Genomic DNA, 282,004 nt, shown 5'->3' on the forward strand with positions numbered 1-282,004 from the left:
AACTTTTAGGATCACCCTTCCAGGAGATCTCAGGTACTTGCGCTGAGTGGAGGGTGCTTGGCCGTGCACATTTTGTCATTAGGACCTGCCCCCAGCTGCACAAATGCCTCGATCTTGGGGATAATACAGCCGGGAGAGGGATTTGAATGACGTTATTCACTGTGAATAGTGTCATTAGGCCCCACCCTTTTCACAAGGGAAGTGGACTAGATCCAGGAGGTGTTACTGCTCTCCTGGAAGTCCGGAAGGAATTCGGGAGACTCCCGGAAATTCCAGGGGAGTAGGCAAGTATGGGGCTATTTTTTTAAGTGCAATGTGATTTTGGGAAACATTTTCTTGAAACAAGATGCTATTACACGTTGTTGTTTCTGTTCAAGACCCTAGGCGCAGTAACACCTGGGGATAAATGTATCAAGCGGGTTTGAAAAGTGGAGATGTTGCCTATAGCAACCAATCAGCTTGATACATTTATTTACCCCCTAATGTTATTGTTTTGTTTATTAATAAATTAAAAAACTCAAAAGTATGCACTCTATAAAACAGTAAACCCAATCTGACCTTATTTTTAAACCACAGAAACCAAACTATAATATTTATAAAAAGGTAAACACTCATCTAATTTTTTTCAACGTCTTCCCAAACAAAGCTGTAACATACATACATATGTACATAAAAAACACAAACATGCGCACAGAGAAAAAGAAACTAAAAAATTAAGAGGTGGAGGTGAATGTTATTTGATTGAGATTTTTTTGCCAGTAACAAGGGGCTAGTTCACATATTTTACATAACAAAGCCCACTTCCCCTTTTAATAAATACGAAGATAAAAAGAAAAATGTGGTGAACATTTTACAGAAAGTGGAACAGTACTTACAGACAAAAAGAAAAAGAAAACTGGCTAGACACGCACAAGTCTGAGATTACTGTTCAGTAAGGAAGCTTACACTAATCGCTGCTCACATCCAGTACTGTGCGATGCAGAATGTGGAACTGTACAGATGCAGCTGGGCCTTTCACCAAATTTGGACTGGAACCAAAGTTGGATGCCTCCTTTTATTAAGTAAGATGTTTTAAATTATCTCTCTGTCTTTCCATCGAATTCATGAACTCTGAAGGCATTTATAATGTTCGTATTATAAGATCGTATTATAAGATGTGTATCATTACCATATTCTTTTAGCAACGTTTCTAAAACATTGTTGAACAAATTTGAGTTTTCTGTATGGTGGTTATGTTGTTTAATGGTTGGACTTTTGCAAAAATTATCACCCGTTTACATATTCAAATGTCTGCAATTGTAACTTATCTGTTTTACTTGATCGACTTTTATCTCCTGAATAATTATATTGGGTTCCTCTAGCAGGGTTAGGCAAACCGTAGCTACTTAGCTGCTATAGAACTGCAATTGCATATGTTATTTGCCAAATATTAATGGTATGCACCTAGTCTTGTTCTCAGTTCTAAAACCTGTCAATGAAACCAAGTCATGATTATTCCTAGCATGGCAGTCTGCACCAACCCGTACATAGGTTTGTATGCAAATATGTGAAACAGGCACACAATCCACTCACAATATATCTAAATGAATTTTTGTTCTCAGAATACTTCTTGAATATCAACAGGTTTATCTCAAGGTTTGTACTGCATTTTATGAGTGCTACTGTTTTACTATACAGCTGTCTTTATACTTGTATATTTGTACGTTTATACAATGTTATCATTAAGCTTTTCAATCATCCATTAATCCCTTGATTTTAATAATGATGATATTTTAGATATTAGACTGTTTAATCTGTGTCTCATTTGTGAAACCGTTAAATATTTCTGACTTCCTTTCACAGCATGTTAGCTGTAATTTTACTAGTTAAGCTTACAGAGGTCAATTTTCAGGCATACATAAACTTTTGAGAGTCCCCACTAGATCTTTAGCTAAGACTTGGCTGTAATGTAAGCAAAGGTATAAATAAATTGAGATAAACATTATCAGGGTTTCCTAAACCCAGTCCTCAGGGCTCCCCAACAGTGCAGGTTTTCCATATCTCCTTGCTGGAGCACAGGTGTATTCATTACTGACTGACACAGTGTAACAGATCCACAGGTGGTCCTAATTATGTCACATGTAATCCGGAAAACCTGCACTGTTGGGGAGCCCCGAGGACTGGGTTTGGGAAACCCTGCATTAGATCGTTTGAAAAAGGATTGTCCCTTTTCAGATGGGTAATTTGTTGGCTCTTACACGCGAGCACGCAGAACTATAAAATCCTTGATAGTTTCTCTTGGGTCTCCTCAAACGTGGCCTATATGTTATATTTTATCACCCTATCACACAAAGCATGTAACATTTTCTATTAAATGTCTTTGTTCAATACATATAAATGTACAAACTTGCCTGATGAAAGGGCGTCAGTGCCTGTTAAGCTCGCATTCAATTTTTTCCTGTTTAGCCATGAAAGGTTGCACTTTTATAATATTTTTGTGCATCTATCACACTACAGTTATCCTCTTTTGGAACTTCTATATCACTTTATACTTCTGGCTTATGTGTTTCTCTGGAATGTGTTTATATCAACAGATAGAGTTGGATATTCTTATTGCTCTTAGATACAGTGGTTGGTGAGGTCCAATCACCTCAATTAGTCTAAAAGTGAAGGAAATGGACGGGTTATAAGTAACAGACAAGGAAAAGGAATAATGGCAAGCTAGATATATGCATGGTATACTTATGTTGTGTGTTTTAGGTATCAATGTTTTCTTCTTATAACTGTATTTATGTGTGGAATATATAAAATTTATAACAGCTTTCGTGTTCCTATTTTCAAGCTAGAGTAACCATAGTATTAGTACGCACTGCATTATTTTAACTGAATATGTGGAACAAGGGGCCCACTAGCTGTGCCTATATGCCTCCAGCCTACATGCCCTGCCGTGCGACCTTGGCTGTCATTGACAGGCTGGTGGCCAACTTTTAGGGGACTAAACCATATAAATTGCTTTCTTGTAGCAAGAAGCACCAGAATATCACATCATATCACATGCTGATGTAAATAGAATAACACCTGTGACCTAAGATGGAACACAATATTGCCATAGCAAAATTTGAGGAAGGACCCAGCAATGCTGATCCACCCCCCTGAGTCCCCCACTCTGTGCATGCAAGGGATCATGCTTAGAAAATCAAAGCTTTGGCTCTGGGAGGGTGATTCAGCATTTTAGGTCTCGCTTCATCACTGTATGTAAGCAGAGAAGCCAAGGGCAAAGTAGAATGAGCAGGACAAGCTGACTTAGCTTCCACTTGTGAAGCAGCACTATCATTATATAACAGGTCATGCATAAAACAGACCAATAATGCTGGGCGCTCATTGACTCTTGAAACTACACAAGTGATAATAATTGCTGCTGACCACAGATATATAAGATGGCAATTGATAATGGAAATAAACAAATTTATTGTAGACTTAGGGAGATCCAGTCAATCAATACATAAAATAACACGTCACTTAAAATTGCTTCACATAAACCATAAATGGCATAGTGTAAGGTCACAGTAATTAATAAAATTAGAAATGTAGTAAATATACATCACATTAAAATACAACACATAAAATTACACACTGGAACTTCTAAATGCTAATGACCTCCAGCCAAGATGTGCAAATCAGGTGTTCCTTGTTTGTACCGGAACAAAGTGATAATCATCACTAGATTAGCATTTAAGGTGAATTGAAGCAGAATTAGGTGGGTGAGGGGAATACCAGAGAGGAGGAGGTTGCAGTAGTCAAGGTGGAGATGATGAGAGGGTGGATAAGAGTTATGTTAGCATCTTGTCTAAGAAAATGTTGTATTCTGGCATATTTCTAAGCTGGAGGAAATGGGACTGGGAGAGAGACTAAATGTGAGGAATAAAACAGAGAGCAGAGTGTAACACCAAGGCAGTGGGCTTGGGAGACTGAGGAAATTGTGGTGCTATTGACAGTGAAGGAGATTTAAGGGAAGGTGGCGATTCCAGGAGGTGGAAAGATGATAAGTTCTGTTTTGGCTACACAAGAGGTGGCACTTGAGACTGAATGAACAAGTTAGTTCCCCATGAGAAGAGGTGTTCAGTAAGATAAGCAGAGGGCCAAGAACAGAGTCTTGTGGGACCCCAACAGATAGTACGAGTGAAGGAATTGCCAGTGGTAAAGACAATAAATAAGCAGTTTGATAGCTAGGAAGTGAACAGTGCAGTCTCTGGATTATTGTTATTGTTGTTGTCGGAACCCTGATAACAGAAAAGCAAGAATAGAGCTAGAGGAAAAATAGTGAGATTGGTGGTTATACTCAAGTCGCTCAAGTAGTTTGTAGGCACAGGAGAGGTGAGAAATAGGGTGGTAGTTAGAGAGAGAGGCTGGGTCAAGAGATAGTTTCTTTAAGTTTGGCAAAAATGAGGGTATGTTTAACAGAGGATGTAAATCTGCCAGTGGAGACAGACAGGTTAAAAAGGTGGGTATGCAGTAGGGGAGAGGATGCAGAGAAGTTGGGAGAGAGTAGGGTGGAGGGGGACAGTAAAGTCAGATGATGGGATGAGTGCAGAGACTTCGTGTTCGGTTAATTAAGACAATAAACTGAGGGTGGATTGGGGAGTGTAGAAGAAGATGTGTGGGATTTGGAATAGTATCTTGTAAAATTATGTTTATTTTATCTTTGAAGTAGGTGGCAAAATCATAGGCTGTGAGGGAAAAGGGGGAAGAGTTGCAGGTGGGCAGAGAAGCAAGTTAAAGATGGCAAAGAGGTGGCGGTGGTTAGAAGACTGGATGGATATTAAAGTGAAGTATGTTTGCTTGACAAGCGAAAGGACAGCGTTGTAGCACTAGTAGATCCATGTGAACCGGGTATGATGGCAGCTTGATTTAATTAATATTAGATTCTGTTAGTGCTCATGAGCAGGGAATATGTAAAACACTGCTTACACAACAGTACTGGTCTATCTAGAAACAACAGTACTGGTCTATCTAATATATTCTATATATTATGTTGTTCGGACAATTAATCAAACAAAACAATATAAGCACTTTAAATGCTCCATAAGTTATTTAATCTGAACACACCAACACTATGAGAAACATTTATAAACTAGAAACATTTGCCCCGTTAACACACATCAGTATCTGCAGAAGCACCAATTTGTCCTCCGCATGCCAGCATAGTTCCACACTCACAGCTCGATTTTGATCATTGCCACCATATAATCCCTAAGTTTACTGATGCATGATGCTGGTCTGGGTGGAAGTGCCCATGATGGAAACAGTAAGAAATGTGCTTCATATTCCTGCCACTATCACCTCTTCATTCCCTCTAAAATGTGAATCAATATTGTGTCCCACAAAACAAAATCAAATTTTTACATGTGGGCGCAATATGAGATGAATGAATACTTATAAACTACATTTAGCTAGTAACGTCTCAATTCACACAGCTTCTTCCATCAGAAGATGCTGAGATTTCCACCCCCTGTACACACCACCGGCCTGATGCCCAATATACTGTATGTGTTTCACAAAATGCCATTTGTCCTAGGGGAGCACATTTTCTGCAGCTTCATAATGAGCTGTTATGACTGTAAATTACAGTCCTCTCAATTCTCCATCTTTCCACCTAATACAACCATAGGTGAGCGCAACACATTTCATTAGTGTACCCTCCCCCATCACAATAAGTCATGACCCAGCTCATAGTAATTATTTGATCCCATTATAAATATCATCTTCCACCTTCACCATAATGATTTCACCCTAACTTCTCTCCCTCATGTTCCTCAGTAGGACTTTAATACTGCAGATCACTGCCGAAACCACCACAAATGCCTCACAACCTCAAACTATCAGCCACCATTCCGTCATTCACTTTTGCCGCAACACTGCTCTGCATTTACTCAGTATAATTATGCATCAGTTCCCCTCAAATAGTGTGACTAACTACATCTATGGATAGACCTTAATTATCCAGTACCTCTGTCTTTCAATGCTTCTCAGTCTGCCACATAGATCATTTTAGATTAATGTCTCCAATGGCTTAAAATATGTAAATTCTGAAGTCATTCACTCTCTGAACTTCCCGATTATCCATTTGTTTCACCTTACATAAAAGCATGTGGCTGGACTGCTTATCTCCGTTTATGTTTCCACCTTGTTCTTATGTCATGGATTAAAGATGAAGAGGCTGCAGTAGTGGGGTTTCAGGAGAGGAACAGCAGCAGATGAGGTGTAGGTTATCGAAGTGGCAGTTCAGGAAAAGATAAATGGAGGGAACTGTAACGGAGGTAGATAGTCCAGCCAGGTGCATTTAGCTTGTGGGATAAGACTGGTTCATCATGAAATTTAGAAGTGGACTGACAGGATTGTTTCAGAAACAAAACAAAATTAAAGTGTCATTATTTTTATTTCTTTTTTTTTTAAAAACTGTAAAAAATGCAACATAAATCCTGTTTCTTCTTCATTTGTGTGTTCTATTTCAGCACATTTGCACTGGTTTGTATTATTAAGCCCATGGCTCATCATGGCAAGATGGCAAGGACTGCAGGGGTACACAATTTTGCTCTTTCTGATGGGAAGCACTGGGCAGATTGAGACATCCTTTGCTAAATGTTGCAGCTAAATTGTAGCCAAATATGATTTTGTGCTATGGAGTAATATATTTAAATGAGCTTCTAGGGGTGATGATTGTGTATTTGGGCGGGGGGCATTCTCGATCTAACTGGTAAAAATAGAGACTTTCACCACCCAAAAGTAGTCCATTTCTACACACCTTTTAAGGTGCTGGTGATGAGACATTAGACAATACTGTCAGTGGGATGTCTCTACACCACCGGGGCATGCATTTGTAGAAGCACTAAGACACAGAAATAATAAAATGTAATAATGTGGCACGTAAAAAAAGACAAACTCGATGTGCTTTGACTCTTACAACTCATTTACAAGATAAACAGGATTCACACAAGCAGTATTTTAAGAAAAGAATTGTAAAGTTGTAATTAATTAAGCGAGGGTAAAAAAGTATTATTAGGCAGGACATTGGATTGGCAAAGAAAAACCACAGATATAAATAAGGATTTCTTTATATGTTTTGTTGTTTTTTTTGGTACTTTGCAGTTTTGGTCCCTTCTGAGTGTTTCAATATTGACACAGTGAAGACCTGGAGTTACAATGGGAACAGAAAGTCCCTCTTTGGACAAAATGTAATGCAATACAAACACGGATCAGAGAAAGGGTAAGTTGTTTAAACATCATGGTGTTAAGCCATGAATACTTTGTATTTATTCCAAATGTTACTTATTCCCATATTAAGTCATATATAGCGACTGTAAAAAATATTCACCCTCTCTGGAATATAAATCACACTTTATCTATTTATCCCTCCATCAGATACTGGAAACATTTGCACCCCAAAGCACACAGCCACAAGTCCATGCCTTTTTGCATTAGAACTAGTGTATTTGCGCAGAAGTAGGTGCATAGAGTCAGAAATGGCATTTATGATGGCAATATACTGATTCACACGTATCCTAAGAACCATGCAGGTCAGCTCCAATAGCATATCTGCCCAGATTATGCCAACATACCTCTCAGACACTTACGTCCCACCTGCGCCCATTTTTTTATCCTTTTGTTTCATGTGAAACAAACATATTTGCTATTAGGCGTCAGTAAAACTTTAAAAAATATTTATTACAGTAGCAATAACTCCCGTCTTGTGTCTTGTTTTTTACTTAAATATGCACACAAAAGCATATGGCTGAGCACTAGAGAAAGCACCAATCAGCTTCAGTGGTGTAATCGCAAGTTGCCAATCACAAGCGGTTCATGGTGTGCCATAGACCATCATCATCAACGTCAGCTATTCACACCTGCCCCTGACCAACCGCAAACCTGCAAATAAGTATATACTTCTTTTTACTGGTCTGCAGCCATTCACATTAGTACATACACGCCCTTGCAGACTACTTAGCCTACGTTAGAACGCCCCATCCCAGGCAATCCTACTTCCCCGTAAGTGGCAGTATCACGCAATCTGCATGGGTGCAGTTTCTGGGTATATGTACAGCAATTTCACGCAAAATATGCTATGCCAACTGACGTAGAGCTCACTCTGCATTAACTCCTAATTGTTTACATACTTACATACATACATACATATATACAGTATATATTGATGCAGGCATGTCTAATATTTACTGCCATAATTCTCCTTTTTTATTTTTTTTATAAATCATTGAATCTACTTTGCTTCAGGAGAAGACCACCTCTGTTAGTGCCTTAACTCCCATGAGTCTCCATATACATATTAATAATGTTCTGTACACTTCAAATCTGGGTCTTACAAGAGTGACATTTAATCAGAGCCAGATTAAGGTGTGTGGGGGGAACACATGTCACATGTGCCAATGATGCCCCAGGTCCCCCAAAGCCTTAATCCAGCTCTCCATTTAATATCATCAAATCCCCTGTGTATTATTGTGAGCTTTGGTGCTTTGTATAGTAGATAGTCACAGTATACACTTTTTTTTTTTTTTTTTAATAAACAAATGTTCAATGTTTTCAATACCATATGTACCGTGTAATCTACTTGACTATACAATGCATTGTGTAGTGCTCATCTCTGCAGGTCATGTTAACTTGCATGGAATGATTATTTCAGTGCAATCATCTCACAATGTGTAAGACATAATGCTGTGGTTTTCTGTATTTCACGTCCTGTTATGACTCATAATTACCACAGTAGTTCTGTCTCACATATCTCTATATTGATGAGAGCTACGGAGATCACATGAAGTAATTTCCAAGTGAAGTGCAGTACTTAAAGTTATACTACAACAACATGTCAAAATAACCTTAAGTTGTTAAAACTTTAATATAAGTTGCTTTAACTACCAATAACTAGAGATGCCCAGGCTCGGTTCCACGGGAACCAAACACACCCGAACTTAGGGGATCCAAGTACCGAGCCAAGTCAGCTTTTACTTTTTGCGCTTTTTTGGAATTGAAAAGGAGACAAAACGTCATTGCTACGTCATCAGATCTCGGATCTCGTGAGTTTTGGAATCTATAAATACTGCCCTGAATGGCGATCTAGCGCCATTTGAGAAAGGGACACAGAAGGAGTAGTAGAGTTTAGAGCAGTTTGGCAAGCAAAGTTATAGAATTGAAAAAGGAGGGTGGTAGCAGTTTTAAACAAAGTAATGAGTGACATTCAGGAGAGCTCCATTGCTCCATTGCTAATTCTCATTGCAGAAAAATGCAAATAATAGTGCTTCCAGGGTTGATGTAATTCTGCAGTCCAATTCTACTGTGTTATATAGGTAGCACAAAAAGGAAAGTTGCGTTGCTAATTGTCATTGTTGAAATACAAATACTAGTCCTCGCAGGCTTTTCTTCTGAATTTGCACCAAAAAGTGTACGGTTTTATCAAAATGAATTCACAGCAGTACACAGAAGTGCAGGAGCAACAAGCAGCTGCTGCCACCAGTCATAATGATAGTAATCCTCAGGCGCAGGCTGGCAAATCTCAGCCCGGGGGGCGCACAGGCGGCCGCATCACATGACACGCGATGCGGCCTCCTGTGCGCTGACGCGGCCGCATCGCGTGTTTTGTGATGCATCCGCAGGTAATATTAAGGAAAACGTGCATTCATCGGGGAAGGGGGCCGGCCCGAACAGGGGTCAGACTGAGCGGCCCGGGGGACCGATGCCCCCCTGCCCCCCGGCCCAGCCCACCCCTAGTAATCCTTGTACGTCATCTGGTAAAGTCTATGTAAAAGTATATAGTGTATTTAAGTCAGGCAAACAAAAATGTAAAAAAACACCTTTTTACCTTGGTCAAGAAAAAAAGAGCTGTAATACAGGCAAAGTTATCTGCAGAATTTTTTTTTAAATTGCCAGCATGCCATTCCTCACACGCAGTGGCAAAGAAAGAATGACACCTTCGCCTTTCTCCATGAGTGCGAGATCTGAAACTGTTACTGAGCCATCTTCTTGTAAGGTCAGTTGTGACCAAGCAAGACCTTGTCATTCGGATTCCAAAAATGGTGCCCAAATACTTTTACGTGTAAAAGTTGAGCTGGAAGTAAACAGTAAGGCATTAGAGGAAAATGTATGTTCAGATTCAGAAATGACACCAATCCCTGAGGAGAGTCCATCCACGAGGGCTATGTGTAATCGTGACCATTCTGATAGTGTACCCATAAAGAAGTCCCCTTTCAGCATTTCTGCAGATGTGTGCCTGAACATCCCAAGTGTAGCCGGTGATACACCAATTGAGGATGCCACTTTGGAATTGCAACAGGATGAGGGGTATATTTGTGTAGCCGATGAGGGTGCTAATGAGGATATTGATGAGGATGATGTTGTTTGTGTAAGTCCTGCACCTGTGGAAGCAGTTCTGACACGTGATAAGAAGAAGGCCATTGTCATGCCTGGACATAAGACCCAAAAATCCACTTCTTATGTTTGGAATTATTTTTACCCAAATCCTGCCAATAATTGTCTAGCTATTTGTAGTGTATGTAAAGCCACAGTCAGTCGAGGGAGGGACCTTAACCATCTAGGAACCTCATCCATGTTATGCCATGTGATACGAGTTCATGGCAAGGTGTTGGGAAAATCAGAAAGTTATGCTAAAAAAAATAACAACAAGCAGTCCATCATCAGCTAGGACCCTTCTCTCACCTACATCCCCATGCCTGCAATCTACACCCACAACACCGTCCTCTTCAATATCCTCAGTAGTGATCGGAGTTAATCCTACATAGTAACATAGTAACATAGTTGATGAGGTTGAAAAAAGAAACCAGTCCATCAAGTTCAACCTATTTTGGATCTCCTACGATCCTGCACTTATATTTGAAATTGACCCAGAGTAAGCAACCGCCAATCTGTTTCAATTGTGAAAATCCCCCCAGACCCAATATTGCAGTCCTATGTTTACCCTATATCCAGTACTATCCTTCGTTTTAATTAACGGTCGTATCCCTGGATACACTTTTCCGCTAAAAATTTGTCTAACCCTTTCTTAAACATAGCTATTGAATCTGCAATCACAACCTTCCCTGGCAGTGAATTCCATAATTTGACTGCCCTTACTGTAAAGAACCCCTTCCTTTGCTGGTTATGAAATTTCCTCTCCTCTAACCTTAGGGGGTGACCGCATGTCCTGTGTATAGTCCTTGGGGTAAAAAGTGCCCATGAAAGTTCCCTGCATTGACCCTTAATGTATTTGTACATAGTAATCATATCTCCTCTTAGACGCCTCTTTTCTAAAGTAAACATGCCTAAACTGGCTAACCTTTCCTCATAACTTAATGACTCCATACCCTTTATCAATTTTGTCACCCTTCTTTGAACCCCTTCTAGTTCCAAATTATCTTTTTTATAGAGAGGTGCCCAGAACTGTACTGCATATTCAAGATGAGGTCTTACTAACGATTTATACAGTGGCAAAATTACACTGTCTTCCCTTGCATCTATGCCCCTTTTTATGTATGCCAATACTTTATTTGCCCTTGCAACTGCTGCTTGACATTAAGCACTATTGCTAAGTCTAATGTCTACGAGTACTCCCAAATCCTTTTCCATTATAGATTCTCCTAAATTAATTCCATTTAATTTATAGATTGCGTTCATGTTTTTGATCCCTAAATGCATAACCTTACATTTATCTATGTTAAACCTCATATTCCATTTGGTCGCCCAATCCTCCAGTTTATTTAGGTCCCTCTGTAGAGAAGCTACATCTTGCTCTGATTTTATTACCTTACAGAGTTTAGTGTCATCTGCAAAAATAGAAACTTTACTCTCTAAACCATCACCAAGGTCATTAATAAATATATTAAAAAGGAGTGGCCCCAGCACGGAACCTTGAGGTACTCCACTTAAGACTTTTGACCAATTAGAAAATGTTCCATTTATCACAACTCTCTGTTCCCTATTCTCCAACCAGTTTTCGATCCCAGTACAAATGTTGTTTCCTAGACTTAGTTCCCTTATTTTGTAAACCAACCTCCTGTGTGGCACTGTATCAAAGGCCTTTGCAAAATCTAAGTAGACCACATCTACTGTGCTGCCCTGGTCTAAGTTCCTACTAACTTCCTCGTAGAAACTAATTACATTAGTTTGACATGACCTATCTTTTACAAATCCATGTTGATTCCCACTAATAATTTTATTGCGTACCAAGTAATCCTGAATACTATCCCTTAAAATACCTTCCAGTAGTTTCCCCACTATTGATGTCAGGCTTACAGGTCTATAATTCCCTGGTTGTGATCTTGTCCCTTTTTTAAACAACGGCACCACATCTGCTGTTCGCCAATCCCTTGGTACTGAGCCTGATGAGATTGAACATTTAGAATAGCGGTCTAGCTATTTCCGAGCTTAGCTCCATAAGGACCCTTGGGTGTATGCCATCTGGACCCGGAGCTTTATTTATCTTAATATTCTTCAGTCGCCTTTGGACTTTTTCCTCTGACAACTAAGTATTAATTAATGGTATGGTTTCATTTCCATTTTTATGTATTACTCCTACCATTTGTTCCTCTCTAGTAAATACTGAAGAAAAGAAAGTGTTTAATACCTCTGCTTTTTCCTTAGTATCATTTATCAATTCACCCAGCTCACCTCTTAGGGGTCCTATATTATTATTTTTTTTAATCCTTTTACCATTTATATACTTAAAAAACTTTTTGGGGTTTGTCTTATTTTCTTTTGCAACTTGCCTTTCATTTTCTAATTTAGCCAATCTAATAACCTTTTTGCATGTTTTATTACATTCCTTGTACCTATGGAAGGACTCCTCTGACCCTTCAGACTTTAAATGCACGCTTCTTCCTTTGCATTTCTTCCCTTACCTTTTTATTTAGCCACATTTGTTTAGACTTCATTCTTTTACATTTATTTCCCATAGTAATGAAGTTATATATGTAGGTTTCCAACAACATTTTAAAGACAGCTCACTTTTATTCCGTATTTTTTCCTTCAAAGGCTTTGTCCCAGTCTATGCTCTTTATACAATCCTTTAGCATTTTAAAATTTGCCTTTCTAAAGTTTAAAGTCCTAGTTGATCCCTTATACCGTTGCTTCTGGAAACTAATTTAAAAAGAGACCATATTAGGATCACTGTTTCCCAAGTGCTCCCTTACTTGAATATTTGATATTACGTCTACATTGTTTGTTATTACTAGGTTCAGTATAGTCCGGTTCCTAGTTGGTTCCTCAACTAATTGGGACATGTAATGGTCTTTTAGCGTGCTCAGAAACCTATTTCCCCTAGCTGTACCGCAGGTCTCAGTACTCCAATCAATGTCCGGATAATTAAAATCCCCCATAATTAAAACTTGAGCTAGTTGTGTAGCCTTTTCAATTTGCTGTAGAAGTTGGGCTTCCTCAATCCTACTAATATCTGGCGGTTTATAGCATATCCCTATCAGCAACTTCTCTGAACTTTTTCCTCCGCTGGATATTTCCACCCACAATGCCTCTATATTATCACCAATATTCCCGTTAATAACTTCCTGAATACTTGGTTTTAATGCTGGCTTAATATAAAGACATACTCCTCCTCCCCTTTTATTTACCTTATCCCTCCTGAAGAGAGAATAGCCTTCCAAGTTGACTGCCCAGTCATGTGTATCGTCCCACCAGGTCTCCGTAATACCTATAATATCATACTGCTTATTCATTGCTACTAGTTCTAACTCCCCCATTTTACCTGTCAGGCTTCTTGCATTTGCAAGCTTACACCTAAGTCTATCGCCTCCCTTAGGTATTTCTTTTTGTTTAAAAAGGGCCTCTCCTTATCGGCTATGCTTCCCTTTCCCCCTCTCCAACCCCTTGACTTTTGTTAAATTCCTCTTTACTACTCTCAATGTTTATCCCATAAATACTTGCTTGCCCCTCTTCCCCGCAGCCTAGTTTAAAACCTCCTCCAACCTTCTAACCATCCTCTCCCCTAGCACTTCAGCCCCCTCCTAATTCAGGTGCAATCAATCTCGACAATAAAGATGCATCCAATCCTGCATCCAAGTTGCTAAGGCTAGATGACTCCTCCACTATCTTGGATTCCACAGAAGTATTCTTGAGCGTTAGTCCCACTGCTGCTGCTGCTGCTGGGGGTGAATCTTCATCCCAGAAGCAGACCAAGAAGAACACTACTAGTAGTTTACAACAATTGACTGTTAAACAATCTTTTGCAAGAGGAAGCAAGTATGAAAGCTGTCACCCAGTCGCAAAGCGGATAACAGATGCCATGGCGACTATGCTAGTATTAGATCTGCGTCCTATATCCACTATTAGTGCAGCTGGTTTTAGACAGCTACTTGAGGTCTTGTGGCCCCTTTACCAAATTCCATCACAACACCATTTCAGTAGAAAAACTATTCCTCACCTGTACCAGAAGGTTCGTAAAAATGTTATTATTGGGCTGCAAAATGCCATTCTACCCACTGTACACTTAACCACAGACAGGCGGAACTGGGCAAACTAAAGATTATATGACTGTGACAGCCCACTGGGTTGGTGTTTCGCCTTCACCAGCAGAAACAGCAGCAGCATCAGGCCCGGCGCTCCCATTAGGCAAGGTTAGGCAGTTGCCTAGGGCGCCGGGCTCTGGAGGGCGCCACAGAATAAAAATTACTTTAAAACTGTGCGGCGACCGCTGACCATACCTCCACGGCCGCCGCACAGCTTCCGGTAAATCCACGGGGAGGGGAAAGGGGCTATGGATCACCACCGCCGCCTCTCTGCTCCGTCTCCTCCCCTCCACTCACTGACGGTCGGGCGTGACATCATTATCACGACCCGACAGTGTCAGTGAGTGGAGGGGAGGAGACGGAGCAGAGAGGAGCAGCTTCATGGCGGAAAGCAAAGGTAAGGAAAGACGTGGGGAGGGGGGGGGCGCGGATTGTGAAAGTGTGCCAGGGGGGGGGGGGGCGGATTGTGAAAGTGTGCCTGGGAGGGCACGGATGTTAAAGTGTGCGTGGGGGGGGGGGGCGCGGATGTGAAAGTGTGCCTGGGGAAAGGGGGGGGGGGCGTGGATGTGAAAGTGTGCCTAGGGCGCCAAGGACCCTAGCACCGGCCCTGAGCAGCATGTACCCAAGAATGTCACATTTGTCAGAGGCAGGCTACTCTGTGTATCACCGGCTTCACTAAAAGGCATACAGCTGACAATCTGACAAATGTGACGTTCTTGGGTACAATCTGTTACAAAAACTAAGGGATGTCATTGCAACATGGTTCGGTTTTCCTACATAGTGGCAGGGCCTGTAATGTTTCAGCAGCTGAAATGAATGGTTTCAGCTTTTTGATCTTATTTTGACCCCATTAGGACACTACACTCAGGATGTGGGAGGGACTTCATCTGACTTTTTTTTTACGGTGGAGAGTTAATACTTTATTAACAATAAACAATGCATTTTACCTCATGGTTCATATTTGGGCTTGTATTGTTAAACGTTAGGGTTTAGTGATGTCCTGCCACTCTTTTCCCTAATGATGCACCGTTTAATATAATTTTTATATATGCAAATATGTAGCAAAAGAAGACAGGTCATGAGCTTCATTTACAGAATTTCCTCACAGGAGTCCGCTGTTTTACCCAGTGCTTCTCTCTGCTATTAAACGCAGTAAGGGTCAATTACTACGAGTAAATGTGCAACAGCCCAATGGAACCTGGCATTTTTCTGTGCCAGGCATCTACTTCTGTGCAACCGTACCCATTTTTATGGGTAAGAGCTGGATTTGTGGGTCATGGTGGTTGCTTGAGCAGACTGAAAACATCAGATGGGAGGAGTTGAACTGCTGGGAGCGTTCCTTGTTAAGTGTGGATTATGCACATATGCTTTGCACTTAAGTGGAAAAAACAAGTGTAAAAACAAGGTTTGATATTGCAGGATAGGAGAATGTAAGTGAGCTGGTGAGGTGGAGAAGACTCATTTAGTCAGGAATTCCTCCATTATAGGTGGACACACAGCCTTTTCCTCCCTGCAAAAGGATAAATTCTGTGGTTGGCCCGAGGTGCCAAAAATCCAACTTCATCCCTCTATTTTTAATAGGCCACATTTTTCACCTTCCATTTGCACTTTTGTGGGAAAGCACCTTTCTAGATGCACTTCGACTGTTGTAATGAAAACTTTCAAGCACACAAAAGTGTCGGTTGTATTCAACAGTGTCCTGATGTCCCTTCTCGCAAAGTTAATTTAAGCTGTAAATGAGGCTGAACTGAAAAGTACTTTAGGAGAAAAATGTAAAAATGTAAATTAATAAAATAAATGTAGGTTGAATTTTCATCATGAGCATTTACTGGAGTATCTGCAAACCCACAAATGTAGATTGGTTTTACAGGGGTGTCTACAAAGCCCAGGATGTGGGTGAGCACCATACAGGGAAGTGAAGCATTATCAAATAAAGAAGCAGGTTGGCACTGCATTTTTGAGGTTTATAAATGAGCCTTAGGACTAGATTTACTAAGCTGCGGGTTTGAAAAAGTGGGGATATTGCCTATAGCAACCAATCAGATTCTAGCTTTCATTTATTTAGTACCTTCTACAAAATGACAGCTAGAATCTGATTGGTTGCTATAGGCAACATCACCACTTTTTCAAACCTGCAGCTTAGTAAATCTAGCCCTTATTGTGTGCCACCTTACCCTGAAGTCGTAATGTATCTCTTTACAGAGTGGAGTGGTGAAAAATTAGTGTCAGTCCTAAGTAATATGATAAGTATTTTTTGGTAACGACACAATCTTGCGATATATATGGTGTATAAATCTAGCAGAATAAAAGATCTGCAACCATACAGTGTTATCCTTTTATGTTTTCTATAGAAATAGTTCATTGCATACTAGTTTCTTGCTGATATACAATACTCAAGTAATGTTAATATATATCGCTTCATTCTCCTTTAGGAAAACTTGTGTATTTTATGAAACAGTGCTCCCCCCTATTATAAATGATCATGGATTGGATGCATGTAATATCTATATGATTTACAGTAGTGAGCGCTTTATCCCATGTATTTATTGATCCTATATCTACATTGCTGTTGCATCTTCTTTTCTTCTCTTTACAGAGTTTATGTTAGCTCCCCTCTGAGAGATATCGAGAACAGGGCGTTTGAAGGGATATTTAAATGTGAGCTTAAAAAAGGTGAAACAAATTTGCGTTGTACAATGGACAACATTGGACTGGCGGCAGGTATTGGATATCTTTTAAGGTTGTCAAATATTATTGTAGCTTTTAAAGCATGCACAGGCTATAAAATAGCATATTTCAACAAAAGAGAAAACAATAGCTTGTATTGTGATTGAACAGGATGAGTAACGTGGAAGTGTAAGTGGTTTTCCAATCTAATTATGCTGATGAGAATGACTTATTACCCAGAAAATTAAAGGAAAAAATGTAACTTTAAACTGACGGTAGATCCAAGTAATGCTTCTAGAACCATAGATGGAACATTTACAATTCAGCCCCTTCACTTCCACAGAGCTGATTTGATTGTCTGATTCCGTGAAACACCAGTGATAATAGTGATGTCATAGTGATCGTGTTTCCCTGAAGGAAGGAAAGTAATTCTCCCACACAGGCAGTTTGTGGGTAATTTTTAGATTACAACCTATTTTAATAGCATGATAACACATACTATCGTAAATAACAATAAAAGCAAACATTTTTGACCAAATAGGGAATAGAAAAATGTAAACATAAAAACACACGAAAAAAACAGATACATGTTAAAACATATATATTTCCTTTATTATTCCTAATAAAATACACCATTTTGGAATCTCTATAACCATTACAAGCTGCAGAATAGAAACTGGGGCATATTATGTGGTGGAATTAAGTGCATAAAAGTTGGGAAGAATCATGCAGAAGTATATCTGTTTTACAATTTGCCTGTATTTTCTTTATAATCCCTATGAATGAAAAGTATATTTACCCATTGTGATACTAAATGAAAGCTCTATCTGTCCTTAAAAACAAGGAGGTGTTAATTAAGGAGACCTAACTGTAACAAAAATTTGCTACTACTGCTGTGTCATTATGTTAAAATATGATAGTAAAATATGTTACTACAACTATTCACAGCTACTTAAGACTGCATCACCACCTAGGAAACATGTTTCCTAAGATGGCCAATCACTTTAACGGGATCCCAGGTAAAATTCTAACCTATAATACAGATTTAGCAAATAAATAAAGATCACCAACAAGCCTGTGGATTAGTTATATGAACAAGAGGACCAATCACAAGTCACAATCTCTTGATTGCAGCAAGTGATTGGTCCTCCCATTCACACCCTTCCCATGGTTTTCTGCTGCCAGATAAATGGAGTAGCCCTGGGAAAAGTGGCTGCCTGGGCCAGCAGCCCTGGGCCCAAACACATTTATTAGAGGCGGCGGCCTCTGCAGTAAATTAAGCAAGGGAGCGGGCGCCATTTCTAGGCTGCGCTTGAGATGTGAGAATTGGTGTGGGGAGAGACCTCTGCGTGTAATTAAGGATGTGGCAGGGGGGACCCCTTGTAGGCAGCATGTCTGCCAGAATGGGGAGGGGGTGCAAATATTGGGTAGAGAATAATTTAAAAATGAAGGTGGGGTGAGCGAAGGAAGGAGGGGGCCCTGCCTGTTACATTTGTATTGGGCCACGTAATTTCTGTAGATGTAGCGTTGAACCTGTATTTATCTGGAGGGAAGCTTGACAAGCCGTCTGTCACTGACCCAGCACAGCATTATATCCATTTGCACAATATTGATAGCTCTTTGGGTTTTCAAAGACAATTCTAATGCTGCCTCTTTATCTATAGTTCATGATATAGGGACCGCAGTCCTTATTATAGCATTAAATTGTTTATATCCTAAATATCTTTTAAAATGTTGCTGCAATAAGCAGTGCAGTCATTATTTCTGTGATTCTTCAGGAGCGAGGTTTGGAATCACTAGAGACTGAGTAACATGCCTCTACGCCATCTAATTCTGGTGACATTACCATAAAGGGCACTTTACCTATCAATGTAACATCTGGGACTTGGTGCCGATCCTTTGGCTTACACTCTTAGTAAGATGTTTATAAGTATGGTAGTGCAGTGAGTTTGACCAAACAGCCAGCAGGATGTAGTGATTTAAAGCACCATGAGCATGAAAGATGGGCCTTTGCCGTTAACCGATTTGAACCTATTGGTAGTATTTAAACATTGAAAACTATTAAATGGCAAATGCCAAATCTGGGGTAAGTTGATGCATTTGACTGGTCAGTACCATAAGTGAGATATGATATTCGCAATTATATGTCATTTTAACTTTCATAAACATTTTTTATTATTGTTAGCACAAAGCCAGAAGTCTCACGCTGTGCCATATCCAATTGTGTCTCAAGCCAGAAATTCCGAAAGTATTTTGGTAAGTTTCTATAACCACAGAAGTATAGTTTATAGGCATATACTTACGTATATTGAATTATAAATGTCAATGACATTGTAAAATGATACATTAAAATTCACGGCAATGGGAAACTCTTTGGAGATCTCATTTGAACCACACTACTTTTTAGCTCTTAATCTACATAAACTATTTTTTAGAAATTGAGTTTTCAGGAGCATATTGATAACATATTAGAGTGAATGTCTTTAACTAGGAAACACAGGGATCACTGTGCCAAATATATAAAAAAAAAGTGTACATTTTCCATGATTCTACTCACAGAATGAATTATTGCTGGAATATAGATCTTGTAAGCCTGGTGACATGACAATTATGAGATGATCATTTCTTCCCTTAGTTGAAACATATGTTTGTGGCCTCCATCTTTCTAGGAGGTTTTTATCTGTCAGCCAAAGGCCTGTCTGAGTTAATTTCTATTATGCAGTTAAGGACTAAGGTGCTCATGCTGATGTGCATTTGCTTAGCACAAAATTAGCAAAATTGTACTGATCATGCGTTCCAAAAAATGTGTACGTCCAGGTCAATATGCAGGTTCGGATGCAAATTATAGTGTACATTAAAGGCGTGATTACGTAAATGCAGTGTCAGACTTAGACAAAACTGCATATACGCCTGTCAGGAGCTATATCTATTGCAGCTGCTGAAGGATGGTGCAATAAAGATCATAAGCGTGGACCTTGCTTGTGTAACACAAGTTCTACATAAATAAATAAATTAATAAACAGAGTCCCCCCCCCCCCCTTCAAAGCACTCCCAGCAGCATCGCTCACAGCCCACGCTGTTAGCAGCAAATTCAAGAGGACAAACAATCTTGGACAATCTAGGGGGATCCTCTTCTTTCTTCTAGCTTGAAATTCGCGTGGGAAAGAATAAAGTGCCTTCTACCTTCTAATTAATACAGAACGCCTTTGTTCTGGTTGGTGAGTGCATGGGAAAACTACTTTGTATTGGTCAGTAGGGGTTACACCCCACTTGGGATATAACCTCAATTAATTAAGTTCATTAAAGAAAAGTTAAGTAAAAAATGTGAGTAAGTTGTCTCCTGGACAAAACCATGTTACAATGCAAGGGGTGCAAAATAATTTTCTATTTTGCACATAAGTTAAATACTGTCTGTTTTTTCATGTAACACAAATATCAACATTAAATTTCAATGTAAAAATAAACTATCAAGCATTTGTGTGCTACATAAAAAAACAGCCACTATTAAACTTATGTCAAAATAGAAAACTAATTTGCACCCCTTGCATTGTAACATGGTTTTGTCCAGAAGACTACTTACTCAATTTTTTTTACTTAACTTTCCTTAATGAATCAGGCCCATTACTACAATGTAAGTTACTGACATGATCAATTATTTACATTGTAGCAATGTAATGCAGTATGGTTGCTACAATGTAGATAGAGTACATAGATTTAACACACATACATTCCTAGCTGTTAAAAAGTGAGAGAAATATATATTATAATGCTGTAGATTTTGACAACCATTTGAGGATGTCTGACAGGTAACATTTCTTGGCAATACATGTTTAAACCATTGAATTATAGATAATAACTCTGCCCCCTTTATATTTATCTGTTCTGACTGACCACAGTGATGAAGTAGGCGTTGCACTGACTTGTTAGTTGCAGATTTAGGTCTGGTGTGTGCTCATTTGTTTAGGTGCATTCCATAAACTCAGCCAAATAAATGTAACATTCTGAAAAAAAACAGGTCAGATTCTAACCCGTGAAATCAGCAGGTGTTACATCAAAGCAACAGCCGACACTTACACTGGCAGGAAAATTCCACCTTCATTTGCATCTGTCAATATCAACTGCCATAAGCTGAATCTTCTGGCTGACTTGTGACTATACTGTCAGCAACAAGTGCACAGTTCATGTCAAGTCACGGAGTGAAAGTTAGTTATATCTATTTATCAATTCAAAGGATCATTTATGGACCACAAACACACACAACCGCTGACCAAGTGCTCTTTGTTACATTACATCCCTACTGGAAATTGCATTTAGTGTTACTGCAAAGTGCATAGATTTGTTGGCTAAGAGAGCGACATCTGTTGAGGTGCAAAAGTTTTCCCCTAGCTGCTGGGAGGACTTGGGTGGGTCAGGGGCAGGGCCGGTGCTAGGGTCCTTGGCGCCCTAGGCACTGTGTCAAAATCGGCACCCCCCCCCCCCCCCTCCCCGCCGCAGGCACACTTTAAAAATCAGCGCCCCCCCCCCCGCCGCAGGAACACTTTAAAAATCGGCGACCCCCCCCCCCCCCCCCCTCCGCCGCGGGCACACTTTGAAAATCGCCACCCGGCACACTGTCAAAATCGGCGCTCCCCCTCCTTCCCACGTCTTTCCTTACCTTGCCTCCATAAAGCTGCTCCTCTCTGCTCCGTCTCCTCCCCTCCACTCACTGACACTGTCGGCCGTGATGATGATGTCACGCCCGACAGTCAGTGAGTGGAGGGGAGGAGACGGAGCAGAGAGGCGGCGGTGTTGATCCCCCCTCCCCGTGGATTTATCTGAAGGCTGTGCGGCGGCCGTGAAAGGTATGGTCAGCGGTCGCCGCACAGTTTTAAAGTAAATTTATTTCTGAGGCGCCCTCCAGAGCCCTAATGGGAGTGCCGGGCCTGGTCAGGAGTGTTCCTTGATGAGTATTGGTTAGGGCACGTGTACCTACTTTTGCACCAACATGCAAAAATTAGATTTTGTTTTGCGTTAAGCAGGGCTGACGCACTCTGTGTAAGAGTAACTATATATTTTTTTATGTATATCACATTCAAATTCAGAACCCAGAAGCACATAACGTACCAGTGAATAATTATATCATTTAACTAGCGAGAGTTAAATCAACAATATTTATATATATATTCTGAAAATGATTGTTGGCATATTTATTGTCTAGTTATTTAGCAATTTGTACCATCAAAATATTTTATATATCAAAAATAGACAGTGGAAATAATGCCAACCCTAATATCAATATATTGTTTGGTTTTATCACCACCAGGATAAATTAAAAATAAAATATTCAATTTTGCAATATGTTATGCATTTTCTTGTTTGCAAGAATATAATTGTCTCTACCAGAACAAGAAGTGCCTACCTAAAATATTTATAGTAGACATCTGCCATCTGGTGGGCAAACTCACTCAAATTCATATTTTAATATACCATTTTATGGGGACATTTACAAACTGGAAACAATGCTTAAGTTCAGTGCATCTGTGCAGATATTTTGAATGTAGGGCTCCCATAATTTGTATATATGATATGTAAGTATAATTATGATTGCAGTTTGCTGAGTATTATTGTGATGGCCGTTTGCTCGGTTTGATTGTTATGACCCTTAGCTTGGTATGATTATGATGTCCATTCACTGGGTGTGATTATGATAGCCACCCAGTTGGAATGATTATAATGGCCATTTGTGGGATATGTTTGTCACGGCCATTTACTGGGTATGATTATGATGGCCATTAGCTAGATATGTTTTTGAAGGCTATTCACTGAGTATGATTATGATGGCCACTCGCTAAGTATAATTATGATGTCCATTCGCTGGGTATGATTATGATGTCCATTCGCTGGGTATGATTATGATGGCCATTTGCTAAGTATGATTATGATGTCCACTCGCTAAGTATGATAACGATAGCCATTTGCTGGGTATGATTATGATGGCCATTTGATAGGTATGATTATGATTTCCACTCATTGAGTATGATTATGATATCCACTCGCTAAGTATAATTATGATGGCCATTCGCTGGGTATGATTATGATGGCCATTCGCTGGGTATAAATTATGATGTCCGTTTGCTGGATTTAATTATAAAAGGCATTTGCTGTATAAGAGACTGGTGATCATTTCCTTTGTATGAGATTGTTAGGTACAAAATGATGTTATTCCAAAGGGTCTTCACTACGAATGCTGGAAATGCCAGAGCCGGCCCTGCAAAAACACCTATTTTCCGCCTTACATATACATAGCTACATGCTCACTTTAATTTTTTAGAACTGCTCCTGGAAAACCACTCTGCAAATTATTTTGCAAGATTGAAGATCTTTCTGAATATGCCTATTGAAAATACTAAAAATGTCACTTTTAAGTCCCATCATTCATTTCAAGTTTTCTCCGAAAAATACCTCTTGGTCCAGCCTCATTTATGTCACATCCTGAAATTAGTTTTTATAGTGAATTTGCTATTGGTATCTGATTGTTTAACGTCGTAGTAAAGAGTTCATATAACTCTTACTTTATCATTGCATGACACAAAGATGAATATGTTACAGTTTTTCCAAACCCTTAAATAAACTTACAGTTACTGAAAAAAAGATATATGTCGTGCACTGCATATCACAAAAGGAATGAGTAAATGACAAGGAATTATATATCTGACATATAGCCTCACATGCTACAAAGTAACAAATATAGCAATGTGTATTGTTGTACGTGGAGCTTGTATTAAGCATATGTTCAGCATGTGCACAACCTGCATCATGAGCAATGCTGGTATAAAAGAACTTCTCATCACAAGTGGCTATTGTGGACTTGTCGTTTAATGCTGTAGCAGAGAAAATGTATAAAAACTGAGTAGTGTCCATGAGATAACTATTTTGTATGATGATTATAAGTTGTATTAACCAATCAATATACTCAGGTAATTTCACTGTAATGGGTTATATGCCTGAAATGATTGGTTTGTCTGGAGGGTTGATCAGTTGTTTGTGAATCTTTGGAAGACAGTAAAACACTGATATTTTCAGTACCTTTCTTCTATGAACTCACATTCTTATTTGTTTAGAACTCTATGGGGCATATTCAATTGTTAGTTTTCCGCACCGCGTAAAAACTACTACCGTTATTACAGTACTAGTTAGCTGGATTTCAGCTTGCGGCTCAGGGAGCTGCGAGCTGAAATCCAGCGAGAAAATTACCGTAGTAACGGTTTTTCTGCGCATTATTACCGTAATAACGGTAATAATGCGCGGACCGCGAGATATTCAGCGTTTACGCCGACAATTGAACATGCCCCTACAAGTTCATTACAGTAGTCATTAGTATCCTTTATCAATGGGCTTATATTTCAGGAGGTCTGAGACCAATCTCTATGCTTGCTCGCATATATTTAAAATAACAGATCCTCCCCTGGTTTTATGATTATTTTGTCATTAACTAAAATTAAATTAATTTAAATCTATCTTTGAAAGTTTGTATTTGATTTACTGCTTCTCATGGATTTTATTTAAATCATCTTCTACAAGTTTTTGAAATGTTTAATGTTTCTACAATATGACCTTCATAAAGTTGTGTCATTTTGCTTTAATAGTTTATCTATATAAGGTCATATTGGACTTCTTCTAAAAGTATCATCAAAGTACCTTTCATTCATTTTTTTCTTTAAGCTCATGATATTTTACAGACTTTTGATACACTGTGCACATTTTAAAATAATTTCTCCCATTGTGGCTAAGACTATACATAGGTGTCTTATCCCGTATTTATATAATTTCATATTAAATAAATTGTCTTATGGAATTTGAATATTTGTTAACATTGCTCTTTTAAATCATAATGGTTTATGCTCATTTTGCTTTATAGATATTTCTTTCTTCCTTTTTTTTATTTTTTATTTTTACGAGGGTACAGATGAATATACACTGTTGTAGTATACATTTATTGCCCTACACCTATACATCGTTTTTTTGTATATCCACATATTGTTTAATATAAAAATGATTATATAAACTCATACGCCTTTATACATAGTATCATCATCAACAATATTTGTTCTGTAGCGCTTTACAATTGGGAACCATCAAAGAAACAAAACAATATTAGGTAATACAGACATACAGAGATTGGAAGTCCCTGCTCGCAAGCTTACAATCTTTGGGGCAATGGGAGTTTTCTATATGAGGTTAAGTGCTACGCAGGGCCGGATTAAGGGAATGGAGGCCCCTGGGCTAAGGGCGCCTCCATTCCCCCGTGAGGCCCCCATTGTGAGCCGCCCGCCGCCCCCGTCCCCCATGAGGGCCCCCCCAAAGCGCTTACCTGTCAGTCCAGTCCTCTGTCCCCGGCGCGCTGTAAGCTCCTTACTGAGGAGATCTCGCGAGAGTTCACTCGCGAGATCTCCTCAGTAAGCAGAGTACTGAGCGCCGGGGACGGAGGACTGGATTGACTGTGCTCAGCAGCATTGATCGGGCTGGGGGCGCCCCCGCCCCCGGACCGATCAATAATGCTCTTGCGGACTTTGAAGGGCCCCCTGGATGCTCGAGGCCCCTGGGCTATAGCCCAGTTAGACCTCGGGTTAATCCGGCCCTGGTGCTACGTATAGCATATTGGTCCAGCCATGTCACGGAGCCTGAGTTTGGAATAGGCCTCGAAGCTCCGCTCTAGATAGACTTAGCCACAGAGAGATGCGAAGTCTAACGGTAGAGAGGTATTCACCAGGGAGCCCTGCAAGGGAATATGGACTTAACTGCTCTTTAGCCACAGGTCGCAGTCCTCTAAGGGGGATTAGAGCAAGGTGAGATGGTACCGTGCAGTGGAGCAGGCCTTCTGGAAGATAAATGCTGAGGTTCAGATGAACACCAGTGAACCGAAGCATTAAGGTCTTTAGAAAGCGAATAGCTGAGAACAGGACTGATTATGATGCGCGAGGTTCCTGCAACAATTCTGCAGGTCTTGATCGTAGAACAGGTAACACAGGATACCAACTGAGAGGTGGTGAACTGCAGAGAACTGATGCACTGAGATACCTGGAAAGGGAACAGCTTGAGAACAGGACTGATGATGAGGCACGAGGTTCTTGCACGTTTTGAAAAGACCAGGAGGTAAATGTATCAAGCTGAGAGTTTTCCGGCGGGTTTGTAAAGTGGAGATGTTGCCTATAGCAACCAATCAGATTCTAGCAGTCATTTTGTAGAATGTACTAATTATATGATAGCTAGAATCTCATTGGTTTTTCAAACCGGCCGGAAAACTCTCAGCTTGATATATTTACCCCCAGGTGTGCGCATGCTCAGTTCAGACCAGCAAGTAAATGCAGGGAGTGAGAACCAAGGGAAACAGGTAAGAACAGTGACCAAAATGCAGGTTAGCTGGTGCAATGTGTGACAAGCCCCAATGCAAAGTTAAAAAGTACTTAGTGGGCTGTTTGATCAGTCACACAGCAATGTTGGTCAAAGGGTTGTTGTCTTGTGTTAACTGTGTAAAGGGTGGTAATAGGGTAACCTATGGAGATTAAGAGGCTGGTTGAGGAATATTATAAACTTGAAGAGGAGGGTTTTTGAGAATGCGCAAAGGTTTGAAGACCAGAGAAAAGTCTTCCATAAATTGGGTGCAGCCCGAAAAAAGTCCTGTAATCGGGAATGAGAAGATGGAATTAGATTGGAAGAGAGACGCACATTTTGTGTAGAACACAGGTGTCGTCTTGGGAGATAGCACTATAAGGAAGCATATGAAAGCCTCATACCACCATCATACCACAATGTAACCTTCCCCGATGGCCTAGGGTACTCATCCCAACAATGTGGTGCAGAACAAGTCTTCTATAGACCTACCGACGATGTCCCCCTAGGGTGGCAACATCGACAACATCTTCTCATTTTGCTCAATTATTTAAAAGCAGAGAGTGGGTGTAAATCGAGATATAACCATAGACCATGATACTTTGCTGGATTAAAGTCTTAAATGAATCATTAGGTTTAGAGTACACTGGGATTGCCTTTATTACATTTGTCCCTATCACACTTTTATGACATAAAATCTGCCTAGAAATGTGCTTTCCTTTGTCTGCTAAGAGGCACTCTATTGAAACTATACGACAGGGCCCGGACTTCAATACCTCTAAAGATGTGTTAAAAATTACTCTATAATTGTGAATGAGAGAAAACATCCACCTACCAATTAGATTCTAGCTATCATTTATCTAGTACATTCTAGATATTGATAGCTAGAATCTGATTGGTTGTTATAGGCAACACCTCCACTTTTCCATTTTAGAGGTTTGATAAATCTACCCCTAAGTATAAAATGGAAAGCAGAATATGATCTGTCACTCTATACAGTTGCATGTCTCTTTGAATTTCTTCTCTGAACGTAACATGAGAAATGTAAGTGAGAATATTCACTTCTGTTGTAGTAAAAAGAAACAAATCAACTGCAAATTACCAAAGAAAATTGATGTTACTTCTGATACCAATCACACACTAAGTCCAGCACTCACATCTATTATCTTGGCTTTGCCCTCTGCCCCCTAGACAGTAAGCTCTCACGAGTAGGGTCCTCTATACCATCTGTCTCATGTCTACACCTCCTTCATCAACCTCATATGTTGTTGGGATCTATATTTTGTATAATTTACAATCCTGACTGTTTAGCGCTATAGGGTTTTTGTGATGCCTTACAAATAAATGATGATGATGATGATTTGTAAAACTCTTTTTACTTGTGCTCGTGTTGTGTAACGTTACACGTGTATTAACCTGTAACTAAATAGACATATAACTTTGCTGTGTGGTGTTGGACTGGAATGGTCCCACCAGTTTTATTATTATAAATGAAATCATTAAACACAAATAGAAAACATTATGTTATTATCCAATACCAAACAAAATATAACACAAATATCAAAAAACAGTATACGCCAGGTTGTATCTGTAAGACATATGCCAGATTACAGCAATGTTTTATCCTCTCCAGTTGCAACATCCTCTCCAGTTGCAACATAAACTGACTGTATCACCGTTACCCACATGGACTATGCTCTAGAGCAGTGTTTCCTGAACCCAGTCCTCTAGTACCCCTAACAGAGCATGTTTTCCATATCCCTTTGCTGGAGCACAGGTGTATTCATTACTGACTGACACATTTTGAAAGATCCACTGATGGTATAATTATTTCACTTGTGACCTGGATTACCTCCACTGATAGGGCTCCCTGAGGACTGGGTTGGGGAAACACTTCTCTAGAGATATCCACGAGTAGCATGTTCCATCCTGAGATGTATAACCACTACGTTAAGGTCAGGCACCCCACCTTAACCTGCCGTGACAACCTTAAGTAGCACTGGCTCATAATATAACAGAAAGGAGATTAGGGGGGGGGGGGGGAGTACACAAACTTTCTTTCCTGTGACCGAGTAACTCATCCTGAAGTCATATATACAACCTCTTAACTAAGCCAAACCCAGATATCGCCACTCTATTTAAAACTACCTCTTGTCTTACCATGTCATGTCATCTCATTGCCTTGGTGCCTTACACCAGGGTTTGCTTATCCTGTGTATAAAAAAGTATTCTATAAATGTGTAATAAACACAGCACTTGTAAAATGTAATGCTCGATATAAACATGACTGAAAAATAAAATGAAAGCACAAAATGTAATAGCAACATGAATAGTCTAACAACAATAAGCACTGTGCAGTATAAACCATGAGCTAATCACACGAAAGGCTGCCTTGTAAATAGGGTCCATAGCAAGTAATCAGATGCAATCAGATGGTTGCTTTCATTTTCTAAAATGATCTACAAATGTGAAAGTGTCTGACTGTTTGCCATGGGCAAATTCACTGCTTCCTTTATATGGGTTTTAATAAATGATCTAATAGGTTTATTGCTTTACGCATCCTTTACAGACTTGCCAGCAGTTCAAGGGACGCAAGAACAGGAGCACTACAGGAGAACTGAATGGCGTTTGCTCACTGCGCACTGGAGACAATGGTTCTTATAAGAATCGGGACTATCCTGATCTTGCAAAAACTGGTAAATGTACATTTTTATTAATCAATAGAATGAGGTAGGTTTATTTACAAAATTGTGTTAAAGCTTACAAAGTGACATATCAGACTGAGTTTGCTTCAGTGCTAGAAAATACAGCTATTGCTTGTTACGATTTGACACATGAGAAAAGATATTGACCACAGACATTTATTGGAACTTGTCTTTTTATGCAGTGTACGACTCTCTGGTGGAAAAGAACAGAAATAACAACAATTACGCCACAGATGAACGTTTGCTTAATACAGGTAAATGGTGCTGAGTCAGTGACAAAATAACATGCGTAACTCGAAAGATTGTAAACTGGGACAGGTCAACAGGTAAGAGAAAAAGTAATTTATAAATCACAAAAGTGCAATACTACAATTTAACAGTAACAAAGCTGTAGACATGAGTGAATGGGAATGTGCAGCGTACAAAGATGCTTTGTGCTGCTCCCAGTTACAAGGGCAAGCGGGGTTGGTCATCGGAACCAATAGGTTACATTCCCATATTCCTTTACATGCTATTACATGCCATTAACAATCTAATAAAAGCATAGAGAAAAATAGAGACAATAATCCAATTTTCAGTGGCATACCTTTAAAATCTGGCATTATCCATGGATATTAGGGACAGTTGGCAACAGTACTGCTAATACATTTTAATGCCAATTGTAACACATGCTTCATAATTAATTTTAAGAGACTATAAATACAAGTTTCAGTCATCTTGCTGATAATCCTTACAATAGGGCAATGGTTCCCAAACTGTCCACCTAGGCTCCCTGGGGTGCCTCGGCGATCTCACATGGGTGCCTCGGCCAGGGCCAGTGGTAAGCAAGGCGGGGGACTACTTGGTAATTATTTTGGCTTAGGGGTACCTTGAAAAAATTATGGAGGCACTAAGGGTGCCTTGAACTGAAAAAGTTTGGAATCCACTGCAATAGGGCATCCCTGGCTATAAGGTTGGAACACAGGTGTGGTGTGAATCAATGGCTGTAAGGCCGGTGTGATTGAGTAAATTATTTAATGGTTTGACTCAGGGTGGAACAATGCAGCACTGGACCCCTTAGCAACATTTGGGTAGAGGCACAGCCATGCTCTTCTCACCTTCTGGGTCCTTGATTCGATAGAACAGAGGGGGAGGGGCATGTTTGAGCATGCGTGGTTCACCGCACGCTCCGCTCAGAACATGCCAAGTTCTGCTCTTCTGAGAGCAGAACAGGGTCCTCAGTAGGGAGCAAGGGTCTCAGAGGGGGCGTGTGTCTTTACATTGCCCAGCTCCCCTCACCTCCAGGCCCATAAGCCGCTATACCCCCTACAGTTACGTCGCTGGTTTGACTGATTAATGTCTATAGCAGGAATACCCCTATAAATGTAAAATTTCTACTGTTTGAAATAGAAATAATCACCCTGTCCGTCAGCACGAAATCTATTTTGAACATAGGCAGAGAGTGAGGCACTTACCAACACCCAGCCCCATACAGCAAGGAATGGGCTGATCTGCCCAGCTCCTACCATTATCAGTAACACAATTTGTCCCCCCCTTAGTTTCCATAGTGTACACGCTAAGCCATGTCTAAATCTGTATATAAGGGAACATTTGTGCAAAAATAGATTCATCACATCACAATTTCACCGCAGAATAATATTATTTTACTATTATTTTACCATAAATAGAAACTCTCAGAATAGTTTTTATTTTATTCTGTCTCTTGAAAATGTATATTTGGTTCTCATTGGCATTTTATTTCTAGTGATGTTATATATGTATTTATGTTATTCCAAGCTTTGCTATGAAGTCTTGTGATTGCTATTTCAACAATATATTCCTGTAGTATTAGTTACTCGGTAATGTTCTGTAACTCACACTGCCATAAACAAACAAGGGCAACATTTTGTAAAATATGTTACAGTTGGACTTGTACATCCAGTATGATTTATTATCTGTAATATATAGAGGAGACATAAATTGTGAATGGGATAATTTATGCAATACAACAATCCACAGCATCGGAGAGTACCCAACAGAAATATTATTTGTCAAAAAAGCTACTTCATAAAGCCCAATTGTAGGAGCTGTTGCAAAACAATAAAATAATGTAATAGATGTAAACTGTTATGTATCTATTTCTGAGAGAATATTTCTCTTATTATTACAACTGTATTGCACAGAAGCTAAATGACTAAATTCCCCACTCATACATATGAATATTTATGTACCGATTCCTCTCATCTTAGGTGTAGATTTCAATGAGGACATAATGGAAACAAAGGATGGTGATGGTCAAAACACAAACAGCAACAACAACAACAATATTAATAATGACAGCGCGAATGAAGAAGGTGGTAAGTCATTTTTAAATAATCAGCTTTTCTATAATTTACTTCAGTTTTATATATTTAAATATTTTTTATTGAAATATTTAATTTATTGATATATGTAGAAGCAGTAGAATAAGAGGGCAAACAACACAAAAAGACCATAATAATGGAATAGTAAAATAACAAGTACACTAGTACAGTCTCAGGTCCACTTTTGGGCCGTAGCCACAAGATTGCTGTACAGAGGGTTCCAAATTAACACTGTCCATATTTGTACATTGGTAAAAGGAAATGCTGTGACTATGATTTCATCATCAGTAATCTTGTTTGAGGTTAGTCCCAATCAAAAATGATGTTGCTTAATTAATATAATCATTATGCCAGCCTACGTTAGACTGTCCATCCCTCCACGTTCCGCCTCTCTGACGTAAGAAGGAGCAAGTGGCAGATGTGCGTAACTCTGTTTGTGCATTCTCTTTGTGGGCATGTGCGGTGCAAATTTTTGTAACTTAATGGAATTTATGCTATGCAAACTGGTGTAAGTTCAACTCGGCACAAGGCGCTATATATCTCTGGTGAACACAGTCGATCATCACTGAGCAAAAAGACACTTGTTGTTGGCGCTTGTACTTAACACTGCATAATTGTGTGGAGGGGCAGACTGCAAATTTAAAGTGGCCCTGGAAAAAATTCTTGAAGTGGCCTCGTGGGTGGGATCAAGTCAAATGAAGGTGGGGCAAACACAAAAGTAGGCGGGATTTAAAGCTACTGTAATTAAGTTGTGGTAACATTTAGTAAAACCTGGATGTGATGACGTAATACACAATGAGTCATCTCTAAGGCAATGCAGGGAAAAAACTGCAAGTCCTGTGCTATAAAAATACATGATTCCTTTTGAATGATCTGCAACTGGTTTATGTCTCTGCGCACCAACTTGTTTAGTTGCCTTCTAACATATCTTTCCAATATTCTCTTCATAGAAACATATCGGACTTAGTTTAATAAGTTTAACTATTACGAAACAAGCTGGTTTAATCGTATTTGATCAGTCTGCCAGAGCAGCATGTGAGCACCTCATACACTGTTGCATCTTTCCCTGACGATCTGAGATGCCAACTACAAGTCAAAGCTCTCTATTTAATATAAATATATATATATATATATATATATATATATATATATATATAGAAAGTCAAACAAGGATACGGCGCACAATGGTGTGTTACTAGGAATTTATCCCAGGTTCAGTGGGGAAATAATAGTATAGTCAATGGATCAAAGTTCCACGTTTGCTGGACGGTCTTATAGGACCAAGGGTATGAGTCCAGTTTGCACATATAAAAGACAGAATAATATAGGCATAGGATTAGTAGAAGCAGTGTGTTAGTGATAGCCCATCACCATAGTATTACACACCCAAAGGAAATTATATCGCTTATCTGTATGATTAATCCACTGGAACACAGCTTAACAACCACTTCACTTTCAATATTATGTGGTCAGCATACTCAGCAACTGCAAGTCTGGTCTCCAGTCAAAAACATCAGCATACTGTAAACATCATATCTCTCTTCCACTCAATGGGTAAGAAAAAAAGGAGATAATACACTATATGGTGTAGTATTTCAAGGTAACAGTATTTAATCAGGATTTTAACATATAAAATGCACACTCACAAAGAGTAATAATAATGCAAGCTTATCTGAAATTCAGGTATCAGATATACCATGTCCTCAGGTACAGCAGGAACCTCCCACAGTCTTCCGCACAGGATTGACTGATGGTGTGGTGACCCAAATACACAGGAACAGTTGGAAAGAAGCCTCTACGCGTTTCGTCCTCAAACAGGACTTCCTCAGGAGGTGATAAGTGTGGCCTAAAACCAGGGATTATTTATAGTAATGCGCATCGCCATTTTGCGCATGCGCATTGCGCTAGACGAACTGCGCATGCGCATTGCGCTAGACGAACTGCGCATGCGCGACCCATCGGTCTTACTGCGCATGTGCGGCTATGATACTGTCGTGATTTACTAATCACAGACAGTCTCCTATTCAGCTATTCAAGGTGTAGTTGAGGGATATAGTGCAAGGATGAAAGGGAAGATTTAACAGTGATTATGATAGAGTTAAATGCAATACATATATGTGTGTGTGTGCTGAGTGTTTCAAACAATACCCTAAAAATAATCCTTATAATAAATTGCTATCCAGTGCGATCACCACAAGGGTGAAATGTTTCATCCATCTACAAGAAAACACTTCTGTTGTAAAAATTGTGTATGAGCCCTAAATGTGTCCTGTGATTGGGGGTGTTTGAATTAATAACAGTACAGGGAAAGTTGGCAGACAATGGCATAAGTAAAGGGGAGAGCTATTCCAAGGGTTTGCTTGCGATATATCAAGTACAAAGGAGGCAGCATTAATGATATTGGGGATGTTCAACAAAGTGATCTGCAGATGGAAGCAGTACAAGGTAGAAGGCAGATAATGGAATCAATGTAAGAACCACTAAAGTATCACTAGAGCTGGAATAAGGCTCTGGGGGGCCCGGGGCACTTAACAGGGGGATTATCATTTTTTATATGTTTTAAACAAATACAGAGACAAAACTGTAAACACTACTGTTAGGTGCACGCAGCTCTGTCTTCACGAGTAGTACAGTGTGAAGCGGGACATAGCTCCTAACTGTTCTTGTAGTCAGACCAAATCCTGACTAAGCAAGACAGTCACCCAAATTTGGGTATGCCCAACCAGATTCAGGACAGTTGGCAGACTTTCCTGCTCTCTCCTACCTGTTCTTGTCACTTTCACCACCTGTGGCTGCTGGTTTTTTTAGATCAGTTGCTGTTTGTCTGATTCCTGGAATGCTCGAGGCCCTATTTTGAAAAAAAAAAATGGGTACATGAAATGTAGAAATCTCCAACCAGCCCCGGCATTAAATTAATAGCGCCCACATCTAATAATTAGGCCTCCCTCCAGTACCAACATTAAAATAATAGTACTGACATTTGATAAATAGATCTATTTCACTTCAATCAGCCCCAACATTACATTAATAGTATTCCCATTTAATATATAAACATATTTCCGTCCCTTCAAATAGCCCCAGCAGTAAATTAATAGCATTTACTTTTAATATAACCATTTCCCACAACCATCCCAGGCATTAAATAACTAATATTCACATTTAATAAATAGTCCTCCTCCCCAAACTCAGCCCCACATTCAATTAATAGCTCCAAACTGCCCCACCAATACATTAAATTTACCCACCATCACACCATAAGTAAAATAACACCCATTAAATAATTATCCCCAACTAAACTCCACCATTAAATGAATAGCCTAACTCGCACCCATGTACTATTAAGACAGCTCCCCTCTTGTCCCTCATATCACACAATATATTAAGGCCTCACCTCCCTATAGTGTTGTATAGGCAGCCCCCCTCCCTATAATGTTGTATAGACAATCCCCCTCCCTAAAGTGTTGTGTAGGCAGCCCCCCTATAGTTTTGTATAGGCAGCCCCCCTCCCTATAGTGTTTTGTATAGGCAACTCCACTCCCTATAGTGTTGTATATGCACCCCCTACCCTCCCTGTAGTGTTGTATAGGTACACCACCACTCCTTATAGTGTTGTTTAGGCAGCCCCCCTCTCTATAATGTTGTAAAGGCAGCCCCCACCATATTGTGTTGTATAGGCAATCCCCCCTCCCTATAGTATTCTATAGGCAGACCCTACTCCCTATAGTGCTGTAAAGGCAGCCCCTCTCCCTATAGTGTTGTATAGGCAGCCCCCCTCCCTATAATGTTGTAAAGGCAGCCCCCTCCCTATAGTATTTTATAGACAGCCCCCCTCCCTATAATGTTGTAAAGGCAGCCCCCTCCCTATAGTATTTTATAGGCAGCCCCCCTCCCTATAATGTTGTAAAGGCAGCCCCCTCCCTATAGTATTTTATAGGCAGCCCCCCTCCCTATAATGTTGTAAAGGCAGCCCCCTCCCTATAGTATTTTATAGACAGCCCCCCTCCCTATAATGTTGTATAGGCAGTCCCCATCCCTATAGTGTTGCCCAGGCAATCCCCTCCCTATAGTGTTGTTTAGGCAGCCCCCCTCTCTATAATGTTGTAAAGGCAGCCCCCACCATATTGTGTTGTATAGGCAATCCCCCCTCCCTATAGTATTCTATAGGCAGACCCTACTCCCTATAGTGCTGTAAAGGCAGCCCCTCTCCCTATAGTGTTGTATAGGCAGCCCCCATCCCTATAGTGTTGTATAGGCAGCTCTCCATTCCTATAGTGTGGCATAGTCAGCCCCCCCTCCCTATAGTATTGTATAGGCAGCCCCCCTCCCTATAATGTTGTAAAGGCAGCCCCCTCCCTATAGTATTTTATAGGCAGCCCCCATCCCTATAGTGTTGTAAAGGCAGCCCCCTCCCTATAGTATTTTATAGGCAGCCCCCCTCCCTATTGTATTGTATAGGCAGCCCCCTCTCCTTATAGTGTTGTATAGGCAGATCCCCATTCCTATAGTGTTGTATAGGCAGCCCCCTCCCTATAGTGTTGTATAGGCAGCCCCCCTCCCTATAGTGTTGTAAAGGCAGCCCCCTCCCTATAGTATTTTATAGGCAGCCCCCCTCCCTATTGTATTGTATAGGCAGCCCCCTCTCCTTATAGTGTTGTATAGGCAGTTCCTCATTCCTATAGTGTTGTATAGGCAGCCCCCCTCCCTATAGTATTTTATAGGCAGCCCCCCTCCCTATAGTGTTGTATAGGCAGCCCCCCTCCCTATAGTGTTGTATAGGCAGCCCCCCTCCCTATAGTGTTGTATAGGCAGCCTCCTCACTTACCTTTAGTTGCGCTGGACGGCGTTGCTTCTCAGATTAGACAGGAAGTGAAGTGAGACTTCCTGTCTGTCACACAGTGTTGTGAGAGTCCATACAGCAACAGGCAGCAGAATCCGCCCCTGACTGTGTGTATCTAGCAAATTTTGATCAGATCATTAAGAATACTACTGAATATAACATGTTGTTATTTCAATGTAAACTAAGTAACTAACACAGTGGTCAGCAGCCATAAGCAGTGAGTAGCGATAGTGGTTACCATACATTTACTAATAAAAGTTGTGCAAACTGTATCTACATCATTACAGTACATTTCCCTTCTCTTTCCATATAGGAAGTGTTAAAGATATAAAATGATTGAAAATGCCACACAAGGAATCTTATGGGCGATAGTGAAAGTTTAACTTTCTTATTTCCTGAACAGTCTTTCATATTGATAGCTGCTGTTATCTTTTATTCGTGTGAATGGGGTATGTGTGTAAACTTATTTTAGTGTTGATGTGCATTCACCTATAGACCTCATGTTTAATAATTCTGTAGTAAACACAATTGTTTAATTTTTGACAGGGACGGAGATAGCCATAGTTCTAGATGGCTCAGGGAGCATACAAAAAGAAGATTTCCAGAAAGCAAAGGATTTTATATCCAAACTGATAACAAAAATATGGGAAAAGTGTTCAGAGGTATGTTACATTTTATTTTATGTCCCAGTGATGAAGTATTATTAATTCGGCTATGAGAAAGAGAGCCTGCAATCAATATAACACCTATTACTGCCTCTATAATATATATATAATATTAGCAGCATTTAAATATGATATAAAAGTAGCTCAGTGGTTATAAGTACTGATTGTATTCCAATGATCAATGATATTGAGAACTTGTTAGACACCCTGGACTCAACCTTGACCTTGAACAAGTCACATTGTTCCATCTACAAAGATGGATTAAATCAAATAAAGCTTCAGACATGGAATCAGTATTCTTATCTCCTTAGTACCTCCGTACATCATTATACCAACAGAGACCCCACACATTAAACCAGCAGTGACTGACACATAGATTTTAGCAATAGTCTCGCCATTTTGATTATATATTGTGAGAAGGTCTGTTAAACATTGTTCTTTCTTTCTCAATAGCTAAAATTAATTTGGCTTAAACACTAATTCGTTTATTTGCCTTATTGAATGTAGTATCTTGTTTTCCTCAGTGTGAGTTTGCTGTTGTCCAATATGGGGAAATAATCCAAACTGAATTTGACCTTGAAGACAGTTCTCGAGATAGCAACTATATTCTAGATAAAGTTAAACAGATCCAGCAAGTGGGGAAAGTAACAAAAACGGCGTCCGCTCTTCTCCATGTCCTGTGAGTATTGTCCTTCTATAACAAGCATGTACAGAGAGAGAGGCCTCGTTGTGCTTCAAAAACTTTGACCTGCAGTGACATGCAAAATCAATGAAGTCATGCAGCAGAGGTCCATTAGGATGCATATAGAGAAGTGACTCTGAGACTGCAAGAAGATAATTGATAATGTTTGTGAGGGTAGTCTCAGTGGCATTTGTGGGTGGAAGCCCATTTTTGGAGAGTCAAGAAGGGAGGGAGAGGAGACAAAGTGAGGTAGGTGGTTGTTCACATGCAGTTCGTGTAGTTTGAAAGCAAAGGGGAGGAAAGTAATAGGGTAGTTGGAGACAGAGTGTGGGACAAGAGATGATTTATTTGGGATAAGTAAGATGAGTGCATCTTTAAAGGAGGATGGGAATTGCAATGGAGAGAGGTAGGTTGAATGGGTGAGCAAGAGATGTGCATGCAGTGAAGGGGGTCAGATATTTAAATAGAATAGGGTCAAGGGGGTTGTATGTAGGATGAGCGGAAGACCTGAATTGAGGAATGCAGGAGAGGGTGTGGTGGTTGTGGGGCTGGCATGTGGAGATATCCTGTCAAAGGGAATTGATTTTATATTTGTAGTAGGTGGCAGAGTCATGGTCTGTGAAGTGAGTTGAAGTTGGCAAAAAGGAATATTTGGTTATAAGAATGGATGGATATTAAAAACATGAAGTAGATTTGCTTGGCAAGTGAAGAGGCAGTAAGAAGAAAGGGTTAATTTATTGTGAATAAAGTCGGCACTGGAGCAATATTTCATCTAGTGGAGGAACACTTTTGCAGGTAGCGGGTCTGATTGGTGTGCCATAGTTGAGGTCAAACAGCCAGTATTTTGCTTATGTGCATAATAATAAACTAATTTACACCCCTTGCATTGTAACATGGTTTGTACAGGAACAAGCTTACTCCTTCTCTTTGCTTTACTTGATCAACTTTAAATTTCAGTGTAAAAATAAATCTATCGAGTATTTGTGTGCTACATGACAAAACAGCCAATATTTAACTTATGTGCAAACTTATAAACTAATTTATACCCCTTGCTTTTTAACATGGTTTATCCAGGAGCAAACTTACTCCCTATTTTGCTTTACTTTCCTTAGTAAATCAGGCCCATAGACTCCAGTATTGACTATTGAAATTCCCTTAACCAGACTTTAACCCATACAATCTATTTTGAATGCAGGATCTAGATTAATTTTCCTTTTAAACCATTCTTCTTCTGCTCCTTATATAATATTATTATTATTATTATTATTAATAATTTTTATTCATAAGGCGCCACAAGGCGTCCGCAGCGCCGTACAGAGACAAACAAATTACAATACAATGGGAGACAGCACAGTACAGTAAACAGTAAGCACAGCAACTCAGTAAGCTCAATGCACAGCTAGAGAGGGAGGGGAAGGGGGAGGGAGGATCCGCAAACGATGGGGCCCAAGAAGGAGGGCGCGAAAGACAGGGAGACCCCCAGGGGAGGAGGGAGCGAGAGTGGACGTAGGGTGGAGGACCCTCGAGGAGGAGGGCAAAGTAGCTGGAGAGCAGAGTTATAAGTGGTGGAAACAGGAGGAGAGATGGCCCTGCTCAGAGGAGCGTACAATCTAAAGGGAGGGGTGGACAGACAGAGAGACACAGGGGAGAGAGGGAGAGTAGGGGGACGGAGGCAGAAGATAAGGTAGGAAGTTAAGTGGGAGACAGAAAGGCTTTAAGAAAAAGGTGGGTTTTTAGGGCCCGTTTGAAACTGGACAGATAAGGGGAAGTTCTGATGGAGGGAGGGAGCTTGTTCCAGTGGAGGGGGCAGCGCGGGCGAAGTCTTGGATACGCGCGTGGGAGGAGGTTATAAGGGGGGAAGAGAGGCGACGGTCAGAGGCAGAACGAAGAGGGCGGGATGGAGCATGAATAGAGAGGAGGGTGGAGATGTAGGGCGCAGTGGAGTTGGCGAGGGCCTTGTAGGTGATTGTGAGGAGCTTAAAGAGGATTCTGAAGGGGAATGGGAGCCAGTGAAGGGCTAGGTAGAGGGGGGAGACAGAAGAGGAGCGGCGAGAAAGGAAAATAAGCCTAGCGGCAGCATTAAGAACAGATCTAAGGGGTAATATAATATAGTAATATAATATAATATTTGTTAATATAGTGGTTGTTAAATATAGTGTTTGTTAAAAGAACTGAACCATTTATTTCTCAAAATCAGTTTATTTTGCAACCAGTTTTTCCATAGCTCTAAAAATAAAAATGTACAATGCAATAATACATTGTAGTGTAAAAATATAACCAATCTCTTGCACCTAAATTAAATGTCATTTACTGTTCATATCACCATAGATGAGAAAGTTCATGCTTATTATTATTACTCTCATTGTTTACCATTTATATTATTGATGTTTGTCAGACCATTGTACTATTGCAAAGGCTTTTGCAGTACACAAGCCTGAGGATGCTGCTTATTCAGAAAGTCATAATACATTTGCTAGAGACAAATTGAATCCATTACCACAGAGGCTCATATCAGTGAGATTGGCCATGTGCAGGGTCTCCATAAGAGTAGATAATAATTACAATACCAAGGTAAATGTCATAAATGGGTTAGGGGATGGGGGGTATAATGTGCCATTAACCGAGCAGTCCTATAACCCTGTTTTTTCTAAATCTTTTAGTATGTGGCAGGATACTGCTCTTATTACACATTTTATTGAAAATATTTAACATTTGCGAAGAGCTGAAATATAATCAATTGCTAGTTAGTAAATGTCTACTGTGGATTTTTCTTTTAACAGAAACAATATTTTCAATGAAAGTCATGGATCTAAGGAAAATGCAACAAAATTAATCTTGGTGTTGACAGATGGAGATATATTCATGGATCCGGTGAACTTAACAACAGTCATTAATTCTCCAAAGATGAAGAGCATTGAACGATTTATCATTGGAGTGAGTTTTACAAGCAACCTTTGCTTTCATGAAAGATATGCTGCCAATCTACTATATATATTGCAAACATATTGTCAATCAAAGGGAACTTTGTATGCCAGACTTTGTAAGTCTTGAGGGGTAATAATTAATTATAATGCATATCAAGCAAAAATCATCACTCTAAAATAGTTCAAGTATTTTCTGAGTAGAAATAAGAATATTAGAAATGGCTAATCTCTTGGAGATACTAATTCATAACACTAGATATCACTACAGAATTCAGAGTATGTTTTGGGTGCCCCTAGACCAGTGTTGGCTAACCTGTGACACTCCAGGTGTTGTGAAACTACAAGTCCCAGCATGCTTTGCCAGCTATCAGCTAGTTATCTACTGGCAAAGCATGCTGGGGCTTGTAGTTTCACAACACTGGAGTGTCACAGGTTAGCCATCACTGCCCTAGAGACCAAGTACAGTTGTATCCTTGACCACACTTTGTAGATGAAATTCAGCAATTGGGGCTATTGTGAAAGTTGATGGAGATGAAAGTATAGCTACCACTAATCAGATTTAAATCAGATGTATTTATTTTAAAGAAAATGTTACCTGGGATGCATCATGATTAGATACACTCTCCAACAGAGTGCATCTAATTGCTCGCACACCTTCACTCTTTTCAGATGGTTTCCATATGAAATCTTTTGAACAATGGAGGCCATGCAGTCACCCTGTCATTTTCATGCCATCACTGGGGTTTCAAGCTCCCAGTGCCAGTGATGCCAAGAGAAAAACAAGACTGTGCCAGGGCACATATAAGAGGTCTGAGATGCAGTTACTGCATACATTTGGTTCCTGTGGGGCTCTAGTTCTGCCTATTAGTTGTTCCAGAGATCTGTCTGGCAGTTGCATGCGCAGGTTGGTGGGGAGAGGATCTTTCTAACCCGTGACACAAGCAGATCACTGACAGTATATATAACTGAAGCCATCAATGCTTAAAACAACAAAATCATAACTGCAGTCTAGCAGAGGAGTTTAAGTATTTGTCGATGATATATTTATTCTTTTTGATAATCTGTATAGGTTGGACCAGTATTCAACCCTACCGAGGCTTATGGTGAACTGAAACTTATAGCGACCGAGGAAAAGGATCACATAATAAGATTGGATGACTACTCCAAACTGGACGGACTCGTTTCCACTTTGCAGCAGCGGCTGATTGGAATAGAAGGCAAGACTATAGAGATGATAACAACGCCAGTTAATCAGTGTGTCTAGAAGATTTTTGATAATTGACTATGTACAAAGGGATACACTGAGATATTTCTCTTATTATTACAACTGTGTTCCACAGAAGCTAAATGACTACATTCACCCCTCGTACATATGAATATTTATGTATCAATTCCTATCATCTTAGGTGTAGGTTTTAATGAGACCGTAATGGAAACAAAGGATGGTGATGGGCAAGATGCAAACCATAATAATAACAACAACAACAATTTTGATACTGACAGCGAGGATGAAGAAGGTGGTAAGTAATTTTCTTTATCTGTTTTTTTTAATATAATCTAGGCTTCATTTTTATATATTTACATATTTTTTAGTTAAATATTTAATTTATTGATATATGTGGAAGTCGTAGAACAGTAGTGCAACAACACAAAAAGCCCATAATAATGGAATAGAACAGAGAAAACCACAAGTGTACACTAGTACAGTCTCAGGTCCACTTTTGGGCTGTAACCACAAGATTGTTGTACACAGGGTTCCAAATTACAACAGTCCACATTTGTGCATTGGTAAAAGAAATACTGAGACGTCTCTATGATTTCATCATCAGGAATCTTGTTTAAGGTTAGTCCCACTCAAAAATGATGTTGCTTAATCAATATAATCATGATGCTGGCCTTTGTTAGACTGTCCTTCCCTCCACGTTCTGCCTCTCTGACTGTAAGGAAGAGCAAGTGTCAGATGTAAGCAACTCTGCATACTCACATATGCATTCTCTTTTCTGGGCATGTGCAGCGCAAATTTTTGTAACTTAATGTTATTTGCGCTATGCAAACTGGTGTAAGTTCAACTCAGCACAAGGCGCTATGTATCTCTCGTGAACTGTCGATCATCACTGAACATAAAGACACTTGTTGTCGGCGCTTGTACTTAACACTGTGTATATATATATATCTAGCAAAATGAAAACATGAGGTATTTGTTCATATTTTGATCAAATCATTTACGAACACTGCTCAAATTAAACTTGTTGTTACTTCGCTGTAAACTAAGTAAACTAAGTAAACTAACACAGTGGACAGCAGTCATGAGCAGTGAGAAGCGATTTTCTCAAATGAAAATAATAAAAGTTGTGCAAACTGAATATACATCACTACATTTCCCTTCTCCTGCCATATAAGAAGTATTAAGAAAGTAGAATGATTGAAAATGCCACACAAGGCATCTTATGGGCGATAGTGAAAGTTTAACTTTCTTATTTCCTGAACAGTCTTTCATATTGATAGCTGCTTATTATTTATCTGTTGTTATCTTTTATTCGTGTGAATGGGATATGTGTGTAAACTTCTTTTAGTGTTGATGTGCATTCACCTATAGACCTCATGTTTACTAATTCTGTTGTAAACACAATTGTTTCATTTTTGACAGGGACGGAGATAGCCATTGTTCTAGATGGCTCAGGGAGCATACAAAAAGAAGATTTCCAGAAAGCAAAGGATTTTATATCCAACCTGATAACAAAAATATGGGAAAAGTGTTCAGAGGTTTGTTACGTTTTATTTTATGTCCCAGTGATGAAATATTATTAATTTGGTTATGAGAAGAAAGCTTACAATCGATATAACAACTATTACTGCTTCTATAATATCTATAATATTAGCAGCATTTAAATATGATATAAAAGTAGCTCAGTGTTTAAAAGTACTGATTGTATTCCAATGATCAATGATACTGAGAGACTTGCTAGACATCCTGGACTGAACCTTGACCTTGAACAAGTCACATTGTTCCATCTACAAAGATGGATTAAAATCAAATAAAGCTCTAGACAGGGTATCAGTATTCTTACCTCCATAGCTAAAATTAGATTTTTTAAAACATTTGGCTTAACCACCAGTTCATTTATTTGCCTTATTGATTGTAGTATCTTGTTTTCCTCAGTGTGAGTTTGCTGTTGTCCAATATGGGGAAATAATCCAAACAGAATTTGACCTTGAAGACAGTTCTCGAGATAGCAACTATATTCTAGATAAAGTTAAACAGATCCAGCAAGTGGGGAAAGTAACAAAAACGGCGTCCGCTCTTCTCCATGTCCTGTGAGTATTGTCCTCCTATAACAAGCATGTACAGAGAGAGTATACCTTGATGTCAAAAACTTTGAACTGCAGTGACATGCAAAACCAATGAAGTCATGTAGCAGAGAGGTCCATTAGGATGTTTATGTAGAAGTTACATTTAGACTTCGCTGCAAGAAGATCATTGATCACTTTTGTGAGGGTAGTCTCATTGGCATATTGTGGGTAGAAGCCCATTTTCGTCAAGAAGGGAGGCAGAGGAGACAAAGTGAGGTAGGTGATTGTGCACATGCTGCTCATGTAATTTGAAGGAAAAGGAGAGGAAAGAAATAGGGTGGTATTTGGAGAGAGAGAGGGAGGGACAAGAGATTATTTATTTAGGATTAATGAGATGAGTGCATGTTTAAAGGAGGATGGGAATGTGACAGTGGAGAGAGGCAGGTTGAATGGGTGAGCAAAAGATGGGCATACAGTGATGGGGGTGCAGATATTTAAAGAGAATAGGGTCAAGGAGGTAGGATGTAGGATGAGATGATAACTTCATTCATGGTTGTGGGGGAGAATTAACTCAGGGTAAATTGAGGAACACAGGAGAATGTGGGTGTGGCACATGTCTGGCATGTGGAGTTGATTTTATACTTTAAGTAGGTGGTACAGTCATGGGCTGTAGGTTGAAGGTGGCAAATAGGCGTTGTTGGTTAGAAGACTGTGTGAATATTAGAAAAATTAAGTATATTTGCTTGGCAAGTGAAAAGGCAGTAAGATGAAAGGGTAAATTTATTGTGAATAAATTTGGTGCTGGAGCATTATTTCAACCAGTGAAGGAAAACTTTTGGTTTGCAGGTAGCGGGTCTGATAGGTGTGCCATATTTGAGTTTTAGAGTGCCAAAGACAATCTAAAACTCAAATATTGTAGTGGTTAGAACTGCTTTGTCTACAGCTGAAGTGAGTGTGATGTTGTAGAAAGAGGCAACCAGGTCAGGGCATGTTAGGAAAAGGAAAGAGTAGTTTTAGTGAAGATGGGAAGTGGATTGGGTTAAGAAAATGTAGGGGTCGCTGTATGTAGATTTGGGTGCACGATGGATTACCTCATGAGGTAATGTGTGACTGAAGGAAAGGTTGTTGGAGAGCAGGAATACTAAGTTGGTAAAAGTGGAAATGGAGCAGAAGTAGGAGAACACAAGATCCAGTCGGTGGGAGCTTAAATCCATTGGGACACATGATCCAGGGCACTTACATTTGGACTGCATCCAGCAGCCGAACAGAGATGGCAACAACAATGACATTTGAGCACAGTGAGTACAGTAGCAGAAAAGAGATGGCAATAGCAATGATAGCTGAGCTCAGTGGGTCCAACAGCTATACAGACATGGTAATCCAGTAGATCCTCCAGACAACCTTGTTTTTGGTGTGATGACACACCTCATTTCTTCTGTGTCGTTTACCACCATTGTTCACAAATTTTAGATGGTTTAGATGTGAGAGAATAAGTTTGAGGGAGGAAGCATAAAGAGCTGAACTACAGTACAGTACAGCTATTTTAACTGACTGCCAATGACATTAGATGGATGTTCCACATATTGTGGAACATCCATCTAAAGACAGCCTGTTTCATCCTTGTTCGGATTCCTCATTGCAAGCTACTATTTTGTGATCAGCATTTAAAAAGCTATAAGAATCCTCACTCAAGTAATGGGGACAAAACAAGCAGATTGTCCCTAGGAAGTCCCTAGAAAGTGTATCCTATTATTATTTTCATTATCATTGATTTGTAAGGCGCCACAGTGCTCCGCAATGTCATATATTAGGGAAGGCATGGACATATATAAAAACAGGACATACGTAAAATAAGAACAGGCAAAGCTGATAAAATGAATGGAGACATGAAAACAAAGGGTTTGAAGGACCCTGCTCATTAGAGAGCTTACATTCTAAGGGGAAGAGGACACAGCTGCAACAAGAGGAGCAAGTGTAGCTCAGAGTGGAGATTGGGATAGTTGTGAGGGTGCATTAGTGTGAATAGTGTTATCGAGGATAAGGTCACCTCTAAAAAAAGAGATGGGTTTTCAAAGAGCATCTAAAGATTTGAAGGTTGTGAGAAAGTCTGAATGAGCGTGTTATTGAATTCCATAAGTGGGGAGCAGCACAAGAGAAGTCTTGTAGGCGGGACTGAGTGGTGGTTACCAGAGATGAGACAAGGCGCAGGTCAGAGGTAGATCTAAGAGAGCGGATGGGGAGAGTATTTTGATATGAGATTTGAGATGTATGCAGGGGTAGTGTTGTTGAGGACTTTGTAGGTAAGGGTAAGGGTGAGTAATTTGAATTTGATTCTGGATGACACATGGAGCCAGTGTAGGGGCTTGCAAAGTGGTGCAGCAGATGTGGAGCGGTGAGAGAGGAAGATCAGTCTTGCAGCAGCATTTAGGATGGATTGAAGTGTGGATATATGGGTGTCAAGAATGTCAGATAGCAAGAGGTTGTAATAAACAAGACGGGAGATGATGAGAGAATGGATAAGAGTTTTAGTAGCATGTTGAGTAAGAGAAGTGCGTATTCTGGTAATGTTTTTAAGGTGGAGTTGACAGGAATGGGAGAGAGTTTAGATGTGAGGAATAAAGCAGAGGGCGGAGTCAAGTGTGACACCAAGGCAGCAGGTTTGGGAGACTGAGGAAATTGGGGTGTTATTGATAGTGGGGGAGATGTGAGGACACGTGGTGACTCTGACAGGAGGGAAGATAATAAGCTCTGTTTTGGACATGTTGAGTTTTAGGTAGCGTTGGGACATCCATGTGGAGATAGAAGAAAGACAGTTGGTTACACAAGATATTATAGAAGGAGAGAGGTCAAAGGAAGAGATATAGATTTGGATGTCATTAGCATAGAGGTGGTTTTGGAGTCCGAATGAGTGAATTAGTGCCCCAAGAGAAGAGGTGTACAATGAAAAAAGTAAATGGCCAATAGCAAAGCCTTGTGGGACCGCAACAGATAGTGGGAGCGGAGGGGAGGATGTAGAGGTAGAAACACTAAAGAAGTGGTTCGATAGGTAGGAAGTGAACCAGGAAAGGACTGTGTCACAAAGGCCAATCGAGTAAAGGGTGTGTAGGAGAAAAGGGTGATCAACAGTATCAAAAGGAGTAGACAGGTGTAGGTGAATGAGTACGGAGAAATTACCATTAGATTTTGCAGTAAGTAGATCATTGATCACATTTGTGAGAAAAGTTTCAGTGGAATGTTGGGGGTGGAAGCCTGATTGCAGAGAGTCAAGAATGGAATGAGAAGAGAGAAAGTTAGACAGGTGTTTGTACATTAATCGATCAAGTAGTTTAGAGGCAAAGGGGAAGAAAGAAATAGGGCGGTAATTGGAGAGAGAGAGACTGGATCGAGATATTTTTTTCTTAAAAATAGGTCAGATGAGCGGATGTTTAAAGTAGGATGGAAATGTGCCAGAGGAGAGACAGGTTGAAGAGGTGAATTAGAGGTGGGCATGCAGTGGAGGAGATGGAGCGGAGTAGTTGGGAGTGCATAGGGTCGAGTGGACAGGTTGTAGGGTGAGATGACAAGATGAGTGCAGAGACTTCGTCTTCAGTTATTGGAGAGAATGAATTAAGGGTGGATTGGGGAGTGTATGTAAAGGTGGGCTGAGTGAGTGGAGTGAATGGAATTTGGCAAATTTGGTATTAGGAAATATCTTGTCAAATTGTGTCAATTTTGTCTTTGATACAGGTGGCAAAATCATGGGCAGTGAGGGAGAAAGGTGGAAAAGGTGCAGGTGGGCAGAGAAGTGAGTTGAAGGTGGCAAAGAGGCGATGCGGGTTAGAAGACTGTTTGTTTGGCAATTGAAAGGGCAGTGCAGTAAGATGACATGATGAATTTATAGTGGAGGAAATCGGGATAGGAACGAGATTTCCTCCAGTTGCACTCTGCAGTGCAGAAGCACTTTTTCTGTTTTTTGTGCATGGCTGGGATTTCGATCGTCAGAGACTATTTGTAGTAGCTGCAGCTGCATTGTCTAGGGCTGAAGTGAGTGTTTTGTTATAGAAAGAGGCAACTTGATTAGGACAGGACAATGCAGTCATTGGAGAAAATAGTTGATCTAGTGAAAATGAGAAGTGGATTGGGTCAAGAGTACTTAGGTTTCGTTGTGTACGTGTATATTTGGGTGCAGGGGGAAGGGCATGGGGTAAGGTGAGGCTGAAGGAAAGGAGGTTGTGGTCAGAGAGTGGGAAGGCTGAATTGGAGAAATTAGAGCTGGAGCAGTAGCGGGAGAAGACAAGGTCAACGGAGTGCCCATCACAGTAGGTGGGAGATGATGTGCATTGAAAGAAGTTTAGTGGCAGAAACGACAGTGAGATTATCAATGGGAATGTTGAAATCACCTAGTATGAGTGAAGGCAGGTCAAAGGATAGGAAATAAGTGAGCCAGGCTGCAAAGTTAAAAAGGAATTGGGAAACTGGACATGGGTAGCGATAAATGACAGCAACACAAAGGTGGAGAGGATAAAATAGTGTGGATTTCACAGGAAGAGAATGAGAGGGAGAGTTCAGAAGGTGCAGCTTGGAAAGAGTAGAATGCCTACTCCACCACCTTGTCTGTTTCTGGGTCTGGGAGTGTGGCTGAGGGAGAGTCCCCCATAGGAGAGAGCTGCAGGGGATGTAGTGTAAGAGAAGGTGAGCCAAGTTTCTGTAATGGCAAGGAGGTTGAGGAATTTAAAAATGAATAGATCATGGATGGATGTAAGTTTGCTATGAACAGATCTGACATTCCATAATGCACAGGAGAAGAAAAGATTAGTTAAGGGTAGTGGAGATATGTGGATAAGGTTGTCAGAATTGGAAGAACGGGATGGATGGAAAGGTTTAGGGTACAGCGAGGAGCATGATCAGATAATGGGGATTGTACAGGGATCAGGGTTAGGCGAGATATTACCAGCAGCCATGAGAAGGAGCAGGGTGAGAAAGAGGACATGCGAGGAGGATTTGTGGGTGTGAGGTTTATTTCTGTTTATGTAGGCTGGTGAGTGTGGTGTGTCCAGGAGGCAAAACAGTTCATATGTACAGACAAGCGAGGAGGGAAGTAGTGAAGTGGAAATCATAACCGGGAAGGAAAGAATAGGATGATGGAGAAAGAAGAGGAGTTTGGAGAGAAGTATGGTGACAGTAAATAGGAGAGACTGTAATTTGAGTAGGTGCATAATGGAGAGATGTGAATAAATGTGTATTAGCTAGGGTAGGTGATGATACAGTAGAAAGGAACAAATGATCCAAATTGTGTGGAGCTATGGAAAAGATGAAGGATACTTTACAGCCACCTGGCTGGGGTTAATGGAGTAGGCAGTTTCTGCAGCTCTGACACGATAAGGTCCAGGAGGATGCTGACAGTTGGGTGCGGAGGGTCCAACAGCCAAACAGAGATGGTAACTGCAAACACAATTGAGTTCAGTGGCAGCTGAACAGATGTTGAAACAGCAATGACAGTTTAGCTCTGTGGGTCCCACAGCTGGACAGAGATGGTAGTTCTGTAGATGCTAAAACAGCCTTGTTTTTCAGTATAAAGTCGATCCTCGGCACTGCTGTGACGTTTCCAACAGTATTCAGAAATACCCAAAGCGTTATATTTGCGAGAATAAGGAAAAGTGGGAGCTTGGGCTAAGAGCTGAGCCAGTGTACAGCTTACTCCAACTGCCGTCCGCATGCCAACTATCAAATAACATGCAACAAATAGGTAGAATAATAGCCACTTACACCAATGTAGATTGTAGGGTGTTTGCGATCACTCGAAATCTCTGCGAGGATCACTAATGTTGATATGTAGTGTTTTTTCCGGATCCTGTTGCAGATCCTCTTATTGATAACACCTTATATGCCCATTTTAAAGAGCTCAATCTTTACCAATCAGTTCAATTCTCCTCAATTTATATCTAAGTAAAATCAATGGGATCATGTTAGATTCAAACACACATTTATTTTGATAAAAATTTTTATCTGTAACTTACATCATATTTAGGAAAATTTGGCTAATATACATGTAGCTACGTCTCCACTGCTAGTTGTAAATCAATATGGTGAAGATATATAATATAGGGTGAAAAAGACAAGCTACATTTAATTGCCAAACTCTATACAGCACAATACAATGCTCTGTCCCGGGAACTACAATCTCCCGACAAGTAACATGAATGGTGCCACTAAATAGCTAAACACGTTTATTTCTGATAAAAGAACTTGCTCAAGAACAGTATAGCCATATTAACAGAAGCCACTAGAATAGGTTGCATCCTTCAAGTCTGTACGTTAATCAGTCGCTAATTGGTTCCTTGTTGATGTTTTCGGTAATTCAGTAATCCGAAGGAATATGAACCTCATAGAGTATGAATAATATTCTTATCATTATAAAATCTTTTATAATGTAATATAGTGCATTAATCTGCATATTGTATTAGAACATACCCTATTTTAAAATATCTGACTTCTGGTCTAATTTAAAATTATTGTTCTTTTTATCCTATGGTTAATTGTATTAATATTTTGGCAAGAATATCCACACTGAATTAAACTTTTTATAAAAATAGTACACTATGAAAATTTAAAACAAATTAAACCTTTTTTTTATGTTTCAACAAATGCTAAGAAAAATCTATATTTATAAACCTCTCCCATCTAATTTCTACATTCGTCACTTTTGCTATTCACATGGCATCTCCCACTTTTCAATCATATATTTTTTTTTCACCTAAAATTTTTATCTAAAATGTTCCTTTGGATATTTTTCTAGTATTAATGTGACCTAAACTCTACGGTGATATTACCTTCTAGAATCATCATATTTTGTAAAGCACACTTAGTTATATTGTTTATTGTATATTGTTGATATTGCAGTGAAGCTGTTATTAAAGTGAAGCGAGGTGGGTTATGGGTAAGGATCAGGTTCTATGACACAGGTGATGGGGCTGTAGCTACATTCATCCTCCCCCTCCGTTTTCTACAGGAAACATGGAAAAGTTGGTGACGGTGTGACATCACAAAGTAATATAAGGGGTTTATTTCAGGAGGGGCTGACTGCTATCTTGAGGTGGGATAGGCCAATTAGTATCCATTGTCCTCCACAGGAATAGTGAAGACATTTGTCTGGAACCCAGCAGGGGAGCCCCTGCAGAATTACAGCTCATCTCCACTCCCCCCTCCAACCCCCTAGTCCAGGACCCACCAATGTTTAAGAGGGAGAGAGCCAGAAGTTTGCCCGGGGAGGGGAATGCACTGTGGAAAATTTAACCTGGACATTAGGAATCACTCGAGGGGAGGAGGGAGATTGATTCTGAGGATTTTTCTGGAAGTTGCAGGATAGCTGGTGTTGAGTTTTCGTTCTCTACTAATAGACTACATCTGAAGCTGAGAAAAATTCATGGCTTTTGGATTCTGTAAATCAGGACATTCATGTGACTGTAACTTCTTAAGCTAGTGGGGTAAGCGACAGATGATGTGGTAAACCTGCCTGGCATTTATTTACTGTGTGTATATAATATTCTAGTAATTGTTTGTATTACAATAAATGTATTGTTTTACTTTCTAACTGCATTTGCCTGAGTGAGTATAGGATTGGAGGCTAGAGGAAAGTCTTGTTGTGCAAGGGAGGGCATTCCACAGAATGGGGGCAGTGGTGAGTGTAGATGAGGGATGCAGATCCTATGCAGAATGGAGGTGTGGGGTTGGTAAATAATTTGGAACAAGTGAAGAAATGTATGTTGCTGCAGTGTTGTTTATGAACTTCTGTGTTAGTAGAAGTTTTTATATTGGATTCAATAAATCTCAGGCAACCAATGTAAGGACTTATAGAGCAGAGTAGCAGAAAAAGAATGTTTTACAAGGAAAATTTATTTAGCTGCTGCATTCAAAATAGTTTGCAAGGATGAATGTCTGGTTATGAGAAGACCAATAAGAAGGGAATTGCAATAGTCATTAGTGCATCAATTAAAAAATATTTCCAGAATATGCACATATCTCACCCAAGACACTGCAAAAACTTTACTAGATGCACTAATAGTCTCCAGTATTAACTATTGCAATACCCTTAAGCAGACTTTCACCAATACCATCTATTTTGAATGCAGCTGCTAGAATAATTTTCCTTGTAAAACATTCTTCTTCTGTTCCTTATATAATGTGGTGTCAGTTAAAAGAACGTAACCATTTACTCCTTGAAATCAGTTTATTATGCAACCAGTATTAAAATAAAAATTTACAATGGAATAATACATTGTAATGTAAAAGTGTAACCAATCTCTTGCAGCTTAATCGCATGTTATTTACTGTTCATATCACCATAGATGAGTCATTTCATGCTTATTGTTATTACCCTCATTGTTCACCATGTGTTAATGATGCATGTCAGACTATTATACTATTGAAATGGTTTTCGCAGTACACAATCATCATCATCATCATCACCATTTATTTATATAGCGCCACTAATTCCGCAGCGCTGTACAGAGAACTCACTCATATCAGTCCCTGCCCCATTGGAGCTTACAGTCTAAATTCCCTAATGTACACACACACAGACACACACACACACACAGACACACAGACTAGGGTCAATTTGTTAGCAGCCAATTAACCTACCAGTATGGGGGTTTTTTTTGAGTGTGGGGGGAAACTGGAGCACCCGGAGGAAACCCACGCAAACACGTGGAGAGCATACAAATTCCATACAGATAAGGCCTGAGGCTTATTCAGAAAGTCATAATACATTTGCTACAGACGAGTTTAATCCATTACCACATAGGCTTGGAGCAGGGATATTGGCCATGTGCAGGGTCTCCATAAGAGTAGATAAAAATTACAATGCTATAATAATAATTGTCATAGCGGGGTTAGGGGGCGGTAATGTGCTTTTAACTGAGCAGTCCTATAATCCTGTTTTTTCTACATAATTTAGTATGTGGCACGGTACAGCTCTTGTAAAACATTTTATTTAACATTTGCATAGAGCTGAAGTCACACAACTAATCAGTTGCTAGTTAGTAAATGTCTACTGTGGATTTTTCTTTTAACAGAAACAATATTTTCAATGAAAGTCATGGATCTAAGGAAAATGCCACAAAATTAATCTTGGTGTTGACAGATGGAGATATATTCATGGATCCGGTGAACTTAACAACAGTCATTAATTCTCCAAAGATGAAGAGCATTGAACGATTTATCATTGGAGTGAGTTTTACAAGCAACCTTTGCTTTCATGAAAGATATGCTGCCAATCTACTACATATATTGCTGACATATTGTCAATCAAAGGGAACTTTGTATGCCAGACTTTGTAAGTCTTGAGGGGTAATAATAAATTATCATATCAAGCAAAAATAATCATTCTAAAATAGTTCAAGTATTTTCTGAGTAGAAATAAGAATATTAGAAATTGCTAGTCTCTTCTTGGAGATACTAATTCATAACACTAGATATCACTAGTGAATTCAGAGTATGGTTTTGGTGCCCTTAGGTCAAGTACAGTTGTATCCTTGACCACACTTTGTAGATGAAATTCTGTAATTGGGGCTATTGTGAAAGTGGATGGAGATTAAAGTATAGTTACCACTAATCCTGCTGCACAAAATGTTTTACAGGTCTGTTTGATACATCAATAAATTTTGCTATTTGTTCATATCAAAGTTATGGTTGGCACAAACATGATTTAAATCAGATGCATTTATTTTAAAGAAAATGTTACCTGGGATGCATCATTGGCTAAATACACTCTCCAACAGAGTGCATCTAATGGCTCGCACACCTTCATTGTTTACAGATGGATTCCATGTGAAACCTTTTGAACAATGGAGGTCATGTAGCCGCCCTGTCATTTTCATGCCATCACTGGGGTTTCAAGCTCCCAAAGCCAGTGATGCCAAGAGAAAAACGAGACTGTGCCAGGGCACATATAAGAGGTCCTTCATGATAATGCTGTAAGGGAAGTCTGTGTTTTCTGCATCCAGTGGTGTTTATATCTCAAAAACTTCCCAAATCAGGTATTACAGTATATTAAAACAAATATGTTCAGAAAATGCGCCTTACACATTTAAATTAGGAGATATATTTGTGTGGACCCTCCTTTAATTGCCATCACAATGATATACATTGGTAAGAGGATCTTTCTAACCCCTGAGACAAGCTGGTCACTGACAGTATTTATAGCTGAAGGCATCAATGCTTAAAACAACAACATAATAATTGCAGCATAGCAGAGAAATGTATTCTTCTTGATAATCTGTACAGGTTGGACCAGTATTCAACCGTACCGAGGCTTATGGTGAACTGAAACTTATAGCCACCGAGGAAAAGGATCACGTGATAAGAGTGGATGATTACTCCAAACTGGACGGACTCATTTCCTCCTTGCAGCAGCGTCTGATTGGAATAGAAGGCAAGACTATAGAGATGATAACACCGCCAGTTGATCAGTGTGTCTAGAAGATTTTTGAAAAATGTTGAGAATTGACTATTTGCAAAGACATAGCTAAACAAAAGTGTTTATAGACCACAGCATTTTGAATATCACACAAAAAGAATGTAGTAATTAGAGAACCACAGTATTCAAACAGTTTATATAGTCATGGTTATGCAGATCCTCCTACATGACCCCTTACAATCAGGGACTTGCTGGCAAATTTCAGCCTGGGGTTAAGACACGACTCAGCAGCCTATTAGGAACATATTAAAGGAAAAAAATATGCAGGTGGCCCAGTGACCCAGCCCAAGTTAGCCCACTATGGGAATGGCCCGGGGGTCAGATGCCCTCCCTGCCCCCTAACCCAGCCTTGCCCTTGTGTTCCTGACTAGTCAGATGATCTGGTGATCTTACTCCAGGGGGTTCTGGTCTATGCTGGGCCCATGCTTCGAATTACTGAGGAACAGACCAAGTCACCAGTAGTTGGATTGTGGGTTCCTGTTCCTGGCAATGTTACAGAGGACAGCAGATCCCAGCCAAATAGCAGTGACAGGGAGGAATGTTTAATCCTGGGCACTTGTACTATAAACATGAACCTGATATGTCTTTAAGTTTTCAACTTTAATTAACTTGAGGCTTATCTTTAGCTCTATATTCTTCATCTATATTGTTGAATGAAAGTAATTTAAAACAGTGTTTTTCTACAGGTACTAAGGGAGATTCATTGGAATTTGACTTGGCACAAACTGGATTTGCAGTTCATTTGAAGGACAAGGTATGAGTACAAATTTCAAATCTAATTACCCAATCTCAAAATCGTTGACTATATATAATTGTTTCATAAAATCAAAGTCGATTTTGTTTATTTCCAGCTGCCTGGAATACTATGTTAGACAATGACTTCCAGTGACCAATTGTGTTCCTCTGTTCTAGTTAATATGAAATCTAATTTTAGGCTGTGTTGCTCACCCGCCCAGTGCATTATATAACATTGTGCCAGTCGGTCTGGAAACCAGTGTTGGACTATATCAGTACACCAGTGTAATTCTGTTATCTATCTATAACACAGAACTATAATATCTATTGGCTTGTTTCCCAAGCTGCAAGTCTAAAACAACTATAGATTGTGCAATGCTTTTGTGTAATAAAGTGAGTTACACCCTTCATATGGATTTAAAAAAATAATCAAACAAATATCCAAGACCCTCCCTACTCCAAGTATATGCCTACTCTCTAAGGGCCTGAGTCAGGAGAGTAAAGCATAATAAAGGAGTAACATTGCACCTGGGCAAAACCATGTTGCATTGGAGGGGGAGTCGGGGGTAAATTTAAATGCGGGGGCAGATTTATAGTTGGGATAGGACATGTCCTAGATCAACTTTACATTTCAGTGTAAAAATAAAGTTATCAAGTATTTGTGTGCTAGATGAAAAAACAGCCAGTAGTTTCTTTACGTGCAAAATAATTAACTAATTTGCACCCCTTGCATTGTAACATGGTTTGTCCCAGAAAACTTTTACTCCTTATTTTGCACTACTTTCCTTAATGACTCAGGCCTTAGATGGTCAGATACAGACATTATGCATGGAGAGTTTTACAAGATTTCAATTAACATATTTGTTATTTATTCAGAATACTCTGATGCTTGGTACAGTCGGTGCCTTTGACTGGTCTGGTGGTTTGATACTTTATCCCACAAGTACAGACACACACAAAGTGACATTTCTCAATGAGTCATCGGATGATGCTAAGACAGCAGCCTACAGTTACTTAGGTAAGGTGCACTAAATAGCATGTATACAACAACTTCACTCTTATTGATTGCTGGTTACTGTAAAGTTAATGTCAGTGTTTTCGCTATGCATAAATCTAAACTATATTATCCACTGTGTGTAAAGCCAAAAAAATATATTTAAATAAATGTAAAAATATATAAATAAAAAAACATATATCAAAGTGTGAAATAAAACTAAATATGTCTGTTAATGGCAGAATAACATGTGAAAAAAGACCCGGGGGTAAATGTATCAATCTCCGGTTTTGTCAACTCGCAGGAGTTCGGCGGGATGACAGCTTAAATTTAAAGCAGCGCTGCCTTGTAAAGGGAAACTTCCCTTTACAAGGCAGCGCCGCTTTAAATTTAAGCTGCGAAGACGCCGAACTCCCGCGAGTTGTAAAAACCGAGGTATGATACATTTACCCCCCGGACTTGGCTTAATTACATTTTTTTTTTTTTAATTTAGCCACAACCTACTTGAAACCCACAGTAAAAATTAAAAATGTATCAACATACAAATTTGCTCAAAGGCTTATGGATACATCTCCAAAAAAATAATATCTAAAGATTAAAGACTTTAAACTAAAAATAAGAAACATCTCTAAGGGGCGTGCTTAACTTGTACATTCATGCCCTTACTGTGCTGCATTTGTATATCAACGCCCCGATCCACCTCTACACTACAGAACCAAGTTGCCACAAGTATAAGTTATGTGTAACTCTAAATTTGTCTGCATGTGCAATGGGTCAAAGGACATTTTTACATGGGGCTAATGGACTTGTGTCCAACTCTAAATTAACCTTATGATTAGGTGACAGGTCTACGTTACATTTACTAATGAAATTTGAAGACAATGTTGACATTATTTTTTTTTGAAAACTAGACAACCAGGACACTTGTTGTCAACAATAGAAATTAATCATAAGTAAGTTTTTAATATATTTTTTGCATGGTATTGTGAACAGGATACAGTGTAACCACAGCACAAGGAAAACACTCCTCCCTCTATATAGCTGGAGCACCAAGACATTCCAATGTTGGGAGAGTCATAGTCTTTGAAGAAGATATTACAACCTACGGCATATCTCAGAACCTGGAAGGAGACCAGGTACATTATAATTTTACAATTATAAACTGCAAGATCATAAAGTAACTCAACAACATGAGAAAACCTGGATATTTGAATGCTGGAAAAGAACATAAAGGGCCTGATACAATTTTGGACAAATTTGCACCCCGAACGCATGAAAAGAGCATTGACTTGTCCATGCTCAGTCAGATGCATCACACAGTACACCCAGCTCAACAAGACGAGCATGTCTTGGGAAACTAGTGTAGGGTTGAGATGTGTCCTGACTAGTTAATGCACAAATGGCATTACACTATTTGTTGCCAATATTATAATGTAATTATTTGTCATATGCACAGCAGAGAATAATGTTTGGACAGTGTCATTTATAAGGGCAAAAGTTACATTTACAATGTAAAATATAATAAATGCAAACACAAATACGAAATGCAAATACAGAATCATTTCAACTAAATTAAGTTAAATTAAATACAAACATCTGTAATTTTCCCATTTAAAATCCTTTTTGAACACCGTCCAAATGGAAATATCAAATATGTAATGTGAATTGATGGCTGTGACTACATATACTATAGCAACATCACTAATGCATTAAGTACCAGCAGGAGAGGTCATTCTGCAATCATCCAATCTGACGTTTGTGATGACAATTGGTTTCATAAGTAAGTGTATTTATACCATCCCTCCAGCTCCTACCAAAGTTATGGATTTTGGTTCTATCCTCCAATGTGTAATATTAATAAGTTAATCTCCTGCTCTTCCATGTGCCCACAGTTTTGAAGAATGAATGCAATAGGTGCACCTAAAGATACGTGTTATGATTCCTAGTAAACTCATGAAGCGGCCACGGAAGTATAATACAAATGTCTTTATTCCGGCAAAATATATGAGCACAGAATCAGTTCAAAGAACATGCAGGTTTTCATAAATAGGTATAACTCCCAACATAGATATGAACAGGTGTGGCCAAGGTCACAACGGGAGATCAAGTATCAGCAGAACCAAACTAGAACAGGGGGACACAAGCAGCAGCCAGGTATACACGGATGAACTGCACTGAGCACAGGTTGAGGCAGGTATAAGGAGCTGAGAGCCAGGTGCAGTTCTAATTGGCAAGGAGGTTAACCCCTTCAGGCATGGTGCAAGCTCAGGAGCAGAACAGCAGCACCTCTGGTGGATTAAAGCCGGTACTGCTGCCACATATAAAACATAGGCAGCGTCGTAACAATAAATATATGAATGTTTTGCTTGTTGCAATTTGTCACCATTTTACATTAACAGGTAGTAGACAAAGGAGAGAATTGTGCAAAGTACATCCATGGCAATTCCTTCTTCACAGATATAGCTCATGCAGTGAGCAAGTAAAGAGAACCAGTCAAAAATGTGTAATTTTCTGATGCTAAAAACAGGGGCGGTTGGAAACTTAAAATGGCCATGGAAATTTCTGAAAGTGGCCATGTGTAGGCGTGACCAAATCAACTCTATTCAGGGACACCACAAATGCAGGCAGGGCTAGTACACTGTTAGCACGCTGTTAGTCCTAGCCCCATTGGTTATAAATGAGACCAATGCAACACAATGGTAGGCAGATTCACAGCAACAGCAGGTGTAGCCTCTCACAGTAGTATGGAGCTAACACACAAGTAGGCAAAGCACTGTACTGGTAGGCAGAGCAAACTCAAGTAGGCAGAATCAGCACACTAGTGGGTGGAGTAAACACATCACTTATGTGAGTTGTGCAGCTTAACCCAGCAGCAGGAAGATGCCAGGCTTAGCATTCATGGGGTACTAGTTTGGTCTGGAAAATCCTTGGTATTGCATGAAGCCTAGCCACCATCAGATAGATCCTTCTAACTAGGGCTCATCCACTGTCAATCTCCCACTGGTTCTAAAGCCTTCCAAGCAGTAGAAAAAAAAAGGAATTTAGGGTCCAATGGTAATGGGTATGCCCTTACCCCCAAGAAGGTGTTCCAATGACTTCTGTACCTCTTTTCGATTGCAGGTGTTGCTTTCCAAGCTAAAAAGCATAATTATAAATCTAACTGTGATTATTTGTAAACCCTAGCATCAGCAATTCAAAAAAATGCCTTTTCTGTTCAAATTAATGTAAAATACTCCCACGAAAATGTATTGCAACACAAAACAGGTAATATACCACTTTGCATGATAATTCAGTATCAGTGATATATGTATATATATATATATATATATATATATATATATATACATATATATACATACTGTATATACATATAGTATGTGTATATATATATATATATATATATATATATACACATATATATATATATATATATATATATATATATATACATATACTGTATATACATATAGTATGTATATATATATATATATATATATATATATATATATATATATATATATATATATATATATATATATATATATATATAATACAGTGAGCATCCTAGTGACCTCCATACAATACTACCTTCCTAATGAACAATATGCAATACAGAAAGTACTCTAGTGACCAATATACAAGAAAGCATCCTAGTATCTACCATACAATACAGAGTGCACACTAGTGAACGCTGTATTATATAGAGATCATTTTGGTAACCACAATACAATACAGAGAGCATTCTAGTAACCACTATATAAACTACAGCATTTTTGTAACTGACACACAATATCATCCTCTCATCATTAATTAACTTCTCCTAAATATCATTGGCTCCTTCAGTATGATCATAACAACCTCATTCAACATAATTAAACCCTCTATAACCATCAACTCTCTCTCATCCCTTATTATTATTAAATAACCCCAAATTATTTTTTTTCATATTCATTAGCTCCCTCATTGCCTCCTTCCATATCTTCAAAAGAACCCCTTCATTGTAATGAGCTCAATTAAGATAATTAACCCATTTAATCGCATAAACAAAACCAATCATTAACTAACCACTTTATTCTCTACATTAGCTTCCTTCAATTAAACTCATTCCTACCTACTCCCCTCACCTGTTGCTGATCCTATTCCTCCCCTCGCCTGTTGCTGATCTTATTCCTCCTCTCACCTGTTGCTGATCCTATTCCTCCCCTCACCTGTCGCTGATCCTATTCCTCTCCTCGCCTGTTGCTGATCCTATTCCTCCTCTCACCTGTTGCTGTTCCTATTCCTCCCCTCACCTGTTGCTGATCCTATTCCTCCCCTCACCTGTTGCTGATCCTATTCCTCCCCTCGCCTGTTGCTGATCTTATTCCTCCTCTCACCTGTTGCTGATCCTATTCCTCCCCTCACCTGTCGCTGATCCTATTCCTCTCCTCGCCTGTTGCTGATCCTATTCCTCCTCTCACCTGTTGCTGTTCCTATTCCTCCCCTCACCTGTTGCTGATCCTATTCCTCCCCTCACCTGTTGCTGATCCTATTCCTCCCCTCGCCTGTTGCTGATCCTATTCCTCCCCTGGCCTGTTACTGATCCTATTCCTCCCCTGGCCTGTTGCTGATCCTGTTCCTCCCCTTGCCTGTTGCTGATCCTATTCCTCCCCTCGCCTGTTGCTGATCCTATTCCTCCCCTCGCCTGTTGCTGATACTATTCCTCCCCTTCCCTGTTGCCGATCCTATTCCTCCCCTCGCCTGTTGCTGATCCTATTCCTCCCCTCGTCTGTTGCTGATCCTATTCCTCCCCTCGCCTGTTGCTGATCTTATTCCTCCTCTCACCTGTTGCTGATCCTATTCCTCCCCTCACCTGTCGCTGATCCTATTCCTCTCCTCGCCTGTTGCTGATCCTATTCCTCCTCTCACCTGTTGCTGTTCCTATTCCTCCCCTCACCTGTTGCTGATCCTATTCCTCCCCTCACCTGTTGCTGATCCTATTCCTCCCCTCGCCTATTGCTGATCCTATTCCTCCCCTCACCTGTCGCTGATCCTATTCCTCCCCTCGCCTGTTGCTGATCTTATTCTTCCCCTCACCTGTTGCTGATCCTATTCCTCCCCTCACCTGTTGCTGATTCTATTCCTCCTCTCACCTGTGGCTGATCCTATTCCTCCTCTCGCCTGTTGCTGATCCTATTCTTCCCCTCGCCTGTTGCTGATCTTATTCTTCCCCTCACCTGTTGCTGATCTTATTCTTCCCCTCACCTGTTGCTGATCCTATTCCTCCCCTCACCTGTTGCTGATTCTATTCCTCCTCTCACCTGTGGCTGATCCTATTCCTCCTCTCGCCTGTTGCTGATCCTATTCCTCCCCTCGCCTGTTGCTGATCTTATTCCTCCCCTCACCTGTTGCTGATCCTATTCCTCCCCTCGCCTGTTGCTGATCCTATTCCTCCCCTCGCCTGTTGCTGATCCTATTCCTCCTCTCACCAGTTGCTGATCCTATTCCTCCTCTCGCCTGTTGCTGATCCTATTCCTCCCCTCACCTGTTGCTGATCCTATTCCTCCTCTCACCTGTTGCTGTTCCTATTCCTCCCCTCACCTGTTGCTGATCCTATTCCTCCTTTCACTCACCTGTTGCCTATCTGATATTTCTTCTCTGTGTTGCTGCCACACAGTGTGGTCATGGTTGAGGCAGTGCTGCTGTGCCATGTTAGAAGGAGGAGCCACCAGAGAGGGTCCATTTGCTGTAGCAATAGGCTTCACGGACTCTACAAAGAAAGCGATTAATCGCTTTATCCATGAGGCCATGGACCGCCTGCCATTCCGGCCCCCACACCCCCAGGTGAAAAAGAAATATTTTGAAAAATTGGATTAAAAAACAAAAAGACATTAGACGGCTTCCAGGTGGTCCCATGAGTCTACCGGTCTAACAGGAAAAGTCACCCACTGCATGAGAAAATCCTCGCTAAATGCATAGTCCCCAGTAATTTAAGTTCAATAGAATATCTTGCAACAACAAATCTAACTTTTACTTTTGGATGCTAAATAAAGGACATTATTGTAGCTTGCACACATCTAACTTGGAACACTCGGATCCAGTCAGCACCTTCCAGCAGAAACAGAATTTTGCTTCCTTTCCACTCCCCACCATCTTGACACAATATCCAATGTGCTTGTCTGTAAAACTGAGCTCTGCACAAAACATGAGCACAAAGTCACAAAAAGTATAACATTGCTTTAGTGCTGTGGGTCTGTATTTTACTGCTTTTGTAAATTACTTTTTTATTACTCCAATGATACATTTTAGAAGCAGGTTGGCCTTAGTCCTGCACATTATTTACATTTATGTACTGTGTTTCTACCTTATGGCAGCACAAAATAACAACTGAATTACAAATCTTAAAATATGTTGGGGTATTATACTTGTTGTTGGGTGGTGTTTATTAATAAGCAGACGGAACAGGTCAGTGTTCTCATTCCAGTTCTCATATTGCTTCCATAAAACAGCTTGGGTCCTACTTCGGACATCAAGTTTGCACTCTCGATGTCAAATTAGATGGCTACACAAACTTCCTGCTGGTGGGGGCACCATTTTACCATGTCAAAGGTGAAGAAGGGAGAGTCTACATTTATAAGCTTGGCACTAAGGTAAAAACCTATCAGTGAGCAATGTGATTACATTTCATCTATAAAATGATAACGTCTTTGCAATAAACATATTTTTTAACAGGGCAAATTTAGACTAGATTCAAAACTGGAACAACAATACTATCCATTTGCAAGGTTTGGCTACTGCATAGCTAAGATTGGTGACATCAACCAAGATGGATATCAAGACATTGCCATAGGAGCACCTCTTGAAGGCCATCTTGAAGACCCAGAGTCATTTGGAAGTGTTTACATTTACAACAGTAACTCTTATGGAATCCATGCCATACCCTCTCAGGTATGCACAAACATAATTATTATACAAGGGGTGGGCAACCAGTAACTCTCCAGTTGCTATAAAACTCCAAGTGCCAACACGGCCTATCCGTAATTCAAACAGACAGTGGTGGTAGCATTGACAACACCATTGCCTAGTTGTAATAAGCACATGGTAGATGGAGAGAGGAGGGCAGTGCTAGACTGTACCCCAAGTAAGAAGCACTTTGTACAGTACTGTAATTTAGTGGATTCCAGCCAGAATTTTAAATATAAAACATATGTGTTATATAACATTTTTTAACTCCATTATAGAGAATTAGAGCTACAGATCTCAAGCAAAAGCTTCAGTTCTTTGGCCAGTCAGTTGACGGGGGCTTGGATCTAACCGGAGATGGATATCCCGACATATCAGTTGGATCATTAAGAAATGTTATGGTACTTCGGTAAGCTAAATAAACTTTGCAATGTACTGCTTAAAAACAGGTGAGCAGATAGAAATCTTAAAGGAGTTTCCCTTCTCCCCACCCCTTATAGCTCATTTAAATAACCTACTTGCTTAACCTTAATATTGCATCTGAGATTTTTGTACAGAGATTGGTACATAATTGTGACTATCTGGTTATACGTATGCGATGCCCGTCAGCCTAAGTACACAATTACGGGCCTGATTCATTAAGGATCCTAACTTAAAAAGCTTCTTATTTAAGTCTCCTGGGCAAAACCATGTTACTATGCAAGGGGTGCAAAGTAGTATTCTGTTTTGCACATAAGTTAAATACTGACTGTTTTTTTCATGTAGCACACATATATCAACTTTAAATTTCAGTGTACAAATAAGCTATCAAGTATTTGTGTGTTACATGAAAAAACAGTCAGTATTTAACTTATATGCAAAACAGAATACTATTTTGCACCCCTTGCATTGTAACATGGTTTTGTCCAGGAGACTGAAATAAGAAGTTTCTTAAGTTAAGATCCTTAATGAATCAGGCCCTACACTTTTTCAAAAGAAACCATCTTGCCACGTAAAGCCTGATGTAATCGCACAAGTTCCAGCGTGAAAGCAGTAATTTTGATTAACAACAAGACTGTGTTGTCTGAGTGCAAATGATCTCCTCAACCATTTATTTCTTGTTTAAATTTAATTAGTAAAAATCTTAAACATTCATATTTTGTTTATTCCCTACAGGTCTCGCCCAGTGGTTACAGTGCAGGCCACTCTGCATTTTCAACCTGATAAAATTCCTCTCATCTACACAAATAAAACTCTGCAGGCTACTCTGTGCTTTACCATAACACCATTCAATAAGCCAGGTAAATGCAGGCATGTTTCATAAATACATTGAAAGGAAGGTACAGACTTATAAATACAATGAAAGGAAAGTACAGACTTGTAAAATGACATAATGTTTATGGAGAAATTACTATTTTTAACATTACTCTTATTTACTTCCTTACTTGGTATCTCAGAGGTGTTGCTAGGTTGTAAAATTACCCTAGGTCCTGAACAGGCAACTGAGATCCAAGCTCACCAAACTCATAGTCGCATCTATTATGTACATTGTATAAGGTTACAATTGATTTTTTTTTAATTACATTGAAATGGGGGCCTGCACGTTCACGTTCAGTCCAGTAGGGGCATGAATGCATCAATGAAGCCTTGGCTGCATCATCAGGTATGCATCTTATGAGACTTATTATTTCCAGGTCCCTAGAAACTGGTGTAAAGGTATGTGCTGATTAGGATGACAACACCAACATGTATCTTTACTGTTTAATAAAAATAATGAAATTAATAAGCATTCCCCCCCCTGAAGCATGCCCACGGCTGCCAGTGGTTGCGTAATCATGTTGAAGCTTTTGGAACTTCATGTGTCAGCATGCCCTGGCAGACGGAACCTGCTGAAACATGTAGTTCTACAATAGTATCAAACAGAAAAAAGAGAGAAGAAGAAAGTGTTTGTGTTGAAAAAGTTATATTGCTAAAGAGGCATGGAGACTGGATACCTTACAAACCATTGTGCACTGTTACTGTCTGGGGGTAACCTGAATAGACAAAGTAATTTATAGCAACAAAAAAGCAAAAATGCATTGTACACATGTTATAATTAGGTAGAGTGTGAATCTGTATGAAGTCTCCAATATGGAATACAGGGGAGGTAAGTAATTCATAGGAACTGGCTTTTTTATTGTGAAAGCAGAGGCCTGGGGTCCTCCAAAGTAAAAAAATATTGTCCAACAGATTACAGAATGTCATGACTTTAACAGGTCATTTCCGAATATGCAAAACAAGCCTTTTTTTTGCTGTTTTCTATTTTGTGCGCAAGAGTGCAAATTTGGTTTGTGCCAGATTGTGGGCAAGCAATTATGTGTGCTGTGGAAAATACATACGTGTATTTGTGCAAATAGCAATGCTTTCCATGTCCGCATGTTTTGCACATTGGTCAGCTTTGCTGCATGTATGCACTTTCTGCATGTGCGCATATTTTGCACACTAGTAAGTAGCCTTTAGCAAGTCTGATATACCTGTAGAGATATGGACATCCTGATACACCCTGAACTGAGTTTACTTAATCCACACTCCTGTGACTACTTTCAGAATTGATGACATCTTCTCTTCATTACAACCTGGAGTTGGATGTCTTCATGGAGGAGAAGCGAATTGCTTTTCTGGATAAAAGTTCTAGCAAAGGAATTCTTCCTATTAAAGACAAGTGTGCAGCACATATGCTGACTGTACTGGTAATTAATCGCTGTCATAATATATATACTGTGTATGTGGTATATTATAAAATATTTATGCTATAGATATTCTATTTTCAATTATACTGAAACTGGAATGGGTTTATCTTTGGTTATAGTATTACAGAATTTGAAGTTAGCCAATTACATAAATGGAGGCAGACATCTTGTGGACTTAATTAATATTCAAGAGAATGCCCTAGAAGCAAGGGACATCACTGAGGCATGAGGTTCTTTTGCCCCATGGGAGGTCTCTGTCCTCCCTGAGCTCGCTTTAGGACAAGTATGTTATGGTTTGACAGGTGTACTGCACCAGTCAATCCCTCCACCAGCCAGTGTCTTCTGAGCGGGCACCAGCCACAAAATGGCTGCCTTGTCTGTGTGTGGTGCCCTTTAAAGGTAAAATTCACTGGTAGCATAAAGGTTAATATTTTTTTGTAGCCTGAGGCTGCAGGAAAAGTTTCAGTGCTTCACTAAACATCTTATTAATCAGTAACAGGGACAGTGAATTTTGCAGAGATTGACGTATGTGAGTTCCGAACATAGACGTAAACATTTTGCCACAGAAATGCAGTTTGTCGATGTTAGTAGTAAATACAAAAGTCACATTAGCCTATTTATACACAACAATGTAATGAAGTGTCACATGCACAATAGATAATAGTATCTTGACAGGTGAGCTTATTAATAAACATGAATGTTGAATTTTTAAAATACCATTCTGTCCTGCAGTAGTATCAAATCCCATAAGGACACTGTCCACTATTAATTGTCAAAGTATAAATCATTACAATAATGTGAAGGCATGGTGGGTTAATAACTTTACTTTCCATAAGAACTGTATTGGAATGCCAAAGTACAGTAAATAAATATATAAATATATATATATATATATATATATATATATATGCTGTATATAATCTGAGATTTATTTCAATCATGGGGTTTAGGTCCTGGACTATATATAATCTTTATGGATTTAGTGGTTAATACAGTCTATTTCATCATCTGTTTTTTTTTTTATTGTACTCAAAATGTGTTACTTTTCCTTTTTACTTTACAGCCGTGTAATTATGACTGTTTCAGCGATATAGTAGTTAACATATCCTACACGCTGGGTTCACCCATGCACATCGATCTACCATCACCAATACTGGATTTTTATGACAAACAGTACACCCAGGTTAAGGTACAGTATTACCAAAGAAATGAACTAAACAATTATTTTTTTTAAAAAGCAATTACATATCAGATTGCCCAAAAGGCAACAGGAGACCAAATAATCATATATTCTTCTTCTTCTTACTAATTAGTAAGTGGGAATATAAAGCTTATGGCACTTTATGTGCTCATTCAATGGATGTAGTGGACTGTTCATACAATATGTTTTGACATTGGTCACACTACAGCACTGTTTTGGTGAGCAAGCCCTAACTTAACCTAAAAGTTTTACATTTGTAATTTTTAGTAGCTCTATTTTATAAACCAACTTTTTTTTAATTTTTTTGTGGTTCTTTAAAAGTTATTCTCTTAAATATTTTTCTATAGCCTATTAGGAACATTTTAAAGGAAAAATGCAGGTAGGCCAGTGACCCAACCCAATATAGCCCACTATGGGACCGGCCCAGGGAGCAGATGCCCCCCAGCCCACCCAGCACCTGTACGTAAGGACCGCTAACCCCCTTACTGTACTCTGGATATGCCAGCACACCCCTTCAATCCCACTGTTGCATCTCTTAATCTTTTAAATGTGGGTATGCTGATGTAATATAGCCTCAATGCTAATTAATGAAGTACTGTCAGCTGGAGGGGTCAATATGTAATCAGCCAATCAGAAGCATTTAGTGCTGCTGATAGTCATCATCATCATCATCATCATCAATGCATATGGTTGTACCAGCTTTTAGCGCATGCAAGAGATATGCTTCCTGAAAGGCGTATTTGCCAATGCACCCATATCTAATTATGAACACGCCTTTACTGTTGCCAAGTTACCCTTGCTGCCCATGCCCACGCACGCTCAAGCCAGAAGGAGACACAAGTCAATAGTAGACAAAAAATGTATATATGGACGAATGAGTATACATTTGTGGTGCAGCATATTGTGCATCACAGACGTGCGTATCTCACCCAAAAATATTGACAGATGTGCAACTCTACATGCGGCCCAAAATGGTGCCACAAACATGAATGTATAAGATCTTACTCATGGAATCTGCGTAGGCTAAAATGTAAAAAATGGTCCGACGTGCACATTTCACAAACCCACTGAAGGTTTTAACGCTTTTAGAATTATACCGTGGATTATGAAAACTATTTTACCTCTTTCACTTTTACCCATCTAAAGAAGTTCTTGCAACAAGAAAAATGTGTACTCTTGTATTAGTTTCCCCATTATCAACACTTAATGTAATGTTTCCAGTTCTGCTGACAACTAACTTTGTTGCTGTATTGATGTAGCTACCATATGAAAAGGACTGCAGAAACAAGACAACATGCGTTCCAGATCTGAAACTGACAACACGTCTATCTAGGTGAGAGAAGACAAATTCCTGTAATCTAAATGATTTATAAAGACTCTGTTTTTCAATGTATTGATGATGACCATGTTTTATGTCTTGTTTCAGACAGGAACTAGTTGTTGGAAATACCAAGGATCTGACTATGACACTTTCCCTTGAAAATGCTGGCGATGATTCATACATGACAAATGTGACACTAATATACCCTGAAAACCTGCACTTTACTATGATTAAACCGGTAAATGCAAATTAAACACATAGCCGCCATATTATAATATAGTACTGTGGAAAGAGCAGAGAATAAATAATGTCTATGAATAGTTTATGTAGGGTGTATAACCAGAGGTGGGACTACAGTCACTGCACCGTGTGCAGCAGCAACAGGGCCAGAAGGTGAAACGGACGATCAAAGCCTGACTTCCCTTCCCAGGCCCTCTGCTCTGCAGGGCTGGCACATGGCACATGTAACATGAGTTTTATAGGTGTCCCCCATCTTCTCCTTGGCACATGTTATAAAACCCGTATAACAATGCTTATAAAGTGCAACATTTATTGGAGTAACTCTCATTTTATAAATACCTAGTTGTGGGTGGTAGGAACTACAAAGCTGCATTCCTTACATCATCATTGCCCTATGTCCTAGAGACAACAGTGGCAAGGGTTGCAGGGAATGATATTTCCCTGTATAGATTGCTTGTATAAATACTATGCTTTACTATAGCTGTATTGTCATAGTTGCCTACTCTCCCGGAAAGTCTGGGAGACTCCCGAATGTTTAGGAGTTCTCCCAGACTCCCAGGAGAGCAAGGCAACCTCCCAGATCCCAGCTAGCTCTGTAGGTTAAATGGAGTGGGTGGGGCTTAGTGAAGCAAATCATGCTTCATCGTGGCCCCGCCCTTTGCTGTTATAGGTCGAAATGGCAATGATAGTTTAGGGGCGGGGCCAATGACACCCACCAGCCCCCCAGAAAAAAAAATTCAAAAGTAGACAAGTATGGGTATTGTAGAAAATTAACTTTCAAATTAATTAGGCTTAAAAAATGTTCCCAAATATCTCTGGCATGCCAATGTATATCATAATGTGCTTTCCACAATACAAAATAATAATAATAAAATACAAATGGCTTCTAAATCTACAGAATTAGAGCATTAAGTTACATTTCTTGTGAAACTAATAGACAATATGTTTGGGTTTTCCTGATATTCTCTTCTGTTTCCCTTTGTTCTTTGTTTTGGGTGAATTTAACAATACAGCTGAGGGGTGGAGTTAAGAAGCTTATTGTTATGTCATGATGTGTAAATAATAAAGGAAATGGTAAAATAATAATAATAATAATAATAATAATAATAATAACAACAACAATATTAGTAATAAGTATTGTTGTTGCTGTTATTATTACTATCCATGTGTGACAACATATTCCACATGGCTTTACAATCTACTATATAAATACCTAGTGGCGTGTGTGAAAAAAAAACAAAAAAAACCTGCAGCGCCACCTGCTGGGCAGAGTTATACACTGACCTATATATTTCTTGAAGGAGAAGTGACAGTTGGGAGTGGTTGGTGGTTGCCAGGGGTGACAGTGGGGAGTTTTTAACACCTTAAGTAGCTTGATGAAGGATGTGGCGATGAAGATGAAGGATGAGGTGATGGAGAAAAATGATTAGGTGGTGACATGTGGACAAAACCACGTTAAAAAAGGGCGCTTGCGTCGGGAAGTAACGCTCTTCCCCTGAGGAGGCCTGGGCTAGGCCCAAATGCATGACAAGAACCTTTTTAACACCTTAAGTAGCTTGATTTGACTAGAATGCATGAGTATCATGCACGGGTTAACTTGTCACTGAATAAGAAGAGAAGATTGGATATGTCAAGTTGCTTTCTGTTTAATAATTTACTTTTTTTCTGATAAGGTTTATGTCTTTTTTTCTTTTAGCCTAATAACCCGGGTGTGAAGTGTTCTGTTCCCAAAACCATTCAATCATCTAACTCCACAATGAGCTGTAGTATTAGACATCCTGTCTTCAAAGCTTCTACTGTAAGTTTAACTAGTACAGTCAGCTAAAAATCATATAACTATAAATGTACACATTACTGCACAGTGCTGACTGGAAGGTGCTGGCTTCTGCTGTGACATATGTAGGCAACTACTTTGTTAGCTAAAAGAATGCAGCTCATTTTTGCCTCAGTCATGTGACTAGTTTATAGCAAATTGATGGGCTGAATATTGATTTAGTACATAAATAACTGCTTCTACATTTTGTATGTCAATGGTCCACTTCATTATACTTTTTATTTCCCATTTAATGCCTTTAACAACACTGCTTTTAGTTTGAGCTAAATTCAAAGGAAGAATACAACACAATGCAGACAATACCAAATTGCAATATGTAGCGTGTTGTCAAAGGGACACTTTAAATACCATGTTTAAAGAGCAGTGTCCTATTGCTTCAAATTGATATGAATGAGATAATGATATTATGCTGAGAGAATGTCACACAAACACTTTGGACGCACATTGCAGTTATTAAAACACAGGCAGCAGTATTTCAAGCAGGTCAGTACAAAATTCTCCAATTGGAATCCATTTTATATCAGAAGATCCTGTCACATAGAGTTTAGCCTTGGTAAAATCTGTGGGGCCACAATGACAACCAGCCCAAGGCCGGTCGGCACAGGGCTTAATTCCATAGGGGGACCGGGCTAGCAAAGATAAATCTGGACCCCCATGCCCTCTGTGATTGACCAGCCCAGTGCTGAATAGCACTGAGCACTTCTAAAGCTGTAAAGCACTATTGTGAAAATGTGTCCGTGGGCCACTACTCTAAAAGATGAACATTAAAGCTATGTGACAACCAAGCATATATGAACATTGTTTGTAACCTATCCACTTGTGAGCTAGAGATATCCTCTGACATGTACTATATCAATTCAGATTGAAAAAAATTAGAGCTCTCACATCTCCTTCCCTTGTCTATTAACTGCAATAGAGCTTGGCAGGCTAATAAGACTATGGTTAGTTTTTAATATGTTATAGAAATACTGTTCCTCTCTACAAGCACAGATAACCCCCCCTAAATAGTGGAGAGAAGCTAGTCATTTCACATTTTGTTTTCAACTTTAAGGGCTTGCCCACAGTAGGTTTAATAATCGCTTTACAAGTATTAAGTATTATTTACAAGTATTAAGGATATGCGGAATGTGTGTCTGCCTATTTTAAAGCTCACAGCCTTTGATTTAGCTATTCAAGTAATAGGTGAAACGCACATTAAATGCATTTTTTTCTCTTTAATTGTAACTGACAAATATCTCTTCCATTTGTGTGTAGTGTGTGAGTGTACTGGGATATCCTGGGGTGCTGGGAAGTGTATTGGAAATGCATGGATACTGATAGGATTTCCCTTGATCCCTAATGATCAGTAATTAGGCTATAACCTATTCAATTTCTTATGGTAATTTTGTATCCCCACAGTTTATTTTAGTGATGTTAATGTTCCACCTTAATTAAAGGATTTACATTACTCTGCAGTAATAATATTGATTTATTTTTTCACAAAGGAGTCATTTTCTATCATCTGGCAACTAAATGAAAGGAAGTTTTCTACTGCAAAGGCAATCATTTATACTGTGGTTGACAAGTAAGTGAAATTCACTGGACAAAAATTCCAATAATGCTAGTTGCTTACCGGATATTTTTAAAGAATGTATATGCTGATAAAGATAACACATGACAAACCCGTGATCAGACTTGAGTTGTCAACTTCAAGGTTCTGAAGCCCAAAGATTTGTACCATTACAAAAATGGGTTTTAGGATGTTATATATATATATATATATATATATATATATATATATATATATATATATATATATATTACTCCTCAACCCAATAAAACAACCAACAGTGCAGGTAAAGAACACTGATCCTGCTAGACCGAAAGAAACAAATGCTGTTTTCCTTATCAAACCTTGCTGATGATGGGTAGGAGATTGAATGCTTACCATTTGCATTGATTGCTCCCATTTATCTGTTGACGTAAAAACACATTGGGCCTGATTCATTAAGGAAAGGAAAGCAAAAAAATTAGTAACGTTGAACCTTGGCAAAACCAGTTACAATGCGATGCAACTGGACAAACTCGCATTGGTTTCATCCCAATTGGTGCACAGGTATCTGAATAACCGGACCGACAAAGAAACAAACAGACCAAAGATTTTATATATAAGAAGATGTCATCCAAATCCATCCAGTGGAAGGCCCAGTAAAGGCTCCCTGTGTCAAAGCTCTGCCCAGCGTACACCAATAGGAGATCTGACCAGGAGCCCCCCCTCTCCATTAGGTATCCCAGGCCAATTGCCAACTCTCTGTGAAATTTTCATTTAAATCCATCCAGTGGAAGGCCCCGAACAGGTTCCCTGGGTCAAAGCTCTGCCCAGCGTACGCCAACAGGAGGTCCGACCTGGACCTCAACCCTCTAGTATGTCTTCTGGGATCCAATCTTACCACTCTGTGAAGTTTTTGTCCAAATCCATCCAGTGGAAGGCTCAGAACAGGCTCCCCGGGCCAAAGTTCTGCCCAAAAAATGATGTTTTCAATATTTGTCCCTCTGTCGCTTTGTTGCATTGTTGCTATGTGGTCTAATATCTTACTTTTTCGATACTAAATAACTATGCAAGATTTGGCAGCTTTACCATGAGAGCTTTGGAATATATTTGCCAACAAACTTCTTCTTTTATATATATATTTATATTTTAAACCAGCCATATATGTATTAATGATTATTCTGTTTAGAATTTTTCATTTGTTTTATAATATACAATTTTTTGGGTGCCTTCTGATGTGAGCTTATATTGCACATATGCAAGTACTGTTTAGGCATAGTGTACTTACAACCAGATTCAAATCGAAACACATCTTGAGATCCATTTGAATTTGAATACAGTCAGAACTACACTTAAGTTCCATGCCCCTTTTTAAACCACAACTTGTGTGCAAGTTGCATCCTGATCTGAATCAGGCTCCCTGTGTATATTCCATTATTGTAGTGTCCAGCAATGGTGCCCATGCACAAGAATATCTGGCCACTTCACACTCAGTCTAAATATCTGGAGCCTGTGGAGCACAATTAGTGCAAATAGAAAAAGACCACACACACACACAATTATATTGCATTTTCTGTCAATCACTATTAACATATATGAGATCCCAATCAGATGGTTATTGGGATCATGGAACATCTTGGACACACACATACTGCAATTTGTGGCAGATTAGGTCTGCAGAGGCTACTTGGCTGCCTAGATTGTAGTGAGAATTAAGGTTTGCTAAATCTTTGACGAACAAATGACCTAGTGCAATAGGTAGGGCCAATACAAGTATATTCTATCTAGAGTTAGATCATAAGAATTGAGAATGTGCTTTTTTGTGCAAATTTGGAAATTTAGTTTGTTTGCAATATGTGAGACTTGGATTGTGATTTATAACTAAAGATTATTCATGTACATAGACTTACCCACCATTATACCCTTGTCACGTATGTCCAAAACCCTCTCTTTCTGCCCCTCCCCTTTTCCCTCATCCCTATCCTTCCCTACGCCCTCTTGCTTACAGGTTACAACCTGTTGCTCTGTTTGCTGGAGAAGGGCTCTGGTCATCTTCACAGCAGCTTCCACCTCTGTTGTTCTGTGTGGGAAACAACTCCCACTGACAATGTCATCGGAACGCTGTGGAGACCGCCCACATCATTGAGCGGTAGACTGATCTGCTTCTGTGTGGTGAAGCGCAACTACCTGACCTATCCTCCACCAGTCACCACAGCAGGGTGCTGCTGGTGTGTCTGGTAAAGGAGGAGTGACCATCGCCCGGACTCCCCCACAGCATCTGTGTATCAGGCTAGCAAAGTCTCAGGACAAAATTAGGTATAAATGGCTCCCTGGGTAGATAGGGCTGGTGCTGTGTCCAACGGTGTTATAAACCACCACTGGTAGGTGGTATGCTGAGTTGAGCCAGCCTACTGCAGTTCATAGAATTTGGGCAAATAGTTTTATTTAAAATTATTTGCAAATGTTTTATTTCTGTTTGAAAATGAAAAGATTGCTTAACATTTTTCAGAAGCTTTCTGAAAACCCATTTCTTCCTTTAGAGCTTACCTGATCCCCGATAATACTTTTTACACTAATGCACCCTCACAATTGTCACAATCTTCACTCTAGGCCACATTTGCTCCATCTGCTGTGTCCTCTTCCACTTAGAATGTAAGCTCTCTACAGCGCTGTGGAGCATTGTGGCACCTTACAAATCTACGATAGCAATAATAGTATGGAATGTATAGAATTATTTCTATTTGAGTTTGCACAAGGTTCCTTGATACAGAATTTATAATTTGTCTGGTTTCAGCTTTAACAACGTTTTCGCGCCACTGCTTCAGAAATCCATTCTCCCAGTGAGACATTCCTTCAGCTCTGTGCTCACTACGTAAGTCATTGTAATACTTTTTTCAATACATCTTTTAATTGTGTTGTTACCATTTTATGGTAGTGGCAACATATATATACATTAGTGTGGCAGGAACATTGTGTTTGCATTGCCGGCCATATGCAGGCACGAGAAGAGCAAGTTTGATACTACTGTTACAAATTCATGGAAATAAATAGATTTCTCCTTTTATAGAACAAGTTGAATGTGTGATATATTATGTATGTGTAGGTGTGTTTTGCTTACACTAATTATGTGATACATTCAATTTTAAAATCACTGATGTCTTCCTGCTGGGGTGCAGGTGTTGTTCATTGTGTACATACAGGTGTTTAGATGGATAAGAAGAGCACACTAGATATTTTTCTTTATGTACAACATACTAAAATTTACATGTTGTAGGCTCTGAAGCAAACACAGGTGCATCCCTTTAGGCACTCTGAGAATCAGATTGGAAACCCAAAGAGTACCTTATGGCCCCTTACCAACTGGCATAAAAATGTGCACCCCAGATCTTGGCATTGCACTTATAGGCTTGAAAGCAGTTATTATCAAAGAGCCTATAAGGGAGATTGAGATAAGTAACACACAGTGCCTTAAAGCCACCAGCAGGACAGCCCTACTTTGCTATCTCTTAAACAGACTAATTGCCCGTGCCACTATGACTGCTTATCCAGCTTTTATTTTTGTTGCAGCCAACAAACCCCACTTTATGTGGAGATCCCTCCGGAGCCAGCACAGTATCAAGACATTCAATACACCTTTAATGTAAGTGTGTAAAGGTCTCTACAATGTGTTGATATTTAATGAGATTACATACACGTACTTTACTTATACCATTCTGTCCACAGGTCAATGCAGAGAATCAGTTTGGTGCTGACCTGAGTGTAGAGTTACAGATCCCTATTCAGTTTGTATGTGGTGTTATTTCAGAATTCAAATCTATCCGGAAAACTCAGGTGGGTTCCATGCCAGTCTGAGGTGTGTTTACTAAATGGCAATATCCTGTTACACTCTATTGTATATCATAAATATTATATATCCAAATGTGCTTCATACACTTCAACTACAAATCAGCATCAAGAGAACTCAAAATAAATTGAGTGAATAGTGTGTGCAGTTAAAATGTCCTTACCTTTGTCCAGCAATAAAAGCCCTATAAAAAGGTAATAGACAGCAAATTGCTTACATGTACTTTAAAGAGGAGACAAACTTTTGCAGTCTCCATGGAAAGCTGATGATGTATTACAGGTCATATTACCCTTAATCAAGGCCATATGACCCTTAGTAGAAGGGTTTAAATTACAAACCTGTGGCTGATCTGCCAATTAAGAATAAATCTTAAAGTTATTATGCAGGTGTGGTTATCAGAATATACAACCTCTATATGGTAATACTATACATATTAATTCTGAAGGGAATAATATTAGATTACTTTGCTAGTTATTTCAAAATAAAGCTCATGGTTGTTCTCTTCTGTTTTACATGTGTTTTTCTGTGACAAATTGCTCAATTAGATCATTTATTTGTTTGTAGGACTCAACTCAATGTGAAAAAGAAACCAAGGCCGGTATGTGTGGAAATACACACATAAAAAATGTGAGTTTTACATATGCACAATAGTATTCTTGCACTCATGATAAGTTTGCTTCATGTAATCACACTTACATCATACAACATTTGAAAACAATTTTCTAGGACATTGCTGCTGGTGAAGTCTAATATTATATTCAGATATTGATATACAGGTAGTGGACAAAAAAGTGGAAACACTAATATAAAGTTACTTAATAGGACATTAGGCCATGTGCAGCATCTATGCACCGTGACATTGGGCCAAGCAATGTCTAGAATTGTGCAGGAGGGATGCAGCACCATTTTTCCACAAGAAAATCACTTAAATGACACCTGGGGGTAAATGTATCAAAACAAAATGGTGTCTGTTTGTTTTTTTTAACACAGGAGAGTTAGCTAAAAATGGGAGTGTTTGACATCGCAGCAAATCGCCAGAGATGACCAGCGATTTTTAAGATCAGAGTAAAAATCGCAGTTTAATACATCTGGTGACTTGGAACCTGCGATTTGCCGCGATTTTAAAATGCTGTAAAAAGCGTACCTTGATACATTTATCCTCTGGTGGTGGAATTCCTGAATATCCCATAAATGCTCAATTGGGTGAAGGTCTGGTGACTGAGAAGACCGTGACATATAGAAAATATAAGTGTCATGTTTATTGGGGAAATGCACATGCTCTGTCGGTGGGGGCAATGTTATCCTGGAAGTCGCCCCTCTCATCAGGAAAGAAATACTGTAACATGGGGTGAAGTTGATCACTCAGTACTGTTAAGTAATAATTAGTAATGACCTTGCCTTGCCTAGCCCCCACTCCCACCACTGTTTCTTTTTGCTAGGAGCCGTGTAAGGGGAATAGGTATCAGCACCTTTCAATAAAGTCCATTCTTTTCACTGCTATTGAATAGCATTGGATGGAGTTCTCCTGTCCCGGGCTGCTTTCTCAAACACAGTGAGGTGCAGCTCCCAGAGCTGCCAAGAGAAATTCAGGGCCCCGGTATAACAAATTAATGGGGCCCCCCTTATAGTCGAGTATGGTAAAAAAAAATCCGGCGCAATTTTTTTTGGATGTGTGGTCATGCATTTGGGGGCATGGCAAATGCGCCATTGGGGCGTGGCTAACACATCAAAATCAATAGGCTCTTTTTTAACACCTCTATGACAGATCCCCCCTCGCTTTTTTAACCCCTCTATGACAGCCCCCCCCTCATTTTTTAACCCCTCTATGACAGGCCCCCCCCTCATTTTTTAACCCCTTTATGACAGGCCCCCCCCTCGTTTTTTAACCCCTCTATGACAGGCCCCCCTCATTTTTTAACCCCTCTATGACAGGCCCCCCCCCCTCATTTTTTAACCCCTCTATGACAGACCCCCCCCTCATTTTTTAACCCCTCTATGACAGGCCCCCCTCGTTTTTTAACCCCTCTATGACAGCCCCACCCCTCATTTTTAACGCCTCTATGACAGGCCCCCCCTCGTTTTTTAACCCCTCTATGACAGGCCCCCCCGTTTTCCTCCCTTTACTTACCTTCTCCTTTTCTTCTCTCTGGGTCCTCTCTGCTGCTCTGTGCTCCATTGCTCCAGACTGACTGAATGCTGGGCGTGACATGATGACGTCACACCCGGCATTCAGACACTTTGAATGGAGCACAGAGCAGCAGAGAGGAGGGACGCCGGCGCTGCGATCACGTGAGTATGATTTTTTTATTTTTTTTTTACTACCCTGCTCCCCCCACCAATGACCGAGCCCCCCCTCACCGCAAAAAAAAAAAAAAAGCCAACAGAAAAAATAGTTTAGAAAAAAAACAAAAGGAGCGAGGGCCCGGGCCGGGCCCCCTGGCATGCCCGGGCCCGGGTAATTAGTACGCGCTCCCCCCCCCTCTCGGCAGCCCTGGCAGCTCCCGGCAGCAGGTAATGGTGGAGGGGCCTGTTTGCTGCATTGGGGCAGGACAATCAGAGAGAAAAATTAGAAAAAGGGGACAGCTAAGCAATTTTATGTACTATTTTAACTTCTATCTATATATGCAGTGTTTGTAAGCTGCCAGTTTTAAGAAGCTCAAGATATACTACAATTATGATTAAAGGGAAATATAATTTACAGATCTTGTCCTCTCTTACTTGGTCTCATATTTAACAATTATGGGGGTACTACCTCAGCACCACCCCTCTGCCCCCCTCCTGGACTGGAGCAGGCTGTGAGCTTGTAGTACCGAGAGACAGAGCAGCATCGATGGACAACCTCACCCTGTGCGACAGCTCACAGCGTATTTGACTCCTGGCTAAAATAATTTGCTATATTAGAAGCCAAGTAAGATAACAGGAAGTTGTCTGAAGTGCATTTCCCCTTTAATTATAAGCTAAAAAGATAAAATTGAAACTCATGTACAGGAGAGTTATGTTGTTTTTTATTTGTGTTTGGTAGAAAGAGGACATCTTAAAATGTCTTTTTATCCGGTGCAATATCACATCGGGTCGGGAAGAGATAACGGTCACAGCAACACTCATCTTACAGACCTTAAGGAAGGTAATGATCTATTTTGTATACATATGGTGGACAGACAATTTTGGTGGCTTTTATATAGCAGTATTTACCCCACCTCCTAATTTAATGGTTGGTGTATTCACCATCTGCCCAGACCTGCACTCTGCTGATTTCTCATTATTAGAGCAAAGAAGTACCGGTAATAAAAATTGATCAGAGCACATGGAGCTGTCATCTAGATGTTAGTGACAGCTCCCAGCAACTCTTCATCCTGCTAACAACAAGCACGAGACTCGGCGGGATCCGGTGCTATAAACCTTGACAGTGCCCTGAGCCACTTCTCACTGCCAATTGCTTGGATCGGTATCATGGTTACATTCTGTACTTTATGTATGCCCTGATTATAGAGTCATTACTGAAGCTGAGGTTATAGATAAAAACCATAAGACCCCAATTCTAGCAATATAAAATATATACTGATACCAGACCAAATATATACTAATGAGCCCATGCAAAGCTGGGGATCTAGGGGGATTTCACTATTGGCAATTTCCAAAAACTCTCTGGCTCAGATTGAAATGATATTTCTTGAGATGTTTGTATATGTTTTAAAAACTCTTTGGTATAAGCCAACACCAATTTAAACAAGTGTGTTCTTTAACTAATCTTATAATGCACAATTGTTTTAATTTTAGCTGGTAGAGGACACCCCACAACTAAACGTCACTGGAGAAATTCTTTATAATAAAGCGTTATATGTAAATCTAAAGGACCAGGAACACAGGACACAGGTGAGGAGGTTATTCCTATTGGTGGTCTTACCTTGCGCCCTGCTATAGTCATGTCTTTCATGTATTTTACCTTTTTGTTTGCTTAGTGCATGTTTAATCATAGTTGATGGAATTGGTTCTCATGCCACCTTCCGTCTCTTTTTTTATTTTCTTTACCTATAGTGGACAAAGAAGCAAACTACAAAAAAATAAGTCATAGACATAATTCCCATAGGCAAAATTTCAGTTTTAGCAGGTTACCAATAACCTGTATAATGCAGGGGACCATTTTTACAAGTATGAATTTGCTTCTATGTTTTGTTTTGCTTATGATATATCTACACAAAAAGCATGCAATCCGCCTTGGTTTAAGACCACTGGAATAAATACAAATGTGTCGTCTTCTTAGGTTCCCACCACTTCTCCTATATGTGACATGACTTTAGATGCAAATATTGTGACCCATTAAAAGTAAAAAAAAATAAGTTGAATAAATCATTTTAAAACCAGACAGAGAAGCCCCTCCCCAAATTCATAACCAACACCAGTACTAGACAGACGGGGCTGGTTTTCAACCTAACAGGGAGAAAGCGAGAGTGTTGCCGCTTTGCACAGCGCATGGTACAACCTGCTCATTTATGAACTGGCACATCCACTTGCAAAACCAGCTCCAATATAGTTGAATTTATTCTATTCTTGACCTTTGCTCAGTCTTTTTAATTGATCAAAAATGTGAGTAATTCTAGTGAATTTTAACATTTTTGTACAGATTCGATGAACCGCTTAGTTAAACGATACAGGGCCAGTTCCAGCATCTCTGTTGGTTGTGGTGAACCAAAGTTTACTGACATGACTTCTGTGCTAACCTTGCCCGTGCCCCTGTGTAGCAAGTGCCCCTGGAAAAGATTTTAGAATGTTGGCAACAGTGAATTAACCTACAAGATAAAAGTATTGCTTTGTATTTCGTTTTGTCACTAGAGGGCAGTGATGGGTAGCAGCACTATATGGGAGGTTGATCATCATTGAAAAATGTCACTGCAGCAGGCACACATATATACTAAAATGTAACTTTGAATGGGCAATATAATCTACAAAAGAAGGAAAGGCTAATTCTGCATACACAGTCTGTAGACCATATAAACAATTACATTTCTCTTCACATTTACACTTAGAGTTAATATGATCTCAAATTCTTGTGTTTACAAGCACTGGAGATTACTTACTAGGCACAAAACAGCAGCTCCACAAGGCAGCAGATATGTGCCTCAACTTGCACAGCTGCACCTAGATATCCATCAGGGAACTTAAGTTGGCACAGAAGGATGGAGCAGCAATTGGCATAGGAAGATGAGAGGAGATGGGTGGAGTGAAGACATTCCTAGCAAATTATGGAATAGGTGACACCAGACCAACCTTATTTTATGTAACAGTGTAAAAACAAGATTTCATTTTGCAGAATGAGGTTATTGTAATGAGAGAAGTGGGAGGAGGGGATGCGTTTTAAAACCATTCCCTCTTTCCAAAAAAGAACTTGAATTCTGAACAAGCTCAGAGCTGCCATAGATTGAGTCTTTTCCTATAGGTTTAATTAGGCAAAACAGCCCCCTGCAGTTCCCCTGCATAGCGCACTGTGTAAAATAAACAACAAATAATGATGTAATTTTAAGAAGCTGGTAGTGTAAATCCAATTCACTGAATCATTTATATTATTCAAAAAATCTCACACACACAGACAGACACTAGGGTCAATTTTTTTAGCAGCCAATTAACCTACCAGTATGTTTTTGGAGTGTGGGAGGAAACCGGAGCACACCAACGCAAACACGGGGAGCACATACAAACTCCTTACAAATAAGGCCATGGTCCGGAGTTGAACTCATGGCCCCAGTGCTGTAAGGCAGAAGTACTAACCACTACACCACGGTGCTGCCCTTTAACATTAATGGGTGTCTGCTTCACCATAGAATCCACAGTAACACATCTGAGATATCAGGCAATAGTAATAACGTTTGAACTAATCAGCATCATTGCAGCCTGCAAGCACCCTTGTTTCAGTCAGCAATGATTCATTATATTGTACGTTTAAAGTACAACCTATGATATATATATATATCTCTATATCATTACTCCCTTAGACTTTCAATATACCTTGATTTTTTTTTAGCGTGCAGGGGTTTTCTTTTAAACCAAGCTTGTGCAACGTATGGCTCTCTAGCTAATGTGGAACTGTAAGGCCCAACAGAGACCATTCACCTGGTGTAATTACCAGCTAATATTACAGTGCATTTAGTACCTGTGATTCTCAGGCATAATTGTCTTTCGTATTCCTGTTCATTTCAGTTATCCATTATGTTTCTGGAAAAGAAAGAGATCAATATTTTGCCCATTGTCATTGGTAGTTCTATTGGGGGCATTCTGCTTCTGCTACTGATTGTTGGCATTCTTGTCAAGGTAAGTTACTGGAAATAAATGACTAAACTCACTATGCATTTGCTATAAAAGTTCCAGGAAAACTTAAACCAATGATAGGCTATATGCCACTTCCCCTTTAGATGATCGTGTCTGGGGTGTCTCCATCTGGGTACAAATTGCGAAGGCTTAGGTACATATATAAATGCGTGGTCTATTTGTGTAACTACACACGGGACAACATAGAACTAATAGCAGTACAATAACATTAGAGAATTACAGGCATATGATTAGCCGCTAGCTAAGCCCTGGTTGGTAGTTATTATATATTGCTAAATATTAAGGAATCATCTTGGACCCAATAGTACTAATACATAGGCAAACCGAGGGGGGGTTCATAGTGCCAGGAAACCCCCCTCCAAGCCTGGGGCACTGTATAATTGAGGTGGATGGACCCTGCCCCCGCTTAACACGGCTCTACTTGAAAAGAGAGAGCTGCATGCACCTAACAGTAGTGCACGCAGCATTGCCCATGTATATTATGGGGATAGGAAGAGTTGGAAAGCAGCCAAACACTCTCTAAAATTATAGCCACGCCCCCATGCATGCTGGTCACGCCCACTGGCGATTGTGGTGTGAGAACCCCCCTCTGCAAATCCTGCGTTTGCCCCTGTGACAACATGGCTAGTTCAAGTGACCCAGGGAATACAGTAGCTGAGCCAACATTCCAGCTACATTTTGCAATATAATTAGTTAACTTATAATATACTGGCACTAGCACCAAATAGTATGTACATATTGTTTATACAAAACACACTGCTAGTACCTACATTCAGTATCTAATAGTGAGATATTATTATACCTTAAAAAATACTTTAGAGAGGTCTGTTAAACAGGCTGGATTTGCAAAATACAGGCACATCAAATACATTTACCTCTTTTGACTGAGGAATTTACTGCAACATATATTTCTTCTATAATGAACTCTGCGATGAGGCGACCAGGGGTAAAATGTATAGTAACTCATCCCCTGTTAATGTGAGAAACGGGGTATAGTTTGTATGATAAGTTTGTCTTGTTTCGTCAAAATGACGTTTTGGTTTTACGGAACATTCTTTTATTTTGCCACTGAAGCTATATAACTAAAGTAAATCTTCTAGTCAGTGTTTGTAGTGCAGTGATTCGGTCTATCACACCCTGGACAACACTCAGGGCTAGATTTACTAAGCTGCGGGTTTGAAAAAGTGGGGATGTTGCCTATAACAACCAATCAGATTCTGGCCGTCATTTTGTAGAAGGTACTAAATAAATGAAAGCTAGAATCTGATTGGTTCCTATAGGCAACATCCTCACTTTTTCCAACCCGCAGCTTAATAAATCTAGCCCTCAGAGTCTGACTTTCTATGGGCACAGCATTTTAGTTATTATATTTTGATTGCTTTGAATTAGTTTGATGTTAAAGTACAGTAAAACCCAAAATGATAATTGTTATATATGTAGATAAAAATACACTGTATAGCAGTATAGCAGTTGTGTCACCCAAGAGACTGCAAGGTGATGCCTGGTTTCTAAACCTCCCTACAGTGATATAGTATAGAGGCTATTTATTATGCTATAAACCTTGTGGAATCATCTTTTTCCACATGGTTTAGGCATTTTTAAGTTAATTACCTATGTAATAAATACCTAACGCAAGAGATATCATAGATATTTTCTGCATTAGGCTAAGTTTCCTGCATTAGGCTAAGTTTCGCATTTTACCGCAGTCCCCATAATTTTCAATGGGGACTTTGGTCTGGGGCTATTTAACAAGCTTCAAAAAGCATAGATAAACACATAGAAGTCAGTACATTGGAAATCAAGCAGAGTCCAGGGTTCTAGGCTGTGTCAGTGTTAGTTCTTGTCAATAGCACACAGGCTTTGATTTGGAAATCCAAAAATTTTCTTACTGGATGATAAATTCCTTTTGATTACACACAATTCATTGGGTGGATTAAATGTGCTGGTAAGCCTTTAGCTATGTCATGTCAGTATGCTTTCATATTAAAGTGATCACTTTACATGATGAATCGCTGCATCCTACTAATGAGATATGTAAATCATTTCTTCTTTTCACAGTGTGGTTTCTTCAAAAGAAAATATAAAAATTATGACCAGAATGACGAGTAACATTTTCAGTGGCTCCAATTCTGTATTGAAGACAACACGATTAAGCGATGCATAGGGTTACAGCAAGAGGAGTGCAATAGCTGAGATTTAGGCTAGTGTCACATGATCTGCAACATTCCAGAGTTCTGAACTAAGAGAGCTAATTAATACAGTCAGCATCCTGTAAACTTACTCCTTATAATGGACAGAAAAATGCAGACATTAAATTATGCAATTGTTTAACTACAAAATATTGGGCTTTTGGAGCCTTTGTGACACTAGCCTTCATTTCTAGTTAGGTCCACTTTGTGTCTGTATAATAAGTGGAGCACAGGATAAATGCAATTAAAGCAATGTATTTTGTTATTTATCTTTTTTTTTTTTTTAAATGGTGGACGTCGTTTCATGGCAAATATATACACAAGTATCTGTGTGTATGTTGTAATATGCATGTATATATGTATCATGTTCACTAGAAAATTATAATTATAGAAGACATCTGTTGGGGAGTAAAATGTCTTTAAAAATCAAGTATCTATACTATTTACCTTCATCTGATAAACTGTCAGTGACATCAGACAGTTGCCAGCTTTCAGCACATTGGCACTATAACGTTGCATTAGTGTCACAGGAACTTCATAGCACAGTATAACCCATGCTAACAGCTCATTTAGTACAATAGATGGAGAGGGACAGCGGTTTAACGCCAATTCTCTCAACAATGGTTTTTGCATTAATAACTGTATGGCAACACTGCATGAGAGGTAAATATGAAACATAAAAAACAAGATGATCCAATATAAAGAGACATGTTTTCACAAATGTAAATGTAGAAGTTCATGTATTATGACAGAATTGAAGATGTTTATTATTGTATGTTCTCCTGTGGTTTAAAGAAGCCCAAGAACAGTTATCAGTCATTTAATGCTCCAAAGGGATATCTGCAATAAATAAATATAATATACATCTGTATCACTTTTTCATGGTATCATTCGAGCCTTGTGTAACATTGCTAATGGTGTGCGCAGTGTAATTGAAACAGCATCAAGAGTAATGGGGTTAAAGAACATTAATAATCAAACTATTCGTCAAGGGCAGTGGTGGACAACAGCCTGCTTCTTCTCTTTTTGTTATAAAGCAGAGAATAAGACTGAGTGGGAGCAGTCGACTTCTGCTTCACTTGACCTCCTCTGAGCAATGCAGGAATAACAGAGGGGAGGAAGAGTAGTGTGTTCTGCACCTTGTACCCTCCATCCTCTACAGGCTTCAGGAGCTGCGAGAGGCATGTGGGGGGAGGTCCCATGATCATGTAGGCGACGTCTGATGGGCATGTGGAGAGGTCTGATGGGCATGTGGGGAGGATTGAGGGGCATGCGGGGAGTAGAGCTGGATTAAGGGTCTGGGGGCCCAGGGCACTTAAGACAGGGGGACCTCTATGATGTAACATGGTTATCATTTTAGACAAATACACAGGCAATACTGTGTGCACTACTGTTAGGTGCACGCAGCTCTGCCTTCACGAACAGTACAGTGTGAAGCAGAACATACCTCCCAACTGTCCTTGTAGTCAGACCAAATCCTAACTAAGTTGGACAGTCACCCAAATTCGGGACTGCCCCACCAGATTCAGGAGAGTTGGCAGACTGCCCTGCTCTCTCCTACCTGTTCTTGTCACTTTCACTACCTGTGGCTGCTGGTGTCTTTAGTTGCTGCTTTTCTGGATCCTGGATTGTTGGAGGCCTATTTGGAAAAAAAATGGGTACATGCAAATTAGAAAACTCCAACCACTCCCAGCGTTAAATCAATAGCTCCCACATTTTATAATGAGGCATCCCTACAGCAGCAACATTAAATAATAGTATACACATTTAATAAATAAACCTATTTCCCTCTCTCCAAACAGCCCCAACATTAAAATTAATAGCATTTACATTTAATAAATATATCTATTTACCTCAAACCATCACTGCCATTAAATAATAGTAATATAACCCCTCCCCCTTCCCACGCTCTTACCTTGTTACATCCGTGCTGTGTAGGAGCCTCTCTTGCTGCTCTGCAGACATGGGACGGCACCTGTCATTTGGTGCGCCTCCCATTTGACATCCGTCAGTGATGTGGGTAAGCGTGATGGGTCTGTAGGGAGCTCTGACTGCATGTGGTATGGTCTGGGTCATTTGTGGAGGTTTTACTGGCATGTGGTGGCATGTGAGGAGGTCTAAATGGCATGTGGCAGAATATTTGAGTATATGAGTGATATGAAACCTTATGAGTGCATGTGAGTGTATTTTTTTGGCAAGTGGGCTTCTGAAGGCATGTGGAGTTATTTTGGAGCAAGTAGTAGTATTGAGTAGCTTGTGCTGGAATTTTGGAGCAAGTGAAGTGCATTTTAGAATGATTGATGTGGCTGTGCCAAGGTCGTTTTCAGGCTGTTTTTCATTCTTTAAATAATGGGTAATATGCGTCCGTTTTGAAGTTTGGAGAGCCACACATAGAGTCCTTGAAATTTATTAGGCTTTCCATCACTGGTCTATGGAGCAAATCAACTTTACATTAGTGATATACAGTGTAAACCTATATAGACCAAAACAAATATGAAAGTACAATATTATAAGGAGTAGAAAGTAAGGAAAGAGTGAGCTTAGACATCTCAATTCCAAGATTGAACAGGATTATATCTGTTTTTAAAAAAAGAGAAGTCATTGAATTCACCATTAACTCTGTTTGGCTGGGTACACACTGTAGAAAATTTCATCCGATGCGACATCTTTAACGATTTTACCAACGACTGAAAAAAAAGTCCCGATCATCATGCTGATTTATGTGTACATACTATACACGTTTTACACGACTTACCTTCAGATCTGTGCTCTTCATCTGTCATAACCATCGGCTGAAAAGATAGTGACTCTGTAAACTCTACGAGATCAGACTACACTGCTGGTCGTGAGTGCATACACACTGCAGTGTTGGAACAACATCGTCTATCATTGAACCACATTTTTAGTCTGGTTTAAAAATCAAATGAAACGATACGATGTGCTTTGGAACGATAATCAGTCATTGTTGCGGTGTACACACTATTGTGATATTGGGCCGAACAGTTGTTTATTGTTTGATTGGCTTGATAATCAGCTGAAAACACTGTAGTGTGTACCCAGCGTTAGATGCTATAGTTTGATCATTTTTTAGCAGTTCATAATCTTGACCATCACACAGATGTAAAACTAGTGCTACATCCAACAACATATCAACAACAACATATCAACAGCCAACGTTGTTCTCAATGCATTTTTTAACTACCATTCTGTCTCCGAATAGGTTTTGAGTTCTGTATATAACATAAGTAGATGTAAAGGTGTGTATGATGACTTTTAATACAGATAGTTTCACCTGATCATGGGGGATGTCCCTAGTACAGTGGTTCCCAAACTGTGTGTCTAGGCTCCCTGGGGTGCCTTAGAGATCTCACAGGGATGCCTTGGCCAGGGCCAGTGGTAAGTAAGGAGGTGGACTACTTTTTTAATTATTTTGGCTTAGGGGTGCCTTGAAAATTTTTTGGAGACCATAAGGGTGCCTTGAACTGAAAAAGTTTGGAATCCACTGCCCTAGTAAGTAATAGTCTATCGCAGGTGGTATTATTTGACTGACCAGAATAACAACCTTTCCTAGATGTGAGTAGATTGATACTCTGGATCATTCTTGCTTCTACACTATTCAAGTTTGGGTGACAAAAATGGGCCATAAGGTATAAATGATCTCCGAGACCACAGGGCTGGCTGTGCACAATGTATATGTTAACCTATAAACATCCTGCAAATTTGCATCCTGTGGACTTCATTCTGAATGAACTGGTTGGTAAAATTGTGTGTATGATTCTAATTTGGAATAGCCATGAGACTTGGATCTATGGCACACTGGGGGTCTGTATTGACACAACTTAGGTGTTATCATTTATAATTTGTCTTTGGGTAGATCTTTCACAAACTCAGTTAGACTCCTCCCACTTGCCTTGATTTCCCCTCTGCCTTAATATCTATGGTCTATCAATTTATGCGTTCTGTCATCTTGTTAGAAATATGTGATAAACACCAAAACCTTGGATCTTTCCAACACATTTTTACATTAATTTTTATGACCAATGTTGAAGTTATGTGAGTGCTTTTGTACATGTTGCTTATCTATTTGGATCAACACCTGGACAGCTTGACTTGATACATAGTATATCATATCGTTATTATCAGTATTATTAACACATATCCAATGTAAGGTAACTTGTATTCTATGGTTAGCAATGTTCATTTCCATCATTGCATGCCAAACATCTTGCAAAACCCAATTCTCGCACTTGTTCATGCATCATCTAAATAAAATAATTTTATAATGTACACAAAAACAGGCTTGGACTGGCCTTTAAAGTTACCTGACGGTCCTGACCCTACGTGGATCCCTACTGCATGCTGAATACAAGAAGTAAAAAAAACCGCAACTTAGACTTGTTGCTCTCTTATACCAGAAAATCATTAACCAAATAAATTCATATATGTAGATTATAAACTATGTGTGGTTCATAAAAGAAATATAAATATAATTTTTCTATTATTTTGTTTTATTTTATATATAATTTAAATTTATCAGAGAATGAGATACTGAAGGACAATTTGAAAGATAGGTTGGCCTATATCATGGAGGGGAAGAAATTATAGCGTTGACCATGTCAAAACCAGGGGGACATCTAGGACTACAGTAATCCTACACCCAACATTAGGCATAGAGATTTTAAACAAAAACCCATTGTAATACCAATAATACACTTAGAAAAGGATCAACAATGCTGCGTCAACTTTGAATTTAGAGAAGAAAAAGCAAAGAAAACAGAAAAGCACAAAATGGATCCTTTCTAAGGTAAAAATCCACCGTAGAATTATATTGATATATAATAAAATTTATTTTAGTCACAAAAAACAATAAGTTAAAAATCAATATCTCATATATAAATAAAAATATATATATATAAAACATAACTCATAAAAGTAATGGTCCAGACCAGTTGTAATAATATATTATATATAAAAATCTCTCCTATAGTGCGCATATAAGGAAAAATCTCAGTACTTTGTGCTATAACCCTGGACACCGCATGAAGAGGACTGTCTCTTGGACTTGGTGATAATTAAAACATTCATTAAAGCAGAGGTGAGAAACGCTAGGAAATGTCCTGTGCAATAGGTTAGATAGATGACCATTACAAAAAAGTCAAAGGAGATAGTGAGCAAGACTAGCAATATCAATGTCTGGATAATGAATAAGAATACTGAAGTTTCCATAAATGCAGTGAAGAGCAAACATCAGGGTCCCCGGTGAGCTCTCAGATTTGCTTATCCACTGACCTCTACTCATCCACTAAGAGTGGCCTTTTGAGAGAAAGTCAGACATCAATGGGAGCACCCTACAGTTACAAACATGTACAACTTTCCATCATTGCCTAGTTAAAACACAATGAATGTTGTAGTTTATTCACCCTTATATCAGGGTAGCAACAAAAGTGCCATTCTATCTTTACGGCAGATATTGTTTTAGAGAGAGACTGCATCAATTATGCATTGTTTTAAATAGCTGCATCCACACTATATTTCTGCTGGGCCATATTGATAACTGTAACAGTGGCTCAGTCATTCCACCCATCCCTGAATCTCGATTCACTCTAGATTCTTATGAATATAACTTCTGATGTACTACGAAGAGAATGTTCTTATTTATTTATAAATGGCAAAAGTTCCAAACTTTAATATGATGTTGGAAACAATCTTAGCAGCAAAACAAGGACAGAACAAAGACAATCAATATTGGAAACCATGGAGAATAAGGATATAAGGATATATTGTGCGAATATATGAATAAGAATAGGACATTGTAATGCAGACTACCAGAAGCAAAACTCCTGGAAAAGACAAGCTATGCTCAGGTAGTATCAGAATGTATCCAGATATGTACAAAAGGTAAGGAGGAGAACACTAGACTTTAGGAAAAATATGATAGGATCAGATGGGGAAGATGACAAATGAGATCACATGAGCAAAACTAATAAATAATTAGCATCTCAGGTATGGGCATTGCCAAACATATATTTTTTTCTGACATGTTTGTTAATTACATTTTTTTATTTTCCCAAATAACAAATAAAGTATCATATACATACAAACAGTATGGAATCATGATTTTTCACAAATTTTCAATCACATACCAAGGGGTATATCTACTAAACTGCGGGTTTGGAAAAGTGGAGATGTTGCCTATAGCAACCAATCAGATTCTAGATGTCATTTATTTAGTGCATTATACAAAATGACAGCTAGAATCTGATTGGTTGCTATTGGCAACATCTCCACTTTTTCAAACCCGCAGTTTAGTAAATCTAGCCCCAAGTATCCAGAAATAAATTGCAATGCCCTCAAAAAAGTATTGATTAAGTCAAATTATTTCAAGTCATTTACAAACATATAAATTGAATTTGAAAGAAAAATAAAGAAAATATGGTGATAGTTGCAAATGAATATACAAGAGTTTGGTCTTTGCTAAATAATATTATATCCTAGCGAATATTTGTGACTAACATTTACTACACAGGATGCATTATAGTGTTACATGAGTTTATGAGGGGCTGAATTGAACTTCTATAACACAGCTGGGAGTCAGCTGGTAGAAGAAAGGACAAGATGTGTAGTTTCTGTCCCCCCTTCCAGCTGAATGGTTGTATTGAGTTATTTCAGCATAGGGCTTGAGAAGTTAGTCCAACTGCGGGCCACAAAAATCTGTATTTGCGGATACCTATAAGCGGGTATGAAGATAAGGACTGATGATGATGACTCACAAATAAATGTAAACCCTCCGCCTTTAAAGTAAGTAACCAGCACTAGTGCTATAGTCTTAACTGGTGATTTCTAAAGCAGGAGCCAAATGAGGACAATGAGTGTGGAACCAGCATCAGTTTATGTCAGGCTGGGCTGGTCGCACTATAGCAGGAAGACCCACAAATGTGACAGTCACCTTTATCAAGTTGATGATAACGATGATCACTGTCCTAACCTTTTCTTCAGCCATATCAAGATCCTCTCTGAGTTTATCTTGATGAGACTGCATCTCTACTATTTTGAGTAGCACGTCTCAAATTGAAATATCCAAGTAAGTTCACAGTGTAGCCCAGGGCCACCATAACTACATTATGGGCCCCCGGGCAATGCAGTGCACCGGGGCCCCTAAATATATATATATATATATATATATATATATATATATATATATATATAAAACAACTTTTTTTACATATATATATATATATATATATAGGGGCCCCCTTAACTTACCTTAAGTCCGATCCTCTTTTCTTTTCTTCCAAGCTCTCTTCTGAATGTTGGGCGTCCCAACATTCACTGCGAGCACAGCACGTAAGAGGGGACCAGGGAGGGAGCCGGATCTCTAGCTGACGTGACCGCATGACTGCAGGGTAAGTATTTTTTTCTTGCAGGATTTTTTTTTTCAGCGCTGCCTCGGACGGGCCCCCTTGCCCGCAGGGCCCCCGGGCACCTGCTCATTGTGCCCAATGGAAGAGATGGCCCTGGTGTAGCCATAATTATATGCTTATGTTCCATCTACAAAGTTGAAGCCTACTCTAAATCAAGCCCATAGTGTTAAAAACAAGAAGAATGTTACTTCCTTATAACTGCCCTTCTTATGAGTGGCAGAGTCATGCAGGTGCTGGGATTAATGATTTCTGAATTTGTCCTGATTATTCTCTGTATATATAAATAATGCCATTGAATAACTTATATTCCTCCTCTGTTCTAGAGTATGTGATCCTGCCTTAAATAAGCCTTGTAACTTCAAACTACTATATGAACTGCGTGAAATATTTCTGTGTCAAAAGCAATCACTGAAATCCAACTTTCAGCTTTTGTTGTTAAATCATAACTAAATGAAGTAGGAGGTGAATAAAGAATTCTAGGCATGTATGTTATATATTAACACACTCTATACCTAGAAAGGCTTGACGAATGTCCATCTCCTCTCTCAATCCATTGTCACTTTAAGCATCTAAGTAACCTCAGAATTGCAGGGTGTTGCCTGCATCAGCAGATGAGATGTTCTGTGTATTGATGACTTTCAAAACTTGTAGAACCAGTTACCAATCATGTAAAGATACATTTAGAGATTCATATCCTCAACGCCCAGAACCAAGTCAGCACCACACCTAAATCCAAACTATATTTACTGGGATGACTAACACCAAGTTTCACATAAACTATTAAGGGCAAGTGAACTAGTTTAGTGATCTATTTTATAATAGTCACTGTAATGCTGGCAGGATAAAATGATGTACATTAATTGGAAATATAATATCTCATGACTTATAAATAGCAATAAAAAACAAAATAAAACAAAAGTGTCTTTAATACCCAATGGCATAGTGAGTTAGGGTGGTCAGCGGGTACATTTAATAATAGACACATTAAGTACACAAGTTCAGTGGCTGGTCAAAAATAGGTGAAGGGTAGACAAATACAAAATGGGTATATCTGATTCTTGTTGAATGATCCTAAATAACAAATATATGCTGCATAAGGATGCAAGAAAAACATATGCAAACATTTAAGGAAATTATCTGAAATTAAAATATTTAGGAGCACTTGTCACCCACAAACTGTCAGGTGCCGCCCTGTTTCTGCTTCTAAACGGACGCCTGTCTCCTTGCTGAATCGACGCCCTGCTGCCTAGAGATGCTTGCCGAACTATTCGCATGCATACGCCGAGCTTGGCAACCGTTACCTAGTAACATGACACTGTTTATGTTTGCCATCGGTACGCATGCGCAAGATTCCACACTCCGTCGCCCTGCGACTTGTCAGTGATTGGTTGCGGTTCCCCCGCCGATTTTCAGGCACCTATCAGGGATCTCTCCCCTCTATTCAAGGAACTCACTGAGGCCATTTGCTTGCCAGAGTATTTGGTCTTCAGCCTTGCTCCAGCGTTTGTTGCTGTTTTGCTGCTTATTGGATTCTGACACAGGCTTGTTCCTAACTTCTACTTTGGTTCGTGATTCTGGCTTAGACTGATATTTGGTATTGACCCGGCTTCCTGACCATTCTCCTGCTTCTGATTTGGCTATATCCGTTCCACTGGTTTTGACCCGGCTTGCTGACTACTCTTCCATCCTGCATCCTGGTGGGCTGTCACCGCTGCCTCAATTGTTACCTCGCCAGCTGACTGATACTGAGGGCCGCGACCTGCACGTCCCTTGCAGCAAAGTCCATACCTCCTTGCGGGGGTTCCTGGTGAAAACCAGTGGCATGTTAGACTCCGCGCCTCAGTACTCAGTAGCGCCAACTGCTGGCAGGTATCACCAACTCCACCTAGTGATTCTAACACAAACATTGGAGGCAGCTTTTTTGTGGCTCAAACAATATTCATGACAATGCAGCCTATTTAAATGTATTACTATTATAATTATTATTCTTTATTTATAAAAAGCTGACATATTATGCAGTGCTCTAAATTGGGGGATCATAATATAAACAAATTTCATACAATCACATGAAACTCTAGGTAAAGCTGACCCTGCACAAGTGTACTTGCAATCTAAGGGGCATGGGAAACAATTGATTCATAAAATCTAGCATTTGTAGCTGCTGGTGTGGAAGTCATTATCAGATGCCAAACTTAAAGCACCCATTGGTAATTGGCCCCCACGGTGGCACAGTAGTTAGCGCTGCAGCTTCACAGTCATGGGTCCATTTCCGACCAGTGCCCTATCTGTGTGGAGTCTGTATGTTCTCTCCATGTTTGTGTGAGTTTTTCCAGGTGCTCTGATTTCTTCCCACGTTCTAAAGACATACTGGTAGGTTAATTGGCTTCTGACAAAATTAACCCTACTGTGTGTTACTAGGGAATACTGACTGTAAATTCCATTGGGGTAGCAACTGATGAGAATGAGTCAACATTCTCTGTAAAGTGCTGAGTAACATGTAGGCATTGTATACATAGCTCTTTATACATTTTTGTGCAGCTAAAGCTGTTGTGGTATGGCTGGAATGAGAGAAGACAGAGGAAAGTAGAAACAATGGGAACCATTATCACTTCATAAGGCACTAATGAATTGATCAGCTACATTCCGATAAATATTGGTTTCACTGAGTGAAAATGCCAAAGGCCCTTTAAGTTACATCAGTAATCCCAGAGTAAAATTATTTTCCTGTGTCCACCAGTATGATTTAGAGCAAGTACTATAATAAAAAAGGGAAAAGGACTGCACGCCATCACTATTTCAGTTGCAATAACAACCTTCTAAATTATTTTAGAATACTAAAAACAAACAACAATCAAGTCATTTAAAAATTTATATACAATATTGGACTAAAAATTGGAATAAAAAAATCTTATCTGTAATAACCATGTTCAGATTTGTGTGCAAGAGGACGTAATTGGTTCGTACTGTTCAAAATTGTGTCCTGAAGTCCAAAATAGTCCTGATGTGGTGTCCACTCCTTCCTACAAGACTCCTTCTGTGCTGCTCCCCGCTTATGGAGCTCTCTACTACGCCTAATCAAACTTTCCCACAGCCTTCAAATCTTTAGGCGCTCTTTAAAAAACCCATCTCTTTTTCAGAGGTGATCTTATCCCCTATAATACTATTCACACTAATGCACCCTCACAACTATCCCAAACTCAACTCTGAGCCACATTTGCTCCTCTTGTTTCAGCTGTGCCCTCTTCCACTTAGAATGCAAGCTTTCTAATGAGCATTGTCCTTCATACCCTTTTTTTCATGTGTGCATTTATTTTGCCTACCTTGTATGTTTTATGTATGTACTGTTCTCCCTACTGTACCGCGCTGCAGAGCATTGTGGCGCCTTACAAATCTACGAGAAGAAGAAAGAAGAAAGAAGAAGAAGATCATTTGTTGTCTGGGGTTCCTATTGGACAAATAATCTCTCCTGGATAGTTCTGCACCTTTAAATTCTCAGTAGTCCATAAGTATCCGAGTTGTGCCTTTCTGGTGTCACCTTGTTCTCATTTGGATTTAGTATGTTCTCTTCCCATTAGGGGTTAGGTATTCTGATGAAGTTGAGTCTTTGGTTTGTGGGTAGCTGACATTTGATATAGTTCTTAATTTTTGGAGATCAGTGTCCCTCAACAAAAATACCATGTATTAGATTGATTTACATATATATTGATATTGTGAAAATAGATGGATAATACTTACATCTGTATGCGGCTCCTGGTAATTAGGGTCTTGTCACCCTGGAATAGGGTAGCTGGTTGTATTTAGGCTTGGGTATGACAGGGAGGGAGGAATGTTGGTAATTCCCAGACTGATTATATCAATAACCGCAGCAAAGGATTAATGTAAATATAATGTAAATATAAAATTAATATTTATTCAAAGAATCTAAAATATATCACATGTGACGAGAAAACACAAAGAGATCTATATCAAACAATCTAAAATACAGTTCATACAGTGATATAAATAAATAAGAAACTTGCGATGGGATTAGTGTACACGTTAATTCTTTCATTTGTTTGCCCTATGGGGGGGAGGGTATTCTCCCTGCTAGTTAATCCGAGCTTGGTATAGTTGTATTGTCACTAGTTTCCAGATTCAGAAAATAGGGGAGATCCCAGGGGTTTGTGATATGTGGTGGCATGTTTGAATAAGGAGGGGCTTTAATAAAGGTGGAATTATCCTTTAAGTTTTCTGATAGGAATTATGTAATGAAGTTATGAGGTAATATATATAGTTATCTGAAAATAGCATTCCAACAAGTATTCCTATACTTTTTGCAACAATTGCAGCCACAGCCAATTGAAAATGGTTAAATTCTGTCTTTGTTAAAAGGATTTTTTCCTCTGTCTAATAGAAAAAAATCTGTCCAAATATTCACCATTCAGAAGACCACTCTCGGTACTGGAAACAGTTCAAAAATTCTCCCCAATTTCTCACATTTTAGAAACAAATAAAAAAAATCAAGAAAGTTGAGCAGGTTTGAGACAGTTCTCATTGGCTTTGATAATTCTCACTTTATAGAACCCCCACTCCTTGGTTTCTTGTATTATAGCAATATCAAATATCTCACTTAGTGCATGGCAAATTTTACATATATTTTTGGCTGTTAGAATAATGTATTTCATATTAGATAAACTTGTCTGTTTAATGACACTTTAATAATTACTTGCACAGGTTGCAAAACAAGTACAATGGCTTCAGGATTATAATTATATATTCATATTTCGTATGAACTCAAACACTCAGGACAGAGTCAGCGCCGCACCTACAAACAAAACTAAATTTACTGGCATGACTAACACTTAATTCCACGTAAACAGCAGGCAAATGGGTTAGTTCATTCATACTGACCTAACACAATGACCATATGGATGAAAGCTTAATGTAATGTAATAGTGGTGAATGGCATGCAATACAGAAAAAGGGAACGATGGAAAGTATGGAAGGGAGTAAAAGGCAGTCTACACAGGACTAGATGTCAATGGTATCCACAATTGTCACCGGTTTTTAGGTGCATTGTACTGTAGTAAGTTGTAACGTGAGCAGCTATGATTTCCTGGCGTACGTGAGCTTTCAGTGTTCATCCTGATGCCACGAATAGGGTTATTGAGCAGCAGGGGGTCGGGTAGTGATAAATCGTGACTGCACATCCCCACACTTGTCCCTTGGAACTCTCCTCCAGCCTTTTATGCGCCATTGAGCACACAAGCCTGATTTTAAGTTGGACGCAGGTGTACATCCTGTCCCTAATATTCCACTGTCACTACAAATTATATATTGGTAAACAGACAGATACTATTCAGACACAATTAAAATAAAATATACTGTAATGTTTGGAAATACTGCTACTTTGGAAAATGTTTCCATTAAATTTACACATTTATAACAGTGAAAATACAATCAACCTTAAGTGCACACCTAATCCCTCTACTACAATCACAATGGAAGCATAACAAAATCTTAATATTTCTTAAAAATATATAGATTTATTAAACTGAGCTATTAAAGAGGTATAAAAAACACCACACAATTATATATTAGAAACAATAAGTTAATGGATAGCACTGCATAAAATAATATGCACTGACCATACAGTAACCTTTCATCTATTCTTTTTGCACTTTAAGGACTCTTTCACAATGATGCAAGAATGTATGAAAGATTTAATAACTAGGCGATGCCCTGTTTGCTAACCTATCATTAAGGTTATTAAGCTTAATATAGTGATATGGAATTCTTGATTGGGCAATAACTGTTGGCTTCGTTATATGTATAGGAACTGGTTTGTTTCCTTTTTGACGTCACTCAGGAGTCTATGTACATGTTCGCTGTAAGCTGTGCCAGCCAGTTTGCAGTGTCAGGAGGCACTTGAGCTTCAGCAGAACAAGACTTCAGTTGTCACACCTGGGTGAAAAATAAGGTATGAATTTAAAGTTGATAGTCCAATGTATTCGTTTTATTACACTGTATTACTTTATAATGAACTGGCTACATGATCTGATTCATAGTTAAATTTAAATAGCATTGTTAGTTTATCTATATGTCTTGGGATACAAGCAGATCACTGGTACCTTTGACTTCTCACAGATTTGCTAGATAGATTAATTAATTTCTCAAGTTACAGCGGATTTTCGAAACACAGTAGAGTGATTGACTTTCCCACTTCGATCTTGTGGTGCTGTATGTGTACTGCATACACAATTGTCCTCCACCTAGAAAAAGTATTTAAAAAGTATATACATAACTCGCTGCTGCTTTTTGAGTGGAATGGATGCTTTTTGTTATCCTTTGATTGAACAACTTGTGTCATCCACTGTGGAGGAGTCTTGGGTGGTTGGTTCTGTTGCCTCTGTTAGGTGTTAGACTATGCCTTACACAGGACAAATAGAGAGATAGTCTATGATAATTTTAACAAAGCGGTGTAAGATAGATGGTTTGGGTGGCATAAGAAGTATCAAATTAAGAATATATCAGTGGGAGAGAAGTGGAAGATGTTGTGTCAGGGTGCGGTGTCTGGGTGAAGTTTATGTAGCAGTGGTGGACAAGTGGAGAGGTCAGGAGAGAAAGATAGTTGTATGTAGGGGTGTAGCTTGTAAAAAAATGTAAGCATAGTATGGTTATAAAGAAAAAAGTAGAACAGAGGGAAGAGCTGTCACAGAAACTTGAGGTATAACTTTTGATTGGTTGGAAATGGATGAAGAATTGATGAGTAGAATTATATTAAAAAAACAGATAAAAATAACAGTAAAATTTAAAATATAATAATAATAAAATACTACAATTAAGAATAAAATATATCTAAAATATAACACAAAAAAGTAAAGAAAATAAAAACAAATAAAAATATGAAAAACTTTAAAGAAATTAATAAGTTAGACAATGTTTTTAGATATAATTCAACAAATTAGCACAAAATGTACATCAAAAGAACAACACATTTCAGTAAATAAGGCTGTATGTTCCACATCGCTCACAGCACTTCACCATGAACTTATTCAATTAACTTTTTCTCTTTCAACTACTCACTTCACAACACTTTTCTCCAACTCCGCTCCTCTCTCCAGCATTCTATTTCTCCCTCCCCTATTACTATTTCCCTTAACTACTTCCCTCCTTGCTAGTCTGCACCCGTGAACTGTTCTGTTTCCTGCACCCTCACTAGTCTACTTTAGCAGAAACAAACCTCACAACTACAAATCATGCTTGTATGTCCTCTTTCTTGTCTTTGTCCTTCCAATGGCTGCTGACAACATCTCACCCAACACTGGGCTCTGTCAAATTCCTACTATTTTCTTATGCACCTCGTTCCAACCCAAAAATGTCCATGCATCTTATACACTATCCCTTAATACATCTCAAATCTCATCTCAAAGTAATCACCCTCTTAGATCTACCACTGACCTGCGCCTTGCCTCTAATAATCCCCTCATACTCCTCCTAAAAGTTTTCTTCCATGCCACTAACCTCATGGAATTCCTTAGTCTCTCCCACAGACTTCAAATCTTTAGCCAGTCTCTGAAAGCCTTTCTCTTAATTAGAGCTTATCCTACTTCAACCTATACTTCCCACACTAATGCACCATAAGAACTGCCACAATCTCTACTCTGAGCTACACCAATCCCCTTGTTTCAGCTGTGTCCTCTCCAACTATAATGTAAGCCATCATGATCAGGGCCCTGCCTACCCTTTGTTTAACTGTCTGTATTTCATTTGTATACCTTGTATGACTCTGTTTTGTATAAGTCCTGCTTTCCTGTCTGTCTGGCTTAGTGTAGCACTGTGGCACCTTACAAATCTATGGTAATAATAATAGTAATAATAATAATAATAATAATAATAATAATAATAATAATAATATATGTATTTTCACTAAGCTCTGATCATTTGCTTTCCAGCCAATCATGCAGATCTTTGTCAAAACTCTTACTGGAAAGACAATCACTTTGGAGGTTGAACCTTGTGACACTATTGAGAATGTGAAGTGTAAGATTCAAGACAAAGAGGGCATTCCACCAGATCAGCAAAGATTGATCTTTGCTGGGAAGCAGCTGGAAGATGGGCGCAGCCTTGCTGACTACAACATCCAAAAAGAATCCACCCTTCACCTTGTGCTTCGCCTGAGAGGTGGTATGCAGATCTTTGTAAAAACCCTCACAGGCAAGACCATCACCCTTGAGGTTGAGCCCAGTGACACTATTGACAATGTTAAATGTAAGATCCAAGACAAAGAAGGAATTCCACCTGATCAGCAAAGATTAATCTTTGCTGGGAAGCAGTTAGAAGATGGACGCACTCTCTGTGACTACAATATCCAGAAAGAATCCACCCTCCACCTTGTGCTCCGTCTGAGAGGTGGTATGCAGATCTTTGTGAAAACTCTTACTGGAAAGACAATCACTTTGGAGGTTGAATCTTGTGACACTATTGAGAATGTGAAGTGTAAGATTCAAGACAAAGAGGGCATTCCCCCAGATCAGCAAAGATTGATCTTTGCTGGGAAGCAGCTGGAAGATGGGCGCAGCCTTGCTGACTACAACATCCAGAAAGAATCCACCCTTCACCTTGTACTTCGCCTGAGAGGTGGTATGCAGATCTTTGTGAAAACCCTCACAGGAAAGACCATCACCCTTGAAGTTGAGCCCAGTGACACTATTGACAATGTTAAATGTAAGATCCAAGACAAAGAAGGAATTCCACCTGATCAGCAAAGATTAATCTTTGCTGGGAAGCAGTTAGAAGATGGACGCACTCTCTGTGACTACAACATCCAGAAAGAATCCACCCTTCACCTTGTGCTTCGTCTGAGAGGTGGTATGCAGATATTTGTCAAAACTCTTACTGGAAAGACAATCACTTTGGAGGTTGAATCTTGTGACACTATTGAGAATGTGAAGTGTAAGATTCAAGACAAAGAGGGCATTCCACCAGATCAGCAAAGATTGATCTTTGCTGGGAAGCAGCTGGAAGATGGGCGCAGCCTTGCTGACTACAACATCCAGAAAGAATCCACCCTCCACCTAGTGCTTCGTCTGAGAGGTGGTATGCAGATCTTTGTGAAAACCCTCACAGGAAAGACCATCACCCTTGAGGTTGAGCCCAGTGACACTATTGACAATGTTAAATGTAAGATCCAAGACAAAGAAGGAATTCCACCTGATCAGCAAAGATTAATCTTTGCTGGGAAGCAGTTAGAAGATGGACGTACTCTCTGTGACTATAACATCCAGAAAGAATCCACCCTCCATCTTGTGCTTCGTCTGAGAGGTGGTATGCAGATCTTTGTCAAAACTCTTACTGGCAAGACAATCACTTTGGAGGTTGAAGCTTGTGACACTATTGAGAATGTGAAGTGTAAGATTCAAGACAAAGAAGGCATTCCCCCAGATCAGCAAAGATTGATTTTTGCTGGGAAGCAGCTGGAAGATGGGCGCAGCCTTGCTGACTACAACATCCAGAAAGAATCCACCCTTCATCTTGTGCTTCGTCTGAGAGGTGGTATGCAGATCTTTGTGAAAACCCTCACAGGCAAGACCATCACCCTTGAGGTTGAGCCCAGTGACACTATTGACAACGTTAAATGTAAGATCCAAGACAAAGAAGGAATTCCACCTGATCAGCAAAGATTGATCTTTGCTGGGAAGCAGTTAGAAGATGGACGCACTCTCTGTGACTACAACATCCAGAAAGAATCCACCCTTCACCTTGTGCTTCGTCTGAGAGGTGGTATGCAGATATTTGTCAAAACTCTTACTGGAAAGACAATCACTTTGGAGGTTGAACCTTGTGACACTATTGAGAATGTGAAGTGTAAGATTCAAGACAAAGAAGGCATTCCCCCAGATCAGCAAAGATTGATCTTTGCTGGGAAGCAGCTGGAAGATGGGCGCAGCCTTGCTGACTACAACATCCAGAAAGAATCCACCCTTCACCTTGTGCTTCGCCTGAGAGGTGGTATGCAGATCTTTGTGAAAACCCTCACAGGAAAGACCATCACCCTTGAGGTTGAACCCAGTGACACTATTGACAATGTTAAATGTAAGATCCAAGACAAAGAAGGAATTCCACCTGATCAGCAAAGATTAATCTTTGCTGGGAAGCAGTTAGAAGATGGACGTACTCTGTGTGACTACAACATCCAGAAAGAATCCACCCTTCACCTTGTGCTCCGTCTGAGAGGTGGTATGCAGATCTTTGTCAAAACTCTTACTGGAAAGACCATCACTTTGGAAGTTGAACCTTGTGACACTATTGAGAATGTGAAGTGTAAGATTCAAGACAAAGAGGGCATTCCACCAGATCAGCAGAGATTGATCTTTGCTGGAAAGCAGCTGGAAGATGGGCGCAGCCTTGCTGACTACAACATCCAAAAAGAATCCACCCTTCACCTTGTACTTCGCCTGAGAGGTGGTTTGTAGATCTGTGACTATAAGTTCCAGAAATAATCTACATTACATTTAGTTCCACAACTCAGAGGTTATTGTCAGAGCTGAAAGATAAGAACTTACCTATGGACAATGTAAACAAGAAGTTAGGTACTTGCTTTATCTGTCATATGGTTAACATATATTATACTGGTATAGTTATTCCTATGGGCTCTTCTAAAAGCAAAAGTGGGAAAGCACAGTGCAAATGTAATTGTAATGTTCCATGTCTAGCGCAACTGCATCTATTTTTACATTTGATATTACTTTGTGAACAGTTACAGATGTAAGGAATTGCTTGACTTTTTATATTTATAGTCTTTGGGGAACATGTGGCTAACTTTTATTAAAAGTGAGACATGGTATAAAAAAGGTTGGCAAACACTGTTTTAAAGTAATCTCCTGCGCAGCCGCTTATTGTACCCTGTCCTTCTGACCTTATTCAGTTAACCTAGGGTTGTAGCATGTCATGACTTTGTTGCATTCAAAATTATAAGGTAATCAGGAGCAATTCTATGGAGATCAAGAGCCTCCCGGGCAAAAATAATGATTCTTCAATTAATTTTTTAGACCAAATGGAATCAAGTTAAGGCAGTGGTGACCAGCTGCAACATTGTATAATTTATCATTTATAGAATATACATGTAAATTCAATATTTTAAATTAGAGAATAAACAGAGACTGATGCACCAGATGCATACACAGATATAAATTATAGGGTGAAATTAGAGATTTATTTTTGGATAGCAGTAACTGAAAGTGGAAATAACAGACAGGGGATAATGGTTACCCTTTCCCATAGTGTGCTAACCTTTGGAGAGGTCAGGGTTGTATCGGAGAATTTTATTGAAAGTTAGATTATTACTCACAAATAGAGATGTGAAGTCCTGAATATATTTGTTAGCCCTTTCCCCCAATACTTTTCTTGTTAAAATGTTGTAAAATTTGTGAAAAAAATAAAAAATAAAAACCTTTTATCTTTCATGTATTGTGTTGAAAAATGTAACCCAACATATATAAGATCAATTGTTATATTCAAATGCATTCATTTAGCATAAAATAAAAAATGTGGATCTGCTTGCACTTATAGTACAATATTATTAAGATTTGTCTAACATTGACCACTGGTATGACCAGAAAGACAAACTCACAATCCTTGTATTTATGTTCTTCTAGGACATCTTTTTTCTGCTATTATATATAAGCAATAAACTTTCTTGTAATAAATAATGTTTGCTGTATTAAATCTTAAACATGCAATCTTGCCAGATCTGGATCGATCAATCACAATATACAATGTTGGGTAGCTGGCGTTGGATATAGTTCTTAATTTTTTGAGATCAGTGTCCCTCAACAAAAATACCATGTATTAGATTGATTTACATATATGTTGATATGGTGAAAATAGATGGATAATACTTACATCTGTATGCAGCTCCTGGTAATTAGGGTCTTGTTACCCTGGAATAGTGTAGCCGGTTGTATTTAGGCTTGGGTATAACACGGAGGGGGGTATGTTGGTAATTCCCATACCTGATTATATCAATAACCACAGCAAAGGATTAATGTAAATATAATGTAAATATAAAATTAATATTTATTCAAAGGAAATATATCAAATGTGACAAGAAAACACAGTGGGATCTATATCAAACAACCTAAAATACAGTTCATACAGAGATCTAAATAAATAATAATAATTCTCAACAGGTGTCTATTATTCAACAGACACATTTATATTGAGAAAGAACAGATATTGAAAACTAATAAAAGAACTGTGTTCTGTAGGTGAGAGAATAATAAACAATTGGCAATTGGCAATCCCAGTGGAAACCTGTAGGTAACGACTCACTTCTGCACAATGAATGTATTCAATGCAACAATATATGTGTGGCCCAACGAATTTAGTCCTCTGGACTTTCTCAAGGGTCGGTGGAGATTGACAGTAGATTAGTGTTTATATATATATATATATATATATATATATATAAACTGGCGATAGGATTAATGTACATGTTAATTCTTTCATTTGTTTGCCCTATGGGGGGAGGGTATTCTCCCTGCTAGTTTATCCGAGCTTGGTATAGTTGTATTGTCACTGGCCCCCTGATTCAGAAAATAGGGGAAGATCCCAGGGGTTAGTGATATGTGGAGGCATGTTTGAATAAGGAGGGGCTTCAATAAAGGTGGAATTATCCTTTAGGTTTTCTGATAGGAATTAACTAATGAAGTTATGAGGAAATATATATAGTTATCTATAGCATTTTAACCGGTTTTCCTATACGTTTTGCAACAATTGCAACCACAGCCAATTGAAAATGGTTGAATTCTGTCTTTGTTGAAAGGATTTTGTCCTCTGTCTAATAGAAAAAAATCTGTCCAAACATTCGCCAGACAGAAGACCACTCTCAGTATTGGAAACAGTTCTAAAAATTCTCCCCAATTTCTCGTATTTTAGAACCAAATAAACAATAATCAAGAAAGTTGAATAGGTTTGAGACAGTTCTCATTGGCTTTGATTATTCTCACTCTATAGAACCACCAGTCCTTGGTTTCTTGTATTATAGCAATATCAAATATCTCACTTAGTGCATGGAAAATTTTACATATATTTTTGACTGTTAGAATAATGTATTTCATATTAGATAAACTTGTCTGTTTAGTGACAATTTAATAATTACTTGCTCAGGTTGCAAAACAAGTACAATGGCTTCAGGATTATAATTATATATTCATATTTCGTATGAACTCAAACACTCAGGACAGAGTCAGCACCGCACCTACAAACAAAACTAAATTTACTGGCATGACTAACACTTAATTCCATGTAAACAACAGGCAAATGGGTTAGCTCATACTGACCTAACACAATGACCATATGGATGAAAGCTTAATTTTAACTTACTAAGAGTGGTGAATGGCGTGCTATACAGAAAAAGGGGACGATGGGAAGTATGGAAGGGAGTAAAAGGCAGTCTACACAGGACTAAATGTCAATGGTATCCACAATGGTCACCATTTTTTAGGTGCATTGTACTGTGGGAAGTTGTGACGTGAGCAGCTATGATTTCCTGGCGTATGTAAACTTTCAGTGTTCAGCCCGATGCCACGAATCGTGTTATTGAGCAGCAGGGGGTCGAGTAGTGATAAATCATGACTGCACATCCCCACACTTGTCCCTTGGAACTCTCCTTCAGGCTTTTATGCGTCATTGAGCGCACAAGCCTGATTTTAAGTTTGACGCAGGTGTACATCCTGTCCTTAATATTCCACTGTCACTACAAATTATATATTGGTAAACAGACAGATACTATTCAGACACATTTAAATTAAAATATACTGTAATGTTTGGAAACACTGCTACTTTGGAAAATGTTTCCATTAAATTTACACATTTATAGCACAGTGAAAATACAATCACCCTTAAGTGCACACCTAATCCCTCTACAACAATCACAATGGAAGCATAACAAAATCTTAATATTTCTTAAAAATATATAGATTTATTAAACTGAGCTATTAAAGAGGTATAAAAAATACCACACAATTATATATTAGAAACAATAAGTTAATGGTTAGCCCAGTCTTTAAAATAGAGTTCAGAGTATACTGTATAAAATGATATGCACTGACCTTCCAGTAACCTTTCATCTATTCTTTTTGCACTTTATTTAAAGACTCTTTCACAATGATGGATGAATGTATGAAATATTTAATAACTAGGCGATGCCCTGTTTGCTAACCTATCATTAAGGTTATTAAGCTTATTATAGTGATCTGGAATTCTTGATTGGGCAATAACTGTTGGCTTCGTTATATGTATAGAGGAACTGTTTTTTTTCCTTTTTGATGTCACTTAGGAGGCTATATACATGTTCGCTGTAAGCTGTGCCAGCCAGTTTGCAGTGTCAGGAGTCACTTGAGCTTCAGCAGAACAAGACTGAGGTTGTTACACCTGGGTGAAAAATAAGGTACAAATTTAAAGTTGATAGTACAATGTATTTGTTGTTTTACACTGTATTACTTTATAATGAACTGGCTACATGATCTGATTCATAGTTAAATTTAAATAGCATTGTTAGTTTATCTATATCTCTTGGGATACAAGCAGATCACTGGTACATTTGACTTCTCACAGGTTTGCTAGATAGATTAATTAATTTCTCAAGTTACAGCTGATTTTTGAAACACAGTAGAGTGATTGACCTCTGCACTTGGCTCTTGTGGTGCTGTATGTGCACTGCATACACAATTGTCCTCCGCCTAGAAAAAGTATTTAAAAAGTATATACATAACTTGCTGCTGCTTGTTGGGTAGAATGGATGCTTGTTGGTATCCTTTGATTGAACAACTTGTGTCCCCCACTGTGGTTTGTTCTGTTACCTCTATTCTAAAACGTAACAATGATGTATACAATGCTATACTAGGTGTTAGACTATACCTTACACAGGACAAATAGAGAGATAGTCTATGATAATTTTAACAAAGCGGTGTAAGATAGATGGTTTGGGTGCCATAAGAAGTATCAAATTAAGAATATATCAGTGGGAGAGAAGTGGAAGATGTTGTGTCAGGGTGCGGTGTCTGGGTGAAGTTTATGTAGTAGTGGTGGACAAGTGGAGAGGTCAGGAGAGAAAGATAGTTGTATGTAGGAGTGCAGCTTGTAAAAAAATGTAAGCATAGTATGGTTATAAAGAAAAAATTAGAACAGAGGAAAGAGCTGTCACAGAAAATTGAGATATAACTTTTGATTGGTAGGAAATGGATGAAGAATTGATGAGTAGAATAATATAAAATAATCAGATAAAAATAACAGTAAAAATTAAAATATGATAATAATAATAATACAATTAACAATAAAAGATATCTAAAATATAACATAATAAAAGTAAAGAAAATAAAAACAAATAAAAATATGAAGAACTTTAAAGAATTCAATAAGTTAGACAATGTTTTTAGATATAATTCAACAAATTAGCACAAAATTTACGTCAAAAGAACAACACATTTCAGTAAATAAGGCTGTATGTTCCACATCTTTCACATCACTTCACCATGAACTCATTCAATTAACTTTTTCTCTTTCAACTACTCACTTTAACAACTTTTAACCAACTCCGCTCCTCTCTCCAGCATTCTATTTTTCCCTCCCCTATTAATATTTCCCTTAACTACTTCCCTCCTCGCTAGTCTGCACCCATGAACTGTTCTGTTTCCTGCACCCTCACTGGTCTACTTTAGCAGAAACAAACCTCACACCTACAAATCATGTCCTCTTTTTTGTCTTTGTCCTTCCAATGGCTGCTGACAACATCTCACCCAACACTGGGCTCTGTCAAATTCCCACTATTTTCTCATGCTCCTCGTTCCACCCCAAAAATGTCCAAGCATCTTGTACACTATCCCTTAATACATCTCAAATCTCATCTCAAAATACTCTACCTCTCACCCTCTTAGATCGACCTCTGAACTGCGCTTCGCCTCTAATAATTCCTTCATACTCCGCCTAAAAGTTTTTTTCTATGCCACTAGCCTCATGGAATTCCTGACCATGCCCGATTAGTCTCTCCCACAGACTTCAAATCTTTAGCCACTCTCTGAAAGTCCTTCCACTTATTAGAGCTTATCCTACTTCTACCTATACTACCCACGCTAATGCACCATAAGAACTGTCACAATCTCTACTCTGAGCTACACCAATCCCCTTGTTTCAGCTGTGTCGTCTCCAATTACAATGTATGATCAGGGCCCTGCCTACCATTTGTTTAAATGTCTGTATTTGTATACCTTGTATGACCCTGTTTTATGTATGTCCTGCTTTCCTGTCTGTCTGGCATAGTGGAGCACTGTGGCGCCTTACAAATCTATGATAATAATAATAATAATAATAATAATAATAATATTAATAATAATAATAATAATATATGTATTTTCACTAAGCTCTGATCATTTGCTTTCCAGCCAATCATGCAGATCTTTGTGAAAACTCTTACTGGAAAGACAATCACTTTGGAGGTTGAAGTTGGTGACAATATTGAGAGTATGAAGAGGAAGATTCAAGACAAAGAAGGCATTCCACCAGATCAGCAAAGATTGATCTTTGCTGGGAAGCAGCTGGAAGATGGGCGCAGCCTTGCTGACTACAACATCCAGGAAGAATCCACCCTTTTTCTTATACTTCATCTGCGTGGTAGTATGCCGATCTTTGTGAAAACCCTCACAGGAAAGACCATCACCCTTGAGGTTGAGCCCAGTGACACTATTGACAATGTTAAATGTAAGATCCAAGACAAAGAAGGAATTCCACCTGATCAGTAAAGATTAATCTTTGCTGGGAAGCAGTTAGAAGATGGACGTACTCTGTGTCACTACAACATCCAGAAAGAATCCACCCTTCATCTTGTGCTCCGTCTGAGAGGTGGTATGCAGATCTTTGTGAAAACTCTTACTGGAAAGAGCATCACATTCGAGGTTGAACCTTGTGACACTATTGAGAATGTGAAGTGTAAGATTCAAGACAAAGAGGGCATTCCCCCAGATCAGCAAAGATTGATCTTTGCTGGGAAGCAGCTGGAGGATGGGCGCAGCCTTGCTGACTACAACATCCAGAAAGAATCCACCCTTCACCTTGTACTTCGCCTGAGAGGTGGTTTGTAGATCTGTGACTACAAGTTCCAGAAATAATCTACATTACATTTAGTTCCACAACTCAGAGGTTATTGTCAGAGCTGAAAGATAAGAACTTACCTATGGACAATGAAAACAAGAAGTTAGGTACTTGCTTTATCTGTCATATGGTTAACATAAATATTACTGGTATGGATATTCCTATGGGCTCTTCTAAAAGCAAAAGTGGGAAAGCACGGTGCAAATGCTATTGTAATGTTTCATGTCTAGCTCAAGTGCATTTTTTTTTACATTTGATATTACTTTGTGAGCAGTTACAGAAATAAGGAATTGCTTGAATTTTGTATATTTATAGTTTTTGGGGAACATGTGGCTAACTTTTATTAAAAGTGAGACATGGTCTAAAAAATGTTGACAAACACTGTTGTAAAGTGATCTCCTGCGGAGCCACTTATTGTACCCTGCCCTTCTGTCTTTATTCAGTTAACCTAGGGTTGTAGCATGTCATGACTTTGTTGCATTCAAAAGGGTAAGGTAATCAGGAGCAATTCTATGGAGATCAAGGGCCTCCCGGGCAAAAATAATGATTCTTCAATTAATTTTTTTAACCAAATGGAATCAAGTTAAGGCAGTGGTGACCAGCTGCAACATTGCATAATTTATCATTTATAGAATATACATGTAAATTCAACATTTTAAATTAGAGAATAAACAGAGACTGATGCACCAGATGCATACATAGATATAAATTATAGGGTGAAATTAGAGATTTATTTTTGGATAGCAGTAACTGAAAGTGGAAATAACAGACAGGGGATAATGGTTACCTTTTCCCATAGTGTGCTAACCTTTGGAGAAGTCAGGGTTGTATCAGAGAATTTTATTGAAATTTAGATTATTACTCACAAATAGAGATGTGAAGTCCTTAATAAATTTGTCAGCCCTTCCCCCCCAATACTTTTTTTGTTAAAATTTTGTAAAATTTGTGAAAAAAAAACAAACTTCTATCTTTCTTGTATTGTGTTGAAAAATGTAACCCAACATAGATAAGATCAATTCTTATATTCAAATGCATTCATTAAGCATAAAATAAAAAACATGGATCTGCTTGCATTTATAGTACAATATTATTAAGATTTATCTAACATTGAGCATTGGTATGACCAGAAAGACAAACTCACAATCCTTGTATTTATGTTCATAGGATGTGTTCTTCTCTCTCCTACATTTGGGACACAGGGAAATCTCTCATTCCTCTTTTGAACAAATGTAAAGGATTTAGATGTAGCTGAAAAGTTTGGATAAATCTATCATGGGTACTAGTTTGAGCCCATCTTAGGTAGCTTCAGCATTCCCTTCCACTCCTCTTTAGAAATGTCACCCACATGCCTTCTTTATAACACAAGAACTATGATGAACTTTTGGGGCATATCTTAAAATAGCAATCCAGTTTCTGGTGGGGTCACTTAAAAAATAAAGATTTCAGCAGGTACATGGCTATATTTGGACAACCGGTGTCCCACTGGAGAAATGCAGCATGTCGCTGTTGTACGTATCTATAAAATCAATTATGGATTACATGATATTGTTGCTGTAGTTCCTCAAATGAAGAGAATATTTTATTCATGTTATTGAAAACTTCAACTGTATTAAAGCATAAATTAATTTGAAAATTAAATAAGATCTTGCATGAAGCTTTATTTTTTCAGGAGCATAGCAACAGCAGAGTGTAACAGGCATCAAATCAGCATAAAGTCATACACGTTGGTTGATGGAGCGAACAGAACTCATTACAGAATCCTACTAACTTACTTCTTATACTTTACAAAGTCATTGTGGTGTGATATGATCAGTTAAGCTTTTCTTTCTCAAACATATATCTACTAGCCTTAAGTAATTATCTGTAAGATGCATGCATGTTTGCTAAGCTTATAATATTTTATAATTTTTTCTGATCTGCTTATCTTATAATCCTATTGACTATTTGTTTGCTTTATTATCTCAAACAAATCCTCAGGTGTCTCCTACTCTAAAACCCTTACATAACATAGATAAGCTTAAAACCTTTCAATGGCCTTCTTCTTACAGATATTTTGCTGATTTAATCAAAGTATAATAAAAAAATATAAGATAATTAGCAATATAGGCTCTTAGTGACAACCAATGTGTGATATGTGCAAAAAATGCAAACCAAGTAAACCAATTAATAATAATATAATATATAGTAGGCTTCTTCTCATCCTTAAACTTATTTGCATGTGCAATACATCAAATGCAAAACAAAAAACAGAAGCACCACACATAGTGTATCAAAACGTAACATCAATATTAAAAAGTACAATGGGATATAACTGTGTACCAAAAACAAAATTTTAAAAGCTTATTTGATGCATATATGGAGTAAATGGACAATCTTCCTTTTCAGTTTCCTGTATTGTAGTGGTATATTTCAATGAAAGCTGTAACTCAGAAAAAGAGCAACATAGTGTAGTATGTTCTTTATTTAAGACTTAGAAAACTCAATTATTCTCAATATGAGCACACCAAATCAAAATCTCTTTAAAACATATATCAACCAGTCAGCCAATATAAATACATCTTTAATATTTAAAAATATACATAGAAACATATATCCAATGAGCATAGATTCAAACAATAGTATCAAATATTACCTGAGTTCTTCCAAGATGGGAAAACGAACTCCTGGCCAGGAAGAACGTCCCAATAAAAGCTGTAACAAAAATAAAGGTCCAACAGATCGATCACCGACGCATTTCGTCACACTGACTTTATCAAGGGGTTAGCAGCACTCAAAGAAAGAGTGGTTTAAATAGTCCTATGTCCTTGCAATTAGGCCAATCAAAGGCAATAGCATGATGATGATTCAGATGATGATTCAGATATCAAAAGTGCTACCAAAAAGGGTTCAATACATCAAATATCTATACATATAATCATCTAAATACCTACATGACCTTATTTTAAGAATATAATTTAAATAAGATATTAAACTTTTTGTTGGTGGTTTTAAAAATCCTATACAGAACCAGAGAACATCATTTTGTTGGTGGTTTTAAAACATGTACACAACACCAGCGATAATACATAATTAGAACCCTATTAAAATAACAAAGTATATCATATATAATAATTCATATTCAAAAATATATATAACAATCTAATAGAACTTTAGAATCACATGATTAACAAACCATGGTTTTGTAAACACAGGATTTTATGCACACGATTTTATAAACACAGTAATCCAAACCCAGATCTATAATATAAAAAGCAATTCATTGAAAAACAACAATTCATTGTTATATTAAAAAGGTTATTAACATGTTATAACTATATAAAAAAAAATCTTATTTTTCTACTTGGGGAGAATTACTGTATTTATTACTCCATAAGGTCAGGTTATAGCCACTAAACATAACCAATGGCCTCTATAATACTATTTTATTACATTAGCAGTCATAGGCCCATACTAGTATTCATTTCGGTCATATAAATACATTCTTAATACTTAAAAAAATATATAAAAATTATAAATGGAAAATATACATGAATATGATACTCAATACATCTAAAGATAAAAATAAGAAAAAGGGAAAGAAAGGAAGAGAAAAAAGAAATGAAGTATGCATATTAGCATTAATTAATTAAAGGTGCTATCCTGAATGCTTCATTAAGTCCTAAAGGTGTCAAAGTGCCCAATTTAAATATCCAATACATCTCTCTACATATTAACTTGTTAGTTAAATAACCACCTCTCATTCCCAATGCCACCTGTTCAATGGCTTTAAACCTGAAACTACCAGGGCCCACTTTATGATTTTTAATAAAATGTCTCAAAACTAAGTGTAATTCAGATTAATTTTTAATAGATCTGACATGTACCTGGATATATAGTTTCAGAGCTCTTTTTGTTTAACCAAAATATTTTAAATGACATGGACACTGCAGTAAGTATACCACTGAAGTTGTTTGACAATTCATTAACTTCTGATTTTTAAATTCATTAATATTAGAGGAATAAAAGAAGGTTTTACTACAAATGTTCACTAGTTCACACACATTTCAACTTGAGCACTTAAAAAATTCACTAGTAGACTTTGTTATAAAATTTCTCTTTTTATTATCATTTTTATTCTTTAGCATACAGGGTGCCAGGAGACACCATAGGGCCCAGTATGGGGTCCCTATGGATAATACTCCAGTATTTATTTAGTACATGATTAATCTTTTTTCATCTTTACTGTATTCTATTATGAAAGGAATCATATTTGTGATATCTTTCTTGTTTTTATATAACAGAAGATCTTTTTTCTTCAAATTTTATCTCTACCGAATACTTTAGATATTATAGATATTCTCTCTCCCTAAACCTATCTGCATATATCTTCAATTGTTCCTCACATATATTAGCATTTGAGTCATTTCTTTCAATGCAACTTAACTGTGAAAAAAGAATGTTATTCTTTCATTTAATAAGGTGACTGCTATCATAATGGAGATAACTATTTGTGTGAACCTGCTTAATGAAAGTCTTCGTCTCGATCTTCCCTTCTTTTATTTCTAGAACCAAATCTAGAAATGCAATACTCTGTTTTAGATGTATACCTCAGAATAAATTGGTTGTTACCTATAAATTTCAGAAATTTGTCAAGAGTGTCCAATGAACCATCCCAAATGATTAATATATCGTCATTATATCTACAGTAAAAAAATGATATGCTGAGAATAGATATTTTTATAATAAATCGAATCAAGCTCCCATTTTCCTTTGTACAATTTTGCGAAGCTCGGCGCAAATATTGTGCCCATCTCTGTACTGCATGTTTGAAGCTAAAACACTTCCAAAAATGTAAATAATTATGTGAAAGAATGACTAAAACCAGATCACAAACAAAAATGTTATGATCAGTACTTAAGCTATTATGTGATTCCAAATAGATACATAAGTCCTTCTTAACCATTTGATAAAACAAATCAATATTGTCACCTTTAAACTCTGCGGGAAAGAATTTGTATGGCAATTTTGATCATGATTTTATTGTTCTCTGCTCATCAGGTTTAGCTACATTTAGCATAATAGAATATAAAAATGAAGTATTCAAAAACAAAAATTGAGATTCATAATCTGTCATATGTAAAGATCTCCAACAGGATGAATTATCTTTAATAAGCAATTTGCTAAATGCAGTACAATTCCATGTGTGTGTGTGTGTGTGGCGGGGTTGGTTGTAGGGCTGTAAATAATGATACTGTCTTTAGAATTGTCTCCATACATGGAAAATCTGATGGATTTAGGGAGAGCAAGGTTCACAGGCTTCAGGGTAGTAAAATTTTAATGTCTAGCATCCCTAAAAACCCTTCAGCAGACCTTGTCTAGCACGTATGCAATTACAAGAGGCCCACTATACAATACTTAAATGCGTCAGCCACTACCATGACTCCTCCCCAACCGGCCTCTAAGAGGGGGTTAGACAAATAATCAAACTTCTTCTACCCCCATAAAAAACTTAGGAAAGGGGAATGTATGTTTATAAATATATGATAAAAACAACATTAAGGCTGCTAGAACTATTTCTTTCATTTAATGTAATATTTCTTAAGCATCTCATTATTGAATATAGGTGAACCTGTTCACAGTAGCTAGCATTTTAAAGAAGCATTCTGGTAGCATATCAACATTATTATCAAAGCTATAAAATGCAGCAGAGGGCAAAAATATTAAAAACATACTACATTCCCACAAAATCTCTCCCTGGTGGAGGAGATATGTTGAGATTATTGAGCATTTTCCTTACATAGCATTGGGGACAAGGCTTTTACAATGTATACGTTAGCCATATTTCAATAAAGACGCAAATATCTTTAACCTTAGCTTTTTATTAGAGAAATCAGATAACCAGAAATAATCATATACTATTGCGTCATATTCTATTCTCCAAATCATCTTGCTTAGATAAACATTGCTCCAACTGTTTAGTGGTGACATTCAAAAAAGTGGTGACTATGTTCAAAAAATCTTCCAATATTTCAAACCTGCAAAATGATACATCTTTTGGATTGTTATTTTCAGGTTTATGGGAGGCACATTTTTGGGATAAGGAAAGGAAGAATAGGGCAGAGGTATGACTTAGAAAATATTGTGCAATTGTGTATCAAACAAGATTACATATTATATATATATATATATATATATATATATATATATATATATATTTACATATTTATCATCACACATTAACACAAAAGTATGCAGCATACAAAAGTGGTTTGATGCAATGTGCATGTGTAATAAAAGCATCTGTATTTAGAGTTACAAATATGGGTGTCACGAGCCTACTAGAAATTGATGGACGAGCGACTGCCAGCAGCTGGCACTACTGTGCAAAAAGTTATGGAGTGTTCACCAAGAACACGCAAGTTGTGGCCCTCTATGCCAGTACCTAGTGAGGCAGCTGGAGCCTGAGCGAAGAGTGGTGAAGATAGCCGAGGTCAGAACCAGGATATCAAACAGAACCAGAATTGTGATACAAAAGGGTATTACGGGATGCCTAGGTGTTAACCAGCAGATACGAACAAAACCAGAATCAAGATACCGAAGAGTAATCAAGAATTAGCAGGAGTCAGAGCCAAAATTTCAGGAGTGAAATGAACCAGGAAGAACTGGAGCAAAAACTAAACAAATACTCTGGCAGTGGGGTAGTGCCAGAATCTGCCTTATATAGGAAGTTGTCAGGATGAGGGCCTAAATCTGATATAATTAAATAGAATATTAAATGTCAGGGCCCAAATAAAATAATACATTTATACATAGAAGTGAACATGATTTTCGTCTCAGATAATAGAGTGCTTCCTTTTTTAAAAAAATTGGTCAATTAGCCCAGTAGGAGGTAATTAGGTTGAACAGACCCTCTGTGAGTAGACTAGCTTAAGATATGCAGATCCTAGACATCCATTGTTTTGATCCTGTATTCCACTTCCTAAAACATAATAATGAAAAAAAGCTCAATACATGTTTTCACTTGGCTATAGAAAAAGAAGTATTGGTTTAATGCATTAAAATACCTACATTCATTGCTTGCTAAAAACTGATATTTTTGAAGATAATGCAGGTTACCCTATGATGTATGAGATTTGGAATATAATCATCATCATTTATTTATATAGCGCCACTAATCCCACAGCGCTGTAGGGAGAACTCATTCACATCAGTCCCTGCCCCATTGGAGCTAACAGTCTAAATTCCCTACCATACACACACACACACACACACACACACACACACACAAACATATACACACACACAAACATATACACACACACAGACTAGGGTCATTTTGATAGCAGCCAATTAAGGTTTTTGGAATATGTTCACAACATTTGATATTTTTTTGTGGTAGTTATTTATATACTTCTATGTATAATGTTTAAGATTATTTTTTATTACTTACTAGCATCATTTTTTTCACTATTATTTTTTCTGCACATTTGCTATTTCTGGATCTTTTGGGTATGAGGTTCTTATAGTGAAGGGCGGCAAGTGAGGTTTTTCCACCCACTTTGTTCTTTGTTCACGTTTGAATACACTATTGCACATCTTGACGTATATTGGGCCACCATTAATATCTAGAGATTAGAGAGAAAGTCTTTTTGACTCCCACATGGCCTGCAATTTTGGGGCCATTAGACCAACTAAGTACCTTGAGAAGGAATTTAGGCTCTAGAAAAGAGCGATCAACTGGTGGAATTTTGGAAGATGTACTGGTTAGTGCTAAAATGCTGGCAGGATCCAGAATTAGTTTAGAATCTGGTGAAGTCTGAAGATCTGAAGTGTCAAAGGAACGGGAGAAAGCATTGACTCTCAATTTCTTAGAACCTATTTTATAGGTCAGAATTAAATTAAAATGTGGGAAGAATAATGACCATATAGTTGCCTAGGTTTGAGAGAGTGAGCAGTTTGGAGGTAGGTTAGATTCTTGTGGTCGGTAAATACCATGATATTATGTACGGCCCTCTCAAGAAGATAATGCAGCATGGTGGCTAAGTGGTTAGCACTTCTGTTTCACAGTGCTGGGGTCATGAGTTCAATTCCCGACCATGGCCTTATCTGTGTGGAGTTTGTATGTATGTATGTATGTATGTATGTATGTATGTATGTATGTATGTATGTATGTTCTCCCTGTGTTTACGTGGGTTTCCTCTGGGTGCTCCAGTTTCCTCCCACACTCCAAAAAAACATACTAGTAGGTTAATTGGCTGCTATCAAAATTGACCCTAGTCTCTCTCTCTCTGTCTGTCTGAGTGTGTATGTTAGGGAATTTAGACTGTAAGCTTCAATGGGACAGGGACTGATGTGAATGATTTCTCTGTACAGCGCTGCGGAATTAGTGGTGCTTTTAAATAAATGGTGATGATGATGATGATGATAATGATAATGCAATTCCTCTAATGCTGCTTTGATTGCTAGCAGTTCTTTATCCCCATCCTGTAGTTCCTCTCAGTCGTGGAAAACTTTTTGGACACTAACCCAAGACTTAGCAGGAGTCAAAGACGGAATTTCAGGAATGAAATGAATCAGGGAGATCTGGAACTAGCACGCTGGAGCAGGAATCACACAAGGCGCCCCAATACTCTGAGAGGGTTACTGCCAGAATCTGCCTTATATAGGAAGCCCAATAACACATTGGTGGTTAGTGACAACACCAGATCACTGACTGCTGATAAGGAAACCTATAATTGCAGCAGAAGTAATCGGAAGTTGCGTCCCATTGCTAGGCAATGGGCATGCAGAACTAACAGCTAGAGAAGGCATCCGTCACTGCTGGGTAAGCAAGGATGGCATCCTATTGCACCTGTAGATGCTGATTGGGGGCTTGCATGTGCAACTTCAGTAAATGCATAAGCAATTAACATATGGACACATCTTTAGGTATGCCTCTTAGGAAACGTAACTGTTACACCATACCTCAGACTGTTTTAAAGATGATGATGAATTTAATATTTTGAATCTTTACAATGTTACAAAAAATTAATGGAATATTTTTTTTTTTTAAAGAAAATATGCACTCCCCCAAACCATGCAACTTTCAGACTACAGCTTGTGGCTAGTTTTCACTAAAGAAGTGGGAGTACAAGTGTGGGATCCCTGTGCTAAAGTGATGCTGACACACCAGGCTTCACAGACTGGGCTGAAACACAGAGAAATCTGCAGTACCATGGTCCCATGTCGTATTAGGACAATCTGGTTCTTCCTGGCACCACTGGGTGCCAAGGTTATGGTAAGTGTAAAAAATAAGGATCACTGGGATGGCAAATATGCCAGTATCCTCTCCCACAAGATTAAAAGGGTGTTTGGCCATACCTTTGTGCAGCTCACTACAGAACTGCTGGTGGCACCCACAGCACCCACAGAGCTAGTACCTATATCTGCAGTGTGAGAGTATGAGCAGAAAGAGAGAATCTGCAGAGCAACCATATGTTGAGACAGAGCATGTAGCCAGCGGCCCAAAGCCTAGAGAGTGGCCAAGAAGTAAGACGGTGCCCTTAATATATTTTTGTTTTCTGTAAGATAATGTTGTTCTACTGCAAAGCGACTAACAAATAAAAGCTCCTTTTAATTTAAAAAGTCTGAGTTTTTCGGGAGATCTATTTGATCTAATGGATAAAAATTGATTTAACAGAGATTAAAGTAAAATAATACCTATAAGACTATGAGTCACTCTGTTATACCATATTTAAAACTTGTGATCCTGACTTTATAAATTATTTAATAATGATTGGTTTGATTTTAAACATACTTATCATTCTTAAAAGAGAAACATGTTAGAACTTTCAGGGGGGAATTGAACTTGCCGCATTATTCGTGAATGTAAAGCGGCCCGCGCTCTATTTATGATAGTAGGCTCATTTTAACGCGGATTTCTGCTCATGGATCTCAGAGCTCCTCCTTCACAAATTACTTTTTATCACATGAAAGTTTAACTGGTTGCTTCTTTTAGCCGTGATATCATTAGAATGGTAAAATATACACCAAATTTAGTGAAAGAATATGGATATACTATTCTTTAAACATTTAAAAGCACCATGGACCTGGTTACTTTCCTGTGGGGAATAACTAAGTCTAGAAGCCTGGGAAAAGAAGACTTGGGCAAATGGGCTAGTCACCCGAAAATAAAATATGTTGGATTTATTGGTTTTCTTTGGATATTATCACGCCAAAAGATTTCAATATTAGCTTGAACATATTTTTACTGACAAAGTTAAATAAAGAAATTAGTGTAGAATGGACATGTTACTTTGGATTTTGAAAAAAATTTTTTGCTGTTTGCTTTTTGGTATTGATATGTTGTGAAATTACCCCAGTAGTCCTACTGATTTACCACTAGGTGGCACTTGGTGGTAAGGTTCAGGACAAACTGAAGTTCTCTGGATGCTGCAGACCTGTGATTTTCAGCATGCTCTGGGATACACTACTGTTAGCTTATTCTGACAACTTAATAAAATCAATTTATTAGACTTGGATTTTGTTATACATTTGTATCTTTATTATGTTACACTAGTATGGACAGGGATCTGTAAGTGTTTGCCCCTGGACTTAGCTATAGGATGGAGTGTACATTGCTTAATTTCCTTCAATTGTTGTTTTTTATGGTTTCTAAAACCGAGCCCGAGCATCTCTAATATATATTAACACACTTGCAAGATCCATGTCGCTCTTATCTTGGACCATGTGTTAAGCACCCACAACTGATGCATCTCCTTACAGACGTGTATATATATATATATATATATATATATATATATGCATTTGTCAGATGTGCTACTATTTACACTAACATGACTAAGCATGTAATAGTGTTACAGCTGCCTCATGTTATTCTAATTTAAGCTCTTATGGTCTAGAATGTACACTTGCCATTTATTTTAGCTTCTCCATTTCACCCATGTCTCCTGGATTCAATTTCTTGGGTTCAGGGTGTGTATCCGTAGGTAATTATAGAGTTTCATCTCACTTCATTACTACGTTAGCCCATGATCCTTGCAATGAGTACTAAAGGGACATAATACTGACACAGCCTGATTTGTCTACTAGTGAGCCAAATACCCTCTTTTCTAAGAGTATTTACACTGTTTTAACAGCAATGCATGTAACATATCTATCTTATTGCATTTGAAGTATCTTTATCATCTTAATATAATTAGATTCTACTACATTGAAACCGCTGTCACTTGAATTCAGATATTACATTTTGTCTTATTGTATTCAAATATTAAAAACTGTACACTATTGTTCAGTTAACATTATCCTCCGCATATTCTGTATCATCTAATAATTATCTTGCTCTTACATTACTCTGCATATTTTACATCATATCAGAGATTAAGCTACTGCCCACTACAAATACAGGTTTCAGGCCATTATGTTACAAGGCCACCAAATAAAGTGGCTTATCTGTGTGTATGTATGCATGTGTGTGTATGTGTGTGTGTATATGTATGTATGTATATCTGTGTATGTGTAGAGATGTGCCCCCTGGCTCTGGATCCTGTGCCCGTGAAGAGGGCGAAGATGGAGACTGCTGCTATGGCCACGAAGAGGGTGGAGAAAGAAAATCTACTCATCGATCCAGCGTTCCAGCGGTGAGTATTCTTCCTGCAGGGATTGACAGCGGAGGGAGGATGAGCCAATCAGGGCTCGTCTTCCTCTGCTGGCCAATCGGCGGCCGGATGAGTGAGCCAATCACGGCTCACCTCCAGCCTTTTAAAAGATTGGCGCCGTGGCGAGCCAATGAGCGCTCGCGTCAGCGCCCAGTAGTGACGTCGCGCCGGTGGTTATATAAGCCGCCAGGCGGCGCCATTGCTTCACAAGTTCGGCGGTGGAGTGAGAAGAGGACGTCGAGGGACGTCCGGAGCGGCGGATCAAGAAGAATACGCCAGAAGTGGCAGGGTGCCCTTGTCAGGGCAAGGAGCTACCCTGCCACTGACAATCACTGCCGGAGATGTCGGCGGGGAGCCCTTGTAAGGGCTAAGAGCGCCCCCGCCCAGAGAGCTGCGGGAGACATTGCGCCGAAGCAGAGAAAATGCGCTTCCGGCTGGAGGGTCTGAAAGACAAATGGGCAGCACAGTGGCCTAGTGGTTAGCACTTCTGCCTCACAGCACTGGGGTCATGAGTTCAATTTCCGACCATGACCTTATCTGTGTGGAGTTTGTATGTTCTACCTGTGTTTGCGTGGGTTTCCTCCGGGTGCTCCAGTTACCTCCCACACTCCAAAAACATACTGTTAGGTTAATTGGCTGCTATATAAAAAAAAAAAAATTGACCCTAGTCTCTATCTGTCTCCCTCTCTGTCTGTCTGTGTCTGTGTCTGTATTAGGGAATTTAGACTGTAAGCTCCAATGGGGCAGGGACTGATGTGGATGAGTTCTCTGTACAGCGCTGCAGAATTAGTGGCGCTATATAAATAAATGATGATGATGATGATGATGAAAGACCCGGAGAAAGATGACTGCGGGGCAAGGTAAGTATACTCAACTTAAGTCGGGCACAAAGCCCGTGGGCAGAGTCGGGCACAAGGCCTGTGGCCACCAGTTAGGGGCACAAGGCCCAGGATAAACTGGGCACAAAGCCCTTATAGGAAGTTAGTGGGCTCAAAGCCCAAAAGTGCAAAAAGGGCACAAGACCCTAGTTAGTGGCCATAGTTAGGTAGGTCGCAAGGCCTAGTGAGGGTGGGCTAGGCTCACAGTGTGACAGGGCTCAAGGCCCTAGCTAGGGGCTTAAAGCCCATAAGTAGAAGGGCACAAGGCCCTAGTTAGTGGGCTCAGAGCCCAAGGCAAAGAGGGGGCTAAGGCCCATAGTCAGGGCACATGGCCCTGTAGTCAGATGGGCAGAGAGGCCCATGGTGTAGGGCATAAGGCCCATGGTGTAGGGCATAAGACCCTGTATGCAGCGGCGTGAAAGCCCCGTGTGTGGTAAGTAGCTAGGTGAGAGGCCTAAGTGACCGTAGAGCAGGAGGCTCCGGTTAGGGCTATACCAAACCGTCAGGTTGGATAGCAGGTGTGTGTATCACGTGACAGTTCCAGGTACATAAGCAGAGTATTATTCCGCCTGTGCGGCGAATATTGCATCGTGTATTGTATTTGGGCTATGCTGTGTGTTTCTTTACAGGTGCCCCCAATAAAGGTAAGCTCTTTTTGCTTGCTGTTTTCCTGCAATAACCTGAACTGTGGGGACAAGGTATAGTTAAGAGAACACACAGTAGTTTTCCCATCCTGTAGGTCCCTGGGGTTACGCTGGTTTCCAGAGGTGATGATTGAGTATCTCACTGGCAGTGCAGCACAGCTCAATTGAGTTCCAGGGGCGGCCCGTGGTTCTATTTGAGTGTCTGGTCTCACCTCTATGATGGATGGTCACACCCCCTCTGGTGGTCCCCTAGCGTTGCAGTACCCCGGTGGGCCCTTCATGCCCCAGTCTGACACTGTATGTGTGTGTGTTTTCTGTGTGTATATATGTCTGTGTGTATGTGTGTGTGTGTGTGTGTGTGTGTGTGTGTGTGTGTGTGTGTATGTATGTATGTATGTATGTATGTATATGTGTGTGTTTGCGTATATGTGTGTGTGTATGTATGTGTGTGTGTATGTATGTGTGTGTGTATGTGTGTGTGACCATAAGCCTCAGTTCATGAAAGCACACATAGATTTCCACCGAAGCAAGGTAGGGGTGGTGCAAGATGGGGGTGGTGAAAGACGGGGGTGGTGCAAGATGAGGTGGTGCAAGATGGGGGTGGTGCAAGATAGGGATGGAGCAAGATGAGGTAATACAATATGGGGTGGTGCAAGATGAGGTGGTGCAAGATGAGATTCTACAAGATGGAGTGGTGCAAGATGGGAGTGGTACAAGATGAGGTGAGGCAAGATGGGGTGGTGCAAGATGGGGGTGATGCAAGATGAGGTGATGTAAGATGGGGTGGTGCCAGATGAGGTGGTGCAAGATGGGGTGGTGGAAGATTGGGGGTTGAGCAATATGGGGTGGTGCAAGATGGGGTGGAGCAGGATGGGGGTGGAGTGAGATGGGGTAGAGCAAGATGGGGGCAATGCAAGATGTGGGTGGTGCAAGATGGAGGGGAAGCAAGATAAGGTAACATGGGTTGAGGTGATACAAGATGAGGTGGTGCAACATGAGGCGGTGCAAGATAGAGTGGTGCAAGATGGGGTGGTGCAAGATGGGGTGGTGCAAGATGGGGGTGGTGCAAGTTGGGGGTGGTGCAAGATGGGGTGGATCTAGATGGGGTGGTGCAGGATGGGATGGAGCAAGATGGGGGTGGTGCAGGATGGGGTGGTGCAAGATGAGGTGATGCAAGATGTGGTGGTGCAAGATGGGGTGGAGCAAGATGAGGTGGTGCAAGATGGGGTGGCACAAGATGGGTTGATGCAAGATGGGGTGGTGCAAAATGAGAGTGGTGCAAGATTGGAGTGGTGCAAGATGAGGTGGTGCAAGATGGGGTGGTGCAAGATGAGAGTGGTGCAAGATGAGAGTGGTGCAAGATGGGGTGGTGCAAGATGGGGTATTGCAAGATGGGGTATTGCAAGATGGAGTGGTGCAAGATGGGGGTGGTGCAAGATGGGGTGGTGCAAGATGAGAGCGGTGTAAGATGGGAGTGGTGCAAGATGGGAGTGGTGCAAGATGGGGTGGTGTAAGATCGTATGCTGTAAAATGTGGTGCAAGATGAGAGTGGTGCAAGATGGGAGTTGTGCAAGATGGGAGTTGTGCAAGATGGTGTGGTGCAAGATGAGAGTGGTGCAAGATGGCAGCGGTGTAAGGTGAGAGTCGTGCAAGATGGCAGTGGTGGAAGATGATGTGGTGCAAGATGAGGTGGTGCAAGGTGGAGGTGGTGCAAGATGGGGTGGTGCAAGATGAGGTGATGCAAGATGAGGTAATGCAAGATGAGGATGGTGCAAAATGGGATGGTGCAAAATGGGAGTGGTGCATGATGAGGTGGTGCAAGATGGGGTGATGCAAGATGGGAGTGGTGCAAGATGGGGTTTTGCAAGATGGGGTAGTGCAAGATGGGAGTGGTGCAAGATGAGAGTGGTGCAAGATGGGGTGGTGCAAGATGGGGTATTGCAAGATGGGGTATTGCAAGATGGAGTGGTGCAAGATGGGGTGAGGCAAGATGGGGTGGTGCAAGATGGGGGTGATGCAAGATGAGGTGATGTAAGATGGGGTGGTGCCAGATGAGGTGGTGCAAGATGGGGTGGTGGAAGATTGGGGGTTGAGCAATATGGGGTGGTGCAAGATGGGGTGGAGCAGGATGGGGGTGGAGTGAGATGGGGTAGAGCAAGATGGGGGCAATGCAAGATGTGGGTGGTGCAAGATGGAGGGGAAGCAAGATAAGGTAACATGGGTTGAGGTGATACAAGATGAGGTGGTGCAACATGAGGCGGTGCAAGATAGAGTGGTGCAAGATGGGGTGGTGCAAGATGGGGTGGTGCAAGATGGGGGTGGTGCAAGTTGGGGGTGGTGCAAGATGGGGTGGATCTAGATGGGGTGGTGCAGGATGGGATGGAGCAAGATGGGGGTGGTGCAGGATGGGGTGGTGCAAGATGAGGTGATGCAAGATGTGGTGGTGCAAGATGGGGTGGAGCAAGATGAGGTGGTGCAAGATGGGGTGGCACAAGATGGGTTGATGCAAGATGGGGTGGTGCAAAATGAGAGTGGTGCAAGATTGGAGTGGTGCAAGATGAGGTGGTGCAAGATGGGGTGGTGCAAGATGAGAGTGGTGCAAGATGAGAGTGGTGCAAGATGGGGTGGTGCAAGATGGGGTATTGCAAGATGGAGTGGTGCAAGATGGGGGTGGTGCAAGATGGGGTGGTGCAAGATGAGAGCGGTGTAAGATGGGAGTGGTGCAAGATGGGAGTGGTGCAAGATGGGGTGGTGTAAGATCGTATGCTGTAAAATGTGGTGCAAGATGAGAGTGGTGCAAGATGGGAGTTGTGCAAGATGGGAGTTGTGCAAGATGGTGTGGTGCAAGATGAGAGTGGTGCAAGATGGCAGCGGTGTAAGGTGAGAGTCGTGCAAGATGGCAGTGGTGGAAGATGATGTGGTGCAAGATGAGGTGGTGCAAGGTGGAGGTGGTGCAAGATGGGGTGGTGCAAGATGAGGTGATGCAAGATGAGGTAATGCAAGATGAGGATGGTGCAAAATGGGATGGTGCAAAATGGGAGTGGTGCATGATGAGGTGGTGCAAGATGGGGTGATGCAAGATGGGAGTGGTGCAAGATGGGGTTTTGCAAGATGGGGTGGTGTAAGATCGTATGCTGTAAAATGTGGTGCAAGATGAGAGTGGTGCAAGATGGGAGTTGTGCAAGATGGGAGTTGTGCAAGATGGTGTGGTGCAAGATGAGAGTGGTGCAAGATGGCAGCCGTGTAAGGTGAGAGTCGTGCAAGATGGCAGTGGTGGAAGATGATGTGGTGCAAGATGAGGTGGTGCAAGGTGGAGGTGGTGCAAGATGGGGTGGTGCAAGATGAGGTGATGCAAGATGAGGTAATGCAAGATGAGGATGGTGCAAAATGGGATGGTGCAAAATGGGAGTGGTGCATGATGAGGTGGTGCAAGATGGGAGTGGTGCAAGATGGGGTTTTGCAAGATGGGGTAGTGCAAGATGGGAGTGGTGCAAGATGGGGGAGTTTGCGGAACAGCAGATGTTTGCACAGCCATGACGTAGGCACCTACTTCTGGGGAGCAGTGCAAGATGAAATTTTATTTTAAGCAGTAAGATTACTAAACTGAGATAAAGAGGTGTATTTCTTGGGCATTCATTACTGCTGGGGGAGAGGGCATTTCCACTCTACAAAAGAACTTTGCAGCATCTCAAAAGAGCAATAGTTTATTAAAGAAACAGAAATGTTAACGGTGTGGGTCTGACTCTGAAGTGTTAGGAGTTTGGACTTTGATGGAGTTATTACACAATTGCATAGTGCATCTCTTCAGATTTTCCACCTCTTCCAAGGCATCTTGCAGTGCACAACCAGTGCGCTTTATAGATTACCTTTATTGTGTTCTGCACTTTTTGCTTTGTAAATTAATCCAACAGAAGTTTAGTGTTGCTCTGCATGTGTCCTTTGTGAATGTATTATTTCCTATCTTGCTAATTATAAAATAAATGTGTACTTAATGGGCAAATATGCACTTCAGTAAAGATTGATTTAGTTTAACAATACATGTCCCATAGTGTTGATATATTGTAATATTATTCAATATAGAAAATGATGCAAACATGTTTAACAACTTTACATACAGGCAGCGTTCTTTCTGCTCTGTGTCACATTTTCTTATGTCACATTTCTATGAACTAAAGCAATGTTATCATACATGAATGTGAAGCTCTGGCTTAATGGAAATGTAGCTTGTAGGCTAATTGTTTTCCTCATTGAGAGAATTGTAGCACATTTATGTTCTTGCAATCAGCGTCATAAGAATGACAGCACTCCTGCACACGCAGACCAAGAGAAATCATCTCAAGGCAAAACCATTCTACAAAAGCACACGCACACACAGGGCCGCCTCCAGGAATCATGGGGCCCAGTACGCCCCCCCCCCCATGAGCAAAATAAAGAAAAACATATGAGCATTCCTATGTGCTCGGCGGGTCGGCTACATACCAGGCTGTGTGCACAGATAAATGAGTAGAACGCTTTCTCCTTCGTTTAGAACTTCGCAGTAACCAGGGTAAATGAACAAGCTGGTTGATTTTACCAGCGTCCTCCTGGTTGCCGAGCAACGGACATTTCTGGGGCCGCAATTAGGCGTATTTAGGAATGGAAATACAACAGAGAGGTTATAAGTGGCAGCCGCCTTCACCAATAGAAGCGCGGCATATTCTGCAGGACCGTCACGGAGGCGGAGCTCCTAGTACGCACGCAGTGTAGTCCTGAGCTGCCACCAAGTCTGGTGAATCAAATTTAGCTAATTTGAAAGGACGTTGACGGTTTTTTATTGTGCGTTTCACTAGCAACTTGTTGTATTCAGTCTTCATCTCCTGCTGGTCGGGGATGGGATAAAACCTATGGACGACTTGTACGTGTTGCGTTGTTGTACCGGGCCCCCTGGTGAGCCCGGGCCCGGTACAACAGTCCCCCCAGTACCCCCCTGATGGCGGCCCTGTGCACACAGCACATGTCTGTTACATACAGCACACTGTTGTATGCCCTCTGCCCTGCATCCACCACTGCATGTCCTTCTCCCAGCAGGCTTTGCTCTGCATGTCACATAAGTGATTCTGTTTTTGAATCAAGGTCACCTGTATTCACAGTGATCAAGTAAAATTTTAATTTTCAAATGCACTGCTTTTGACCAATCCATTTTCAATTCACTATCTCAGTATTCCCTTTTCTTCCTAATGAGCCAACATAGTAACATCTACATTAACATTCATCAACCTCCTAATAATGTAATAAATAATTTAATTGAACTTATCAATATCACAAAGGTTTATACTTGTCATTATAAATTCACAACAAGGACATATCTGGTCACTTTGACTGGTTGATGATGATGATGATGATAATTCTATTTTAGATTAAAGTCATACTTGCCCACTCTCCCGAAATGTCTGGGAGAGATTTCCGGGTAGGTCTCATGGACTCCCGGGAGAGGAGGCAACTCTCCCGTAAACCTGCCCCTCGGGAGCCTCAATGACATGATTAACGGTGAATCGTGTCATTTTGGCCCCGCCCCTGTGACAAATTATTGACTACTTCTTGGGTGCGGGGCCAAAATGGCGTGATCCGCCACTCCCTGCCCCCTCTGCCCTCCGTGAACTCCCAGAGGGTAAGAACAGAAGGTTGGCAAGTATGGTTAAAGTAAAGCAGTAACGAAACTGGTAATACTATACTGACCAATTGTAGGACCCATTATTTTGCACCAATAATCTTTGTCTCACTTTTAGGGATAAATTTATCAAGCTGCGGGTTTGAAAAAGTGAAGACGTTGCCTATAGCAACCAATCAGATGCTAGCTGTCATTTTGTAGAATGCACTTAATAAATGATAACTAGGGGCCTGATTCATTAAGGATCTTAAATGAAGAGGATCCTTTTTTACATGAAAAAACAGTCAGTATTTAACTTATGTGCAAAACAGAACACTCATTTGCACCCCTTGCATTGTAACATGGTTTTGCCCAGGAGACTGAAATAAGGATCTTCTTCATTTAAGATCCTTAATGAATCAGGCCCTAGAATCTGATTGGTTGCTATAGGCAACAGCTCCACTTTTTCAAACCCGCAGCTTGATAAATTTACCCCCCAGATTCTTTATACATCCACATTAAAAAAAATAAGCGGGAATTGGTTCTTTGATGTAGTTTCATCCAAAAACTATTTTACCTCATTTGGGACCCAAGAAGATGTGAAGGGCCTATACAAGCTTCAGGTCACATTAGTGTCTCTGTTTTGCAATACAAATGTATGGAAGTCATGACCATTTTAAAGTCTGCTTGTAGAGAGTTGTGCGACAGCATGAAATGTTTATAAATAAATGAAGACATGAAGTATTAAATTTGCAGACTGTGTGAGTGTCCTGACAATGTCACCGGGGTGTCCCGGACACTGGAGGTGGAGATACTGTACTGTGCTGTACTGGGTGTGCATGCAGGGAGCAGTCTCAGCCATTTGTTTCTCATGTTTCAGGACAGAGCGCGTGTGACTGAATCAGAGCTGCATTCCCATCCTCACTGTCTCCCTTACTGCTGCAATGTGAGCAGACAGAATGGGGCAGGTCGCTTGTAAAGGCTTGTTCCTGTCAGTCTTTGACTACAAGACTGAGAAATATGTCATTGCCAAGAACAAAAAGGTGGGGATTTTATTCCGTGTTATTCAGCTGTCCATTCTGGCTTATCTTGTGGGGTAAGAAGTCCTTTCTCTTTACTGTATATTAATGTACTGCATAGCTGTGCTGACTACTGTGCATTCTATGTAGCCTCTATTGTATCCGCAGGACAGGTTCTATATGTGTACTATATGTGTACTATATTAGTACTATATCAGTATACCTGTCTGATCTTAATAACACGGTTCTATTTCACAGACATCATTAAGTGTTTTCTCCCCATAACCAAGCTTCCTTCCATATACCATAGTGTCATTTTATTCATAATTATTTAAACTACATTTCACCCATACAGATGCTTAGTTCTTTTCCAGGAATTTCACTTCAATCTCATTAAAATGTATATTTATGGCTTGTTTTATACGGACAATGCGCTGATATGAATTGTATCTTAGATCAGTCAGACACTTTGGATATTAACACAAAGCAGTTACTCTACATAAAACTGTATTTAAAGATATGTTTTTGTTCAATAATTAATTAGCCACTAATTCGTGGTTTTCCAAAGCCTTGTTGTTTCCAACCACTATTTAGTTGTATTCAAAGTTAAGTGTGAAACAAATGTAAAAGACAATAACACAGTTTTATTGCACTTAGTACACATTAATAATACATATTCTACATGAGCAGCATGAATTCTCCACCCCAAATTGTTCTCAGCACCAGCGATCATAGCCTGGGCTATTTGCGGTAAAATCGGGGTGATAAACAGTATGGGGTCCCCCCAACCAAGCGGTATGAAGGCTAGGCTGGTGCCACTATAACAGGGAAACCTGCATCATGGGGTTTCTAGCCCATTCAAAACAGGGCTGAATTCCCTAGGGGAACCAGGCCCACAAAACAAATATGGGTCCCTCCCCCAAATGAAACCAGACCCATGCTGAAAGCACTAGGGCTCTTCCCAAACACTTGCTTGTGCTTGTAAAACTACAAGTGATAGCATACCCATGGCTGCCAGAGCATGCGGGCACTTGTAGAACTACAAGTGATAGCATACCCATGGCTGCCAGAGCATGCGGGCACTTGTAGAACTACAAGTAATAGCATACCCGTGGCTGCCAGAGCATGCGGCTTCACACCTTTATGTGTGAATATTTCTCGGATAATAATAATATTAGCCAACTGATATCTTAGATTTAGTTGCCCTTTAATGTTTAGTTGCGTGATCCAAAAGGTTGATAGTTTGGCAGGAAAACAAAATGAGCAATGCATGATGGAGACAGGTTTGTTTCCACGCATTTCACATATTGTTTTGCAAATTAATTCTGCAACTGTGCCGCCCCCTTTTGAGTCTCATTATATAGTTTTTTTGTTATTTTTCATTGTTAAATTTGTAGTAAATAATCCCACAGTCCACATTCCTTTACAGTAAAGAACCCCCTCATATGCAGATGGTGAAAGCTTACTTCTTCCATTCACAATTGATGACCTCTTGTATTCTGTATAGTCCTTGGTACAAAAAATAAATTCTACAATAGGTCAACTCAAGGGCACCATTATTCCAAACTATACATACTTAGGTATTCTAAGCATTCTTTATAACTTAACCCTTCCGATCACTTTATTAATGTGACTGCCTGACTCTGAACCCTATCTAATTTTCTATGTGGGGAGCCCAAAATTGTACCCCATATTCAAGATTTTATCCAAGTAGTGTCTTTTACAATGATGTATGTTATCATCAAATGTATGTATCCTACTTTTATGCATCCTAGGCTTTTGCATCTACTATCTGGTATTAGGAGCTGATACTCAGCATTTTGTCAATTAGTATTCCTAACCATCATCATCATCAGCTATTTATATAGAGCCACTAATTCCGCAGCGCTGTACAGAGAACTCACTCGCATCAGTCCCTGCCCCATTAAAGCTTACAATCTAAATTCTCTAACATGCACACAGACAGACAGAGAGACTAGGGTCAATTTGATAGCAGCCAATTAACCTACTTGTTTTTGGAGTGTGGGAGGAAACCAGAGCATTCAGAGGAAACCCACACAAACACAAGGGAGAACATACAAACTCTTCACAGATAAGGAAATGGTTGGGAATTGAACTCATGACCCCAGTGCTGTGAGGCAAAAGTGCTAACCACTAAGTCATTTTCCATCTCAGTTTTCCCCAATTTTATTCCATTTAAGGCGTAAGTAGCACAGTTACAATTACCATGTCCAAGGTGCATAAAGATACATAAAATTTAAATTGCCATGTAACAACCCAGTTTGCTACATTGTCTAAATCAGGCCTGTCCAACCTGCGGCCCTCCAGATGTTGTGAAACTACAAGTCCCAGCATGCCCTTCCAACTATCAACAGTTTGTCTACTGGCAAAGCATGCTGGGGCTTGTAGTTTCGCAACACCTGGAGGGCCGCAGGTTGGACAGGCCTGGTCTAAATCTTTCTTCAACTGCTCTGTGTAAATAACCCTACATAGCGTAGTGTCATCAACAAATCACCCTACTTTCTAAGCAATTTCCAAGGTCATAAATAGAAAGATTGAAATGGAGAAGGCCCAAAACTGATCCCTGTGGGACACGACTAATACTCTTAGCTAAGTCTAAATAGATTCTGTTGATAACTAGCCTTTGTCTTCTCTCTTTTAACCAGTTGTGTACCCATGTACATGTACATTTTTGTTTCTTTATACCTAGTATTCTCATCTCATGTATTACACTCTTATGTTGAACTTTTTTTTATTTTTTTTATTTAACTTAAAATGTTTTTATTAAGTTCTTAGTAAAAGAATATGTAACAAACATGGCAGTTACAACATTGAATTTTTTTTTTAAAATGCACTTGTACTTCCAAGCTCCTCATAAACTTAATATACTTGTTAGTCATGACTGTTCCGTCATGAAATCATGCTGATAATGTGTTACCAGATAATTGTCTACACTATATTTCAGAATCATATCCTTCAAAATTTCTTTGAATATTTTAAACAAAACTGAAATCAGACGCATATGTCCAAAATTACCTTTTACAATGTTGGTCCCTTTTTAAAGACTGGTACCATCTGCTCTCCACTTCTGACACTGACCCGGTTATGAGAAAAACTTTAAATATAAAAAATAGTGGTGTGTCTGTTAATGATCTCAGTTCCTTTAGCACACATGGGTGGAAGCCATCTGTGTCAGGTGCTTTAATAGCATGTTTAGGGAACAGCCTCCTCTTATGTTATACACATGATTCATGTACAGTAATGATGTAGGCGATTGCTACACAACCTATTTCCTTGCATTTACTCCTCCTTTGTGAATACAAATGGGAAAAACATATTTAAAAGATTAGCATTCTCTTTATTTTCTACAATAGGTTTATTACTTAGTCACCCAATATTAACAGTATGCTCTCGCTATACTGTCACAAACTTGAAACCCTTTTGACATTAGACTTGCTTTCATTAGCAATCCATTTTTTTTAGCTTCAAAGCCTGCTAACCTGATTTATGTTACATATTTTACTACATTCCTTGTATTTCATAATTAGTTTTCAGTCACTTATAGGTTTACCAATTTATATTAGCTATTTTTTCTTATTATACCACATTGCCTTTTATTCTTAGAAATGGTGTTGACATAAGGTATGTACATGTAACAGCAAATTCCCTTAAAATAATTTTATTTAAACTCACGTTAAATGTTACCATGTTGGGATTGCTATTTTCTAAATGTCTGCTTTCCAGCATATTAGATATAATATCAGTTTTATTAGACAATAACAGGTCTAGCAGATCTCCACCTCCCCCTTTAATTGATTCTTCTGCCACTTTTGAAAGGTAGTTATTTTTTAAAATGAACTTTCATTGTCAGAACCACTAGTTTCTCAATTCATTTTTGAACAGGTAAAGTCACCCACGAGGAAGAACACATTTTTCTTTGCTGCCTTTAAATTTATAATAATTGAATTTTAGTATAATCATTTTTGTTAGGTGGCTTTTAACAAATCCCAGTTTTGGGTCAGAGGTCCAGTCTTAAGGGGAGAATGACCTAACATACAGGGATGGTAGAAGGTCTAATACGTGGTAGAGGATCTACTATATTATAGAGGGTCTAATACGTTTATTTCATGCAACAGAGACAAGTCAGTCAAAGTACTCATCTGACATTAGGCATTACAGAAAGTTCTTTTGAAGTCAAAGTTACATACGTGAGAAACAATAAGCCCGTGTTCGATATATCCCATATTGAATATGATACCCGTGCAGCCCCCCTTCACTGGAATGACCTCCCTCGCTCCATCCGCCTCTCTCCCACTCTGTGCTCCTTCAAACGTGCACTCAAAACTCACCTCTTTCTCAAAGCCTACCAACCATGCACTTAACCCCTATCTCCTCCGCTCATTCTCCCCTCTCTCCCATTGCCTCAACCGGCTCCTCTTGTGCCTGGTCTGTCAACCCTCCCTTAGGATGTAAGCTCGAATGAGCAGGGCCCTCTTCCCTCCTGTCTCCTCACCTGTTCTTCTGCTCCATGCTTATTGCAGCAGCCTGCCTGGAGTTTCTGAGGTATTGGTATTTTTGTTTATTGTTCTGTACTGTTTCACCCTGTATAGTCTACTGTTTGTACTGTGTACGGCGCTGCGGAAATCTTGTGGCGCCTAACAAATAAAGGATAATAATAATAATAATAATAATACCAGCTGCGTGGCAATATAAATGACCATATATGTATACAAAACAAAATCACAGGCTTTAATGTTTTGATAAAAATATGAACCAATACTTCATGTTTACATTTTGCTAGATAGACACAGATATGCAGTGTTAAGGATAAGCGCTGACAACAACTGTCTTAAAGTTACATAGGTCACAGGATACATTTACCATTCATGAAGCACAGGTTATTATTGGATAATATACATGTCGCACATACATCCATTTGTGCAGAGTATCTTGCATGAAATAGCTCTACGCATGCCCAGAAACAGACCTTATGCCAATGAACGCAACTCGTTTCTTACACTTACTACTACCTATGACTTGAGAGGCAAACAGGGGAGGGAAGAGGCGGACTAACATAGGCCATGTACAGTAGGTTCATTCCGACACAGACTGCAGGGCTGGTGTAAATGCTAACTGATAGTGATGACTGTTATGGCATAGTCTTTAATTTCAAAAGTACATATATGTGTGCCACTAGGCAGCACAGAATATTTGCACCTTGGCAAAATCATGTTGCACTGAAGGGGGAGCTAAATTTAAAATGTGGGGTCAGATTATAATTAGAATAGGGCATGTTCTAGATTAACTTTAAATTTCAGTGGAAACATAAAAGCTATCAAGTATTTGTGTTTTGCATGAATAAACAGCCAGTATTTAACTTATGTGCAAAATAATAAAATAATATGCACCCCTTGCATTCTAACATGGTTTGTCCGGGAGAAAACTTACTAATTGCTTTGGCTTACTTAGCTGGATCAGGCCCATTGTGTGTACAGTATATGTATTGAGAGCATCTTTATTTACAGAATTCATGTAAAAATATAAATATAAATAAGTTATTACTTGCAATGTTTATATATATATATATATATATATATATATATATATATATATATATATATATATTTATATATATATAATTGTGCTGTTAACAGTTATTTTCTTTCATGAACAAACATGTTTTTTTATGCATTCTGATGTGAGCTTTTATTATACATGTAGTTGTGCATGTACTTCAGTTTTATATGTCTACGTACTGCAAGTAATGCGAAGGTAGAGCGTACTTACACATAGATTCAAATGGTAGGAACTATGCACAAGTTCCATGCTCTTTTTTCAAACGCAACTTACGTGCAAATTGCATTAGGACTTGAATCAGGCCCTAAGTCAAAGAGGGACTTTCCACCTTTAGTTTACCAACTTCTCTGCTAGAAGTTGGTAAACTATGCTAGAATAGTGAAAATTTACAAATCCCAAAGTGGGAGGCATGTACAGCCCCCCTTCTAATGCAGTTTCTGAGAAAAGATTACTTAGAATTTCTTAGAATTCGGAGTACTAGTCAGTTTAACATTATTATTATTACCATTTATTTATATAGCACCACTGATTCCGCAGCGCTGTACAGATAACTCACTCACATCAGTCCCTGCCCCATTGGGGCTTACAGTCTAAATTCCCTAACACACACACACAGAGACAGACAGACAGACACACACACAGACTAGGGTCAATTTTGTTAGCAGCCAATTAAACAATAATACCTCTTTAATATCATTGTAGGTAGCTAAGCTTAATATACATGTCTGTTCAGGTTTTTCATTTGCATTACTAGCCAGAATAAATGCAGGATTTGGATCATCCCTGGTCCACCTTGGCCATGCTATCAATTTCAACTCCAACCTCAGTCGGTATTTTACTAGGGAGGGGTGTTTTTTTGCATGTAGATCCTCCTGCTGAGCGTGTCCTAAACAGGTTTTTACATACACAAACCTCTCACCTTTTCATTTCTTTCCTATTGTTAAGTGTTACTACATTCATTCCAGTCTGCATGTATTGTTACAGTAGTTACTGAATTTTCAGGTTGCGATAGTAACCATTAGTGTTTTGCACTATACATTTCACCTCTGTATGTTACAACACTATTGTTGAGGTACACATCCATATCATTTTTGTGTCTCCTAATACACTATTGCATGTTTCAGCTTCTTAGCAGTTAATTGTGGTATCCAGTATATTTATAGCATTGTGTCAAGTATAGATTAGGGCTAGTACAGTGCAGCACAGTGCAGGATACAATAATACCGGGGATAAGATTGCTGATTGAGCGTAGTATCAGTTGCCATTCTTCTTCAGCTGCAATAAGAGAGACTATCAAACTAGTGATTAATTTATTATAGTGTTGGCTTAACAGTCAGTTTAAGTCATTTGTGGGATTAGCTGGAGTCTGGTAACAGATTAATTAATATAACTCAATGGCAGAGCAATGACTCTCTAACCAGTGTTTGGGAAATCCTTTAGAAGCATCTGCAAACCGGTCAAGTTGTATATTTTTTACAGTGAGACTGTTGAGAACAAATTTGCATGGTAAGCTGCCAATTAAGGGGTCAGTTAGCGTGGCACAAGAACAATGCCACCTATTTTAAGACCACGTATCAAGAAATTAATGTATCAATGTTAGCAATACAGAGATAAATAAACAGAACAAGTATAAATGAACCAGTACTTTATAAAAGTAGTGTGGTGCAGTAAGAACACACTGTTTACTTTAGAATGTTGTTGCTGCAAAAATAAAATCACATGTATCAATTTTATATAAAAACATGACATAGTTTAGTGAAAATAGAGGCAGTTATCAGCTTACCAGGTGAGCTATGTTAAATATATATACTTTTTTAGTATTGAAAAAATGTACATATTAGATACTCACTGTATGGTAAATAAAATACCATGCATATCAAACCCAATTGTTCTTTCATAAGCCTCTATATTGACTTATTTAAAAGTAGAGAGCATGAGAAGCATGGGTACAAGGATGGTGGAGCAGGAGACAAGGCGCAACCAATAGGTCAACTGGCCTCAAAAAATGAGTTGGGTATGATCTGTCAACGCGGAACCTGCCGACAGCCAGATTGTTGACACCAAAATGTCAACAGTCAGAAATGTCGAAAGATTCAGTGTGTCTACGTGGTTAAAATGGCGACATTGTGACTGTCGACAAGCAGTAAAGTTGACAGTCAATCGGCAACTATAGTGCCAGCCGGCGGACCCACCTGCAACACAGCAGGCACAAAACAGTTAATACATAGCAAAGAAAACAAAATAACCAATATGCTTCCCCCTTCCCAACTCCTGCCATAATAACAACCATCTCCAGGATTGTTATTATGGTAGGGGGACCCTGCCACGCTGCTGGTTCTCCTGCTATAGTGCTACCAGCCCTGACTGATGCTACTAAAATCAGGGGTTTGAGGGGACAAAAAGCATGGGATCCCCCCGATTTTATTAGTACCAGACTGGGCTGGTGGCATTATAGCAGAGGAACCCGCAGCATGGGGCCCCCCTGCCATAATGAAAACCAACTACAGGCTGGTTGTCAGGACCTCTCTCCTAGGGGTACCCAGCATCAAGGACACCATCAGGGGGGTACAGATAACACTGCTCTAAGGGGCCCCACTGCTGAGACCTGTAGAGTACCAGGGACATAATGGTGCTTTTCCTGAAATAATCTTATGTATGGCTTCCATCTCTGGCATTACCAGTAGTTACTATTGGATGTTGTTGTTAACGGCATTTGTCTAGACATAGCGTTTTAATATATGTTTATAGAGCTACACTGCAGTGTAGTAGGCTAAGCTTGATTGTTTTTATTTTTATATTTTCTATTAAACATTCTTGATGTATTTATTTTTATTTTTAGATTTAATAAGTTTATTAGCATTGTCGCTGTTTTCTTTTTGTAGACAATAAGTATGTTACCAAATAAATGCCAAATTATGTTAAGAATATAGCTTACCACTTTAAATAACAAAAGCACTGAATATGCCATATGTCACACTTTGGAGTACTCGGGAATATAAAACTATCTAATGAAAACTATATTTACATTCCATGGTAAGTCATCCAGTGACAAAAAGGAAATTCAGACCAGACTGCAGCATTTATTTCCCCTTCACACTTCACCCCCTTCGTTCTCCAAAGAAAGTGACATTTAAGTTTCACTTATCTGAAGGATTATGTAAAGATTAGCAGTTGTCAAGTTGCTGTGGGTTCTCTTCTGCATGTGCATGGGCCAGCTCAGCTCTTCCATGACATCAGCCTGTCATATCACTGTCACTCTGACTGGTGAATCCATGAGTCAACCTCGTTCGTAACTAGTGACTAAGTGTAACGTGACACACATGCAGACTCACAACTATGTTGCACTACAGGGGTTAATTAAAATGCGTGGACAGATTTAGAGTTGGGTGGGGTATGTTCTAGCTCAACTCTAAATTGCAATGTAAAAATAGAGCTGTTCAGTATTTATGTGCTATATGCGAAAGCAGACAGAATTTGCCCTGCATGCACAAAAAATAAATGCATTGCATTGCTCCTAATAATACACATAAGGCAAGTTGTTCAGTCAATTTACAAGCAGTAAAGGGTGTCAATACTTATATGTATAGTGCAGTCCCATCCACTTTATGAGATCACCAGGTCAGCCCTTTGACAAAAGCTGTTATTGTAGAACTGATGTATATATACAGCTGCTTGAAATAAAAAGGAAAGAATATCTGTAGGAAACTAGAATCCAGCTGTGTATCTTGTACAAAACTGTAATTGAAATCACAGCTTTAAACCTGAAGAGTGTGAGGTGATAGTCAAGAGAGTACATGTGTAACAGGCATGCTATCTGTGCTAAGGAACTATCCTGGGTGGTTAGTTTTCCTGCACAGTGACAGTCATCAAATCAAAATGCAGACCCTCTTTACAACAAGGTCTGTTCTTTATGTTGTATTTTGAAATGTTGTTAGTTATAAATCATACTTGCCAACTCTCCTGGAATGTCCAGGAGACTCCCGAAATTCGAGTCAGTCTCGCGGACTCCCGGGAGAGCTGGCAAATCTCCTGCACCCCGCACCTGGCACCCCAAAATGACGCAATTCGCTGTGAATCGCGTCATTTCCGTCACAGGGGTGGGGCCAAAATGACGCGATTGACCGCGCCTCGACCCCTTCCGCCCTCCAGACATGCCCCTCTCCCGGAAAAAGCAAGGAGAAAGTAGGTAAGTATGCTATAAATAGCACTCACTCATCAATGCTAATATACCATGTAAAAAGTATTTCCATTTTTTTATAATGTAGCCCAGTGATCAAAGTGGGCTGGTATGTGGTGGTACTGTTACTTCTCTACTGCCTTCATTGTAAAACTATCAAATTTTTTTCACTAACATTTTCCATACAGCCACTTCTAAATTTCCACTTTGACCACTGTTATAGCCACAGAACTTCTCCATTTACGTCTCTATAGCACACACATAAACACACCACACAAACACACATGGGTGATTTTTAGAAGTCATATCTGGTGAAACATGAAATTTCATATTAAAAAAGGATCACTCCTAACTTCATTAACATGCTGTACAGTGTATCTGAAAAGATTTTATCTTTAGCCGGTAACAGAACAGATCACTGTTCCCACCCAAACTCCCAAGTCAGAATGATGAGTAATGTATGATACTGAGTATTTTACAACATCAGTTTGTATGTTACAATAGATGGCATTAGTGAGTCTTGATATTTCCAATATATAAAATTCCAATATTTTATACAAAGGCTATTTGCGCTGGGTGCTTTTGGTAAAAAGTGGATGTGGAAAATGAAAGCAGGTTTCCCTTCTATAATAAACCAGCTAAAAGCACTGAAAACTGTATGGGCTCTGGTGCCTGTTGTTGCTAGAGTAATTAATGAGTTCCCAAGAGGTGGCAAATTTACAACCTCCAAATTGCCTCTGTGTTCTGACATCCTTAATCATAACAGCCAAACCCAATGCTAATCTGTATGGGGCTTTAAGCAGAGGGGGCACAAACATGAAATGTCCCCCCCCTAAGGGCAAGAGGCTCTAGCCCTGGCCAGGAATTGGGGCTGTGCCCTAATCAGAATGATCAGACCCTAGGCTGTACCAGGTAAAATAGAGGTTAGATTCCTCTACAAATTGGAATCCACTCCCTTCACTAAAGATTTGTTTTTTTCTAGCCAAACTGATGCTAGTAGTAGCTAAATGCATCTCCATTCTCCACCTCTATGGAATCTGTTTCAAGTACAAAAAGTCCATAAGTCCACACCATACCATATAATACTTGGTGGCATATGTGTTGGCCAACTATGTACCATGACTTTTTTTTTTTCCACCCTACATTAAGTCCCCAAAATCACATCCGGTTGATGAAGGTCAAATAAAAAAAATGACTCAACCGTTACTTATTATAATTATTTCCAGCACTAAAAACATAAGGGTTTCTTCCTAACCATCCTGGTAGGATAGTGGTTAGGGAAACAAGGGAAGCTGACATGAAGGCAGAAAAAATATTACCTCTCTAGGGTCCCTGTGTAACAGATTTGGGGTCCACAGAACCCTATAGTTGACTACAATGATTTTTCACAACATGGTGTCTCACCCCATTCAAAGTGGCCCGCCCTTGGGATACTCACTGATGGGCTGCTTGACTTCAGGAAGTTGGGGAGGAGAGGGTAACCTTCCTCTACTAATTACAGCCAGGCCCAGAACTGAAAGGTCCAGGTACTCTTCCTAGCCATACTGGGAAATTGGTCACTAAGTAAATGTCAGGAATCCTGCATTTAGATGCAATACTTTTCTGTTTTTGTGAGACTTGGATCCTAACTTTGTACTGCGCTGATAGTTTGGTTTTGACCTTTGACTTTCCATGACTATTTCATTGCCTGCTGATTCTATTTTGTGTTATCTGCATCCTGCTGACCTCAGCTAGTGTGACCACTCTGCTGTTAGGTGCTGTCCCTCTTCCATGTTGGGACGGCCGCCTGTCAGGTGTCCCGTGATGCTCCCGGCTTCCCCACCGGCTCTTCCACGCATGCGCGCAACAGGACGATATTAGGAATTCTGGCAATGCCTGAAGACGCCACACCGCCAGCACTAATGATTGGTTGTGGGCACTATTTAAAGTTGTCTCTCGCACCATCCTGGTGCCAGAGTATTGGGTACCCTGACTACAGCTTTCCAGTGTATTCTTTGGTGATCTCCTGTACACAAGCTTGGCTTCTCCAGACTATTCTCCTGTTAGCTCCTGTATTTGGCTTTTGGTACTGAATCCTGCTTGTTTGACCACTCTTCCGGTATCCTCCTTTTGTACTGTGTTGTTCGAACATTACCAACCCAGCTCACCTTGATCACTCCTTCTGGACACCCCTGTGCATCTCTGCTGCCCGTACGTTGCTGATCCAACTAGACTGACTACCCTCTATTTTCCCTGTCTCACTGGCGGTTCAGTGGAAGGACCGCCACCTGCGAGTTTCCCGCTAAACCCATACCTCCTTGCAGGGGTCCCTGGAGAAAACCGGAGGAGCGTTAGACACCACACCTCCCACTAGAGCTGTGCCAGTCTTTCAAGAATTGTGACAGTATACTCTGGCCATGTCCAGAGAGGTTACAGGTGAACCGTCTGGCCGCAACTTGCTTCTCCACCTCGCACAGCAGGTAGAATAACAAGAATGAAACCAAGCACGACTTCTACAGTGTGTTTAAGGGGTCGTTACCCAATTAGATGCCCTGCAAAGCTCTCTGGCAGTCAGTTCAATAGTGGTCACCACTCCCCCTGCGCCCCCTAGTGTATCATCTGCCTCCAACTCCTCATCTCTGCTGCAAATTCCTTCCCTGAAAAAGTTTGATGGAGATCCAAAAAGATACAGGGGCTTTTTGAACCAATGTGCCATTTAATTTGAGTGCAACCCAGTTGCATCGCTTCTGAATGTACCAAAGTGGCTTTTATTATCTCTCTCCTCAGCGGTCAAGCACTTGCCTGGGCCTCACCACTCTGGGAACGTAATGACCCCACTCTCGGAAATTCGGTGTCACAGTGGGTCAGTATGCTGTGCAATTCCGCATGCTGGCATCAGAGTTAAAATGGAACAACAAGGCCTTGGTAGGGACCTTCTGGCAAGGTTTAGCAGATTGAATCAAGGATGAGCTTGTTTCAAGGGAATTGCCTTCTGACTTGGATGCCCTCATCTCCTTATGTGTCAGGATTGACCTGCGTTACCAATAGCGCACTAAGTAGCGATCTCCTTCCCAACATTTGTTCCCCTTCTGGCTCCCCAGTTCCAGAACGAGGTATCCACTCCTTAGGAACCGATGCAAATTGGTCGTTCTCGATTGACTACAAAAGAGCATGTGAGACAATTCAAGCAATGTCTCTGCCTCTATTGTGGTGATTTCAGTCATCTACTAAATTCCTGTCATAACAGGCCAGGAAACTCTCCCTCCTAGTCGGTAAGAGGGATGTCGTTCTAGGAAACTCAGTACCTGCTCCCTATTCTGCCTGTAACTCTGAGTTTCTCATGGCTGTTGTACTGGACTCTCCCAAAGGGCCAATCTGACCTCTACTTTTGTGGATTCTGGCTCCTCTGGAAACATTTCAGCTGCTCTCATCTCAAAGCTCCAACTATCCTTGCGATTATTGTCTCGGCCACTGTTTCTCACAGCAGTGGATTGTAACCGAGTCAGCAACGGTTCCATCTCCTACGTTACTTCTCCCATTTGGCTGACGGTAGGATCATTACATTGAGAGTTGATCCAGTTTCTGGTTCTATCCAAATCCATAAATTCCCTTATTTTGGGGTTGCCATGGCTCCGGATACATAACTACCAGTTATACTGGAGTCGAGCCCAGGTCACCTCTTGGGGTTCTTAGTGTCCTTTGAGATGCATTACTCATGTTTCTCATCCAGTTACTCACTTAACTTGTCATTCTTCCTCCACATCGTTCTAGGGACTACCCAATCGACTTGATCCAGGCAAACAAATTCCCAAGGGATGTCACTACCCCCTCTGCATACTGGAGACTCAGGGAATGTCTCAATATATTACAGAGAATTTACAACCTGGCAATCGTCAGAAAATCTTCCTCCCCGGGCGTTGCAGTTTTTTTCTTTGTGAAGAAGAAGGACGGGTCACTCCGTCCCTGTATCCACTATCGCCCTCTCAACCTTATAACCATCAAGAACCACTATCCTATACCCCTGATCTCTGACATTAGCAGTTCCCGGATTTTTACCAAACTTGACATTCAGGGAGCTTATAATCTGACCCGAAAATGAAAAGGAGATGAGTGGAAGACCGCCTTCAACACTAGAGATAGATATTTTGAATATCTTGTGATGCCCTTTGGCCTCAGTAAACTCCCCGACGGTCTTCCAATCTTTTGTGAACGAGATTTTCCAAGATTTACTGTACACCTCAGTGGCTATTTATCTTGATGATATTTTGTCATTTTCTCAGGATCTCCTCACCCATCGCTCCCACGTCAAGGAGGTGCTGTTCTGATTAATGAAACACTGTCTTTACTGCAAATTATCAATTGCACAACAGCCCCTGCACTACACAACCTTACCTGGATACCATGATTTTGGAGTGACCCAAATCACAGTTACATGGGCTACTCAGTACTGCATTTATTACTTTTAGTAGAGGGGGAAACACAAGAGTATGGAACCCTTCTACTAACTAAGAGCATTGGCTCTTCCTGGACACCCTGGTGGCATATGTTGAATCCCAAACAGGCATCAACAATACCACCTTTCTAGGGGTCCTGTGTCATAGACTATAGATCTAAAGCATTTCTCATCTATCGAATTGGTTGACAGCTCAAACCAACCAATCAAATACATTACTATTTTCTATTCTAATACTATTACTACTAATAAATAATAATATTTTTTATTTATAAAGTATCCTTCTCACAGTAAGACTCCAAGCGCTTTACATATAAAATTAGGGAGGATCAATTTATGTATAAGGGAACTAAGGAACAAAAGGGTAGAGGGTTGAGCAGCCTTCTTGGGCGCACTCAAGTTATGCATAAAAAACATAGGGGACAAATTACTTATGAAATAGATGAGACCAAAACTAGATTTGATACAGATGGTATAGAGGACCCTGCATTTGCAAGCTTAAAATCTAAAGGGATGCTCACACGTGAGGATATTGTGGGATTGGGAAAGAGGATTATGAATGAGCTCTGTTCATGTTAGTGCCAGTGTTGTAATGTGGAAGTGAGATGGGAGGTAATAGGCCTGGTTGGGGGGTCCATGATGTTGTAGAGTGGGGTCCACAATGGTGCAGAGGCCTGAAGATTGCAGAGGTCAGGATAGTAGCAAGCTCTAGATGGACCAGAGATCTAGATGGTGTAGGGGCACAAATAGTTCAGTAACCTAGATGGTGCAGAGGTCTTGATGGTGCATGGCCTAAATGGTGTAGAGGTCCAGATTGTGCAGAAGCCTAGATAGCAGAGGTCCAGATGAGGAGGGTGCCTTTCCTAGGTAGCAAAGGTCTAGAGGTGCAGAGGCCTATCTGGTGCAGCATTCAAATCCCTGAAAATAAATGGTCAGGAAATTTGGTTACAAGTACATCAAACAATAAAATTAGGGAAGTGCATCTCTTTTGTGGATGGCGTGGATTAGATCTATTTTTTGCTTGGTGTTGTCTGAGGCCTGACAGACTTGTACAAAAACAACTTGATCTGCATGTATTAGGGCAGGAAGAATAGAGTTTAATTTGTTAGCTAAGATTTTCACCTAAATTCATTTGTGCAAGGCAAGATATTGTTAAAATGTGATCTGTTGGGGGTATTTGATTATAAAAATTGAGAAACCCTGGTCTTTTTTAAACAATTATTTTTTTATTAAACGTGTTAGCGACTCATGCAGCATTTTCCCACGTTTAGGTGTATACATAACCGATAATCTCTGTGACAGCCACAGTGTTTTAGCGGTTCACAAACTGTGTCATGCACAACATAGACAAATCTCTTCTAAGATCTTAGTTTTTAACATATTCCAGAAGAAATTGAGATGGAAGAGAACCACTTGGAAAATACTGCAGGCTTAGAGTGATCCCTATATCGATGGAGGTATCTTTTCAGTGGTTGAAAAATATGGTACTGACAAGAACATGGGAAACATTACACATATTTTCTGAAATTTATATCTAGTGAGGCATTGGTAATTGTTCTACATGCTGGCCCTGCCCTCAGTGGTGCTTAAGTCAGCAGAAGATTGCACGTGGTTCTCTTCTGTCCCCATTCTGTGTCAAATGTTAATAAGTGCTTGTCTGGACAAGTTCTTAAACATAAGGAACTTATCTATAATATAGAAAACTGATAATTAAAGCTCATAAATCTATTATGCAAAGTGTTCTTTAGTGTGTGAATATTGCAATGTACTAAAACATGTCTGGGCAGTGTCAGTTTAATTTAAAACAAAGACAGAGGGCTAGATTTACTAAGCTGCGGGTTTGAAAGATTTTAGCTGTAATTTTGTAGAAAGTACTAAATAAATGAAAGCTAGAATCTGATTGGTTGCTATAGGCAACATCCCCACTTTTTCAAACCCACAGTTTAGCAAATCTAGCCCAGAGTGTAATGTATTATGTTGTCAAATTAATTAGATTGTCATAGTTAGTCTTAGTGCAAAGAGGGCCAAAAAGGGTCAATGTCTGAAATGTTACAACAAAGTGTTAATGACTGTGAACCCTGTAAGCAATATGAAAATTGATGTGACTGACGTAGCACAAGGTGCAGCCAACACTTGTCATGTAATGAATATGTGTACTCAGCCATTAGCTTACATTAGTTTTTGGAGATCTGACATCAAATAGTATTTATCAGGCTTTGTTGTCAAGTGTTAAACACTCTTTGAGACCATGTGTATGAGTTGGTGTTGTCAGTATCGTTATACTGAGTACCATTGATGTGTACAAACCATAAGACACACTGGAACTAGCATATTTTCCTTGTGCACTTAGCTGAGCACTTAGGACCTGATTCATTAAGGATCTTAACTTGAAAAACTTCTTATTTCAGTCTCCTGGACAAAACCATGTTACAATGCAAGGGGTGCAAATTAGTATTCTGTTTTGCACATAAGTTAAATACTGACTGTTTTTTCATGTAGCACACAAATACTTGATAGCTTATTTGTACACTGAAATTTAAAGTTGATATTTGTGTGCTACATGAAAAAACAGTCAGTATTTAACTTATGTGCAAAACAGAAAACTAATTTGCACCCCTTGCATTGTTACATGGTTTTATCCAGGAGACTGAAATAAGATACCTCTTCATTTAAGATCCCTAATGAATCAGGCCCATGGTTTTGTCCAGGAGACTGAAATAAGAAGTTTCTCAAGTTAAGATCCTTAATGAATCAGGCCCTTAGAGTGCATCACTGAGGTATGAGGAACTTTGTGTGACCTGCACTTTGTACCTCATGCCTCAGATATATCATTTCCAGTCAGTTTGCTGCATTCTGATAATTATTGGTCCATCCCACAAAATGGCTGCGCCCACTGTACAGGTAAAAAGCACAGTTTAACTGCAAAATATCAATGTTTCCAAATACGCAAAGCTCTGCAGGTTCCCCTCATTTACAGGTGTACAATATTACACCTGCTATTTTTCTGGTGCTATTTTTAAAGTACATGACAAAGAAAGTAACATAGTGATATATAATTTCATTTTGATATATCACTTCATATTTTATGTGCCACAATTAAGTTTTCACTCATTACTAAACCAAGCCAAAAAACATACTGCAGTTAGTAATTACTCAGTCCTGCTAAAACTGCAAATCCTTAATTTATTTCCTGACACTGCCAAGAATATATTTAATTATGACGTCCATTGGGCTGTGACCAAGTCATATCTTAAGAAATATTCACATTTCCTAGTTGTGTAAAAATATTGCACTGAGGCTATTATGATTTTGGCATAGATATTGCTATCCTCATTAGAGGTTGCCTATCCCAGTAACAATTCCTTAATCTCCATCTGTTTCGGTTTTACTGGACCTAGATTTTCAAGACCTGTCATTGGCTGTTGTTGTCCCTTAAAATATACCTGGTTGAAACTGCATAGTACTAAATTCTGGCTTCTAGACCTCATTTCTCAGTATTTCTTCTTTCTGTAGAAGCTAATGGAGAATTATTGGAGGATAGTGTTTCAAATTCTAAACTGTAGTATTATGAAAAAGGCCAGAGATCATGACAAATTGGGAGTATAGAGAGGCACTGTGGTTGCAGTATAATATACCAATATATAATACAACCTCAAATGTTCAGTATATATCATGGCAATACACCAATGATATATGAGGTGCCCAGTATACACAACAGCTGCTCAGACCCCATATTAGTAATGTCTCCACTACCAAAGTATACGACAAACCTCTCATATTCCCGGTATATAAAACAGCTCCGACCCCTAGTGTTACAGACCCTTTTCTTATTCCTCTGCTGGTTGCCCAGAGATTTGAATTTAACATTTTTAGCAGATATGAAAACATTTACAATATTATTTCCTTTTCAAATGTTTATAATATATAGGAAAAATACTGTAAAATATCTAGTTTTTTTCATCAGATAAACACTAATGTTTAAATGTAATCTGTCTAGCCGTTATTGATTTGATCTATACAGCTTTTACTTTCACTAACCCAAAGTAAGATAAAGCATTCAGCTTTACCACTGTGTTTATCAGTCCACATGACATTGAGTGCTATGTGCCAGCATTAACGTTCTTATGAATACAACTTCTAATCTCTCTCATTGTTAATAACAAAAAGAGCATTTTTATATGTAACTCTCATTTCTTGTACAGATGGGTGTTCGTTGTTAAAAAAGGTTACCAAGACACAGACACGTCCATACAGAGTTCTGTCATCACAAAGTTAAAAGGAGTTGCCTATACCAACACCACTGAACTTGGGCCGAGACTGTGGGATGTGGTGGATTACGTCATACCACCGCAGGTCAGTAACATTTCAGCTAAATAAAATAACTGGAAATAAAAGAGAACTGATTTATTATTGTTTTTTTCAGGGTGAAAATGTTTTTTTTGTAGTGACGAACTTGATCGTCACCCCAAATCAGAGGCAGGATAAATGCCGTGAGGTAAGAAAAAAGCAACAAAAAACTACATATCAACAATAGTAATAGAGGTAATGAAAGAGAAGTTACATATTTATATGGGGCCAAATGAAGCCATTCCCATTAAGTTCAACATTTCATTTTCATAATCCCTCATCCATTGCTTTAGGATGGTGAAGGTGAAAGAAACCCAATAAAACATAGTTCATCACTAAGGGCCTGATCCATTAAGGATCTTAACTTGAGAAACTTCTTATTTCAGTCTCCTGGACAAAACCATGTTACAATGCAAGGGGTGCAAATTAGTATTCTGTTTTGCACATAAGTTAAATACTGACTGTTTTTTCATGTAGCACACAAATATCCACTTTAAATTTCAGTGTACAAATAAGCTATCAAGTATTTGTGTGTTACATGAAAAAACAGTCAGTATTTAACTTATGTGCAAAACAGAATACTAATTTGCACCCCTTGCATTGTAACATGGTTTTGTCTAGGAGACTGAAATAAGAAGTTTCTCAAATTAAGATCCTTAATGAATCAGGCCCCAATTGTGGAGAAAAGTACTTTCCGACTCTGGCAATCAGATTACCACACTATGTTGTGTTTATTAATGGCAGTGGTGCTGTATTTTCTTTTACTTATAAGTATTTAATCCTTCCTTGAGTCTACCTACTGGGTCAGGAAATATAGGAGTGAATGTCACAATTTTACTGCTCTTACTGTAGAGAAGCCTGGAGAGATCATGTGAGTTCATGAACAGTGCAGTAGGGGCGTGCACACATTTCTTAGAAGCCATATCATTTGCAGGTGTGAAAAAAAAACAATTGAATAAATATTTTTTTAAACGAAAACCAATGTGCTCTGCCCCAAATGAACAAATGAATAACCTGCACCAATGCTACAGCCTGGGCTGCAGTGGCGGAACTACCATAGGTGTGGCAGGTGCCTTGCACTGGTTCTCATGGAGATAATGGGGCCTGCTGCATGGCAGATGCAGAGGGTCTGGGGCCCCAATTCCCGCCTCCACGCCTCTCTGCATCAGGGCCCACAGCTCGCTAGTTGCGCCTCTGCTGGGTTGGCTACCTCTTTTGCAAGGAGACCCCTTGCTCGTTATCATTTAGGTGGTAACACCATTTTTGTTTTCATTTCTACATTCATTCAACAAAAAAAGATAGCTACTGTACAGTGTATCTTTTCTGCAGTCACGTGTATATGCCATATTCTCATTTCTCAGTTGCGCAGATCTAAAGATGAATATTAAACAATTGTCACACTGATACTTAGAGGAAGGGCTTCATTCTTTTACTGAATCTGTTTATTAATGGCAGTGGTGCTGTATTTTCTTTTACTTATAAGTATTTAATCCTTCCTTGAGTCTACCTACTGGGTCAGGAAATATAGGAGTGAATGTCACAATTTTACTGCTCTTACTGTAGAGAAGCCTGGAGAGATCATGTGAGTTCATGAACAGTGCAGTAGGGGCGTGCACACATTTCTTAGAAGCCATATCATTTGCAGGTGTGAAAAAAAAACAATTGAATAAATATTTTTTTAAACGAAAACCAATGTGCTCTGCCCCAAATGAACAAATGAATAACCTGCACCAATGCTACAGCCTGGGCTGCAGTGGCGGAACTACCATAGGTGTGGCAGGTGCCTTGCACTGGTTCTCATGGAGATAATGGGGCCTGCTGCATGGCAGATGCAGAGGGTCTGGGGCCCCAATTCCCGCCTCCACGCCTCTCTGCATCAGGGCCCACAGCTCGCTAGTTGCGCCTCTGCTGGGTTGGCTACCTCTTTTGCAAGGAGACCCCTTGCTCGTTATCATTTAGGTGGTAACACCATTTTTGTTTTCATTTCTACATTCATTCAACAAAAAAAGATAGCTACTGTACAGTGTATCTTTTCTGCAGTCACGTGTATATGCCATATTCTCATTTCTCAGTTGCGCAGATCTAAAGATGAATATTAAACAATTGTCACACTGATACTTAGAGGAAGGGCTTCATTCTTTTACTGAATCTGATTAGGAAATGGTTCTATACTGCAAAGTACTTTATCGTATTATAAAATATTGTTTTTAATGTACTGAAGGATTCCCATCTACTTTAAACAGTGCACATACATAAATCTGTTTGTTTATATAGGCAGCCTCTAAGAGTTAACAAGCTGTGGGTTGTAAAATGCTACTGTGATGTACTGAGGGATTGTCATACATTCCACATGTACATGGCCACTGGATTCTTTATTTGTTAAATACAATATATAATTCATTTTGCACATTACTACTATGAAGTTATTAGTTAATTAACAAATAACAAGCGCTCAGTCCAGGTCTTTTGGCATAAAATTGTGACAATCCATTAGCCCAAGCAGGACAAATCAGATTTCATGTAGAAACTTCACTTTATGAATAACATACATTCAATCAGAGAATATATTGATTTATTCTATCATGACTCTATCAGTCGAAAACCCAGTTGCATACAAACTAGATATCTAGGCCTGATTTATGGAAGCCACAAAGGACTGAGGCTAAGGAATTTCACAGTCTGAAGGTGACATTGTTCGCCATGGTTATTTTTTTCCATTTATGTATTTTATATACATAGGAGGCAGAGGTGTTGGGATGCAGGTGGGCTATGAATGTGAGGTGCTGGGGGTGTACTGCAGCATAGAAAAGAGGCCTTATGGCCCAGTATATTTAAATCCATCCTGGTTACACCATGAGAGGCAGATAAAGTAAACACTTTGGACAATTTATTTGAGATAAGCATTTTTCTACAGTTACCCAGTGTATGACTTGGTATACAGGATTAGAAGGGAAAGTGGCTGCTTGTTTGGCAACAGTTTAAGTGTCTGCTTGTGCTGCATCTTTAATCTCCTTCTCCTCTCTGGATACCTCCCTCCAGGCGCGGGCTGGGAGAGGGAAGCGCGGGGGGCACACAGGCGGCCGCATCTCCTGACAGGGGATGCGGCCGCGTCGCCTGTCATGTGATGTGACCGACTGTACGCTGACGCGGCCGCATCCCCTGTCATCAGATGCGGCCGCTGGGGAAAATGTTGTATATTGCATCCGGGGGGCGGCTGGCCGGCCTACCCCCCAGCCCTAATAGCGGTCTGACTGAGCGGCCCGGGGGGCGCTGCCCCCCAGGCCAACCCGCCCTTGCCTCCCTCTCATCCCTGAAGAACTGCCAAGCTTATGCAAACACAAGAATGGATATTACAACTGGAGTGGCATTACATCTGCTTCAGACAGACAGACATGGAACATGTGGACAGCATGGAATCCGTCATGTTGGAATACGCTGCATTGAACAGAGATTTAAACAAATATATAGATGCAGTTGAGGAGACCGTACTTAAATTAAAACGTGACCCCTCGGATGAGATCCCAGATTTAAGGGAGCTTGTATACAAGAGATACACTGTGCTTCAGAAGAATAATACAGAGAAGAACCTGAGGCAGGATGATAAATATGTCCAGTTTAAAGATCAGCTAAGACACCAGAGAAAACAAATGGGTGTTTCACCTGCCCCTGCAGACAAAGATTTGGAAGATGAAGACAAGGAGATCGCTGTCACCCAGAGCACACGGCCGGTACAGTGAAACTGCAAATGGCTTATTAAATCAGTTATGGTTCCTTTGATCGCTCCACCCGTTACTTGGATAACTTTGGTAATTCTACAGCTAATACATGGTGACGAGCGCTGACCCCCTGGGATGCGTGCATTTATCAGACTAAGACCAATCCAGGGTGCCCCGGCGGGTTGGAGATGGTGAACGCAGTGGAAAACAAAGTACAAGAGAGAAGCAATTGAAAGGATGATTGAAAACAAACTTCAGCACTTATAGCAGATCTAGATACCATTGGCACACAGTGGTAGCTGAAAGGAAGAGTGGTGCAAGTAGGAATTGTCATTGGGACCCTCCTACCCATCCTTATAGTGGATTTTAAAAAGGATATGCACACTTTAACAAACCAAGCACTTCAGTGAGAAGGAGTGTCACATTTGTGGCTGAAGTGCTTGGTTTGTTTGGGCTCCCCTGAAAACAAGGTAACAATGGGTTAAGGCAGCTAAGGTAACAGTGCTGTCAATGAACTCTACAGTGGCAAGATGTTGTTGTCATCATCTTCAGCCTCATCATCACCCTCATCAGTGTGTACATCATCCTAACACAATATTAATTCAACCCACAGGAAACCACCATTACAGAAGTCTCTGTAACATAAATGTCAGAAACAAAAATGTAAAAAAAAAGCTTTTACCTTTTCAAAGAAAAAGCACATCTTTAATAAAAACATAAAATTGCCAACATGTCATTTTACCAAAATATTAATAGGCATTCCAGCATCAGCTGGCTTCCTTCTCTCAATATTTTGACATTTGGTCTGGTCAAAAAGAATTGCCCAAAAATCGTGACAGCTCTGTCATAAAATAAACTACAAATTCCACAGAGAAGGCCATTACCGGTAATTACATCAAAGTACAGAGACTTCTGTAATGGTGGATTCCAGCGGGGATGAATTAGTATTGTGTGAGGATGATGTACACACTGATGAGGGTGAGGATGATGACAGTGTAGATTGCAGGTCCTGGGATCTAGCTGTGAGAAGGGAGCTAGCTGATGCTGGTATGCTTGTTAATATTTGGGTAAAATGACAAGTTGGCAGTTTAATGTTTTTCTACAGTAAAGTTTATTAAGGATGTGTATTTTTCTTTAAAAAGGTAAAAGCTTTTTTTTTACATTTTTATTTTTGATATTTATGTTAGAATGGCAATTTTCACCTTTATTAGAGAGGTGTTTTTTTCTTTAAAAAATTACAAGCTTTTTTTTTACATTTTTGGTTCCCTGACTTAAAAACCATTGTGCATTTGAACATAGCCTTTACCACATAACGTAGAGGGATTAGTACCATCATGATTGAGACTGGAGAGTGACAAGAACAATGTTACTGAAGACTGGAGAGTGACAAGAACACTGCTACCCCTGTTTCTGTGTGACCAACGGCACTGAGACTGGAGAGTGACAAGAACAATGTTACTGAAGATTGGAGAGTGACAAGAACAATGTGACTGGAGACTGGAGGGTGACAAGGACACTGCCACCCCTCCTGTTTCTGTATGAGCTATGGCACTGTAGAATGTCACTGGAGACTTTTAAAAACACTGCCAATCCTAATATTTGAATTTCTGTGTCAGCACTAAGCACTGCCACCTCTCCTATTTCTGGGTGAGCTATGGCACAGTACAATGTGACTGAAGATTTTGAAGAACACTGACAGCCCTATTATTTCTATCTCAGCAATGACAATTAGCAATAGAGCAATGGACCTCTCCTGTTTCTGTGTGAGCTATAAGTCAGTAGAATGTCACTGGAGAATTTTAAGAAAACTGCCACCCCTCCTCTTTATGTTTTAGACATTACGCTGCCCAACTGCACTAGAGACTGCCAAGAACCGTGCTACCCCTTCTGTGTCTCTCTGTGAAATGGTGCTGGATCGCCGTGGAGGGCGGGTACTTATAGAATCCAAAACACACAAGATCAGAAGACTCAACGATGATGTTATACCTCGTTTTCACTTCGGAGGGCGTGCAAAAGTACTGAGTCGGCTCGGCTCAGTACTCAGACCAGCGAAGTTCGGGTGTGCTTGGCTCTCGAAAAACCAAGCCAGAGCATCTCTAGTTCTTAGTACTGGATGGAAAACCAGAGGTACTAGTGTGATAAAAGGTAGTGTTGCTGTTCCATACTCCTACAATTAGAGTTGTGCAAACCTCCAGCAATTCATTCCAATCATTTCATGACATTTAGTGATAAAACTAACTCTAGCTGAGCTATCTGTGCTGTCACTGACAGAATATGATGATCTGCTGATATAATTTCTATTGACAATGCACAATTTCTTGTTCCAAGTTGTCAACAGTGTCCATTTGATTCTTCTAATGGGTTTATTCAATATCAAACGTGTAACAAGCAACCCAGTAAATCAGCCTGCTTGTTCTTACATGGCTGAGCATCTTTTTTGAACAGTAACCATCTTCTTACTATAAATGATGTGTTAGTACAGTAGATTAGTATAATAGAAGACAAACCACAATAAAGGGCACTGACAATTTTAAAACATAATAGTCCGAATCAGAAAAATTAAAGCCCTTTCAGACAACGGATTATTTAGTATGGAAGATAGTTTATATGCATATTTTGAATTGTTTGATTGCAATTAGATATGCTATGAAATTTATGCCATATACAAATGGAAACATTGTGCTCCACCCAGTCCCTTGCTGAGCCAGAATGCTCACTGTGTGGTGAATGCAATATTAATACATCTATTTGTAACTCGTATGTTAAGTTTAAATCCTGTATCACTTTAATGCTAGTCTTGCTCTCATTCAAGAAGAAATAGGTTAAAGAATGCAATACCAGATACTATTGTGCAAATTCTCATGGATAACACAAGTACCATCTATTTTATGATTGAAAATGAACTGAATTTCTCATATAGGTACACTATGCCTACTCTAACATTAGCTTTTTGGAATACCGTAGGCCATAATTCCCCAGTCAAAGGTGGAAAAATGATGTCTTATATTAACAAACATAATTCTTATATAACGTTTTCTCCAGGAAGAACACTTTAACCAATTAGAACATGAGAGCATCATTCTATGCTAAAGTAATTATATATAATCCCAATATAGTCCTATCCCAGATTCTGGACAGAGAAACTGTGAATATAAGATACTGAAAAAAGGAGTTTATTACATAACTAACCAGTAATTTCTTATAGTTAAATGAAGGTCTAGGCACCACTCAGATTTGGGATATTTATATGTATCATTAGCACATAGCACAATGTCAAGATACAACCTTTTCCTGAGTCCCATAAATATGTCTCCTATAGCTCGTTACACCAGAATGTAACCCATTGTATTGTTTGATCATGCACTAGTCTGGTTTCAAATAGGTGGAGTAGTACTCATGGAGATTCAGAGAGTGGGCATTTCCATGATATTTGGCTAGTTTACACTCTTTTCAAAAAAGAAGTCTATTTAATGGTTGAACCTTTGATCACCAGAGGCCTGATTCATTAAGGATCTTAACTTCAGAAACTTCTTACTTATGTGCAAAACAGAATACTAATTTGCACCCCTTGCATTGTAACATGGTTTTGTCCGGGAGACTGAAATAAGAAGTTTTTGAAGTTAAGATCCTTAATGAATCAAGCCCCTGATGACCAGATTTTATTGTTTGCCCCATCGAAATCTAACTGTGAAAGGGAACAATGATTGTTGGAGGCCATTTGGGAGCCACATGTACGGTGATGTTATATTAAGTGTGGCCAAAAAATCTAATAAATATCAGCTGGTCAGTGCCCCCTAAATTGATCTGTTGATCAATACCCGAAACTCCCAGTTACTGGAAGGGATTAACTCCATAGCCTTTCTTGAGTATGTGCAGCAGTGTACTATAAACACAAGTTGTGAGCTTTGCACGTTCGAAAAGGAGACACAAGTACAAGATAACACTGATCAAACTGAACTGAATGAGACACAGTAGGCACAAGGTTGTTCAGTGAGACAGCCAGCAGAATACACAGACTTATAACTCAGGAGGTCTGTGACTGAAGCCTGCATATAGTACCCTGTGTGATCACCTATCCTGTACATGAATTCTGTCAATGCACTGTCCTCATCATTCTCATTGTGTATTCAATCCACTTTTAGACTTGTAGTAACTGCACAGCCAGTATTTGCAAGATTAATTGTAGGAGATTGTGCCAATTTAACTGCCTTCAGGAAAAATAGGAATGGTACATTGCCAGCTTCACACAACAATGTCCTATTGTTTAATATGTCCCAAAGGAAACCTGACAGCAGTCAATGTATTAATATAAGCATGCACATAAACAGTAATTAAGAGAGTAAGCATCCAGGGGGCAGAAGGGTAAGAAGCCTGAAATCCAGGGTGGAAGACTCAGCAGTTTGTGTCACGAGATTTAAGGAAAAATATTTTGGGAGGAGATGGCATTTATATGTTCAGGGAATAGAAGAAGCAACAGGCTTATATAGGATAAAATGGTCAATAGATGTAACGTCAGGAGAGAGTGGTGAGCAGACTAGGCCTGGAGAGAGAGGGGAGCGGCATCAGCATCAAGTAATTCTATATGGCATCATAAGCTGGTGTTGTATATAACACACAATTATGTGCTTGATTCATAAAAAGTTCTAAAAGTTATATTTATTTATATAATAAAGCATAGCATTTTCTATTTGAATATGTTCTGCTATCGCCATCCACATATGGCGAAAACAGGAGAAAGATTGCAGCGTCACTGGTGACTGAGAGAATGTTACAGACTCTGAAAAGATTTTCTGAAAGGAAAAAGACACCAAGGGATATAAAAAAGTGGAGATGTTGCCTATAGCAACCAATCCGATTCTAGTTATCAGTTATTTAGTACATTCTACAAAATGACAGCTTGAATCTAGTTGCTATAGACAGCATTTCCACTGTTTCAAACCCTCTGTATAGTAAATATACCCCTAAGTGAGTGAGATACTTCAGAGTCTGAGAGGATTTTCTGAGGTTAAAAGGAATAGGTAGTGAGAGTGAGTGGATAGAGAAAGTATAAGAAACAGATTGACAGGATTTAGTAAGCCCAACATTATAATGGAAAAACAGAGACAGTGGCAGGAGGAAGAGATAGGTAGTATAAAAGTTGAGCAGGCTATTAAAATAAATAGAAAATAAATAGAATAGTAAGGAATGGGAAAAAAAGATGACTGAGGGCCACATATGTTCAATGAACAATAAACGCCGTGGGTGGGCCCATGACCCTTGAGCCAGTAACTTGCAATATAAAGTAAACACACTTAATAATGATGGTGACACAGCATAGTGGAGGGATAAAGGGGATGGGTAAGCCGACCTGGGAACACAATTGGAATCAAAAAAATTCTATATTCTCAAAAAAAAAGTTTGTAACAATTAAGGTCCTATTTACACAGAGAGAGTCTGGATCGGAGCCCAATCCGGAGAACCTGCCAAAACTGATTTGCAGCTCACATACTTCTTAATCACCACCCCTGTCCAGGGTGCTGAAATGCTAGACAAGGGAGATTGCACTTTTGTCACAACTGTAAGGCTTGGGAGAAATGTCTCACCGGAACAGACACTTTTCTCCAGAGCTGTCCCAAGTGGATAGCTTTTATAATGCAGTGAAACTTCAACTTTGAGAGTTGAAGTTTATGCCAAAATCAAAGGTACAGTAATAAATAGATCCGTATGTATTAAATCATCAGCTCAGATTCTCCCATCCTTTTCTGGAGGTCAGCTAAAGTAGCATTAAGTAGAAATCATCTCATATATCAGTAAACATAATAGGTTGTAAAGCAATACATTCATAACCGCTCAAAAGGAGCTAACAATATTCTTCAAAAATATGATAACCCTATCTAGTTCCCAGTTCTCGTCTAAACAAATTTTACACAATAGCATTTCACTTTATGTGGTGTAATAAACTCCCTAGACTCTCTAGAGACCGAATGTTTCGCTCTAAATTGAGAGGTGGCCTAGCCATGACTGAATTGGAATCATATCAGCATGCAGCTCTACTAGACCAACTCAGAGATTGTCAGGCCCCTTCCCCTCTTAAACCTTGGGATACCATTGAACTCCACAACTCTTCCCCATTCCTGTTAGCAGACCTCCTTTGATTAGATAAACCTAGCAGACCATGTTATACAATTACCCTCCGGAATATCATTGACCCTCTCATTGTCTGGGATAAGGTAATGCTCTTATCACCGGATACCCCTCTCCCCTCCTCTAACCTTTCTACCTTGCCTTGAAATTTGGCACAGACAAGGAGATGGATCTTTTAAGGGTTAGCTCGCTACCACCTTTTTCCCATCTACAAGCTAAGTATGACATACCAGCTCGAGACTTTTATAAATATCACCAGATCAGACACTGGATACAGTCTTACCAATCACATCCCCAATCTCTGAAACCTGACCCCCCCCCCCCCCCCATGTACGAAGGTCGTTCTCTCCCTCCTCTCAAGCGGGAGGTATTTCAAGGTGGTATCAGACCTTTTTTTCCCCAGTTGATTCCTGGACCTCCCGGTCCAAGCTACCTGGAAACATGACCTGGGGATTATACTCTCAGTAGAAGACTGGGGGAAAATCTTTCAGAACATCTACAAAATGTCCAAGTGCATTAATCACTTGGAGATGATGATTAAGTTAATACATAGGATATATTTTACCCCAGATAAGCTCCATAAAATATGGCCTACTGTATCCAAACATTGTTGGAGAAAATGTAGTGATGTTGGTACCCTCATACATATTTTCTGGGCATGTCCCAAACTCAGGTCACTGTGGACCGAGGTTTTCCACCTCATTTCCCAGGTTATTAAAGTCAATGTACTCTGCTGCCCGGCTATTGCACTGTTACAGCTATACCCGCCTCATATCCAATGCCATAATCACTATGTTACTGGACATATACTCATTGCCACTAGGACAGCTATAGCCCAGCATTGGAAGTCTCCACTACCCCCCATCCCTTTAAAAAATGATCGCCAAAATACAATGTAGCTATGAGATGGAAACCATTTTTAGCTTTAGATACTCAACTGTCGTAACTTCTCCATTGATCAAGTGGTTCTCATGGCATGAATATTATTCAGAACATCTCCCTTTACAGGAAAGCTGTGATGACACGCATGGAACAAGATGGTATGAATATAAGCGATCCCTCTCCCCAATCAGTCTCATATGTCCATATGTGGTCCACGCAATTCCGGTCTGCACAACGTATATAACCAACGCGTTTCGACATCCACGTGGTTCTCTGGATCCACTGTTGCTATGCATAAACAATCCAATAATTAGCTGCTTTTCTCACATGACAAGACATGCATGTCTTGTCATGTGAGAAAAGCAGCTAATTATTGGATTGTTTATGCATAGCAACAGTGGATCCAGAGAACCACGTGGATGTCGAAACGCGTTGGTTATATACGTTGTGCAGACCGGAATTGCGTGGACCACATATGGACATATGAGACTGATTGGGGAGAGGGATCGCTTATATTCATACCATCTTGTTCCATGCGTGTCATCACAGCTTTCCGGTACGAGCATATGCCATTGTTTTATATTTGCTTTTAATTAAAAAGGTTAATGCACCAGATTGTTTTCATCTTTACTGTTTATGAGTGCAAGGGACCATGAGGATGGAGTTGGAAAGAATCTAATACCAGCAATACCTCTGAGGGCTTGAAAACTTCCAGTGTGAACCCGGAGACCTGAAATCTGAACATAGTATTCATATGTGCCCATACCATCTTTCCCAGTGTGTGGGAAGGCAGCGCCTAATGTATGTATTGATATTGTTGAATTGTTATGTCATATGAAGGGTTTGGTGACACTTCACTAATACAGGCAGGGCGGCATACCTGAGTGAAGCGCTACTAACACAGTTCACTACTGTTATATGAATCTCCCTTTACAGGACCTCAGTAACTGATCAGACCTCTGAGAACCCTACTGTTCTGATGTTCCAATATGCCATTTTGAATTTTAATTATCTCTAAATATAACGCTTCCCTCCCACCTCTTCCCCACCCCCTTCCCCCTCCATTTTTGCATCTTATCTATTTCTGGTTTATGTTTTTATTCTGTATAGTGTCTTTACTATATGTTAACAATGTAAATGCACAAATATTTGATATTTTTGATTGTAACCACTATCCACTGTTATGTCTGTCATACTTTACAGTATAAAAACAATAAAAAAAACCTCTAAAGTTAAAAAAATCTGAAAACCAAACTTATGACTAAATCAAAAGAAAAATATCAGCAGTAAAAAGGATCTTTTAACACAATAACCTCAAAGTGGAATCTTGATTCATAAATTCAATTACATATCAATTTTATAAACATGGTAATAAAACAGGGTGAAGGTTCTCTAACTTGCTAAAAGGAGATAGAAAATCTCCCAACTTCATAGTGCTAAGAGATAAGAATGGCCAACTTTTCAATATGGGCTAAGAGATCATATATAATTTATGGCACCTTTATAGAGCAGAACTGATAAATTAGGACAGGAAACAAAAGTTTTGGAAGGAGGTAAAGCTACCGCAAATTTCTGAACATCCAGCACAGTTGGTGTCTAACCCAATCACCACTGAAGAGATGCTAAAGGTCATAATAGAACTTAAATAATTTAAATTCTCAGGGATCAGACGGGTTCACTGGAGAGATTTTAAAGGTCATGGGGAATAAGGAAGCCTAACTTTTGCAGGGGGATTTTAATAATGTATTGGAGTCCCAAATTATTCTGAAGAACTTTAATTCAGCTTATATAAATGTTATTTCTAAAGCTGGATGAGATCCAGAAGTACCAGCATCATATATGCCTATTTCCTGCTAGATGTGAAATACTCATTAAAGTTTTGGCTTAAAACTGAAAATAAATTTGCTCTCCATCATAAACAGAGGTCAAATGGGTTTTAATTTGGGGAAGAAGTTCTGTGTCAAATATCAGAATGTATTGGCAGTAATCCAGTACCTTTATTTTATCTTTAGATGCAGAGAAAGCTTTTAATTTGATATCTAGAGACACTGGCGATTTTAATGCACTCTTGGGACAAATTCTTGGGAATCAAGTTGGGAAATTAGGACTGTAAACTAGCACTATTGTGAAAATATATTATTGTTCATCACGCAACAACAAATGTCCAAGAAAATGATTTTGAACATGTCTGGAAATACGACAATCTCCTTACAAGATTTAAAATAGCGTCAGACAAAAAAATATCTGGGGATTCATATATCACCAAATCTAAAAGGAATTACATAAACTCAGTTATACACCAGTACTGCAGAGCTCTAAAACTCTTAAGGAATTCCTTAAACTTATCACATTTAAGTTGCAGTGCAGTCCTCGATTATCTTTCCCAAACTTATCTATCCTATCCGAATGTTACCCTTCAAATTCACCAAACTAGACATAAGGGAATGTACCAAACAGTTTAAGAACTTTGGGGAAGGGAAAGACAAGAATAGATTTTCCTAAACTGCAAGTAATTAGGGCATTGGGAAGTATAGGGTTTCCAAATATAACAGTGTTTTCATATTCATCTTTATTTAAAATAACTGCAGACTTGTTTTCAGGTACAAAATGTACTTTGTTACATATTCTCCAGCCATCCTAGTATGTACAATAAGGTTAAGCATTCCACAAGATTTATTTTACAATATTTTATTTAGAGAAATAGAGTTATATATATGTAATAAATGTAACAAAGCAACCTCATACATAATACATTATCGGATAATCCTAACTTTACTCCAGGTGTACACAATCAACATTTCTATTTCTGGCACTCTAAGACTATTTCTTTTGTCTGTGATATATTTTACCCTGGAGGCTGGGTAGCTGTGAGATGTTAAAATAGAACAAATGGTTCCTGTATCTGCAAGTTAAGCATTATATAGAACCAGTTAAGAAAAAGTTAGTATCTTAATTATTTATTTTGAGAAAACCATAAAAGTGTCCAGGATAGAAATCTCTTAAAATATCTTACATTTCCAGGCACAGGAAACACATGATTACAGATGAATTATAAATATGTGTGAAGTGTAAACTAAAGGAGGCCACTTTCCATCACAGTATGGCACAGTTTATAGGAAAATTAAAAAGTTCTGTGATAAAGTCCACAACTATATAAAGTCCACAACCATAAATACCAGATGTAAAGTTAATTTAATTATACCCTTCATAGCCTTCCTGTTTGTAATTTGGACAATTGGAAACTTACATTGCCCCTCCAAGATATTAAACCACCGCTGACTACCATTCCTACTCTAGCAGAGAAATCATTATTCACAGATGGATATACCCTCAATCTTCTTACTTTAAAAAAGCTAAAAACATATATTCTTCTGGTAATCTACTATTAAAGCAATAATTGCATTTTAGAAGGAACTTTTAGGAAAAAGTGTAAAAGATTTTATTAACAAAATAATTGCTAGTGCTGTGATAATGCTATCGTCAAATTTCAAATCTGAATTGGTTGAGATAGTATATAGACATTCCATATTCCGTTGAGGTTCTAAGGCTGTGAGGGTTTTTTAAAATAATAAGGAATTGTCCAACAGCAGTTAATCAGAAGCATCTTTTCTTGGCATTAACCCATCCACTGCTGCTCACATCTCTCCTCAGCACACGGACAAATATTTTTACAGTTAAAAATGCCACATCAAATAAAATGGATAAAAATAAAAAATATATATAATATATTTCATGCTAATATATTGGCTTCATCCAAAATACCTTTGATACAAATTTAGATAGAATAAGCAGTAGTAACATTTTACTGATAGTAAGTGAGAACCTAACTTTTGTTTTTTGTCATCCCTTCAATGTTATACCACACATATTTGCTGTATTTAGAATTCTGACAGTTTGTTCATTGCACTCTAACTATGAGGTAACTCTGTATTGTTATATTGTACTAAGGCACCTGTTCACACATTATGTGGGTAGATTTATCAAACTTTCTAAAAGAGGAAAAATGGAGGGGTTGCCCATAGCAACCAATCAGATTCTAGCAATAATTTTCTAGATTATATTAGATAAATGATAGCTAGAATTGGTTGCTGTGGTAATAGATCCACCTTTTCTTTTTTAGAAGGTTTAATAAATATGCCCCTTAGTAAATATGTAATACTTAATTTTGCTAATAGAAGCATGTGCTTTATTTGTCAATAATTCAGTGTTCCGTGTGATTTAAAAATATAAAAAAAGAGCTAATTAAAATAAATGGAGAAGAAAACATATTTTTGTTATAGACTTAATGGAGTCACACAACAGTTTTCATTGGTCACTCATTCAGTGTTTTTACTTTTCTCTCAGAGCCTCCACATTAAGAGCTGACCACTGACATGGAGGAGCAGCAGCCAGCAGCTTCTTACCTGTGACGCTCTCTACTGCTGCTCCTCCTCCATGTAAATAAGAGGCTGGGAGTGTGGTGCTGGGCTATGACGTCACATCCCAATGTCACGCTCCATGTCTGCCGCAGAGCAGTAGAGGAGACCAGCCATTACCCCTCCCAGCTGGCTCCACACAATGTAAGAAGCTGGAAGGGCTAGGAGGAGGGGTGCACCAAGGATGGCCATGGATGCTTTCACTGGCCCTGGGAACAAGTTTCATAAATGTCTCCAATTGACTACTGATAAGGGTATAAATAATAGAGTTGATATCTAAAAAAGGGGGATGGAGAGATCACCTTTGTTGCATGATGGAGGGCATACTGAAGAATGGATCCCAGTTCAGCAACAGCATATGTCTATATCAGTTTCATATATTGAAAGGATGCAGAGGCAGCTATCCATGATGGTTTGGTCGCTTTGACTGTTCATATAGGCCAGTAGCATCTGTTATACATAGTGTTATATACAGCTATCATACATTGTTGAATTAACTAGCTAAAGGATCCCCTATCCACAGGTTTCAGCTTGTGCTGAATATATCCCTTGCACCCCATTTCCCATTTAGACTATTTTTAGCTGTTTCGAGGCTTATATTGTTATTTGTTTACTGTATTGTCCTGTAACACCACGTACTGTTTTGTTGTTTGCTGCCTGTACCGCGCTGTGGCGTCCTATAACTAAAGGATAATAATAATAATCCATCATTCAATGTTGGCCCACAACCAATTGAGTCATGGTTAGGGTTCCTGCATGTCCCTATTTTTCCAATACAGTTCGTTTTTTAAACTCACAAAGCTTATTTTCCCTTAATTCAAACTCTAAATGTATTCACATTAATAGGATAAATGGTATAGGATTCAGTGTTCAGCATCTGACATCATTCTGCATGTATGAACAATTGACAGTATTACTTCTCTTTCGCTGCACGTTGGATACAATACTTTATTTCAACTGAATGTGCTCACTACAAATTGAGCAGTGTATAGCATGGAATCAATTTAGACCAGACTGTAACATGTGTGAAGCTTGTCTGTTCTCATAGTATTTATATTGTTTTCCTCTGGCTACTTAATTTTTTCCCATGTTTTAAAGAGATACTGCTATTTAATTATCCTTTGACTAAATTGGCTAAACTGTATTGGAACAGGGAACGGTGAACCTATTGAGGTTCTATGTACAGTTCAATATATGTTGGTGTTTTATAAATAAAAGCTAGGATAGTAGGAACCAAGTGTAATGGTTAATTCTTGCTGTTTACCATTATGAAAAAAGGACCATGGGAAATGCCCAAATTACAATATAATTTCTTAGTAGTTTGGTAGTTTAGCTAATCCTGTGCCTATCTTTCATTAAGATTACCATGGCAATTTCTTGTAAGGGAGGTAAAAGTGACTACCATATGTAGTCATACCTGACTAAGATCTAAGAAAGGGACCAAAGCTGGCATGTCTGCATTGCCTAACAATTTAACCTCTATTAAGAAGCTGTACTAATTAAATTAATTAAATCTGTTTCCATATTTGTGTTTCTGCAGAGTTTTGGGATCCCTGATGCAGTTTGCTTGAAGAACAGTGACTGTCCTGAGGGGGAGCCAGTCGCTGCCGGCAATGGTATAACCTGCTCCTATTTATAGAACTCTAGATAATTCACTGGCACTGTCTCTTGTTCATTGCACAAATTACATTACTTAAAGTAGAAAATCCATAAATCTATAGGAAATGGCTTTCATTAATCAAATAGCGAAACCGAGAATGTGGCAAAATATAGTAAAACATGAAGATGAACAATCCCAAGAATTTCTATAGCAGAACCACTTAAACTGAACACAACTCACAGCAGTAGAAACAAGATGTTACCAGAGATATATACTGAACATATGAGCCTATAAATGTATGCAGAACATCCTGTTGACTTTTTGTATTAATACTTTTTAATCTCTTGGTAGTGCAGATCAACGAATAAATATTGACAGGCAGGAACAACAGCCAAACTAGATTTATTGGGAACAGACTCTGGAGATCTAAAGGCAACAGACAACTCGCTCATTAAATTATCACTAACCTGCGGCTCCCCAATATCATGAGAGCATTACAGCTGGGTGAAATCCATCACATTCCCTGTTTTGTTCACACAATCTGCTTGGTGGTATAGAGCTTTTTGAAAAATGACAGGGACTTGCAGGAGATGCTGTCTTTCAGGACATTTTCGTCATTGTGCAACAGCATGTAGGAAATTGCAACAGATGCAAGAACAATTTATTTTGTTCTGCCACCAACTGAAGCAAGAGGTGGTAACAAGGTGGAATTCCACACTTTATATGCTTGTGAGGATGGAGGAACAGCAAAAAGCCATCCACGCTTACTCCACAAGCCATGACATTGGGAAAGGAAGGGGAATGTATTTTAGTCCAGCACAGTTGAGAATACTTTCCGTGTTGTGCAAGGTGCTGAAATGATTCGAAGTAGACACCTGTGAACTGAGTTCAGATACTGCTAGCTTCAGCACAGTGATTCCCTTAATTAGACTTTTGAAAAAGCATCATCAAAAATTTAAGGAGGAGATAAAACAAAAGAAATTATGCTAAGTATGTTGGACTTGTAGATGAAGTACTTTAATCGCTTTGCCAGGATCGAAGAGTTATCAACTTCTGGAAATCGTATCACTACATTTTGTAGACTATGCTTGATCCTAGGTGTAGGAGCTATATCTTCTCTTTATTTCCCACTGTCCCAGATAACAAGAGATGTAATTAGCTCCTGGTGAGCAAGTTGACAGCTGAAGTGATACCTGACACGACAGCGTCCCCTCCTTCGGTTTCTCAGGCTACTATTGCTAGGAAAAAACTTAGCTTTCCCAAGACAAACAGTGGTGATGCAGATGAGTCACCACAACATTTTGACATCTGTTCTGGTCTAAAAGAATTGCCCAAAAATCATGACAGCTCTGTCGTAAAATGAACTACAAATTCCACGCGGAAGGCCATTACCGGCATTTACATCAAAGTGCAGAGACTTGTAATGGTGGATTCCAGCGGGGATGAATCAGTATTGTGTGAGGATGATGTACACACTGATGAAGATGAGAATAATGACAGTGTAGATTGCAGTTGCTGGGATCTAGCTGAGAGAAGGGAGCTAGCTGATGCTGGTATGCTTGTTAGTAATTTGGGTAGAATAGAAATGTTGGAAATTTTATGTTTTTCTACAGTAAACTTTCACCTTTATTATAGAGGTGTTTTTCTCTTTAAGTGCACACTTTTTTTTACGTTTTTGTTTCCCTGACTTAAAACCACTATGCACTTGAACATAGGCTTTAGCACATGACATAGAAGGATTAGTATCATCATGACTGAGACTGAAAAGTGACAAGAACAATGTTACTGAAAACTGGAGAGTGACAAGTATAATGTGACTGGAGACTGGAGTGACAAGGACACTGCTACCCCTCCTTTTTCTGTATGAGCTATGGCACCGTAAAATGTTACTGGAGACTTTTAAGAACACCACCAGCCTATTATTTGAATTTCTGTTTCAGCACTAAACACTGCCACCTCTCCTATTTCTGAGTGAGCTATGGCACAGTAGAATGTGACTGGATACTTTTAATAGCACTGCCAGCCCTATTGTTTGAATTTCTGTTTCAGCACTAAACAGTGGCACCTCTCCTAAGTTTGAGTGAGCTATGGAACAGTAAAATGTCACTGGAGACTTTTAAAAACAATGCCAGCGCTATTATTAGAATTTCTGTTTCAGCACTACACACTGCCGTCTCTCCTATTTCTGGGTGAGCTATATCTATGTAGAATGTCACTGGAGAATTTGAAGAACACTGCCAGCCCTATAATTTGTCTATCAGCACTGAAAACTGCCACCTCTCCTATTTCTGTGTGAGCTATAACTATAAAATGTCACTGGAGACTTTGAAGAACACTGCCACCCCTCCTTTTTCTATTTTAGCTATGATGCTGCTCAACTGCATTGCAGACTACCAACAACCCTGGTACCCCTTCTATGTCTCACTGTGAAATGGTGCTGGATCTCCGTGGGGGCTGATACTTATAGAATCTAAAACTTGCGAGTTCCGACCACGCAATGATGACGTTTTGCCTCTTTTTCACTTACTCGGATCGGCAAAGTTCGGGTGCGCTCAGTTCTCGGAGAACCGAGCCCGATCATCTCTAATTATTGTTTCTTATTGGTTTTCCCGCTCAGACACCCCTCTGCCACTTCACACCGTAGCTTACAGCTGGGGCTAGGAGTAGAATGATGTAGCCTTGGGAAAATTGACTGCAAAGAGCAGACTATGGGAAGCCAGAGAGGGGCATGCTGGAAGGGGTGATTTTTTTTTAACAAACCTGGTAGTGCTGCTTTAAGAAAATTTCGTTTATGCAAATAATGTGCTATTGAAACTCTATTTCTGCTTTTGTCCCATCTTGATACAGTGTGTTTTACCAATGAAAACAATACTTTACCTCAGTAATGTAAGCTAACATGATTTCATTATATTTGTTGTTATGTTTTCCTATTAATATCACAGTAGATCACATAGCAATCAATAAGTTTGTTACATTAGAGGTAATAGTAGCTTAATATGGTGAGTTCATTTGATAGCCTAACAGATTGCCAAGAATGTTCAAGGTCAAATCAAAGTATTGTATTATTATTATTACTATATATTGTTGCATTTATTTATTTTCTGCTATAGTATTTTGCAGCAAATTAACATTGTGGGTGGCTTTGTGGTTAGCACTTCTGCCTCACAGCACTGGGGTCATGAATTTGATTACCGACCATGGCCTTATCTGTGTGGAGTTTGTATGTTCTCCCTGTGTTTTTGTGGGTTTCCTCTCAAACTCCAAAAACATACTGGTAGGTTAATTGGTTGCTGACAATATTAACAATGTGTGTGTATGTGTGTGTGTGTGTGTGTGTGTGTGTGTGTATGTTAGGTTATTTAGACTGTTATCTCCAATGGGGCAGGGACTGATGTGAGTGTGTTCTCTGTACAGCTCTGCGGAATTGGTAGCGCTATATAAATAGCTGATGATGATAATTATGGGTACCATACCTTTCAACATTTCTATTGGCCAAGAGAGAGATACTTAAATTTGTTATAATAAGATGTACTTAGCTACAAACACCACAAAGCACTAAGGGGTATATTTATTAAGAAAATACTAAACTGATGATTTTCCATCACTGCTTAACGCAGAGATAGAAAATCATCATCTGCGCAAATTATCATTAGAATGTCACCATAGTAGTTGGGGCATGCTAATCTCCCTGGCCACACTGCCTGGAAAATCAAAGAGGAGTCTTACCAGATGCAGGGATGTGTGAGCCGGCATGTATTCTGGAACTGGAAGCCCAGAACTGGGCTTCCTGATCCATGAAAAAAACTTTAATAAAGTTAAAAAAAAAAAAAAAGTGAAAATAAACTTTATCAAAATAAATAATAATATTTTCTTCCAATGCTGACCTACAGCTATCTCCATCCTGAGAATGTACGATTGTACTGCTGCTGTTAATGATAGACTTTCCCATGCCGCCCTTCCCCCTCCTATTACTCACCCCCCACGACAGTGTGGTGGCTGACAGTGTGAGCAGAAGTACAACCCTCACCTGTGAAGTCATATATATATATATATATATATATATATACACTTTATGTTTATTTATATGTATATATATATATATATATATATATATATATATGGCAAGCCCATTAATTAAGCCGAAACAGCTGAAAACCATTACACTTAATGAACATGCAATTTAGGAACTTTTGGTGCCTTATGGGTATATCTACTCTTGCAACACACTTAAGCAATGTCAACTGATATGATAATTGGGTTTTAGACCATATAACACTTATCATATGTTTTTTGAAGCTCAAACTACTTCTGCTGGTCTGTTCATTACTCAATATAAATTTTTATCAGACACATTTTAATTTGTGCTGCTTTGTTTACTTCTGTGAAATACAAATGAGAAATGCCTAAAACACAGTCCTGCATGACAGATGATTATAATTATAGGGGTGAAGACTGGACGCTGCTTGAAGACAGGTGCTGTAAACACAACGGGAACATGTGAAATATTTGCATGGTGTCCATTGGAGAAGAGACAGAAGCCAAAGTAAGATCCATTTATCATGCAGCCATTTAGTTTAAAGTATCTACAAAAGTATTTGCCTACGATTTAAAAATGATAAAAGCAGCTTACACCAAGAGACGGTCTTGTATATCACTGTCTAAAATGCACAAATCCAATATATAGCACTTAATTTTTGGTGCCTAATACACCAAATATATTCTGTGATGCATTACCAAATGACAGTGATAACTACAGTATAATTATGTTTTATTGTATGTTCAATTAGTAGAAAAATGCTAATGTCTTATAAATGATTTTGACCATAATGATGAACTTAAATGTTTTGTAAAGGTATCGTAAAGAAAACGTTCATTGTTAGTCTATAATCAGCAATACTACTGTTTAGTGTCTTACATGCATATTTATAAGTAACATTATACATAAATAAATATATAGAGAGCATGGTCAAATTATGATTATTGAACAGAATGCAAAAACCATACAGCTAAGCAAAACAGGAGATAACACCATTGGCAATGGAATTCTGTAAAACCTTGATTAACAGATACAACATAAATATGAGTATATCATATATCTAAAAACATCTGAATAATGCTTAGTGCAATAATGTATTGTGTAATAGGTGCATCAACTGAAAAAAAAATAAAAAACAGCAATTAACTTCATTACAAACGCTTTGTTCTGCTTGACTCATGAAGATAAAATGGGGAACACCTATCTAAATGAGTCTTTCCTCGTCTAGAATGTCAAAAAATTGAACTTCAGTGCAAACCTAGACACACTACTGTACCCTTAGCTAGGAAAGCCCCTGATCCGCCCAGCCCCTCCACCAGATGCCACCAGATGAGCCTACTGCCCCTGATCCGCCCAGCCCCTCCACCAGATGCCACCAGATGAGCCTACTGCCCCTGATCCGCCCAGCCCCTCCACCAGATGCCACCAGATGAGCCTACTGCCCCTGATCCGCCCAGCCCCTCCACCAGATGCCACCAGATGAGCCTACTGCCCCTGGTCCGCCCAGCCCCTCCACCAGATGCCACCAGATGAGCCTACTGCCCCTGATCCGCCCAGCCCCTCCACCAGATGCCACCAGATGAGCCTACTGCCCCTGATCCGCCCAGCCCCTCCACCAGATGCCACCAGATGAGCCTACTGCCCCTGATCCACCCAGCCCCTCCACCAGATGCCACCAGATGAGCCTACTGCCCCTGATCCGCCCAGCCCCTCCACCAGATGCCACCAGATGAGCCTACTGCCCCTGATCCGCCCAGCCCCTCCACCAGATGCCACCAGATGAGCCTACTGCCCCTGATCCGCCCAGCCCCTCCACCAGATGCCACCAGATGAGCCTACTGCCCCTGATCCGCCTAGCCCCTCCACCAGATGCCACCAGATGAGCCTACTGCCCCTGATCCACCCAGCCCCTCCACCAGATGCCACCAGATGAGCCTACTGCCCCTGATCCGTCCAGCCCCTCCACCAGATGCCACCAGATGAGCCTACTGCCCCTGATCCGTCCAGCCCCTCCACCAGATGAGCCTACTGCCCCTGATCCGTCCAGCCCCTCCACCAGATGCCACCGGATGAGCCTACTGTTAAAAACTGGTGCATTTGTGCAAATGTAAGCACATGAAGTCACAATGGAGCATTTGCACACTGTGACAAATTATATTCTGCAAAATTCCAAAATGATGTCAAATCTATAAAAAATTAACCTTATTGAACAAAATCAAGTAGAATTCAGGAGCCAACATCAGTCTGTCTTTGAAGTAGCCAAGTAAATTGTGAATATGTTGAATTCTATAGAAATTACACCCCAAAAGTTTAATGACACAATAAAATGTTTTAGCCTTGTTTTCCATATTGGTCCAGCTTTGCAAAAAAACATACCTATATGCTTTCCTGTTAACCATTAATTTAAAAAGAATATAGTTTTCATTTTCCTTACATTTTAAACCAGTTTCTCCCATGTAGTTGTGAAATTTAGAAACATGCTTAAAATAATTATTAGAATATTTTTGTGTTTTTTTCAATAAGTTCTCAGTGTTTAAATTCTCTTTATTCGTTCTCAGGGTACCATTGCTTGGTAAAGCAGAGAACTTTACAGTCTACATTAAAAACTCCATACGCTTTCCAAAGTTTAATTTTTCAAAGTAAGTGTTTATTTTTGTTGTCATAGTAGAACTATTATATTCTAATGTACTCTACCTCTCTACAGGCGTAAGGAGTTGTAAGTCAAAGATACACAACAATATTTACAAGGACATAGGTTTACTTTTTGTTGTACTCATGCGCAGTACACAAAAATGAGTATCTTGCTCAAAACAAAAAACAGACTTATATCCAACTCTAAATAAGCTGCATTGTGTAGAAGAAATAGGAAACTTGCAAGCACATGAGCTCTGTCTGTACCAAATGCTGCCATACTCTGTACATCACAAAGTTTCACAACGGAAATGCCTGACCTTGCACACAGAGAAGTTGCAAATTGCTTCCTGCGCACATTTGGGGAGCAGTTCTAAAGACTGGGGAGACATAGAAGGGATCACTCAGCTACACAGTTGCAAAAGGTAAGTGGGAACAAGGCTGGGAGACGTTGCAGGGTAATTTAAATAATTCATGTCCCATACTTGCCAATTTAGTGTTGCTCCCCTCTGGTTTGCAAGTGTGGGAGGGGGTTTGGTGACCGTGTCACCATAATCCCACCCACTGATTCGTGACATTGCACAGTGGGGCTTAATGACGCAAATCGCTTCACCTCCGCTGGGCTCCAGGAGGGTGCCTGCTCTTCCAGGAGTCCGGGAGGATTCCCCAAAACCTCGGATGCTCGGAAGCCTCCAGGAGAGTAGGCAGGTATGACATGTCCTCATCTCCCCCACTGGACAATGAGTACAGAGAAGAATAAGGAGTGTGTTTGTATTGAATTGTTCTACAACTTTCTGTCTTGGCATAGGTCAAGCGTCAGTTTGTGTTATTGCAAGTGATACTTACATTTAGTAAATATTGTGCAGCCATCTAACTGATAAGCTTCTCCGTTTGTTAGAGGTAGGGGAGCTAACATTTCCTATGTACACTGTATTTTAACTATAAAGCTCTAATTACCACAATTACTGTGAATTAAATCTTTCTATGTATACTGACAATCATGTATCTTATTTTTGTGTATTTTTGTGTATATCATTTAACATCACATTGTTCATTTTAGTGTTTAAAAATGGTAACATTAAAATACATTTAATTACAATAGAACGTTTTGTATAAATGATCATGGTAGAGAAGTTCTCGCTGACAGTTGTATGTCTGCCCAAGGTATGTTGCCCTTCATTTCTTTAACCAAAAGGTCAATGCAGTATAAGTAGACTTCAAAATAGTGATCTATTGTTCTTACCACTGCATGCTGGAAGGAACAAAATTAGAAACAAAACGCTCCTGGCTTCATCCAGAGGGCAGTAAGTCATAGACTACATATTTATAGAGTCCATTTATATGGAAGCTTAATTAGTGAGTTGATCTTAGCTTGATTAAAGATTTCAGGACCCAAAGACTCATATATACATACATAGATATTTCGTTGTATTCTTTCTGTACCTGTTGGGAATACTAATACAAATTAGGGATGAGCGCACTCGGATTTATGAAATCCGAGCCCACCCGAACGTTGCGGATCCGAGTCGGATCCGAGACAGATCCGGGTATTGGCGCCAAATTCAAATGTGAAACTGAGGCTCTGACTCATAATCCCGTTGTCGGATCTCGCGATACTCGGATCCTATAAATTCCCCGCTAGTCGCCGCCATCTTCACTCGGGCATTGATCAGGGTAGAGGGAGGGTGTGTTAGGTGGTCCTCTGTCCTGGTAGATCTCGTGCTGTGCTGTTTAGTTCTGTGCTGTGCTGTGCTGTGCTGTGCTGTGCTGTGCTGTGCTGTGCTGTGTTCTGCAGTATCAGTCCAGTGGTGCTGTGTGCTGTGCTCTGTCCTTCTGAGGTCCGTAGTGCTGCTGGGTCCTGTGCCGTGTCCTGTTCAGTCCAGTGGTGCTGTGTCCTGTGCTCTGTGCTTCTAAGGGCATAGTTATTTCCCCAATATTCCCCTGTGTTTAAAAAAATAAAAAAAAGTTTTTTTAAAAAATACCAAAAACTACTTTAATTTTTTTTAATTACCACAAAATTTGCACAACCAATCCTGCAGTATAAGCCCATTGGTACTGCAATATTACAAAGTTTACACATTCTGCAGTATCAGTCCAGTGGTGCTGTGTCCTGTGCTCTGTCCTGCTGAGTTCCGTAGTGCTGCTGGGTCCTGTGCCGTGTCCTGTTCAGTCCAGTGGTGCTGTGTCCTGTGCTCTGTGCTTCTAAGGGCATAGTTATTTCCCCATTATTCCCAAGTTTTTAAAAAATAAAAAAAAGTAAAAAAAAATAAAAAAGTAAAAAAAAAAAAATATATAATAATTATAACCAAATTTGCAAAACCAATCCAGCAGTATAAGTCCATTGGTACTGCAATATTACAAAGTTCACACATTCTGCAGTATCAGTCCAGTGGTGCTGTGTCCTGTGCTCTGTCCTGCTGAGTTCCGTAGTGCTGCTGGGTCCTGTGCCGTGTCCTGTTCAGTCCAGTGGTGCTGTGTCCTGTGCTCTGTGCTTCTAAGGGCATAGTTATTTCCCCATTATTCCCAAGTTTTTAAAAAATAAAAAAAAGTAAAAAAAAATAAAAAAGTAAAAAAAAAAAATATATAATAATTATAACCAAATTTGCAAAACCAATCCAGCAGTATAAGTCCATTGGTACTGCAATATTACCAAGTTCACACATTCTGCAGTATCAGTCCAGTGGTGCTGTGTCCTGTGCTCTGTCCTGCTGAGTTCCGTAGTGCTGCTGGGTCCTGTGCCGTGTCCTGTTCAGTCCAGTGGTGCTGTGTCCTGTGCTCTGTGCTTCTAAGGGCATAGTTATTTCCCCATTATTCCCAAGTTTTTAAAAAATAAAAAAAAAGTAAAAAAAAAAAAAAAAATTTCAAAAAAAAAAAATATATATAATAATTATAACCAAATTTGCAAAACCAATCCAGCAGTATAAGTCCATTGGTACTGCAATATTACAAAGTTCACACATTCTGCAGTATCAGTCCAGTGGTGCTGTGTGCTGTGCTCTGTCCTGCTGAGGTCCGTAGTGCTGCTGGGTCCTGTGCCGTGTCCTGTTCAGTCCAGTGGTGCTGTGTCCTGTGCTCTGTGCTTCTAAGGGCATAGTTATTTCCCCATTATTCCCAAGTTTTTAAAAAATAAAAAAAAGTAAAAAAAAATAAAAAAGTAAAAAAAAAATAAATAAATATAATAATTATAACCAAATTTGCAAAACCAATCCAGCAGTATAAGTCCATTGGTACTGCAATATTACAAAGTTCACACATTCTGCAGTATCAGTCCAGTGGTGCTGTGTCCTGTGCTCTGTCCTGCTGAGTTCCGTAGTGCTGCTGGGTCCTGTGCCGTGTCCTGTTCAGTCCAGTGGTGCTGTGTCCTGTGCTCTGTGCTTCTAAGGGCATAGTTATTTCCCCACTATTCCCAAGTTTTTTAAAAATAAAAAAAAAGTAAAAAAAAATAAAAAATTTAAAAAAAAAAAAATATATAATAATTATAACCAAATTTGCAAAACCAATCCAGCAGTATAAGTCCATTGGTACTGCAATATTACCAAGATTACACATTCTGCAGTATCTTGTGCTACATATAATGGAGACCAAAAATTTGGAGGATAAAGTAGGGAAAGATCAAGACCCACTTCCTCCTAATGCTGAAGCTGCTGCCACTAGTCATGACATAGACGATGAAATGCCATCAACGTCGTCTTCCAAGCCCGATGCCCAATCTCGTAGTACCGGGCATGTAAAATCCAAAAAGCCCAAGTTAAGAAAAAGTAGCAAAAAGAGAAACTTTAAATCATCTGAGGAGAAACGTAAAGTTGCCAATATGCCATTTACGACACGGAGTGGCAAGGAACAGCTTAGGCCCTGGCCCGTGTTCATGACTAGTGGTTCAGCTTCACCCACGGATCTTAGCCCTCCTCCTCCTCCCCCCCCCTACAAAAAATTGAAGAGAGTTATGCTGTCAGCAACAAAACAGCAAACAACTCTGCCTTCTAAAGAGAAATTATCACAAATCCACAAGGCGAGTCCAAGGATGTTGGTGGTTGTCAAGCCTGACCTTCCCATCACTGTACGGGAAGAGGTGGCTCGGGAGGAGGCTATTGATGATGTAGCTGGCGCTGTGGAGGAACTTGATGATGAGGATGGTGATGTGGTTATTGTAAATGAGGCACCAGGGGGGGAAACAGCTGATGTCCATGGGATGAAAAAGCCCATCGTCATGCCTGGTCAGAAGACCAAAAAATGCACCTCTTCGGTCTGGAGTTATTTTTATCCAAATCCAGACAACCAATGTATGGCCATATGTAGCTTATGTAAAGCTCAAATAAACAGGGGTAAGGATCTTGCCCACCTAGGAACATCCTCCCTTATACGTCACCTGAATAACCTTCATAGTTCAGTGGTTAGTTCAGGAACTGGGGCTAGGACCCTCATCGGTACAGGGACACCTAAATCCCGTGGTCCAGTTGGATACACACCAGCAACACCCTCCTCGTCAACTTCCTCCACAATCTCCATCAGATTCAGTCCTGCAGCCCAAGTCAGCAGCCAGACTGAGTCCTCCTCAATACGGGATTCATCCGAGGAATCCTGCAGCGGTACGCCTACTACTGCCACTGCTGCTGTTGCTGCTGTTAGTCGGTCATCTTCCCAGAGGGGAAGTCGTAAGACCGCTAAGTCTTTCACAAAACAATTGACCGTCCAACAGTCGTTTGCCATGACCACAAAATACGATAGTAGTCACCCTATTGCAAAGCGTATAACTGCGGCTGTAACTGCAATGTTGGTGTTAGACGTGCGCCCGGTGTCCGCCATCAGTGGAGTGGGATTTAGAGGGTTGATGGAGGTATTGTGTCCCCGGTACCAAATCCCCTCGAGATTCCACTTCACTAGGCAGGCGATACCAAAAATGTACAGAGAAGTACGATCAAGTGTCCTCAGTGCTCTTAAAAATGCGGTTGTACCCACTGTCCACTTAACCACGGACATGTGGACAAGTGGTTCTGGGCAAACGAAGGACTATATGACTGTGACAGCCCACTGGGTAGATGCATCCCCTTCCGCAGCAACAGCAACAGCTGCATCAGTAGCAGCATCTACAAAATGGCTGCTCATGCAAAGGCAGGCAACATTGTGTATTACAGGCTTTAATAAGAGGCACAACGCTGACAACATATTAGAGAAAATGAGGGAAATTATCTCCCAGTGGCTTACCCCACTTAGACTCTCATGGGGATTTGTGGTGTCAGACAATGCCAGTAACATTGTGCGGGCATTAAATATGGGCAATTTCCAGCACGTCCCATGTTTTGCCCACACCATTAATTTGGTGGTGCAGCATTACCTCAAGAGTGACAGGGGTGTGCAGGAGATGCTTGCGGTGGCGCGCAAAATTGCTGGACACTTTCGGCATTCAGCCAGTGCCTACCGCAGACTAGAGGCACATCAAAAAAGCATGAACCTGCCCTGCCATCACCTCAAACAAGAGGTTGTGACGCGCTGGAACTCCACCCTCTATATGCTGCAGAGGATGGAGGAGCAGCAAAAGGCCATTCAGGCCTACACAGCCACCTACGACATAGGCAAAGGAGTGGGGATGCGCCTCAGTCAAGCGCAGTGGAGACTGATTTCCGTGTTGTGCAAGGTTCTGCAGCCATTTGAACTTGCCACACGAGAAGTCAGTTCCGACACTGCCAGCTTGAGTCAGGTCATTCCCCTGATCAGGCTGTTGCAGAAGCAGCTGGAGAAAGTGAGGGAGGAGCTGGTAAGCCATTGCGATTACACCAAGCATGTAGCTCTTGTGGATGTAGCCCTTCGTACGCTTTGCCAGGATCCGAGGGTGGTCACTCTTTTAAAGTCAGAGGAATACATTCTGGCCACCGTGCTCGATCCTCGGTTTAAAGCGTATGTTGTGTCTCTGTTTCCGGCGGACACAAGTCTACAGCGGTGCAAAGACCTGCTGGTCAGGAGATTGTCCTCTGAAGAGGACCGTGACATGCCAACAGCTCCACCCTCATTTTCTTCCACATCTATGGCTGCGAGGAAAAAGCTCAGTTTTCCCAAAAGAGGCACTGGCGGGGATGCTGATAACATCTGGTCCGGACTGAAGGACCTGCCAACCATTGCAGACATGTCTACACTCGCTGCATTGGATGCTGTCACAATAGAAAAAATTGTGGATGATTACTTTGTTGACACCATCCAAGTAGACATATCAGACAGTCCATATTGTTACTGGCAGGAAAAAAAGGCAGTTTGGAAGCCCCTGTACAAACTGGCTCTATTTTACCTGAGTTGTCCCCCCTCCAGTGTGTACTCGGAAAGAGTTTTTAGTGCAGCGGGGAACCTGGTCAGTGAGCGGCGAAGGAGGTTGCTTCCTCACAACGTTGAAAAAATGATGTTTATAAAAATGAATAATCAATTCCTCAATGAAGTACAGCACTGCCCTCCAGATACTACAGAGGGACCTGTGGTTGTGGAGTCCAGCGGGGACGAATTGATAATGTGTGATGAGGAGGAAGTACACACTGTAGGGGGAGAGGAATCAGAGGTTGAGGATGAGGACGACATCTTGCCTCAGTAGAGCCTGTTTAGTCTGTACAGGGAGAGATGAATAGCTTTTTTGGTGTGGGGGCCCAAACAAACCAATCATTTCAGCCAAAGTTGTTTGGTAGGCCCTGTCGCTGAAATGATTGGTTTGTTAAAGTGTGCATGTCCTATTTCAACAACATAAGGGTGGGTGTGAGGGCCCAAGGACAATTCCATCTTGGAACTTTTTTTTTGGCATTATATGACCAATCAACAGTCGTTTGCCATGTTCAAAAAGTAAAACCAAATTTTAAAAAATTCAAGAAATTAAACCAAAAGTAAAATGCCGTGTCATAATTTAAAACAAGAGTTTTTGACGTGCTCTAAAACTACTGTATTGTTGTTTATATTTTATAAACACTACACTTGAAAGCTTGAGTCTTTCAATAAAAAAGTAACTGTCCATTGCACGAATATTTGCAACAGGGACAATTTTAGGGTTAAGAAAGCCAACTGATAACACTTCGACGCTGTCTGTCTTTATAAACACTACACTTTGAGGTTGGAGGAGGTATTGTGGCCCCGGCACCAAATTTACTACCGGGGCCACTCCACTGTGCAGTCCATATTTAGGTGTATCAGATATTAAACAACGGTGACAGTTGATGCCCAATTTTTTAATTATATTGTGGCCTCGGTACCAAATTGTGTACCGGGGCCACCACACTACGCAGTCCAGATACTTGTTTGGTGGAATTCAGACCAGTTGAGGGTTTTATTATTATATTGTGGGGACCACTCTATCTATACCACACTACAACTCTATACCACTCTATTTCATACTTTAATTCTATTTAATACTTTAATTCTATTTCATACTTTAATTCTATTTAATACTTTAATTCTATTTCATACTTTAATTCTATTTAATACTTTAATTCTATTACTAATTACCATAAAGAGGAACAAAATAAACCAATTTTACCAAAAGTATAATATGACTTAGACTTACAAACACTACACTTGAAAGATGGTGCCTTTAAATGAAAAAGTCAGTCTTCATTGCACGACTATGTGCAACAGGGACAGTTTTTTGGTTTACAAAGTCAACCAATAACACTTGGACCCTGTCTGTCTTTAACATACTTGATGGGATCTCAATGACGAATTGTCTGTACCATGTTTGGAGGAGGTATTGTGGCCCCGGTATCAAATTGGGTACCGGGGCCACACCACTACGCAGTCCAGATACTTGTTTGGTGGAATTCTGACACGTGGAGGGTTTTTTAATTATATTGTGGCCTCGGTACCAAATTGTGTACCGGGGCCACCACACTACGCAGTCAAGATAGATAGATGCGTATCATAGATAAAGTACATTCAGTGGTGTGGGGCAAATTGAAAAATATTCAAAATTCACTGACATTATCAAAAACAAGAGGTTGTCACACGCTAAAACTCCAACATGTGTATGATGGAGAGGATGGAGGAGCAGCCGTATGTGTAGTGTAATGCAGACCTGTTGAAGGTTTTTTATATATTTTATTGTGGTGCCCAGTGCCCACTCCTCTACGCAGTCCAGATACATTTATTGGTGCGAATCATAAAAGTTCAGGGTTTTTAATATATTGTGGTGACCCACTCCTCTACGCAGTCCAGGTACATTTATTGGTGCGATTCATAAAAGTTCAGGGTTTTTAATATATATTGTGGTGACCCACTCCTCTACGCAGTCCAGGTACATTTATTGGTGCGATTCATAAAAGTTCAGGGTTTTTAATATATATTGTGGTGACCCACTCCTCTACGCAGTCCAGGTACATTTATTGGTGCGATTCATAAAAGTTCAGGGTTTTTAATATATTGTGGTGACCCACTCCTCTACGCAGTCCAGGTACATTTATTGGTGCGAATCAAACAAGTTGATGGTTTTCTTATTATATATATTGTGGTGACCCACTCCTCTACGCAGTCCAGGTACATTTATTGGTGCGATTCATAAAAGTTCAGGGTTTTTAATATATATTGTGGTGACCCACTCCTCTACGCAGTCCAGGTACATTTATTGGTGCGATTCATAAAAGTTCAGGGTTTTTAATATATATAGTGGTGACCCACTCCTCTACGCAGTCCAGGTACATTTATTGGTGCGAATCAAACAAGTTGATGGTTTTCTTATTATATATATTGTGGTGACCCACTCCTCTACGCAGTCCAGGTACATTTATTGGTGCGATTCATAAAAGTTCAGGGTTTTTAATATATATTGTGGTGAGTGTGACCCACTCCTCTACGCAGTCCAGGTACATTTATTGGTGCGAATCAAACAAGTTGATGGTTTTCTTATTATATATATTGTGGTGACCCACTCCTCTACGCAGTCCAGGTACATTTATTGGTGCGATTCATAAAAGTTCAGGGTTTTTAATATATATTGTGGTGACCCACTCCTCTACGCAGTCCAGGTACATTTATTGGTGCGATTCATAAAAGTTCAGGGTTTTTAATATATATAGTGGTGACCCACTCCTCTACGCAGTCCAGGTACATTTATTGGTGCGAATCAAACAAGTTGATGGTTTTCTTATTATATATATTGTGGTGACCCACTCCTCTACGCAGTCCAGGTACATTTATTGGTGCGATTCATAAAAGTTCAGGGTTTTTAATATATATTGTGGTGACCCACTCCTCTACGCAGTCCAGGTACATTTATTGGTGCGATTCATAAAAGTTCAGGGTTTTTAATATATATAGTGGTGACCCACTCCTCTACGCAGTCCAGGTACATTTATTGGTGCGATTCATAAAAGTTCAGGGTTTTTAATATATTGTGGTGACCCACTCCTCTACGCAGTCCAGGTACATTTATTGGTGCGATTCATAAAAGTTCAGGGTTTTTAATATATATTGTGGTGACCCACTCCTCTACGCAGTCCAGGTACATTTATTGGTGCGATTCATAAAAGTTCAGGGTTTTTAATATATATTGTGGTGACCCACTCCTCTACGCAGTCCAGGTACATTTATTGGTGCGATTCATAAAAGTTCAGGGTTTTTAATATATATTGTGGTGACCCACTCCTCTACGCAGTCCAGGTACATTTATTGGTGCGAATCATAAAAGTTCAGGGTTTTTAATATATATTGTGGTGACCCACTCCTCTACGCAGTCCAGAAAGATACCTTGTTGCAACGTTTTGGACTAATAACTATATTGTGAGGTGTTCAGAATACACTGTAAATTAGTGGAAATGCTTGTTATTGAATGTTATTGAGGTTAATAATAGCCTAGGAGTGAAAATAAGCCCAAAAACTTGATTTTTAAACTTTTTATGTTTTTTTCAAAAAAAATCCGAATCCAAAACCTTAAATCCGAACCGAGACCTTTCGTCAAGTGTTTTTGCGAGACAAATCCGAACCCCAAAAATAACGAAAATCCGGATCCAAAACACAAAACACGAGACCTCAAAAGTCGCCGGTGCACATCCCTAATACAAATGGCACAATGGTGCTGAAGAAACAAGGTTTACCTTGTTGACAGTATCAATTGTAAGAGAAAAAAAAGCAAATGTATTTTATAATATGTGACAAGAAGTCTTATTAGATTTATTATTAAACCGGGCAACAAAATATTAGTGCGGTCAGCAAACCAGTATAATGATTCACCTGTTAATAGAATTATAATCATTACAATTGAACAATTACGCTCATGTAGAGGTGAACGCAAAAGTTCATATCTTAGACTTACAACGCCTTACGACTGAAAACAGGGGAAAACGCAGGATTTGTAGGGTGGGGGGGGTCTCCACACCAGTGCTTGGCTGCTCTCCAACTCTTCCTATCCCCATAATATACATGGTAGTGCACCTACCATGTATATTATGCGTGCACCTAACAGTAGTGCACGCAGCTCTCCCTTTTCAAGCAGAGCTGTGTGAAGCTGGATCAGGGTCCAGTCACCTCAATTATACAGTGCCCCAGGCTTAGAAGGGGGTTTCCAGGCACTAGGAAACCCCTCCTCGGTTTGCCTATGGAAAAGGGGGGAGGAAAAGGAGATTAACATAGGCGGGATAGTAAGGGCATGTTTATGTAATTGCAAATGAGGTAAACTTGCACACAGATACTCCTGTCAGGAACTGTAACTCTTGCAGGTGCTGGATGGCTGGTTCCGCGATACGCAATGATAATGATGACAATCAGCCATTTTTGATTGGCTTATTGCATATTGACCCCTCTAGCCGATAGTATTAAATGACGAGTGTGGCTGCTATATTATGTAAGGTCGCAGCAGTCTATTCTCAGTAAATTGCTATTTCCGTTTGGACTGCAGCAGGAAAGAAGATTAACATTTGTATTATCAGACAAGAACAAAAGGTGGTTGTATTTAATTATATTTTATGTGGTAACTGCCACTTTTGCATTATTACCCAGACACTATTGTGGATACGGCACTTTATTACATTGTTGTAATGTGAAAAGCACATTTACTATTAACACTATCAATGTCACATCTCTACTCTTTCTTTGCGCTATTGGGGAGTGGAAGCACTGACACAAACCCGGTTACTCCTGACATAAACCCGGTGGGTACGTTTGTGATGTGCAGCTGGACGCATGGTGAGCTGTGTCCACCTAAACATATGCACTGAATTCGCTTTTTCATGCATGCGTTTGGGGCACAAATGATTCCAACTCATGAATTAAACTCCCTCCAAACATTTTGAAATGTTTTAGACAAAGGTGTCATGTACTATCCTACATTTCAATGTCAGAACAGATCTGTTTAATCAGAAAATCATTCACAATAGACAGTGCCATACTTTTGGTCAAATTATTCCCAAAACCTAGTAATAAAAAGTAAACTGCCCTGTAGCCAGTAAGTCATGCAACATATTTTAAATTTAACAGGATAACCCCTTTAAAGAAGAATCAACCACAACCTGAAATATAATTTTGGGTAGAGTTTCCTAAGGTATGATAATATAGGAGAGTTCCACGTACCTGGATGTTTTAGTGGTGATGGCTGACACCCCTCATCCGTGAATTTTCCATTAATATTCACAGAAGAGGGGCATCAACAACACCACTGCCTGTTTAAAACAGGCAAGTGGTAGTAGCAGAGAGGAGAGTAATGCTGGGCTATTGGAGATTTTGGCGTGGAGTACCAGATCAGAAGTACATTTCTCCAAAGCAAGTCTGTATTTTATCATAACTTAGTGAACTTCATCCCAAAGTGAACTTTAAGTGTAGAGTGAAATAATTTTTGAGGGTTTTCTTCTTTCAATTTGTCAGTTTGGTTAGTTGAATTCACCATTGGTATTAATGCTCACATTCTCTCTCATAGAACTAACATTCTGAACACAGAGGATGATTCATTTCTGAAGACATGTCGCTACAGTAAAGAAAACCATTACTGTCCCATCTTTCACCTGGGGAAAATTGTCTCATGGACAGGAAGTGAATTTCAGGACATGGCAATAGAGGTAAATCACTAACAACTACTGGTATTTTCATAATGTGTGATTCTTGTGTCAGTTTGTTCATTGTTGTTATTTACCCAACTTAAATAATGAAATGGGTTCTCAGTTTAGCATTTGTTTATTCAATTTTAAGTAAAGGAGGAGACACTACTAAGGTAAGGCTTTGCTCTATCAAGGTGGGTGATAGACTAGATATAGTGTATATAGACTATATATATATATATATATATATATATATATATATATATATATATATATATATATATATATATATAGTAGATATAGACTATATAAGTTTCTATAACCAGTCAATTCATGTGATGTTTGGAATTCACAGGAATTTGAGGTAATATTTTAGTAAAAGCAATATGAAGTTTATTGCAGTTCACAGCATATAATGATGGTCTGAGCACAAGCCCACTCGATATAGCAGTAATTAAAGAAAGACAGGTGGAAACACATGCTCTGAGGTAGTGCAGGGATGAGTCACAGCCAAAAGACAATGCAGAAATATAACACCAACTTTGTGGCAATACAGGTATATAACACTTTCTGTGGCAATGCAGGAATATAACAGTCTTTGTGGCAATGCAGAAAAATACACAGTCTTTGAGAAAATGCAAGAATATCACACTGTCTCTGTGGCAATGCAGGAATATAGCACAGGCTTTACTGTGAATGCCCCACAGAGTTAATTACCACAGTCTGTGCCTGAGGATACTGTGCAGAGATATATGAATAGCGTGCAGATGCAAAGCCAGATATCCAGAACCAGCAGACCATAAGTTGCAAAGCAAAATATCAGTTACCAGGAAATAAAAAGTTGCAAAGTCAGGAATCAGGAGAATACAGAGCCAAAAACTGCTTGATGCAAGGTCAGAAACACACAGGACACAGATACAAGAACCAGGAGGCTGGCAGGTAAAGCTATCACTAGCAATGAGTGTAAGACAGGAGAGAGCTTATAAATTGCAGCCTTCAAAACAGTACTCGGAGGGAAACATACCTGAACTACATAGCAGGTCTGAGTAACAAGCAGAATGCAAAGGAGATGAAAACTTAATATGAGGGGTTACTTGTAGAGTAGTAATTTCCATCTCCCAACTGTAAGTTGACATCTCTGCTTAGGTATCTAGCAAGTAGCTGAATTAGCTCTGCACCAGGTACTTTGGACAATAGATATAGGGGGTAGATTTACGAAAAATTTCTAAAAAAGAAAAGTTGTGATGTTGCACATAGCATATTCTAGTTGTCATTTATCTTGTTTCTGGTACACTCTAAAAAAATGATAGCTAGAATCTAATTGGTTGCTATGGCCCAAATCTCCAATTCCATGTTTTAGCAAATCTACCCCCAGAACTTCTTTTCTTTGTGAGAAGAAAGCCAAATCGGTTTTAGGTGGGTTAGTGCAGTATCTGAGGACATGAATATACTTAAGGGGTGGACTTATACAGTATGAAAAGTGTACTGCCCACTTTTAGAATTAATAGTTTATCTTCTGATGATGGGGAGCTCTAGAGCATGGGCAATCCAACCTGCATACTACTGAATAATTGTACTTGGTACTGGTGGGATGCACTGTTTCCTCTAAAGTAACTCATTCAAAAGCTGAGCATAAAAACTGGATTTGTTGGTAGAGGTCTATTGTGCTGGGTTGCACTTAACAGCAGAATCTTAGTGCAGTCCTTTAGCACTAGATTCAAGCTTTAAATTTCAGACTACTCGGCTTTAAGGGAGCAATGGTGAGAAGTGCAAAACTTTTAAATACCCTTAATGTGCATTATTATTATTATTATTATTATTATTATTATTATTATTATTATTATGTACTCCAGCCAGTATAATGCTGTAATCCTGAAAAACTGTTAGGCTAGTGTTCACTTTCACATCTGAAAATACAGTAGAAGTACAAGCTATGAGTCGTGTCAAACAGGAAGCCACTCACACAAATCACCACTGACATTAAATTTGCTATGAGACTATAGGAAGCACTTTATGTCTTAGGAAGTATTTGCATGCTGATATAAATTGTAAATGGATAACTGGGCAGGCCATAACAGTGTCATCTTAAAAATAGTCTGTTACCATTTTTCAATTGAAAGCTTTGAAGCCCTCTTGTGACCTTTGTTAGGAATTACATGTATGTAAGTGATACTTTTTCTCTATGGAAATCCTTTATTAACTGCAACATATGCAGACATGTTGTCCATTTAATTTTAGACTAATGCTCCTTTTGGACCGTCATGCACATAACAATGTTTATGCCCACATCTGGCCTCACATTTGTGGTCACAACTTTACATTTTCCTGCTAAAGTGCTTCTCATTAAAATGGCATTAGAGCCTCATCCATACATTAAATAAGCCATGGGGTAAGAGAGCACCGGGATTGTATTTGTGTCATGTGTCATGACACAAATACATTTAAAGTTTTTAATTAAATATATTTTTGTGGGCATAAAAATTTATTTTTACCAATAAAGGGCTGATGCAGAATTGACCGCATAATTTACATTTAAAAAAACTGAATGTAAAAATGGCATAATTACGCCCATATACTGAGCCTTGTGCATATTAAGACACTTCCAACCCACTTGCGTCCATGTTTTTATCCATTTGCTTTATGTGCAACAAATGCATTCCCTATTAGGAATCAAAAAAACTTGAAAAAACTCTCTAATAGGGCAGAATCAACCCTCCTTCTTATGCAAAACAAAAGAAATATTAAAAAAATGTTCCTTACACATGAACACAAAAGTATAATTTATGCCTGAGTAACGTCTTTTTCAACCGGTCTGCGTCCAGTTGGAATTGCTCATACACGCATTTACTGCGCTCGGGCTATGTTAGAATGCCCCCATCACACCCCATCCCCCTTTCCAGGAGCATGCTGTGCAGACCGAGTTTATGCAAGATACGTTACACAAGCTGGTGTCACACTCTGCATGAGCCCCTATCTGCAACAGATGACACATTGAAAGTAATGGATGATGCTGGATTACTGCTAGATGAGAGTACATGCAGAATTCCGGTCTGGAAGGAAGGGCTATGCGAGCATCCACTTGGCAATTCCTCCAAAATGTATTACCTAGATTCCTTGAAGTTCATTTAAATCTCTCATCCCAAGATGCAAGATTTTTATTTTGCATTAGGTGCAGAGGAATGCAAACCCTGGGCCTGAGTCATTAAGGAAAGGAATTCAAAAAAGGAGTAAATGTTCTCCAGGACCAACCATGTTACAATGCAAGGGGTGCAAATTAGTTTATTATTTTGTATGTTAGGAAATTACTAGCTGCTTTTCATGTAGAACGAAAATACTAAATAGCTTTATTTTTACACTGAAATTTAAATTTGATCTAGGACATGCCCTACCCCAACTATAAATCTGTCCCCACATTTTATATTTACCTCCCCCGCCAATGCAGCATGGTTTTGCCCAAGTGCTTTTCACTCCTTAATGAATCAGGTTCATTGTTTAGGCTGCATTCAGAGAGAAATGAACTGGTCTGGCTAGCTCCAGGAGTAAAATTAAGCTCCGCTACAGTCTCTGCCATTTTACACACTAACCAGTGCCGCAGGCCTGCAGGTTTGCAACTTATAAATTACCTTTTCTTCTCAATCAAAATAAACATATTCTACTACAGGGCTAAACAACCATCAGTGCCACATCTGTTTCTGAATTCTTCTTTGGGGTGTAACATACACAGTAGTCGCAGTATAGTTTTAATTACTTGATTATATCTTCTGATACTGAGCAATATCTTCAGATGGCAAGCAATGTTTACATCACCTGAAATTAATATGTATAAAGGATGTTTTCCCTGTGAGTACCTTTTCTTTCACAAGACCCCTCAGCCAGCAAAATGGTCCTTGAACCCTTGCCCATTACAGTAATACATTCTACAAAAGCTGGCATTCTCCTGGCACTGGTGCCTTGACATTTGTAAATGAGTTGGTATTGTGTTGGCAGGATGGCAGCACCTGATGTATGCAATGCATGTTGAATGAGATGCTACTATATTTATATTACCATTTATTTACCATTTATTTAGACAATACCAGCATACTCTGCAGTGATTTTTCATTGAGAATAAGCACAGTAATAAAACATATCTGGATATTAGCAAACAGGCAAAGTGGTAAGAGGGTTTACTCACAAGTTCAATATCTATACCATAGGTCTGATAGAGTCCTACAGTTTATGTGGTGCCTACAAGAGATGTTGCTCTATGCGCCCCAGTCCTTTTCAGCCTTTTTAATAATGACTTAGTAGGTGCCTTAGAAAACAGTGAGTCTATACTGGTGTACTACTACCAATTCACACCCACATACCTTAGCCAATATCAACTTTCACCTATTAGTCTATATGTAATTTAAATGTAACCATTCGGCAATTGGCTTTACATCAGTGCAGAATTCACCTGCACAATAACAAACATCTTAGTACATTTATGTACAATATGTGAAATTAGGGGCAGCATGTACAGTACCTAAAATAACCGTTTGGGATGTCTAAGCCCACTTAAGAAGAAACATTGCTTGTCTGTAAAGTATTATGTGCAAAATATATGTCTATATGTTAACCTCTTATCACCTGTTTGGCAGCACTGAATACATTGTTAACTGTTGATGGGAACTTCTAAAGGATAACTCCACCCATTTTTATAATGTTTATTAAGTTAAACAACATTACTGAATATTACTTATCTGGAGTCCGGGTTCCACGAGATCTAGTGGGTCTCCGATTGTCTGTAAGAATCCAGAGACGCTATCCTCAGTCCTGCTGGGTGGACTGACAGCATGTCAATACCCCTGCCCCATTAACTTTTCATTTACATAAGAAGAAGCAAAAAGAGTCACTGGATCATTACAGACATTGGGAAACCCAACGGGAGGAACACCAGTCCCCAGGTAAACAATATTCAGTATTATTATTTAATTTTAATGAATGCCATCCAAAATTACGTTTTTAGTTCTGGGTGGAGCTAGCCTTTAAAAAGAACATATTTAAATATAATTAAAAATAACCTTCACATTCTTAATGTACTGGAACATATCATTTTTTCCAGTACATGTAACTATGCATGTTTTAAGATTAAGACAGTAAGGGTCATTTATGATAATGTCCCCTCTGAAAGTGCAAAAATTTGCCAAAACAATAGATTACTATTTCCGCAAAACAATTCTAATTCTACAAATGGGCCTATTAAACTGCTTTACACAGACTTTGGTGCACGTCCACTACCCCTGTAAAATCGGCACATGCAGGGCTGTGGGTCCAGCTTGAAACACAAATGGTGGAGATATAACATAATTCTGGATGGTGACATAGGCATTCCTGTTAAAGTATAGGACAACCTCCTGAACACTTTTAACAATCACAAAATCAGATTTTTGCATGTGATCACAATTCATTCATGAGCCCAGCCCATGTTTCCCTAGGAACCTACCAATCTGCCCAGTTCCGCAAACCCACACACATAAAATTGTCCACTCACACAGATGTTGCTATGTTGATACGTAGATCAATACTTCACAAACAAATTGGTGCATTTCCACAAAACAGTTATACGGGGATAAATGTATCAAGCTGTGAGTTTCTGGTGGGTGTGAAAAGTGGAGATATTACTTATCTGTTGCCAAGAAACACAGATATAATAACAAGGGATAATGTTTATTCAAGTAATATTTTATTATTAAAAAATAAAAAATAATAGCCTGAGTTTTTTATGTGTTTTCAAGTATCATAACAGTATATAATCGTATGTTTATAAAAACAAATTTGATAATAGACAATAAGTGTATAATGTTATAAATATCTTCTCTCAGGGTGGAGTCATTGGCATTCAGATAGAGTGGAACTGCAACCTGGACAGGGACGAGTCTGAATGTCATCCTCACTATTCCTTCACTCGCTTGGATAACAAATTCACTGAGAAATCCGTCTCCTCTGGGTACAATTTCAGGTACGTAGAGGGAACTGGTAATACAAAACAGATGGTGACAATACCAAGATGGTGACATTTGCACAGTAAAGCTGGATGTATCTCAATAGCCTTACATGTGAACTTTTGTTCCTAATGGTGTTGCACATCGTGGTGCTGCAATGTAAAATCCCCCTATTAGAGACACCACACCAGGGTAAATCCCCAAATTACTGTAACAAGGCAACAGGAAAGTGAAGGACATTTCTGCAAACTTGCACATAAAAAGGTGCTGTAACTCATGCCAATCAGTCAGATGGTTGCTTTCATTTTCTAAACTATACTACAAAATTACAGAATCTGGTTGCTATGGGATACAGCAACTTTTTTTCCATGTGAGCCTGTGGAGCCATTTCTATAAAGGCTGCATTTACACAGCTCAAAAAAAGGTTGGCCAGCGAAATCTCGGTTAGCAGGCTGCTAAGTAAATTTATAATTCTGGTGCTTTCAAATAAAAATCAGTAGGAAGAAAGGCTGGGGAAGTAATCTTTTGGTAAGAACATGTTGTGGAAATTACAAACCTTATGATGTTGCTTGACACAGCAGTTTATGGAACCATTCTGCTGCCTGAGGTTGCAACATAAACTAACTAGTGTGGTGTCAAGCCAAATTTAGGGGTCTATTTATCAAATAGAGAATAGAGCTAATTTAAGAGTTTTTGCTGGATTTAGGGTTTCTTCCTGTTTATGAAGCCCTCCCGCTAGAAGATAGTTTTTGCTGGTGACCATCGGGTCTATCCAGCCAAGCTGCCCAAGGTAAGGCATCAGAAAGCCTTTGTAACAGAAATAGAGCAGAGGGACCCTGTACTGGAATGGGGAGTGGCAAGACTGCTTTTACCATTGCCAGCCAATGTCACCGCTTAGCTGCCCCAATGACATTTTTTTGATAACTTATAGCGAGTGACGATTTTCTGCAATAGAAAATCTTTATAGCGGAAGGCTTTTAATAAATAGACCCTGTAATCAGTTATAAGACACTAGTAATTTAGAAGTTTGGTGTTAGATGTTGTAACTATTTCTGTAAACATTGCTGCCACTCAAAAACTAATGTGCGAGACATTATTAGAGACCAAATGAAAACCGTCCCTCTAACTAGTAGGACATTGGTAGATAAGGGCATATCTATAAGAATGGCAGCCTTGTCATTGCTGTGGGAAAAGTATAGGGGACCCAGAACCCCAAAAATGTGCCTACAAATTGTTATATTTAGACAGCAATCATTAAACTAACTGCTATGGGTAAAATAAATCTTTATATAGTTTAGGCACCTGGCGATAATGAAGGAATTGACGCATATTTGTGTTAATTTAGTATTGAACAAATCTTGGTCATTAGTGGCTTTAGTGGTGGAGTCGAGGTGGGAGCCAATTTGGCAGATTAGGCCTAATGCACCATCATAAATGTTCTCCCTGTTGGCAAGATCCCACTATTCTGCTACTTGATGGGATGAGGAAACTCTATAAACAAATGTGTGTGTTGTAGTGGGAAGGGATAGAACATGAGAGATCAGATGACTTACTTAATATGACATAGGGATTTGAAAGTGCATTTAATTTTTCCATTGCACTCATTATCCCTGCACTATCCCCAGCAATCACTGTTTGTAGAATTCATAAGTGGCCCGCACCCATTTCAATTTCTGTTGTTCCCCCTATGGTCAAGCTATAACACCTGGTGCAAGGCACAAACCACACCATTTTTTTTAATTCTCCAAAATACTGATATATATTGATTAAGATGTTATCCCATAAGCTTTACAGCACAAGATAAGAAGTGAAAAGGCAGGATTGTTTAAAGGAATAAGATCATTACAAAACTATAATTTATTTAATATGTGAATCCTCCGTTTTTTATTAAAGGTATGCTAAGTATTATCGTGATGTTAATGGAACGGATTACAGGACGCTGATTAAAGCTTATGGTATTCGTTTTGACATCATGGTGAATGGAAAGGTATCTTCATTTTAATATCATGCTATTAATATGAATAACAGTCTTTATATAACGCTACTATCTTTTACAGTTTACAAAGGGTAGTAGACAATCTTGTGTGCTCCTAAACTTACTATTACTATTACGCATGTAATTTAGGCATACGCAAGTCCGTATTCAACTACACGCAGATCTGAAGAAACATCTTTTGTTGAATACGGGTGTAGGTGTGGTCTGCATATATGGCACCTGCCGTATAGAGACAGAAACAATACTACATATGTAGAATATAAAGTCTCAGAAAAAAAAAGTATTCAGTTATTGTCAACTGTTAATAATATAATCATTAATGAAAAAAACATTAAAAAAAAATCTCCCCTCACTCCCATGAAATACATTTATCATGATGGTATTATTGTCTACTGTACACAAAGTCCATTTTTACAGTTGCTCTTGATTGCAAACACATGTTCTAGAATGTACACGTGACTGTCATCACTATCACTCGGCACTTCCACCTGACCAGCAGGTGCAAATAATACGACTGAAAAAACATGCACCTTTGAGATGCCCAAAGCTTGAATCGGATGCTGCTATGTGCGCTCTACCAAGGCCCGCCCTTACTGTACATTGACTACGTGCCTACGCCCCCTTCCTCCCCCATTCTGCCCATGAAACCGTAGGCTAACGGGAGTGTTTTTTGTGCTCAAAGTTGAATTGGATGTACTGGCGTATAGTCCGCTTCTGGGCAAAGGCAGTCCCTGTTTTATATACGCTCTGTTTTCCCCACTGCCTGATCCATAAAAATTATTAAAAATAATAATAATAATATAAAAAATATAATAATAATAATTAGGATTTTGTTTGGGTCTTTAGTGAGATTTGGCAGAAGAGGAACTGGATTTGAAAGCTATTGTCATTGATACTAGGTTAGGAGAAGGGAGAAATAGGAAAAGGTTCTATAAAAGAAAAAGAAAGATCTATATATGCACATAAATAAAGGGCAAATGTCATACGGTATATGTATAGTTCACTAAATGATGCACTTATTATGATCATAACTTTTTAGAGCCCTGGGTTCTTCACTGCCCTTCAGGACACCCCACACTATTAAATGGACTGTTTTAAAGAATGAGAAACAGTTTGTTTAATATGGGCAGCACGGTGGCTCAGTGGTTAGCACCTCTGCCTCACAGTACTGGGGTCATGAGTTCAATTCCTGACCATGGTCTTATCTGTGAGGAGTTTGTATGTTCTCCCCGTGTTTGCGTGGATTTCCTGCAGGTGCTCCAGTTTCCTCCCCCACTCCAAAAACATACTGGTAGGTTAATTGTCTGCTATCAAATTGACCCTAGTCTCTGTGTCTGTGTATGTGCTAGGGAATTTAGACTGTAAGCCCCAATGGTGCAGGGACTGATGTGTGTGAGTACTCTCTACAACGCTGCTGAATTAGTGGCGCTATATAAATAAATGATGATGATGAATACGCTTGGTTGTCTGTAATGTACATACAGGAGTACCGCTGGATTAATATGCTTAAAGCACTGACCAGAGACAGCATTTGTGTGAATTACTTTATTATTGTTATGTTTAAGGTTTCTCCTAATCAGATTTATGGCCAAGTTAAGTTGTGTATCTAGACCATTCTGCCCAAGAGATAGTGTGCTTCAAAAGCCAGACCTCAGAGATAGTCATAAATCCAATCCTGCAGGTAGGACTTCACCCACTCCCCACCCCTCCACAAGAAAACAAGGATTTAACTGGGACAAAGATATTTTAAGATATTTTAAACAGATTTTACTTAGGGAGGAACAGGGAAAACGTGCTTGTTGTGAGATACTAGACACCTTACCTCCATTCCCTGGAGGTTCACTGCTGTTTCCTGGTACTTTTCTGCTTTAACGGTTTAATTTTTTCTGCCTTGTTGTAACCATTTATTTACTGTATGTCAGTGTATAACATTTGTTACATTTGTTATATATAACTCCGACTGAATATAAAATGTTATAAATTTTTTGAGCCCTGATTTTCAACTTTTGCTAATGAATGGTCTTAAGTATTAATCTTAAATATTGTGATGTAGAGACCTCTTGGATTTACTTTACCAAATGGGTGATTTATATAAATAATTCAGTATCAAGCTGGTGGTGACCTTTGTCTCCTTAGTTATATTATCATATGTAGCCAAGTGGTGGTGGCAGAGAGTTAGAAGTGTGCTGTACTGTTCTAGAGGGTACTTCATATTGTGTCCTGCAAGGGAAATAAAGTGTCTAAGCGGTATTAACCCCTACTGACCCACACAAGTCATGGACGCCCCGGTAGTGGGAAGTTAATAAAACCGTCAGTGTCTTTCATTAGTATGTCATTTCTGTATTTCCAGTGTAATGTAGTATTAAGTGAATCAATTATACACATAAAGCATAATAAAAAATATATTTTCTATGTTTTTTTGTGCAGGCTGGGAAATTTAATATCATTCCAACAATAATCAACATTGGCTCTGGCCTAGCTCTAATGGGTGCGGTAAGGAAAATTAAAATGTTTTTATTTTGTTTCTGTTATTTTGGGAGATTGGTGCATTTGTTTAGCTTGCGTACAGACAGTAACGTTATGTTTGTTTCATACCTACTGATATTAACCGTGCCCTTCAGTCTTCTTCCCTACAACTCCAGGCTGTGGCTTTTTGTTGTATGTTATATCATATGGGCTTTGAAAGGCCTGTGTGTGTAGGTCCTAAGAAAACTGAGGTGCAGAGTTGTTTTTTGAGGAACAGAATCTCTGGCACAACCGGTCTCCGTATAAATTGTGTATTAATGCAACAAAGCCAGAAAACATTCTGCTTCAGGCCTGGTAATATCAAACAGTGGAAAATAAACAGTACTGCATTGGCAGGCAATTGAAGTCAAATAAGGAAGCTTGCCTTAGTTTCATTAGGTTAATGGAAACAGACAGTATGTTAAAATGTAATGCATCCATCCATCTGGACTACAACATTCACAGTTTCTCATCTCCCCTTCACATAATCCATATCACCATTATGCCTAGACTTTTATGAGACTCTGCATATATAAATGGCCATGCTGCTTGGCTCTGGCATGCAGAAGTCTTGTGTTTATACAGTGGAAATTAAATATGTGTACGCAGTAATATTGTGCAGACAAATTACATGGAAATGTGGGAAGTGGATGGAAGAAGATAGGGGTACGATTGAAGGCTAATGTGCCAGAACCTTCGTTCAAAGTCACTTAGATCCCATTTCTTCCCCATTCTGGTGTTTTGTTTGAACAACAGCTGAACCTCTTGACCATGTTTACATTGCTTTTATGTGTTGCTGCCACATGATTGGCTGATTAGATAGTTGCATTAATAAGCAGATGCACAGGTGTACCTAATAAAGTGATGTGAGAGAGAGAGAGAGAGAGAGAGAGAGAGAGTGTCCTCAGGTCTTAAACCGGCTCTGGATATGTGATGATAGTGCTAAATTTAACTGATGACATTATCTGTACTGTCAGTTGAAATACAGCATTGAAATCAATTATAGAGACACCTATTGGGCAGCATGGTGGCGTAGTGGTTAGCACCTCTGCCTCATAGCACTGGGGTCATGATTTCAATTCCCGACCATGGCCTTATCTGTGAGGTGTTTGTTTGTTTTTTTACACAAAAGGGGATAAAATGCATAGCGGGGAAGTTTTCCCCAAATAACACACACTGTGACATAAACTTTTACCAAACCCAATAACGACAAGGACACCAAAGAGGACTGTAAGGCGGACGAGAGCAGGGCAGTCAGGAACGCAAAACCAATAAAGGTGGAAAGGTCAGACCATAGTACCACCAACCCAGGATCATACCTTATCTATTGGCCGGTGCTAAAATCAAGTCCAACGGCAAGACTACGCCCCCTATTATAACCGCCAGTATAAACCATACAATACCGGCCCAATGGTCCTACTCACAGGCGGACCAACCATAGTATGACACCATAACCACAGAGGGGTAGTGACCTATGACAAGATCAACCGAGCACCATATGCACAGTTACCGACTGCACTGCTCTCCTACTCTGCAAACACTAATACCACAGACATTGCCCAAAAACATGAAGGGAGGGCGGGAGGAATCGGGAAGCAGGAAGAACATTATCCTGTCTGCACTGACTTATAACTGTGTATAAGTCCCATCCCCTTCCTGCTCCTATTGGCTAAAACTCCAGGAATCCACAGATAATAGGTTCTTTGGCAAGTCACTCACCCGCATGATTTTAACTACGTTTAGTCTGATGGCCACACTTCTCATATGTCCATGCAATAGTCTCCCAATAGTTAAAGACACAAAGATGATCCAATAAGATATGGGGCAAACTATAATATTGTTAAGAATTAGAACATACTAAATAAATAATCAAACAAACAAAAACAAACCACCACCCAAAAAGCAAAACAAAGATTACACAAAAAACATGAAGGTTCTGTTCTCCTGTTAATTCTTATGTTGTTATGCGTTTCTCACACAATACTGACACTCACACTATCCTGCAATATAAATAAAAACACTCAAAGAGAAGCAATCTTATTGGGCAGCACAGTGGCCTGTATGTTCTCCCTGTGCTTGCGTGGGTTTCCTCCGGGGTGCTCCGGTTTCTTCCCACACCCCAAAAAAACATACTAGTAGGTTAATTGGCTGATGTCAAAACTGACGTGTGTGTGTGTGTGTGTGTGTGTGTGTGTGTGCGTTAGGAAATTTAGACTGTAAGCTCCAATGGGGCAGGGACTGATGTGAGTGAGTTCTCTGTACAGCGCTGCGGAATTAGTGGCGCTATATAAATAAATGATAATGATGATGATAGTGCTAAGAGAAGGAAGTTGGCAAACCAGTGCCAGGTGGAAAGAACAGAGGGTGATGCTGTGAGAATATAGAATGAAAGGAAAAAAAAGCAGAGTGAAATGAAATATATAAAATATAACAGTGATGATACCATTCAGTTGAAAAGAATGGTTGTTGGTGTAATTGTATAAATGCAAAAAAATTCTGTGTCAAGGAATAGTTACTATATTAATCCCCATAAAAAGAAAAAAAGTAACAATAGTAGCAATGATTAAATAAGTTAGATTTGGCTCATGCCAGACTTGTAATAAATAAAATAGTTAATGCCTGATTGAATAGTAAAAGGATTAACACAATACATTTGTTCACATAATAAATGATGATGATGATGATGATATAGGACAGATAGATAGATAGACGTTGTGTAGATATTGTGCCAACCTGTGAGTTAGGGTAATACAATACTATGGGTTTTGGTGATTAAATTCAGTCATTCTTCAGGAGACAGCTAAAAGAAAAAGAAAGTGAGAGAAGAAAGAGGAAAAGCAGTAACTGTGTTAGAAACTAATAATAAAACTGAGAGGTAAAATGAAACATGAAAAAATAAGGATTGTGAGTAGTGTTATATTACCGGACAAGGAGAGTGCATAATTCACCACTGTGCAGGTATTGTGTAAGAAAAATTATGAGTCCTAATTGTATTAAAGCAATAATGTAATGTTCATACCAACAGAACCAAGAACATTAAAAAGATATAAAAGGTTTTATTTACAAAAATAGACGCATGTGCATACCATATATGTTTATCAAATTTCAGTATGAACGATCACTAAAAATTTTTCCTATGAACAGTTTTATTAGAGTACAGAGAAAGGAGTGGGTTAAAATAATGACAGGTCAGTCATTCTTAAATCTATGTATTTCATTAGTTCAGGGTCGGCTCTGTAGGTATGGTTTACTGCTCGGCATTCTGGGAGATTCTTCTGGGGTTGGAATTCTTTTATCTCTTAGTTAGCGAACTGGATAAAACCAGTTATCCTTATACCACATGGGACTTTATTTATCAAGTTCTTATATACACTATATGGACAAAAGTTTTTGGCAGCACCTGTTTAGTATTGAGTTCAGGTGCTTCAATCAGACTCGTTACCAGAGGTATATAAAATTAAGCACCTAACCATGCAGTCTCCATTTGCAAACACTTGTGATAAAAATGGGTTGTTCTGAAGAACTCAGTGACTGCAAGCGAGGTAGTGTGATAGGATGCCACCTTTGCAATAAGACAGTTTGTGAACAACAGCAACTCAGCCACGAAGCGGAAGGCCACGTAAAATCACAGAGCGGGGTCAGTAACTGCTAAGGCGCATGGTGCGTAAAAATCACCAACGCTCTGCTAATTCCATAGCTGAAGAGTTCCGAACATCCACTGGCATTAATGTAAACACAAAAAGTGTGCGGCAGGAGCTTAATGGAATGGGTTTCCACGGCTGAGCAGCTGCATGCAAGCCTCACATCATCAAGACCAATACCAAACATTGGATAGAGTGGTGTAAAGCACACCGACACTGGACTGTGGAGCAGTGGAAACGCGTTCTGTAGAGTGACGAATCACGCTTCCCTGTTTGGCAGTCAAATGGGCGAGTCTGGGTTTGGCGGATGCCGGGAGAACGTTACCTGCCTGACTGCATTATGCCAACTGTGAAGTTTGGTGGAGGAGGGATAATGTTTTTAAGAGTTTGGGCTAGGCCCCTTGTCTCCAGTGAAGGGAAATCTTAATGCTTCAGCATACCAAGTCATTTTGGACAATGCTATGCTTCTATGCAACAGTTGGGGAAGGCCCTTTTCTATTCCAACATGACTGTGCATTGGGGCACAAAGCAAGGACTACAAAGACATGGTTTGATGAGATCGATGTGGAAGAACTGGACTGGCCCGCACAGAGCCCTGACCTCAACCCCATCAAACACACGTTTGGGATGAATAGGAACGGAGATTGCGAGCCAGGCCTTCTTGTCCAACATCAGTGCCTGACCTCATAACTGCTGTACAGAATGAATGAGCACAAATTCCCACAGAAACATCTTGTGGAAAGCCTTCCAAGAAGAGTGGAAGCTGTTATCACTGCAAAAGGGGGACCAACTCCATATTAAAATATATGTATTTGAATACAGTGTCATTACATTCCCTGTTGGTGTAATGGTCAAGCGTCCGAATACTATTGTCCATATAGTGTATATAGATAGATAGATAGATGTGTGTGTGCATGTATTTGTGTGTTTGTGTGGACATCTAGTGCCCTCTAGTGTCTTTTGAATAAAACACTTGCATCAAACATTTTCAAAATGAAGATAATTATATCCATTCTATAATCTACTATTAAATGTATACTTAATTAACGGCATTCATAATTATTTTTAACAAATGGAAAGTGAGAGTGAGAGATTAAATAGTAATGTGTATTAACTGGAAAAGGACAGAATTGACAATAGTAGTGAGTGTGAACGGAAAATGTGATAGTAAATGTGAATGTGCAAAATAAATTGTGATGTGGAAAATGGGGACCTGACGTCACAAGAGGCGATGCAGCAGGAAGGACTGCCCCTGATGCATTGTTAGTAGAGCTGCCTGGGCTGTGTCCTCATACTGCCATCAGGCGCTGGGCCGACTGTACAGCAACAGACATACAACCTCCGGGCTTCAATTGTCTCTAAGACAAGGTACACACTGGACCAATGATTGCACGAAAAACTCTGATCAGCTGACATCCGACCGTTTGGTCAGATATAGTGTGAGTGTGTATACTTACATGATGTTCCAAAGTCGTTGCAAAGTGCCGATCAATGTTTCATTTGGTTGGTCGTACTGTTTAATATTTTCCTCCCAATCACCATCCGATCATGTAATGTGTATGTACTCACACAACTGTCGTCACAATGAGAATCACTGTTGGCCAGGTCTCATGTCATCTCTCTGTTGTGTATGGCCATCTCCTTCCCTCTTACCCTGCCAGCACCCGCAGTGCACAGACCCCAGAGCCGCATCACCTGTGACAGCCTCTTACCCTGCCAGCACCCGCAGTGCACAGACCCCAGAGCCGCATCACCTGTGACAACCTCTTACCCTGCCAGTACCCGCAGTGCACAGACTCCAGAGCCGCATCACCTGTGACAGCCTCTTACCCTGCCAGCACCCGCAGTGCACAGACCCCAGAGCCTCATCCCCTGTGACAACCTCTTACCCTGCCAGTACCCGCAGTGCACAGACTCCAGAGCCGCATCACCTGTGACAGCCTCTTACCCTGCCAGCACCCGCAGTGCACAGACCCCAGAGCCTCATCCCCTGTGACAGCCTCTTTCCCTGCCAGCACCCGTAGTGCACAGACCCCAGAGCCTCATCCCCTGTGACAGCCTCTTACCCTGCCAGCACCCGCAGTGCACAGACCCCAGAGCCTCATCCCCTGTGACAGCCTCTTTCCCTGCCAGCACCCGTAGTGCACAGACCCCAGAGCCTCATCCCCTGTGACAGCCTCTTTCCCTGCCAGCACCCGTAGTGCACAGACCCCAGAGCCTCATCCCCTGTGACAGCCTCTTACCCTGCCAGTACCCGCAGTGCACAGACCCCAGAGCCTCATCCCCTGTGACAGCCTCTTACCCTGCCAGCACCCGCAGTGCACAGACCCCAGAGCCTCATCCCCTGTGACAGCCTCTTACCCTGCCAGCACCCGCAGTGCACAGACCCCAGAGCCTCATCCCCTGTGACAGCCTCTTACCCTGCCAGCACCCGCAGTGCACAGACCCCAGAGCCTCATCCCCTGTGACAGCCTCTGACCCTGCCAGCACCCGCAGTGCACAGACCCCAGAGCCTCATCCCCTGTGACAGCCTCTTACCCTGCCAGCACCCGCAGTGCACAGACCCCAGAGCCTCTTACCCTGCCAGCACCCGCAGTGCACAGACCCCAGAGCCTCATCCCCTGTGACAGCCTCTTTCCCTGCCAGCACCCGTAGTGCACAGACCCCAGAGCCTCATCCCCTGTGACAGCCTCTTTCCCTGCCAGCACCCGTAGTGCACAGACCCCAGAGCCTCATCCCCTGTGACAGCCTCTTACCCTGCCAGCACCCGCAGTGCACAGACCCCAGAGCCTCATCCCCTGTGACAGCCTCTTACCCTGCCAGCACCCGCAGTGCACAGACCCCAGAGCCTCTTACCCTGCCAGCACCCGCAGTGCACAGACCCCAGAGCCTCATCCCCTGTGACAGCCTCTTACCCTGCCAGCACCCGCAGTGCACAGACCCCAGAGCCTCATCCCCTGTGACAGCCTCTTACCCTGCCAGCACCCGCAGTGCACAGACCCCAGAGCCTCATCCCCTCTGACAGCCTCTTACCCTGCCAGCACCCGCAGTGCACAGACCCCAGAACCTCATCCCCTCTGACAGCCTCTTACCCTGCCAGCACCCGCAGTGCACAGACCCCAGAGCCTCATCCCCTCTGACAGCCTCTTACCCTGCCAGCACCCGTAGTGCACAGACCCCAGAGCCTCTTACCCTGCCAGCACCCGCAGTGCACAGACCCCAGAACCTCATCACCTGTGACAGCCTCTTACCCTGCCAGCACCCGCAGTGCAGACCCCAGAGCCTCATCCCGTGACAGCCTCTTACCCTGCCAGCACCCGCAGTGCACAGACCCCAAAGCCTCATCCCCTGTGACAGCCTCTTACCCTGCCAGCACCCGCAGTGCACAGACCCCAGAGCCTCATCCCCTGTGACAGCCTCTTACCCTGCCAGCACCCGCAGTGCACAGACCCCAGAACCTCATCCCCTGTGACAGCCTCTTACCCTGCCAGCACCCGCAGTGCACAGACCCCAGAACCTCATCCCCTGTGACAGCCTCTTACCCTGCCAGCACCCCACGTTGCACCTGTAATTCTACAAATGGCTGTCCCCTGATCACACTAGCTCCCAATGCACACCGCTGAACGGATCATCATGTCAATTTCCAAATTACTGGGTAAAATATTATATTTTGAAAGTTTCAGATTGAACCTCAGAGACCGAGTGTGAACGTTATTATTAGTACTTACTGTTATCTTGTTTTTTTAAAAAAAAACCACTTGTGTAGCTACACACCGTTCTCTCTTTCACCATGTTGCAATCAGATAGCTGAGTATAATTCACTCTGCCTTTCACTAAATAATCATAATACTCATTTTACAGACCTTTATTTCAATAAGGGTACACACTGGTGCTTCTCTTACACTGCAGCTATTTGTTAGATTAATTACAGTGCACCCAACATTGTATGATACAGTTAACCAGTGTGACAGCTGGTTAAACGATTACACTGCTCTTGGACCAGATGAAGAGCACAGATCTGAAGGTAAATTGTATGTAGTGTGTATGCATGAACTGGCAGACTGACTGGAACTTCAGTCTTTAGTAAAATAGTTAGTGATAACAAATTGGTTGAAAGTTTTTGTAGTGTGTACCTAGCCTATGGAATTTTTTATTTTAAGACTTGAGTCAAGTCTCCACCAGCAGAGTACAGACCACCTAAGGCCCTAGCCACCCGCCTACATCGCCTAACCAGTAATCCGACCCTGTCGGCAGTGACCATTTCAATTGACTTCCAAATGCTACTTGGCAAAATGAAAGTCTCAGAATCTTTCTATATGCTGCTGGCTTTTACCAGCTACTCAGCTCAGGAACTAAAAAAAAATTTGCTGGTATCTGTTCATCCAGCTAGATTGTAAATATTCTCCTTGGACAGTTATCAAATGTCTGTATATTCATTTTCATTTCACCAACTTTTAGGGAGCTTTCTTCTGTGACTTGGTCTTGTTGTATTTGATCAAAAAGAGCACATTTTACAGAGACAAGAAATTTGAAGAAGTGAAGTAAGTAGAATTTAGAGATTACGAAGAATGTTTTTTTTAACCTTTGTATATTGTGAAGGATCCATCGGCTTTATGAATATGTTATTGATAATATTAAAACGTGGGTAATATCAACATTATACATATATTTTTAGATTAGCCTTTGCAGAGTGCTAACTAACATTAATGTTTTGGAATGACATTTTTAAGCTTTATTATGATGTTTGCTACTTTAATTTGCACAAATATTTTCTCTTATAGAAACATATGTGAATGGTTTGCACTTAAATATAATAGTATCCTTATGCAACGATTTGTAAATGTACATCATACAAGCTTGTCACAATATACTAATGCGTCTAATATATCCTGGGACATTAGGGCTAATTATTCTATAAATACAAGAATACAAATTATTTATCTTCATCCTGGGTACGGAGGAGCAATATTTTCCAAACTGTTCTGTGGAATATTAATCTTTTGACAGAGGAATTTGACTTTAAATGTTCTTAGTCTTAGCCCAACCACACCACGCAGCAGAATGAATTGTCCCGCATTGTCCAGCTATAGTCATAGGGCCTGAGTCATTAAGGAGAGCAAAGCATAAAAAAGGAGTAACATTTGCATCTGGGCAAAACCATGTTACATTGGGGGTGGGGGGAGGTAAATTTAAAATGTGGGGTCAGATTCATAGTTGGGGTAGGACATGTCCTAGATCAACTTTAAATTTCAGTGTAATAATAAAACTATCAAGTATTTGTGTGTTAGATGAAACAGCCAGTATTTAACTTATGTGCAAAATAATAAACTAATTTGCACCCCTTTCATTGTAACATGGTTTGTCCCAGAGAACATTTACTCCTTTTTTGCCTTAATGACTCAGGCCCATAGACTACAAATACCACAAAATGCAAATGTACAAATATAGCGCGGGATGGTGAGGCAACAGCGGAATATCACCATAATTTCGTACCGCTGTAAAACGCCTGTTCTGCCATAAAGCTCTGTTCACATGAAATTTCACCACAGTTTCACTAATCCTGGGAGATCAGTATAAACCACTGGGGGAATATTTACTAAACTGCGGATTTGAAAAAGTGGAGTTGTTGCCTATAGCAACCAATCAGATTCTAGCTGTCATTTTGCAGAATATACTAAACTAATGAAAGGTAGAATCTGATTGGTTGCTATAGGCAAAATCTTCACTTTTTCAAACCTGCAGTTTAGTAAATATACCCCTGGGAGTGGGTGTTTTATCATTATGTCATTGCAAAAGAAACAACATTTTACCCATCTCTCAACCCTAATATACTGACCTGTTGGTCAATTGGGATAATGACCTTTCTGAAAATGTCTTTTATTAGCAATTATCCAAGGACCTATAAATAATGTTGACGTTATCCACTTTCTACCATTTTTATAAGTTTTATAACCTGTCAATATGTGATTCTATGCCAACAATTCTGTCATGTATCTTTTTATTTATCATTTAAATGTGTGTGTTTTTGTTCCCCTCCCCCCGGCTGCCATTTCCATTTATAAAGTATTATGTTGCGCAAATGTGACACAGACTGAATATTTTTTTTTTATAAAAAAAGGGAATATGGTTAAAAAAAACAAACACAAAATAAAGTCTGGCAATAGATAGTTGTTTTTTTAAGGCACAATCACTGGAACTAAATGCAGTTAATGTACTGTTTAACAGATTACCAAATACATTAACAAAGTCAAAAACTAATACAACATTTATTTCAACAAACTTAAACATTTGAATTTGGTCATTGCTCAATATGATAAATGGGAAATTATATCATTTGGTTTTGCTGTAAACTTTTATATGACAGCATTTGATGATTTTAAGATCTGTGACACCTAGAGCAAGTTATAAAGTCAGGATGCTCTGTGTCAAGTGTGAGTTTATAGTCTGATCTATATCAATGTGTCATTAAGTGACATGAAAGCTCTGTCTCCTTGAGAACTGCTCATAACACCAGAAGATAAAGTAATGGGCAGCTACATATTGGTGCATTATTGTTATTTAGGCATATACATAGTGTATCCTGGTAAATGCTAATACATTTGTATCTACAGATCATTCAAGAAAACCCTGCACGTCAATGGACAAAAGAAATCGAAAAGCCTCGATACCCCAGAACTAAACCAGCTACAGAGTGTGGAGACCTAATTTACGATGCAAGAGATAAACAAATATTAACGGAAAGGGCCTGGAGACTTATACGACTGGTCCATTGCCGGATTGTTTCCATGAACTGATTATTCCATCCACTGCTTCTTTTAACAATTGTGCTGCTAGTAGTTGGATACATGAAGATTTGCTGCATCAAAGACTGCAGCATTAAACTATTTATTCAATGGTTTGTTACATTACTGTTTACACAAGGCAACAAAGTTGCAGCACGCTCCAAGCTCTGCGATACATTGTTTAATAATGTATCCTGCTGGTCTTATTCTCTGGACAGCAAGCACTTTAGAGACTTATCGAAGGGACACATCCACTTCTCACATCACTGCTTTGCAGCTAGAGGGCAGTGTTGTTTTCTTGGCTTCATACGTCTTGACCACCTATTTTTTGTAATTATCTTCTTCAATCATGGTTTGGACCTTACATAGCACAGCTATTGTGCAGCTGTGTAATGTGTTCAGCAAGAGAAAAAAAAAGTGATAAACATTTTTAAAGGGAAGCCAAAATTGCTCGACTCCAAGATTGGGTATATACACATCAAAATATGATGCTGTTTTGCATAAGCATACATGGTTAGGCTGGTCACTGAGGCAAATCGGGGCATTCTGTAGGCACGGATTTGCCTCAATGAGGAAGTCACAAACTTGCGACTAGACCAAAACGGTGACTGTGCAAATAAACTAGAAAGAGTGGTGACACTCAAATTGCCTGGTATTCATAACTGATGTCAACTAACCATTAGGAAACTGAAGCTGAACTAGACGCACACATTGTTTATTAATGTTCATATCATAATGTAAATAATTACATTTCAAAAGCCTGACACATACATAAAACACATTCCCTTTGTCCACTAAATTCCCGAGCTGTTCAATAAGAATATTCATCATCATCATCATCATCCTCTATATAGCGCCAACATATTCCGTAGTGCTTTACAATTGGGGACAAACATAGTAAACTAATAAACAAACTGGGTAAAACAGACATAGAGGAGAGTAGGCCCCGCTCGCAAGCTTACAATCTATTCCCCATTTATTCATGTTGAATAAATGGGGAAATGTCAGTATTTCGGAAGTGGTGATTTAATCAGGGTTGTGGGCGAATGGAACATAGGCAGACAGTGCTTATACCTGACTTTGCATCCAAAGCATGGTAAGCATAGATGCTGCGCTCGCAAAGGATACATCACAGGTCAGCCAAAAATTTGAGTAAACCTGTAAACATTTATTTACGTATGCTCGATAGTCAGATTGGAAATTTAGAAGTGGATGGTATTTGATCGTTGACAATGAAGGCAGTAGAAGTGGTGGTATGGTATATACCCCTGTGCACCAGCCCACTGCCACCACTGGGTATGCATCTACAGCATATGCACCTGATTTATGTCAAATCATCAGCACATATTTGCACCAGCACTATAGCAGGTGCTAAAGATAAGCCTCCTGACAGCCTTATATGCGTGTTTCTGAAGGTCTGCATGAGCAGCATTTGCGCAAACATACCTTTACTGTGCTCGGCCAATGTTAGAACACTCCTTCCCTCCTCGCCAGGTGCAGGCAGGCATGAGCTCCAGAGATGCACAAGTCTGCACTGGCACACAAGCATGTGCCCACTTCCTGGGCCTGCACAGAGTGATTTCACGCAAGATGTGACACACAAGCTGGTGTAAATCCCACTCTACATCAGCCCATAAGTGTCTAAGCTAGTACAGTGGAGGGAAAAATGGGGAAGCATTCTTTCACTGTAACGGTCATCACAAATGACCACATATGTGAGCTAAGATTTTTTCATTATGGTATTAGTCTTTACCATTAATAAATTACACGTTTGGGTCTTTGCAGCCTGTTTTCAGAAATGAGAAATGCAACATCCTGATGTTTAGAGGATTATCTAGGGCTGTGTCCATACAACGCTCCTCAGCTCCAGTGGTACATTAAGCTTGAGAGGTGTTTTGTTATCAGAACGCAGCTCAGCCCAGATGTTGAATGGGACTAACTGCCCCCTATAGAGACATACACATAGAACATTGTAACTAATGTTGATCGCAATAAAATGCTCTGTAAACGACATGTAGTCCTATTCAAATTCTGTCTGAAGTGTGTTTAGCAAGATGCTGAAAGCAGCTCAAACATTGCATATCACGGATGTACGCAACCTGCATCTAAATGCATCAAGCTGAGAGTTCAGATTCTAGCTATCATTTATTTAGTGCATTCTACAAATTGAAAGCTATAATCTGATTAGTTGCTATAGGCAACATCTCCACTTTTCAAACTCTCAGCTTGATACATTTACCCCCCTGGAGTTCATTGCCACTGCCGTCATGAGGAGCAAACTGAATGTCTGCTATCTGTAAGTGCACAGGAGCTAAAGGATCACTGATGCTTAGATCTGCACACTTTGTGAAGTGTTCTCAGCGTGGCTGTCTTTAGTATGCCCTACAGTGGTAACAGGAGAGTCATGGTAGTATCATAGTTTCTTAGGCCACTGTGTGCTTTACAAGAAGCAGACACCGGTCAGGTCATGACTGCACTGCTAGCGAAGCAGATGTTAAATCCTACTGTGAACGAGCCCTTATGTTATTCCTAAATGTCACAAAAGCCTCTGCGCTGCGTCAAAAACGGAGCCTGTGGTTTTATGTATGTTTAGTACATAGATTTCTCAGGAAATATACTTACATTAAAGCAAACAAATAAAGCAATGTGTTGGCTCATTGTCTTTCGCAGCTACAATTTACCAACATAGCAAGAGGTACTAATCCTAATGCCAGTCATATAATTAAATGTGTATTCCATACCTACCTGTTTATATTGAACATAAACCTAATAATAGGTAAGTGGTTATGAAAGGCTCATGCTGCAGAGCTGTGCTGAGTATCCCCTGGTTAGTGCAGGATTGCAGAATGTTTACGAGTCTAATTCAACTGGGAGAAACATTCTGGAGCTCTGCACAACAACTGCATTGTTTTCCATAACACTGAATGGGCTCACTGGGAGTTTGCTATTATTACAGCACATAATTAGGATGCTGCTTATTTAGCTTCTTAATTAGGCTCATGCTATTTGTAGCTCTCAAGTGCTGTGATCTGGTCTTTTAGCCCAATTGCTAAGTGCTGTTAGGATGCACAAATGAATGTCCAAAGTAGGTAGATCCAATCTCTTATGGTTTCATGATGAATGATTGGAAAGTAGGGGGGGGGGCACCATCTCCATCTAAATGATAAAAATACAACACAATTCTATTGTCCAATGTTAAGTACACAAACTAATTATAACAACTTAATAATTGGGAATGCAGAGAACCATAAAAGTGGAAAGTACCTCCAGTACCAGAAACAGGAGCCATTGATGAGCAAAATAATATAAATAGCTTGTATAGGTAGGCTGGGGAGAAAAATACAACAAAACATCCTGTATAAAAGCATTTGCTGTTTCAATGTGGCCATTTCAACAGAGTACACAGACTATTTATCTTGTTGCAGGGATAAAAAACGCTTAGGCCTACAGCATGCAAACCTCTCTGTAAGCTTCTGATTGGATATGCTTTTTAACAATAGCCAGAGTATGGTAAAATCAGCTGCCTACTGTAAAATGTAAGTCACATAGCATATTCCAGACTATATTACAGCACAGTGCTGCAGGACCCAGAAATATAAGACATTTAATAATTAAAGGGAGTAATTTAATAACAAATTAAACGAAGTCTCCATTATTTCTTACAATAAAGTTTTCCTAGTAACTGCTACAGCAATGACACTCACCAATAATACAGATATTATTTACAGGAGTTTATACCTACATAGCATATTAACATCACGTGTATTAGCCAAATCAATTTTCTCATCTATTTATTTAATGGAATGACAAAGCTTTGGGAAGGGAGTGATCGAATGGGAAAGTTCACTCTGCACAAGTTTGGGAAAAAATGGCCCATACCGTACGTACTGTAATAGTCTGTGTACTTTCTCTTAACATCTATGTACATTGGCCATTCATCAATAATATTTATCTGTGCTATTTTTACATCATTTATTTCTAATGCAGGGAGACAAATGAAGTACCCCGAAGGTTACTTAAACATTCTGAACATCAAAATGACGGAAAAAAATAAGAGTAAGATCATGTTGGACCCTTTTGCTCCCAATTTGACTTTACCCTTGTAACAGCATTGATTAAATAGTTTGCTCAGCCGCAAAATGCTTAGTGTGGCCAAATTCACAAATGCTGTTCCTGGGACCACAGTTATGAGCATTAATATTTGTTCCATTAAAGTTACCGACTTCAAGAATGGCGTGGCATATTGTTCATTGACTTTGTATTACCTCTGTTTTGTTCGCTCTTTGATTGTTTTCTCTGTGACTGCAATTTACTCCCACCGCAGACATTCGCCTTTTAGGTGGCATCGCAGTTACACTTTGTTGCTTAAATTAATTAGTGCACATCTATTACTTTAACACTAAATGCAAATAAAACAAATAACTAGAAAGTAGAGTCAATTTGGATTAGCAAATAGAGTTATAAATGGTAACTATCCCCCCCCCAAAATAAAACCCCTAAATAAACCAAAGAAAGCAAGCACAAGACATGAGGCAAATCTAATCAGATGAAATAGTCAGGTACACAAAAGTCATTTGCAAATATTTTACCAAATTTGTGTGTTAACATATAAAAGGTAAGGAGCAGCATTCGTATATAATTATTGGAAAAGACTGCACTCACATCTTCAAGTAAATCCTCTTCAGGGTGCGCCACAATAGCTCCCATTTTCATGGTAGCTACTACATATTCAGAAAATAAAGAGGGCACTCTCTATTTAAGAGATTGAAAATAAAGAATAATCTATCTCGTTCCTTTATATTATAGTCGAGGTTTCAGGCTTACATCCCAACCTTTTTCAAGACAGATTTTCATTGAACAGCAGACAAGACAAGCATGGAGTCTATGCTTCTTTTGTGTGAAAGGGTCCAGGGGCATGTGGCCAGGTCAGATGACCTGATTATTAGACCTGGGTTTTTGCTGGGGCGAGCCCCGGCGACCCAGCTTGAGGCTCAGTGTGAAGAGGTCCAGGGGCACGTACCCAGGTCAGATGACCTGATAATTAGACCTGGGTCTTTTGGAGGGGTATCCGCCAGTGTGAACGGCAATACCGGGGCTTTTCAACCTGGGTCTCACTGAACACCATTAAAAAGTAAAAAAAAATCATCCCCCCAAAAGGAGCCAATCAGGGCTTCTCTTGTGATGTTGCCAGGGAGACACGGGCAGACCCATGTTCAGCGTGAACACAGTCTACCTGGTAATTTGCTAGGGTGGAAGGCTCTGTCCCCCTTGCAATATCCTTGGTTCATATACCCGGGATATTGCAGGGGCAACAATCTGAAAGTGATATAAGTAAATTGGCTGCTGGCAAAAATCAACCCTAGTGTATGTGTCCATTGAGGTGTTAAGGAATATAGATTGTTAGCTCCAGTGGGACAGGGACGGATGTGGATTAAATGCGCTGTGTAACGTGCTACATAAATATCTGTTACATAATATCTCAAAAGCAAATGCATTTGATAAGCGCTTTTGTTGCATTCCAATAATTCAATTGCATTTAAAGGGAACAAGTAGCATTCTGAAAACTGCTACAAAGGTTTGGGGTATCGGCCCCAATAATAGGCGTTTTACAAAAGTCAAAAACACACCTAAAATGCATTTATTTATTTTTTAAAAATGCCACTGAGTAGAAGTCCTCATCCTGGCCATAATTGTCCTCTCTGCTTTTCTATTCAATAATCAAAAGCTGATCAAGTAATGGGCAGATGCCTGTACCCAGCCCGCACTGAGATGACTTGATGGGTTAAGACCCACTTCTTCATAGCTCTTCTGCCTCAAAATGGAACTAATATACTAGAATTTATATTACTGTATAGTAAAGAGCAATGAAAACTGCATGTCTACTAACCATTAAATACTATTAACACAGGCTAGAGCAGTGTACAATCTATAAACTGCTCAAACACCAATGGACCTCCAGACAAGTGTAATAAAAATGGCTATTATAACTGGGTGCGCAAAGGAACAAGGGTTTTATTTTTTAGTGAAAATTCCTCTAAACGCATAAATCGGACAAGCACATGCTTACTTCAAAAAGATTGACAAAAAAAAAATAGCCTTGGTTTAAGCAAACACCATGGTTTACATGCTATATAAAATGAACATAGAAAGTTTGCTCCACTGGCAAAAAAAGAAAAGTTTAAGCAAACTGCATTTATAATGTTTATTAGTTTGCTGCACGTTACATTACTTCACAATCTCTGGAAGATTTCCAGTATGAACACAATGCGGCTTCTTTTAAAAGTATAATAAAACTAACGATTAAAGCTAAAAATTTGAATGTTACTGAACAGTTTTTAAACAGAGTGGTGGGACAAAACCTGAAGTGGTTTTACTTTGACTTCTACAAATTCTAATATATACTTATATTCAATGCAACTTGGGAATAAAGATCATTAAACTACTTCTTTAGTCATGATGTGGCCAAGTTCTTGCAATCCATCACTATTAAACTATTATGGTGAGGATATCAGCTACATCCCATATCTGGCACCAATTGGAGATACTTACAGGATCTTCTATATAGAAATAAGTCTTATTTTTTAAAGAAATGGAGAACTCCCATTTCTCCAAATACATTTGCATGTATTAATAAGAGTGATATGACTTGCTTAAAGAGGTTACTCCTGGATACTCACTCTCCCTTTATTTGCATTATAACAAATCAAGATGTGGGCCCATGCACAGTTTATTAGATTATGGTTTCTGTATAGCAATGTCAAGTTAATATATTGCTATTTTCCTGTTTGTATAGCTTTATTTTAATAAATATGCAAATACAGTAGCCAATTGATATATACCAAATGCAAGACAATTCACACAAGTAGCAGCAGAAGGTTTTACTAATCGATGCAGGTCTCCACATTGAGGTTATTTCATGTTAAATAACTTGTACAGTAGAATACATATATTAATCATACAGATACTGTACATACTGCATATTTTCTTAGGACTTTCATTTCATACTTACATGTGATTTATTTTCAGTAAATATTTTAAACTAAATTGTTTGACAAAATGCAAGTAACTTTATAAGTGTTTAATCGTTTTAATTTAAAGAAGCATACAGAATTATGATAAGTTACTAACAGAAATCAAGCAATATTTTCATTAAGTTAAAAACTAAATCTGACTGGGGAAATCAAAGGTTGGACACGAGTCTTTGAATTCCACTAAAAAGGGTGTTACTGAAAAGCAGATCCACATAGAAGAGTTCAGTAGACATGCACCATGCCATACAGGAAAGTCCAGAACAGGACATAGGTGAAGAGGCCGCCGATAAGCCCCCCAGTAAAAAGTGGCCGTCTCGATTTAAAATATTTATTCCACCTTCGTCCAGACTTTAATACCAAGAGCAAGGAGAGGAGGAAAGAAGCAAGGAAGTAAAAGATGAATCCATACAGGCCGGTTAGGCCAAGGATCCCAGCTGTGGCTCCGGATAGGGCAGACACTGAGGTTCTGCAATAGTCAAGGACAGCTGCGTTCCCTCGTACTGCAGCTTCACTGATGAACTGTGGACCTTCTCTCTTCAGGACTATTGCAGCCATTGCTGTAAATGTATGGTTTTCCACTACGGCTGTGCAACAGAAATAAAGATTAGTTAGAGCAAATTATTTATTGTTCCTGGAGGATAGACATTCGTTGGCAGAAACCATAAACATGTGACCAAAATTATTTGTCTGTACAGCCTTTATGTGGAAGACTGTTCAGCTTGTCAGTAACCTATGATGGAATTACTACTTTCAACGATCACACTAATTTTGCTCAAATGTCCAATGAACACCTCTCTATGATCACAAGTAAGCAATAAAAAAAAAAAAAAAAAGGGGGGAAATGCAGTTGAGCAACCACCATCTAAAGTTCTAAATAATTAATTTACACCATGTCAGAGGGTATAGAGCAATAATATCTAAAGCATTTGGGCGCTACAAAGAATAGAGGGAGGGAAAAGGTTAGATTCATAATTGAGTAGTTCTGCAATGCTATATAACTTAAAATGGCATGAGTTATGGCTTCTTCAAAAAAAAACACTACAAGGAAAATAAGTAAAAGTGTATCCCTCAAATAAGGTGTTATTATTGGATGTCCAACAGAGTACTGACATCATGTCTGAAAAAACTATCACCACTATAATGATAACATGGAAATAAGCAGCAAAGTTCTGTTGGTGATGGTAAATTTTACCCCAAGTTAGCACGCAATAAAATAGGAGTTTGCAGTTGCAAATTATGAATGGTCCTGTATAAAATATTTTGCCCATACAAAAATACATGATATAGTTTAACTTACATTGGATGCAGAAAAAAAAAAAAAAAGCAAATTGAATGCCAGGTCTTCATATATTAATAGTAATGATGACATTTAGTGGCATATTCAATTAGAATTTGCAGCAGCCCCTATAAAGTGCCAATACGGTACCGCAACATCGCAAATTTCTGTGCGCAGCCCTATAGGGTGCAGACAGAAAACTGCGATGTTGTGGTACGGGACCTGAGCGGCCACGCGTAATCGCAGCCGTGAATTTTAACTGAATATGCCCCTTAGAGTTATAAATTAATCCAACACCATGACCAGTATGGACACAAATATAACAAATACTTCCCAACCACCAGAAAACAGCAGATCATATACCCTCATTGATAGCCTCTGGTTCCAGTTCTATACCTGGGAATTGTGTTTCCAGACAGGCAAGTACTGTTACATAGCAGTCTCAATATAAACACAATGAACGCCAATGTGGAAATAGGATGAAGACATCCGGTGAGGTCATCTAGGGTTCCTCCAAGCTGTGGGTCATGTCAGAGGAGAACCAATCCAGCTCTCACAGAAAGAGCGCTATCACCCCATTTTTGAGCCCACTGCCCACCCTATTGCCATCAGAGGATTAGTGCACCTGAAGGGGTCTATTTACCATTTTTGGGTAATATGAAAGATTTTCTATAGCTGCTTAATCTTGTATCGCACCAATTTACCATTATGTACCAGTGGCAGCTGAGCTATGCTCAGCTCCTCTGCGATAATGGTTGGCAGTAGTAAGAGGACTCATCTGTCACCAGTTCAGTGCAGGGTCCCTCTGCACAATGGTAAGCCAGCCTGCATTTGTGCACTGGAAGAACAAACTTGGATGATAGGAGGAGGATGGCAGTACTTGTACCACCACTGCCTTGTTAAATAGCTTCCCCTTACCCAGAGAACCCCAGGCAGTAGTCTTCACTGTCCCAGGTGCTTTGATAAATAGAATCATAAATCCAGTGGACAGTGAAGCTTTCACTTGATCTATGGCTTTTCTCTCTGTGATAAATAGGCCCCAAAATCTTCTGTTTGCACTTCTATAGCTTCAAAAGAAAACAGAGGTTTTAAATCCAAAGTATACATCTGTCTTTGGGCCATTTAAAATTATCAGACATTGTACAAAGCAGGCATACTTGACATCCCTATAGTCAGAAGTAGTAGCCAATCAAATGTTAGGCCACATGCCTGGGATAGCACTAATTACTTAAAAGCAGTTTTATTAGGAATTTTATTTTATTAAGTATAATGTAAACATTTTCTTCTTTTTGCTAAAAGCCCTAAAACATAAAAAAAAGGGAGAAAAAAGGTTTACATTAATTTACTATAACAAAAACTTACAGGGATAGTCGTTAAGTAGATAAATCAGTTTTCTATGCTGTTGGAATAATTTGCGATTCTAAACAGCATTACTCAATTTTCCAAATTAATTTCAAGAGGAGTATTCACAAAATGATTAGCAAAGCATATAGTAAAATATTATGTGCAGGGTATATATTTTTAATACATTTACCGAAGAAAGGACGGATATAGGGAACCTGTCACATAATGACAGAGGCAGCCTCCAGGGTGTATATACAGCAGTCTAGATGTAAAGACAGTAATATAAAACCGCACAGACTACCTCCTTGTTACTCTCTGCTGATCTCCGTGTGTGGATTATGTGGTAACCTCTACGGTACGGGAATAAAAGAACCAGTCAGTCAGCCCATCTGCCATATGTAAGATGGATCCGTACTGAAGCCAGAGGCCGACGCTTCGCACCCTCCATAGTAACTCACCTCTGTGGCAGATTCCTGTCACCCACAACGGCGGCCTCCTCACACCACGACCACCAGACCAGTCTGACTATGAGCTTTCCGCCATCTTGTGCAATCACCGGAAGTTACCTTTCACCCCGTCAATAAGCCGGAAAAGGTACTTACATGCCATTGTAGTGTGGGCAGGCGCCATCTTGGTTAGTGGCAGGTTATTCTTACGTCAGCTTACGGGGCGCAGGTTACACTTTTGATACGTTCATTAACGTTCATTATTATTTATTTTAATTTGAATAACAATTCCTGTCAATGTGTAGAATTGTGGCTAAGTCTTCATGAGGTACTATAGACCAATTTACTCAAACTGTTGTTGGACTACAAGTCCCAGCACGTCATGGGGGCAGCAGGCTGGATAGGCACAGGTTGACTAACCTCTGTTATAGTGAGTGCATATTTCAGTACTGGTCTTAAATGAGACTTTATAGTAAACCATAATTCAAAGAAATCACTATAAGGCTATCAGTAATTTATCCCGGCATAGCCGTGTATCAGTAATATTACTGAATAGCTGTGTATCGGTAGAATTGATCTGCTGCTAAATATTCATGAGAAGTGGGCGTGGCGCAGCACAGAGTCAGCTGTGAGTATGTGGGAGTAAGCTGTTCGGAGGTGCGGTTTAGACACTACATAATTCATGAGTGGTGGGCGTGTCACGGGCCACGTGGGTCGGGGTTGGGTGGTACTCGGGTGGGTCATTAGATTAATATTCATGAGCTGGGTGTGTGTGAGGCCCGGGGTCGCTTTGTGAGTGCGGGTGGTGGCCAGTTGTGGAGTGAGCAGCGATGTCGTACATCCCGGGACAGCCAGTCACCGCCGTGGTGGTGAGTTATATGCTGGGGGCACAGATGGGGAGGGTGTGTGGCCGCTAGTACACCCCTCACAAGTTGAATTAGACCGAAACTCCTCCAGCCAGCGCCACTCAGCCTTCCTGCCAGTGCACCATGTAGCTGCAGAGATGATTACTAATCTGTACTCTGGTCTCTATAATATGCACCCTCACATCCCCTTTCTTGTGTCTTGTTCTCATAATTACATCATATTTCCATTACTCAGTGCTTTTTTTTTTTCTTCTGCTTATTGTAATGCTGACATCTCACACACCATATTCTGAACTTCTCTGCCCAATAGCAGCCCTCACACCTTGAAATCCATTGCTCCATAATACAGGCTTCTCAGACCCAGTTCCAGTGCACACCACTCATTACTGTTTACAATTGCACCCTTCAGCACAATACTTCAACTTGCACTTTCTGCACCCTAGAACTCCATCATCCAAGTCTATTTCTACTTGCACCCCAGAGGGCATTCCTCAGATATTGCTTCCTAATTTCACTGTCCTGCACACCCTTTACACCCCAGTCTCAGACCTTTGGGTGCTGTTCTTACTTGTGCAGCCATCTGGATTCTAACTTCTTCCAATTTAAACATTTCATAGGAATATATATAGTCAGCAAAAACCTCTTCTGTATTACCTGCTCCCCTGTTGCCATCTTGATAAGAAGTTAAATGCACTTTTTAGTTGTACTGTGTGCCTCAGCTAGCACAGGTTTGACTAGATTTTTGCCAGAGTGCATGAGTTTGCAGAACAGAATGGTGTTTGCATTGAAGTAGAAGTTTGCCCAAGGAGATGTAAGGAGTTTGGCAGAGAGAGTGTAGTGTGTTCCTTGTTAAGAGCAATGTGTACCTAGTTTGTAGAGAAGTATATTATTAGCACTAAATAGATTTCAAATTGTGGAAGTGCCAGATATAATAAAGATCGTCCCTCACAGTTCTTTAAGCCATAAATGAGGCTAAACTAAGCCATACTTTAGGATAAAAAAAAAAGTTTTATTTAATGAAAAGGGTATTTCTAAGGTGGTAGGAGGTTCAACTTTGATTAACATTTACACCTTTACCCAGTGCCCCACTTCACACTTTTCTTCCCAAACCTTTGGGTAATTCTAGATTGTGGAGACTCATCCCAAGAGTATGCACTTTGAAACAAGCTGTGTACCCCATCCATACTCACCAGTGTCAAATCAAATTATTTTGCGTTGCACATCCATCAAGCTTTGTAAATAGGTTTCTATCTTTGCTCTAATTTCACCATGGTGCTTACCTGTTTGATACTCGCTTGCATCACTGTGTCAGATTGTGGTCAGTACTGCCACTATCCAATACATTTTCCATTGATTTGATACTACTTACTCAATTTGGCTGATTATAAATTAGTTACAAAAGGGATGTCCTGATGTCATTTACGCAAAGTCTTGGAAGTGAAGAACCTAAAGTACAGGACACCTTGGGAAAGCTCAAGTTTGTACTTCGAATTATTGCAAGGATATATATATATATATATATATATATATATATATATATATATATATATATATATATATATATATATATATATATATATACACATACAGTTATTGAAAAACAACTCTAATTAAAAACATAGACAATAGCTTGTTTTTGTCCTCATTTTTAGCAGAGCATTTGGAGCAAGTTCTCAAAGCCTCCGACAGCAGTGTTCTATGTACTACATGAGTTCTCCCATAATACTCCACGTGTTCTGACAACTTTCTGTCATAGCCAGCACTAACTTTTTCAATTTCAGTTTGTGCTACATAAGCTCTTCTGTGGCATTGGACCAGATAAACTAGCCTTCGCTCCTCACGCACATCTATGACTCTTGGTCACCCATAACCTCTTCACCAGTTGTCCTTCCTTGGACCACTTTTAGTAGGTACTAACCACTGCCTACCGGGAACACCCCATTTTGGAGATGCTCTGACCCAGTTGTTTAGCCATCACAATTTGGCCTTTGTCAAAGTGGCTCAGATCCTTATGAATGCCTATTTTCTTCCCTGCTTCCAACACAGCAACTTCAAATACTGACTGTTCACTTGCTGCCTAATATGTCCCATCCCCTTGACAGGTCTGATTAAATTGGATAATCAATGTTATCCATTTAACTTGTCAGTGGTTTTAATGCTCTGGCTGATTGGTGTATGCTGTTATAATTAAAACCACCTTTGGATATATGGGTTGTGGTCCTGGGAAGTCACAACCAGGGCCGGTGAAATATAAACACAGCAGGAGGAAGTTTTTGTTTCTTTTTTGCCATCGCCGGGGTAGGTCCAAGGGTGCATGCGCAGTGTAGTGTCAAATGGGGCTTCACGACAAGTGCCAACCCGAGGCGCCACACAAATTAACACTGGTTCTTGACACAATCTTCAAAATAAACACGCAAAGACATTGTCACCTATATAAAATTGTACTACACTGCTGTGACAGATTATCAATTCAATTGTGTTTAGTATGTCATACGTGCTGTGGTTCGTTCTGTAATCAGTTACAGCAGTGTAACACTCTTTCAGACACTTAATAAATTTGGCTATGTCTTTGTATAAGGGAGCATTTGCTTACATTGTATCTTAAACTATCAGTGGCAACGTGCGTTTTAATAGGCTTGAGAATGTGCATGTTATGCTTAAAATGAATTCCTGTCTGTATGAGGCCTTAAACCAATGAAACGAGTTACTGGGACTTTAGCTTTAAGGTTGCTAGGGTAACCTGTTTTTTCTAGACAATGTATTTTGGTGCGCCCAAGAGAGCGCTGAATCATCACTAGGAAATGGTCTGGCTTCATATTGTGCAGGGCTCTGTGTTTCTCTCAATGGATGTTGTACAATAAAATCTTGCAGATATGGGATGCAGACTTGGCTGCTGGATGTCATAAAGCGGGGATGCTAAATATAACACAGAGCTAGAAGGACAGGCTGCTGCTTTAACCTATTTGGATAGTGGGGCCTTTGTTAGAAGACAGTGGAATACTAGGGCTTTATTTGAAGAAAGAATCCCCCTCAGGATATTGGATTTAGGACATGCTAATGGGTCTTATCTTCAAATTCCTGAGAGGTTGTATAAAAAAAACCAAAGGACAGTAACATTTGTGAAGATTTGATTGTTTAACTATTTTTCATTATTATTTTAAATTATTCTAAGAATATTTTCTGCTGACGCGTATTTTTGATTGACTACCACCATTTATGTCTTCATTTATCTATGTGACTTATTACTGGAATGAGTAACCATTCTATCAGTCCCATAAGCCTAGGTGTTTTAACTTGTCATTTTGTAATGGGCATCTATGCTTTCCAAAGGTTTTAACTTCGCCCCCTCCCTCCTTTCCACAGATCTGTTACTTATATAAGGTTTTTCAGTTGTATCCGCATCTCTCTTGTGCAATTGTAGTGAAGTGGGTCTCTGAGGGCTGCTGTGCAGATAAAGGGTTGACTAACAAAAGAAGGCTACATCTATGTATTTTGTTTTTCTTTACCTTTTTTTCTCTAAAAATGAGGTCATTGGATTTGTAGGACAATAGCTTTGATTTGTTTCTATATTTTTCTTCTATTGGCCCAATAATGCCCACTTTTAATGTTCTAAAAACACAAGAATCTCTCTAACGTTTAAATCAGTAGTGTGCTTAACTCTGTATGTTGTATTGTACACACTGTAGAGTTTTATAACTTGGAGGAATACATGCTTATTGTCGCATAACGGATGAGTCGGGTTGGTTGGGATATGAAACTGGGAAAAACAAGGACTCCACAACCAAAAAGTGGAGGCTTCACCTCATTTTATTAATTTTGTCCAGTACAAAATGATAACATTTTTATGGGGAAGGGGGGGTTACTTACCCCAAATATAGATCTTAAGAAGGGGTATCTCTTACTGAAAAAACTTTTAATTTTATTAATTAAAGTGAATAATCCATTGTTGTGTTGATAAGCCACTGTCTTCTATTGTTTTTGTGTCATTGGACTTATACAGCTACTAATGAGCACTGTTCTTAATAGGTTTGTGCACAACTATGTTGCTATAGTCAGTATGTTACACTGCACACATCCAGTTATTCCCTACCAGTGTAAATACATATAGGTCTCCCCCCGCTAAGGTTGGGAATAGAGTAAACCCATACAATGCAAGCATGAAATAGCTGACAAGATTACAGAAAGCATCTGCAAAATGGAAAGTAATGATAGCAGAGGTGTGTTTGACGCTCCTATCACTTCTGCATTCCTGCTAGTCAGAGCCAGTTCCTGACTGAGTCATACCAGACTTTGACAAGGAGTGCATGCATGGGACATAACATGTTATAACTTTGTAATCTATTCACTGCCTTCAACGGCTTCATAGCTGTCCAGTATGGTATGACTTCTTGTAGAAGCAGGTTGTGTTTAGCATGATTTATCTTGCCTGGTGGAGTGAGAGTACTCCCATCTCTCACAGTTACTGCTTGATATTGCCAAGCAAACATTCCACAATATCGTGTTCATTTGGCTAGTGGCAGCATTGTCCCAATGGAGGCGGTAGATGTTATTTAATATAATACAAAAGGATGAATATCTGCGCAAGTGCCCAGTGTAGATAGGTGATGGCTGCCAAAATCGGGGACAGTGTAAACTGGGGGGGGGGGGGGGGGGGGACAGCTCAGACAATGTTCAGAATATAGTTTGTTTAAGCATGCAGTAAATATGATCACTAAAGCCCCGTTCACTCAGCGCTTATCTTGCTGCATTGGAGATTTGATGTCTGTTGGCCACATGCCTTCAAGGTTGGTTTATAACCTCACAATTTTCATCTTAACCAGTTAAGTTTAATTGGGTAGAATGTTGACAATTTAGAGCTGGGTCACACGCTTTCCAATGGTTGGCCAGTTTGATCAAAAATCCAAACAGGCTGACCAAATAAACTTGTATATAACTAGAAATAAACAAATTTATATTGAAATAAATTTGAATATATTTGCGCAATTCATTTACTTTACTCTTGGTAATGTAAAAAAAAGTACATTGTTTTGGTTTTAAATTACAAAAAAGGTGTCTGTTGGCTCAGTGGTTAGTATTTATGCCTTACAGCACTGGGGGCATGGGTTTAAATCCAACCAACCTTATCTGTGTGGAGTTTGCATGCTCCCCCCATGTTTCCGTGGGCTTCTTACAAAACTAAGATCAGTGTGTGTGGTGGAGCTGATAGGGAGGGTAGAAAATTATAATGTAAGCTCCAATAGGACAGGAACTGATAATAATGATTACATATTATCTGTACAGTGTACAGTAATGTGATTGGAGCTATATAAATAAACAATAATTATTATTCTGTGGAAAATGTCACCCAGTACTAAGGGCGATTCTAAAGAGATTTCTATTATCAGGGCAGATTTGATGGTTTGTATTGCCCATAGATAACACAACAGATTTGTTGTGTAGATACATGTGTATACAATACACAGACTTTGGCTTATTTGTTATTGTATTCAAGGCCAAATCGTATTTGAGTCTGTATTTTGGGGAAGTCGTATAATCTATTGAGGTTTTCAAAGGCTGAAAACTCAATATATAGTTCAATGCATTATTCATAGCCTACTAGATATGCACTTCGTTTCGAGTTAGGCTGGGTACACACTACAGAAAGTTTCTCCTGGTGCGATATTGTTAATGATTTTACCAACGACTGAAAGTCCCGATCAGCATGCTGATTCATGTGTACACACTAAGCACGTTTTACAAGATTTATCTTTATATCTATGCTCTTCATCTGTCATAACCATCGGCTGAAAAGATCGTGACTCTGCACACTCCACAGATATCTATGGACGGTGCCGGTCATGAGTACTGCAGAATTGGAACGTCATCGATCCAGCATTGAATGAGATTTTTAGTTTGGTTTAAAAATCAATTCAAACGGTACGATGAGCTTTGGAGTGATAATCGTTCATCGTTGCAGTGTACACACTAATGTGATATCAGGCCAAAAGGTCGTTTATCGCGTGATTGGCCCGATAGTCAGCTGAAAACCCAGTAGTGTGTATCCAGCCCTAGTCAGTTCATGTATTAATGTCTTGTGTGTTGCTACCCACCTATGAAATTCCCTACAACGCGTGATAAACTCTCCCCCAAACCTTCAAATGATCTCTGAAAACACATCTCTGTATTAGAACTTGCCCTACCCCCACCTATACTACACAGTCTTGCTACTGTCCCAATATTCACTAACTAGCCGGTCCATCCATTTCCTTTATTTTCATGTCTGCAGTTATGTGGTCTACCTTGTATGTGCCTGTTTTATGTGTGCTCTTCCCAGCTGGCGCATCAATGAAAATAATATTGTAACTTAATGTATATGTTCAATAGGAGGTTGTAAGCTCTAGTAATAGGACCATATATATATATATATATATATATATATATATATATATATATATATATATATATATATATATATTTCTGTGGTTCTTTCATTTTAATCCTATTAAGACATTTAAAAACATATTGTATTTCTCATTGTCTAGTATGTGCTTTCCGGTGTAGTGGGCACATTAAGCAAGCAGACGTTTCGAGGTTAGCGTGGCTATTGGGTAAACTGGTTTTGTAATGCACCAAATCTCAGTCTTTTATTTTATTTTTAAAGCAAAGAGTTGAAATCCACAAACTGCGCCAGGGAGAATGTCTGATCCTTGGATTCAGTATTGGAGGTGGCATTGACCAAGACCCTGCTCAGAACCCTTTTTCAGAGGACAAAACCGATAAGGTGGGAGTTTTAATTGTATCTTCTATAAACCTTTTTCTGGGGAAGGGGGGTACGATGTGTCTGCGGAACTGTGGGGAGCCTTACAGTCCATAGTATTGCCTAGGTCTCCTGTATCCTAACTGCTTGTCATTACAGGGCATCTATGTTACAAGGGTAACTGAGGGAGGACCTGCAGAGGTGGCTGGACTTCAAATGGGAGACAAAATAATGCAGGTAAAAAAAATATGCTCCTTGTTTTCCATCTCTAATTTAGTAATGAAATACATATATTACTATAGATATAGAAAAGTTACCTGTAAACACTAGCTGTAGTCTAGTTTGTATTCTGACCTCTGTTGCAGTGGTCATCACTATTTTTAGTTGCTTGTAAATATTTTACATGTATTAATCCAAAATTCCACCTTTCTAATATATATCAACCATGGCTTGCAAGGCTAGGTGATGACTGGACAAGTTCAGTGAAACCTGGGATCCATGGGTTGGGTCTTATACTAACTAGTCAGCAGTGTAACCTTTATGTTACGTAGTGGGATTATTAATGCTAAGACACTGTCAGCTTCTTCATTTGTATTTTTTATTTATTCCGTATGGGTGAGTGTTTTTATAATGTATAAAACCTATTAAAATGACAATAGCGTGCAGTAAAGGTGCCTATACAACTATGGTTCTGCTCCTAGTAGGCTTCAGAATGCACTTTGTATGTGCTGAAGATATCAGATGCTGATAGATACTGGCAGAAAATGACACTGTCTGAGCTGTCATTGTCTGACTGCACTAGATGTGTCGTACGATCCATCCTATCACCCCAAGTACCGAACTACTGGACCTTGCCAAGTTGGCCACATGTCCAAATTGAACATAGATCTGTACATGTGGTACTTGAGTTGGGCAGCTGGATATGTCCATGTATGTGCACCTGAAGGGACCACTAAGCCTCACAATTTAAATGTTCATTGACCCAAGAAGGTAATAATAATTCATTTTTCATTGTCTGACATTCCACTGCAGCTCTGTTACAGTCAAGTGTTCTCTCCCTAGTCCATTTCAGACTGTAGAAGCTCCTCCCACATGCTGGACCATATTCCTAATAGGAGCTGATAAAAGTCAATTTCTGAGCATACAGTCATTTATATTACTGTGATATTGCTGATATTGCTGCCTCTGACACTGTATGAATCCACAGAGCCACACATTACATTTTTGCAAAACAAATTTGCTAAACTGTCATGGTGGATTTTTATTCATCCAATTAATTCATGTATATTTTTCATCTCTGATGCACAGACCTTTTTTGATTGAAACGTATATGTCAGTATATGTGAGCTGTAATGTCTATTACAGAATTCCGTTTGATAATGCTGCAACTTGTATCTTACATTTAGGCCCATTAATTCTTTTCAACAAAATTTACAATGCAGCAATGTGCTTTTCCTTTACTAAGTGACCCATCGCTGTCTCTTACAGGTGAACGGATGGGACATGACCATGGTCACACATGACCAGGCCAGAAAACGTCTCACCAAGAAGAATGAGGAAGTTGTCCGACTCCTAGTGACCAGGAGATCCTTGCAAGAGGCTCTCCGACAATCAATGAGACAATAAAAAGATCTGATCACTACATCCATTCCTTCATCTTATGTTGGTGCACTGGTTAAACTGAAGGCACATGTGTAAGGCAATCTTACATACATGAGACGTTGCTGAACGTCATCTTTCCTTCTACCCATCCAATCGGTGAAGATGATTGGACTTCTAGTTCAGCACCAGCTCATGTGTTTGAGGTTTAAGGTAAATAATTAATGGTGTTAATCAGTGTCATTATATCATCACCAGTGTTTGATCTGCCACATTCTGTTTTTTGTTTTTGTTTTTTAAGCCTTTTCTATAAAAACAGGCAGAGTTTTGTTTGTTTTAATCGCTGATTGTCATTGTTACTTTTTAATTTGTTTTCACAAATGAACTAGAAGAGATTATACTAATTTCATCAATACTGGGAGAAGCTGAATAGATAACACAAACACTGTCCATATATTGCAATTTGTAGACCTCTGGAGTCGCCTCAATTTGACTCTTATCTTCTATGACATGAAAGGCCACTGAACTTAACATTCCAGTTGATGTCAGATATATTATTATTGTCTTGTTAAATTATTTAGTGCAAGTACAAAGAATGACCTGCCCTTTATCTTTGTACCTGAGTCTAGCAGAGGAGCTTTTTTATTTGTAGAACACTTTCCTATGGGGGAACCCTAACGGGTAGATTTATCAAACTCTAAAAAGGAAAAGTTCCGGTGTTGCTCATAGCAACCAATCAGATTCGAGCTATTATTTATCTAGTACATTCTAGAAAATTGGGTAGAATTTGATTGGTTGCTGTGGGGAAAACCTGCATGTTTTTTTTTTTTTTTTGTTTTTTTTTCTCTATTTTTGGTTTGATAAATCTACCCCTAAATCTTTGAAATCTCAGTTTGTTTATTGTTTTTCTGATTACATTAATTTCATGTGTTATGCACGTGAAGCTCCGAGCCTCATCAGGTTTCAATGGCGACAAGCTCTCAGCACTGTAAGCTTATTTGTTTCAGATTCTGAGAGGTGTCCCTCAATAAGCTAGCCTGTATAAGTGGTTTGAGTAGGATAACTGCTTATCCTTTAAAAAGCCCGGTCCCCGTCTTGTTTAATTTTCATTTGCCTATGCAGATTTTCCACATAGGCAAATCAAAGTGAGGAGTGAGAGCATGGTGGGCATATTTATAAATGGCCCAGTTATTTCATGCAGCTCAGTAATACATAGATGTGCATGTTACATGGTGGCTTTTCTTCCTATTTAAGTTCAGTGGCTTTTTAGTGCTAAATCTAGTATTTTGATTCCAGTTTTTATTGCAATTTTACAAGGGTCTGTATAATTCTAGAATACATGATTTATTATTACATGAGCTGTCTGATTGCCACTCTGTGAAGTTATATGGTTAATGGCGTATAGCTGAAATAAAATCCTACTCTGTACTACAGTTTTCCAGTAAGATTATAACTTTATCTATACAATTCTTCCAGCATTAAAATATTGCACTTTTTTTTTTTTTCTTTTTTTTTTTTTGCAATTAGTTTATTTTTCAATCTTTTAGTTTTACAAGTTAAATGTTAAAATACACATGATAAAGATGAGACAATTTAGAGGTGTGAAATAAACAGACCCATAGACTAATTTCATTTTAACCACTCTCCATGCATTTTGTATTGAGTATGTCTCTTTTTATATAGGCACACAACTCTTTCTGTCTTTATCTTAAGGACCAATCATTTTACAATACTGGAGAGTACAAAATGGACAGTGATTGGTTGGGACTCTCTGTGCGGGCAGCGATGGCCATTGGTTCTGCTAAATGTTAACCACTAATCAGATTTTTATATCGCATTACAAGGGACTATCCGTAATGATGCATGTACCAAAGAATTATACTAATCATATTGTTCCAATTGTGGTTTTTGCCGACTACAAACTTTTCCTTTCAACTTGCAATAACGAAATCTTAAAGGAGGTGTTGGTAACACTTAAAAAATATAACAGCATTTCAGGAACTTGGCATCACAGGCAAAGTTGAAAACCCAGGGGAAACATTTTATAAAACACACACTAGACTTTCTATCTTTAAGTATTTTGAAAGACACTAGAGGGGGGCACTGAGTCTAAAATGGCCAGTAATACTCTGACATGCTTGACTTACATTATATACAATATAAAATATTTAAAGTTTTGATATATGGGGACCTTTTACATATATATTTGTAAATGTCTCAAAGTGCCTTCTACTATTGGATTAATTATTTGGCCTTAAACACTAAAATGTTTGTGCAGTGATAAATTGTGCTTTCTTTGGTAAGAAACACCAAGTGCCTATTAGTATAGAGGCAGGTCTGTGCGCTGCAGGTGAGAGAGAGGAAACTACACCAGATTGTGATACTATCTTTTAGAAACACATCGCCCGAGCTTTTAAATAAAAGAATGAAACCAAGTGTAGCTGTTAGTGGCAAGATTGTTAGTTGTGATCTAATCTTGCATACCTGCCACCAGTTGACTTGTTTGCCAGTTTTGTAAATGCTATTTAATCTGCTTGTACATATCCCAACCACATGCATGTATTGGACGTGTATGATGTACTGTCTGGCCATAGATACTCAAGATATATGCACACCCTATTACATAAGATTATGGGCAGGTTAGAAATAGGTAGACTTTGGTTTGAGGTCTGCTTGGTGATGAATTTTGATGTTTTTTCCAGCATACCAAATGTTCATTACCTAAAGCTCTTCTATTGTTATCAAACCAGAACACCTGTGATCCCAAGAAAGAGGATTGTAGTTAAACAACATGTGCAAAGATACAGTATGATTCATTTCTACAGCTGATGAAATCAGCACATTGACTGGTGCCATAAAAGCGTTCTAGTTAACGGAATTGCCTTAACACTAAAAGCTTTGATCTGTAGGATCTAAGTAATGCACACTCACTGCCATATGTATGTAAAGAACTAAAGGTATTGTAAAAAAAAATGAAGATGTGCCCAGCAGCCACTGCATTTGCTAAGCCAATATTTGTGAGAATGCAGTCTATCCACTCACTAGGAATTGGTGACATCTTGAGACATAAGCCACTTTGTGTGTCATACCTCAGACAATTTCCTAGTGAATCAATGGGTTAAATAATGGTTTAGCCCAAAATATGGCTGCCTCTATCTTTTGCAAGTGGCAGGTACTCTAATATCTACGTAAAGTGTGCACTCACACTTCGTACTTACTACGTTTTTAAATTGCTGTTAGAGGTTTTAGTATGTGTCGTAAATATTTTGCAGTTTCTGAAGACTAGGTGCAGTTGTATCATCCTAAGCATTGGCTTGTGGGAGCTCATGTACTAGCTGGAGAGTGCTCTATGCCTGATCTAACCATGGCATACATTTCACTTGTTGTTTGTTGTATGTTCCTGTCCTGTTTTGTCGAGATGGTTTAGAAATGTTCTCTGATGTAAGAGGTAGTTCTTGTGAATACTACTTGCTCCAGCTGCTAACTTTTTACACTAACTCATTGCTTCATTCGACTAGTGTAGATATTATCACATGTTCATTGCAGTAATATTCCACAGAACTCTGACCATAATTACTGCTCAAACACATATGGGCTGCCCAGTTTCTGGAAGCCAATTTGTGGGCTCAACCAATATTCAGGATCAAGAAATGGCTTTTAACAAACCAAATGGCAGGCTGTATGTAGCCCCCAACCACTGTGTTCTAGCATACCACTGTAGGTAGTCTTTTATATGTTAGATGGGGAGCAGTCTTGTATATAACTTCAAGGGACCAAAATGTGAGTTTTGGGAGTGCAGTGAACACACAATTGGGGGGGTCATTTATGACCATTAGTGCATACCAAACATGCAAACGCTGTCACTTTTTAGTGCACTTTACTAAAACTGGAAAAGGGTGTTACACGTACCAACCAATCAGTTTTTAGTGTTTCTTTACTAAACTGTATTAGAAAAATAACAGCTATAATTCGGTAGGTTACTGTGGAAACACTTTTCCTTAAATCTCTCTACGTGATTGGAAGCACAAATTATAGCCAGCAAATTTCACAAAAATTGATACTACGCTGCAGTTTCCCGTTTCATTTTTTGTTTTCCCATGGTTGCCAAATCCAACACTTTGTATATTTCCATAAAGCTTATTTGTCTTTTTGTGCCTTCAATTGTATAATCAGGACTTCTGCTTGTAGATCTGTTATCATCTTTTGTTTTATTTGTATAAATACTGTTAACTTTAAGACCACTTCATCAATAAAAGAATTCTGTACTATTAAATACACTTGGACAATACTAATTTTGCACTGCTAACTAGCTGACCAATCTGTGCCATACTGACATGTATTGAGGCATATGTTCGTTGAGGTTTTTATACTGTTTGTACACAAAAATGGAATAAAACACAAACTGGATTTTAAAAGTTGTCCTATATTTGTCTGTCTTGTTTTCATTATGTCCTGTTTTGTTTTTCTTGTTTTGTTTTTTATTCACCATGATCATTGTCTAACACTTCTCAACATCTATTTAAAAACCTAATAGGTCTTATTTTGTAAATTGTATTAGAAAATACATATGTCCATGAACTCACTAATAACCTAGCACTCCACTTACATTAATATATCTTCACTTGTATTACTGATACACAGATGCACATGTGAAAAGAGTCCATTGTCTGGGTACTGGTGCATCAATAAAAAAAAAAAACTGATTAATGCTGACATTAAGAACCAACCGTGTGAATTTGAAAATTACAGGCATACATTAGGGCCTGTTGACAGGCCAACAGTAAGGAAATCTCTGCTCATATGTACATAGAATTGTTTGATCATGTCCCCTAATTTTGGGAGTTTTAAGAAAGTTAAATAAAGCGGTTCCCATTCAGTCCTGAACAACGTTCATATCTGTGTACCTGGGGTTACAATCATCCTTATACGCAGTTTAATCTTAGCTGTCTGGATAATATTGCGATTAATATTCTATAAGTCTAGACTAAACAGATTAATAAGCCAACTGGAGAAATGTACAGTTGTCTCAGAGAAAGATTAAGTATTAACTCAAATTAACATTACAGCCTTTTATTTTCTTATAAGTTTATTTTCTTCAATTGGAGTGGTTTAATATTCTCTGTCATTGTTTCCATGAAGTTATCGATATGTCTTTGCATTCTTAATAGAATAACCTATGCAGCACTGACGAGCTCTAACAAAGGTGGAACAGTCTGTAGCTGGCATTTCTATCTCCACACTGGTCTGTGTCATGCTCTTAACAACACCGATTTAAAGGCTCTATTACAAATGTAGTTCCTTAGTTGTTTGTTCTCCTGAATTGTAGTTGCTTTCTACTCCCATTAATTCCTCTCATTGTTTCAAGGAGTTTTAGCATTGGGCCTGACTCTCGTGACAAAAGTGAGATGGTCAATCACAATTGGAGGCCAATGATTACAGAAGGGCAGTGTGCCAACAGGATGCCTTACAGTGAAGGTGATCACCATTGAAGCCTTATAATATACACTAACATTGGACATTTAATTTAAAGGTACATTTTTATTTTGTTTTTAAATGCACTAGTAACATTTAAACTTATGTAGAACACCAAACTTATGAACTTGATACAGTTGACTGAACTATGAAATAAGTTCAAACTTGTCTACATTTCCTGCCTCACTTATGAGAGATGGAGGAGAGCAGGGGCGCACGGAGGATTGTCGGGGGGATTTATATCCGCCAGCGCTGTCCTATACAGCAGCCGCGGCGCTGTCTAAGAAGCGTCTGCGGCGGTGCTGTATACAATACAGCACCGCCGCGGACGCTTCTTTGACAGCGCCGCGGCTGCTGTATAGGACAGTGGCCACTTAGCGCAGGGGGGGAGGGTTTCTAGAGACTCAGAAACCCCCCCCTGCGTGCGCCACTAGAGAGGTGGGATAAAGCAGGTGGGTCAGGTTGCTGGTTGACGTGATTTGGGAGTAGGCAACTATACTATACGTAAGCTAAATGTGTGGTCATGTGAGACAGAATGAGTTTGTTAAAATAATCACAAAGATCTAAACTGTTTATTGGTTTATAAAGAAAATACAAACAAACTTTGTGCAAATATCTAAGTAATGGAATTAATAAAAATAGTTGTTTTTGGTAATTCAATTTGCAGGAATTGAAGCATTTGTGTTTGTAACAACAATCATATAAATGCCAACATCAACACTACTTCCTCAATCCTCAAAGTGCATTGTGTTCCCCTATCCCCACACAGTCCCAAGTTTTTAGATTCAACATCACCCATCCTATTTAAAAAGCTGGTGAGGAATTCAAGTTTCCTATTTGTCTGATGATCAGATATAAAGAGTTAAGGCACAACAGCTGAGCATTAAATATCCATTAGTGTACAAAAATAAAATCTTATCTTAAACCTAAAAAAACGTCCACAGTGTGGTCCTCTTCATTACACCTTTTCATAGCCATCTCGTTTTCTATACAAGCAATAGTGCTGGGTTATAAATATAATGTCAAAAATGATTGAAAATAGACCTAAACCAAACTTTGTTGGGTCACCAAATATCAATTTCCATTCATCTGTTAAAAGAAAATAAAAGATTTGTGTAAATATTCCAAGGTAAACCTAATGTAACGCTGAGAAACATTGAATAGTAAACAGTCTAGAACAGTGATGGGCAACAGGTGGGACCTAGCTCCTTCCTGCTTTGGCAGATGCTTGTTATAGCTTGTAACACTTGTTTAACATGGCTCCTGCTAGGTTATTACAGATAGATGTCTCGTCCTTAGATTAAATATATTGTTAATTTATTACAGAGATTAAGGATAAGGTGTAGCCCTTATGAAGGTTAGAGAGCCGCTCACGCGGCCCCTGAACTATATCAGGCTGCTTATCCCAAACACAATTTATAGTTCTCTCTGAAAGCTGCAATCCCACATGCATTTGTCCATCAGTACTAAAAACTCATTCAAGAAATGATGTTTGAGTCAGAGAATTATGTCAAAAGAAGGGGAGAGGGTGAATTATGCTGTGAATTAGCATGCAAAGAGGGGTATACCAAAGCCTCTCTGCTTCCTACATCATATGTCATGTGACTGTGGTTGCCATGGTATTAAGATGACAATGTAAAAATTAATAGCAGCTTGAAAAAATGGAAAACAAGCCTACACGATGTGTCAACCAGAGTAATTTATGTTAAAAATACACTTTTTTAATGGGTTTGCAGCTTTAAATAGATTAGTTTTTGCTGTCATTCATTACGTTATATAATAATACTGAATATTACTTACCTAGGATCCAGTGTTCCTCCCCATCGCGGTCCCCCAATGTCTGTAACAGTCCAGCAATGCTCCCCTTGCTGCTTCTGCTTGTCTGTTTTATGTGAATAGAAAGTTCATGGAGAAGCTTTGATTAAAGAAAGGTGCCCACCTCGGGCTGAGCAAGGAGACCACTGCTTGACTATTACAGATTGAGGGACCTGTCAGATTGGGAGGAAAGGCAGAATATAAATGAGTGTTATTATTTGAAGCTGTACTCCAGGTTATCCGTAAGTGTTCTTATTCAATGTTTTACAATGGCCGCTGATAGGGGAGACCAATAAGAAGCGGTTAGCTCTGTGCTTATTGTGTTGTATTGATCCATGCAGCCAGACTCCCCTCAGCAGCAAGGACCAGTGGCTTTGTGGGCTGTGATATAGAACATCAGGGCCTCGTATTCTGTGAGGGTAGGGGTGGGTATGGTAATCTATTCACTTTCATTTACCAAACTTAACCCAAGACTGAATTTTTATTATTGGGTGGAGTTATTCTTTAAAATGAAAGACTTGCTCATTTATCAATAGCGATTGAATATTGTATTATCCAGCAACCGGAAGCATCATATATTCACTCACTGTTGCTGAGGTGACTAAATACATTCATTTTCTCAACCTCCTCCGATGAATCATTTTTGGAAGTCATTAAAATACATTACATCTGTTCGTGCAGACTGAAAAGGGCACTTCAATATCTAAGTACATAATATACTGCCTGGTCATATGAAACTACCATATTGTATAGTAATTTGAACATTAGATAGCACTGACAGTGTATGACACTCCATATTATCAGTGAGCATTAAACTATATGGCAGAGGTTGTATGAGAATATTGTCTGTAGGTAATATCAATGTGATGTTGCTACCTGGAAAATTGAGGCTTGTGTACGAGCCTTTACAATATCATGTAATGTTTTAAACAACATCATGTGCGTGCTGCAGTTTTCTGTTCCATTCAAGTAATACTGAAATCTCCCATTCATATCAATAAATGTAAATGTGTAGTGTAGAGAAATAACCATCTCTGAATACAACCTTAAACTTAAGACATTTCTATAAATACAATGGAGGCAGCCATTTAAAGACCTAGGGGTAAATGTATTAAGCTCCGGGTTCCTCAACACCCGCGAGTTCGGCGTTTAAATTTAAAGCGCCACTGCTTTGTAAAGGGAAACTTCCCTTTACAAGGCAGCGCCGCTTTAAATTTAAACGCCGAAGACGCTGAACTCGCGGGTGTTGAAGAACCCGGAGCTTAATACATTTACCCCATAACCCCTATCTACTAGAATACAGCCTAACACTAGAGGTATCACTAAAGCACTTCATGGCCTACAGTCATGAGGTAATAATTACTAGTTAACCGATATGCTGCATTATAATAAATAACTGGTTCAGTCCACAAAATTGCTGCCACCACGGTGTAGACGGCAGGCACTCTGTATTTGTGAACAAGAATCGGATCCATGGAATTAGTCATTTGGAACCTTGAAGGATATACACATGGGGCCTGATTCATTAAGGATCTTAAATTAAGAGGTTTCTTATTTAAGTCTCCTGGACAAAACCATGTTACAATGCAAGGGGTGCAAATTAGTTTTCTGTTTTGCACATAAGTTAAATACTGACTGTTTTTTCATGTAGCACACAAATATCAACTTTAAAGTTCAGTGTACAAATAAGGTATCAAGTATTTGTGTGCTACATGAAAAAACAGTCAGTATTTAACTTATGTGCAAAACAGAAAACTAATTTGCACCCCTTGCATAGTAACATGGTTTTGTCCAGGAGACTTAAATAAGAAACCTCTTAATTTAAGATCCTTAATGAATCAGGCCCAAGATGAGATCGCTCATATGATCCATGAAGGGTACACTACACCGGAAACCTACACGGTGTCCATCAACAAGTAATTATCCCGCCTGTCATGTACGTAGCAGATCAACACATTCCATATCATAGCCTTCAGATTATCCCATAATATTGGAATTTTATTCTTTTTTGTTTGTACTTTATCTAAAGGTGGGCAGAACACTTTGTGCTTGTGTGATGTTCTGTTACTTGCTTGTATCCAAGAGACAGAATCACATGACCCATTCGGAATATCAATCATAATACAACGTACAGTCATTGGTGATAGCAAAGTACACCCAGAATCACCTTATATGGGAAACTGGTTTTGATGGGACCCAGCCCATGAACGTGTATTATTAAAAGTACGTTTGTGTTCATTCTCAGGCCTGTTCAAACAAATGCTCATTTTGTATCTGGTCTGTAATCTCCCATACTTACCATTATTATAAGACTGTAGGAACATTTGTATAATACTGAAACTGCCGCCTGTGAAATCGAGCAGCACATTTCCAATGCTCCATCCCTCTGTGCTTTTACGACGGAAATTCATGTAAACCTGAGTTGTAAAACAAATAAAGTTCATCCACATCAGTAATCTATAGTAAAAAAAATAATGGTGTAAATTGCAAATGTTATTACTACAAACATTAAATTACAGGTAATGGAATCTCTTATCCAGAAAAAAAAATGTTATCTAGAAAATTTAGGAATTCAGAAAGGACAAAATAGTAAATTTTTGCTGCATTTCACGGATTTAGTCATAAACTCAGAAATGATCACCAAATGTTTCTTCCCAAGAAGAGTTCTGCTAAACAATGTAATGAAGGAGGAGGGAGGATCCCAGGGGCAGTGTAGGCAAAGACAGGGGGGAACCTTTAAATGTGCTTTAGTAGATTTTCGAAACGGTGCTTCAGGTTACGGAAAAACCTCTTATCCGGAAAGTAAAAAGCATTCTGAATAATAGATCTAATTATGTATAACCACTTCAAATTATTATTATTTTCCCGTATCTATCCCACACCCTCCTGATCCATTTGAAAATCTAATCTAATTTCTGATAAAAGCATTATCAAAAACTAGGCCCCAAGCACCGAGGATCTCCCCCCCCCCCCCCCCCCCCGCTCCTCTTCCTCTCCTGTTTGGAGTATAGAGGATGCAGAAGAGAGAACTTCTTTTAGCTGCTGTCTCTGGGTGCTTCTCTTCTTGCTATACAGCCAGTAGAACTCCTTCGCACATTGTCAAGTTCCTAGATGATATATATCTATATTGTAAACTTTGTTGTGCCCTGTTATTTATGCCATGTGATTTAGCTTGTAACAAAACACACTTTAAAGTCAAATTTTGGAATGAAAATGTGCCAAGTATTCAATCCCCAAGTATATAATTGTATTACCTTTTATATCTAAAGCATAATGCAGCTTCTGCATCACCTGGAACACGGCCAAAACACATTTTGAAATGCAAAAGGACAAATACAACAAAAAAACATTGATGTTGCTCAGCAGACTAAGGGGCCTATTTACCATTATTCCTACTTTTGCCCCAATAAGTATCATCTGTCATCGAAGCGATTATAGATAACGGAGTAATTGACTAGTAAAGTCATGTCGGGACAGCACATCGGAGAGGAGGCTGCCCATGACTTTGTAATAGTGAAAACTCCGGGTTCTAACCCAGAGTCTGTACTATGCATGCACAACCTCCAATATCTCCTGCGTTAGGCTTTTGTTAACCAGTGACTATACATACCTAAACAAAAAAAAGCCATTTCTAAATGGTTTAGGGCTTGATAAATAGGCCCCTAAAATCGCCCCAACATTGATAATGATGTATTTATGGCTATTTAAACTTGTCGGGGAGGGGGGGTCAATTAAATTTTGACAGATCTCCCCATAGTGTTACAATTTGCTCATTCACATTTGTTTTTGAATTATGCATGTAAGAAACTTGGTTCAATCTGCTAATATGTTACCTGTGGGAAGTATTTCATCAGGGTGATTGCCAGCTTTATATAAGAAAAGCAGAATAGGAATTGAAGCCAGCTGACTTTTCCCACCACTGCCACAAACAACATGGAGAAAGCAAATAACCAGCCAATGACCAGAAGACCGATCGCCACTTTAGAAATCTTCTGGGTACCTCGCTGCATGGATACATTAGAACACATTAGAAAAAAAATGTCATGTGTGCTGATTCATTGTTACTGAGAACAAGTTTTAGGACAAGGATGTGACAGGACAAAAATTTTATATTTAGTTGACTGACTCTATGCGACTATAAAAACAATGTTATAGAGATGTAAATATGTTATCAGTATAGTGTAATACACTTTAGTCAGTTAGTGTATCTATTGTCTTTTTCCATTTAACAAAGTTAGAGTTCAATAAATGGCTACTTCATCTTGGCAGTAAGATAGTGACACAGAATAAGATGTTAAAAGGACCATTAAATCCTAAATTTGACATTATTATATTATTTACTATGGACAGCTGAAGCCATTCCCACATCTTTACAACAGTGTCCTAATTGATACAAGTACATAATGCACTCTTATGAAGTGACTAAGCTTTCTCTTGTAACAAAAAACACAAAGAACCTGGTGCATAGAAATATGATGATAATATAGAATGGGGAGATGGTGGACTGATGCCTGCAGCTGAAAAAGACCGGTGAGGTCCACAATAGTAAAAACAGAAAAAGCACAAACGACAGCGCTGGAACCGATTACACCAAATACCTACTAGTAGTCTGTGTTGGAGACAATAAATGGCAATTATTTATTATATATTGTACATACATCAAATTAAAACATGATCTAAAATAATCACTGGCCAGTGAATAATAATTGTAGATACACACTACTAAGACACGCAATCTAAACAGCCGATTGTATATAAAGTAGCGATGAATCCGATACCAAAATGGCTATATGGCTGAATAGCAAATTGTGTTTCTGAGAAAAGGACAGCCAAGGCAAGATAGGAAAAACAGCTTCCAAATCCAAAAAGGAAACACGGTGTGGCCACACCAATTGAATCCGGAATAGTGAATTCCCTTTACAAGGCGCTGATAACAAGTAAATTTGGGAGAGTGAGTAATTCCACAGAGTGTTTTAGCAAAAATAAATTGCACATAATTACCGTCACTATACAATCTCACACAATAGTCGATTACTAGTGGGTATTTGGTGTAATCGGTTCCAGCGCTGTCGTTTGTGCTTTTCAAGCTGTCTCTTGTGCATGAACCAATAAAGCTACACATTGCATTTCTGCAAATCAATCCGATCCAAAGCTGTCAGTCACTTTCTGCAGGTTTAGTTACGGAAGCACCTGACTACAAGTCAACCTACTGCAGAGGAATGACACAGAACCTCTTGGACTTATTTAATTGAGCATATACATGCTAGTTATTTAATGTATATTATTCAGCTTGATAATACACAGCTATTCACATACATTAATGTCAAATATTGACTTGCTCTTTTATACCCCGTGCTGGTCCTAACTTAAGAGCCCCTATTTCACATACAGTGTTTAGTAGGCATATTGTACTTCAGGTGCCCATACACTACACAATTTTGCCAATGTTTGATCCAGATAGATTCCTGATTGGCATCAGTTAGATATCAATTAGGAACAGCAAAACATGCAGTATGAGGATGACCACTATCTTATCATGTGTGAGGTCATCACCAGATTGCACTAATTGGACTCAAATCTGTTACAGACCTAGCTGCTCGGTCCAGATAGGATCATGTATGAGCACCATTACTCTCACGAACTCCCACTGGCCGTCCAGGTATGTATGACAGCTATTTCAAGGCAACAAATCTAGGGGGAAATTCAGTTCCTATCGATGTGCCACAAAGTGCCTCCGGCACTGTCCACGAAGACACTCCACAGCCTCGTATCTCCGCTCATTTTTCCTCGCACCCCATAGAGGTGCTCAAGGAAATCAGCGATGCTCGGGGAACTGTAGTACCTGGAAATTACCACATCAGAGCCTCACACAGAATTTAATCTCTCCCCTAAAATGGGGCACTCACTCACCTCGTAAATACAGCACTGAATAATAGTGACAAGTGTAATCAGCACCGCATGAAGGCTAAAAAATACATCGTTGGCATCCACTGGAATCACACCATTGGGGTAGACATTAATAAATTGCTCCTATAACAGAGGAATGCAGGTTTATTATATGGCCTATAAGCTTATGCAAGAAATGAATAACTGCCAAGAAAAAAAACCTACCCTAACATAAGGGATCCAGAAAAGCCCGACATTGAACACACTGTATGCTATGAAGCCAGTGAGATTTAATGCCAAGAAGTCAAAACTCAGCCCCACAACACTGAAATAATAAGAAAGAGGGTGTGAATTTAATGTACTTACATGTCGGACATTCAGCCCTGGATTCTGGGTTCAGTATAACCGCTTCCACTTAGCCACCATGCTGCCCCCTAACTAAACTATAAATTGCAGTATAAAAATAAAGCTGTTCAGTATTTGTGCCATACATGTAAAAGCAGCCAGGATTTCCAGGCATGCACAAAACTACAATGCTTTTGCACCCCTTGTATTGGTTTGTCCTGGAGCACATTTACTACTTTTTGATTTTCTTTGCTGCTTACCCTAAATGAGACCAATGAAAGCTAATTGCTCATTGGTTGCTGTGATTTAGTACAATGTTAGTACATGAGCCCTACTAAGTGGCTTTATCATCCATCTCCTCAACAGCAAAACAGGCCTGCTAAGTATCACCTTGTGACTCCTGCCACATAAAGGAGCAATGATAATCCATTTGACAGAGCTGTCAGGTTATGTCACTAGTGGTTTCTATTGGTTAGATTGGAGAACACAATTCAAATGGAGAGAGACAACAAATGACATATATTTTAGACACCCTGTACTACAGCACATACCTTATTAGATCCAGTCTTCAGAACACGGCAGTAGTCAAGAACACCCTTTCTCTGTCATTTCCCCCCAAAAAATATCATTGTGGCAGCATGAATTAATGAAATGTAAACTTGACTTTGTGTCTGACTATTCTTTGTCATCTATATTGCTCACAAATCATCACCTTTTCCTTCGAAAGTTCTGAAACACTTGTGGATAGAAGGACACAGACCAAGCCAAGAAGTAAATCCAGCCAATAATCTGCTCTAACACCTGCACCGCAAGGCTGTGTATCACCAGGAAACGAATCCTTGGCCTGGAAACAGAGATGGGTTGGCTAATTAGAATGTTGTTTGTTAGCACTGTTGATTTGCAGTGGTTGTATTAGAAACACTGTGTCTCATGGACTAACAACATCTATACAGAAATCACTTGTTAAACCAACAAAATGGAACTTATGCATTGTCCATGATTAATATATGCAGATATGGGAGAACATCATGCTTTACTAGCCCTATATTTTTCTACATCAAGGGGTATATTTACTAAACTGCAGTTTTGAAAAAGTGGAGATGTTGCCGATAGCAACCAGTTAGAGGTTAGTTACCATTTGTTTAGTACATTCTATAAAATGACAGCTAGAATCTGATCGGTTACTATAGGCAACATCTCCACTTTTTCAAACCTGCAGTTTAGTAAATATACCCCCAAATATCTGTGTATATCCTCCATCTCTACATTTATTTCTTTATTTTCTTGTTCTAGACTTAATTGTCCTGATTTTCCAATCATTATCAATCCTGTAGCATATTTTAATTCCACAGCTCTGAAAACCTTACTTTTTTACTGACTGATGTTTGTGTGGTTCTTGTATTCAAGCTTATCTAATCAAAAGCAGAACTGGAATAAAGATGTACACAATTTGCAGACGATAAGGGTGTCCTCATTGTCTTCAGAAACAAACAACAAGATTTTCATAATCATTCCTGTAGTGAACTAACCCAGTTTTGTGAGAATCATTGCTGTATAAATAGGCCGTAACCTGCCCCACATCCTCCGCAGCCACCGTGAAAACAGAATTAACCGATTTAGCTAATAGGACAATCTGGGAATAAAAGGGAAATAGAATAAAATATTACACAATATGTCACTTTCTTTTCAGATTTCTAAACCAGAAATACTGGAGTGACAAATATGATATTTGAACAGGCGATTTAACAGAAGTTACATTTCTATTGGTTTTATTGGTTTGGGATTACACAATTGCTGATGTACACACATTGACATTTCTAATACAGCAAAGTGTCAGTTAGGTGAAAGGCTGGTGATCATGTGATGGGAGGAATCTGTTAAAATGTTTGGATTATATTAACCCAGAATTTAACTTTAACAGGTAAATGTGAGCTGTGGAAACAGAAGGAAAAAAAAAAAAAAAAAGATATTATTCAGCACTCATTTCCCCCCCCCCCTACTAATTTAAAAAAAATGTTAGTCATCATCATCAGCAGCTATTTAAAATCTCACTAGATTTGGAAAATAAATAAACAGCTATAATGTTATGCAACATGACAAATACTAACTTGTCCACAAATCGTATTGAAATTCTACAAAACGGGGGAGTGCACATATGATACTTACTTCTTCTGGAAGACGGACAATGGTTTTGTTCTTTGAAGAGTAGGTAATATTGAAAGCAAACACAGCACTATCAGTCAATGGGGCACTAAAGAAATAAAAATGACAAAGATGTGATACTTCTGCTGTTATTAAGTGTTGAAAGTCCGATCCACGGGAAGACTATTGCCAATAATTTGGGCTTAAATAATATGTCTACCATTGTAGACAAGGCTAAAAACAAACAGATGTAATAGACCAGAATAGCAGAGTATATCTAATGGTGCCTGAATCTAATGCCTTCTCTCTTCAGGACCTGGGTATTGTATCAGGCGTGCCTATTCCCACCTTGTCTGCCCAACATCAGCGGTTTTGAATTCCACATAGTAAATCATTTTTTGTTCTGCAAAATTCAAACCTACTGATGTGATGTGGTGATGGGAGCATACATGTATGTATATCTACATGCAATAGCTGCTCTGTGAGGGCTGCGGATTCAGCTATCATTATATAGACTCTACTAGAGAGTGCATCTAGCAAATAGTAAACGTTAGTTAAGGGGATGTATTTGAAAATAAAGCTCTGTTGTGAAGAAGAGGGCAAGTTGGTAGAGAGCATATGGCAGTCTCACAGACTCCACTAGAAACCGTGTCATGCTATTAGACTAGTTTCAACTCCCACGCCAGCTTCATCTACAGATCTAGGATCTGATAAGAAGCCTGCTTTAAAGGATTTTTATATAGATAGGTGAAGGTCCCTCCCCTCACCATGAAAATCTGATATACAATTTTCTAGATCATCCATTAAGATGCATATGAAAGCAATCCATCAAATAGACATCATTACCTGAACATCAGCAAAACAAATACTGTAAAATAATTTGTATTCTGTCAAAACAAATACAACAAAATAAAACCACTTACTTTACAGTAATACTTAGGTTTTTAGAACTGCCATTTACTAGGGTAACTACATCTGGGATAGAAACACTGCGTTCAGCATCATACCATACAACTGATGGCACAGTCTCGGCACCTGCAATTGAAAATGTTTTGCTAAATGAACAGGCTCTCTTAGCCTTAATGACATGCAAACTAACTATTGGCACTGATGATGTTTATATTTTAAGTTCTACTTACCACCGATCTCCAATAATGTGAATAATAAGAAGGTAAACATGTTACATTTTCGTTTCAGTATTGTTTCCATAATTCTTTAACGTCCATAGACCTGAAGAATAAATAACAAAGGTCAAGATGTTCACTTTCTGTGAGAGAAGACTAAACAGTATATTAAGGACTCTAAAAGCTGGTATTTATGCCATTTTCTACCATTAGTGCTCATAACTTTCCAAACATTCATATCAAAGTTTAAAATAAATGCTAACATTAACTATAACTTACTCTCTGAACTGTACATAAACAATCACCTGTCTGCATGCAACCCTCAGAGCCTGCATCCTCCCCACAACACTACAGCCTGGATCCTCGCATGCAACCCTCAGAGCTCACATCCTCCCCACAACACTACAGCCTGGATCCTCACATGCAACCTCAGAGCCCGCATCCTCGCATGCAACCTCAGAGCCCGCATCCTCGCATGCCACCTCAGAGCCCGCATCCTCGCATGCAACCTCAGAGCCCGCATCCTCGCATGCAACCTCAGAGCCCGCATCCTCGCATGCAACCTCAGAGCCCGCATCCTCGCATGCAACCTCAGAGCCCGCATCCTCATCATCATCAACATTTATTTATATAGCGCCAGCAAATTAAGTAGCGCTTTACAATCAACCTCAGAGCCCGCATCCTCGCATGCAACCTCAGAGCACGCATCCTCGCATGCAACCTCAGAGCCTGCATCTTCGCATGCAACCTCAGAGCCCGCATCTTCGCATGCAACTTGAGCCCGCATCCTCGCATGCAACCTCAGAGCCAGCATCCTCGCATGCAACCTCAGAGCCAGCATCCTCGCATGCAACCTCAGAGCCAGCATCCTCGCATTTAACTTCAGAACCTGCATCCTTGCATGCAACCTCAGGCCAACATCCTCGGATGCAACCTCAACGCCAACATCCTCGCAGGCAAACTCAACGCCAACATCCTCGCATGCAACCTCAACGCCAACATCCTCGCATGCAACCTCAACGCCAACATCCTTGCATCCAACCTCAGTGCCAACATCCTCGCATGCAACCTCAACGCCAACATCCTCGCATGCAACCTCAACGCCAACATCCTCGCATGCAACCTCAGCGCCAACATCCTCGCATGCAACCTCAGAGCCCGCATCCTTCCCACAACACCACAGCCCGCGTCCTTTCATGTTACCTCTGAGCTTGCATCCTTGCTGTAACCTCACAGTAGCTTATACCTCTGTGCCTAGATCTTCTTTCCTTAATGCAAACAATATGCCTTCATGCTCTACTACTTATCTCAACACCTACTTATATCCACCTTCTAACCAGCATCCTGGTTTTATTCCTTATTCACCACTCCTTAAATACTACCCAAACACTGTGTTTTCACCACTGTCTGTCCAAAGCATGGTATCCTCACTTTCTGCTCCCCTAATCCGCAATAACACGTAAACTATATCTGTATACTGACCAGGAAAGCCCCGTCCGAATCTCACCTCCTGTTAGCTGACTGATCATTCCATAGAACTCACGAGAGCATGATGTAACATCATTGATGTATCACTATAAGCCCCACCCTCTTCCTTCTTTATTTTATGAAACAGACATGTCAAAACAAGTAGATGAGCTATGTTCTAAATAATACAATTAAATATGTTACATAACGTGTTAAAACAAACTGTCATTAATGTACCCGTTTATTAAGCGATCCGCCATTTTTCTGAAGACCGTATTTATGGTACAGTAGAATACACAGGGCTTTATGACAATGGTCCCTCTGGTGGAGTCGAGAAGAAAATATTCTGTTAGCGCAACCCGCTGTTATGACAGCCTAGGGCAGTCCCGGACGGGGTTCCTCCTGCTACAGGTCGGTGACAGACGATAGTTACAGATGGAGGAGGGTTCCATAGTCCTGGGCATTGATGTGGGCACAAGCTCAGTGAAAGCTGTGTTACTGGAGCCTACATCCGGGGATGTGGTGGAGAGCGAGACCCGGGACACCAAGGCAGGGTTAGAAAGTGAATCTGGAACCCAGGTGAGACAGATCACTGCTCGCCTCATTGTACCGCAGCAAGGCATGCTGGTGCTTATAGTTCTACACAGGCTGTAGAGCTACAGACTGCACAATGGTGCCCTAAACTGCTGATGTAAAGCTGTAGCGTTATACATAGTACAGACCTGTCAAACTTCTCAGAAGTTTTCTCTCTGATCTACTACAATATGGTGATTGTTATTCATATAACATGTAATCCCTACGGCAAGATATAGGGTTAAATCGTGTTCTTAAATAAAGGCATCATAACTTATATCTAAACAGATTTTATTTGCATCAATTTAGTTATATCTTATGGGGCTCTTCTCATGCTTGTCTATCACTAAAGCTAGGTACACACTACAGAATTTTCCACCAACTTTTTATGCCAATCGATTTTACATGCAATCAATGGTCCGATCGCTCGGTCCATGGACTGCATACACACTAGTTTTGTTTAGGACGATAAAGGGAAGAGCGGACGTCTCTTTAGCGACTTTTTACAGCCATGTTGTCGTGAGCAATGAATGTAATTTCGTACTCACTGTTGTGGATCGGACAGAAACTTATACACACTATACAATGGAAACGAGATTGGAACAAAAATATTTAACGGTACGACAAACCAAATGAGGCGGCAATCATTCACTTGGGCAGACTTTCGACCATCGTGTCACTACACACACTGACCCGACTTTTGAACGAGAGGTTGTATGTCGGCTGATTGAGCCGATTATTGGACGAAAACTGTGTAGTGTGTACCTAGCTTAAGACATTAAACCCATCCAACCTTTCTCCACTCACTATTGTTTTTTTAGGTACTTAATTTTTCTCCAAGACTTATTGAAAAAAAAAACTCAGCGTCATTTATTATCTAATAGTGTAATGGGTACAAGATTACATAAACGTGTGTGTTTTACACACTGAAATAATTGTGACCTTGCAAAAAAAATCTATTTATGCGCAGATATACTAATTTGTTTGCTTAGTGTATATATGTCTACATTCACTTCCATAGAAATGCAACCTTTTATTGAATTGCTAGTCAAGATGAAAATGTGCATGTGAAAACATCACTTCTAAGTCCTGCCACTTTAAGAATACATCTGGTCTGTCTTTATCATGTGTCACATATACATTTCAGTGGTTTTATTACATTGATAGAGTTGTGTCTAGACATGTGCTTTTCCGTATAAATAAAGTGTGCCTGTGAGCTGCATAAGGCCTCCCATTGAAAGATATGTGAAAGCGCGTTCACTGCTACCTCCAAGGACATTTAAAGCAGTGTGTTTTCTTTTATCTGTGTACAGTAAAGTTCAAACAAATATGCCCTTTGTTCAGGAATTAACATGGAGTGACCTTAAAAACAGAAAAAGGTACATTCTAATCACCTCATCAGGTGTATGCAAACTGTACTTCTTCATCTTTTGTTAAACTATCATCCCCAGCTAAACATACTGGTAATTGTAGTTTAGTAAAACCATTATAAAAGTCATATAATAAAATGCTATTTATGAGCGGAAACTTTATAAAAAGTCATGTCGAAGTCAGCAAATTGGATAAAGTCATTTCAATTAATATCGAGCAAACTTGGTTGTCTTTGTCTGAAAAGATGCGTAGAGCACGCTACAGCGTGGAAGGGCGTATCCAGCCGCAACACGTGGCAATAACAGTTTTTACACTTTTATACACATTCACACAAACACACATTTGTAATTAGTACACATTAATTGTAGTTACAACACATAGTTATTTATGTCAAAATATAGTAGTAATTATGTTTAATATTATAAGTTATATGCATGTTAGTAAAACATAAGGTTCAGGTTATAGGAAATGTCATGTCTGGTATCATTTTAATCCCCTATTCATCAGCAGCTGTCTGGTTCATTTGCCAAAGAAATCGCACATTGCATACTCTAGTTATTAATGTTAGGGAATAAATGCTTAGAGCAGCGGTTCCCAAAGTGTGTGCCGCGGCTCCCAGAGGTGCAGCGGAAAAACCAGGGAAAAAACAAACAAAACATAAGCTTGCCAATCCGCGCGGCATCGGGACCCAGCGCCTCCTCTCTCACACAGCTTGTCACTATTTATTATTTTATTATCATTTATTTGTTGGGCGCCACAGGGTTTTCGCAGCGCCTTACATAATACGAACAGTAGACCATACAGGGTAAAACATCACAGAACAATAAACACTAAGTACCAATGCTTCGGAAACTCCGGGCAGACATGTGGAGTGAGGGCGGAGCAGAAGAGTCGGTATGAAGACAGGAGGGAAGAGGGGCCCTGCTCATACGAGCTTACATCCTAAGGGAGGGTGGACAAAACAGGCACGAAGGGAGGCAGTGATGCAATGGAGAAAAAGGGACCAGGGGAGAGGAGGGAGAACAAGCAGAGTGGATGAGGGGTTAAGTGGATGGTTGGTAGGCTTTCAGGAACAGGTGAGTTTTGAGTGCCCGTTTGAAGGAGCACAGATTGGGAGCGAGACGGATGGAGCGAGGGAGGTCATTCCAGTGCAGGGGGGCAGCTCGGGAAAAGTCTTGGACTCGGGAGTGGGAAGAGGTAATGAGAGTGGAGGAGAGGCGACGGTCGTTTGCCGAGCGCAGGGAGCGAGCGGGAGTATGAATGGTAAGTAGGGAGCAGTAGACTGGGAGAGAGCTTTGTAAGTGGTAGTAAGGAGTTTAAAGAGGATTCTGTAAGGGAAAGGGAGCCAGTGTAAGGCCTGGTAGAGAGGGGAGGCAGTGGAGGAGCGACGTGAGAGAAAGATAAGTCTGGCAGCTGCATTGTAAGGGAGGGTGGACAAAACAGGCACGAAGGGAGGCAGTGATGCAATGGAGAAAAAGGGACCAGGGGAGAGGAGGGAGAACAAGCAGAGTGGATGAGGGGTTAAGTGGATGGTTGGTAGGCTTTCAGGAGCAGGTGAGTTTTGAGTGCCCGTTTGAAGGAGCACAGATTGGGAGCGAGACGGATGGAGCGAGGGAGGTCATTCCAGTGCAGGGGGGCAGCTCGGGAAAAGTCTTGGACTCGGGAGTGGGAAGAGGTAATGAGAGTGGAGGAGAGGCGACGGTCGTTTGCCGAGCGCAGGGAGCGAGCGGGAGTATGAATGGTAAGTAGGGAGCAGTAGACTGGGAGAGAGCTTTGTAAGTGGTAGTAAGGAGTTTAAAGAGGATTCTGTAAGGGAAAGGGAGCCAGTGTAAGGCCTGGTAGAGAGGGGAGGCAGAGGAGGAGCGACGTGAGAGAAAGATAAGTCTGGCAGCTGCATTGAGTACAGATCGGAGCGGGGCGAGATGGGAGAGAGGGAGGCCAGTGAGGAGGAGGTTGCAGTAGTCCAGGCGGGAGATGATGAGTGCATGGATGATGGTTTTGGCGGCGCCTTGTGAGAGGAAGGGTCGGATGCGGGCGATGTTGCGTAGTTGGAAGCGACAGGCTTGAGCAAGGGATTGGGCGTGGGGGGCAAAAGAGAGAGAGGAGTCAAGGGTGACACCCAGGCAACGGAGTTGGGTGACAGATGAGATGGTAGTGTTGTTAACAACGATTGAGAGGTTGTGGTGAGAGGGGGGTCTGGAAGGAGGAAAGACTATGAGATGTTAATTTTGAGAAAGCGTGAGGACATCCAGGAGGAGATAGCAGAGAGGCAGTCGGATACACGAGAGGAGGGTGGACGAGAGATCAGGAGAGGAGATGTAGAGTTGAATGTCGTCAGCATAAAGGTGATACTGAAGACCAAAGGAGGAGATGAGCGCACCAAGGGAGGAAGTGTAGAGCGAAAAGAGAAGAGGGTCAAGAACAGAGCCCTGGGGGACTCCTACTTGGAGGGGCGTGGGGGCGGTGGAAGAGCCGGACGTGGAGACAGAGAAGGTGCGGTTTGCAAGGTAAGAGCAGAACCAGGCATGGACAGAACCAGAGAGGCCTAGAGAGAGAAGAGTTTGCAGAAGAAGGGGGTGGTCCACGGTGTCAAAGGCCGCGGAGAGGTCGAGGAGGATAAGTAAGGAGAAATGACCCCTGGATTTGGCTGATAGGAGGTCATTGGTGACTTTAGCCAGGGCAGTTTCAGTGGAGTGGAGGGGGCGGTAACCAGATTGGAGAGGGTCGAGGAGGGAATTGTCCGAGAGGTATCTGGTGAGACGACAGCAGACTAACCGCTCAAGAAGTTTGGAGGCATAGGGGAGAAGAGAGATAGGACGATAATTGGCGACGGAGGTGGGGTCGAGGTTGGGTTTTTTGAGGATAGGAGAGATGAGAGCGTGTTTGAATGAGGAGGGTACAACACCAGAGGAGAGTGATAGGTTGAAGAGGTGTGCCAGGTAGGAGCAGGCAGTGGGAGAGAGAGAGCGAAGGAGGTTAGAGGGGATTGGATCAAGGGGAGGGAGGAGAGAAAGGAAAGAGGGAGCGAACTTCATCGCCTGTTGTGTGGCTGAAGGAGCTCCAGAGTTGTTTGTTAGAGGGAGGTGAAGCAGTAATGGCAGTGGGAGAGGGGTTGGAGGAGGAGATGTTGAGTCTGATGGCTTCAATTTTGGAGGAGAAAAAAGTGGCAAAGTCATCACCTGGGAGGGGGGGGGAGAAAGGAGGGAGTTAAAGGTGGAGAAGAGACGACGGGGATTAGAGGACTGAAAGGAAATGAGGGATTTAAAGAAGGTTTGTTTAGCCAGGGAGAGGGCAGAGCAGAATGAGGAGAGGATAAATTTAAAGTGAAGGTAGTCAGCCAGGGAGCGAGATCTCCTCCAGAGGCGTTCTGCAGTGCGAGAGCACTTTTTAAGGAAGCGGGTGAGTTTGGAGTACCATGGTTGGGGGATGAGACAGCTTCGGTGGATGGGAGAGGCAGGGGCGACAGCGTCAAGGGCAGTAGTGAGGGAGTGGTTGTAGAGACAGGATGCCTGGTCAGGGCAAGTCAGGGAGGGAAGGGGAGAGAGGAGAGAATCAAGAGTGGATGAGAAGGAGATGGGGTCGATTGCATCAAGGTTGCGTCTGGTGAGGGTGGCTTTAGGCGGGGGGGGAGCAGGGGAGGAGGACAGAGTGAAAGAGAGGAGATGGTGGTCGGATAGTGACAGCTGCGTGAGAGAGGAGAATGCTGGGTCCCGGAGCCGCGTGGATTGGTAAGTTTATGTTTTGTTTTGTTTTTTTCTGGCTGGCAGAGGGGACAGAGAGGGAGCGTGACAGAGGCCAGAGGATGGGACAGCGTGACAGAGGGAGAGGAGAGGGGACAGCGTGACAGAGGCCAGAGGAGGGGACAGCGTGGCAGAGGAGGGGGACAGAGGGCAGAGGAGGGGGGCAGCGTGACAGAGGCCAGAGGAGGGGGACAGAGGGCAGAGGAGGGGGCAGCGTGACAGAGGCCAGAGGAGGGGGACAGATGCCAGAGGAGGGGGACAGAGGGTAGAGGAGGGGGACAGCATGACAGAGGGTAAAGGAGGGGGACAAAGGGTAGAGGAGGGGGACAGAGGGCAGAGGAGGGGGCAGCGTGACAGAGCCCAGAGGAGGGGGACAGAGGCCAGAGGAGGAGGACAGCGTGAGAGGGGGCAGAGGAGGGGGGCAACGTGAGAGGGGGCAGTGTGTCTGGATGCAGAGGGGGCATTTTTGCATACAATTAAATAAGTATTTCTGTCCTGACCTAAATACTTATTACATGTTTTTGACCCAACTACTTCTAAAACAGGACTGCTCGGTAATTATTTTGGAGGGGTGCCTTGAAAAAATTATGGAGACTCTAAGGGTGCCGCGAACTGCAAAAGTTTGGGAACCACTGGTTTAGAGTGATACTGACTATAAAATGCTAATAGACTAATTGAAACCGGAGTTTTGGCGGGAAAGTCGGAGCACATCCCCTGGAGAGATGACCCCCACCTTTGGATATTTTGGTTTGAACTGGCCTATGACCTGCAGTACCCTGGACCTTCCTGAAGCCTGGACCAATAGAAGCAAGCCACATCATTTACATTGTTTTACTGTATTTCTGACTGAATATAAGCAGGAGCTTTGGGCTTAGTGAGCAGTCTTCTTTGACCATAGACTTCAGACCTGAATGACTGTTCACTGGATCCAGAGCGCCTGCGATAAGTAACGGCTGTACTTATTTCATTTCGCTTGAATTATTCTGCTACTTTTGGATAATAAATCTTTGTGCGTTGGAAACAAATCGAGATTCGACAATCGTTATTGGATAGCGACAGAATGTGCATAACAGTCATAACAATAACCTAGATAGTTTTACTATTGAACCTTGTTGAGCATCAGACATAACAGTTTATTATCACCGCTTGATTTTTCTTAATCTGTTTTTAGGTAAAAGAACAAGATGTTGGTCGAATAATAAGTGTCCTAAATGATTGCTTGACTGCCCTACCCAGAGAAAAACTTCAAAAAGTCTCACGGATCGGGGTGTCTGGGCAAATGCATGGGATTGTTTTCTGGCGAACAAACCAAGGTGTAATGTCCAGGTGCTATTGATATTTGTGTGTATGTATATGTGTATGTATATGTGTGTATGTGTATGTGTGTGTATATATATATATATATATATATATATATATATATATATATATATATATATATATATATACATATACAAGTTAACCTGTGCCAGGGGCGGATCTAGGCAACTGCTCTACCCGGGGCGATTTTAGGGGGGGGGATTTAGGCCCCGCCCCTTTCTAATTTCTACGACTGCACAGTATGTGCAGGTCCATTCAGCATTGGCAGTGTGCTGTCTCGCTGCTCTGATTGTGTTTAAAACACAATCAGAGCAGCCGGGCAGCCGTGTGCAGCCGTCAGCAGCAAGCCCCTGCTAGGGGGGGCGATTGCCCGCCCTGGATCCGCCACTGACCCGTGCATGATACTCATGCATTCTAGTCAAATCAAGCTACTTAAGGTGTTAAAAAGGTTCTTGTCATGCATTTGGGCCATAGCCCAGGCCTCAACCACTCCCCACTGTCACCCCCGGCAACCACCAACCACTCCCAACTGTCACTTCTCCTTCAATAAATATATATATATTTTTTTTAAATCTTTATAAACACTTTTAACAATTAACAATTAAAATTAACAAATTAAAAACATCTTCGTATACCAAATTTCAGCCCTTTCTGATTTTTTTTTCCACACACACTAAGAATTTAGTAGGTCAGTGTATAACTCCGCCCAGCAGGTGGCGCTGCAGCTTGGTTTTATTTTTTCCACAGACAGACAGACTAACACACGCCACTAGACATTTATATTATAGAGCTATATATATATATATATATATATATATATATATATATATATATATATAATGTGTGTGTGCTGGGCTGCTTGCATATGTGCTTTTTCTGCTACATTTTCTTTCCTCCGATATCCTCTACTGAGGTCAAGGGTAGACATACATCGGGCTCCTGCCAATCAGTTTAACATTTCATCTACTCTAGGCATAGGATAAACATCTGTGATACGATCTTGTTAAGTTTACAATAGTCTGTAGAAAACTGGGTGTTACCCTCTTTCTTTGGAATTAGTATGATGGGTGAAGCCCAGAGGCTGTAAGAGGGTACTATTATTTTAAGGGTTAACATCAAGTTGTTTTATCTCGTCAGCCTTGACTGATTTGGTAGGCTAAGCTTCATAAGGGTGGGCAAACGTCAACACCACTTAATTGATGATCCATTTAGCCTTTCAAAAGTTATTGCTGAATACATTACTGGATTCATATAATAGATCACTTAATCCTGCTCGTCGATTGTGATCTAGTTGTTCATCTCCCTTTATGTGGGTTACTGTCTGTTCAATGAATGGACTCTTGTAGTAGGTTTGGCAGATTTAGTTTTGTTCATCAGTAGCTGCCTTGGTATCCTCTGTATCTTAATATATCTTCATCATATTTTATGTAAGTTTTTTTGCTACCTGACATTGTCTGGTATCCCAACTACATATGTTGTGTTATAAAGATGTTGTGTTTTTATATGGCGTCCGGCTCAGGCCGTCTTTCTGTTTTGTGAATCAATTAATAACACTTTAGAACCCACTTGAAATGCCTCTGTGGTTTGTTGATTGTACCAGGCCTTTTGTTTGCTTTGAATATCAGTAAATGCTTCCTATCTTTATCCTAACCAATCCCATCTTCCGCTCTAATGGGAATTCAAACCTATATTACCATAGGAATTTCAGAATATGGATGGCTCCCTTTTTAATGTTCTCTAAGTAAGTTCAAAGTGACTTGACTCCACACTGCTACCACAAACACTTCAATACTTGGGCCATATATTGAGGTCGCTTAGCTTACAAGATTTCACAAATAAATCCCACTGTAAAAAATACTTGGATTAAAGCATTGGGTCATTAATTTAATGTAGCACCACTCCCTTGAGATATCAGGTGACATAATCCGCTATAGTCAGTATGTATTGTTGCAGAGTTCGGGTGGAAAGGCCAATGAAATTAATAGGCTCCCTTTGAAAAGGCTCCTCAATTACTGTCATAGGATGTAACCGAGCGCAACATCAATTGCTTGTTTTCCCGATGTCTGAAATCTGTTGCATGTCTGACAATATGTTGTAGCCTATTAGGACATTCTTGGTCAACACAAATCTGATTGAAACATCTCTGAGTAATTCCCGGGTGTCCAGCGAACACTGCATCTCATGAGTGTGACTATACTATATATATTGATTCCAAATACTATACTATAAGTGTAGTATTTGGAACCAATATCTTCTGGGAAATACACTTTGTTTGTTGGCTTCCCAGGGTCTGTCGATTGGGGGGTGGTTCTACAGTGCAGTCTAACTTCCCGTTTTACATAATGACATGCTCTTCTGTTTTGGCTGTGGCTTGTCCTTAGATACTTTAAACTTGGGCAATCTTGTATTCTCTCTAAAGGCAGTTTACTTATGTAAGTCACCATCCGTGATCTCTTGTCTTACCTCATTGACCCTGAAGCAAACAATAGCGTCAGCAGTAGGATTGACCACAGTAATGTAACACTGAAGCTTAGCCATAATGTTGCCCAACAAAACGTCAGCATGTAACAATAGCATTACGGCTACCACAGGAGCAGTAGATTTTTGACCACAGTCTAAGGTGAGGTACAGGTATTTTATTTACATATTCCTCCAGCCAGAATTGCTTGAGTTTCCCAGTAACACAACACCAGAAGAGGTGATAGAAGTCTTAGCCAGTTTCTAAAAATCCCTTGAGTTTTATTTAATGTTTTCGGCTTTACTGCAGCTTGTGCTCAAAGAGCCTCAAGTCCATTTAAGAAGAATGTTCTCAAAGGGCAGGTGGCTTGTAAGTGACCCAAGCAACTACATCAAAACTAAGCTTTATTGGTGTTGGGAGCAAATTGTGGTGGGGGGAAAGGAAGACTGGGCCATGATAGGGTAGATGGCTTATTTTCCTTTAAAAGGTTCAACTCTCCTCCCATATAAGTAGACTGCTGTAAATTTGTCAGGCAATCTGCGTCCAGGGTGCGTTGCTCTACAGATTGTTCTTTCTAGTATAGATGTTTTATATCATATAGCTGCTTAACATGATATTCCCTAGTTCAGTTTTCAAAGGCCAGAGTTAGTTTAGTAGCAAATTTTAAAAGTGGCTGTTGTGACATAAGATTATTAATAATTCTGAAGTGAGAGAACATTTATCCAGAATTATTTTATTTCACTTCTCCATAATCCGCTCCTTTCTGTGAAGTGACGTTATCCCCAGCCCTTCCTTCTAGATTTTGTAATCCATTCGTCTTTTGGCACATTATTATGTTCACACATCAAAACTTTGCAAATGAGCCTCAATCTTAGTCTCCTGGATGAGGACACAGCACTTTCATGGGGCGATACCTCTCCCTCAAGTTGCTTCTCCTGAATATTTTCATTAACTTGAGCTTTTCAGCTGCTGCATCGGTATCTCCTATTAGTTCTAACCTGTGTTGAGACTCAGCTTGTACCCTATCAGTGAAGTCAACACTGACTTTGTACATCTGGAGAGCGTTTGTCTTCCCCAACTATCCCCAAGATAAAAGCACTAGGAAAGCTGTGTACATGGCAGATAACTGGCTAAGGGTTAGTGGATTGTTATAAATTGAACATATTCTGATTTAGCTAACATTATTAGTGGGATAGCTGGTGGAGCTGGGCCCTCTCCTTTTTCTTCTTAATAATCTTGCAGAAGGTCTGGGAAGTAGGGTTTCCATATTTTCAGATGACATTACAGTAATGGAAGGGTTCATTTACAATTAAATACATAAACAACCCCAGTTTGTGTCTTTCAAGACAGTACAAAGATTTGTCTGTTTGCACCCAAAACCATACAGGTGACAAGAGGGTATCCAGTGTGACTGGGGAACAAAATTTTCACTACAGACATAGAAAGGAATTTTCACAGATTCCCCTGGTGCATTGGATGCCCTTCATATAGGAAATAGGATCAATAACATTACTAATTACTATGGAATCAAGTAGCTGGAAGTATATACAGTATATTGTTTTCGTTTTTCATTTAGTCAACATCTAAGTAAAGTTTTTGGGCCTGAGTCATTAAGGCAAAAAAGGAGTAGATGTTCTCTGGGACAAACCATGTTGCAATTCAAGGGGTGCAAATGCGTTTATTATTTTGCACATAAGCTAAATACTGGCAGTTTTTTCATCTAGCACAGAAATACTTGCTAGCTTTATTATTACACTGAAATTTAAGGTTGATCTAGGACATGCCCTTCCCCAACTATAAATCTGTCCCCACATTTTAAATTTACCTCCCCCTCCAATGCAACATGGTTTTGCCCAGGTGCAAATGTTACTCCCTTGTGTTTTTTTCTTTTTTTTTTTTTTCTTCCCCAATTTTTTCTTCCCTAATTATGTAACCCCCACATCCCTTTTGTTTCCTGCACCCCCTATGCTATACACATACCTGGTCTGGAGAGAAAAAAAAATAAATATATATATATATATATATATATATATATATATATATATATATATATAATTTTTAATAGTTTTAATGAGTACATTAAACAATTTGAGGAATTATTATTTTGCCATATCTGAAGTTAAGGGCTACGTTTTGGGATTTTTTTTCCCCTCTGTGAGGTTACATTGGCAAATGCTACAATTTATAGAGGGTTGAACTTGATTGACTATGTAACTATGTACTTGTATTTGGTGTGACAGTTATTTAAATCGTATAAAGGGGTGGAGAGGGTGCCTTTAAAGGGATGTTCCATGCCTTTCTGAAATATACAAAGGGCATAATTTACAGTTAGGAGCCAATGCAGCTAAAGAGTGCACACGGGAAATACCGCCTACTTCTTTATGTGGCACTTAAATGCTGGGCAGCTGTATTTTAACACTGGGATTTAAAGTGTCCCCTCTCCCAATTCAGACTTTGTCCACATATTTTAACTTCAAACCCAGCATCCGCAGCGTTACATTGGTTTACCAAGTTGCAACATTGCACCTTCTAGTAGTATTTATTCCTAGCTCTCAATGAGTCCCTTAGTGGTTTTTCTCCCTACAAAATGACTTGAAATTTAAGTATGTACCTCACTTTTTACCTTCCAGGTGAACCTCTGCGAGAATGCACAATTTCTAGGTACACTTAAGTAGTATAAGCACAAGCAAGTGACACGTGTAAGAAAGACTGTCCCAATGTCTCTTAACTCTCTTAATTTAAGTCATGAATTAAAGTCAACCGAGCAGTATTTTAAGAGGAAAAGTATAGTTTATGGAAGTGAGTAGAGTACTAGCTGGTTGTACTTAATGTGAGGTCTACGCTTTCTGTCTAGGGTACTGACTACATTTTGGTCATTGAAATGTTTTTTTATTGTTTTTTTTATAAGGATGCCATTGGGTTAACAGTGGAAACCTGAGAGTCTTTGAGCCCAGAGAAGTCAGCCAACTCATTACCTGGGAAGATGGACGATGTAGTACAGACTTTTTGTCCTCTTTACCTTCGCCGCGCTCTCATCTCAATATAGCATCAGGCTTCGGTTGTGCTACTATATTCTGGTATTTAAAGAACAGGTAAATTATACCATGGAGGTATTCTCCAGGCTTTTATATAACTTTAAAAGTGAAATTACAAAAATTAACATGCATATTAATGATGCCTCAGGTTGAATTTTAAGAATGGTTTCCTTCACCCTCCCACTGGGTATGTGCAGTTATTGGTATAACTTTGACCCTTGCATAATAATGGCCAGACACTATAGGAAGACAGCATGTAAAATTGGGGCTGTAGATTTGAATGGTATGAATTAGAACAATTATACTAATATTTAACACTCTTTTGACTTTCTTGTTTTACCTAATGAAGTGCCAACTTGTTTAGCCTAAACATATTTAGCACATGGTGTGGCTATTCTTACACTGGTATACTATCAACACTTATTACATTGCACTTGGTCCTATTCAGCGTCACCTGTACAACGACTTAATGGTGGAGCAAGGAAGGTCTATACATTATTATTATTATTATTATTGTCTTTTATTTATAAGGATCCGCAGCGTCATACATAGAGCATAGGTAAAACAGAACTCTGCTTACAGGGCAGTGGAAACAACATAAACAAAGTGCAATTAAAATAAATTCAGGTACACAGGGTAAATGGGTATAGATGAGTTACAGAACAAAGAGAAATTAGGAAGGTAATGGAGAAAGGGTGGGGAGTAAATTAAGGCAGGCTGAACCTGTGTCCAGCAGTATGGGTTCAACTAACAGGATCGGGGCAGTTGTGGAGATACAAAGGTAAGGAAAAGAACCAAAGGCAGAGATGCAGAAAGGTGGCTGGGGAGCCGAAGGCAAGGTAAACAGGAGGAAGAGGATGGAGGGCCCTGCTCAACTGAGCTTACAATTTAAAGGGGAAGTGCATACTGACAAGAATCACAAAGTGGGGAGTCAGGGTGAAGGGACTAGAGCTCAGAAGGGAGAGATAAACAAGAGCGGGTAGTAAGAGGAACGGAGGAAGAATGAGGGTGAGGTATAGCACGGTTATTGAAGGATTGGGAAGGGGAAATGTTGGACATAGGAAGGGTAGGGTTTCCTGAACAAATGGGTTTTAAGGGAGCGTTTCAAGTTTCGCAGGCTCGGGGACAGCCTAATAGAACAAAGGAAGATCGTTCCAGAGAAGGGGGCAGCACGGGAGAAATCTTGAATGCGGGAGTGAGACGTGGTAACCAGATGGGAGGTGAGGTGGCGGTTGTTGGCTGACCATAAAGGACAAGAAGGAGTATGAATGGAGATAAGGTTGGAGACTGAAGAGCAGTGGCGTTAGAGAGGGCTTTGTAGGTGAGGGTGAGGAACTTGAAGGGGATTCTGTAACGGAAGGGGAGCCAGCGCAGTGCTTGACAGAGAGGGGAGGCAGATGTAAAACTGCAAGAGAGGAAGATCTCTAGTTGGGCTGCAGCATTGAGTATGGACTGAAAGGAGCGAGACGGTGTGCAGGGGAGGCCAGTCAGTAGGATGTTGCTGTAATCAAGGCGGGAACTGATCAGAGAATGAATGAGAGATTTGGTGGCATCAATGGAGAGGTGGAAACAGCAGGATTGGGTAAAAGATTGAATGTGGGGAGTGAAAGAGGGAGGAGTCAAGGATGACACCCAGGCATCAATATTAGGGAAGAGAGGAGATGTTGGTATTACCAATAGTGATGGGGAGGTGTCTCTTGTGGGAGGGAAAGCTATAAGTTAAGATTTGGCCACGTTTAGTTTAAGGAAATGTTGGGACATCCAGGAGGAGATGGCAGAGAGGCTGCAGGATACCTTAGTGAGGAGGGAAAGGGAGTGGTCAGGAGAAGAGAGGTAGATTTGGTTGTCATCACCATAGAGATGGTACTGAAGGCCGAAGCATAAGTTCACCCAGTGAAGAGGTATACAAAGAAAAGAGCAGGAGGCCGAGGACTGAGTCCTGAGGGACTCAGATGGGAAGTCTCGAGGAAGAGACAGTGCACGCCTATCTCTCAAACCGCTCTATATTTACGGGAACGTGAGGAAAACAAATCTATAATTATTAGTCTCCCTAGTCTGTTCAAGTAATTGTATATATGATTGCAGCATCAATAAATAAAGGAAGGTCATAAATAATATAATCATTATTCATCCCTCGATAACTGTTATTTCCAAGTGATTACATTATATTTATTTTACAGCTGAATAGGTTCTCATTCCAATATATATTTTATGAAAACAATATGAAGTGTTGATAAATTGATCATCTCAATTAATTTGGAGCCCTTGGGCAATGCCAAATAAAGTATGAGCATAATAATTTTATGGTGGTTCTTGAAACATGAGTTAAAAATATAGATATATATATAATATATTTAAAGGAATCACGATTATCATTAACCACATAATTTACCATCCACCATTCTTGGATAAACTGAACATTATCATTATTTCAGAGCATTTTCTATCACATACATATATTTACTGTACAGAGTTAGTTGTAGACCTGTGACATGTGCATAAAACAGGAAGGTATACCGAACCGTATGCATCATACCGTTGTCAGATTGTTGTGGAAACAGTTGTAAGAACAGACACTGCATAAAAACTATGCCCTTATTATGTTATTTTAGGGGTTTGTTGTTTTTTTCTGAGCAAATGTTATTATAGTATGATTAAATTCCAATTGTAAAGTAATCCAAAAGGTTGTGTGTCTTTTTTTTTTTTTTTTTTTTTAATAACCTCTCTCTTATAGAAAAACTCTGTCTTTTGATCAGACCAGATTTCTTTCGGCAATATAACACTGCTGGAACAATCCAGGACTATGTTGTGTCTATGCTGTGTGGGCTACAGAGACCTCTGATGTCTGTCCAGAATGCAGCTAGTTGGGGATATTTTAACACCAGATCCAAAACGTGGAATATTGACATGTAAGTATTTTGTAGTGCTGTATATGCAGTGGTGTAGCAAGGAGCCGTGGTGCCTGTACATGTCCCCCGTTCCCTTCAGTACTAAAATGTTGGACATGAAAGGGCGGAAGAGAGGTAGCCAGGGTGCACGGCCAGCTGAACTGGGGAGTCTCTGGAAGAACAGCCATCATAGCCAGCCTCCAGAGACCCTCCTATAACAGGTGATATATGTAGTGATCCCTCCAAAAATTTCCTGAGTGAGAGACATGAGGATATACATTTTGTACAGGCAGTGTAATAAAGATACAGGTTGCAGCCAGAACCTTACAAAATAAATCAATGGTCCTATGAGGACCCATTTCACTTTCTATTGCCATAGAAGGTTCAAAGCAGTGTCTGTGTCTTTGTTTACTAAGTTATCACTCAAGCTGGGTACACACCTAAGCAATCATTCTTTAGATGCAATTTCTGTAATGATTGACAGCCCCGATGAGCATGCGGATTCATGTGTACACACCTACACAATTTACCTTCAGTTCTGATTTTCATATCTCATAAACATCTGCTGAATAGACATTTTTCCATTGTTGATAGCGATTTTTAGGAAGTTTAGAAACACAACTCAATAGATGCTACCTGTTTTGGTGCGATAAAACATGATCATGGGAGCATTCTTGCAATATCTGACCAAAATGTCATGAATTGTGTGATCTGCATGATAATTGCATAGCTATGTACCCAGCTTCATGGCCACATCTTTCTTTGACCCTGTCAATATCCTAAATGTCAGGGGTGCTTACTTATGTAACCTGTTCTCTCACTGATCCTGGCATTCATTTCTCTTGTTCCTTCTGTTCTTTTCCCTTTTTGTTCAGTAGTAACAGCAGGGCATTTTCTGAGACTATAGAGGATAGGTAGAACATGTGCTTGATAATTACTAATTATTAAATAATTTAGTCTAAATGTAATTACTATTTAATATAGTAATGTAAATGGGTGAGCAGCAGCCAGCATGCTGCTTCATGCTGGCAAGATGCAATACATTCACACCACACTATTTGTATATGCTAATATTCCTGGCTGTGGTCACGTAAGGCATTTAATGTAGCAGGACAGGATGATATGGCTATTTATGTATACAACAAGTCATTTCCTACATCATTGTGAAACAACTTGTAAGAGAAGTATTTATTCATAAACATGTATAACACACCGCACCAAGAAAATCATTAAGTCTCCCTGTATATGTCAAAATCCAAAAGTGTACATTATTTTGCCAATCATATTTGCCACAAGAGCATAGAACAGCGAGGGCGTCGTCCGCCGACACACGTTTCGCTATAAGCTTTAGCAAGGCAAGGCTGCTCTATGCTCTCAGACCTATAATGATTTTTACTCTATAATTGATCCAGGCAATCCATATAAAAGTGTGGAACCCTTGTACAATTTTCTAATAGATCTATCCATCTATAAGACTAATAAAAGATCACATTAGACGGCTATAATCAAAGCTACATCTGCACTTATCATGGAAGTGAGCTCTGCTGAAGAGACAGGCATTTATATATAAGATGAAAAGAAGATTGTACTGTGACAATTGAAGCCATACTTGCATATATTAGGTGAGTGAACTCTTCTGAAGGGATTGGTTTATTACATAAGTTAGATAGCAAGGACCCCATTGTGAGCAGTATGAAGTAATCAAGGAGCACAAGTCGGAAAGAAAGTGTTGTCCTTTGAACTTATAGATGGAGTAAGAAAACAAAATAGGATGAATAAGCTCCATGTATAAATAAAATCAGACACGTGAAATTGGAGGGATAAGCTCCATTTCTATTGTGTCAGCTGGTATCACAATGTACTAACTATGCAGATTTTGTCATGGTAAATTGGATCCTGAGAGAATCTTTGTACAAGGGTCCTTGGTAATAACTATACTACCAGGGATACCTACCTAATTGTATTTCAGGTACAACTGGATGTACTTCAATAGTTAATATGCACAACTAGAATTAAGTGCAAGATAGAAATTAAAGTACCAGAGACCAGTATGATTTGATATAGAATGGTTTATTAGGGGTCATAGAGTGATACTTTATTAAATACATGTCTGAGAAATATATTCGCATTTATAAATAATAGTTAATATATCTTAAGAATATATATTAAGGTTTATCTTTATCTGAACAGCGTCACGGCTAGGCAGCATAGTTCTGTCTATTTTAATAGTTTCTTTTTTGGTCATTATTTGGTATTCACACTTTAATACTTCGCTACAAGTTTCTTTATTTCATGAACATAAGAAATTTCAATAGAGATCATTTTTCTTTTAATATATTGAAATAAAGATTGAGTTTTTAATGAAGTATCATTGTCATTAGAGTGCCTGAAACAAAACACACCTTTCTTTCTTTCCTTCCAACTCAAGTATTTATTCATGTTCCAGACTAGTGGAATGAATATGGCGGTTCTCCTGCAAATGTTGCACAATGCTATGTGAAAAGACAACGCAATTATAATATAATATACGGCTGGATTGTTGTAGAATGACAAATGAAAACTCCATAATATACACTAGTTCTCTATAGCTAAATTTTAGCACCATTAGATCCATACACTGAGATAGGTGGGTAAATACTGCTTGTGTTTTAGATTACAAGAGTGGGGGTTTCCAGTCTCCCTGCTCCCTGACATTCTGGATGCTGGGTGTATAGCAGGGAAGACTTCCTATGATTGGTGTGGAATTCCACAAGGGACGGAGGTTGGAGTGGCCTTGGGAGACTTCCAGTGTGCAGTGTATTCTTCTGCAGCCGAGAGCACAGATGCAGGTACTGTATATTCAACCAATTGAATTATTTACATTGGACTGAAAGACTGTATATAATGTAGTATCTATGGTATATCTATGGTATCTTCCTTGTCTCACCACTGGGTGCTCCCGCACTAATAGGCATGTTCCTGCTGTCTCTAGATTGTAAGCTCTCACATGCAGGCCTCTGTCTACCCCTGTCTCATGTCTACACCTTATCTGTCAACCTCTTATGTCATTATTCTGTTTCTGTGTATGATTTAGTTTTATGTTTAATTTATTATACCTACTGTCCTGCACTGTGGAGTTTTGTGGTGCCTTATAAATATTGGTGTTTTAGTTTGGATACGCATGTTCCCGCTTGGTGCTCTAGTACTGATACGTATGTTCCCACCACAAACGCACATACACATTTTTCCGCAGTGTGCCATAACACGGATACGGTGACGGCTGCTCTAGCGTGGATATTCATGTCTCTAGCGCGGACACCCATGTTGCCGCCGCGTGCTCTAGCGCGGACACCCATGTTGCCGCTGCGTGCTCTAGAGTGGACACCCATGTTGCCGCCGCGTGCTCTAGCGCGGACACTCATGTTGCCGCCGCGTTCTCTAGCGCGGACACCCATGTTGCCGCCGCGTTCTCTAGCGCGGACACCCATGTTGCCGCCGCGTGCTCTAGCGCGGACACCCATGTTGCCGCCGCGTGCTCTAGCACAGTATTTGCTTGTTGAAAATTGTGGCGATAATGGGAAATTAGCAATCCTCATGACACTCAGTTTGGCTGGTTTGTCCAGGACAGCCTATATGCCAGCTGGAGGACCCAATACCTCAATGTCATCGTACTTCACTAAGGTAGAGATCAGTTGAATAAAGCCAAATATTTTCCTTATTTTTAGAACTACAGACACTTGAGAAAACAAATTAAATTAATAATAGCCAGGAGCATCACCATAACCCAAAATACTCTGCAAAGCTCACCAATCAGCAGATGCTTGTAGCCTAGAATATCAGTTTCCCTTCCACCAACACAAGCATATCTTCACTACAATACTGCAAGGTACAATCCCTGCTTAAAGTCTCCCTTCTTCTGGTAAGCTCACAGCTTCGCTGAAACCACTGAGCCTTCACTGACGTTCTTGTATACTGTTCAATCCTCTAGACCACTGGACTCTGAACCACTTAGTAGTCATGTCTGCACCAATACCTTGTTGCCCCGGCTGGCTCACCCCCTTTAAACTCTCTTAAATTCCCATGGGTGTGAGGCTTGTGGAAGGCTGTCTCTAGATAGAGATCTGGAACATCATTGGCTCAGCAAGTCCTATGGGGATGGCACGGTGTTCGTCCCTAGTACTTGGATCCTCTCCGGGCCTCCTGTGGTGCTGACTCTGGGTGGTCTTCCAGAGAAGAGGAAAAACAAAAAGTCCTTGAATTTTCATACAAAAGAGCTCAATTACTTTAAGTTCGTAATGACCCTGTTCCCTCCCCTGGTTAACCTGTTTGAATCTTTTTGGAAAGTTCTTGCTTTCAACCCGGTATTTGTTAAGATCTTGCCGACCGCTAAAGCACCACGCCTTGCATAGTTCCGATTGATCAGCAGATAATGGGTTGACATGACGGACAAAAAAAAGGATGTGATAGCAGTCCGATGATGTAGCTCCCTTGGGGAATATTTCAAATGACTCCCTATTACGACAACCCTGGCTACATTTAAATACAGAACCTTGACACAGTTTACAACAGAATATAGCATTGTCAATATGGATTCAATACATGCATTTCTCATCTAGAAAGTCCCCACATGGGTTAATCCTTTATTGCATAGGTTGGCATCCTTCCCCATTATACCACAGAAATGCTATGTACTTTTTCTTTTATTGTAAAATTTGAATTTTGTCAAAACTAAGTAATTATAAGAAACACAATACAGACATTAGTCTCTATGCTATAATTAACAGGGTTTATATTCATTGTAAGTGTGGCTACATGCCAGAATGACACTTTACAAACCACATCTACAGAGTCTCCACAATGTCCATAACTAATAATTTATTAAAGACCCCAAAACAAGGATTGTTTGGCTATTCATTCCATGTTTTTGTAGTTAGACCAGCATACGAGTACATGTCTTGGGACCTACGTGTCTTACATTTCTGACAATACTATACCATATTTTATATTTCTTAATGATGCATGCATTGTATACATATTCCTCTCCATCCTCCTGTTTTTTTTTTTTGGTTTTTTTTTTTGATAATAAATTTAAGCAACGTCACATTCTGCTCTTCATGACAAATGTTTGCAGTGGTGATGTATGCCTGATCAATAGAGATTGACATACATACACTACGTCGCCAAAAATATGATGACTCCCCTTCTAATTAGTGTGTTTGGCCATTTCAGCCACACCCATTGCTAACAGGTGAATAAAATTAAGCATACAACCATGCAATCCCCATAGTCAAACATTAGCCGTAAAATGGGTCATATTACTAAGTTACAGTAAAATACAAAATAAAAATAAAACAAATTCACACCAAATAAAATATAAGGTTAAAGCAACAATCCCACATAGTTTTTTTTCCCTTTAAATGGCAAGTTAAGTTAGTTTTAAGCATAACATTTGACTTGGCTACAAATCATCTCCATTTCAAAAGCTGTCTGGATGGAAAAGTATGGTTGCCTAACACAGACATGAACCCTTAAGTGCAGCTACAGAAACTACGGGCTAGATTTACTAAGCTGCGGGTTTGAAAAAGTGGGGATGTTGCCTATAGCAACAAATCAGATTCTAACTGTCATTTTGTAGAAGGTACTAAATAAATGAAAGCTAGAATCTGATTGGTTGCTATAGGCAACATCCCCACTTTTGAAACCCGCAGCTTAGTAAATCTAGCCTTACGAGTTTAATCCTCAAAGTAGTTAAATAAATATTTTTTTCAATATTATTCAGTTATTAAAGTTTAGAATTATATGTTTTGATTTTGTTTATTGCAATATTATTATTTTTAAAACAAGCTACGTAAACCTATTGTATACTGTTTTGTATTTATATTTTGTCTCTTGAAAATATAGCTTTTTTAAAAAAAAAAAAAAAAGGAACAATCTATGTGAGCAGCGGTATATATAACCCGGCTAAGATAAATGGTTCAATAATATACATGTATTCTACAATAATATGTCATTTCAAAAAAGCAGCTCCCGCAGCACAAGAACATTGCTGAATAATCACACATAACAGATTTTACTGTGTCATTATTTAATAGAAAGAAAATAAGCCGTCAAGAACCCTCCCTTGTGTGAAAAAATGAGTACTCTCCATTATACAGGAGCCTGTAGAAGTAATCATTTTCTGTGTACGTTTATCAGCCTATCTTCTCTTACAATCAAGAGATAATGAAGTACACCTGATTGCTATTTTATATAGTCTTATCAGTGTCTGGAGGTGATGACACATGAATAACTGGCACCGATATGGAATACAAGGAGAGATCTCTTGGCCAGAGACCCGTTATCTAAAAAGTTCTGAAACATGAATAGAAAAAAAATATAACTGTATTTCTGAGATATTGTCATATGCACAAACATAACACTAGTGATTTTTGTCATGGTTACTATGAGGACGTCTGCTAAACAATTTAAAGTGAAACTTCAGCCTGCACTTTTATTTGAATAGTAATATGTGCATAGTACATGTTTGCTGCTGCAGTACTTTTGTTGTTGCTTATGATGAAACCCTTATCTAATAAACCTAATGTCCCATGCATCCCGCAGAACAGATCCTATACCTGTATATAGCATTTCTACCTTAACTGTATAAAATAATTCCCATCCACGCCAATGGTAGCCCACCCCCATATAGTACATACAACAACAGAGAACCAGGACCATTTCTTTATAACGCTGTGTCTGCTCACATGACAATTTAATTATTTTTATATTATCTATATTTATGCTATATATTTATAATTAGACTTTTTTTTTTCTTATTATTTTAAGTCCTGAATATTAGCACTTCCGCTCAGCTGACATTCTCAATGCCAGCGGGATTCCAGCCTGAAGACCACCCCAGTCCTGCCGAAGCTGTGACTTATTTCCCTTACTTCAAGGATCAGTACTTAGCGGTCGCTGCTTCTCTGAATGGAGGAAATGTTTTTGTATCCTTTGTCACAATGTTGGCTCAGTGGATGACAGAGTTAGGTAAGTACCAATCTCATTAAGCAGAATATGTAAATTGGGGATTTACCCTAGCTCAGTGTTGGCTAACTTGTGACACTCCAGGTGTTGTCAAACTACAAGTCCCAGCATGCTTTGCCAATATATAGCAGTTTATTGCTGGAATGGTATGCTGGGACTTGTAGTTTCACAACACCTGGAGTGTCACAGGTTAGCCAACACTGCCCTAGCTGCATGCAGTGATTTGGAAACTCAGTCTTTATGGTGCTATAGGGAAACAGTGTTCCCCATTCACTTTGATGTTAAGGCTTTCTGACCATATCATTGCTCCAGGACACCAAGGTTTCCTGTTCAGAAGTTTGCAGCATTGTTTATTGCTCACTGACCTGAACCTGATCATTATCATGTCCCCTATTCCACAATTTAAATATTGCAGAGCTTTAGCTGTATTTCCTGTTTTTGTATATAGCTATATTTCCTGGTTTTCAGCTTTCCGGGTAATAGATGCTCATTATGAACACAGAAAACGGCTGTTAAATTAAAATAAACTAACACAGTTAGATAAGTGCAGTCTTGTCTCATTACCTCTCTAATTTCCTGATCTCATTAGCTGATGTGTTGTGAAGACAATAACTATTCTGCGATTTCTCTGGATAAAAAGCATTCCTGTGGGTTTCTGCAGAGCACAAATTTTCAATGTAAAATACAAGATTTTAAACATTGTTCTGTGCTCTTATGTTGGTAGTGTTGACGGGATATTGTTATGTTACATTCACAAATATACAGGTTAAATAAAAATACTAAAATATTTGGTAGCATGAAGACTTACTGTGGTCAGTAAGGCTGCAGGTAGAATCCAATCATATAGTTTCAGTCAAGGTCATAATTGTGGATGTTGTAAAATACTGTTTCATAAAAAAATCTAAATGTGTTTTAACTGGAATTATGGGCAGCACAGTGGCTAAGTGGTTAGCACTTCTGCCTTACAGCACTGGGGTCATTAGTACAATTCCTCAACCTGGCCTACTCTGTGTGGAGTTTGTATGTTCTCCCCGTGTTTATGTTGGTTCGTGTGGTCGAGTTTCCTCCCACACTCCAAAAACATACTAGTAGGTTATTTTATTGCCCCCACCAGTGGCATTTCAGACCTTCTTTAATAATATTTGCTTCTACATTTACTTATTTACTTGTTGACGTTTGACGGTTTACTTCATGATACGCTCGTCTGCCTTGGGCCCGCCAGGGACCTCGGAAGGCGACAGGTTGTATCGGTGGGATGAAGCCCTCAATATATAGTACACCGATGCTATATATGTCTAAAGTCAATATAATAGGCATTCTACAGTTATTATGTAGTAACTACATGGCTGGATGAAGCATTTTAATTGCACTCTAATAATAATTTATGTAATGATGCACCATCATAAAAATAAATAAATTAAAATAATAAACGACTGCATTAACTGCTAAAAAGTATTTTATTTGTAGCAAATACATTTAAAAATTACATTGCAGATGTATATTTTCATTTACTATCTCATCTGTGTAAACTGAGTAAAAATAAACACTCATTTAATTGTCATATATTAGTGGTACAAATCTTCTTTGAGGGCAGTGTAATCATTCACTGACTAAATTTGTGGAAATAATTGTCATGATGCCTACCCTATTCGAAAAATGTCTCCATGGGGTTATTTACTAAACTGTGGGTTTGAAAAAGGGTAGCTTTTGCCTATGGCAACCAATCAGATTCTAGCTGTCATTTTGTAGAATGCACTAAATAAAAACTAGAATCTGATTGGCTGCTATAGGCAACATCTCCACTTTTTCAAACACACAGTTTAGTAAATCTAGCCCCAAGTGTTTATGGCTATATGCTTTCCATACAAAATGGTATTCACGCTGCTTTGTTCAAACACAATGATGTCTGGTGTGTGATGAGTGGGTGGGGGCTGGCCATAGACCGTGTACTGCATAGGTCTGTCCTCCCCGAAGATGAAGACGTTACAGTAAAGGCGAATGCTGGGTATACACTGTTAGATAGTGTTTCTAGCAAGCGATGATGGTAAATAGGATGACAGGGTTTATATTGCAAAAAAAAAACTCTTTGGGTCTTCACATTTAATTCCTAAAAAAAAAAGAAAAATCATTCAATTCCTAAAAATATTATTTTTATTTTAAAACTATGACCACTGATATACATATACATACATTTACATGTTTTAGATTTAAATTAGATGTTCTTTCCTCGATCTCTTTGCCCTAGATTTTTATTTATAATATATTTTAATAATATCGTTGTTTAGAAAAAAAGTACTTACCTGCCTAATCCTGCCTCCCACAACATTACGGCTTCTCTTTGCGTCAGTAAACCTGTCATTGTTTATAATACAGAGTGCCTATGTGATAAACACATGTCTAACTCACCCATGGCATACCTGCCATTGTATGTGTGGCGATTCTTATTTTAAATATCTGCCCCCAACCATACTTATTAGTAAAAAATTAGATATTTTTTGAAGCTACTCTTTTAAGATCCCTCCATTAAAAAGACAAAAAAGTATTTGTCTAACTCCACTTTTGTGAATCTAAATTTGGATTGAGAATACATTACTTTGCATTGCGTTTTTTTCTTTGTTTTTCAGGTTTCGAAACTTCTGATTCCAACATCTACAGCAAGGTGATCAATGCAGCTTTGTTTGTAAATGAGACCCAATTTACAATCTGTCCCACACTCTTTGGTGAGAGGCATGCACCTGACTGCCTTGCTTCTGTGTCAAACATGACCTCTACAGGCCTGTCATTGGGTCATGTGACTAGAGCCTTGTGTCGCGGGATCATCGAGAACCTTCATGCCATGCTGCCATCCCACCGGCTGAAAGAATCTGGGATTAAGCGGATTATTGGATCTGGCAATGCTTTGGCAAGGAATGCTGTGTTAAAGCAGGAGGTGGAGAGAATCTTCCCTTTTCCTGTGGTCTATGGAAAGGATGTTGATTCTGCAGTAGGCGCTGCCATGTTAATGGTGAAACAGTAAATAAATATTAATCCTATGACCTCTAATATGGGTTTTAATGTAACAAATTTGCATTAGGGAAAAAAAATTCTGCCTTTGCGGCCGGTCTGTTCAAATGCCAACTGCTTAATAATATCTGGGAGCTATCTCGGTGGCTTAGGTGTGCCAACACATAATGAGGTTTCTTGCCACCTATTTATCTTTGTTTGGTCAGATCCTCTGTATTTGCCTGGCTAAGGAAAATGTACAGTATCTGCCTTCTGACATCCAGTTTCCAATACTATAGTTTGTTATTTACTCATACAAATATTAGCTATGATTAAATGGTGCTTTGCAGAATAATTTCTAAGTCTTAAAACAACTACAGCATCATGTTTGAAACAATAAACTATGTTTTCTTTACAATTGTTTTAAGTATATTCAGTATTCTTGCATGAAATCCAACCATATTTCTAGATCACAACAGAGATATTGATGGAATTGTGTAACTGGTGACCCACTACAATACAATGTAACTGCTACAGTCAGGGCTAGTGGCAGAGAGGAATGATAAGTAAAGCAGTAGGAAAAAGCATGTGGTAAGGGGTTCATTAAGATTACATCCTAAGATAAAGCAAAAAAACTAGACAGTTGTGAGTCTGGTCACAGATAGTGAAACTAAACATGTTATCAAGTAATTTGCAAGATTTGTACATAAACATTGGGAGTGTTTTTTGGCTGTAGGAAAAGCTGGTGTAAGGATCCCTGGGATTGTGAATGGAGAGTGAAGGGCGGTCTCCATTCATCAGGCCTATTTCGGGACTTCCAGGTAGCTAGCAAGTTGCTGGCTAATCAGGAGTTGCACCCGATTGGGTGCTGTTAAAAAGCCATGAGCTTGTTCCCTCACACTCTCAATACATGGGTAGGAGTTCAGATGGCTCCTGAGAGATGCTGTAATTTGTGACCCTTAATTTCTGTTATTTTGTATGTGTGTGGGACATTAGGTCCTTCACTTTAGAGAGATGTTCCTGTGTATTAGTTAGAATCCATACAGGCAAAGATTTTGTTTATATTTTGTTGACTTTGTGGATGTACTATGTTGTACTATAGTGGATAAAACGAGCTACGGCTATTTGAACCAAAGCACTGGACTATTGTGATATATTTGGCTGATGTGTTTGAAGTGTAGATGTCTACCCCAGGAGACGGTACCCGTAACCCTATGTTGTGACAATGTCTGTGTGTGTATGTGTGTGTATATATATATATATTGTCAGGTACCATATAATATAAAATTCTCAAATATAAACTGCATACAATTGATAAATGAAACAGGGCTTATCTGTATAAAATCCTTCCTTATCCCACTTCAGTCTGCTTGAGTGATGTCATTTAAACTCAAATCCAATGTAGAGGGGAGAATAGACCTGAGTAAAAATAATAAGAATTCACAGCAATTGACCACACATGTGGAATTGATTTTGATGAGCTAAACAAAAAATGTGAACTTTTGGCTATTGTATATCAAAAGGCCTTTAAAATGAATTTGAGCATCTCAAGCACTACATGGTTCTTGATGAAAATTGTGAGACTCTCCCTTCATTGTACAGAAAAATAAATCTGTGTTTTCCAATGTTGAAATTACACTCAGAGGGCCCAATTTATTAAGCAAAGTAAAGCAAAAAAAGGAGTAACTTTGCACCTTGCCAAAACCATATTGCATTGGAGGAGGAAGTAAATTTAAAATGTGAGGACAGGTTTATAGTTGGGTTAAGGCATGTCCTAGATCAACTTTAAATTTCAGTATGAAAATAAAGTATTTGTGTGCTACCTGGAAAAGCAGCCAGTATTTAACTTATGTGTAAAATAATAAATTACTTTGCACCCCTTGCATCGTAACATGGTTTGTCCTGGAGAAATTTACTACTTTTTGCCGTCCTTAACTTAATGAATCAGGCCCAGAGTGTTCAAGTGCTTGACAGTGACCAACATTTATTTTCAAGACTAAAACTGATAAAAAAAAAATCAGCTTTACAGCACAATGGAGCAGCAGTGTTTGAACTGGTTTTCACTCATGTGTATTGAAAGTGATATCCTGAAGACCACTGACTTCAAGCCAAGTATAAAGCAATTATCTGTAAAGAAATTGTGCAAATGTTTGTGTTTGAACACTTGATTAATAATAAATTATTCATAGTAATTTTGTACTGTGCCATCTCCGTCTATGATTTACCGAGTACCATTTTTATGCTGAATTTCTTGTTTTTCAGGCTGATGTTATACTGTCCAAACGTTTATGTACATTAATCTCTCTATGTTGTACAGCATGTTTTTTAATGTTGATTTTATTGCAGTAAATAAATATAAGCTTAATTATATCGATAATTTACATTTTTATTCCTGTGAGTGGTTGTGTAGGTAGGGGCCCCAGTTCACTGCTTTGCCTGGGGGCCCATAATGCTGTTAAGATGGCAATGCCTGTAGTCAGGGGACCATCATCGGTCTTTGGAAGACTTTGGGAGACCTCACAGACCTGGCATACGCAAATAAAGCAAGGTATTGATAAGTTAGTGAACTCAATAGTAGAATTTAAATGATAACTTCATCAGATAAAATATAAAAAGACATTTAGCTTTAATTCTCCATACTCCCAATTCATCGAGATCCCTGATCAGTTTAATGATCCCCTTCCACTCTCCTTATCCTGCTAGTGCTGTTTTAAGGAAGCTGAGCTGGTAGATGTCCATCCCCTGTGAACTTTCAGGATGAAATGGTAAGTTCACAGGTCTGAGGCAATCGACACCCACTCACACCACTCAACAGGCAAGTGGGAAAGAGGAGCATGGAGTTGGGATCATTAGAGTGAAAGTGAAAACCAGCGAATGCAGAGCATGGAAGGTAAATTAATATATTTTTTTCATTTTATCTCATCAAACTCCTTCTACAACTATTTTTTCTGTTTTGGGCTTAATTAACTTTTCTATTTTAGTTAAACTTTTTACATTTTAATTAGAACTTAGATTATTTAACAGTATCAGGATCAATAGAGGAATAATTGGTCCTTATTTTCTCTATAATTTTTAATTTTGCCATTTTAAGTCCAGGTACTCTCTGCCATTGCTTTAGAGGGTTTTTTTTAAAAAAACAAATGATGGTAAGACATGTAATTAATGCTAGTGGGTAGGAGGAGGAGTGACTGACATACTGACACTTTCACAGATTACCTGGAATTATTTCACAGTCCTTTGTTTTATCATCACTTATTAATGTGCAATTAATAAATATAAATAACAAACACATATTTTGCTTGATCAAATAGCCAGTTTATTTGCTGATTTCTGATAAATCATCAATAATATCAGCATCATTTTTTTGTAATCTTGGTAGACTGACAGATGTTAATCATCCAAGTTTAAATAATTTTTCAATCTGGTAGGAGCTGGCAGGGAAAAGATGTCATCTGGAAGATTGTTCTCTGCAATCAGTTGTTTTCTTATGTATATCCTGCAGAGATGGCTCAGCTCCCACATATTTATATCAGGTTGCTGGAATATATTCCTGCCAGTTGGGTATTATTGCAGGATCTTCGTAACGGACCTGGTTCTTGAAATTTAAAAGAAAAAGTTTCTCAAATTATTTCATATGGTATCCAAACTCATTCTCAGCTTGGCTTTGTTACAGTATATCAACATTTATCATTGCGTAAAGAAACATTGACTTTATTAGTATGCAAAAGCACGTAGGGCCTGATTCATCAAAGCACAAATACTGAGCGAAATCTGTGTTTGGTGTAAAACGCACGTATGTCGGCCTTGCACACGCCCAAGTTCATCAACCCATGGATCTGAAGATACGTGCGCTGTTGAATTTGGGTATAGCTCTACTGTACTCTTCTACACAAGACACCGCACAAAATGTCCAAAGTCTATGTGGATTATAAATTTGCAAAAGAATGCACAGCAAAAAATAAATATATATATATAATTTATATATTTATTTTTTGCCGTGCATTCTTTTGCAAATTTATAATCCACACATATACATAATGTCACCGGTTAATAATAAAGGCATTAATGATCAGATTTTTTTCCCCCATAAAACATGTTTATTAGGATGCTGTTAATGTCTACTGAACATAAAACACATTTTTGCAGTTGTTCCTAATTGCAAACACATGTTCTAGCATGCATACAAGACTGTCATTGCTAGTGATCAGGACTTAAACTAACCCTGTAGCTGGAGCAAGACATACAGCAGAACAACAAATAACTTTGCGATGCCCAGAGCTTCATTCGGACGTGGCTGCATGCGCTCGAGTTTGGCACGCCCTTACTGTACATTGACAACGCAAAATACCTATTATCCCCACTCCGTTCACTCCCCGAAATCGTAAGCTGAAGTAAGTGTCCTTTGTGTTTGAAGACGGAGCTGACAAGGCTGCATTTACTGGCGCATGTCCCGATTCTGGGCATGTGCACAGTGATTTTGCGTATGATACGCTCAAAATCTTCAGATACTTGCCTTGATAAATCAGACCCATAATTTCTGTATGATATAATCACTCAAAAATGGATATAATATATCTTGACAAAGGACAAGCAAAGTGATAGTGGAGGAACTGATGAAATCACATGGAGCTACGGGTGCTGGAGATAGTCCGGATTGTCTGCACTAGTATGGACTGCTGTCTAGACAGAGGCATCGGGAGTTCCGGGTTATCAATAACTGATGCTGACATTTAAGCTATAGTTAGCCAAAGTAATAAAATGATCACTGGATGTAACAAAAACTAAGAATAAATTGTATATAAATAGGTAACATCAAACATTATATAGAACAGAATGAAATAAACTAGATTGTGGCATTGAGATAAGCTGTATAAAGATAAACAGAAGAAAAGGAAATAGTTGAGTATGAAATGGTTATGTATACACTGTAATTTTAAAATGTTTTAAAAATGTAATGGATAAAGGTATGTATTGTATGGCATCTAAAAGGACTATGAGTGTAGATACACCTGAGCGATGGCTTTCCACCAGTCGTACATTCAGTCCAAGCTAAAGTCATGGCGGGTTTTATATCTGAAATTAGAGACCGTTGGCCTATATAGCGAATCAGCTGTTGAGATAATTGTTCAAGTTGTGAAGACTCTGGTTTTAACTGAATGTACCACTGGGACAAAACAAGTGCCTGAGTGTATGAGCTCTGAAGATACAGAACAGAGGAAAACGAAAAACAGAAAAATAGGAGAAATAAACAAAATGGAATGTGATATTGCTGTCATCAATCATAACAGGATAAACAACATATAAAGGATAGCTTAGCACTATATAACAAAGCCCAGGGAATCACCAGCGATAGCCTTCAATGGGGGCTCTGCCGAAGCTTCCCCCGAAAAAGGAATCCTATTTACCAAGCACATCCGACTCATGTATGTACGGAAGGACCATGCCCTAGCCTGGTGAGTGACAAGACTCCAATCAGTATTGCCGGGGAGCTCAGCGTCACCCAGCTGTCCTGGCAAACTTTTATTGATAAATTGGGCGATAGAAGATTTTCTATTGCTGAGATAAGCAGTGATAGGAAACCTTTCATATCACAGGGACTTGATAGTAGAAATAGATTTGATATTTTGCAATAAACCAACATATGCGTCCAGAATTATTCAAAGCGGGAAAAGCATAGATGTTTGTGATGGTGATTTCCAGCCGTCTAATCTACAATGATATTGGCAATCAGTTTGAGGCCAACTTAAAATTTTACCTGGGCAGAGCAAGTAGCAGCTGCATAATACTAAATAGAAATATGCAGATAAATAAGATTATCTGCGCACAATGATTTATGTCCATATGATTAACAGAACATTTATTTTAAAGAAGAACTCCACACAAAATTATAGATGTTGTCCACTTTTGGCAGCCCCTTCTTAACTAATCCTGCTCCCCACCCACTCACATATAACAACTAGAGGAACCCTCCCTGTTACATGAACCGGAGGGCTGACTCTCACCATGGCTCTCAGTGCTAGATGACTTAGTCTGTCCATAGAGGTCTGTTGAAGAAGTACAATGGATTTCTTGCAATGCGCTAAGGGGGATCAATTGTCCTCTCTTCATATAGAAATAGGGGGATCCCCCACCCACCCTTATGTTGGATTGACATAATATGAGTGATGGGTAGCAGACTAGACAAAGTTCTAAAGTCAACAATATAATGACATCAACAGTATTACAATTGAAATATAGACAGTATTTTTAGTTTGAAAATTCAAATTTATACAGCATAATCCATAACTTTAGCGCTGTCCCTATCTCTAGACCTATCCCATACCCTGTCCCTATCCGTGTCCCTAGACCTGTCCTTAACCCTATCCCTAGACCTGTCCTTAACCATATCAATAGCCCTATAATAATACTGTCCACATTTGAAAGTCTACCTAATCATACTGTCCACCATGTGAATTGGCAACCTAATAATAGTGACAAGAACGATGGTACCCCTCCTGTGTCTGTGTGAGCAATGCCATTGAGCAATGGCACCAGAGACTGGAGAGTGACAAGAACACTGTTACACCTGTTTCTGTGTGAGCAATAGCACAGAGCAATGGCACTGGAAACTGGAGAGTGACAAGATCACTGCTACCCCTGTTTCTGTGTGAGAAATGGCATCGAGCAATGTTACTGGAGAACGAAGAGTGACAAGAACACTGCTACCCCTGTTTCTGTGTCAGCAATGGCATAGAGCAATGTTACTGGAGAATGGAGAGTGACAAGAACACTGCTACCCCTGTTTCTGTGTCAGCAATGGCATAGAGCAATGTCACTAGAGTCTGGAGAGCGACAAGAACACTGTTACCCATGTTTCTGTGTAAGCAATGGCAATGAGCAATGTCACTGGAGAGTGGCAAGAACACAGCTACACCTCCTGTTTCTGGGTGAGCAATGGCAATAAGTAATGTCACTGGAGAGTGACAAGAACACAGCTACCCCTCCTGTTTCTGTGTGAGCAATGGCGCTGGATCTCTGGTGCATGGAGGTACTTATTGAATCCACGCAACAATGACTTTTACCTTGATTTCAGTTCCGAGGAAGCGGGAAAGTACCGAACCAGCTTGATTCGTTACTTGGATGTTTGATGTTCGGGGGGGCTTGGTTTTCAAAATGAACATACAAAATGGTAGTAAACAAGCAGTCATAACAGTAACTGTCAACAAACAAAAAAAGTATATCTATACTGTATATAATGTAAAAATGAATGTAATGATGATGGATAATCTATATGGAAGTGGTGTTAGCTGTATACGTTTACAACTTCTTTCATACTCCAACATGGCGGCAAGGTTAATGTTGTATTGTGTCTCTGCTTGGAATATTGACAAATAGTATACACAACATGCCATTAAACTTGGAAAGTCTAATCAATTATAGGTACTATAGGAAAAAAGCAACATATACTACTTCCAGCTCTCAGACTGCTGATTTACAAAATACCTCTGTATTTTGCTAGCACTTACACAGTCAAATATAGATTGAAGGAATGTTTTTATGTTCTTTCCATGTCTTCTTTTGAAGACATCCACTCTGGTTTATAGGGGTTTAAATAGTTTTCTTCCACTATCAGAGTTGTGAAGTACCCAGAAGTATGCAGCAGAGCAGATAATCATGTTTTGGCTTTTTTTTTTTTTAAAAAAAAGTATTTTTCTATACAATTAAAAATATTTGAAATTACAAGTTTAGATATGTGCAAACAAAATTTATAATAAATAATATCAGCCATCAAATCATTTTTATTTTTTAGGTTGAGCCTTAAATTTTATTACACTCAATTCACAAACATTTGACAAAAAATGGAGCTATGGGAACTGATCATGTTATTAGTAGTAGTAGGGCAGCGCCTCACAAACCCTACATTATAAACAGAACAAAGATATTGATAATGGGAATATCTCCCAATTGACTGTATTTAGGGGGGAATGCGTCAATTTGCAAATCCAAAAACAGGCAGGGCTTTTCAAAAATGTGGGTGTGGTTTTAGTAAATCATGGGAGGTACTTTTGAACTGTTGGGAGGTAGGTATTTAGGTGCACAATTTGCACTGAAATACAGCAAACAATAAAATATTTGTCTAACTTACGCTAGATATTATTTACTTATGAATTGACATTTATTTATATAGACTCTGCACAGCTTTGCAATTGTGAACAAACACAGAAATAAAACATCACCAGGTATTTCCTAACTGACAAAGAGACATATAAGCTAAGTGGTTGCTGTAGTTCAGTGCAAAATTTCACCTAAACGCACCGTTAGTACATGGATCCTATTGTCCAAACATTTTGCGAATTCATGAAGGCGACAAACTGACAACCCAGCAGACTGCTAAACTTTTCCAAATTGTTTCCATCATGTTTAACAATATATAATACTTTATTAATTTATTTGATATAGGCTGTATAGCAGATATACGTTTAGTCAGCTCAGAATCTTCATATACCTACAACTATAAGTATTGCATTTCTGGCCTCCATGTCAGCTGAATTTCTCTCATGCGTCTTATAGTCACATGCTTAAGCCACTAATAATATTGTGATTTAACAGAAAAACATTTCCACATTATCTACTGCCAGTTTGATTGCTAGACCTTAAAAGGCACTTAGCAACCGCAATTACTGTCGGTGGTCATATGATTTGGTGGTAAATATTAGATGTATTTTTCCCTTGACTAACTGTGTGGTCAGATCATCCGTAGCATTCTCAGACTTTTTGCTGTGCCTTATTCACAGCACAATCAGCCATTAGTTGTTGGAATTGGTTCAAAATTAATAATTTTATTTTTCTTTTTAAACATACATTAAAGTATATGGTTATGTGTTTCATCTGGAAATAAATCATTGTCTTATTTTGTGGCCTCCAAACTCATTCCTATGAAATATACATTTGTGGCCACAAGACAATTTAGGGTTGTAGATATTTAAATATTTCAAATCATTATGATTTCTATTTTTAGTTTTCAATAGTTTTGCTATATGTTCAAATAAACCCAGTGCTTTACTCGGGATGGAATCACCTATGAGCACACTTATGAGTCACTTTTGAGTTATTATGAAAGAAAATGTTTAACAAATGCCAAATCAGTTTGTGAAGGTTGTGTAAAAAAAAACAAAAAACAAATCAGAATCTGAAACAACAAAAATTTTTTAATTTTTAACTAAATTGTTTTTTTAAAATGTACTTTTTAACAATATTGTATCACTTGCAGAAACTTGAAGGCTTATGTAAATATACAGTGATGATGGTCATTAATACCAGCTAGACACTTTTACTATTTGAGATTTGACCTCTAAAGATATTACAGTTTTCTTCTCCTCATGTCTATATTATATGGTTTTATAGGTGTATTCTACAATTAAATCCCTATAACTTTAATGTATTAATAATAATAATATGTAATGTACATTTGTAAATAACAATAGTGAGAAATTATTAATTTATAATAATAGTAATAATAATAATATGTATTATAATGAGATTTTTATTTAAATTATACCCAATAATATATACATATTTTAGTATCAAAACAAATGTTAAAAAAAAAAAAATATTGCATCTTTAATAATTGTTGATTGTAATTACTTCTTGTGACGAACTTTAATAAATAAATTATTTAAAAAAATAAATAAAAAAAATTCTGCAGCGCTGTGCTGTGAAACTTACAAGCCAAATTAGGGTATAGTACAAAAATTTAGAGGGCCAACAAGCAAAATAGAGAACAAGTAAAAGCAAAACACAGCACTTTTAGCAAACATTAATGCAATGATAGCTATAGATAAAGCATAATACATACAACCTAACAGGCAAGGTACAGAACAAGCAAAGTGTAATACAGAACTTGGAAGAGGTATAATACAGGGAAGCGTAGGTGGAAGAGGTAGGAGCTGACAAAAAGGGGGAGAGATGGCCCTGTTTGTGAGAGTGGGAATGTGTTCAGAGGCAGCACCAGTGGAATTAGGTAGCAGACTGATAGGCTTTGATAAACTGGTAGGTTTTTAAGGAGCATTTAAAACTTTGGAGTTTCATAGCTTGCCAATAATGTGGCTGTTACTTGTTACAACAGCACATGTAAAACATGTATTTCTTTAACATATGTAACACCCCCTAACACAGATGAGGATGGTGTTAAGATGAGGTGTATACTTGCGTGTGCATCTTTCATGTTTCTCCAGATATGGTGCTTCTACCCAAATCTTCATTCCCAGGCACACACAATGTAAACTGCAGTATACTTATAAGGTAGCCAGTGTTACGAGCCGCGGCAGTGCCCAGCCGCCGCGACTCACTCACCTGCGTCCCGGCCGTCGCCATGGCGACCAGGACGTCATTTCCGGCCATAACCCGGCCGTTGCCGGGGCAACCAGCAGACGCTTCAGAGCTGCGTCCCGGCAATAGGAGGAAGCCGGGCGCAGCGATTCTACAGCCTGTGGGCTAATTAATAGGGGCAGATCATAGGAGGCAATTGCAGGCATTAGCCTGCAACTGTGCAGGCCAGGGGCAAGCCCTGATTGGCTCTATTAGTGACTGCTCTATTAACCTGCAGGAGTGTGTTCAACCTGTGATTGGTTCAGCTGGGTATTTAAGGCAATGAGGTCTGCTGCCTCATTGCCGGTTATAGCTTCTGTGCTCCAGTCTGCTGACCTGCTTGTTCCAGTTCCTGTATCCTGTATCTACGTTTGACTTCCCGTGTATGACCCTTGGCTTCGTATTGGACTTCGCTTGTGTTTCCTGTGACCCTGATCCTTGGCTTGTTTACCCGTTCTGCTACTTTGCCTGTGACCTCTGACCTCAGCTTGTTCATCATTACTGTTACCTGCTGCCGGCCTTTGACCTCTGCGTGGACCTGACTCTTCTTGCCTGGGTTCTCCCCAGCCGGTACACACTTCACGACCCTCTGTCAGTCTGCAGCCCAGTCTGTCCCCACCATCAGGGGCTCCAGTGAACACCTGACTGGCAGAGTAGACTCCGGGTTGTGTTGTGCCGGCTGGAGGGGTTCCTAACAGCCAGTTAATAAAACAGGAGTGGCAGCAGCAGGTTAAAGGTTAAAATACAATTTAAGATAAAAACAAATAGCCATGCAAGGTTAAAGATTCTGTTTATATATTGTAACCGGGTTAGGGGAACAGATGCCATCTCCAGGGGTAGATGGTAGTGGTGTACAGCAGCTGAGAACTAGAACTCACACAAGTCCAAGGTTGTGGTACAACTGGCCTAAGCCAATTTTATTAAGCAGAAAAAAATAAAGAAAACTTCAAAAGAAACCCATTTTCTGTCCAGCACTAACTAAACACATGTCGTTCCAGACTGTCAAACTAAACAAAAACATTAAAAGTTCCAGCACATATAGTTCACTCACAACAGATGTCAGACTATCTCCTATAGAAACGATACAGTCTTATTCCCCAGTCAGAGCAGAGACTGACAATGATCACATTGACATCATTTCAAGAGCCCTTACAGGTGATTTTTGTCACAATATATGTACTGTTCTTTGGATAAAAGTATTAATATTTGTCACAGTGCTAACAATTAACAGGTCCAGTGCTCCCTTGGTGTGCTCCCCCGGGGAACCTGGTTAGCTTCACTCATAGAATCCCACAGCAGAAGTCTCTCAAAAGGAGCCTCTATATCATCAGCAAGAGTTATCTACTTCCCCTCTCTCTCAGTAAAGAGTATAACACTCTCCGATGAGCAATTATATTTGCTTGCCTCAGCAGCCTCTGGCCCTGTTTCTGACTGAAACTCTTTCTCCTTCACCTCAGAGCCTCTCTACCCTGGATTGCCCCTTCACTCAACACACTTATCCTCATCAACTATTAATTTCCTGTGCTGAGCTCACTGTTCTGTTTTCTCGTTATATGGTTCACTGATTCTGCCTCTCAAGATAGCTTATAAAGACTATTCCTGAGATATATGCTCTCTTTTCTGAATGGTCACAATGAGTTACCTCACTTACAATATTCTACCCCTCTCTCAAAACAAAATTCCTGTTCCTCCTGTTAAATTCTACCACCTCCAGCTCCTTTGGCATGCCAGTGAACTGTGGATCAAACCATTTCCTTTCTCACGGAACCCGTCTGCAGGGTCTTGCACAAGTGCATTGCGGTCTCCCAGCCACTGTCATGGCGGGGATGACTTCCTCCTGCTGAGGTCACATCGTCTCATCTTGAAGATCTGAACGTTGGCCACACATAGATGATCCTGTTATGATCTAGAGCATGCACTGTCACCTTCTTTTAAATAAAGTCATCAAGCCCCTTTTTTTCCTTGCATATATTTGGAGCCTTGCTTTGGGGGAAAGGGAAAACTCTTAACTACTGACGTGCCTGAATAAATTGTAGAGCACTGTGGAATATGTTAGTGCTATAAATGATGATAGTTATAATAATAATAATAATAATAATAATAATAATAATAATAATATAGATCCAGTAAACTGAATTGTACAAAGTAGGAAGAAGGAAATGTGTGGTTTATAAAGTGCTGAGATGAATTATACTTCAATTACAAATTGACTCGTCATCAACACAAACAATAATGGATGTTCAGTATAATTTACTTTTGTGATATATACATTTTGTATATCTGACTGGTTTAAATTATGTATGAAGCTATAAAGCACTTGGCCTGCACACTGGTTGGTAGAAGTCCTATTATGCTGAGACTGCTGTCTAATAAAGGCCAGCAATAGAAAACCCTACTTAGTATTATTGTACATTTCCAATTGTTTCTACAGCAAAATGTTTGGTCGGTATAGAAAGTAAGAAGGAATATTGTCATATTGTAAATTTTTCTTTTTCACCTACAATACCAGTCCAAAGTTTGGACACACCTACTCATAAAAGGGTTTCTCTTTATGTTTACTATATTCCACATTTTAGAATAATAGTAAAGTCATCAAACTACAAAACAACACAAATGGAATTATGCAGTGACCAAAATAAGTTAAATAATACAAAACTATCTTATATTTTAGATTCTTCAAAGTAGCGATCCATTGCCTAGATAATGGCTTTGCACACACTTGGCATTCTCTCAACCAACTTCATGAGGTAGCTTCCTGGGACCTTTTCCCACAGTCTTGAAGGAGTTCTCCATGAAGTTGTTCTTCATTATGGTGAGCAGTTACTCCTTACTTTTTCTTCACTCTTCAGTCCAACTTATCTCAAACCATTTCTATTAGGTTTAGTTCAGATGATGAAGCGGGGCAAGGCCATCTGATGCAGCACTCCATCCCTTTCCTTATTTGTGATAGTTCTTACACATCCTGGAGGTGTGTTCTGGGTCATTGCCCAGTTAGAATAAAAATGTCAGCCCAACCAGATGGGATGGTGTGTGCTGCATAATGCTGTGGAGAACAAGCTGATTAAGTATGCATTCAGTTCTAAACAACAGTGTGACCAGAACAGCACCATCATACCTCCTAGCTCATTCTTCATGGTGGGAACCACACATCCAGACATCATCTGCTCACCCTCTTGCATCTCATGAAGATACAGCGATTGGAACCAAGAATCTCACATTTGGACTCATCAAACCAAAGGATGGATTTCCACTGGTCTGATGTCCACTGCCTGTTTCCTTTGGTACAAGCAAGTCTCTTCTTCTGATTTTTCTCCTTCAGTAGTAATTTCTGTGCAGCAATTCTACCATTAAGGCCTCCTCTGAACAGTTGATGTTGAGATTTTTTTTAATGATATAAATAGTATAACAAATGTATGATTTTTACTTTGTATGCTGTTCAGTGTGGTAATAGAAACTTGGCTAGTATCAGAAATAAGTATTATGAAATATGAAAAATGGTTATAATGAAGTAAATTAAAGATTGATACACATGTTGGAAATTCAATTAATAGCCGGGTCTTTATAAAGATGCAATTGGAAGAATGGAACACACCTGCCTCTGAGGAAATCGTTTGTTGCAATGAAACGTGTTGGGTCAGGTGTATTGGATTAATCAGTACCTTTATTGTCTGTGTGTTTAGCCTGATAATTGTTATTTCACCCCTGCTGTGAGATCCAGTGAGATAACCTCAGTGTGGAGTACTCGGAGCGCCTGTTATTTGCAGCCCTACAGGCATTGGTATCGGAAGGCTCCTCTGATCGGTGAGACTATTTAATTATGAGTCACACCTCTTAGAGCATTATATCAGACAGATCCCTGACATTATATTCACTGATTATATACGTTGATCATTTGGAGTGCTTATTTATACTTTTCAGGAAGATATGAGATTTGGATAACTTCCGATTTGCTCTCAGATTATTTTCTGAATTTTTGCATTTTACTTCATTTGCTAAATTGATTTATCTACCAGATGGGAGTTATATCGGATGAAAAGATCTATTACAATCTGTGAAAGGCTAATTAGCCAGATTCTTTCAGTGAGATCTAATCTATAATATAAATGTCTAGTGGCGTGTGTTAGTCTGTCTGTGTGTGGAAAAAATAAACCCAAGCTGCAGCGCCACCTGCTGGGCGGAGTTATACACTGACCTACTAAATTCTTAGTGTGTGTGGAAAAAAAAATTCAGAAAGGGCTGAAATTTGGAATACTAAGATGTTTTTAATTTGTTAATTGTTAAAAGTGTTTATAAAGATTTTAAAAAAAAATATATATATTTCTTGAAGGAGAAGTGACAGTTGGGAGTGGTTGGTGGTTGCCGGGGGTGACAGTGGGGAGTGGTTGGTGGTTGAGGCCTGGGCTATGGCCCAAATGCATGACAAGAACCTTTTTAACACCTTAAGTAGCTTGATTTGACTAGAATGCATGAGTATCATGCACAGGTTAACTTGTACTGTATAATTGCGATTCATCTTCTAGTTTTTGATTGGTGGAAATTTACAATCTATGCACACTCTGGAGTGGAATAAGGTCCTAATTAGTGATATCTATTTGTATTATACCAAGGTTCATCAAAGTTCTTACAATTGCTACTAAATATCTATATCATTGACTTTCTTCAGGTCTTTGCTGTTCACCTCACCTAGTTTATTTGATTGCAGGTGTTTCTATCTTTATATCTCTCACAGAGAAATCCTGAAAAATCCATAGCAGTATAGTTTATTTAGCATAGCATATACCCATATAGTTGAGGAGCAGGGAAGCATTGGGCCGCCGCTAAGTGGCAGCGTGTCATTAAAGGGGCGTGGCCATATCATTGGGGGTATGCCTTGCATCATTGGGGGTGTGCCCTCCATACTTTTGTCCCCCCTTCTCTTATTTCACTCACTCTGTGCCCTCCATACTTTTGTTCCCCCTTCTCTTATTTCCCTCACTCTGTGCCCTCCATACTTTTGTTCCCCCTTCTCTTATTTCACTCACTCTGTGCCCTCCATACTTTTATTCCCCTATCTCTAATTTCCCTTTCTTATTATATGCCATTGTGTCTCCATTATATTATTTACCTTTCTATTGCCTTTTTCTCTTCTGTCTTCTTCTTTTCTGGTATTCTGTCTTCTTTCTTTTCCATCAAGGTGCTCTTTTCTGCTTCTCACTGAATATGGCTTCGGGCATTATGACGTCACGCCTGACATTCAGTGGGACAGAAGAGGAGACTTCCAGGAGCCGTCACGGTCATGTGATTTTCTTTTT

The 282,004-nt window shown here is 39.5% G+C and overlaps 7 protein-coding genes across 11 annotated transcripts; 5 read left to right on the forward strand and 2 right to left on the reverse strand.

The window, feature by feature from the left end:
• The first annotated feature begins 848 nt into the window (after positions 1-848).
• ITGAE (integrin subunit alpha E) lies at positions 849-85,159 on the forward strand. Of its 2 annotated transcripts, XM_075196942.1 has the most exons (32): positions 849-1,061; positions 7,126-7,243; positions 17,092-17,216; positions 19,348-19,418; positions 29,101-29,227; positions 29,419-29,490; positions 31,465-31,572; positions 43,334-43,449; positions 43,847-44,001; positions 53,031-53,184; positions 54,241-54,388; positions 55,120-55,187; positions 56,045-56,186; positions 57,156-57,298; positions 62,651-62,791; positions 62,874-63,089; positions 63,383-63,513; positions 64,260-64,384; positions 65,670-65,812; positions 66,876-67,001; positions 68,273-68,346; positions 68,440-68,572; positions 70,271-70,372; positions 71,893-71,972; positions 74,731-74,808; positions 75,504-75,576; positions 75,660-75,767; positions 76,345-76,407; positions 78,803-78,904; positions 79,558-79,653; positions 81,973-82,083; positions 84,160-85,159. In XM_075196942.1, exons 1-32 carry the CDS (start codon positions 977-979, stop codon positions 84,208-84,210), a joined length of 3,585 nt encoding a protein of 1,194 aa, XP_075053043.1. In that variant the 5' UTR covers positions 849-976; the 3' UTR covers positions 84,211-85,159. The 2 variants fall into 2 exon arrangements, with proteins under 2 accessions (XP_075053043.1, XP_075053044.1); XM_075196943.1 differs by lacking the exons at positions 849-1,061; positions 7,126-7,243; positions 17,092-17,216; ... (2 more) ...; positions 29,419-29,490; positions 31,465-31,572 and adding an exon at positions 42,097-42,206.
• A 12,380-nt stretch (positions 85,160-97,539) lies between these two features.
• On the forward strand, positions 97,540-109,911 carry LOC142139387 (polyubiquitin-C-like). Its single transcript, XM_075196954.1, is given in 3 exon segments — positions 97,540-97,670; positions 99,646-102,158; positions 108,138-109,911. Coding segments are annotated over 2 exon segments (3,198 nt in total). The 5' UTR covers positions 97,540-97,670; positions 99,646-99,651; the 3' UTR covers positions 108,829-109,911.
• Positions 109,912-128,420: 18,509 nt separating this feature from the next.
• P2RX5 (purinergic receptor P2X 5) lies at positions 128,421-205,459 on the forward strand. 2 transcript variants are annotated; one of them, XM_075196945.1, is made up of 12 exons: positions 128,421-128,718; positions 147,030-147,180; positions 147,251-147,322; positions 163,851-163,926; positions 168,354-168,453; positions 170,505-170,585; positions 182,441-182,579; positions 188,405-188,541; positions 190,418-190,511; positions 192,948-193,013; positions 201,125-201,207; positions 203,278-205,459. In XM_075196945.1, exons 1-12 carry the CDS (start codon positions 128,582-128,584, stop codon positions 203,369-203,371), a joined length of 1,230 nt encoding a protein of 409 aa, XP_075053046.1. In that variant the 5' UTR covers positions 128,421-128,581; the 3' UTR covers positions 203,372-205,459. The 2 variants fall into 2 exon arrangements, with proteins under 2 accessions (XP_075053046.1, XP_075053047.1); XM_075196946.1 differs by having other exon boundaries at positions 128,421-128,665.
• A 4,177-nt stretch (positions 205,460-209,636) lies between these two features.
• EMC6 (ER membrane protein complex subunit 6) lies at positions 209,637-213,684 on the reverse strand. The gene is made up of 2 exons (XM_075196953.1): positions 213,558-213,684; positions 209,637-211,063 (listed from the first exon to the last, which is right to left on the reverse strand). Exon 2 carries the CDS (start codon positions 211,032-211,034, stop codon positions 210,702-210,704), a length of 333 nt encoding a protein of 110 aa, XP_075053054.1. The 5' UTR covers positions 211,035-211,063; positions 213,558-213,684; the 3' UTR covers positions 209,637-210,701.
• A 608-nt stretch (positions 213,685-214,292) lies between these two features.
• Positions 214,293-227,164, forward strand: TAX1BP3 (Tax1 binding protein 3). Its single transcript, XM_075196952.1, has 4 exons — positions 214,293-214,414; positions 221,052-221,171; positions 221,307-221,384; positions 222,636-227,164. Exons 1-4 carry the CDS (start codon positions 214,376-214,378, stop codon positions 222,771-222,773), a joined length of 375 nt encoding a protein of 124 aa, XP_075053053.1. The 5' UTR covers positions 214,293-214,375; the 3' UTR covers positions 222,774-227,164.
• Positions 227,165-228,771: 1,607 nt separating this feature from the next.
• On the reverse strand, positions 228,772-241,124 carry CTNS (cystinosin, lysosomal cystine transporter). 3 transcript variants are annotated; one of them, XM_075196947.1, is made up of 11 exons: positions 241,038-241,124; positions 239,546-239,636; positions 239,330-239,441; positions 238,431-238,515; positions 237,794-237,897; positions 236,977-237,108; positions 236,145-236,244; positions 235,944-236,063; positions 233,867-234,037; positions 232,333-232,450; positions 228,772-229,307 (listed from the first exon to the last, which is right to left on the reverse strand). In XM_075196947.1, exons 2-11 carry the CDS (start codon positions 239,613-239,615, stop codon positions 229,177-229,179), a joined length of 1,143 nt encoding a protein of 380 aa, XP_075053048.1. In that variant the 5' UTR covers positions 239,616-239,636; positions 241,038-241,124; the 3' UTR covers positions 228,772-229,176. The 3 variants fall into 3 exon arrangements, with proteins under 3 accessions (XP_075053048.1, XP_075053049.1, XP_075053050.1); XM_075196948.1 differs by having other exon boundaries at positions 241,013-241,098; XM_075196949.1 differs by lacking the exon at positions 241,038-241,124 and adding an exon at positions 240,896-240,985.
• Positions 241,125-241,299: 175 nt separating this feature from the next.
• Positions 241,300-267,501, forward strand: SHPK (sedoheptulokinase). Its single transcript, XM_075196944.1, has 7 exons — positions 241,300-241,576; positions 247,853-247,994; positions 253,368-253,551; positions 256,251-256,403; positions 259,035-259,210; positions 263,187-263,387; positions 266,009-267,501. The coding sequence occupies exons 1-7, from the start codon at positions 241,433-241,435 to the stop codon at positions 266,398-266,400; spliced, it is 1,392 nt and encodes a 463-aa protein (XP_075053045.1). The 5' UTR covers positions 241,300-241,432; the 3' UTR covers positions 266,401-267,501.
• The last annotated feature ends 14,503 nt before the right edge of the window (positions 267,502-282,004 follow it).

Source organism: Mixophyes fleayi, chromosome 2, assembly GCF_038048845.1.
Source record: "Mixophyes fleayi isolate aMixFle1 chromosome 2, aMixFle1.hap1, whole genome shotgun sequence".
In the NCBI taxonomy this organism is placed as follows: domain Eukaryota; kingdom Metazoa; phylum Chordata; class Amphibia; order Anura; family Limnodynastidae; genus Mixophyes; species Mixophyes fleayi.

Bases quoted from the DNA above. Each gene is read 5' to 3' on its own strand.
- ITGAE (XM_075196942.1), top strand. From the start codon at position 977: ATGCAGAATGTGGAACTGTACAGATGCAGCTGGGCCTTTCACCAAATT. The intron at 53,185-54,240 runs GTGAGTTTTACA...TAATCTGTACAG, and splicing joins TTGAACGATTTATCATTGGA to GTTGGACCAGTATTCAACCG. The intron at 71,973-74,730 runs GTAAGTGAAATT...GTCTGGTTTCAG, and splicing joins ATTTATACTGTGGTTGACAA to CTTTAACAACGTTTTCGCGC.
- P2RX5 (XM_075196945.1), top strand. From the start codon at position 128,582: ATGGGGCAGGTCGCTTGTAAAGGCTTGTTCCTGTCAGTCTTTGACTAC. The intron at 163,927-168,353 runs GTATAACCTGCT...TTATAATTATAG, and splicing joins GCCAGTCGCTGCCGGCAATG to GGGTGAAGACTGGACGCTGC. The intron at 168,454-170,504 runs GTAAGATCCATT...ATTCGTTCTCAG, and splicing joins GAGAAGAGACAGAAGCCAAA to GGTACCATTGCTTGGTAAAG.
- EMC6 (XM_075196953.1), bottom strand. From the start codon at position 211,034: ATGGCTGCAATAGTCCTGAAGAGAGAAGGTCCACAGTTCATCAGTGAA.
- TAX1BP3 (XM_075196952.1), top strand. From the start codon at position 214,376: ATGTCGTACATCCCGGGACAGCCAGTCACCGCCGTGGTG. The intron at 214,415-221,051 runs GTGAGTTATATG...TTATTTTTAAAG, and splicing joins AGCCAGTCACCGCCGTGGTG to CAAAGAGTTGAAATCCACAA. The intron at 221,172-221,306 runs GTGGGAGTTTTA...TTGTCATTACAG, and splicing joins CAGAGGACAAAACCGATAAG to GGCATCTATGTTACAAGGGT.
- CTNS (XM_075196947.1), bottom strand. From the start codon at position 239,615: ATGGAAACAATACTGAAACGAAAATGTAACATGTTTACCTTCTTATTA. The intron at 237,898-238,430 runs GTAAGTATCATA...TTTTATTCCCAG, and splicing joins TTGTCCGTCTTCCAGAAGAA to ATTGTCCTATTAGCTAAATC. The intron at 236,245-236,976 runs GTGATGATTTGT...TTATTATTTCAG, and splicing joins CAGAACTTTCGAAGGAAAAG to TGTTGTGGGGCTGAGTTTTG.
- SHPK (XM_075196944.1), top strand. From the start codon at position 241,433: ATGGAGGAGGGTTCCATAGTCCTGGGCATTGATGTGGGCACAAGCTCA. The intron at 247,995-253,367 runs GTGTAATGTCCA...TTTTTTTATAAG, and splicing joins TTTCTGGCGAACAAACCAAG to GATGCCATTGGGTTAACAGT. The intron at 259,211-263,186 runs GTACTGTATATT...TATTATTTTAAG, and splicing joins AGCCGAGAGCACAGATGCAG to TCCTGAATATTAGCACTTCC.